At 39.6% G+C, this 237,466-nt stretch overlaps 1 protein-coding gene across 2 annotated transcripts; it reads right to left on the bottom strand.

Moving 5' to 3' along the window:
• Positions 1-42,066: 42,066 nt before the first annotated feature.
• MVB12B (multivesicular body subunit 12B) lies at positions 42,067-139,860 on the bottom strand. 2 transcript variants are annotated; one of them, XM_072429651.1, is made up of 10 exons: positions 139,696-139,860; positions 129,922-130,044; positions 112,633-112,740; positions 112,433-112,529; positions 110,730-110,859; positions 103,937-104,065; positions 83,919-84,013; positions 53,313-53,368; positions 50,725-50,784; positions 42,067-47,890 (listed from the first exon to the last, which is right to left on the bottom strand). In XM_072429651.1, the coding sequence occupies exons 2-10, from the start codon at positions 130,030-130,032 to the stop codon at positions 47,804-47,806; spliced, it is 873 nt and encodes a 290-aa protein (XP_072285752.1). In that variant the 5' UTR covers positions 130,033-130,044; positions 139,696-139,860; the 3' UTR covers positions 42,067-47,803. The 2 variants fall into 2 exon arrangements, with proteins under 2 accessions (XP_072285752.1, XP_072285751.1); XM_072429650.1 differs by having other exon boundaries at positions 139,530-139,860.
• Between the last annotated feature and the right edge of the window lie 97,606 nt (positions 139,861-237,466).

The raw sequence follows: 237,466 nt of genomic DNA on the forward strand, positions 1-237,466 counted from the left end.
AGCACTTGGCATCTGATGTGTGGCATCAGGCGGGTGGCAGCATCAGAGTAGTAGCTGAGGCAGGTAGCCAGAAGAAACTGGTCTCTTTTGTCAAGGTTTGGGTCAGGCGGCATGGATCATCTAATCAGATGTATCAGGCATTGGTGGGTGGAAATCCTGGCTGATCCACACCTGATTCATCTTGACAAAGGTCAGTCTCTCCACATTTTGGGTGGACAGGTGAGTTCTTCCTTGGGTAACTATGGCCCCCGCCGCACTAAACACGCGCTCTGATGCCATACTACTGGCTGGGCAGGACAGCTTTTCCAGGGCAAACTCGGCCAGTTGTGGCCACAAATCCAGTTTGGCAGGGTGCACTCCAAGTATGCCACCACCTGCTGGTTCGGGTTCTGCTCTATGTCTATTTGCTGGTCAGTAGTTTCTTCACTATGCGGGTGCAGAAAGCTGCTCATCAGTGACTCTAGACTCAGGCTGCTGCTGATGGAGCTGGTACTGCTCCTGCCACCCCACCCCTTCCCAGCAGCCATGGCAGTGGAACGTGAGTGCAGAGGGCTCTCCCGGTCAGACCTGCGAGGGGATGGACGACGGCGCAGAAAGGCAGCGGCCAACTGATTACATAGGATGTCTCTGTAGTAGTTCAGTTTGTCCCCCCTCTCAGCGGGTGTAAAAAAGGCCCCTATTTCGGACCGGTGGCAGGGGTCCAACAAGATGGAGACCCAGAAGTCATCCCTCTGCCAAATGGTGACAATTCGGCTGTCACTGCGCAAGCAAGTGAGCATGCAGCGGGCCATTTCTGCAAGCGACTCTGAGGGACTCCCTGCTTCCATCTCTACTGCATACTGCCACGGTGTGTCTGGGTCCTCTGCCTCATCTTCCTCATTTCCTTCTTGCTCCTCTGGCTGCTCCTGCTTCTCCTCTCCTGTCACCTGAGTAGAAAAACCACCCATTTTGCTATACATTGCCTTTCCTCCAATGTCCTCCTCCTCCTCCAGTTCAGCCCCCACAAGGTTCATGTGGCCGTGAGATCTAGGTGTCATGTCTCCAGTCCCCTGACCAGCCAGATTTACCAGCAACTGTTCCAGGACATGAAGCAGTGGAATGATGTTGTCCATTCCGTAGTCCTGGCGACTGACAAATAACATGGCCTCCTCAAAGATCCTGAGCAAAAGGCAGGTGTCACGCATGAACTGCCACTGGCTGACATCAAAGTTACACATGGGAGTACACCTATCCGCTTGGATCATCAAGAATTCATTGATGGCCTTTCTCTGTTCATATAGTCAGTCCAACATATGGGGGGTGGAATTCCAACGGGTGGAATTGTTGCATATCAGCCTATGTTGGGGGATGCCGTTCTGCTGCTGCAGCTGAAGGAGGGTGTGCTTTGTGGTGAACGAGTGGCTGAAGTGCATGCAAAGTTTCCTGGCCATTTTTATGATGTCTTGCAGATGGGTGGAAGACTTCAGGTACTGCTTGACAACCCGATTGAAGATGTGTGCCATGCAGGGTGCATGGCTCAGCCTTCCTTAAAGCAGCACAGACACAATGTTCTTCCCGTTGTCGGTCACCATAGTTCTTATTTTGAGTTGTCGTGGAGAAAGCCACGATTCGTTCTCTTGATGAATCACACAGAGCAGTTCCTCCCCTGTGTGACTCCGTTCCCCCAGGCAAACCAGGCGCAGAACAGTGTGACACCGCCGTGCCCTGCACATGTGGTATGCTGGAGGGGCACTGTGAATTGTCCCTGCAGTGGAGGCTGAGGACACGGTAGAGGATGAGGAGGCAGAGGGGGACGTTGTCGCAGGACCAGCAGAGTGAGAACATGGAGGCGGAAGCGGTGTCACCTGGCCAAGTTGCTGGTGTGGCTGTGCAGGAATCACATTCACCCAGTGGGCCGAAAAGGACATGTATTATTCCTGACCATAGTTACAGCTCCACACGTCGGCGCTGCCGTGCACTTTGGCAGACACCGACAGGCTCAAGGACTGGCCAACCTTCTGTTCTACATATTTGTGCAGGGCTGGTACTGACTTTTTCGCAAAGAAATGAGGGCTTGGGACTCTCCACCTTGGCTTGGCACAAGCCATCAGTTCTCTGAAAGGTGCAGAGTCCACCACTTGGAAAGGGAGGGACTGAAGCACCAGCAACTTGGACAGGAGCACATTCAGCTTCTGCGCCGTTGGATGAGTGGACGCATACTGTTGTCTCTTGGCAATTGCTTTGGTGATTGCTGATGGAATGACTGACGCTGCTTCCATGAACCTCTGCACCACTACATCCCGTGCAGGTAGGCTGCTGCAAAGCATGTGGTCTACCCCGGGCACGTTTGGCTCCCGACCTCCCACTGCTGCCACCCTGCTGACTACCAGCCATGCTACCACCTTGCTGGCTCAGCCGCTGCCTCACGGGCAAGCTGCCACGCTCTTCTCCTGATGATGATGAAGCCCCTTCTTCACTTGGCTCCCAAGTGCGATTGGCTTCATCATCATCGAGTAGTGTATGCATGTCACTGATGTCCTCCTCAACGGTCTCTGGGTCAGGAGCCTGACTGCTCGCAACACCACCTCCCACCCCACTATCCTTATCACTACTTGCCTGCCTGGCGGAGGAAGCGGCGGATGTCTCCTCCAGATCTTGGAGTAGTTGGATAGTGGAGCTGAGCCCACAGCGTGCAATACTTCTGTGGCTGAGGGAACAGCAAAGGACAGAGGCAAGTTGAGGACAGGTGAGGGCACAGGGCCTGCTCCTGGGCCATGCCAACTAAGGGTTGTGTCTGACGAACCCAACGACTGTTGGCTGGGGGTGTCTGATGTCACTTGGGATGAAGTGGATGACCGAGTTAACCAATCAAGAATCGCTGGGTTGCTGATCAAGGCACGACCACAAGATGACACCGGGAGCTCAGGACTCTCGCTGCGACTCCTGCTGACATGCCCCCTTACTCTGGTGTGACCTCTGCCTGCGCCAGAAACATTTAGGCCTTTGCCACTCCTCTGTGCATGGCCTGCCACTTCTCTGTCTGACATCCTTTTACTTGAACTAACTAAATTAAAAGCAAATTAAAACACACCTAAAAGCGACAAATATATTATGTACAGAAATAGGCCACTAAGCGCTTTTACCACATATATCTGCAGAAGTGAACTGAGAATATATTTTTATTTTTGTACTGAAATATGTCACTAAACGCTTTCACCACAAATAACTGCAACAGTGAACTGCATATACATTTTTCTTTTTGTACTCAAATACGTCCCTAAATGCTTTCACCACAAATAACTGCAGAAGTGAACTGAGAATATATTTGTATTTTTGTACTGAAATAGATCACTAAACGCTTTCACCACAAATAACTGCAACAGTGAAGTGCATATATATTTTTCTGGATATATAAATTGCTGGAATGACAGAGCTGTATGATGGCTATATGGATCCCTAAATATTCTTTCCCTGCGCTTGTAAATCACTTTTCTAGCACTGTCCCTAGCGCCTTCTGACATCTCTCCCTGCACTGTGAAATGATTCCTCCCTATACTTTCCCTGCACTTATAATTCGTTTTTTCAGTTTTTTTCTCACAATGGGGTTTCTCCTAAGACTCTCCCTAGCGCCTGCCCACGTCTCTCCCTGCACTCAGAGCGGTGTAAAATGTCTTAATCCAAGATGGCTGGGGCTATTTAAAGAGGTGTGACATCACAGGGCTGGCTGGCTGCTGATTGGCTGAATGCATGGCATTATGTGTCTTCCCACCTTCCCAGAGTTCCTTGCCCCATGTCCTCACACGTGTAGCCACCATTTTGGAAAAAACTGCGATTCGTTACCACGAATCGCGAGGAAATTCGGATTCATTGCGAATTGAATTTTTTCTGAAATTCGTATCGAATTCCACTTCATCAGCTTTGATTCGCTCATCTTTAATGAAGGCCATAGACTAATTGTTTTTGTTTTTTTTACAGGGTTTAAAGATCCTCTTCAAAACTTCAAAAGTTTACATAAAAAGTCAATGCACACCTTGTGTTAAAAGTACAAAGGCACTGTTTGTATAAATTTGTATTCTATTATCTAATAGAGTTTACTAGTTACATTTCTATCATGCTGATACATCTGCCCTGTGCTTTCTGAGTCAACTAAGTCACAGTCAGAAATTTTTTCCCTTCATACCTAATCCAAAGCAAATTATTGATGCATGTGGGTCAGACAGCCACACAACTGGCATTTTCAAAAAGACCCAACTGGCCATCCTTGTATTTTCTCATGATGGGTAAGCTTAGACCTCTTGTGGCCCTGTGAGCTCTTTTTATTGCACCTGTTACTGCAGAAGTAACTATTTAGCCTGGGAAAGAGAAAGGTATTACAGTCTCAGCCTTCATTCACTAACTTATACAAAATAGGAAACAAAAACAGATTAGTTAGAATAGAATGCTATAACTTAACCCTCACCGTGCCACCAAACATTGTCTTTGTTGTTCTGACCTTCATTGTGTCATCCTACTATTTGCTTTTCATCTTGGGGGATTTTTAGGTTCAGCGACAAGAGATTATCTTTTGCGTTCCCAGACGGAAAAACATTTCCCATATGGGGCTGTTTTATTTAGGGTAACGGACACAGCTTTAGGAAGTTACTAGGCATGGAGGACACATTCTGAGCATTTTCTGCATTCAAGCTCATGAAATTCTCCCTCCGGACATATCTGTATTTTTTTATCTTACTCAAAGCAAAACCAGACAGAAAATCTGTCTGCCCCACACCCTTGGATTTTGTGGTTTTAACAGCCAGGATCAATATGGAATGTAAGAGAGGATTTCAGATGTAAAAAATATGGGTTACATAGAAAACATTTAGTGACTTGATATTACAGTATGTGGCAGTGGACACTGGTAGGGGAATGGTTTTATGGAGCAAATATGTCTCAGATAAGAATAGTCTTGGAAGCCACATAAAATGCCCTTATCAGAAGTTCAACATCTTGACATAAACCATATGATCACATGAAAAGCCAGTAGGGAAGTAATACAGGACTGCTCAGTCAGCTAACCAAACAATAGCACTACCTTCTTTTGAGAAAGTTCAAGATGTCAATGAGAGACCAAGGCTAAATTGAACTACTGTGAAAAGTATTGTACTGCTGCTCACCCTCCAGTGGTGGATGGCAAAAACATATCAAAACCTATATGTAAGGTTACATCAACTGTATGTACACTAGCTAATTTTAATAATCTTGTTTCACAGTTTTACATACAGTATAAAAGATAAGATCAGTTGTTCAGCTTCTCCTCAATTTAATTTAATAAATTATATAAAATTACATCTTTATCAACCACCCTAAAGTGAGGGGAAACCATTGCAGTACAAGGTTCCATTTAAACAGAAGGCAAAGCTATTTCTGCTGTTTTTCTGCTATCTATGCAACTACATTGACAGGCAACCCAGGAAACAGCTGTCTTGCATACCCAAGCAGCCAATGAGCTGGGTTAAAGTACCTTGTCACTTTACCTATATCAAAACTCAGACAAGCACATTATGCTTTATTGGGAAACACACACATTAATAATGCTGTGTACATTTAAAAAAACATGAGCAGAAGCAGCCCAGTTATTAGTCTCTGTGTTCCTTGCCTCACTTGACCCACCCTATCATGCCCACAAGAGAAATAGCCATAATACATTTCCAAAACTGAAAAACTCATAACATGCTGTCACACCAACTCTCCATGACCTTAGAAAAGGCTTTAGTAATTTTTTCTGGCTTGGCCACAAATCTGAACATTCACCACCTCTATTTTTCTATTTATAGCTTTCACTTACTAGTTTACATAACGCATTTGGTTTTATACCTCTGGTAACATCTCCTGCTCTAGTTTTTGGAGAAAATTGTTAAATGATCCATTGGAATAAAGGACACACAGACAAAGATTCATCAACTATTTACATTTACAGTACATAAATGCTCGCTTTCATAGTGTAGCTTTGACCCATTAGTAAGCTGAATATTCAACTACTTGAACATGTTCCAGAAGGAAGCATCTCAGATGGTTTTACGGTAACATACCAAGTGCTTCTGTGCTACCATGTGGTGGTCCCAATCCAATTATTTTTTACTTTATATGTGAGGATATTAAATTCGCTTCAATTAAACTTGTTTTAATATGCAACCACTTCTCTACTGCCTGAGCACAACTTTTCTTCTGTTTAACCTCCTGGGCGGTTCATTTCTGTCCAGTATTATATGTTTAAAAGCGATAAAATGTTTTTCATGAAAATTTATTTTACAGTATAATATGATAGTATGAGTATAATAAAGTTTGGAACACAAAATCATGTCAAAATAATACAAAAAAATAAAATTGTTTAATTACATTTTTTTTTTTAAATAAATATTATACTCATACTGTTATATTATGCTGTAAAATTTATTTTAATGAAAGACAATGTACTGCTTTTAGACATATAAATCCAATGTATTGCATTCAATACAGTTATTTTGTATTGAATGCAATACAAATAGATTTGAAATTCCAGCCAAGCCCCCAGCGCAATGTCTGCACGCACTGACGTCACTGGGAACTCCTGGTGATTCATCAGATGTGGAGGACACCGGCTGGAGGAAGCGAGGAGACGCGAAGGACGAAAGAGGATACCAGCAGATCAGGTAAGGCTCTATTTACTATTGTTTTTCACTGTTTTAGCTACCTCGAGTGTGACTCGCTTTCAGCATCCTTTTTCTACCCCAAGTTACACTCGGGGTTACTGTTTAGGGCGTTAAAAGGTCATTTAACCACAGTAAGAACGCGGCTGCAGTTGTACGGATCTTTGAGCAATAACTCTATATACTCTCCTGAAAGACCTAAAGCAGAACTAAACCCACACAACACTCATCCGCTTTCCATCACAGGACACTGCCATCTTCCTTCTCTGAATGGCTGTATTGAGATGATGTATAGCTTAAACATTGACTTCACTTTCTTTTGCACTTGCACACACAAGTGAAATCTGGATTGCTGGGCTTCCCTGACAACCAAAGGTGACACTGCACATATGCAGATCACCTTTTTTTAACAGAAACCTGGAGTGATCCTGCAGGAAAGACACATTATTGCAGAAGGAATGTTGCCTGTTTTTTCTGCAATAAGAACCTGTCTGATCAAGCATTTGTAAAAGTGGAACTACAGATGAGCTATTTTTTGATTATTTGATCAGTTGTTGTTTTCGGGCTAAAAGTCTCATTAAAGTTTCCAAGACCTGAACTAAGTTTACAGTGTGTAAAGAGTAGGAATATATGCAAACTTGCAAAAGGTAAATAAAAAAATCAATACCAGCTGTGGAGGTCTTCACATGCTAAACCTTCTGAAAAAAAGATTTTATCATTGTATCTAAGAAAGCAGTAGGAACATGGCCAGATGCCGTTTATGCATAAAAAAGTAGTGAAGTCCACTTGTAATATTTGTAATAGAGATAATGATATACTGACTGTATTACAGCAGCAGTAAGCAATGAGGCAAAACCATATTGTGTGGAGAATAAGCACCCCAGCACATTATAATCTATCAAACAAAAATGTAATTAAAAAAACAAATGCAATCCCGTGGAATGAAAAAAAATAAAAATGTCTATAAGGAATAACCTTGTGTAGAAAGCAGTGGGAAATCCTTTCACTGGAACTCATGCCTTTGGGACTCAAGGCTGATGAATGGGAGTACCTCTCTGAAACATGTTTCAGTAAACCCTGAGGATGGATACCAGTCTGTTTAAATGGCTTCCTAGACATGAAGGCTTGGTCCTTAGAGCTACTGTGTGTTTCCATGTTCGTATGAGATTTGTATATATTTTCAGTTACAGTTTAATATTAATATTATTATTGAATTGGGGCAAACAAATTATTGAAATATATTCCTCAATAGCCAAAAATTAAATAAATCCATTTTGTGTGAAATAAATGCCTTAGCAAAGTCAGACATTACCTTAAAGTGGAACTAAAGTAAAAAAAAAATAAAAAAAGCACACTTACCTTCAATCCCTTGATCATGCTTGACCTTTCTGCTAAACAGTCCTGTGCCATCCTGGAATTCCTCGACCTGGCACGGAGGAAGTGCTAGGCGCCCCCATTCTCGGTCTTCTTTTCCGGCCTTCTTGCTAAGTCACCCAATCTTGCACTGCACAGGTGCAAGATCGGGTGACATAGCCCGCTGCAAAGGGGAAAGAAAAAGTCCAATCTCGCTGCACATGCGTGAGATTGGCATCTCTTTCCCCTTCGTGGAAAATAGCAGGCAAGAGCCTTTTAGGATGCAAGATGTAGGTATCCTGGGAGCCTCTCTGCTCCCAATTAGTCTTAATTGAAAAAAAAAAATGTGTTTTAAAAAGTTATTTACATTTTTAATTTATATATATATAAGGGTTGTCTATGCTTTTATGTAAAGTAAAAAAGTTGAGTTTCAGTCCGCTTTAAGTAGAAATCCAATAATCACAGTGCTGCACATAACTTACGCAGAGAGCAGATCTGTGGATGGGACTCCCATTACAGGCATCCAGATAAAAACCCAAAAGGATAGTTTCAAGACCAATCATTCTGCCCTATATGAAATAGCAAATTTAGCTCCATCTATCTGACTACAATTTAACTCTTCTAAGCACTGGAAGTTTCCTATAGAGAAGTTGTCTTGCTGCCCTCCAGTAGTGGAAAGTGCTAACTAAATTATTATCATACATTTTTTACTTGAAATCTGCAAAACAGTCACCTGAACACCAATGGGTGGCAGGGCACATCATTTTTAGTCATTGCAAATACACATAACCATCCTAGGAGTAACAATTCCCAACTTCAATGATTAAGGAAATCTCCAAGTACACTTCTGCTCAACAACAGTTAACAGATCTGGAAGCATAATGGGTTTTCTATCTTTACCTAGAGTAACAACACTGTACATAGTATCCCTACAACCATCCATGCACAGAAGGCGCTGCCAAGAGCCTCCCAGGATGCAGGATATAGGTATCCTGGAAAGCTCAGTCAGTCTTGACTGACTGAGCCATGGTGCTCCACCTGTTTTCTAAAAAATAAAAAAGTTGTAAGTAGAAATCACATAATCACAGTGCTGCACATAAATTATGCTGAAAGCAAATCTGTGGGTTGGACTCCCAATACAGGCGGTCTGATGAAAACCACAAAAGGGTAGTTTTGAGACCAGTCCCTCTGCCCTAAGAGAAAGAGCAGCACAGGTCTTCAATAAAGAAAGCTCCTTCACAGGGGTAAGATTCAAGCTGGAATACTGCACCAATATAGAAGATTAAACATCAATCTTGAATAAAGATATATTATATATTATATATAAATAATATATTATATTTATATTATATTTATACACCACCACTTTAGTTTTTTTTTTTTTTTTTTGTTACTATATTAGAAATGACTTATACAGAAACCAGAACCCAGTAACACTGACAAATTAGCCAGGATAACAATAGCAAGGCAAGGGTGTTTGCTTCTCCTAAAACCACCTGTAACAAACTACACCTCAAGCACACTCTGTGGGATAAGGGGAGTGACACTGCAATAAATTGTAATCAGAGATACAGTGACAATAGAGTGTACCAAATATATCAATGCCTGACTAAAGCTGCGTACACACTTCCAATTTTTATCGTTCAAAATGAACGACGAACGAACGACGAACGATCGATTGGGCAAAAATCGTTCGTAAAAAAAGTAACCAACGACGCCGACGAACGAGGAAAGTCGTTGGAAATGAACGACCGGACCGGCGGATCGGATTGGACGATGATCGTTGACCATCGTTCGTGTGTACGATCGTTCATTGATCGTCCATGGTCTGAGCATGCGTGAGGAACGAACGTTCCTGCGGTGCACGTAACTTCCTGTATCGTTCAAACGATCGCATCTATTGTGTGTACAATATCTACGAACGATCGTGTCGTTATCTGTATGTACAGGATCGGTGCTATACGATCGTTCGCAGATATCGTGCAGGATCGTTCGTCTACCAACGATAATAATTGGAAGTGTGTACGTAGCTTAAGAGTACAATTAACTGTCTAATCTTGCTGGCACATGGTACTATAAGTCCCAGTGTATCTTTGTTGGTGCTTTTGTTGTCAGTTCAAGTTTTTAAACTTCTGCAAGGAGTATTTGTAACATGTTAAAGTGTGCTAATGCAACTAACTGACAAAAGTAAGAAAAGTTCCAGAAAAATCTAATAGGCTTGTTGAGGAAACAGTTCTTTTACTCTCTGTAAAAAAAATACTAGAAACGAAATTATTCTAAATGGTCACTGGCCTCATACCACTATTTAGGCAGAAGGGGATGTTTTTAGTTGCAGTGTCTGGATAACATAAGGTGTAGAAACTGCAGACTCCCTCTCACTGTCCTCACGGGCCAAGATAAAGAGTTCTCAGCTGCAGAACTGTCACATGGAACATACAAAATTCACAGCCATATAAAACAATCCCTTTTCCCCTCTCTTAAAACTGTGAACACCTTTCCCTCTCCCGGAACACAGTCCTTTTCCTTGGGTCTGCATCCAATCAAAGTCTGCCTACTGTGCAGCTCACAAAGCAGTCCAGGTCGCACCTGTCTAGCCAGTAGTTCCTGAGGCTTGTAAAGGGGCCACCAGTTTAAGCATCAGGGAGTGCACTGACTGGAATTTTGCCCCTACCAAGGGCATTATTATAGTAGTTACTAAACCAATACTTAATTAAATTATACCATCATCTGTAAATATCTGTTGAGTTTCTATTGTAGCAATATTTTAGAATGCCAATGCTTGGGTTTAAATTAAAGCTAAAGATTAAAAAAAAGAAAAAAAAATATATGTATGTAATAAATTTATATAAATATTTTGGAGCAATTCCCACTGTGGTTTTCTTTTTTAACAAGTATTTAGTGTCTACATTTTGAATGAAGTCCCTCAAAATCCTGCTTTGCTCACATCCTGTAACATGCAAATTGCTTGGTGTCTGCTTACACTAAGTTCCCAGAGATGTAATGAGGTTGTGCAGTCACACACTATCAAAAAGAAAAAAAAAATCTTTTCTCTGTCACTGCCTTTTATATTATGAAAAAGGCATCCCTTTGATATGCCTACCTCTTCCTGTATGTTAAACAAGAATGGGAAAAAAACCTAGAGTAGATTAAGGGAAGCAAAGTAAAATAATCAATTGTTTGATTCAACAAATGTTCACTAACATTTAAACCATAAAAAGTCAGGAGATTATAGTAAAATAAAATATGTTATATCACCGTGTTTATACATTTGATAACACAGCTCAACAAAAAAAAATTGTTTTCACTTGCCAAGGTTTTTTTTATTATTTTAGTGTACTTCAGGTCTGCTGAAATAATATCAGTTTCATTGAATTGCCTCTAGTTCTTGTGATACAGGAATCAGAATAGACAATTTTACCAACAACAAATGTTAACACAGCATAATATTATCAATCTTTATTTACACCAATGTTTTGCATTTTATATATTAAATGTAGCATTATTTTCATTAAACTTTCATTTGCCTTCTTTTTATTCATATATTTTCTTTATTTACAGAAATATGAGTTCTTCAAGAAGATGTTGTTTAAATGACCCTAATGTATTTTGCTACATTTGTGGTGAGTATTCTCAGCAAAAACAGAAAAGAAACATTACAGAATTTGTGAAACAAGCATATCTTGCATATTTTAATATTAAACTGGGGGACCAAGATAAGAAATGGGCTCCCCATATGGTATGCAAAACGTGTGTAGAGTGGAAAAATGGAAAACTGAAAAGTTTGAAATCTGGTGTACTTATGGTATGGCGAGAGCCCAAAAATCATCACAATGATTGTTATTTTTATGCTGTAAATATAAAAGGTTTCAATCATTACAAGAAAAACAAGTGGGAGTACCCTGATTTGGAATCAGTAAGACGACCTGTGCCGCATGGTGCTGATGTTCCCATACCAGTGTTCAGTACACTCCCTGATATTCCTGTATCTGACATGGAGGATATACAGGGTTTGTAGTGTAATCCAGGAGGTAGCAGTGGAAGTGAATATGAAGGAAGTGTTTCATCAAACCAGCAGTCCTAAGAAGAGCTCAATGATTTATTATGTGACCTAAGTCTGTCAAAACAAGCATCTGAACTTTTAGCATCCAGACTAAAAGAAAAGAACTGTCTGGGACCGGAAGGTAAAATAACGGTTTATAGGACAAGAGAGGTGACACTCCTACCATATTTCAGTGAAGATGGAGACATTGTGTACTGTTGTAACATCCCTGGACTACTAGCCCATATGGGAGTACCAGAATACTAAACAGAAGACTGGTGGCAGTTCCACTCGAAGTTTGAAATCTGTTTTTAATGCATAATGTCAACTGCTATACATCACTTCCAATTGGTCACTCAACAAAACATAAAGAAGAATAGGAAAATATCCAAATGATCTAACAAAAGCTTTGGTATCATGAACACCATTAGTCCATATGTGTTGATTTAAAAATGGTGAACTTGGACAGCAAAGTGGATACACAAAGTACCCATGTTTCATCTGCTTGTGGGATAGTGGAATAAAGCAGGATCACTGGGAATAAAGTGACATGGCCTCCAAGGGAAAACATGAAAAAAGGTGCAGCGAACAACATTAATGAGCCAATGGTTGACAAAGAAAAAATCATTCTCCCTCCACTACACATAAAATTGGGAATATTAAAGGATGTTGTTAGAGCTCTGAACAAGGATGGTGATTAATTCAAATACATTTGTAGATTCTTCCCTTGACTGAGTACTGAAAAATTAAAAGCAGGAATCTTTGATGGACAGAAACTGATAAATGATTAAAATTTTACAAGTTACATGACTGATACTGAAGTTTCTGCCTGGCACAGCTATGTCATGGTTGTCAAGAACTTTTGGGTAACCATAAAGCACAAAATTATGAAGAACTGGTACAAAATTTGCTCCTCAACTTTAAAAATGTGGGTGCTTCTAAAAGCATAAAGGTACATTATCTCCATAGCCATTTGCAAAAATTTCCATCAAGACATAAAGGTGATGCAAGAAAAGTATCAGGGCAGATGGGATAAACACATGATGGTAGACTACTGCTGGAGCCTTCAACATGATTGTCCTGATCATCAGTATAAAAGCCAATCATACAAATAGGGTTTTTCAATGACTTCTTTGTGATTAGTTCTGTAAATATACTGAATATAGAATAAATTGACATTAATGTATTTCAAAAATTGATTTTTGTATAAATAGGCATATCTTGTTTTTTATTATTAATAATATTATTAATAATAAGAAGAATAATAATAATTTTGCTTAATTTTCATGTTTGATTAGTTTTCTTTGAGGTTATCATTTCAAAAACTAGAGCCAATCTAGCAAACTATTTGAAATCTATGCATCAAACATAACCTAAAATGACTTTAATCTGTTTGGCAAGAAAATGTTTGTTGACCAGTGTAATCAATCAACGCAAATTATCACTTGGTATTTGCTAACATCCAACTTCATTAATATCTGAAATAATTCATAATGGTGACAAGTTTCATTGGTTGCTTCCTCAGAGAGAGTCAAGTTAATAGAATATCAGAGAGGAAGAGGTTACAGTAGTCCAGACGAGAGATGATAAGAAAGAGTGTAAGGTGTTTGGTGGTCTCTGGGGACAGGTAGGGGTGGATTTTGGAGATGGTGCTCAGGTGAAAGTGGCAGGACCTTGAGAGTGGGGATGAAGGAGAGGGCAGAATCAAAGATAACACCAAGACAAGGTGTCTGAAAGGTGGGCTCAAGAACAGTGGTATTAACAATTAGAAAAATGGGAAGAAATGAGACTGCAAAGTGCGGAGGTGTACAAAGAAAAGAGAAATGATCCAAGAACTAACCTTTGGGGAACACCGACAGGGAAGCGAGTAGGAGTTATCATTGAAAAAAACTTGAAAGGAACGGTCAGAAAGGTAGGAAGCAAACCAAGAGAGATCACTGTCACTGATACCAGTAGAGTTCATGATTTGGATTAGAAAAAGGTGATCAACAGTGTCAAAATCAGAGGAAAGATCAAAGAGGAGAAAAGAAAAGTTGCCTTGTGACTTAGCTCTGGTGAGGTCATTGGCCACTTTAGTAGGAGGTGTTTTAGTGGAGTGGGCAGCTCAGAAACCAGACTGGAGAGGGTCAAGGGGAGAGTTGGTGTTCAGATATTCAGGGAGCCCTTTCAAGACAAGGCGCTCAAGAATTTTGGAGTCATATTGGAGAAATGAGATAGGACATTAACTTGAAAGTAGGGAGGGGTCTAGGGTTTCCTCAAAATAGTGAGAACAATGGCATGTTTGACTGAGGGGAAGATACCAGTGGAAAGGAATAGGTTGAAAAGTTCAGTTAGCGGAGTCCCAGGGTGGAGTGGGAGTGGGCACAAAGTAGATCAGATGGGATTGGGTCAAGCGGACATGTAGTAGATGGAGATGATGAGAGAAGAGAGGAGACTTCATCCAGAGTTACAGGTGGAAAGGGTGGAAATGGTTGGAGTGGCACAATAAGCAGAGACATCATGTCGGATTGGGGCGAATTTAAAAAGAAGATTGTTTTAGGGGGAGCAGGTTTGGGGTTTAGGGAGGAGTCAGTTGTTGAAAAGAGGTTTGGAAGCTTGAGAAGCTATGACAATTGTGAAGTAATTTTGTTTGGCGACAGTGACTGAAGTGTTAAGGTGTGGTAACCTGGCTTTGTAGTCCATAAAGTCAGCATTAAGGCCAGATTTCCTCCACCTGCACAAGTAGTTTTTGTAAACATCTGGTGTGACTGTTGGGTCAGGGTCATTGGATAGCGGGATGGGGTTAGTGGAAGGTGGCATGGACAGCTGTATTCAGATCCAGAAGATAGAGTTTTTAAACTAAGTGGCAGCTTGATCTAAGGATGTGATTTTAGAAAGAGTGAGAGTTAGGGATGCAAGGCAGCTTAAGAATAAGTTGTGGTTGAGGTTATGGATAACTCTCTGCCATTGACCTAGTCTGAAAAGTGGCAAAGGGGGGCAGGAATTTGATAGGCTGAAGGTGGGGATGTTGTTCTCAGAAAGGGGAAATAGTGAGTTGTCAAGATGGGTTAAGTTGCAGAGTTTGGAAGATGTTATACAGTTGTGTGCCTAATAACATATAAAGATCTTTACATAAGCACTTATTATAAGTACTGGTGACAACACAGATGCATCCTAGGAGTATCAACCCCACAGTTGGTACTTTTGCTTGGAAGCCAAAATCTTTAATGTTAAAATACTATGTATTATATTCCAATCAGAAGCAATAAATCAAAAGGAGATATATTGCCTATAATACACAGGAGAAAAACTTTACATTCAATTAAAGTGTATATTCCACTTGTACACTTACAATGTTAATCAAACTCCTGTGATTCAAACAGCCACTTCAAGAGAAGAAAAAGTTCACAGACCACACAATCACTGGCATCAGCAGAATCACAGCACAGACCTCAAGGGCTATGTTGCTACTGGTGTAATAGAAACACAATGCTTGTATGACAGAAACAATTCCCAGAAGTACCCACCCAACTATGCCCACAAAAATGTTGACAATCCCCAGGGAGACCGATAGTGTCAGGCATTAATTCTTTGACCTCAAATGCAAGTATATTTGTGGATAGTTATTTACGTACCTATGCTATTGAGTTACCATCTATTGTCATAGATACTATTCATATTCTTCAAATTTTGTATGACATACAGTTGCCTTTAAACACCCTACTAGTGACCATCAATGTGGATCATCTTTACAACTGCATTCTGCATCATAAAGGAATTCAAGTAATTGCAAAATTTCTTAAAAAAAAATGCCAACAATTATGGCTATTTAATGAACTTCTGCATGAATTATTGGAATTTATAAAACCTCATAACCTCACCATGTTTAATTGTTCCCATTACCTCCAGGTGCAAGGTGCAGCAATGGCCAATATTTGTGCCCTTTCAAATGTCAAGCTTTTCTGGGAAAGGGAATGTGATTTATTTGCAAACTCAGGGATGTCAGAATATATGGAATATATACTTGGTTGCTACAGGTAGATCGATGACATCCCAATTTTATGGCATGAACAACATGAACAAATGAATAGCTTTCTTGATTTGAAAAATACTAATAATGAATACAAAACTCTTCCTACAATGCAAATACTTACCTCAAAACCAAATAACATACTTAATGGATGGTGATATGTTTTGACCAAAACACTTTGTAAACTGTAACACCCGCTTTGTCTTTTATATTCTGCAATGTCCATGAAAGACTTTTATATTGGGAAAACAAAAAGGCCATTTAAAAAACCCATTTTTGAACATTTATTGTACAATTTACAAGTCTTTTTTGAGCATTAGACATATTACATGTAAGAGAATGTGGATGTGGATCAACAACTTCAACAGATGTAAACTTAACGAATATACAACTTAAAAGCTACTAGTTATCCAGGGTTCTGGTATCATGACGTCACCCTGGGGGAAGTTCCGTCCACTTTGAGTGACACATAGGCAGGAGTGTAGTGGGGCGGGCACGTTTACGAAACAATGGTGCGCATGCGTGCTAGTCATGGATAGTACCAAGCCCCCTTTTCTTTTTTTATGACTATACCCCTGGTCTCACATCAAATATACATGCCTAAAAATGTAAAAAGAGGGAGCAAACTTCAATGACAATGTGTTTCTGCTGGATCGCCCAGGTTATCCTTCGGCAGTCCTAGATTGTAAATTTCACACAAGACAGTGCCCCTGATTCATCAATAAAATCCGCGCTCGCTGGAAGCGAGAAAGTACGCGCGGCCATCGATCGCGGTTTACCACGGTCCGGACTCGAGTGTGCGCGTACACTCGCCTCACTGCCAGCCGGATTCCTGCCTTCACAATAATAAGCAATAGGGTGTGTGCCATTAGAAAGAATGATTTTTTAGGGGAACAGTGACTTTTAATGCAAGCTCGCCAGTGTAAAGCTGCCGGAGATGCGCGGCTCCGGCCGCGAGCTTTTTCAGTTGCTGAATAGCGCAACGGCGTACGATTTCGTGTCGCGAATACGAATGCGCGAGTGATCATCCGATTCTGCTTGATGAATCAGGGGCAGTGTGGTCAGAGGTTGTACACTGCTCTACGTATTGAATAGGCAAAATTTATTTTTCTACTTACACACGTATTTCCTTTCTTTCAGATCATGTCCAGCTCTGCCGTTTCTCGTCATAAGTGCCTAAACAACCCTGATTCATTTTTGTTATGTCTGTGGCGGTTTCACCATTCCCAGTCAAAGGACGAACATCAGCACATTTGTAAAGCAAGCCTATTTGGCATGTTTCAAAGTTAACCTTGGTGATCAAGATAAGTCTTGGGCCCCTCATAAGGTGTGCAAACAGTGTGTCGAGGGTTTACAGATGTGGACAAAGGGAACACGTGATAAGATGCCATTTGGTATACCTATGGGTATTCACCGATAGCTCAAAGCAGAGCCTAAAGTGTGTCCTCCTTCACAATGGCAATATATTTGGGTCAAGCCCAATTGGTCATTCAGTTTCTCTACATGAGCCACTTGTTGATAGAAAAAAAATTTATATTCCCGCCTCTGCACATGAAACTGGGTCTGATGAAGCAGTTCGTTAAAGCTTTGGCAACTAAAGGAGACTGTTTCAAGTACTTCATTTTGGCATTTCCTAGCCTGTCATTTGAAAAAGTAAAGGTCTGTGTGTTTGATGGTCCACAGATTCGCCAGCTCATCAAAGATGAACATTTCATCAGGACAATGTCGGAAGACGAAAAGAATGCATGGTTATCATTTAAAGCCATTGTCAAGCACTTTCTGGGAAACACACAAGCAAACAATTACACAGAAATTGACCAGAAACTCTTGGAGAGCTACAAAATGCTTGGTTGCAATATGAGCATCAAGGTGCATTTTCTGCATAGCCATCTTTCTAACTTCTCGGAAAACCTTGGTGCAGTCAGTGATGAGAAAGGTGAAGAATTCCACCAAGATTTGAAGGTCATGGAAGGATGGTATCAGGGTAGATGGGATGTACATATGATGGCTGACCATTGTTGGAGCATCTGGCGGGATTGTCCCTACAATAAACACTCCAGGAAAAGCTATAAGCATAAATTTGTTCCTTAACTGCTTACCCGATTAATTTTCAAATATTTTACTGTAAAAAAAAATGTCATAGAGTAACAATAAATCCTTTGTATGAACAAAAGAAATTTAAATAAACAGTACATCCAAGTTATTATTTCATTATTTTTTTTATTGTATGTACAATTTGTTTGTTTTCTGACAAAAATGGTGGGTACCCTGTATCGTAAAAACTGTATGTGATAGCAAAAAACTGGGGTCATTTCTGGATTCACCACCCGAAAATTTGTAAAAAACAAATGTAAGATTTAACTCAACAAAAAATGCGTTCCCCAGTGTTATCCTCTTGTGTCAATACCTGGCTTTCATAACAAAGGACATTCATCTTTTTCTTCTTTAGCCATTTTGTGGTCAATTTTCTTTGTCTTTCAGATCATTGTCATGCTGGAGGATAAACTTTCTTCCCATTGACAAGTTTCTGGCAAAGAGCAGCAGGTTTTCTTCAGGAACTTCAGAGTTGTTTCCCCCAGTCTTCCCTCAATCTTGTCATGTGCCCCAGCCCTTACCCAACTGGGTGCTACCACCACCATGTTGTACTGTAAATAAGGTGATTTTTGGATGGTGAGCTTTATTGTCTTTCTGCTATTTTACTACCGGGTGTTGTGGCCAAAGAGTTCAATTTTGTACTCATCTGACCTTAATACCTTTTTCCAATTGGTTTCAGTATTTTCAAGGTGTGTTTAGTAAGGCTTATTCAACACTTAATGTAGCTTTTCTTGAGGAATGGCATTTTATTTGCAAACCTCCCATGCAAACTGTATTTGTAGATCACTTGTGAGATTGTTGTCACATGCATACAATGAACCTGATTTATTAAACTCTCCAAAAGTGGAGAAGATAGACTATCCTATAAAATACCCGGATGATCCAGCAAACCTGGAATGGGTTTCTTAAAACCATTTGCTATAAATTTGCAAATGTTTTCAATGCTAGATTATTAGTTTGGTGTTTGGTGAATCACCTAGTTCAATTATGAAAGTCTATCTTCCCAAGTCTTATAGAGCTTTATTGTATGGTAATGTATGTACTTGCTAGTAATGTATACAGGCTTTTATTTTTTTATTTGTTTTGTACTCATTTAGTGACTTGTGCCTGTCCACAACATTATCTCTGAGATCTTTTGACATTGCCCCACCACTCATAGTTGATTGGTTGAACTGCCAAGCATTGGAATGTTACAGTGATAGCTGTTTTTTATGCTGAATTAATCAAAATTATTACATTTGATCACAAGTAGAAGCCAAGTACGTAGCTTTGTGTGAAATGGAGAAGGTAGTTACACGTGATTGAAAAAGCACATAGACAGGTAATCCTTTATCCATCTCAGTTAATTTTAAAACCCTTGAACCTGGGATTTTGACCTGTTACAAGCTGAAAACTGTGGAAGAACAAAAAAATATATTTAAACTAAAACTAATCTTAAGGAAAAGGTAATCAAATAGTTACTCTGTTAAATGGTGGGATTTAGCATATGCTTCCTTTTAAATATGAATGCTATACAAAAAGGGAGTACTGGATTTATTGAAAAGATTACAATATATGCTAAAAATCATTGCTCTGGTAATATGGTTATTTTCCAGGGTACTTGTTGATTTCGAATTCCAGTATTATATTCAGAAAAAAAATTCATACAGTATGAAAAAATATGACTTTTTGTAACAATTTGTTGCCAATTACTTTGAAATGAAAGCTATGTACAGCACATTTAAATTTGTTTCAGAAATCCTTTCTGCAAGTAAAATCTCACAGTATTTTCAAAATAGTATTTTTATTAATGCTTTATCCTTTAAAAGCTTTGGTACAAACCTTTCCAAGTAGAAACTGTTTTGAAAGGTATACAGCATTTGCAAATTTTTCAGCAAGAACATATTTCCAGGCCCTTGCTGCATCCTTCCACAAGCTGTTGGGAAGCAGATCCGTTCCAGACATTTTTGTACTATTGAACTAAATCTGCTTTTCAAATGACTCACCATTCTAAAGCACCAAAGCTTGTCTTCCCATTAAATCTCTGCAATTATTAATTAGCACAACACCTGACAGCACATCACAAAAGGCAAGACTTTAATCTAGTGTTAGTTAGACATTATGTGTGCAGCACTGGTTTGTCTGCAGTACAGCAAAAGAATGACTAGGAAATATATTTTTTTAATGGATCAACTGCAATGTTTCTTCCTTTCTCTGTCAGAGAGAAATGATAAAAATCCTTTTATCACTCTACAAGTTGTTAACGTTCTACCTCGGGACCTCTTCATCTGTAATAAACATCTTAAGGAAATATGCAGCCCTTGGGAAAGGTCACTTAATTTCCTCATGGCCTCCCATACGTAATGGTTTTTATTGCATGCAGGTGCCTGGGTATAATAGCAGAGCCTGCTAATAAACGTCAAGGCTGAAGCAGGTACTACCTACCTCAGGATGGTGGATGTGCACCTGTTTAGGAAACTTGTTCAGATGGTGATGCAATAATTTAAACACAACTAGTAGATCAACCCCTAAAATTATATCCTATTATCAGTTTTTGACAGATCAGAATATGAGACTGTCCATTAAATATATTAGGTTCCAAAGGAGGGCACAAATATTGTTCTCAAAATTAGAGTAAGCTGAAAATTACACACAAAATGGTCATTTGTCCACTGAAGAGTTCTAATATGTTTTTTTTTTTCTATTAAGGTAAAATTCCAACTTCTTTTTTTTTATGTTTCTATATTTTCTGGCATTGATGTTGTATATCTACAGACACTATAAATTTGATGTTGTGGTGCCTATAGATGCTAAACCAATGTAATCTGACAATATTTGTGGATCATCATTCAATTCTTTAACCAAAATCTTGGCCAGCCCACGGGCCGCAGTAGTTCAATTTATAAATCTCTGGCTGATTTTTATGTTTCTTATATATATATTTCAGGGTGAATGGATGTTTTTATTATCCCATATATTCCTAGTTGTCAGCATTATTAAATAAAGAATGGTAATTCTTCTTGTGCAGTTACCTATATTACCCATCCAGAAATTACTCTAATAAAAAGATAGAACTATTTTTTTTTTATTTATTTTCATTAGTTAAAACCCATAACAATTTTAAGAAGCACCGTGGTTCTGGAATGAAGGTAAGAGGCTGTTACCGTTTATATAAAAATACAACTGTACTTTAAGAGTACAAGTCATACATGATCCTGTCTTTTTGAACTGATAGAACCAACTTCAGCCAGTTAGTAAAATTGGTCATTATAAGTGTATTCAATCTGATTCATGATCAGTGAAACAGAATAAATTTAGGACAAGCATTGATGAATGAAGGTCTTTAATTTTTCAAATCTCTGCATAAATTCTGGATTTTATTAGAATATATTTTAGATATATTTATTATGCCCTAAAGAGATTTTTTCATACAGTTTATTTCCTGTTAATATTCCGCTGAAATACCCTAATGGCAATCTCTTTTAGCCTCTTCTGATGTTCAATTGCCTGGTTTACAAATCCAAGGTCACTTCACTGTTAAGCCTATGCACTATTTCTAATCATTACACACAGTACTGTGTTGAAAAAACATGTAGCAAAACATTGTCTCCTATAACGAACACAATTTAAAATTTAAAAAAAAAAAAAACGAACACAAAACAAAATTATTTGTTTTATTGTTCTCTTTCTATTTTGTATTTTAACTACACTTGCCTATGACTATATTTTTTAATACTGTTAGTATAAAGGAACGTATCCTTTATTAGAAAACCAATAACCACATGCACTCATTTATAGCTAACTATTAGAAAAAAATACTAGTATATACCTATATATACTACATATATACAGCTATATACATTATGACCTATAAGTGAATTATTCATCAGATAAAAATCCAGTAGTTCATTTAACATCTAGTTAGCTTGTTGGTTCTATTGTGCCTCACCAGTAAATAATTTTCAGTACCAAGGTATGGAAATTGCTTATTTACAGAAGTACTCTTTCATGCCAAACTATGGTGTAGTTTCACAAATTATTCAATAAAGTACATACTTATTTCTCCATAATCATCCATATTACCAATGTACATTACTAAATATGCACCATACTTACTTATTACAAATTATTTTATTTTTTTATTTAAAATTGTCTAAACGCTTTTTAAAGTTTAGAAAAATAAAAGTTCTCCTAACTGGATTTTGTAATTTTTGTTTTTCGGGTTAAACATATACCTTAAACTGGGACAAAATAATATATTGTTTTAGTTTGGAAAATATTTATGACAAAATTACAGAATTCAAATAAAATATTAGTCATGATAAATTAGTGATTTTGCTGAATTAAAATAGACATGATACATTTTATTATGAACATATTAAAAAAAAATATTTTTCAAAAAGGAATCATTTTGAAAAAAAAAATCTAAACTTTTTTGTCTCCATATTTAATATTGTTTACTGATAGATACTGTCCATTCCTATAATTGGAGAACCATGCAAAATATATCTAACTATTACTATATTTAGCATTTAGGAACCACATGCACATAAACCAAATTACAAGGGGAAAATTATTAAAGGTCTGTTTTTAAATGCCTGGTATTTAAGTTTTTACATGCCCAGTGAAATTGGATCCATGCAGTCAAAATATTATTTTTCCACAGACATTAGGACGTTTACATATTGAAATGATGGTAAAATCACAGGAAATAAAATATAAAATGCTAAATTAAAATGTGTGCTGTTTAAGAATCATTTTGTTGAACAAGAAATATGGGAGATTATAATGTAATTATGCTAGCAATTGAATGTTTATTAAAGAGACAGATGGTAATTTTCATTTTTATTTCTGGACCAAGAAGGCTATGTTGTGATTTTTGCCATAGTGACCTGCAAAGACTGAATAAAAATGTGTTACTTAATATGAAGATGTACATAAAAATTTAGCTTCAGTCACTTTTCCCCTATATTATTTTAAAACATTTTGTTAATTTGTATTACACCACTAGTACTCATTATTTTTCTTTTCGGACATTTTTCCACAGACTTGGAGATTAGAGAATAAAGTATACAAATGTGTTTCTATTTTAGGGAATACATGTAAAAATATTAACACAATCAAATGTAATTTACCAATAAGTAGATATATGCTATGCAAACCAACACCTAAATAATATGTAAGTATTGGTTTAAAGCATCCATTTTTTTCAAAATTGTTATGATAAAAATGTTACTTTATTTGGGTTGCTACAATTTTTGTTTCTATTTTCTATTTTTCATTATGTCTGCCTGTGCAACCCATGCCATAAATCAATCAAATAGGTAAATATGTAAAAAAATACCTAAACAAGTAAATAAAGTAAATAATCAATTGCCTTATGAGAGTGTAGAAATGAATGGAGAAATGCATCTGAACAAAATTGCCCTTTAAAGTATGTTTGCTTGTTGTGACAGATTAACCCACCTAATACCCTGGGGAACTATATAACTGACTGTTAAAGGATTTGCCTAATTATTTTTCTCAACAGGAGCAAGCATTGTAATGTTTTCTTAAAAAATGTTGTATAACATTACTATTACAATTATAATGCTACTACCATAAAATAATAAAAAAATAATATTTTATATATATACAAGTACAGTATTGATATATTCATATGTACAATTGCTATTACTAATATTCTGTTTTAAATAATGCTATATTTTGGCATTTTTTTATCTCAAAATTTTATCATCATACCAACAAAACCATAATGGTAAAAATGTTTGTACACTTGATAGTTTTATTACTGATAGATAAAACTAAAAATGAACACCATTGAAATATTCTGCTGAAATATTATTTCATGGCTACACAGAAAACATTATTCTACAATCATACCAATGTATGCAACACATTAGCCTGAGAACGTTGCCAATCACTTAGCACAAAATATAAATCATTTAATAAAAAACATTTTTCCACACTTTACAACCATTATGGCATCCTTACGTTTAAATGTAAAACGCAATGTAAACATTATTTACACCTAAAAAAGTAAGTTTTTGGTATCAGAATACTTTTTTTTCTTAGGTAAAGTAGTGTCATCACAAAATGTACAGGTTCCATTTTTTTAATGTTTTTAAGAAAATTATTGCAATTTTTCTATCATACTTTTACTGACTAATATATATATATTGAATATTACATAAAATCCCTGTTGACATTAGAACATCAAGTACTTTAGAAGCCAGTTGCATTAGGTCTAAAACTTTTGTAAAATAAAAATAATGTTTCTTGCTAATGTTTTCCTACTTCTATTCTAGATAATGATAATGAAAAGTCTTTCATCAGAGACAAACCTGTTTGATTTCAAATGTTCCATTCCCAAACATCCAGGGCCACCCATTTTTGAGAGCTGGTACTTTGCATTTGAATCCATCTGCCTTATTCTCACTTTTAAATCAAATCCACATCTAGTTTTTGGGTAAATTAATATTTAAGCTGGATTTAATTCATAAAAAAAAATGCAATGAAAAAAATGCAAACAATAAAAAATGCAAAACACCTATTAACTAAGATTATATCAGTAACTTTGTTTATCAGTACAAATAAATTGTTACTATCTAATCTTAGAAAACGTGTGCATATTTTAAGTGTGCTGTAACAGAAAGAAACCTACCAGCCTTATCCCAACAAGACAAGTGGCAGGAAGCAAGTAGTATAACAAACTTAACCATTTTCTTGCCAAAGGGCATTATAACCCCATTTTTTTTGCTTTGACAGTACAGAGGTTAATGACCAATAAACTCTCTGATCATGGTATGTTTTCTCTTAAATCTTGAAAGACTTAGAAGAAAAATGCAAAAAAATGTTTAACTTTGATGCATCTATAAGATGAAAACATGGCTTTATAAAGTGTGTGAGCCTTTTCCCTTGTCTGCAGAGAAATATAGGTGGATATCAGCAGCACCTCTATACAAGCTAACTCAATTAAATTAACTGGTTTCATGTGGTCAGCGGTAATTTAAGAAAATAAGAAAAAGGGATGAGCAGACATAATCAACAAGGTTGTAATTTGCCAATAAGGCTGATGAATATTAAAAATTGTTCGTAAAACATAATGCCTGCCACTGGTTTGCACAGATAGATAGATAGATAGATAGATAGTATACATACACAAGAATGCAAGGCATAGGAAATGTCATTCCTTTTATCATTGCTTGTATCCAAAAATGTTACATATATATTCTTTTTATAACTGACAAGCAATCACACTAAATGTCTCTAAATAAAAAAGATGTGCTCTCCCGCAGCTTGCTTATAATATTGGGATACACCAATGGCCATTAATAGATAAGAAACAAAATACCATACATATGACTGACCATTATTCTAATTTGAAGTGTTATTGAAAAACTTAAGTTGAATATAAACATAACATTGTTAATAATATCTGCACATTTTTCAGTTTTTTTTTTCAATTCTGTAATTATTTCTCTCCTTCTTGTTCTCATCCCCCCATTTACATTTTTACATTGTATCCCACTCAGCTTTCTCCATCCTCATGTTTTGACTTCTGCTTTCCTTCTGCTCTTCTTTCTCCCCATGTTTGTGCAGACCTTGTCTCTAAGGTTAGGTCAGTACATGCCCAAGGTTTGCAATGGCAATGAGCATCCAGACAGAAAAGCAAAATAAAAAGAACAATTTTTACAAGGTAAAAAACACTTCCCTAAACATTTTGCTATTATTTCTCTAGCCATTAATATAAACATAATTCCAAAATGTATATTAAGTGTACTTTGCCTTGTAAAAACTGTCTGGATGCTCATTGTCTAGTAAAAATCTTAGTTACTTAAAAAAAAGATGTGCTCTCCCACACAATATATGCTTAGAATATCAGTCAATCAGTGCTTAGTCAGTCAATTCCAATTTGATTCCTAAGTGTTTTATAGAAATGTAGGTAGTCAAATTGCTAAAAATAATTTAGGGATAGAAACACAACATAATATAGTAACAAAACAAATACATAGAAAAAACAAACAAGTACATTTGAATGAAACTAATTTCAAGAATGATCATTAGGGCAGATGATTTTGCCCTAATGGCTTCCTCAGAGGAGTTTGAAACAGACAAGTTTACTGAGACACTAAGGATGTTACTTGTATTATTTCAAGTAACACCTTTATCTCTTTATATGGACTTTATGTTGTTTTAAACAACTCAACAGTGATTTATGTCCAGCTCAGACATCCCAACAAGGTTGTAACAAAACCTGAATAAGTTGGAAAAATTGAATTCACTTTTTTGTATCTTGCACCATATCATGTGTGATATGATCATTCTTGAAATTAGTTTAATTCAATATAAACAGCCCTTGTTTTTTCTATATATCTATTATTTAGGGACAGATTCAAAACTAAAGAGTATGAGAATATAACCACCACCTCCTTTTCTTGATAAAGTATCAAAACAAGATAGTAAATGGAAAATATAAAAGTGTCTGGGCAGGTGACTGACAAAGACATCAGGCTATAGTTAAATATGTGGGCATGAATATACCTCTGAAAGGTTTTTATGTCCCAGGGATTTTCAAACTGCACAGCTCTACAAATTGTGTAGAGCTGCCCCCATTCTCTGGAAAGCATTCCTCATGCTATTGGGCTTGCATATTCAAAAACGCCCTTAAAACACATCTTTTAAAACCCATCTACCCATATTCATCTGTCTCTTAATCCATTACTAATTAGCCACCTTTCCATATTCCTCCTATTGGGCCTGATTTATTAAACCTCTATAAGGCTGGGGAAGAGACACTTTCATCAGTGAACCTGTATGATCCAGCAAACCTGGAATGTACTTTTTTTTAAACCCATTTGCTATTTGTTAGCAAATGTTTTCAGTCCTGGACCAGATCCATTTCAGATTTGCTGGATCACCCTGCTTCACTGATGAAAGTGTATCTTGTCCAGCCTTGAAAAGTTTTAAAAAAATCCAGGCCACTGTGCGCTACACTCCTCCATCACCTTTTAATATGTAAACTCTTGTAAACTCACTTTATGGTAGGGTCATCTTCTCCCCCCAGGTCATTGCACCTGTCATGTATGCAGGTTGTCATTTGAAACCCCTACAGTGTTGCATAATATGTGGGCACTCTATAAATAAAAGCTATTAAAAAGAATTTTATTAGAAAAAACCTGGTAATAATATCAAATTCAAAACTGTCCTGTGTTCAGTTCTTCCTTTGTTGTTTAAAAGAAACATCATAGTGGTCTAAATTGCTCAATTGGAACTACAGTATGAATGGACATAATATTAGTCTTTAAACATTTAAAGTGGAACTAAACAGTTTTACACTCACTTGTCCCTGTACCCTTGTGGGTGCCACCATCTTCCTTTCTCCATTTCTCATTTTGAACTTCGGCCATCTTGATTGGCCATGGCAGGATGACATTACTCCCATGCAGGTGCGTGGTAGTTCATTCAGCCCCAGAGGCCACAGAGAGTATTTAGGCAGGTATGCTTTATATCAAGATAGATATTGTCTATTCCTTTCTGCAATAAAGCCCTGCCAGGTGCCAAATTTAATATATAAATATTTAAATTTAAATGTAATTTTTATTTTTGTTGATTAGCCCTCAAAACTAAAGAACTTGGCTAGTAGTCCTCATCTTTTTCCTAACCATCACCAATTAGCCACAGTTTCATTTTCCTTATTCTTAGGCCTTATGCACACCTCAAATAAAAGTTGTTACAAACAAATGATTATTGGTGAATGCATGTTCTTGATGGCCAACCGGCAAATGCACAATTTCATACATGCAGCAAAATGTGTTCTCAAAACTCAAGTGGACTCAAAGTCCACTGTATCAACGACAAATTAAATGTTATTTATAGATCTTTTGACATCACTTACCCCTCCTTCTGTTGGGGCATGCCTATTTTGCTACATGCTTACTTATAGATGAAAGACATCTGTATCTCAAAGTTTTTCAGGTAATTGCCCATTGTCACCTAGAATACATGTGGATGATTATTTCTGGCCCTTGTTGCACACCTTTGAAACAAATAATTTTCTAACAATGTTTTGGGCACGTTCAATTTAAAATAAATTCATCTAGGGCAGTGGTGCCCGACTTTTTTTCATCTGTTAATTTTCAGATAAAACTTGCGGACCACAATGCACACAAACATTAAAGATGTATGTTTAAAACTAGAAGTGTTTTACTTTAAAATAAATTGAATTGAAATGTTTCTAGTAACATACATGCACAAAATATAAGAAATGACAAATGAAAAATGTCTGCACTCAACATTTGATTTTTTTAATGAAAGATACAAAACTAAAGCTATCATACAGTGCTGGCCTGTCATTTATTGCTGCTCACTTACCATTCCTGTACCAAAGAGCAGAGACTACACCATACAATGCGTCCTGTCAGTAAGAGGGTACCCCAATAACTCTGCAATGGATACCTCCAGAGAAATGTAATGCATGTGACAAATACCCAAGAGGTATGTTCTTACTACCTCATCTTCAGGGCCCTACATCTCCCCGTTCCTGAGACATTAGGGTTCATAGAAGGCAAGTAGCCATATATGTGTGAAAGGGTAGCATGTATGATAGGTATAGTATCTTGTGATGGCGCTACAGCAATAAAATGTTAGGGGGAGTTGGGCACAGGAGTCCCCCACTTATCCTACATTTTAATATACCTACAGCTCCACTTTTATGAGAATATGGGGTTCAAAGAATATGTGACAATAAAATTTTGATAGGAAAATGGAGTAACGATAAGAATCCCCCACTTATCCTACATTTCCCTGGTAAGGAGAAATTGGGATTTACAGAAGGTAAGTGGTCAGATATGTGTGACAGGGTAGCATGGTATGACATGTAGAGTTTTTCATATCTTGCGATGGTGCCATAGTAATTAAATGTTAGGGTGAGTTAGTCATAAGAGTCCTGCACAGTCCTACACACCCAAATTGGGGTTCACAGAAGGTAAGTGAGCAGCTATGTATGACAAGGTAGCACTGCAATGACAGGTATAGTTCCCTTTTCTTACAGAGTAATTGGGGTTCATAGAGAGTAAGGGGATATATGTATGGCAGGGTAGCATGATATGATGGGTATAACATTTTATTGGGGGAAGGGAGGGCAAAAAATCTCATCATCTCAATCATTAAATTTGAGCCCTTTATCCCTGCAGCAACAATTCATAGCTCACCTTGAAAGGGTACCAAGAGCATTTTATAATGTCTACATTTTTTGAATCCTATATCATAATCAGACTTCCAATGAAGATTTTAATCCAATTAGTGGGTGTTCAAAATGAGTTGCATAATTTGTTTACTTTAGATTTATTAGACGTGGCATTGAATGAGGAGTTTGTGAAGATTCCTCTAACTTCTGTAGGAGTTAGTCTTATTCAATTGTACTATTCAATTGTTACATTCAGTAACCTGTCTGTGTAGCTTCTTCTGTTGTAAAAAGTGTGAGGAAAATACACCAGCATTTGTTCATATATGAAAGTGTGAATTGCTTTCAAATTACTCATTACAGATGTTAAATAGTATTATGCCACATTGTGCCAATTACTGACCCATTACCCTCTTTAAGCTAGATATTAAGCTTTATTCAAAATTTATAGGGACTAGACTGATACATTTAGGTCAAGTTGGTTTTATTTCCCTTAGAGAGGTTAGGGATAACCTTAAATATAATCCAATCTATCAGGACTAGGGGCTGCCCTGTTATTTTGCTTTCTTTGGATGGATGTGGAGAATGCTTTTGACCATGTGGCCTGGGACTTTATGTGGGCTCCATCCAATATATTGGATTAAGGGAAATGTCAAAGTAAATGGAATTTTATCAGATACCTTTTCAATTGCTAATGGTTGCCCCCTGTTTCCACTCACTTTTGTTCTAATGTTGGAACCCTTTCTATTTCACATGAGGCTAAATCCCAATATAGCCAGGGTTTATATATTGAAACATGGATATAAAGTTGCTGCATTTATAGATCATCTATCTTCCCCATATTTTCTTTTTCTAACTTAAAGCGAATACTAACGTCACGCATCCCAGGAGGCTTCTGGCTGCTTTCTGACGCAGTGAAATCAGCACTCTTATTTCCCATTTACAATAGGCTACATCACACGATCTCATGCCTGTGCAGTGCGAGATCGAGTGATGCCAGAAGATGAGCAAAGATGGAGGAAGATGGGGGTGTCTGGCACTCCCTCTATGTTGGGATGAAATTGGATTACAGGACGGTGCCGGACCCAAACGAGGACAGCTCCTGAGGAACTGGGGGCTCTGCAGAACTAAAGGTATGTTTTTTTTCTGGTTTAGTTTTGCTTTAATAGAAAACATTCAACATTTTGGTCCTCTTTCCTTTAAAGTTGACCTGCAGAAATCAGAAATCCTCAAAGGGTACCTTCTGATGGTTGGAAAGATGTAACATCATTAAATGACTATTTTGAATTTTATATCTATTATGCTATTATGCCTTCTTTGCAAACCTAAATTGCTTTTGGTGAACTTTGTCTGGTCCTGTAAAAAGGGAGCTATGCTATCATTACATGTGCTTTCACAAACTTCAGGGAGGAATGAGCCTCCCAGACCAATTACTTTTACACAGCAACCCACTTTAATAAAATTTTTGGCTGGAATAGTAAACAGTGTAAACATCATTCTCATCCAACTGTCTTGACCGGGTGTGTAGAAGGGCTCTGTCATCATCTCTCTTAACACCCCACCATTGGCGTGACATTGCAGTATTTTTAGAAATATGAATCTAATCAGTCTCCTGTTTTCTATTTTGGGCCCACGCTATTGTTTTTGGAATAACTATTCCTGCACACTAATGAAATTTGAGACCCTTTGTGGAGACCCCCGTATGTGGAACTAAACACAAACCAGCTTCCTACTTACCTCTTTATTTGGGGTGAATGAACTGAAGCTCACTTTCTGGTAAGATGATACCTATATTATTATTCTATTTGTCAATGCATTTTCCATTAGCTCTGCAAACATCTGATACCCTTGAGCAAGGGTTTTCGTTCATAACTTTACAAGACTTCTCTAGAGCTGCTCAAACTCTCTGGAATGGTCTTCCTCGCCCTATTCGGCTTGCTCCTACTTTCTGCTCATTTAAAAGAGCACTCAAAACTAATTTTTTCAAACCTGCCTACCCATCTTCTTCTGTCTGCTAATCCCTCATTACTTCCCACCACTACATATCGCCCATCCTAATGTGTGTGAAATTCCCCCACCTACTAGATTGTAAGCTCTTCGGGGCAGGGTCCTCTCCTCCTGTATCACTTTCTGTATTAGTCTGTCATTTGCAATCCCTATTTAATGTACAGCGCTGCGTAATATTTTGGCGCTATATAAATCCTGTTTAATAATAATAATACTTTTAGTCATAAAGCTTCTCTGCTTATACCTATGATAGGTTGAAGGTGTACATCCTTGCACTGTGGTGTTAGCAAGGTCCCCAAAGATAGCACAGTGGTTCTCAAGAATTCAAGATATAAATAAAATTGAAAATATTGCGCCCAGTAGAAATGAGTGACACTGTCTCTCTTAATGTTGGTTCTATAAAATTACTTCTAACTCCAACCTGGAGTTTTTGACAATCCTGCATAGTGATACACAACTGTGATGATCCTGGTGCGTGCCTGCAGCATTTGATTCATTTTAAAATGCCATAAACATTTTTGAAATGCTAATGCTTGCAAATGCCCATAAATACTTGCAAACACTCACAAACAACCATTTGGCATTTTCTGGCATTTATGGGTTACTTGGGGACTTTTATAGGTGTTTTCTCTTCTTGTACCTTTGAAATCAGGGACCTGTTAGAGAATCTCTGTGTAATCCTGTGTAAACACCCTGTTTAAGCCAATCCTCACCACCGTACTTGTGGAACCATGTCTTGCTGAAGCTGACACAATCATGCTGGAACAGAAAAACTCAAATTTCTAAAATACCCGTAAAAAAAACAAAATTTCGAAATGTACCAATAATAAACAAAACAAAAATAAATATTACCATCTAATTATTATTTGATATGCTACCAGTAACATCTTCGTGTAGCAACTTCCATGTGCCAACCGAAAAGAGAAAGAGGTTGCAGTGCAGTTCAACACTGCTCACTGTCATCTGCTGTCCAATGTGTACATATTGGAAACCAATGCAAAAATACAGGCAGCCGAGGAGCTGCAGGAGGCAGCATGAAATGTGAGCAGAACAGAAAGCATTAAACAGTTGTCAATTTTGTGTAAACTAATAATCCTATTACCCTCTATGAATTGGAGATGAACAAATGCAGTAATGTTTAAAGTCCACTCTGGGTAGCTCCCATGTATCCCTCCACAGATACAGTGGAGTGAGTAAACAGAAGTACCCAGGGACAAGAAGTATGATAATAGAGGAGCGAAAAGCCTGAAAAAAAAAGAAAACTAACATATCTGGAGAATGGCAAGCTAGAATATGTTACATATTTATTTCTGAGTTTAAGATACAATTAAAAAAAATAAAATAAAATGAGAGGGTAGTCCTGCACACTAATTAGTGACTGAAGTAAACACAATTGTCCCAAAAAAGGGTTAAACAGAAGAGTACTGAGAGCACTTACCTTCCCTATAGTATAAGCTAAAATGCTTGTTTTTTTTTTTGCCCAGTTTAGCATTTGGAATACTTCAAACTGTGGAAGTACATATTAAAAAAAAAATAAACAAATATACTTTATGAAATGTATCAGAAAAGTGGTGATGTGCGTTTTAGAGTAAAATAAAATGTTGTCTATGACTTTTACCCTGTTTTTTAATTAATACCTCTATATCTTAAATTTGCCAATCCTTGCAGCATGTTGATCATCAGCCCTGTGTCCTTTGTATTGCTATGCTCTGAACTGAGCATAGGGAGGTGGAACGCTGCCCTCTGGGGGAACCTTTTGGGGTTATAGGAGCAATTGGCCTCTGCTGAATTCTCCATTGACAGGAATTATAGACAACCTCCTGACCTCTAGTTTACTCTGCCAGATTAGCTGAGTGCTCCTAAGGGGGATCAGAGTGTCCTGTCCTGTGCTGTGCAAACGTACATACTTCATTATGTCTACCTTGAAAGCTAGAAGTAAAAAGGAACAGGACACCAGTTCACATACCCAGCAGCAAATTCAGCAATGCATAAATAAATAGCAACATTAGGGCACTAAGAAGCTCCAATTTTAATACAACTTTGAGCATTGTTTCTACTTCTTTGCCATGGCTCTGTGAAGTAGCACTGTTAGTTATCTGGGAAGAGGTTTTCTTAAAACAGTATATACCAGGAGGAAGTGTTACCTTGTTTTGTGTGTGAAGATGTCCATCTGGGTCTCCCCCTTCAAACCCAGGCAAGTGATGAAAAAACGCTGAGAATTAGGACAGGATGGCTTACTGTCACTGATAGCTTGTCACCATATATTCTGTGTGGTACCTTGTATATCTAGAAAATTCGCACAGCTGTGTAATCAGTATCCACATAGTTCATTATGTACGCAAGTAAAAAATACCTCATATCATTATATATGGATTCTATGGCTTTTATGCCTGATACTACTTTAAAAAACTACATAATTATTATTAGGGATTGGAAACATTCTGATAGTAGCAAAAACTGGTAAAGTGGTAAAGACTTCATTGGACACAGGGTGATATTGGCAGAGACTTAGACACGTTAGTCCAAATGTGCCATGTAGCACTGTCCGTGGTATAAGACTGGCATGGGCAAGGTATATTATAGTGCAAATACACTTTATTGGACATCAAAACTGAGCAATAAGAATTTTAGCAATAAGTACAATAATCATCTTATTCAGAAACTATAATGCACACATTAGGTGATGTTGGATGTGCAGTTTTGAGTGCTTCCTTCCTTCTTAGTTGACCAAAAGTTATGCATAACTATAATCGATTTTTTTATCAGAAAATTTATTTTTTTCAATTTTAATTTTAATTTATTATTATTATTTTTTTGTATACAGTGCATGTGTTAATGTTTAAATATAATGTTTCTAAAAACATTTTTTTATTTTTAAAAGATCACAATTTGGTGGAAGATTTTCCACCAAAGAAAATTTCTGAATGTCTGATTAACTGCTTAATAAATGGACCTCAAGATCTTTATACTGCACATGCTTCAACTCCATGGAAAACAAAATTTACAAACCTAATGTTAAAATTGCCTCTTTTAATTCAACCTAAAAAAAGTGATTCATGCTTTTTTGGTACACCTTTTTAAAATATCAAAATTAAGCACTATAAGGCAACACAAGTTCCAGCTCAGCACCTTTTCAGTCCATGAGTTAACAAGACATATGTTGAGTTTTCAGCTCCACCATCTTTCAGCAGAGTAGGTCACAAACTGAAAACATGTGAGGAAGCTTAAAGAGTTTTGCTTAGTTTATCTCACAGAAAGTACTGTCTGGGGAAGGATCTATCTGTATTCTCTCAGCGTGCATTCAGAGCTGATATCTCTGGATGTATCTATACGAACCCCACAGGATTGACTTGTACACTTTTGATTCTTACTAATATAAATCCATCCTAATCCCCTCGACTTATTCTTCCTTCAGCACTTATCCTGAAGGTTGCAGCCAGTGAGATTCTCCTTAGCCAGGGTCATGGGAAGATAGTGCTGCTTTTCACATTCACAATGTTAGCTCTGAGAGTTCAATTTAGTGTGACGCTCAATGAAAAAAAAAATAAGATTTATCCAGAGCCACTGCCTATATTTGCTCTGTAGAGCTTGTGTTTCCTAGCCATGTTTTATGACAGCATTTGGTAAAGATAGAATCTTAAATTAGATGGAAAGGTAATGCATAACATTCCCTAAGCACTTATACGACTGCTTAATACCATTTCAAGTCACAATAAAAAATGCTTCTCAATTGGAATTGTTAATTTTTTTTGAGTATTAGAACTTCATTCACACAATGCATACAGATACAGATGGTATACTTGAATAAATGGCATGGAGTATTAATTCTCATAATAAACAAAATTACCATTTTTTGTGGGAAAATAAAGACCTCCCAACATCCACTTTAAATCCCTGAAATTCATTATCAGGTGTTCTAGATTAGGTGACAATAAGAACCTCCATAGGGAGTATGCTGATGAAGCCTGTCCTATTTAAACCTTAGATTTTGAATTTCCTGTGTTCTCTTTGCTGTCAATGTTTGTGGTGTCACTATGCCAAGAAAATGCCAAAACAGCTCTCTATGGTCCAAAGAGATAATTTTCTGGATACCTATGAGTCTAGCAAGAGATTTAAAAGATCTCTACATTACTTGAATAAAATCATTCCACTGTTAGAAGAACAATTTACAAATATCCCAGATTTCAAATGACTGCTGATTTGTCTATGGCTGCCCTGCCCAACAAATTCAGGCAGAATATTTCAGGATAAAGAAGTCTTTTGGGTAACTCTTACAACAGTCAATGTTAAAATACATTTCTCTACAATCAACCTCCCTGGTGGTCTTATTATGTCAGTATTTTTATGTCAAAAGCAGTACATTGTTTTGCGTGGAAATTTGTCATTTTATATTGTAGTTCTTGTAATTCTTGGGAATAACTCTCGGGTATGATAAAGTCTGAAACACAAATCATAAATTATAAAAATGTAAAAAAAATATATAAAATAAAAATGGAAAATTAATAAAAATAATAAAAAATTAATAAAAATAAAAAAAGGGCACTGGACAAAGCTGTTGGATGCACTAACAGATAAACTTTTGCATTTAAAATGTATTATTTGGATTTATTTTTTATAACTATATCACTGTGATCAATATGCTAAATTTAATATGACTTTAAATTTCCCACCAAGCCACGCCTCCCCAGCGTACAACCCTTCACGCATCACATCGATCATGCGATGCAGAAGCCGGTTGGGAATCGTTGGAGGACGCCGCTGGACCGTGGGGAGCAGGTAGGATAGGATTTTTTGCTACCTCGAGTGTGGCTCGGGCTTACCGCTTTTGGTACATAAGATTCAGCCACATTCAGAATCACCGTCATGGGGTTAAGATTCCACCAAAGCTGCATAAGGTGTGGCAGGAAAAAGAGCAAGATTATAGTTTTCATTGAACTAATAGGCAAAAACAAGCATTCAAAATCAGAACTATGAATTAATCTAAGATAGAATTATTTGTGTATAGTAATGACATATTTGGTGTAAACTGCAGACAGCATGTCATAAGAACCTCATACTAATTTTGAAGCATGGTAATGAAAAGATTATGGTTTGAGGTTGCTGTGTGGCTTTAGTGTCTGGACAGCTGTCCAACAAGCAGTGTTTTGTAGTCATGTAAACTAGAAACTATGCATTATATCAAAGTGTGCTTGAGCGTTTTGGTGTCATTTGTCCAAAAGTTGAACCAGAAATGGGTTTTTCAACACAAAATAATCTGTCAAACACTAGCATTACAATGAAAGTAAAAGCCAAGCCATGATTTGCATACTACTGAAATGTTGTAAATGAAGAAACTTTTTACACACAACTGATCTAAAATTTTAATGTAAGATATTATTATTAAACAGGTTTTGTAGGGGCAGGCTGAGCCAGTAGACAGGGAGGCCCTCCAGATCCCCATCTTCCAAAAACTAAGCCAGCACATTTGTAGTGGTTGCTGATGTTTTTTGCTACCTAAGCCCCATGAACATTTGCCTAAAGTGGACCTACTATTAAAAGATTATGTAAACTTTCATTGTTGAATGCTTTTAAAGAATGCAAATTGTCCTAATGTAAAGCTGATCTGAGCACACACTTAAGACACACATTTGCAGACAGGCATACAATCTGCCATAGCTCCCTTCAGTCACACATCTACATCTGCCTCCTGCACCAGCTGCCAAAAGACTCATTGCACGTTTGAAAGGATTTTGTCACCATACCCTGTATTTCTCCCCCTAGTGTCTCATCTCTGCTGCACTCTCAAATCAGATCGAAATGCTTTGCTGTAAGTATTGCCCCCATTGTTTGTATTTGATGTTGGTTCCTGTAGTTTCAGTCACACACCTAAAACAATCATGCAGCTGTGTGGCGAATTGTTTTCCAATTAGCGGAACACCTAAGCCACATACTTATGCATACTTATATATTAACTCCAACCAGACAAGCAGTATTTTCAAAACCAGTTCTGAAATTGCAATTTGCAATATCTCTCATCAAAAGATCTGTGTTAAGGGCAGGGGCTCTGTATGCAGACACGAGATTGAGACTTGTCACCTGTTTTGCTGTTGGTTTTATATCCAAATCTGATCCACAAACTTTAGAACAGCAACAAACTTGAACCCACAACTACTTTTTCTACTTCAGCTAATAATTTATAGCTAACAGCTATAAAAGTATAACAATTATTAAAATATAGTTGTGTGAATGAAAAATAACTTTTTTAAATCATCAAAAATAGACATTTTCCTGTCATAGTCCAGTCATCATAAATTATCCAAAATACGTTGGTCATCTTTCGATCCACGGTCACCTTTCGATCCACGGTCACCTTTCGATCCACATATGTATGTACTTGTGAAAACAAGACAATTTTTGCCCAAAAGTTTATTTAATTATATAGTAATAAAGAAAATTAAGAACATCCTTGGTATATATTTTCTCTTTTCAACTTTAATATGAAGCTCACATTACTTGATAAGTAACAACAGATATATAAGGCAAAGTACATAGTACAACATAAATCCTGCCGTAAGGTAGAACTTCAATTTGTCAAACATTGAACAGCTTTCACTTGTCACATATTTAATCTATTGAAACAAGGCAGTAGCAATTTCATACATCTGAACATTGCCAGTATGTAAAGTGTATATCCAGGCAAACATTTTTTTTTTAAATTTTGTACATTGCAGGGAAGGGGTAAGCACCCAATCAGAATGGACAGGAGTCAAAAGAAACCTCCAAGTGCCAAGAAATTATACCTGGAAGAACTTTTAGGAGGAAAATCTTGTCACTCATTAAAGATTTCCCCCAATCTCATGTGACACTTACAGGACAGAAAGTGGGAGTAAATCAGCCACTGACATGTTTTGCCCCTAAACACAAGGTTGCAATGAAGAACTCTTTTAAGATAATCCCCTCTTCCCTATGCTGCATTGCAGAACACTTGCATGTGCACTGTGGCTGTCTTAATAGAGTCTGTGGATGGAGTGATCTCCAAAGATTTTACAAAGTCCTAGCAGCGGGATGATTTCAGAATGAGAAAGGAGCTGTACTAGCATGGGACACCCTTAAGTGAACAGGGGTCTGTACTGGGGGTCTTACGTCTGTCATTTGGGATCTGCATTGGGTGTCTGTTACTGATAACTGGCTCTGTTTTTTGTTGGTCTTTACCTGAGATGGACAGTATCTTCCCATTGTTTCTCCTACCCAGAGCACTTTTGACTTACCCCATTATCTAGACAATTTACCCTTACCCAATTCTCAAATTGGGTAACCTGTTGGTACCTGACCCAGTGCAGGACATTGCGACAGCGGAAGACAGGTCACTGCTTGGGGAAGGCAAACTGCCTGTTGCTGTGAACTAAAATAGTAGGTGCCCTAGTCCCCTATAACTTTAATCCCCTCTATTCTTGAATCCTTCAGAATTATTCTCTAGCTAGGCTAGTAACTAAACCAATATTTACCCTCTCTCTGCCAGTAACAATGCATGGTTCACTAATCTGCCTGACATTTTTCAACCTATGATTTACAGCATGACATTAATCTGCCTTTCACTTATCTTCCTACCCATCATGCCAACCACATTTTTACCACTTCTCTTTCTATCAGTGGGGTACCTACTACTTCCCTAGCATGTGACAAGCAAAGTTGGAGACCGAGATGACTTTTTTCCCCTAAGATATGACCTACATAGGTGATCATACCCATACTGCCTTCCTTGGTTATCAGCAATTGGGAGAGGTACACACAGTATAGTTCTGTTCTATAAAAAAAAGGGGAGGGGGATTAGGGGCCCTCTGCTGTGCACATAGGCATTCCCGATCAGTCGTTCATTAATCTGCTGTGGTGTATATACGAAAACCGGGGGGTCTGCGATACACATGCCAGATTTTCATTTGAGATGAGCATGAAGATTTGTCTCAGGTGACAATCATCTGCCAGCTTAACAAATCTAAAGGCACATGTATGTCAACTATATCACTCCTTTTTAGGAATATTCCATGCTGCATCACCTGTCAGAGTAGAAAGACACCTATTTGTCTTGTATACATTCTACATATAGAAATAGGATGTACACAAATTACAACCATTTTAGTTTATATGCTCAAACAAGCTAACGTCTATAAATGAAACACACTGAAACCAGTTAATGATGTGGCACGACTCCTTAATATCCCATCAGGTGAACTTTGGAGAGGTCAGGGACAGATTCAGTTTCCCTCCTCTGCTGTCCCACAAGTGGTTTTCATTTTCCATAACCAGAGGTTACAAAAACAAAAAGAATAGAATGCCAGAAACCACATGATTAATTTGTTCAACCTCGAAAGGACATTCCACATTAAGGGGACAGGCAGAGAGAAAGTCTTTCATAACAAGGATGCAGATACAAATTTGCAGTCAGAATTTCTGGGAAGAACACCGTTTTTTATTTTAGATTAGAAGTAGATTTTTTTACAGAGAATATACAATCTCTTGTGCAATGCTATAGGCTTCAGCCTACTGTTATCCAGACTAGAATATATTTTTTGGGTAGATTGTTCTTTGCATATCTGACCCTATTGATATATACTTACATATATATTTGCTCTGGACCATAAATGTAAAATATTTCTGCTTAGCTGTCTTAGACATGGTGGCAAATTATTTCCCCCTTTTTGTAACCTGGTGATCTTGTCACTAACACACTTCTGTTCCTAGGTTCTGTACAAACTAAGAAGCAGCATTGTCAACCTAGGATGCTTTCCTGATTCGGATCACAAACAACTCCCTTCCTTCTCGTGTAGTATCTAATGATATGCAAGTTACCACACATGATATATTGTTCTTGGATTAAGACATGTAATATGTACATATGTAATCTACTCATTGTTATTTATTTAAAGCATGCATTTCTTACAACCCTATACACAATATGGTTGAGTAAGCAACAAATTGATCATAGCCAGATGACTGAGGAGTACATTGTAACTGTGTTTCACTGTCTGCACCACTTAAGGTCTAGGCTGCTCTCTCCCTAAGAGACAACACAGAGCATGGTCAGAGGAAAGAACAGGTAGGTCTTTGTCACCCTATTGGGGGTTTTCTTTTTTAGAATAAGGGAAAAGATGTTTCAGGGCTGTGTGTACCAGGAGAGAGGGAGACCTTGATTGGCCTGAATGAAGTGAAGTGATCACTGGTTGGACTGCACTATATTTATTACCCTTTGTCTCCTAAAAAAAAAAGGTATACTAATTTGAACTTATTTAAAAAGATATTCTTAGATCTCACCAGGTGGTCTACCTCTCCCCCCCCCCATCCTGGTTAGGCAGGGTGGCGGCGGTAAAAATGAATAAGCTACCTAGGGTCCTATACCTGTTCAAAACACTACCCATACCGATTGCCTGTAGGTCTCTTGATCAGCTTCAATACAAGATCATGGCATTCATCCGGGGTCGTAAAGGAAGTCATATAAACCGTACAACCATGTTCTCCTCTAAAACACAAGGTGGTTTTGGTGTGCCTAATTTTAAGCTTTACCAAAGGGCTGTGCAGCTTGCTCAACACTCCCGTACTACTCTATTAATCCAGAGGCACCAATGGGTAGATATTGAGGCTCAACCTCAACCACATAGAGAATCGGATATTTCTTCCCTCATGTGGATATCTAATCGCCTGGGACCCAAGATCTTTTGCCCTTCCCTACAGAATTCATTATCGGTTTGGGACTGGGTGAAACACCATTCAAATGTCAGTTCAGTCTATACAGCTCTTGCTTTGCTTTGGAGGAATCCCGAGTTTCCAAAGCCCCCCCCCCCATATTGCAAAACTGCATTTGAAAGTAGATGTAAGACCTTGAAGGGACAAACTTCAATTCACTGCTTGGCGTTGTCAGCCCCTTCCTCCAAACTACCTTATATGACAGCCTGGGAAAAGAGTTTAAATCAGTCTTAGCTCGAATTATATCCAAAGTTTCACAAAGTGAATCTGGTTGAAATGAACTACAAGGTAATGCTGTAGTTACCTAGTCCCTACCGAGGTCCTGTTGTTGAAGCCAAGTGTTTCCTTGGTTCTTCTGCCCTTTTTTTCAGATGATGCGGAGGGATAGGAGACATGGAGCATGTCTGGTAGTCTTGCCCGGAGGCACAAGAGTATTGGAGAAGGTGTTCGACCTTCTCGTCAAGGTGATACATACTTGACTCCCCCCTAGCCTGGAATGTGCCCTATTGAGCAAAATTTAGATACAATTGCCGAAATTTGTAGTTAACTGCTTCTAGCAGGTAGAATCACCTGGGCCAGGGCTTGGAAGTCACCTTTAATACCAATGGCTCCATTATGGGCAAATTGGATAATGGTGAATGATAAGCTCACCTGTACTATTAGATACCCCACGTTTTTGAACTTACCTGGGACACAGGGATCACTCACTATTCCTTGGCTCAGTCTTCTTCCTGATGTGGACCTAAAATTGATGACAGGTCAAGCAATACTACAGAGAATGCCTTGATTTTTGAAAATATGCTTATTTGATGTTATTTAAAAAATACACTGTAAACCTGATGCTTTTAATATGTTCAAATATTACCTGTCCTTTCCACGGTTTCTATTTTATTGAATAAAAATGTAATAAAATAAAAAAAAAAAAAAAAGGACCACCCTGGTGATCTTTGATCTCTTCGATGTTGTTCAGATACACGTCCAGTGCTCCAGGGTTGCACAACCCTGCTTGCAGACATTGAACCAAAAAAGAAACATGAAATTTTGGAGCTGTTAAAGAAAAAGTTTATTCAACAAATTATATTAAGGATACACACTAAAACTTACAAAGAAATTCCCTTAATAAAATACAGGGCGGCATGTAAAATAAATAAAAAAAAAAATATATATATATACAGCACATTTCCAGTAAGGTCAAATGCATAGACTATCAATCAATTTAGGTTCATTTTTCAATTCTCACAGCATATATGGGATATACAAAATTTCATATGTGGCATGTATGGTATGCACACAAACCCATCACTTTTTTGTTGTCTTTGTATAGAATTGGGAAGGATTAGCACATTTTCCAAATTTTTATTGCTGTCTGTATCTCTGCTGGGGAGATTCACTCATCCATTTGTCCTGGTGACCATAGTCACTAGGGCTGAAAATGATGATAAATTCAAATTTTCACAGAACAGAAGGTGAGTGCAAATCTTTCCAATAGAACATAATACAGCAAACAATAATCTGACAGGTAGTTTCCTGCATTAAAAAAAAAAAATATGGATGACTTTACATACACTTTGATAAGCAGTTGTCTTTTGTTTGGCATTTTATGTAACCAACAATGACAACCCAAAAGAGCATATTATGTACTTTTGTTCTTTTCTGGTATTATTTATTCAGCCCCCCTTTTTTTTACTGTTATTGGTACACGGATTCTTCAACTGTCATTTTATGTTTGCTAATGGTTTCGTTGAAATTAAAGATTAAGTTAAGGGTTGAGAAGTGACCATCTACATTAAATATTTACCTATATTGAACAGGTAAAAAAAAAGTACTTTGAAACAAGTCCTCTTTTATCTCTACAAGCATTCTTCATCTTCAAAATGCACAAAGGAACTGGTATTTTGCACATTTGACAGCAAGCAGCAGTAAGTGGTACTGAAACTCTGATGCTCTCATTCATTCTCTTTTGGGTAAGACACTACCATACACAGTTCAGTGGAGCAAGGAAGCAGTAACTGCACTGCAACCCCACCATTAGTCTGAACATAGCCAAACTTTTTAAAAACTGGTAAAACTGCCCTTGGATTCTTTTGAGAATACAATAGTTCACAGAACAAGCAGCTACAACAGTAATTGAGGGCTTATGTTAAAATGTGTTTTTTATTTCTTTTTAGGCATATGAAAATACTTTAAAGCTTCCTGCCAGGCATACCTGCACACTATAGCTAAAGTTTACCTAGCCTATGAAAGGTAAAATTTCTCTTTAATATGATGTAATTTATCTTACACTTTGAAAGATTACTTTCTGCAGAAGATGAATGTCAGCAATCGTGTCACCTTTAGACTGAGTTCAAGTTTTGTGGATGTCTAACCTCAGTCTGGTTAACTGATTTTATATCATGCAGGCAACATGTATATTGTGCTTTTGTTAGTAAATAGTACAACATTGCTCAAACATTACGGAGTCAGGACTTACCATAAAATACTTTAAGGCCCCATTTGCCATTGTGAAAATATTAAAAAAAAAAAAGTAAAGCAGTTTTTTTCTGATGCAGTATATTACTGTGGTTTGCAAAAAAGGTGCATCGGAGGTATGTTGCCATAGTGCACTGGGGTACCATTAAAATGACCTGCACTGGAATGCACTAAAGTGCACCTTTAAATGTTACCTTAACAGCTTGAATACCATTTTTAGGCTTCATTTTCTTTAGGCATAAGAAGAACAACCAAAAATGCTTGCAGAAAAAACAGTTTCCATTAAAACGAATGAGTTTGTTTTTGTAGCTAACATTACAGGAGAATGTGTTTATTAGCGGCAATTCAGAGGCTCAATGTACTGTCTTGTCTCATGTAGTGTCCCCTACATAGACTTGAATTGAATCCCACTCAATAGCCTATTGTAGGCATTTTTAACATTTTCAGACTTGCAAGCTTTTTTAGGCATTTTTAAAACCTGAAAATAGCGTCCCTTTTCATTTTCACTTTCCCTTATGCACCCTGTGAGACAAGCTGGCCAAAAAGATTGATGGTGCTGTGCTGGCTGAACTGGTGCGAGACCCCCCAGAGTTTTGGGATAACAACAATCCCAATTACATGAATTCGTCTCATAAGCTAATGCATAGAAAAAACTTTTAACAAATTTTTTCCCCACTGCAGACACAGAAACTGACATCTGGAAGCAGAAAAAGGGTTGCATATTCCATTTTTACATTTCAGTAGGAAAAGGGAACCCAGTGAAAGTGCAGTATACTAGCACTGGAGTCAGATGTGAAAGGTGGGGTTTGGGTGAAAGAAGCCAGGTGTATTGATAGGTCAGGCAAGCCGGAAAAGCAGGTTCCACTTGTACGTGGCTGTCTTTCTGGCTTGCCTGAATTGACACTTGCACCTGGCTCCTTTTGCTGTTTTGCCAGGCACTCTTCGCACCAGGCTCACTTCCTGTAAAAAGAAAAAATATTTTTCTGGCATCTTTGAGGTTTGGCAAAAATGCTCGAAAAAACCCTAAAAGCTGTGCATAGCAGACGTCTAATAGCAGTACTGCCTGTGTTTTTTTGCCACAGGTGTTAGCTTACCCTAACCCTTCTTTTTCTCTAGACAGGAAGACAGCAGTAAAGACATATTACAAAGGCATGTTGAGGCAGAAAATCTTACATAACAAATATTAGAACATAAAATGGAAATATAGTCCATTATGCAAGGGTTCATAAAAATACTAAGTTTAAATGGGTACAAACTCTACATTTTTGCTCATCTTGCTTACTCAAAAGTCACTTAACAGATTACCTCTCAATTGACTGAGTTGTAATATAATCTGATAATGCCCTTTTTTTGCTTATGATATTTATGAATAAAATATGAAGAAAAACAGGTAGAGCAAAGAAGTAATATTACAGTACAAAAATTATTGATTGCAAGCATTGATTGCTAACTGCCTTCTGAATTCTAGCTATATTTATTTTGCATTGTGGATGGCATACTTAAGCACTCCAGTCCCCTAATGCTGTTATGCTGTCTATGGAGCACCCTGAAAACTGTAACTTTTGTTGGTAAATCTTTCTTCTTGGCATGAAACCTATCCTTTTTTGCAACCTATTAGCCTGTATATCTACAGTGTAAGATCATCTATGGCACTATTGCTTTGATCTATTGGTCTCATGAAATTAATATGGCTAATATTAATATTATTACTAATAAACAATATTTATAGAGCGCTAACATAATATGGGGTGTCAAAATTGGAATGAGTTTTGTAGATGTCACAGTGCAAGGATGCGAGATAAAGATGTACCAGTGCACCAATCTACGGTTTCTACTTAGTTTATTAGGTGGATCTGTACTTTATGTATGTTTGCTGCTTTTTCTGAAGCATCTCTGAAATGAAGAAGCAAAGCCCCGCTTCTCTACCAAATAGCCCCCTTAACACAACGTATAAATGGCAGGTCAGTATTGGGAAAAGATTAGCTGTAGGGAGTATACAGATAATAGTGTTGATTAGTCAATTGCCCCCTGCTTGTTTTTTTGGGCACAAATTCCACAGTACAGGTAACCTTCAGGGAACAGAAAGCCTTATGCAGTAGGGTAAAAAAAACAATGTATGACAAAACTACAGTAACTGATTTGATCTTATTTTGGGAGCGAACTTAAATAATTTGGTTGCTATGGGTATAATTTGGACATTAATAATGTACTTTGCACTGCTTCATCAAACCAGTGCTAATATGCAACATTATGCAATGATTAACTTTTGTCTTTATTTCACACTGGTACGTTTTCCAGTATCCCCCAATCCAAATGATAGCACAACCAGTTAAAATTTTTTGAGATCAACTAAAGCAGCTGGTTCATCATCATCATCATCTTTTTACATTTACTGAATACATTTCTTCTAAAGTCCATTTAATATTTATTAAGAGTCCAGCTCTCACACAGTATTGTATTTCAGTCTGCAAAGGCTGATGCTCATAAACCTTCAGAGTTTTTAATTTAAAAGTCTAATTACAAGAAATCTGTAACTGATGAGATGTATCCTGTTATGTGTTTTCAGCAAAAATAATCCTACATGCACAACAGAACATCTGCCTCATACTCCGTGTCATTCATCTAATCTGTCAAATCTGCCTTTGCGTTCATAGAACAATATCAGATCTTATTTGTGCTTTAATTTGATACAAAAAAGGGATAAAAGGAATTTGTGCCAAAGAAGTTAAGCCGCTTGCTTAGAAGAACAGTCATAACTTTCTAAATTAGAAATTCGGCGATAAAGATAAAATACAATAAAAGGAGTAAAACATGAAATCACAAACTAGTTTAAAGGGTTAGCCCGTGCAAAACATATTTAATCTATTGGTCAAAACTGAAGCACTATACTACCCACTGGTTTCTTGTAATGTTTTTTTTTTTTTTTTTTTTTTATACCCCTTGGACAACCCTCTTCCATTGAATTGTAGTTTTGAAATACGTAGCTTGTTCTCTCTCCTTTTCATTCTAATCTTGTCAAAAACAAAAAAACATGAAATTCTAACACATCAGACACATTATATTTTTTTTGAAGCTGCCAGTAGCAAAGTATTCACATTAGTGCATTTTGCTTGTGTCCTTACTTTTAACTTGTAGACATATTGGCCTCTAAGCAATTTCTAGGTCCCCTGCTTAATTTCATTTGGGTATTTAAAATGCAAAGTGGCAAAACATTCAAAAAAATTGGAAGAGATGTAAACTATTATTTAAATAAAAAAAAAATCAAAACACAATTAATGATGAGATTGTTTGTCAAAGGTATAAAAAACAGAAATTGAAGAATCAGCATGGAGAAGGTCATTTATGTGCTCCTATTCCTGTAAGCATATACACCATGGTTGGGACATTCATTACTGTCTTAGCCAACCCTCTGTTTTTTACCCCTTTCCTTCCCATACAACTTTATACAGATGTGTACACAAAATGGTTCGCAACCGTTCCTATTTAGTTAAATAGGAATGGTTTGGCATGCAGCAGCGTTTAAGTAAAATGCTGTGGTCAAATGCAAGTCTAAAACAGCCCAAATTGTGTAAAATGTATATTTTCTTGTATTTATAAAGCGATTTACAAAGTCCATAACCCTGTTACTAAATGTACCTTAAAAGGTACATTTAGTAACAAACTTATTTCCCTAAAATAGTCATATGCAATTAACAAAGTCTAAGGGCAATTTTGAGGGGAAGCCAATTAACCTAACTGCATGTTTTTGAATTTTGAGAGGAAACCGGAGCACCTGGAGAAACCTAAGCAAACACGGGGAGAACATACAAAGCCTTGGCAGATAGGGTCCTGACTGAAGTTCAAACTTGTGACTTAGCGTTTCTAAGGCAAGAGTTCTCATTTTAGCTACCTGGCTATAATACTGCAGCATGAATAAACAATGCTGAACAACAAAATATAAAAGAACAATGGACAAAGAACTTGTGTGTTAAGCAAGGTTTACATGACACTCCAGTGTCAATCTCAGGTTGGCTCATTGTGACACTTCTATGGAGACTGGAAGTGTGCTGACATACTCACTACTGGGTAACACTGTAGGGTTGCTAGGCCAGGCCCAAGACTGGTAATACAACTCCATAAGTTTTTTTTAATAGTTATATGTACAAAATATCATTACAAAAACTGACTGTTAGAAAAAAAAAAAAAAAAAAATCCAACAACTCTTCATTTCTACCGTCAGGTTAAGGGTTAAAAGTCAGGGTCAGCAGCAATAGGTTCTGCTCAGTAGTACTTGTGAGTGCCAAATTTGTTGTCTGTGCCTCTCTTCCTCATGGCGGAGGCATTTGCTGGCAGCGGATAGGACTGGGGGGCAAACGGGCTGCAGCGCTTTGTTCTGTTCTGAAACTGTAGTCATACTGTGAAAGAAACAGAGGAACAGGTTGTAAACTTAAGCTTTATTTAAGCATTGTTGATAGTTAATACTGTGTAGAAATTCTGAATTAATACCTGGATTCAACTGCCAAAGTAAATGATAAAATGATACATAAACCAACAGTGCCACCTTGTGGTGGAGATTAAAAACACAATCACAAAGTAAATCCAACTTCCAGCGCATCTAAACCTAAAATCAAAAACAACATTTTTGAAGCTTAGTCCTTAGATTGGGTGGCTGCAATACTTTTCTTTTATCAGAATTGTCTTCCTTTATTTTACCTGTGATCGTGTCAACACAATTCTTACTATCACAGACCTAAAACGCTTACTTACTATACATATTGAGCAAATTTTTAAAACTATGGCAGAAAGGGTGTTAGGGTGTTACAGAACTAGTCTCAATAGCTTTAAATCTATATAGCTCCACTTCCTAACAACCTGGGCAAGGCTGTTTGAAAGAACAAATCAGAGGTTGTGGGACACAACCGGAAATCCTGGCAGGTTTTTAGGTTTTGTTTGCACTTACTGAACAGGTTTTATAAATACTAGTAATGTTATGTTTTAAGTGGACCTATACTGGACGATTATGAAAGCTGCCACTGCTAAACTATTTCCAAACAATGCAAACTGCCTGGATGGTAAATTTAGGGTATTCATATTCCCTGCACTTATATACTTAAAACAACCTGCTGCTTCCCCCTTGACTCTGCTCCACCTGTGCAAATAATTGAGTTGGTCTACTTTCAATTAAAAAAATAAACACAGCTCCCATTGTTCCTATGAAGACTTGGAACTAAAATTAGACCAAGCCATGTTCAGTATCATGCACATGTATTGTTTACATAGGAAGTAAAAGATGCAGTGGGGTTTGGTACGTATTAATATAATGGCACATCCTAGACTAGCAGTGCCATTAAAATTTTGAAAGTAAAACAAAAATGTTGGCCATACACGATCTCAACCCTATTGCTGTTTTATTAAAAAGCAAAAAAAAAAGTATGCATACACTGAATGTGTTAAAAAAATAAATAGATCTCAGTTTAGTCCAGTCAACCAGACAGGCAGCAAAATGTTTACTTTTTGAAAAAACAGTTGTGTTTGTGAGAAAAGGTAATTATCTTTATTTTTAAAGTTGTGGGTTAGTTATTATTTTTTTTTTTTTTTTTTTGCGTGCAGTGGAATATGGACATCCAGGTCAACCCTAGACCATTCTAACAATGCATTTGAAAAATCTTTTTCAGGGTGTCTGTGGGAATATGCCAAACAGTCTCACATTCAGCACAAGCACTGGTAGCTGCTCAGATAGTTGTCTGAGGAAGTAAATGTGGATCTGCGAAACATGTCACAAGAGAGTGTGAAAGATGTGAGGCTCTGGAATCTAAAATCACCCTAAGCAGCTGTATATATATTTCTCAGAGAATACAATTGTTTGATACATTTCTTCATTTTTACTTGTGTGGGCAAAAATAAATAGGTGTATATCTATTTGTATACACACACTATGTTTTAGTTTCTTTACAGCAATTTTTAAACAAATCTCAGTTATATTCTGCACTGATTAAAATGTCAGTTTATTTCTGTAGGCCTGATGGAGTTATTTTGGTCCACAAAAAATGTTTACTATGTTTGTTGCTGTTGGGGAAATGAGAGTATCCCTGAGGAGAAAGCTTCTTTTTCTACTATAGAAATTGCCAAGCCAATTGAACTAAACTGTAAAGGAAAGAAGGAAGTCCGCTTTAATTTTTTTTCCTACAGTTTGTTGCTGTTGGGCCCACACACTCTGAAAAAGAGTCGGGGTGTCAAACATGGACAGGGTAATTTCCTGTGAGTCTTATGTCCTGGGCTGGTGATTGGGGCCCAGTTCATCACATTGTACAATTAAGGAATGAATCGCTGTAGTTACATACTGTAAACAGGCCTACAAGATTCAGTAATAATAGTTAAAATAGTGCTGGTTATCAGCAAAAACATACTCTAGAAACGTCAGCTAGATTAATGAAAATGCCATTTTACCTTACAGAGAAGCCACTAGGTTTGATCTTTTGTAGTAATTTATAGTTACAAAGGGGCAGATAAAGTGAAAGGGAGACTGTGAAACAGGATTTTCTCAGAGCTTGCTCATGGTTACTCCTTGCTCTGCACATGAAGATGTCGCGTACACACTAATTAGCTCTCAAAGAGACACAAATTAGATAATGTATGGCAAACAAAAATTTTAATCAAGATAAATCTCCCACCATTAGGGAACAGAAGCTTGAAAACAATGTTGTATAACTGCAAGTAATGAAATGCAGAAAAAGAAGGATGATAGACAGTTTGGTCTGTTACATGAAATAGGCAGATGCTGGGAAAGAATTATAAAGAGTTACACAGTGTATTCTGTAAACAATTTACATTCTTTAAAAGTAGTGTAAAATCGGCATTCCTTTTTTTTCAAGTTCGGTTTTATATTTTTTCATATGCATATAATTGGAAATTGCTTTACTCCTGTCACAACACAGGTAATTCCTACAAACATTAATTGGAGATCCACACAGATTATTGCACAAAGCCTGTGGATTACTTTTTCCTCATGAATTTTATACACAATCATATTTTTAAATCCAATGCAATCAGATTGTGAATCGCTTTTAGAAATTGGGAGTTGGGGTTATTATATGAGCAACAACAAACACACTATATTCTCCAAGAAGGGGAGCAATCATACCAGTCCACTTGATTATCAGTTAAATTGTCTTCTAAATCAGGTTAAAATCATGGTGCATTCAATGGTGCTGTAATTATATTGATATTAATTTTTGTGAAAATTTCCTACCTCTTTCTCTATTTCTGCCAGAGATTTGATTGTAATTCCAAGAAGGTCAACCTGTTGCATCTGAAAAAAAGAGTAAAAAATTTCCTTGATCCAAAAAAAACTCCAAAACTTTCAAAGAAAAAAAAAAAAAAAAAAAAAGTTGTCTGGATACCTTTTCACTTCTGCTTACTACCTTTACATTAGAAACCATATTGTCCACAACATCCAAATGGTTGTAGAACTTCTCATTAAATACAAATTTTCTTGAACCATCATCCTAATACAGACAGATGTTCAAAAAGCCCAACAAATGGGACCCCCATTGCTGACCTAGATATAAAGCTCCCCTTAAAAAACCCTTTTTTTACTTTAATTTGATTATTCTGTGGGTATTGGCCAATGACACCACATTACATGTTATATATGTGCACATATTTTCAACTATGTGTCATGCCCATCAGAATAGGTAGTTGTGGGTCTTATGGGACAAGTACTGCTGCCAGTACTCTGAAACAACTTGACATTTAGCCCTTATTATTTAAGCTGAAGGCAGATTCTTCAGTGCTGCATATCTCCTGTCCCCTTACACCAAATTCCTTTAAAGATGCAAGATAGCTTTAAGATTGAATGGATGGAGGACTCACTAGAGAAAGATACATAAACAAAAAGATTCTGGTTTAATATACTGCAAACTCTTTACAAAACACCAACTTTAAATTGGGAGCAAGCATGTGCCTGTGACCGACCAATCATTTAAAAGTCTCCTTGCTCTGATTTTGGTACTCCCCCACCTGAAGTCTTTTTAAATCCAAGCCTCAGCAATGCCTCCCTGGGGTCTAACACTTCCCAACATTTTATTGTGAATATTTCAGTCCTTTTCTTCTTCATTGTTATTCCCTTCTACAGTAAAATAATGTATGTTTCTATGACATACCCATGACCAAACTTTAGAATAATTATTTGTGTGCACACACTCTTTAAAATATATTGTAGTACTGACATATAATTTCATCAAACTATATTGTACCTACTCCTTTAAAAACTACCACAATATATTTTATTTTAAACAATAGGTATCTGATTAGTTTAGTACAGAACTGAGTAGGGATTAACAAATATTTCCAGCCTTATTTGAAATTTTCACTATTGTGACTTGCAGTTCAATAATTTGACCACTCGAGGGCAGAATAACCAAAGCCATTTTTAACAACAGCAACAACCTTTATTAGTTCAGGATGAGATGTACTAATATTTCTATAACTCTTAGAGAAAACGCCCCTTTTCATACAAAGGCAATATTCAGCTTTAATACATTTGTGCAAAGATAATGGCACCAGAATGCCAGGTTAAGAGGAAATAGACCCTGGACATGGAGATTATTGTTAGACATGTTATTACAAAGTATTTAGACCTTAACATGGAAAACTAAGCAAGTCACAATATAAAGTAAATATCTTTTCTTTAGAAAAAACAACAGTATTTCCTAATTGTATGCCATGATTGTTTTCTTTTTGGCTAATATGGCACTTTAGTGTGCTTTGCCTTAAACCAACCATATGTAACTTGTGTAAACAGTAATTAATTCAGTAATATTACTATGTATTAGTATATAATAATAATATTAAAAAAATGTATATAAAAATGTGAGGAAGAGAAAAGTTTTGCTTAAAAAAATATTAGATTTCAGGTGTAGTATAGCTTTATTCGAGGGCTGCCATGGAGGAAGGGAGGGTGACAAGGGGGTACTTCTGATGGGCCCTAATAAAAAAAGCTTGATTATTGCAATACTGGAAGTTTCAGAACTTTATACAATGTGATAACACATTTCATTGCCTACAATCTTATTCTACATTTTACTGCCTTTACACATTATACACTCTCAGTGAGAGCGGATTTTAAATTGTAGATTGCATGTGGCAACAATTATAAAAACAGATTTAGGGTAACTACCTGGACAAGTGGTATAGATTAAGTAAGTACATTAGTAAACTAAACATATTACATTGTTTTTCAAAACAACAACCTTCAACTACATGGTGGCCCTGGACACTAGAAAGTCTGCATTAAATCAGCGCTCCAAATTATTAGTTTAAAAACATTCTCTAATTTTGGTAATCTTCCAGTTCAGCAAACAAATTAGAGGGGAACAATCTCCTCTCTACAAATGCTGTTTTGTAAGGCCATCATTGGACCTTAGAATGTTTCTGGCCAAACCATGCCTGTGGACTTATGACTCCTTTGGAACAATCTTGGTAAATACACGCTTGTCAGTAACTTTCATTTCTGTCTACACTTACCCAGTGGCCTTTCTGGGGTATACCTGTGGATTATATTTTGTGGGCACAACACACTAAAATAGTCTTCCCCGTCAAAGACTCTAAAGAAAATGCATGTCTGTGAGACCAGTGTCTGTTTATGACTGTCCAGGTCTGCTGTTAAATATTTGGGCACACTTTAAATGAGCTTGCCATCTACAATTCAGAATCAAAAGTTGAAGAGATGGTCATTTGAACCAAGATAGAATAGTTTGCAGAGAAAGGGAGGTGACCATATGTTTCCATAAAAATGCATCTTTGCTTTAAAAAAATGATTCTAAAATTACTACTCACTGCTTCAGATGCACAGGCAAACTTTTCAGAAATCATAAAGGGAACACCATCCATTGCTGAAACAAAGAAAATTCTTATTAGGGAACACAGTAAAGATAGTTACAACACACAATTGCACAGTCTTAACAAACAGGTCAAATCCTTTGGTTACCTTCACACATTTAACAATAGTTATGCCACTGACACATAAAAAAGTGTTAAGAAGCACATATACATAAGAATGAAAGATGTGTACTCTGCACTACCCTAGCCTACATCTTTCTCATCCATGTGTCTGTCAAGCCATAGTGTAGGATCAGCTCAGTATACCAAGCCATCTCCATGTCACCTGCAGTCATTAAACTGAAGCTGCTTCATCTGGGCTTTGTGCCACTGTATAGAATATGAAGAGGAAAACCCATGCCAAGGGCTCAGCAGTGTAATTAGCATCCTCCTAAACAAACGAGTTTCCACACAGCTGTAATTAAGCAAGCTTGTAATTAAGCCGCTGCCCTTTATCATACAGATCATGCTTAAAAATGCTTTCAAGAATGAAGGTGTTATTAATGTGATAATGTCAAATCACAAATATCTGCCAAGTCTGTCATTGTTTCTCTACTTTCAGAACACACAAAACCCCTTCTGAATATCTGTCTTACAAAGTGATCTTTTTATTGCTGCAAACTAATTTCTCTCCTTTTCTATGAAAGGTTGCTTATATTTATGAATTTAAAAATTACTTTATGACAAAAGCTTTCTGGATTGTTGCGACTATACTACGTCTGCTTCCCTAAAGACTTTTCATTAGGAGAAATATGTCCAATTATTCTTAATTTTCTTTTTTCCTGCATCCTTCACTAAATGTATTGTTATAAATATGTTATAAACCAGGAATGTAGAGGTGTTTATGCAAATTAATTATGATTGTTTTGAAAATTTTAACATTTATATTTCATAATATGAACAAATAACTCGACAGATTGTTTTAGATATCCATGTTAAATGTTTTATAGGAAATATTGCGAACAATGAGTTGGGAATAATTTAAATTAATAATTTTCTTTATTAATTACAATATATTTTATTTATAATTTGAATAAATAACTTGATATTCTTTATTAAATTAACTAGATTTGTAATAAAATATTCATTTTTTATGAATTATGTCAATACACTAGTAATTTTTTCTTGGATGTATTATTGACACCTGTATAAACTTGCCTTTTATTATATATATTCTATTGAATAATGGTTTATGAGTAATTGTAAGGCATCTGCACAAATGTAGTGTTCTGTGCAATTACTTTTTGTGTCGCACGTGGGCGCCAATCCCCACTATTTCTCCGAGTTGAGAGTTTGGGGGAATTAATTGCAGGGTGAGTCCTCTTGCCCTGTAGGTATCTGGCGCTCCATGTGTACAGCTATATGGGTAGATTAGGTTTGCTGTTGACAGTTCATATGAAAGGTATGTGTAAATTGCCTGTTAGGCATTGGTAAATTGTTCAGTCATGCTCTAATTACGGGATATGCTTTTAGCTTTTTTATATTCATTCAGGTTGCATATATTGGCTAAACATATTTTAATTATTTTAGAACTTGATGCCTTTTTTTTCATATATGAAAAGCAATACTTACCAAATATGTAACATCTAGCGTTTTCTTTTTGCCCAGGTAATGGAGGTGGTTTGTTGCACATAAATCTAATAATCAGCACAAGTTGAATGCTGTTAAACTGGCACTGTTAGATTGTTGCTCTTTTGTGTGATCTGTTCATACTTGTGGTATTTGAGGATATAAAGTACAACTTTTTTATACAATTTATGTGAAAGTTGCAAATTTATGTTTGAATTGATATGGGTATTTACACTTTGGTAATTTATCTTTGTAATATGGATTAAGATTAATCTAGTTTTTGTTTTAAATTATTTTGTATTTTTTGGTGGTAACCTAGATAATCATTATTGTTTGCATGTTGGGATTTTTTATATTTCACATTTGTGGTGATATTTAATTATGAAGTTGATACTAAATTATATGGTAGTTAACAATTTTGGGTTGAATATTAGGCACTATTTGGTTAATTAGGGTGATTTATTGGCTTTGATTAGTAAATGATTTGTAAACTAATCACTAATTGCATTAAAATCATTCACTAAATGAAGGATATTGATCCATATATGAAATTGTACCTAGTTGAGGTCAAGGCCAATCTTGTGTGCTTTTCTGCTGTACCCCTAAACCATCTAGATTGAAACAACTCTGCTGGTTAACTCTCTGTGGGTGTTAAATGAATTGTGTAAGTATTTATTGCTAAATTGTTATGAACAAATTTTGTTTAAAAAATTACAAATTATGAATTATTTGATTATATCATGTTATAGGTCCTATGAGTTATGTTCCTGATGAAGCAGTTTTTTCTGTGAAACACGTCGAACAAAGCACATTATTTGTATCATGGAGACTACAATTGAATGCACTTTCTTTTGTAAAATGTTTTAAGATTTGTATATTAAATAATGGTTTTGTATACTTTATTGTTTATCTACGATTGAATGCCCTAAAAGTCCCAGTTGTTGGCCAAAATTGTATTCTATAGTTTTAATTTTCCCAAGAAAGCCCTAGATATTATCCCTTGTAGTATGAAAGTAGTACCACTGTATAGAAACATTTTAAACTTGTTTACCTTTAAATCTACAAGAACCATGACCTTGCTTTTTAGCACCATTCACAAATGCTTGGCAGTTGCGAGAAAATAAATAAATTGCACTATTCTGTGCAGAACAGTGTATGTCCGTGTGCTTTTTAGCACAGTATAATTGAGAACCAGCAAGCAAATGCAAAAACAAAAAGTTGTATGCCATAATTAGACAACAAGTCCAAATTCACATGATGTGGATTAGTATTTTGCTAATGCAAACTATTTTTATAACTGTCAATCTTTTGCAAATGAAGGGAGAGGGGAGCATCAAGAACTAAGCACTGTACAACTGAACTGCTATTAGTTAAAAAACATAAGATAACAAATATGCAAATAATATAAACCACATATGAGTACATATGCTTTTGGTTTCTGCCACAGTTTTTGTACTGTTTTGGCAGTACATCTATATAACTTTCCAACTGTTACTGCCATACCTACGGAAGGCACTACAAGGATACCTTACAAACCCGCTTACAAACAGTACATGTGTAATTCAAAGTCATGATTATCTCTGCAGAGAACAGCAACTATATCAAATATGGCTTATTTACAGAAACTTTTACATATAAGGAGAATTTGATTCCAAGCTGTTACATTTTCAGTACAGGTAATAAAAATTAAAGCAGGTTTATACTCAAATGTTAACAAAGATATGCTTACAGCCTAGCAGAGGGCATAAGTATGAGTGATAAAAGGGCTAAGATCATTTCTGGAGAAAATGCTGCTGCAGGTTTTCCACTCAGTGTTGGTTATATAATTCAATGCCAAGGGGACAGGTGATCTCTGCTGAAGGTGTAAACAAGAGTTTTGCTAAATATTCTAAATCAGCAAGTACAAATAACATATGGCAGATACTGGAGGTAGTCTGGAGCAGCATTCAAAAAAAGTTTAGTGATTTAGTTCTCCTTACTTATTCATACAGTAATGCCAAGTTTTGGCTAGTAATTAATCTGCAGTGTTTACTGCTCTCAGGGAGCAGGTGATTACCAATATGCACCCAGGAGGAGTTACAGGTGGTATCTGCAAATGTTGGTATTTTGTTTTCCTTGAGGTTGGAAGCCAAATTTTTTCTTAACTTTTATAAGAAATTATGTAATTTTCATGAAAAAGAGTTAAAGAACCAACTAATGAATTCCAATGCTTTCTTAAGGAGCAACAAAGTGCAATTACCTACACTGTTATTGCTTGAAATAAACGCTAGTCTAAACTTAAAGTGACTGATACTGTAGCTTTATATTTTTAAGCAAAGAAAAAAGCAGGAAACAACTAAGAGGGTAAATTACTGTAGATCAAGAAATTACAAATAGGCTGCATTCAAAACTTAAGCCTGTTCTAAAAGCAAAGCTAAAATGTATATAGCAATAATCCACGACCCTCTTAGCTCCAGAAACCTGATGAACTCAGATACTATATTCAAAAAAAATATATAAATTCCTAGAAACCAATCACATCAGTATAACAACAATTCGGGGAAATATTCAACAGGATTTAGTCCACCAGTAACTTCACTGGCCTATGTATAAACAACAGGGGTTTCAGGAAGACAGAACTCATTCTGACAAGAATCTGACAAATCAGCTTAACTTTTTCACATCCAAAATGTCAAACCTCAATAATTCTCATAATGACTGTTTTCTACCCTGCTGCTAAAACTACATATATTTTACAATTAGCAGGGTTCGATTTAGTTGTCTTTGAATTCCTAACTTGCATGACATTATCATATTTGATATGAGGGAAAACCTTTCCAGATTGAAAATCTAGTTGAATTGCAAATATTTGGATGAGAATTTTTATAGTTAATTGCTCTGCACTTTCAATCCAATATCCAAAGCTGTTAGATGCAATAATCAGGAAACACAACCATCTCATGCCAGGACAGTCAACCACTATAAAGCACGATGGCTAACTGGCTCTTGCTTAGCTTCTACCTACTTACCACTACTCAGGGGTCATTTCCCTGGTTACCACTGCTCAGAGGTTATTTCCCTGGTTACCACTACTCAGAGGTTATTTCCCTGGTTACCACTACTCAGGGGTCAACATTACTGCTTGCCACTGCAGTTCAATAGATTAACATTACAATTCTGTGCTCCATTTACAAATACACAGTGTGAGTAAAGAAAAGATGAATGACAGCAGTACATTTCTCAAGATTTACTAAGCAAAATTACACACCTATTCCTGTTATTTCTAAGAACTCTAGTAGTGTAATTAAAACCCACAATTCAGCGTAAAGAATAATTCTACCTTTAACTGTCAAGTATTTAAATGTATTTTATATTTACATATGTTAAAGCACATATGTAAAGGTTTTCCCTCAGTATTCTCTAGCTCTAAATGCTGCTTTCCTTATAATGAAAAGATTCCATGTAAGTTTGTCATGTTCCATCCCAGGCTCTTGGTTACTGAATGCCCCTCGTCCTTTTGCTGCCGCCCTTCTGTTATAAACACAAAGGGTCATTAGGTTAGACCTCCTTGTCTGTCACGTAGTTTGGCTTCATGTCCTGTTCCTGCGCACAGCTTTCACTGTTGTTGTTTGTTGATAGTAACCGGTGAAAACAATTGGTTGTAAGCCACTGGTATAGTTGCCTGTGGTGAGAACTTTCATTGGGTGTAATTTAGAGGTTTTATAATTATTCTCTTTTAGAAACCGGAATCATTCCTCCTATAACACTATATTTATAAGAGTGGGAACTGATTTTGTTCCCCAGCAATCAGGGTTCTATAAGTGGAGAATAAAGGTACAGTATAACCTCTAAAGCTCCATTAACTTAAATGGAGTCGCTATTATCCACTAAATTGGTAAACAGCTAAAAGGTGGAGAATAGAGTGTTTGAAAACAACACAAATACTGCTGTGGATTACAGTGTTTTGCATTTTAAAATGGTGAACACTAAGATGTTATCAGGCTGATTGCCACTTTGGAGACACGGGAACTAGGAGATGCAAATGCAAAAGTGGTGTCAATTACTATAGTGGTGATTAGGATGAGTAATGCCAATCTTTTCCACTGATTGACCCTCCCACCAGCATGTATAAAAGTGGCAATCAGATGTGACTATGCAACATCCAAAGTGGTAAAAACATTAGAGATCGGAGGTACATTTCTCATCATCCCCACATAACTACAACAAAAACAATGGGCCCGATTGTTAATGCTCTCCAGGATTGAGAAGATAAACTATCATGGGAGAACCTGGGTGATCCAGGAATCTTGGAATAGATCTGGTCCAAGAATGAAACATTTGCTATCTATTAGCAAATGATTTTTAGGAAATCATATTCAGATTTGCTAGATCAGTCAGACTCTTCCATGATAGGTATCTTCTCCAGTCTTAGAGAACCTAAATTAGGCCCATTGCATCTACATGGAAAATATGTGGAAACAGAAAGAAGGTAGTGAGTGATTGTGGGACCCCAATTTTTAACAGAAAATTAAAGGCACCAGATGCTTCGGCTGTGTGGGTAGACACATTGCTACAGCAAAGTATTGTTACTATGTGATTTTGTATTTGTAAAGTTAATTTTCAAAACATAATACCAAAAAGTTACACTTAACTAATAAATATGATTGTGTTATTTGAACTGGCTGTTCACTCACATGGATAGCTAAACTCTTCCTGAAATGATAAAAAATACTGCATAATTATGGTAATCAGCCTGCTGTTGACATACACTGATTAGTGTATATAAATTACACCTCATTACATATTACAGTTGAATAAACACACTATGAACGCACATGAAATATTTTGCTGTGAAGAAAAGCATTCTGTATTATTCAAATATATCGCTATCCACCTATGTCATGTAACCAGTTCCCGTGGTCTGCCCCACAGTTATACAGAATTACATTTGCCAGGAAAAGAAAATTACCATGGTAAGTATTTTGCCATTTTTATAGGAGAGATTTTGTACACACATAAAAACCTATATAAATGAACAAATGGAAAACCAATAATGTTTTGGAAATGAGAGTGGTGTATTGGTACACTTTCACTAACAAAAGTAGTACTGCTCATGAGGCTTAGCTTGGTTAGTGCAAAATGAAAAAAAAGTTATCAAAGGAAATATTACTGACCTTTTGCAAAAAGGAGAGTTTAAATGGATATCTGGTATTTGAAAGTAAAAATAGCTGGACACGAGTTTGACATCCGACCATACAAATGAAAAATTGTTGAATTTTTTTTATAGTCATATCTTAAAACCATTTATCAATGGCAGAGGAAACAATAGGCATTGTATATACAATACAACTATACAAATTATAAAGTCAGGACGTTGCATTCTCTTCAAGCACAATGGACCAGGAAAAGTTTTTGGGCACCCCAAAGCACATTAGTGCATTACTGGGTGCGTAGAGCTGCCTCACCACAATGGATCATAAAACACGCAGACACCATTTTACCTGCCATTTTCTGGAGCTTTACATTTTTCCTAGCAAAAAAATACTTTTAAAACAAGCACTACTGTATTTCAAGTGACTGAGTAGGCACAATCTGCCTCATGTGCTTATTCTCTCATGTTTGGCTCTGCAGCCTTGTGAACTATGTTTAGAGGGGCATGCAATCTCCAATGCAGCTCGTAAAATGTAAACAGCACCGCTAACGTTATAGGCTGTACTTTTTTATAAAGCAACCCATTTTAGAAAACGGGAGGAAAAACAACAGTCCCCCAACATTGTTTAGCAATCCGCTGCAGTGGGTAAATAAATGATTGGTCAGGAACAACTACTGTCATATTCTATGTAGGATAAGACTTCTGGGTGCCTACTGTTTGTCCTTCTCTTAACCCCACCACATAACACTGCACAACATTTTAGAATATGGGAGAATAGAAAAAACATTAGGTGCATCACCCTATATAGAAAACTGTCTGTTTGTAGGAAATTTGGTCTGTAACAGAGATCCTGTCACAAATCCTATTTAAATCCTTGAACAGATCAAAGACAGGATCCTGATAGCAGACTCCTCCTGGTGACCTCTAGTTAATATGAATATGAACTGCTCTTTCAGAGTAGTGTACAATGATAAGTACAACTAAATATTTTTGTACAGGAGCTGCTTTTGCCATTTTAAACTCCCTAACAATGTTACTTTAAAACATGCAAAAACTCAAAGGTGAAAAATTGCTTTATGACAAGGAATGTATGAAAATGCTAAAATAGTAAATTGAATGGATTATTTAGGTAGATATGCAAACTGTGTGTAGCTGTTAGGTAAGCTTAAACTGCATACAGATGGTGATTTGGTCACTGCAAACAATCTTTCTTGATCAATTCCAGTGAAAGTAGAACAAACAAGTGCTGTACAGACAGTGCTGGCAAAGAAGGACAAACAGTAGGCACCCAGAAGTCTTATCCTTCATAGAATATGACAGTAGTTGTTCCTGACCAATCGTTTATTTACCCACTGCAGCGGATTGCTAAACAATGTTGGGGGACTGCTGTACTCATGCTAGATTTTCACAATCACAAGCTTTTATCCTAGAAGACAATCATTCAATAGCTTTAAAGACGACCTAAACTGGGAGATTCTGTAATCTGCCATTGCTGAAAAATTTAGGAATAAACTTGAAACAACCTAGGACGGCGTGTAACATTAGCATAATACAAAGGCTTGGGATAGATGTTTCTGTGCCGGGATTTACAAACATCTAGAGCTAGCAGAAACCCCCAGTGTTGTTAGTTTCAATTTCACTGTGTCTCCAGGATGGTCTCAGAATAAAAACAGGCTACTGAAAATAAAAAGATAATTACCTTACATCTCCTTTTTAAATAAGTGAATTCAGAAACAGTATGTATAACATGTGAGATGAGTCCAAGCCAGCAATTAAGAGCCACAAAACCTATTTTAGTTGCCCACCACTGCATGATCAGATATAAATTACTAATCTAGAATATTCAGAGAGAGAACTGTCAGTTACACTTGAGTCAGTTAAATTCCCAGCTGTCATTTATGGTCTGTGTGACCAAGTTCATGTAAAATGATGTCATGTGAGAAAATAAACATGCTACTTTTTAATTAACTAGGCCTAATATCCCTGCCAATATTTCAATGCACTTTCAAATGATCTTTGTAACAGAGCCCTGACTACCCTGAGAAACTAGCAATCTAAAGAGCTATGTGTAATGAGTAAACAAAATACCCATAATTTATACTGCTAATTAATGAATTCTGTTAGCACTGGCCTTGATAAAAATAACAGCTCAACATGCCCAAATGTTCAATTGTCTAGCACTACAGCTATTAGGATAATTGAGCCTTGTAATTAGGATAATACTGGGTCCCTGAAGCCAATTAACAAGATAACAATTAGTCCCATTCCTTAATGCAAATCAAAGATTTTTCTCTTTATTAGCAGCGCAGTTGCAGAGCCCTGAAGGACACTCTTAAGTGTCTGCATCAGTCTGCAGTAAGGATACAATATTTAGTTATGGAAATACAGACCTTATCTCACCTTAATTAGTGATGATTAATCAATGGCAAATTTAAATATTCTATCTTATTAATGGGGTCTGACCTCTCCATTTGATAGAATGTAAAATCACAAGCAAAAACAAGATGTCATCTAAAGCTTTAAAACTATTGTATTAATAGCTGACCTACAAAAGAGTACTTATGTTGCTGCCACTGATATTCAAGAGTGGTATAGGTACCCAAAAAACAAACAAAGCATTGCTGGGAATATATAACTGATTTTAAACCACTAGGGCTCTTCTTACTTTTAATTGACAGTAATAATAGGTTGCAAAAACTTTGCTAAAAAATTAAGTCAGCCAGGTCATGTACAGACATTATAGAGTGTGCATCCCGCTCAAGCAAAAAGCATTTCAACTAACCTTATTGGCATGTTTGGTAACTCATGCAACACATTTTAGAAGGTTATCAAACCAATATGTGATCCTGCACTTAATTTGCTGACATGTTTCCACTGTGTGGGAGGGAAACACTGTAATCTGTAAATGCCCCCCCCCCACCCTTCAGAAAACAGTTGAGCTGGAAAACTTGTATTAATTTAAAATATTTACAGTAACACAACTCCTTTAGAAGGACAAACCAGAAGCAATTGCTTCTTTCATTTTCTTTTATTCTGTGAACCGCATTTCCAACTTCCCTTGACCAAGCGAGTGCCCAGTTGTTGTGCCTTTTTCGCACACCTTTCAACAAAAGCTGTAGTCCTCTGAATGGATCACAGTGGGGCTGCAGAAGTCTGCATGTCAGATTGTGCAGCCTAACAATTCACTGTGTTCAATCCTTCATATCTCATAAACTGTTTGATGCAACCACCTAAAATTTTCAGGGTGCACCGGGAAACATCATAGCTACTAGTAAATTAAGTTTTTTAAGCCCCTGCCCCAGCAATAAAGAATTTCAAGATATGCGTATCAAAATTTTAAAAATGTACATAAATTGAACCTTAGGGTTGCTGTTTCAAAAGAAAGTGCGCCTAGGGGCCCTAAATTGAAAATTTGGGACCCCTGCGGCCACTTAAATAGCAGGGAGCATTGGGGTGGGCCCCTAAATTTATACCTACATGTCACAAATCAATATTCTTACTATGCAACCCTGTTATGCTACCCTGTTTTTTTCTCTTCTTGAACCCAAATTTCTTAGGAGCTGTTGGGTGTACGAAACTAAAAATGTATGTGCAAGTAGGACACACCTTTGGGTAAACCCCTCCCCCCAAAAAAAATTCATTATGGCATCATCAGAATATGAAAAACTCTACCCATAAAAACACACTGCCCTGTTACACATAACCGTCCCGTTCAAACAATTGAACTCTAATTTTCCTGAAATGGGGAGTTGTAAGAAACCAAAAATGTAGGTACAAGTGTGGAACATCTGTGGCTAACATTCTCTAAAATTCCATCACTATGGCATCATTAGAACATCAACTCTGCCCACTAAAACCACATTGGTGTAAACAGGTGCATCTTGATCGCTAAAGTTTTTTTTAATGTTGTAACAATGCTATGGTGATGCAAATTTTGAGAGTGTTAGCCACAAGTGTCCCCCACTTGCACCTAAATTTTTGTTTACCTTCACCTCTCTGCCCAATTGAACATTTGGGCATGTTGAGCTGTTATTTTTTTTATCAGGGCCAGTGTTAACATAATTCATTAATTAGCAGTATAAATTATGGGTATTTTGTTTTCTAGAGAAAATAGCATTAAAGAAGAAGTGGAAATATATGTGTGACAAGACAGGGCAGCCCATATTGATAGGCAGAATTTTTGTTGCCATGCTAATTAAATTTTAGAGGGATTAGCCACAAGGGTCCCCACTGGCACGTACATTTTCGATTTCCTACTTCTTTCTGTTCCAGAGAATGAGAAAAAGAAAGGCATACAGGGTAGCATATTACGACTTATGAGTAGCATTAAGTGAAACTCCGTTACTAAGTTAAAATTTTTTGAGAAAGATAGGTATAAATTTAGAGGACCCACTCCAATGTTACTTGTTATGTAATTGGCCTGGGGATTCGAAAATTGCATTTCCAATTTTGGGCTCCTAATTGCAATGCTTTTAAAACAACAACCCCAATGTTTATTCTTTACAAGTTTTTGACCCCCATATCTGGCCTTTTTTAATCTTACCAGTAGCTATGAGGGTACTCTGTGCACCCTGCAAATTTCAAGTTGTTACGACTTACAGTTTAGGAGATATGAAGGTTTGTGCAGACTTTATGGACACAAAGCTTTCACACTGTGCTGCCAATGACTTTATTACAGAAACCCACTCAGGGTTTTTTTTTTTTCGAATATGGGAAGTGATGAGAGGGGGGAACTGACTTTCCTGCCCCCATCTGCTATCACATGCATGATGCTCTTAAAACATCATTGCATTTTTAACATTATATAAAACAGTGATTTTTGGATGTTACTGATTAATTGGGTCACAATACAGGGACTGCCACCCACCTACAACTATTTCCCATCCAGCTTAAAAACATTTCCTGAGCACTGAAATGGGTGGATATCCCTCCCTCTCCACCACCACCCCATGGGCGACATTTGGATACCCCTATATTAACAAAGAATATAAATTAGTAAAACCCACAAAAGGAGCAGTATATATTTACATTTAGGGGCAAATCAGTATTAAAATATGATAATTAAGATACCATAATAAATAAGATGTCTATAATTTTTAAATCATCCAGATTAAATAATGCTTTAGTCCAATATGACTATGAGATAATATCTCCAATAAATTTCCTAATCTGGACATCATTTTGGAATATTGGCCAATACTTTTGGCAGATGTCTCTAATCTAATAATATGGTGTCTAGAGTATTACATATTTATCCGAGTTTCTACCTCTCTGTTCCAGCAGGCATATGATGGGGATGGTGTCACGGACACAGACCTGATTCTTGCTGATCATCCTGGTTGCCTCTTCCAAAGGTGTCATTACATTGCACAAGTTCTCAATTTGCAGCCACTCCGCAGGGTTGAAGTAAGGTAATGTAGGTAAGCGTCTCAAACGAGCAGGCTCTGTAACATAATCCACCACCACTTTCTGTTGTTCAGCGAGCCGCTGCAGCATGAAAAAGGTGGAATTCCAACGAGTGGCCACATCAGAAATTAAACCGGTGCACCGGCAGATTGAGGTTTTGATGTAAATCCACCAATCTGGCACTGGCTGTGTATGACCGTCGGAAATGCGCCGACAACTTTCTGGCTGGCGGCCTGCGTACTTTGCCAGCAAGCGTTGTACTATAAGGTTCATGAGGTGGGCCAGGCAAGGTACACGTGTGTAAGTTTCCCAGAATGCAGGGCTGCCAGCAAATTGGCCCCGTTGTCACATATGACCTTGCCTGGCTTGATATGACCTTGCCTGGCTTGAGTCCATGCGGAGTTAGCCATATGTTCTCCTGCTCCCACAGGGAACTTAGATCGGTTGCGCCTGTGTGGCTGAGGGAGCCGAGGAATCGCAACCTCAGGACTGCTTCTGAAATAGTAAACTGCAGGTTGTTGCTGGCGGGGAACAGATGCTGGGTCTTCACGGCAAAGTGTCCATGGAGGAAGAGGTTGCGGCAGAAGAGTCAAAGGAGGAGGTGGCAGTGGAAGTCCAGGAGGAGATTGCATGGCGATGTGCCCTGGGCGGAGCTAGGTATGCAGGCCTTCCTGCAGCTGCATATTCCCCTGCTGCCACCAAAGTTACCCAGTGAGCTGTGTACGAAATATATCTTCTCAGTCTGAACCTTGCCAGAAACTGAGTGCTGCAGGGCCATGGACACATTGCTCTGCATGTGTTCATGCAAAGCAGGAACAAATTTTTGTGCAAAATATTGCCGCTTGGGCATTACGCACTGCGGGTTCGCGTATAGGAATGCGTAATGGAATGCAATGGAGTCCGCCAGCTGGTAAGGGAGGAGCTCAAAAGCAAATCGGCTGTGCAATTGCTGCATTGATTAGCTTTGTTGTGGGGTCATTTGGGCCATATTTCCTCTTGCGCTCCAGCATCTGGGGAATGGAAGGTTGGATGCAGCTAATGCTAACCACAGAAATATTGGATGATGGGTAGAAGGTGTAGGGGGTGGCAATGATGCCTGGTCTTGACTGCTAGCAATGCAACTAACACCAGCCATTCTGCATTGGAGCTCCTCCTCACCGCTGGTGGAGCCTGAAAACTGTAATGCATGGCTACATTCCCCACTCAAATTGCTGGCAGCAGCATGGGGACTTTTGGTGGCAGAAGGAGGAAAGGCAGCTGAGGAAGATCTAGCAGCTTGAGCTTGCTTCTGGGGCGGAGGTCGAAGCACAGAGCTCTGTGCTTTGCCCAGGTGTTCTCGCCAGGTTACCGGGTGGTGGCTTATTAAATGTGTGCTCATGCAAGTTGTTCCAAGTTTGTTTGGGTTTTTGCCATGTTTCAACATCTGACCACACAGTTCGCAGATGACCATAGTGTTGTCATCACTACGGACACTTAAAAATGCCCACACGAGTGAACATCGAACTGAGCCGAAAGGTGCTCTGGAGCTGGTTCTTTTGGTGGCGGTCCGCGGTTGTTGAGGCACACCTGTGGTGACAGCTGCTGACGATGAACAACTATGACTTGCCTGACTGGTAGGTGAAGACTTCAGAGTGTTGGCAGCTTTTACCCTCTTCCTCCCTTGCCCTCTTTGGGGGCGCTCTGCAACCTGCTCCTCCTCCCCTTCCTGCCTATGATGATCATCATCAGAAGAGACAGTTTCCTTGTATGTGCCGACAGGAAGCAGCAGCCTTTTGGAGCCAGTTTGAAGTGGCTTGTCTGACTCAGAGTGTTGGGGTGAAAAGTAAGAGGAGGGAAAGCCTGTGAACTGATTCTCTTCGTCAGATGACTCAAACAACTGTGCGTCTTCAAGAAATGCATCCTGCTCCGCTTCTCCACCTCCTTGGTGGTACTTTTACTCATGAACTTTCCGCTCTACACAAGACTTTCCAGTCAAGGAGAAAGAAGTAGGAGAAAGAGGTGTATCAGGGACTATAGTTTGGGACCCCTGTGAGGCCTGTGTCTGGGACTGGGAGGAAGAGGGGGCATAATCAGTTGACCCAGGCTGGGTCATGTACTCTACTACCGGTTGTTCAAGGGCGGTAATAATGGGTGCACAGCGCTAAAATGTCTAAGGTCCGGCTGGCTTCTTGTTCTCGGATCTGCAGTAAAAAATTTACCCATACTGCTTTCCTTGTTACCCCTGACAAAGCTGCCCCTTCTTCTTTGGCTAGACATAGTTAAAATGTTTTTGTGGCTTTACACCACACAAAAACTTTTTCAAAGGCCCAATGGAATCATCAAAAGTCCCTCCTGTATGGAAGCTTACAGCGCCTATAAATAGCTTTCTGTCTGAGTTTAAACAGATGGAGTTACATGGCTGAGATTTTCCCAAGCCTACAACTGCTGTAAAGCATTAAAGGCTTCCTCCACTCTGCTTGCAGTAATTTAACGAGAATTCAACTTTAATGTAGGCAAAAACAATGTGAGCTCATAGGATGGCACAGCTTTTTGTACTGCTTCACAAAGAAGGAAAAATGGGTTTAATCCTTCTTTGTCAGCTCAGAAAATAGAACAAGGAAAGCAGAGTTCCGACCAATGTAAGTGCAGATTAAATTCAGCGTAAATACAAATGGCATGATAAGAAATCTATAGAGAAAAAATTAATTTGCTCCTCAATATCTTCAGAGGAATTAAAAAAAAACGGTAATAATTTTGCATAATCAGCAAGCACCATCTGGAACAATTAAAAAGTGTTCTATAGAATTCTGAGAGCCATTCACATTATATTATTAAGGATCTGGAATTATACAAGCAATAAATCCTTGCAAAAAAAAAAGAAAAGAAAAGAAAAAAGGCCATTTATGTGCAGCTTGTCAGAACGATATTAACTTTGAATACAGGAGAGCACTTGATAAAGAAATTAATATTATGCAAATGACATCCTGTATTTAAAATTCTCCATGATGGCACCAGTTTTAGTAAGGACGCTGAGAGCTAGCTTCATGTTTAATTCATGGGCAAGTTCACCTGTCAGCTTGCAATCAGCGATATGGAGGATGTTCACAAACAGCAGCGAGCAGCACTTTAATTGGAAAACTCTGCCGCATCTTTCAATTATTAGGAGTAAATTAAAAGCAGATGCAGGCAGCGTATTAAGAATTTCCAAGCGGACGTGGGAAGCGCAGATTCATTGTTGTTAAGCAGAGATAGCGGAAGTTGAGATGTGAGACAATTTTGGATTGAAATCTGTCTGTGCAATCTGTTGGCTGCCATTCACTTAGAAATTCAAGATTAACCTTTTATGTGCTGAATTTCTTCCAGAATTGAAATAAATATGAACTTGAGGTAAAAAATGGGGAGTGATTTCAGAAAAAAATGAGTTTATTTTTGCACTTCTAACACTTGTTTGAACTCTTGGAATTAAAATTATGTTACCTAGCAAATATCTTGGTTTTAACAAAATGCCACATCCAAAACAGGAGACTTGGCTACAACACCAAGCAATCACAGTTTTAGAACAGTGTTCCATACCAAAATAAAATATTCCATAAAAAATAAAATGCGATTAGTTATAGCAGGAGGGGTTTGATAGGACAAGAAGTGTCAAAAAATGGTGGGTTGTGACCCTCTAAACATAAAAAAGAAAAATCCCCTCCCAGCAGTTCTGATGAAGCCCGCCAATTACATGAATGAATGAATGATTGAGTGCTAATGCTGCCTGGATCACCTGATTCAGAACTGTGGATGATGAAATATGCCAGGAAAAAAGGTGTGCTGGGCCCTAAAAAACTGGAGAGAGACAATGCCTGATGTAATCTGGGGTTTCACTAATCAGTTGATGGAGGGATTACATTTCTTTATGAATACTAATCTAGCAGAACAAACCAAAAGCGCAAGAGAACAGTCTAGAAAGGGAGTGAGAAGAGTGAATATGTATTTACAGTATTGAAAAAGGTTCCAAGATCTCAATCTGCACAGTGATGGGAAAGGTATATTGAATGAATGAATACCATTTGTCAAAAATTTTGATACATTTTTGTCATCATTCTGTTCAGCATCCAACGCTCCTCTAAAAAATACCTGTTTCAGTGCACTCACCACCGTCTCAATTTTTGGTGGGAGGGAATCTATCCACTCTAAAATAGTGCTTGCCTTGCTGCTATTAAGCAGACAGATATCCAGTTACTTATTACCTTGTCAAATATTATTTCAGCTAAATCTTCCTAGCATCCAAAAAGACAGGGGGAAAGGTTAAGTGGTACAAAATAGCCAGTTATCTATCAAGTGAACATATTGTAAAATTCTCAACCACTAGTGTGAAAAGAGTGGACAAGACCAGAGTCTGTGCACTAAGGTAGCGGAACCGACTTTGCACTTTGGGATTTCCTCCAAACTTTTTTGACTACAGCTTTCCTCACTGTGCAGTAACCTTGAGTGATTTTGTCTACAACATCTTCAATATAAAGATCTTGTTCCCATTTCTGTACATTAGTGTATTGGAGAGATTTACTGGTATGAGTTTGTAGGGATTAGAATGTCCGCAATCGTGGGCAAGGGTAAAGACAACAAATTATCATAGCGTTTAGGTCGTAGGGCCTCTCTACCGTAAGGATTTTAACTCAATGCATGCGAATTCTAGCTGGCAGTCTACATAGAAACTAGTCCAACATACACCACATACAGTATATATATATATATATATATATATATATATATATATATTTTTTTTTTTTTTTTTTTTTTAAAAACAATTTTTATTGAGACACAACAAGGTTTATACAATACGTCTATTTTTACCTAACTAATGAGGCGATGGGGTGGGAGGAGAGGGGATATAAGCCTGAATCAGTGTAGGGATGCTGAACTCAATGGTGTGTGATGGGTCAGGTTGGGAGAGGTGCTACAATCTAGCATAATCAGCAGATGTAGTGAATAGAATTCAACAGGACCATGTTTGTGTAAATTTGGCTGTGTTATCTGAGTCAGTGGAAATCATATCTTCCATGTCGTGCACTTCTGCTACCCCGTTTACCAGTGATTTAATGTCGGTGGGCTAGTACTCTTCCAGCAAGCTGGGACACATGCCTTAGCCGCATTGAGGAGATGTCTCAACAATGACCATTTGTACACCTTCTTTGAGAAATCAGACACGTGGAGTAGAGCTAAGGCCCGTTTGTCTGTAATGTCTACCTCAGTGAGCTTAGGAATAATGTCAGCAACTGGGGACCAAAAAGACTGTTGGTTAGGGCAGTCACAGAAAATGTGTAATAAGGTACCTTGAGCAGCCCCACACATACAAGTGTCACCTGTACCAAGAAAGAGCTTAGCGAGCTTAGAGGGTGTCCCATACCAGCGAGTGGCCAATTTGTTGTTGGTCTTTTGCTATCGATTGCATATGAAGGCCTTATGGCTGAAATGAAGTAGCATCTCTTTTTGTGCATCTGTAAATTGCATATGTAACTCTGTCTCCCATTTGGTCACAAAATTAGGTGCCTCAGGAGCATATACCGCCAAGAGTGATTGGTATACATGGGAAATAGTGCTTCTCAATGGCTGCTTAGCAGCACACAAGGACTCCGAAGGCAGCATAGAATGACAGAAAATACTTGGCTGAGGCAGAGACCTAAATACATAAGATAGCTGTATATAGTGCCAAGGGGTAAAAGGCGGTAGGTCCCTGTCAGTTTGTAGGGTGGATAGTGGAATCCACGCACCATTCTGAATAAAGTGTGTAGCACAGTAGACACCCTGTTCACGCCAAAGACGAAATACCCGATCTGAAAGTTCAGGGGGAAATGAAGGATTTCCTAAGACAGGTGACAAGGGTTATGGGAAAGTTGGTACCTTCTGTGAGTTAAAAAAAAAACCTAGAGACTATTTTTAGGGTCGGGCCAATCAGAAGGTGTCTTAACTTCCTTAGTGGTCTAATGCCATCCAAATTTTCATGCAAAAAGCGGTACAATTTTTTGCATGGAAATTTATTTTTCATTGAAGGCTTTAATTCTTAGGCATAACTCACCAATATTTAATTAAATTTAATAATAAACTTTAAATAACAAAACACAACAATCAGTTAAAAAATAAAAAAAAATATTTAAACATGTAATGCAACTATACAGTAGCATATACAATATCTATATAATAAATAAATATATATATATATATATATATATATAATGAATATGGATATTTCTTTGTATTGGACTCAATACAGCTATTTTGTATTGAATCCAATACAAAATGTTTTGAATTTCCAGCCGATCCTCTCGCCCGCACCGTCACATAAACAGATGTCACTGAGAAACCTCGGAGTATTGTCTCTAGCCTCTCGCATGGGGAGGAAGCCACTCTGATCATGATGTACAATACTATTTAGGACAGGATTCAATCTATGGGCCAGTATACTTGTGAACAGTTTTAAATCACAGTTAAGTAAAGAGATGGGGCGATAACTGGCACATAGTAGAGGGTCCTTACCGGGTTTCACAATAACTGAGATGTGAGTGGCTAGCCCATCTCTGGGGAGATTGTGTCCCTCGGAAATTGCATTAAAGGCAGTAACCAGCCGAGGACCAAGCAAATGGAGAAATTTCTTTTAGTAGGCCAAGATAAGGCCATCAGGACCTGGGGCTTTTCCCGAAGCCGGTCGTTTAATTGCAGCCTGCGCCTCAAGAAGGGTGATCGGTCTTTCCAGTAGATCAATAGTCTCATTCGGTAGAGTAGGGAAATCAGAAGTTCTAAGATACTCATTAATCTTATTAATTTGGAGTGGAATCTACATGAAAAAAATCGTAAATTATAAAGGCCTGTGCAATCTCGTTAGTAGCATAAACTACCGTACCTGATGAATTTTTAACACTAGGAATGTATATAGAGGCCCTCTTGGACTTCAGTGCATGTGCTAGGGCTCTGCCACAATGACTGGCATGTTCTAAGTAAAAACGCCTAAACCTAAGCATTTGTGTTCTAACCTTCTCCCTATACAGAGTAATAATTTGATCTCAAATTTTTAAGTCTGGCCTCCAGATCCAAAGTGTGCTGTACCGTCTCTAATTGGCGGAGATCTGTAAGCATTTTTTAAGCCTCTGCCTTGAGTCTTTTGAGCCTGCTGCCCTGTTGAATAAGTATACCTCGCATGAAGCACTTATGAGCTTCCCACACAGTAAGCGGGTTATCTGTAGAGTCCTCATTAATGGAGAAAAAAAGAGGTAAGCTCTTATTTGAGTTGCTCTGGAAGACCTGGGGTCTTGAGCAGTGCTTCAATCAGTCTCCATGAACACGGTTTGGGAGCACCAAGCTCAGCTGAAACCACTAAAGGCATGGTCCGAGAATGTTATAGGACCTATATAAGAGTCAAGTACTGGGGAATAGTGGCATGTGACTCCAAGAAAAAGTCTATCTTAGAATACGTTTTATGGACTGGCGAGTAGTACGTATAATCTCTGGACCCTGGATGCTGTATACACCATTTATCAACTAGTGTGCGGGCGGCTCTGCTGGCCATTCCCTGCACTTCCCCCCACATAGGTGACTAAGCTTCATTAGGGGCTCGAGTTTTGGAGTTGTACCTTGACACTCCCTAGTTTGCTTTGAGCCTTGAACTCTTCTACCCGTCCCCTTCCTTACCACCAAGTTACTCCCTTCTTGCCTCATTTCACCCCTCCCCTTCTCCTACAGGCTATTTTCTATACCATTGGTGGTTTGTGTGCCTAATTGTGTTCCACGACTTTTCCTATAAGAGATGTTTATCACCATTGTCATGTAAGAGGGATTTCAGTCTCCTGTGAAAAGAGAACGACAAATGTGAGCGCCCCTTTGAGACACCTGCCGATGGGTTGGGAGTCAAATTAAAATCGCCACCCATCAGAATAGTAGCCGGGTCTCAGGGTCTAAGCGCATCAGGGAAAAGGACCATTGCAGGGAACCATCAATAAGGATGCTAACACCTCTGGACTTGGAGTCTGGGGACGTACTTTGGTAGCTGTACTAAAATTTCTTATTGCGCATGGCGGGGACCTTGTCATGACGAAAATGAGTCTCGTGTAGGTAAGCAACCTGACAATGAGTTTTTCGAGAACATTCAACAGAACCAACCTTTTTGGTAGGGGAGTTCAAACCCTTAACATTTATAGATGCGATAGTGATAAACATCTCTTAGGAAAAGTCGTGGATTTAGGCACACAAACCTTCAATGTTATAGAAAATAGCCTGTAGGAGAAGGGGAGGAAAATATAAGGGGCAGGGAGGGGTGAAAATGAGGGAAGAAGGGAGAAAGTTGGTGGTAAGGAAGGGGACGGGTAGAAGAGCTGAAGGCTCCAAGCAAACTCGGGAGTTTCAAGGTACAACTCCAAAACTCAAGCCCCTAATGAAGCTGAGTCACCTATGTGGGGGGAAGTGCAGGGAATGACCAGCAGAGCCGCCCGAACACCTGCAGCTACCAATAATCCTGAAGTAATCACATGTAAACCGAGTACAACAACACTTATGTGAACATAGGCCTTTTCAGTTCTTGAACCACTCAAACACATTAAAACATAGTCATTAGGAAAACAATATATCCATACTGAAGGCACAACCAAGCATTAATAAAACAATTGGGGTCAAAAGAGATCATTATATGGATAAATTTCTTGCTACCAAGTAAGGATCCACAGAAAAAAAAAGGTACGACCCTCCATAATCAGAGAATGGACTGATCCTGTCAATCATAACCGGAGGGTAACATGTCATAGAGATGACAACTAGAGAGGACATATAATAACAACAAATAGCATAACATAAAGGCATTACCAGTATCATAATCATCTGCTCCAAAGTATCCTGCAAGCAGGGTAAATAGCGGCCATAGGCCAATTGTTTGACATATTAGGTACAGTACCTCGGTAACTCACGTGTGGCCTCCATAAGCACACAGGTCTAAAATCCTGACCTACAGTAACCAGGCATCATGAGGAAACTTGGAATCTTGACTGAACAAGTGGAGTGGTAACCAAAGCATGGAGAGAACATTGGCCTAGGCATCATAACCTCCTTATTAGGGCAATCACAGTTCGCATGATGATGGGGTTTTGCGCTGAAGGGATACTGTAGGCGAAGATGAATGAACCCTGCGTCTGTCAGAGAAAAAAGCTCTTGGTCTGGTCCTTGCATCTGGGGGAACATCCGCCATATCCAGCCAATCAGATATCGGCACAGGGTCTGCTCCTAGAAAGGTGAAAAGTGCTGCCAACTGTGCAGGGGTGTGTAGCGTGAAAGTAGCATTGTTCCTAGTAATGAACACATGCAGAGGGTGGCCCCATCTATATCGCGCATTATGAGAGATAATCAAATCAAGTAAGGGCTTCAATTGGCGTCTCATTCGTAGCGTACGGGTAGATAGATCAGGATAGATCTGGATTCTGGTGCCATCAAAATCCATGGGGCCTTTCTGCCAGGCTTTCTTGAGGATTTGATCCTTTAGTGTATAAAAGTGCACCCTGTAGATAACATCTCTGGGGAAATCATTTAGCTAACCTCTCCATGGGCCCACTCTATGCACCCTGTCCAAATCAATAGGATCTGTAACAGACCTGTCCAGCAGGGTATTAAAAATGGCGGTGACAGTACTGTGCAGATCTGGCCCTAACGTGGCCTTAAGTTTGACTCGGAGTCTCAGGTTATTCCGGTGACCCTATTTTCCTGGTCATCAAGGCGCAGGGACAAAGAAGTGCTGGTGGGATTGCTCCAAAGTTGGAATCCGTGAGGAAGCTTGGGAGGAGGATGACTCCAGTGTAGACACTGTGGTTTCCACGTGTGTTACCCGCTGATTTATTGAATACAGCTCCCTTTTCATGGAGCCTTCTATTCGTCCAGCTAAGGCTTCCATATCCTCTCCTTTGTGGGGATATATTGTAAAAGATTTGCAGATCCCTTGGCAGCTGGCGCTCTAGCAGGACAGAGCCCGGCAAAGCAGCAGAGACCATTGATGATGCAGAGAGCACAGCTGGGAAATGTGCCAGGTCCTCATTATGAGAAGAAGCCTGCACATCTCCCACATTCACATCAGGCTCCTCGTGGTCTGCAGCCGAGGCACACGCCGGACTCAAGGGGAAAAACTTCATTATTCCCGCTCGCCCAGGAGTCTTGCTGGCCCCCTTCATCTTCTTACCCTTCGACATCCGTGGTTTAGTAAAGGTGAGTGCTGTACCTGGTAATATACGCTGTAGTAGCCTTGGTGTGCGCGCAGCTCTAAAAATCACAAGGCTCACGCCGCCATTCCGTAGCCACGTCCCTCTACAATATATATTTCTAACATGATTCATATTCATGAGATTGTACTGCAGTAATGCTTTGATATTTAATATGCTTTACACTTAATAAAAGGCTCATATTTGTAATTTCTCTATTGGCACAACCCTGTGGTGTTTAATCCAATGAATGGTCCGGACATGTGAGAATGTAGAGTGTTGTGCACATATTATGCATTGGTAAATTGAGTGCTAAATTTTTTTTAGTAGGTACTTTGCAAAGGAAAGCGTTATTTTAAAGGTCATTTCACCCAAAATTGGTATTTCAGCAAATACCCAATAAAAACAACTGATTGCTATCTCAGAAAACTAGTATTCTTGGAGACAAGAGAAAAACCAGAAGTATATGCTGTGACTAGAGATACAAACACGAGGATGCCAGCCTGGAGATTAAAAAAAACAAAAAGACCCATGTCTACATATAAAGTTGCATGTGAAAAGCTCTATTAACAAGAGTGCATTGAAAAACAAAAGTGTATTGAATTAACATTCTGCAGTTCTTGCAAGCACATACTGCTCATAGAAAGTATCCCTATCTGATTAGCGGACTTCACAATCTCACTTTCCAACCCCTGCAAGCCAAGTCAACCCTGCTCATTTCTCACAGAAGAAAAGATTGGATTTGCTTTCCCAAACAGGTTACACATAACACAATAGAACCAGCATGCCCCACAAATTTCCTTGCCTTTCACAAAATGTATATATATGTAATATACACTTCATCCTGACACATAATTTGTCTTCAATGGAGACCAGATTAAAATAAAAAAAAGAAGCAATGCTATAAAATTTACTATGGTTAAAGATAAAGTCTGTGACCTTTTTATTTCCCACAAGTCCCAGTGTTCAGTCAGCAGATCTGTGCTACACAACAAGCTATTTAGGTCACCAACGTAAGCTACTACAATTACTACTACAAGCTTACAGGATTTATAAACTATATAAGATCTAAGAAGCCACAAATACTTTAATATCAGGTCTGCTAAAATTAAAACGGTAGTGTTGATAAAGATGCAATGTTCACAAATAGAGCCTGTTTGTGTTCTGATTAGGGGGTGAAATGCATTGACTTGTTAATATTAGCCAGTATTCATATAGAGCATATTTGGCACCGCTTTACAAAGCCCATAGTCATGTCACTAACTGTCCCCCAAAGGGGCTCACAATCTAATGTCCCTACCATAGTCATATAAAATTTCAGAGATTTCACTGAAAATACGTGGTGACACTCTCATAATCGGGAAACAGGAAACGAGATAATAGTTGAAAAACTTGTACAGTGATAACCTCTCCTTTCAAAATAACACTTACAGGGGGTGTGGGAAAAAGCCATGGCAAGCATGGAAGACAGATTAAAGGCATTACAAACTGCTATTTTGGACTCAGTGGATACATAGAAGACAACATGGGGAAAAGGAGAGTCTCCAAAGGTACCAGGAAGCTGACTGATTTCTTCCCGGCAGCGCAAACCAGGATCAATAAAAATGGCTACTGGAAGTATTCCACAATGAGGAGAGCGGAGACTTCTAAATCCCTGCAGCAGCCACAGTAAGAATCGCCTTCCAGCAGCAACTGCTGCAAAATAACAAATCAGTTTCTAGCTTCATTTACAGATGTAGGTCCAGGTACTTATAGGAGATGGGAGATAGAGTAAGTCACATAGAGAGTAAGACAGACAATTTAGCTAAAGAAAATAATGAAATAATTGACGAAATAATTGTATAATTTTAACGACACCCATAACACCCTTTAACAGGTCCAATTAAAACTAGCAGACCAATCTAGAAGAAACAATATTAAAGTCAGAGGGATTGCAGAAATATTTCTGCCTGAGAGCTAACTACATATACACAAAATATGAATGCCACCTTGTTGCCATTGGCAACAAGGAACAGTAGACCGAACCCAAAGGTTGCATAAACCATCACATCTTCCAGAAAGAATGTCAGTAGATGTACCAGCATGCATTCATTATTTTCATATAATAATGGATGGAGATGTCTAAATGTCTACCTGACCCATACTCATAGATCTTACTTTTTTAAGATCCATCACAAGCAACCATAGCTGCAAGAACTTTTGCACCCATCACACAAGTGCTTGGCAACAATGAAATAAATAATACAAATGGGGATTCCTTGTGAAACTTGTAATAGTGAGGAACGAAAGAAACTTTATTGGTAACTCTGTAACCTGTTCTGTCATTTTTAACCTGTACAGTCTGGGTAAGATCTTTTGGCAAAATGCCCCACTCAACATACTGAAATCTACATCTCATATGAGCGGCACCTGAATGTCTCTCCCCAGATTGGAGTATCCAAAAATAATTAAAGACAGATGAATATTCTATGGAAGCCTCTCTTCTTTATTTAACCTTATTACCTTTATTCTAACCTTCTAGTATGAGTGGCCTTACCTTACATGCATCTCAACCAAATGCCTTTACGTCTTAAATACAACCATTTTATGAAGTTCTACCTTTTACCCCCAAAGAAAATCAACAGCTTGGGGAGGTTTATGGAACCCTACCCGGATTCACTTTTTTTATTGTTAGTCATTCTGAGGACCATTATTCTTGGTGTCCCTTTATTGTCTTTACTCCTTTCCTTTTCATGTCGATTATTACATTGATGAGTCTCAGATTTTGTAAAAAAAAAAAAAAACAAAAAAAAAAAACCCTGTGAATTTTTGATACAAGATTCAAGAAATCATATTACTTGGCAGGGCTGTGGAGTGAGAGTTGGAGTGGAAGAGTCGGAGACAATTTTGGGTACCTGGAGTTAGAGATGATAAAAAATGTGCCGACTCCTGACAAATTTAAATTATAATAAAAAAAATACAGCAAAGTTCAAATGTCCTATTTTAAACAATAGTCATAATTAAGTCCTTCCCTGGTGTAATAATACAGCCCAGAGCATAATTGTATTTCTACTAGTGTGAAGTTCAGCTGACCTATTTTACAACCTGACATTCAGATTATTATAATCTGGATTATGTACATTACAAAAAGTGTTTTCATTTGATTTCAGATAAAATGTGTTTAACGAGTTCATTTGAGTGAAAAACGTGTACTGATATAGGTGTAGGTGAGTGTATGGCCTGATGTGTGTTCAGGTGTCCTGTCTGCACTCTCCATATATGCTCCCATCCAAGACTGAACTTTAATATCATTTTGCACATCACCTAATACTAGGAAGTTAGATAAGTGGCCACCCTGGCCCTGGGGCCCCCCACTGCCCTGTCTTCAGCAGAAGATCAGCACACAAAGATAAAGGCAGCAGCGTCTACTCAACTTCCTCTGTGCTAAAAGAGCTTAGAAGAACTTGGAGAAACAGCTTTTTGGATTCAACTGTACGTGTTCATGTTTATTTTAAAACTGCACGGCTGCTTGTGTGTACCATGATGGAAGGCTGTGTGCACGTTTCTGAATAAAACTGCAGGGCAATGTGTATAGTACAGGAATGTATGAATGTTTGTGTATAGTGCATTTTGTGTGTATGTTTCTGGGTAAAATGTAGGGCTCTGTGTTGTGTGTATAATATATATGTTTGTGCATGTTTTTCTGTATAGGACAAATTATTCCAAAGATTAGTGCAGGGCTATAGCTTATGTTGTGTATAGTGCCGTGTTGTATGTATGTTTGAAATAGTGCAGGACTATGTGTATGTTTGTATTTAAATCAAATATTATGCTAGTTAGTATAACAATTTTTTTTATTTATAGTGGCACCCCATTCACAATGGCAAAAATCTGTCAACAAACACGATAAAATCTGCTGTTTATGTAAACTTTACATTATCAAGTGATGAGAAAAATTACGTGTGCCAATGAATTCTTGAAGATGATGATGAAAAACAATGTGATGCAAAAAATTGCAGTTTCAGTGGGTCTAACAAAAATGCACCTACACGAGTATCAAATTTGAAAAGACACTTGCAGCGTTTTCATCTTAAAGTGATAGAAGTTGTGAATGAGAAAGATATCAATTAAAATATTCCATTTACTTCTGGGATAAAAAATCTTCAGAAACCTACTGGAGACCAAACACAACTAAGAAGATTCTTTATATCTGACAAAATTACCATAACAATGACACCAAAAAAAAAGAATTATTGAAATGGTAGTAAAGAATAGTGTACCACTATCCTTTTCACAGCCAGCCTTTTTAGGCCTAAATAGAGAAATGGCTAAAAAAAACTTGGTGTTTCTCTGGAATGAGAAAGTGTAAGGAAACTTATAACTGAAGAGGCCAAATGTAAAGGGACATTTTGTCTTTATAAAAATGGATGCATGCACACGTCAAGTCAATTATTTTACTAATAATGTTAGATTTGTTGATGAAAATATTAAAACAATAACGCAAACCTTGGAAGTAAAGGACACCCAGGCACATCACACCAGTGACTATCTTCAGAAGTTAGTGGAGGAAGGGAACAGATTTTGTATATTGTGACAGATAATGCTTCTAATATGTTGAGCACAATTGAGACAATGAATAAAGTAGATGAAGAAAGTGACAGACAGATATTAAAGGAAGACAGTTCTGCAAGTATTGGAGAAAGTGAAAGCAAAGAGAATAGTGACATTTTGGATAACATTATTGAAGAAGCATCTAAGGCTACTACTACTATTAAACATATGTGTTGTGCTGTTCATACTCTGCAACTTGCAATAGGAGATGGAATGAAAGATCGTCATGCAGCTACTCTAATTGGCAATATCTACTTTCTAATCCCTTTACTGTCACCAAAAGTTTGCAATCTAAAGATTTAACACCTGGTAAATTCTTCTTGAAATGGAAGAGCTTGATATATTGCCTGAAAAAAAGTAGAGGGTTAATAGCTGATGGGATTGTCACTCATTCTGGATAATCAAATCTTGTTAGCTGCTATTTATATTGATCCAATGAGCCGAATTTTGTTGAGGGATGACCAGACTGATACTGCAAAAAAGGCCCTCTATTATGTAACAGTTTGCATGTAGGGATTGCTACCTGAAACACCACCACTGGATGAAGCTATAAGCACTGGTAACTCAGGATCATCCTCCTCATGAAGAGTTAGACTTTGATTCCTACTTGGACAAAATGGAACATTCAACTGTAAAGCGACGTTGCATATGCGTGAGAGATAAACAACCAGAAAATGTCCAAAAAAAAGATTCCACCAGGAGTTTTTTAAAGAAGTAAAAGAAGCCATCCTTGTTTATCCCGAGATTATTAGTGATGTGGTTATATATGTATATATTATACATGCTACTGTACCGTTATATTACATGTTTAAATATTTTTTTAATTTTTTTTTTATAATAATATTATATTTATTATTTTTATAATATTTTATAATATAATTTTTATTTAATTTTTTTTATTAATTTAATTTCAATTATTAAATGTATGAATTTTTTTAAATATTGGACATATTTCGGTGAGTTATGCCTAAGAATTATAGGTCTACAATGTAAAATGAATTTCCATGCAAAAAAAATTTTTTTTGCATGGAAATATGGACAGAATTAGAACGCAGGGGGGTTAATATAGCAAAAAAGAGTAATTGGTTACAAAGTTACATAGTAGGTTAGGTTGAAAAAAGACATAAGTCCATCAAGTTCAACCAGTAGGGAAATAAAATATTCCAGAAAAAAAAGGCCTATCGACACAGTTGGGTCCAGAGAAAGGCAAATAAAACCCCTGGTACAATTTGCTTCAACAGGGGGAAAAAATTCCTTCCTGATTCTTTGGGGTAATTGGATGTTTCCTGGATCAAAAGTCTCTAGGTTTTTCTTAAAGCAACATATAGTTGTTGCTGAAACTATTTCCTGAGGGAACTGATCCCACATTTTCACAGAACTTACAGTGAAGAATCCCTTCCTTATCCGGAGATTAAACTTCTTTTCCTCCAGACGCAAAGAGTGCCCTCTTGTTCTTTGTAATGATCTCAAAGTGAATAATTGGGAAGAGAGTTCTTTATATGTAACATTTATATATTTATACAGGGTGATCATATTCCCCCTTAAATGTCCCTTCAAGGAAGAAAAGTTGTCCTTTTTGTGAACTGGAGCCCAAAACTGGACTGCATATTCAAGATGTGGACTGACCAATGCTTTGTACAGGAGCTGAATTATGTCTCAATCTCTGCAGTCTATTCCTCTTTTGAAACAAGTAAGTACTAGCTTTAGATATTGCAGCTTGGCATTGCATGCTATTATTAAGTCTATGATCTAACAGCTCCCCCCGGATCCTTTTCTATTTCAGACTCCCCAAATGTATTACCCCTAGACGGTATGAAGCATGCATGTTGTTAGCCCACAAGTAAAAAACTTTACATTTATCAGTAATCAGATTAAATCAGATTAGTTAATCAGAGAAGGGTTAATCAGAGTATAGTAAAAAAGCCATTCTGTTAAAAGGTAATAAGCTTTCAGTAAATGCTGGGTACATGATAACATGGTAACAAAGTGTTTTAACATATTTCCCATGTGGAAAGGGATGTACTAAATTATTTCTCTCTAGAAGAGCTTCTTTATCTACTACTAACACTTCTTGGTATGTCAAATGTATGAATCTGTACCCATGGACATGGACAACAGGTATACTGGAAGTGTTTTCTGCAAGCTTGCACAAAGCATTCCCAGGGCTTTTGGCAAGCTTCGGACAGATTTGTTACCTTTTCATTCCAACTCAGCTTACTGTTTCTGTAAACTGAGTTGGAAAACTGCTCATTGCAAACTTTTCTTTCTTTAGAAAGCAGCCACAGCAGAGTATAAGACTCTTCCCTACCCTATCAGCATGCTGTAGAGCAGTGGTCGCCAACCTCGGTCCCATGGACCACTAAAAATTACTGGCCACTGACAAGGCATGCGGGAGCTAAGTGTCCCTCAAAGGGGGAGAATCCTTTCCCATAGTGACGTCATGATGACACAAGCCCCGTCACCACAGATCTGAGCCGACTCAGATCAGTGCCGCAGCTCTGGCCGGTGCGCCCCACCAGCGGGGCTTTCTTCTGACCCTGCTCTGGGGTGCGCCGGCCAGAGTCGCGGACTACCATTGGTCCGCAGACCACCGGTTGGCGACTGCTGCTGTAGAGGACCCTGGCTCCTTTTTGGAAAGCAGATGTCTTTCTAGGGAGTTTCAGCATGTCTACTGCAGTCATGAGTTACAGATTTCCACTCAGCCAAGCTGATGCATCCTGCTAATTTGAGGATAAATTTGATAGAGCTGGATGTATTTAACATATTTAACATAAAATTCTATTTGGGCTTGAAAGTAATGTTAAGATTCAATTTGGAAAAGTAAAAATAGAACATAATGGGTGTGCTGACATTAAACAAGCTGCTAACTGGCTTGATTGGCTTTCAACAAGTTTTAGTTAGTGCTCAAGCTTACTAAATACTAAGAACTCTCAAGATAAAAGGGAGTGATCTAAATCTGACCCAGGGGAGTGGGGTGCATGTCAAACTCCTGCAGAAAGACTACTGCTTCCACATAGCATCTTTACCTTTCTGCAGCCCTATTTTCGCGGTCACAATTTTCTGCTATCACTTAAACAAAAAAAAAAAAATTCCAAGTTTACATTTAGACTGATACGCACTTTCCATTTCCAGTCAAATACAATGATTGTATCTGAAGCGAATTCAATAGCCAACCAATTGTGAATGAACCTAAAGTAAACTAATTTTGGGTTCTCCATTAAATCCATAGATAAACATCAATAGGAAATACTCAAGTCATTTCATGTGTATGAAAAATTAAGCAAATTCAACTAGGTGCACCCATCTGTTCTGCAGTCCTCCCCATGATGAAAAGGACATAAAATAATACATGAGTTTACTGCATTTGTGGACTTCAATCTGCAAATTGTTCAGATCAGTCCATCAAAAACAAAGGGATCTATTAATGAAGCAGTGAATCATGACATTCATTGAAACATTCAATGGTCAAGAATCAATACATTTCAGCACATGGACAGTGAATGTCAGATTCACGGTTTTATAAATAAGCCCTAAATCAGGTCAAGAACAATTTTTTCCCCTAATTTTACAGAAGGTAGGAATAAAATTTAAAAGTCAATAATGTTGAGTACAATAAAACAAACTAATTTTAATAAAAATTTTTAAGATATTAAAATTAATACAGAAATCAGTGAAACTCACCTGAGATTGCATACAGATTAGACTGCTGGTTCTCAAAATCTGGCCGAGTGTTATTTCTACCTCTGAATGTTGCAGGAAGAGTTAGAGATATATGCCTGGGAAAAAAAATAATATTACTGAGAAATAATTGATAAAAATTGGGTAAATGAGAACATTGCAGCTTTATATCTTTTATGGACATCGGTGGTGGTATCTACCCTGTTTTTCTTTCTAGGTCTACATAGAAAGGACTTTTACTTAGCATATATAATCAAATTATTCTTCATAAAGCCTCAGACTTTTTCAAGATTTTTTACAATTATTTTATAGGACCTCAAAGGCACTTAAATACAAAGATTTTCTTCTAATGGATGGATATGAATTTAAGTTTTTCTGGGGGGTCTAGGAGTTGGAAGCTTGATGAAACTTTGATACGAGTGGGAACTTTTCTTTGTTCCGTTTCCTTTTTGTCTGAGAGCTTTGTTATTGCTCCTTGATTAATTTGTGGTACTCCGTTTACAATTGCTAAAATCACAATAAAAATACTGACATACTAAATAGCTTTAGAAGTATGTTTTTGGTAAATGCCAAGCTGGAAGGTAAACAAGTCTTTTGTCTCAAATCTCTTGCACACTTAAAGAGATTTTCAGAACTGACCTGTGTTAAGTCCCATCCATCGTTTCTTTAATAGCAACATCATTTTTTTATGTCTCAACATATGAAAAACATCCCTGCAGCACAATGCTGCCACCACAATGTGTCACTGTGGCATAGTGTTACACACACTAGGTGTCTGACTTTCATTCCACTTCAACAATTTAGGACCATATTGTTAAGTCCACTGCATACAAATCAAAGAAAATCTATTTTAATCAAGGTTGTAATGCAACAAAACTGAAAAAACAACAAAGGGGATGCATACTTACGCAAGTCACTGGTAGCACCCAATATCCGGTCTTAGTGCTTGTAACCCCCTCCATTACTTTGCTACTAGTGCTTTGCAAAAAGGGGGTTACCAAATTGCTGACTTCCAACCTAAAGTCAGTATCCACATAGTATAGAACTGAAAAGTTCTGGACTCTCAGGGTTTTAATAGTTGCTGTAAAAACTGTTCACATTTAAATTTGAAAAAAAACGTGGGAATACCATATGTTGTTTAACAATTGTTTGCTAGCACCTTTTTCGACAGCCATCCAATGTTTAAAAAAATGTTAAATGCCAAGGAGCCATCCACTTCCACTAATAATAAATGAAAAGCTGTAATGTTTTTGACCAATCTCCAGGTGTCACCACTAGTGTGGTTAACAACCAGTTTTTATTAACCATATGACCCATTTGGAAACATCATTGCAGTGGATTATAGATGGCACATTTCTTTCAACTGCTGATATTGGATATAAGTGTGATAATCACATATTGTAAAATAAAGTGAAATTTTTATTAACTTTTAATAACTAAAATTAGGCATCAGCTACATATCTCTAAGATCTTTACATAGTAGGTTAGGTTGAAAAAAGACCATCAAGTTCAACCAGTAGGGCAATGAACATATCCCAGATATAAAACCCTATAAGACATAGTTGGTCCAGAGGAAGGCAAAAAAACCCTGGTACAATTTGCTCCAACAGGGGAAAAAAATATTCCTTCCTCATTCCATGAGGATTCAGATATTCCTTTACTTTATGTTTACTTTAAAGCCTTAATACCCAGTTATATTCTGTGCTTCTAGAAGAACATCCAGCTTTTTCTTAAAGCAATCTATAGTAGTTGCTGAAAGAACTTCCTGAGGGAAACGATTCCACATTTTTAAAGACCTTACAGTGAAAAATCCCTACCTTATCCGAAGCTTAAACTTTTTTCTCCAGACACAAAGAGTGCTCTTATGTTCTTTGTAATGATCTCAAAGTGAATATTGGGGAAGCGAGTTCTCTATATGGACCATTTATATATTTTTTACAGGTGATCATATCCCCCTTAAACCTCGCCTCAAGGGAGAATAGATTCAGTTCAGCTAATCTCTCCTCATAGCTGAGCTCTTCCATTCATTTTATTAGTTTAGTTGCCCTTTTCTGCACTCTCTCCAATTCCACAATGTCCTTTTTGTGAACTGGTGCCCAAAACTGGACTGCATATTCCAGATGTGGTCTCTGCACTCTCTCCAATTCCACAATGTCCTTTTTGTGAACTGGTGCCCAAAACTGGACTGCATATTCCAGATGTGGTCTGACCAATGCTTTGTACATTGTGCTTTTTTTAGCAAAGAAAAAAAAACGTATGGCTATGGTCCTACAAGGTGTATTGCAGCCTACTGTAGAAGTACACTGAAGTGCAATTCACTTTGGCAAGGCATTGCAATGCACATTTTATATAACACAAATGTTATATTTGTTGATGTAAAAGGTTCAAGAAACTATTGTGGTCCAACTTGAATCTGTTACACCTTGTGTTGTATTCAGTGATCCCTAAGGCCAAAATTACACTGTTTAGACCACAAAAATGTATTGTGGCCTATTTTGAACCTGTGTTGTTTTGTATCACTTTGTTATATTGATAATACATATAAATGTGTAGTTATGTAAATGTAATGTTCTTTTTCTCCCCTTCTTTATTGGTTACGATGTAAAAGGTCCACGTGAATAGGATGCAATGAGCCTAAAAGCACACTTACTCATGACACTGATCACTTACATCTATGCACTACTGATATACTACAATGCACATGCACTGCAGGGTGTTGAACTAGAGAATTACATGAATTGTGCATTAAAATGCACATTTTAAATGTCATGTGCATTTTACATTTCATTATTGTAATGTATAAAATGGCCCTAACTCATCATGCAACTAAAGAAAGCCTGTAGTAAGAAACACCAAAGTAACAAATAGATGCCATGATATTATATCTGGCTGCCCGAATAGTCCCAATACATTCTTGACTTTGATCGAACTTATAGTTGTCATGGTTCCAACTATTCCACAATGCAGTGTAGTGCCTTAATTATTACACAGCTCAACAAAAAAAAAAATGTTTTTTCACTTGACAAGGATTTTTCAATATATTTAGTGTATTTCAGGTCTGCTAAATCCAGAAATGACATTGAATTGGCTATAGGTATTGTGATACAGGAATCTGAATAGACGATTTTACCAACAACAAATGTCAACACAGCATAATATTATCAATCCTTATTTACACCGGTGTTTTTCATTTTATATATTAAATGTAGCATTATTTTCATGAAACTTTTATCTGCTTTTTTTATTCATACATTTTCTTTTTTTAAAGAAATTGGAATTCTTCAAGAAGAAGTTGTTTAAATGACCAAATGTACTTTGCTACATTTGTGGTGAGTATACTTAGAAAAAACAGAGAAGAAGAAACGTTACAAAATTTGTAAAACAAGCAGATCTTGCATATTATTTGTAACCCCAAATGTGACTCAGGGTAAAAAAAGATGCTGAAAGCTGTAACCCCGAGTCACACTCGGGGTAGCTAAAACAGCAAAAACCAATACCTGATGTGCCGGCGCCCTTCTTCGTCCTTTCAGTCTCCTTGATACTGCCAGAAGGCGTTTTCTCCATCTGAGGAACAGTTCCCAGTGATGTCGGTGTGTACGACCGTTGTGTCAGGGGCACGGCAGGATTTTCAAATTATTGTGTATTGCATTCAATACAAAATAACTGTATTGAATGCAATACAGTGTTTTTTTATGTCTAATAGCAGTACATTGCCTTTCATGAAAACTTATTTTACAATATAATATAATAGTAGATTTATTAAAAAAAAATAATTTATTTAATTTATTATTTTGATATGATTTTGTGTTTAAAACTTCATTATACTTATACTAATATAATATATTGTAAAATACATTTTCATGAAAAACACTTTTTAGACCGAGATAAGTATTGGGCTTCCCATATGGTATGCAAAACCCGTACAGAGTGTCTATGTCAGTGGAAAAAAAGAAAACCGAAAACTTTGAAATTTGGTGTACATATGGTAAGGTGAGGGCCCCCCAATCATCATAATGATTGTTATTTTTGTGATGTGAATGTAAAAGGTTTCAATCGTTAAGAAAAACAACTGATCACCTTGAGAGGGGGCTCCTGCTCCCTGAGCAGGTAGGTAATGGCTTAGATGTAAAGGGTTTATTCAGGATGAACATCTAGGGAGTTGGGTTACTGTAGTTGGAGGGAATGGTAGGGGCACCCAGAAAAGGAAGGCCAGCCCTATGTTTGAGCAACCTTACAAATTTGCAAAGTTATGTGAAGATGTGCAAGATGGCAGACCCAGTGGTGGCAACTCTAGATGTTATTGCTACCCCTAACAGCTGGGAGAGCAGCTCATCTAGTAGGGGTGGGGAAGGCAATGCAGGAAGGCGTAGACAATCCTTCAACCAAATGGTTTGCTGTCTCCCTGGTGCCAGGGTTCAGCATGTGGTGGACCAAGTGGAAAAATTACTGGGAAGGGGCTGGGCATGACCCAGCTGTCTTGGTTCATGTTGGAACCAACGACAAGATAGATGGAAGATGGAGGATCCTTAAAAATCAGTTTGAATTAGGTTTCAAGTTGAAGGAAAGGACCTCCAAGTTTATATTCTCTGGAATATTGCCTGCGCTATGCGCAACACAGGAGAGGCATCGGCAGCTTAAACAGCTAAATGTGTAGCTTAAGTACTGTTGTAAAAGGGAAGGCTTTGGGTTCCTAGAGCACTGGGCTGACTTTTCATTGGGGTACAAACTATATGCCAAAGATGGTTTGCACCTAAATGGAAGGGGGCCTGCTGTGCTAGGGGAAATATTTCGGGACAGGTGGAGGGATATTTATACTAGGACCGAGGGGGGTGGGACATTTAAATAAGGTGGCAGGAAGGTCAGACAGGGGTGAGTCACTAGTGGAGGGTGGATTTGGGATAGTTGGGGGAGGGTTATGGATAAATATAAGGAGTTTCCCGTGTTACGCACAAACATTGGATTGTGCAGTACTATTTGTACTAAAAAACAAAAGGATTTGTCAAACAGTGCTGGTAAATGCAGCAATGGCTTAAAAAGACTGTTCACCCATGCTAGAAGTCTGGCAAATAAAATAGGAGAATTGGAAGCTTTAATGAGTGAAGAGCATTATGGGTTGTCAACATTCCTGGTTATACTCTCTTTCGTAAAGACAAATTGAAACGAAAGGGTGGTGGTGTCTGTGAGAAGTGATCTGAAAGTGAATGTGAAAGAAGAAATTGTTGATGGAACAAGCCACGAGGTTGAGGCATTATGAGTGGAGTTGAATGTGGGGATGAATAACACACAATTATTTGAGTCTGCTATATAAATTGAGAATCAGCTACTAGCACAGATAAAAAAAGCAGCAAAAACTAGAAAGGTTTTCAACATGGGAGATTTCAACTACCCAGGCATTGACTGGAGTAATGGCACTACAGGAACAGCAAAAGGGAGGAAATTTATGAATTTAATACAGGATAATTTTTTATTTTAAATTTAGTTTATAGAAGCCCGAACTAGAAATGATGCTCTGCTGGACCTAGTTCTTTCTAACAATGCAGAGCTTACAACCAATGTGCATATAAAAGAGAATCTGGGTAGCAGTGACCATATTATGATTTCATTTAATGTAAGCTGTAAACGAGAAGTAAAAACAAGAAAGATAAAAACATTTAATTTTAAGAGAGCAAATTTTCAATTATTTAGGGCGGCTTTCTGTGACTTAAACACAGAACAGAAATGGGAATGTTTCAAGTCTTTTCTACACAAGCACACTGAAACATTTATTCCAATGGGTAAAAGGTTTAAGATGTTTAAGATAAGTAACAATAAATATAAAAGTCCACCAAAAGAAGAGAATAACTGTTTAACATGGGGATAATTTTGTGCCCAGCCTGGTGAATGGGTAGATATGGTATAATGCAAGAGAGAGGAAAGACAGGCTTTTATAGGCAATGTATACGTTTATAAAAAAAATACTTAACTTTATTGAATTTTTGTATTGTTCATCTAAAACTAGACAAAATCCTACTACGCTAAAGCTTTGCTAACACAGTGATACTATACTTGCGGTGTATTGATGGGTTACAATGCATGTCAAGAGATATATTACATAAAAATAAATCAACAAAGTCTTGGTACCGACGCGTTTCACCCGTTTGGGGCTTCCTCAGGGGATTGGAAGACTTGGTGTCTGCTGATGGTGGATCTCATAAGACAGAGTATGTAACCTCAGCTTTGGGTAAACAATATTTTCTATTTACAAAAGAGCTGACTGGACAGTTTGGAATTTTTTTGAGCTGGCTGCCTATTCTTTTTAGACGTAAACCTGCTGTATTAAGGTATGAAGATATCACTGTTTAATGGGGAATTCCTGGTGCATAGGTTGCATCTTGCTATCCTCATGAATATTGGAGAATTAGGGTTCAAACCCTCATAGGGGAGAGTTATATGATCTTCTATCAGTAAGCGTTAGAGCTGTCATGCGATTCTTCAATATTTAGATTACATGAATTCCTAAATAGTTGTTTATGTCCAAGACTGAACTACTATTCAACTATTCAACCTCACCTACTAGGTTACTGAAGTGGGAGTACCCCGATTTGGAATCAGCAAGACGACCTGTGACGCATGGTGCTGATGTTCCCATACCAGTGTTCAGTACACTCCCTGATATTCCTGTATTATCCAACATGGAGGATATACAGGGTCTGTAGTGTAATCCAGGAGTTAGCAGTGAAAGTGAATATGAAGGAAGTGTTTCATCAAACCAGCATTTCTCCCAAGAAGAGCTCAATGATTTAATACCTGACCTAAGTCTGTCAAAACAAGCATCTGAACTTTTAGCATCCAGGCTAAAAGAACTGTCTGAGACCGGAAATTAAAATAACAATTTAAAGGACAAAAGAGGTGACACTCCTACCATATTTCTGTAAAGATCGAGACTTTGTGTACTGTTGTAACATCCCTGGACTACTGGCCCATATGGGAGTACCAGAATACCGAGCAGAAGACTGGCCGCTTTTCATAGACAGTTCTACTTGAAGTTTGAAATCTGCTTCACTTCATAACAACAACTGCTATGCATAAATTCCAATTGGTCATTCAACAAAACTTAAAGAAGAATATGAAAATATCAAAATGGTCTAACAAAAGCTTTGTGTTGGTCCATATGTGTTATTTTAAAAATGGTGAACCTTTACTACTTGGACAGCAAAGTGGATACACAAAGTACCCATGTTTCATCTGCTTGTGGGATAATGGAGCAAAGCAGGATCACTGGAAAAAAAGTGAAGGGAAAACCATCAAAAAAGGTGCAGCGAACATCATTAACAACCCAACAGTTGACAAAGAAAAAATCATTCCCCCTCAACTACACATAAAGTTGGAATTAATGAAGCAATTTGATAAAGCTCTGAACAAGCACAGTGATTGCTTCAAATACATCTGTACATTCTTCCCAGGATTAAGTACTAAAAAAATTAAAAGCAGGAATCTTTGATGGACCCCAGATTCAGAAACTAATATACGATTCCAATTTCACAAGTTACATGACTGATACTGAAGCTTCTCACTACACTCTATCTTTAAAAACAGGAAGGCTGGACTTAAAACTCCACATCACTTTCACAAGGGAAGGTTAGGGTAGCATTGGTGTATTATAGAAGGAACATACAGTGTGTTTTTAGTATAGGGTCCTGAATTTCCGTTAAAAAAAAACAAACAGTCATTTCTGTACTTGCAGCAAATCTTAGCCAGAAAATTGAATACCAATGTAGCCTCGACATCTAAGGACTAATAAGCTAAGGCATAAAATAATTATTTTATTTAAAAAACTAAAAGGCTAGTACCCATAGGTTTTAGATGTGATTTGATGATGATGTATGATAGTGTAGTTACAATATGAGAAACCAATGACTTGCCTCTATGAATATGGCCACCCCTTTGCCTAGAAGAGAATTCATGAACAAGGCTTGGTCAGTCAGTACTGGAGAAAACTGTCAGAAGGGGAACCACAGGCAGTACTGAGGATTAGTCCTTAGCCTACATTATTTTTCCTTTTGGCAGAGCTTTTATGACTTTGAAGGATTTTTTACATGACAATATTATGAAAACTGCTAAAAGGCATAAAGTTGTACATACAGTGACAGTGGTCTATACAAAAGGTTTGCAATTAGATATACAATTAGTTTTCTTTAAAAAGGAGCCACATCCTGACCAGAAAGCCTGTCTCCTGCCAATAATGTTGTTGAGACTCTATGTAGTAGGCTCTCTGCAGAGGTTTATGTCCCCTCCTAAGTCAAACAAAGGGCTTTCCTATCAGCAGAGAGCATGAACATTGCCGATTAGGTTCAATCAGGCTTTAATAGGCTGTTAATCAAAACTATGAAACCACAGCATAAATAAATTCTATCAACCTCATCTGACAAAGATTTCCAATAATATATGTTCAAAACTGCAAAGATCCTCATGTATGAGTATGCAAATGAGTTCAGCAATTTTTGATTGCCAATATCTGAACCAATTTTTTTTACATTCTATCAGCATATATCCCATACTTTAATAAATATTAGTTCAAGCTGATTTGAAACTGGAAAGTTTAATTAAAACTGTATTACATACATTAAAATTGTGTATTACATGCACCACTCTACAGGTTTTTTTTTTTTAACTGCAATACTAAAAGCTTTCAGATTCAGCTCTTACACTTTCTTTGCACTTTAAGAACGAGCATATGGCAAATGAAATAGCACTATAAAGACTAGTCCCCCCCAGGAAATTATCTGGGGGGCGTCTCCATTCACATTACAGTCTTTACCATTAATCATCATTTCAGGCAACCATGCCGACATAAACAACCACTCTGTGTTTGTAATTAGAACAAATTCAATCATATTAGGTACAGAGAAAGAAGACTGAGACAATTAACTGTTTAACCAGTTAATAGCTTATTTCAAACATCGGTAGTGGTTGCATACACTTACTTCAGACTGTCAGGTTTTCAATGGATGTAATTTTAGGCAAGTTTACCAAAAACAAATTTCTGAAGCCACATACAGATGTTTAATAAATGCCACTGAATATGATAAGTGATCATTCCCAGTGGAAGTAAAACAAAGAAACACTGTACAGATAACAATGTTTTGTGTGCATTGAGTAGAGGGCAAATCAGAAGGTCCCCTGCTATGTCCTCACCATTGAAAAGAGCATACTCATTTTTTTAAAGATCCCACATGGCAGATTACTAAATTATGTCAGGGGATAGCTGTACCGATGCTTAAAATCTCAGATGGCAAGAAAAAAAAAAAAAAAAAAAAACAGTTATATGTCAGATATCATCACCATTTTGAACAGCAGTTGCCATTGTACCCAATGATTGCAGATTATTAACAGATTTTAGCAGCAGGTGGCAGAAAAAAATCTGCTAAATTGGTAAAAGCATTGCTTAAAGTAAAACAGAAGAGAAAGATTTCTAAAATTCTTCCCCAGCTGCTATGACACAAAAAAAAAAAATCTGTCTATAGTTTAGAGCAGACCTAAACTCAACATTTTCACTTCAAATAAAAGGGTGGATAATCCTTGTATGTTAAGGGAAAGTAATTATATATAGGTAGATAGATTTAATTTAATTACAAAAATAGGTACAGATTTACCTTTTAATTGATTTGTAATTCAGTTACATTTCCTGACGTACCAACCTAGGTTTGCCTGATCAACTCAACTAAAAACAGCTTAGATCATCTAGAAGTGCCTGCATTTGGCTCTCTCCATCTTAAACTCAATTCTAAATAATAATAAAAAAGCATCCCCAGATATTCTTATCACTAACATGCTTCATCATTGGAATGAGGTTCCCATATTAAGCAGATTTCTTTGCCTTATTGGTTAAATTGCGTATAAATCTGAACAATGAACTAATAAAATGCCAGTTGATTCCAGCCCCCTCTTGACTTCAGAACACATTCCCAACATGTAATCCTATCCTATATTGACAATGCTGCTACAAAAACAAATACTGTATATATTTAATATTTATAATCTGCATTATATTACATTATGGTTCCTAGGTATACTATAAAGCCAAAGAGTTTAAATTTGGTCTGCCAGAAAAAAACGTTATCTCTATGTTGGTTAAGTCTCATAATTTACCTGCAAACAAGATCTGAATGTCCTCACTCTGATACTACTTATATTGCATATATTTGTCTCATTACTTTTGTCTTCTATTATAGCAGCTACTTCAGCATCACCATTAGTTTTATTTGCTTTGTTGACTAAGCACCACCCTACACAGTCAGTAAAATAAATGTATTTTTTTGTACGTGTGTGTGTGTGTGTGTTATGGCAGAGTTCACCCTAATTAATATTTTTTTATATATTTTTATAAGCATACCAGCAACCATAGAGTTAGAAAGAATAATAGAACCGCTCAACATCCATGTTGCGGCAACATTTGAGTAGCCTGAATAGTGATTTAACAGTTTATTTTTTAACTTACAGTCACAGTCTGCAGTGAATATTGTTGAGACACAGGGTGATAGTACATACCAGCCCAGATGTTTCTGAACCGTAACACTTGGATAATAACAGGATGCATTTAGGAAACAAATGTTTTATTTTGCCAAAGGCTTACTACAGAGATTGAGCTAACCAAATAACATCATTAAACAAGTGAAGCAGCGCTATGGGAAACACACATCTGTCTTTGGATTGACAACTTGAGAAAAGCAAGTGAGCCCTGGGGTATGCATACAGTTTTACAAATGTATTTTGGACTGTAGGCAAAACCAGAGTTTTACCACCATCTTCGAAGTTCATTCCACTGTGACAGTTTGAAAGCTTTACAATGTGGAACGTTCTTGAAAAAAAAATACTGCTTATCAAAATACTACAGGGAGGCTTGTCCTCACCACATGCATTGACATGTATTTTTGGCATTTTCCAGCAAAAGTAAAATGAATGTACAGTATCGGGATCATCTTTATTTTAGGAATACATAGCAGCTTTTTCTGTTGAAGTGTAATGCAGGTCAAATTCACTTCTGTCTGGTTTGCTGACAGCGGGGAATCTTTATAGCCATGGGAGGGGCATTTTTTGCAACTTCAAGGGCAACATGGGAGGGACCCCCGGCATCTCACATCCTTTGTGTGTGAAATTCCCCCACCTACTAGATTGTAAGCTCTTCGGGGCAGGGTCCTCTCCTCCTGTATCACTGTCTGTATTAGTCTGTCATTTGCAATCCCTATTTAATGTACAGCGCTGCGTAATATGTTGGCGCTATATAAATCCTGTTTAATAATAATAATAATAAAATGCCAGACCTAATTTACAACTAAGTGGGGTTCTTTGACAAAGTGTCCCAAAAATGGCAGGGAAAGTGCATAAATGGCTCCAGGGAACGGAAACTGTTAATTGATTTTTAGGGTTTTAGAAAAGAAACCAGGTTCTTTAGGGCCCTGGAGCCGGCCAAGGGAAGTGAAGGGTGGGTTCCTTGGCCCAACCCAACCCTGATGTGGTTTATTCACCTGCACTCAGGTGCAAGGAAGTGAGTGATCAACCAAAGGCTGAGAGAGAGCCAGAGTGGATTCCAGGCTGAGAAAGAGCCAGAGTGTATTCCAGGCTGAGAGAGCCAGAGTGGATACCAGGCTAAGAGAGAGCCAGAGTGGATACCAGGTCGAGAGAGTGCCAGAGTGGATACTAGGCTGAAAGAGAACCAGAGTGGATACCAGGCTGAGAGAGAGCCAGAGTGGATACCAGGCTGAGAGAGAGCCAGAGTGGATACCAGGCTGAGAGAGAGCCAGAGTGGATTCCAGGCTGAGAGAGAGCCAGGGGATTCTAGGAAAGCCAGCGGCCAAACAGTACTACAAAACTGTGAGTGGACCAGTACTGATATAGTGTATGTGTTAGAGTAGAAAGGACACCTAAGTGAGGTAGCCAGAGGCCCAGCCGGGCTACTGTTTATTGTTTTGTTGTGAAGTGCTAGAGAATGTGCTGTAACACTTGCCTAAACAAAAAAAACTGCTGTTATTTTGGACTTTTGGAGTCTGCTGCCTCTAATCTTCCCTGTAAGCATCTCGTTACTAAGAGCAACCGCCAGTGATCTACCACAGGTCCCTTAGCTTTTTTTTTTTTTTTTTAATGTAGAATTAGGAATTCCAATCATGAGAACATATATTACAGTAATATACAGCTATATATGGCAAGTTTAATTTGTGGCATTTGATTGTCTTCAAGAAGAATTTTGGTAAAATTAAGTAGTAGCAAGCTGGCTGGATTCCCTAAACTGTACATTGTGCCCATCATTGGCTGGATTCACTTAGCTGTACTTTGAGACTGTCAATATTTGCCAGCTTTATTTGCTAAACTCTGAAGTCATATCCGCCGTTGACAGGTTTAGCATAAGACAGTCCAACAGCCAATTAACAGCCCAATAGAGCCAGGGCACTTCATGAGAAAGCCTGCGTAAGGTTCTTACTCACTGAACATTGACAATGTTTCAGCTTATTTCACAATGAGCAATATTGGGCATTAAAAGAAGGCTTTCTAGGTGAAAAATTAAACACAGTGAGCCCGCCAGCATGTCCTCCAAACTGTCTTCCAGAGATCCACAATCTCGAAGGCTCGGTCATCAAACTTAGGGACTGATTAGCACGGATTTAGAATTGGTCAGTCTGATGATCTGGCAGTACCTTCAAGGCGGGTTGCGGGTCACCATAATGGTGCAGATTCTTTCATTACAGTGAGAAAAAAAAAAAAACATACTTAATAAAGTATGTAGTGCATGCACTTGAGGGTCCCTGGAGGGGACTATGAATCTGTAAAATCTCCAACTGTGGTGAGAAATCATAAGATCGGTATGTGAACTTTGATAACTTTAATTAACCTCATGGGACACATGTTAGCATAGAGTTGTTGATGTCAGGTCCAACTTCCAATTGTACTCTCTTGGAATGTGAACTGTGGCTAGAGCTGAAACATGACCTATCTAGAACAGGACGCAAGTCACCTTTCCAAATGCTGTCTGACTTGCATGTGACTCACTCATGTTTTATGTAGTTCACTTTGGTGCAGATGACCAATAAACCATCCACTGGGTAAATCTTGGTAATGCAAATCACATATACAAGAATGTAATCAGTCAATTTTTCATTGAAGACAGAGAAAAGCACAAACCTGGGAGACTGTAAGAGAAAGGTGGCCACGAGTCCAGCTTTGGCCGGGGAATGAAAGGGAGTATAAGTCTCAGGTGACTGAAACGTTCCTCTCGAGTCCTGTCCTTGTGTTAATAGCATTTATGAACACTGACACATATGTCTTGATCACAAGTGAACTTATTGCACTGGGCTTATTTTTTTCTTTGACACCCTGGAAATCTTAACTATTTTGTAGCACTGATGGCACACATGGGCTGAATATTTTGTTATTGTGGCAGCACATGCAAAAAGGCTTGATGGATGTCATCATAATCTAGACTTGAACATTGATAAGGCCTTAGAAAAATGGCTCAAAAAAATCTGTCAATATCAACAAATACCTAGACATGAGCTCTTCTTGGAATTACCTAGTGAGAAACACTTAAGTGCATCTACCTTTACATAAAAGGGTAGACAACACTTATGTAAAGAAAAAACTAATTTACTTTATTATTCTTTTTTAACCCTTTTCTGCCACAGAGGCGGTAAAGAGAACGAATCCCACACGAATCCCAAGAAGTTTCTGGCTGCACCTTCTGGACATGCATGATCTCAGGCTTTTTCCTGTAATGTGAAAAAAATGCTGATCTCAAGTATGTACAGTCCGCCTGACTAAATTTTGAAGGAAAAAAAAAAAAAAAAAAAAAACCAGTACATAACAAACAGACCATTTTAATGTTGATTTCATTTACTCACAAACCCTTGGTACTGTAAACTAGTAAATATTCCTTTGTTATATACAAAATAACTGTTCAAACATGATAAGTTGTACAGGAGGTTGGTCTCACACGCGGCTTACAAATCATGAAAAACTTTCACAGAGATATAAACATTGTGTCAGTGAAGTTGGCCACCTTCTACAGACATTGCAGGGCTAGGTCATACATCAGCAGGCAGACAATTTTTACTGTATGCCATTAATAGAACTTTCAATTATTCTAGAGAACACAATACATTTTAACTCAACCAGATTACAATACATTTTATTCTGACGCTTGTTTTATTTGCTGAGTAAAACAAAACTGATTCAATTTCTCAGCAAAGCCATAAACTGCAGAGAGACAACACGTTAAAAACGAATCATGTTGTTTGAAAAGAGGAAAGATGCCAATATAATCCTGCAGAGCATACTGTGTCTTATTTCCAAAGAATGAGCCATCTATAAGTGATCTATGATGACAAATGCATCTTTTAATACATTTTCAGGATGGAGTAGTGTTAGCAGGGTGTATTGCTACACAGCAAAGAAGTGTAATGCAGCATTTAGTATCATTCCTTCCGTCAGCATCGATTTCCTGTACTGAAAAACAGATCCTAAACTACAGATGATATTATTATTATTAATAAAATTATCATACACACTTGGAAAAAAAAAAAAAAAAAAAAAAAACAATGACCACAAGTGTAAGATGAACCCAATAGTGATAAAGATACCCCTATTCAACAAGGGACAATTATTTTAACGCAATACTTTGGGCACCTAAAGAAGGATTACCACAAACATTTGATGGGATTACGCTTTCTGCAAAAGAGGGTTTAAACCTGTGCAGCAACAAGGAATTTTGGGAGTGTAGCTATCACAGAGATTATGGTATCTACCATTGCTGAATACTGAAAAGGTGATCTTTTTGGCCTCATTATTAAAACATCTGAAACAAGTATGCAGGTAACGGCAGCATAATTTTTGCTACAGTTGGTTGAACACATGAACTGCATACTCATTCTGGGTAAATGGATGTTTTCAGAATGTTTGATAGCAAAGGATCAGAACGCCAACTCATCTATTTACAAAAGTTGCTGTGTAAATTCAGTTTAAAACACAGATATCTTTCATTCTTATTCCCAACAAAAAAGGTGTTTTTTTTTTACAGAGAAACAGGGAACAAATGACTTGGCCTGGGAGACAATATTGTCCTCAAAGAACACAGAACAGAAATGGGAATGTTTCAAGTCTTTTCTACACAAGCACACTAAAAATATATATTCCAATGGGTAATAAGTTTAAGAGGTTAAAATTATAACCTATGTGACTCACAGCTCATGTTAAAGCCATAAGGAACAAGAAAAACACATTCTAAAACTATAAAAATGAAGGATCACATTCATCATCTAAAAACTATAAAGAATATAACAAAAGATGTAAAAAGTAGATAAATGTGCGAAACTTCAAAATAAAAGACAGATTGCAAAGGAAAGTTAGTCAAACCCCCCAATTTTTTTAAAATATATTATTAGCAAAAGGATCAGATCTGAGCATGTAGGCCACCTTAAATGATGTCTCTGGATTGGTAACTGAGGATAAATTAAAGGCAGAAACACTTTTTTTTTAGCTCTGTGTAAACAAAGGAAAATGGCAGAGCTCAAGTCCAACATCAAAATAGCAATGTCACTGCCTTAAACGGTTCACAATGGCTCAAAAGTGATATGATTGAGAAACAATTGGGCACAATTAAGGTTGACAAAGCGCCAGGACTTAAAGGATTACATCCACATGTCCTCAAAGAGCTAAGCTCAGTTATTTCAAAGCCATTATTTCTAGAGACTCTTTAACCTCCTTGCCGTTAAGCCCGACCTTCGCTCGGGCAAAAAAAAATTGCAAGGATGATTAACCCCGAGATTTTTCACATCCCCACTTACCTGGTCCCCCTGTGCTCATCCAGCGTCGTCCTCCATCGATCATTGTCCGCCGATCTCCCTCTCCAGCGTCGGGTGCCTTCGTAGGGTGCCAGCGGGACCAGGTAAGATCCGGGCCAGCGGATCACAAGATTCTTACCTGGTCCCGCTGATCGTCTAACGTCCTCCTCATTCCAGCCCCGGATGCTCTCTGAAACGAGAAGCCGTCCGACGGAGAAAAAAAAAACCGGACGGCTTCTCCCTCCGTGCGTGATGACGTCGGCGCGTGTGCGGGAAATTCAAACTGAAACTCATTCAAACATTTTGTATTGGATTCAATACAAACTCCTGTATGTCTACAATTTAAAAAAAAATTTCATGAAAAACAGTGGATCACTTTTGGTACAGAAATCTTGACCTCAGTGTAACGCTTAGGTGGTTAATCACTGTCTCGGTACCAATGGATTGGCATAAGGCCAATGTGGTTCCTATCTTCAAAAGGGGAGCAAAGTCATTACCAGGTAACTACAGACCGGGGAGTTTAACGCCCACAGTTGGAAAGGTCCTAGAGAGTTTGATAAAGAACCACATATATTATTTTCAAGCAGAACCTCCTCCAAGTGATAGTCAACATGGCTTCAAGAAAGACCAAAGTTGTCAAACAAATGTACTTTTTTTATGAGGAAGTAAACAGGTAGACAGTGGAATAGCAGTTGATATAGTGTACTTGGACTTTGCTAAAGCATTTGACACAATAACCCACAGACGGTTGATATGCAAGTTAGGGTGAATAGGTTTGGAAAGTGGCAATGACATTTAAGATAAATAAATGTAAAGTATGCACTTGGGAGCCAAAAACATGCATGCTTCATACTGTTTTGGGGGAATACAGTTGGAGGGGTCAGAAATGGAAAAGACTAAAGATGAGGACGAACAAGGAGAGGATATGAAGCAACTACAATTAAAAGAATTGTATTCAAGTATCAAACTTGGCCTGGCAAGTTTAGAACAGTGGGGATCTGTGTGGAATTGTCTTTTTTAGGAGACCTAGGAAAAGCTTTAGTGGTAAAAATGAAAAGAACTGGGAATGGGGCGTTAATAAGGCTAAAAAATGCTTTGATACGAGCTAGGAAATAATCAAAGAAAAACGCGGTGCTGTCTTCCTGTAGCTTTTTGGTGCTATACAAAACATGTTTACATAAAATAACCAAGAAGGGCTCTGGAGGATGTAGCGGAGCTACTACTTCTTGTGAAATGAGACCCTGTACTGCTGTAAAGACGATGGAGGGGAAAATCAGATATAAAGCAAAAAGTGTCCAGAGGGGCAGATAAAGATACTCTAGTCTAGCTAACGCAATATCATTAACCTAAGTACATGAAATGTTGGGGGAGCCAGCATATCATATTCATCAACACTTTTTTTTACCATCCTCCTGTCCAGAGGTAGACATTAACCTTTATTCTGTATTAGACATGTCGTTGGACTTGGAGAACATAGTAGCACATATAGGCTTAGTCTTTGGAAAAAAAAAAAAAGAAAAAAAAAAAGAGCTGTAATGATTTTCTCTCTAAACACAAAAAGAGTGATTAGAGAGATAAAACGTGCATCCTTCTTGAAGAAGAATCCTGGTTTATCTTTCATGAAAGCCAAGTGCTCTTTCATGTTTTCAATTGGCATGTCCTATCTTGATTAGGGAGTGAAGAATACACAAAGATATAAGGTCCTGTTGCAGAAGTTTAGTCAATTCTCCTGGAGACTGGGAGACCAATGTGCTCACAGAAACTGGTCTGAAAGCAAGTGGCCCTGTTCAATTTCACCAGTTTCATAGAGATCTTGGTCAGATTGGTTCCACTGTGTAGAAGATGAACAAATATGTTCGCAGAATGCCAGTATCTGAAACCCAAGATTTCTCGCTGCTACCAGTAGCATTGGGGTTTCTCTCTCTCTTAAAAATCTGAAATTCAGCCTAGATTAGGCTGGCTCTTTCTAACTTTTCTATGTCTGAAAGATGTATTTTCTGACAATTATGCTTCACCTAAAGAGAGAGAATCTACACAAAAACCAAGGACAGTAGCCTAGACCCAGTAAAACTTTGTCTGGAATCTGACTCGGACAATTAAGGCAAAGTAAATTGGGATTTCTTTTGACTGGAACAGCATCTTTTGCCTATTGTAGCGCCTTAGCCAGTTTAGAAAAACTCCTGCAACATGAGAGTCAGGCGAACCAAATAAAATAGCTTTCTACACATTTAAGGAATGCAGAGAGGAAAAACAGAAAACAGGTGGTAACACTTGCAATCAAACTTGAAGTGCATAAGATGTGGGAATACGAGTAATACAAGCAAGTGTGGTCCTGCAGTCTGCTGTGTTCCACATAGCTGGAATTGGGAGCAACACAGAATACAGAGATTGCTTCCTAGATCCTAATTTCTACTGAAAGGCCCTTTAGGGTTTAAAACCTGCTCATTTTCCAACATTAGTCCAGAAAGTGCCATACAAAAAAACAGCACTGTAAACAAAATCACCAAGTGTGGCAGAAAGAAAAAAATCTGTTGTTAAAAAAATGCAGTGGGATGGTGGGTTCAGCAGTACAGGGATAATAACTTCCCCAACGTAGACAATTTCATGTCTCTGCCCCAGAGAAACACAGCTGAATATGGTTTATACAGCCTACTCAACACCAAAAAAGGTGAAGCAGCATTGAATGTCCAAACCTGGACATCGAGTTTTGCACTTTGCAGGGCCATGGATGCTGAAGGGAATATGAAGATTGGGATGTCCACTATAGGACTAGGATAACTGCTGCAGAGAATATAGCCTGAGGGCCTGATCTGACATGCAGCCCAGTGATAAGCGCTATTATGAATATCCAGATCAGGAGGGAGCTCCTAAATTACGTATAAACAGCAGTATGCCAGCTGCAACCAACCAACCAATCCGAAGGTCTGGTATGAAACTGAGCAACTGTTGGTTGCTAGGTTAAAAAAAAAAAAAAAAAAAAAAAAAAAAAAAAAAAACAAGAATTAGGGAGTCCACTATGAAACTGCAATCTTTCTTTTACAGCCAACATCTTTGAAATGATGTCTACAGACGTCCTATATCCTAAAGACAATAAGCTAAACTGTGCATATCATGAACGTTTGAAGTTTCAGCCTTTAGCTGGGGGCTGTGTCTTATTGATAAAGCATTCCATCTCCTAAATACAAGGAATATACCCAGAGGTCAGAGATACCGTGTTTCCCCGAAAATAAGACACTGTCTTATATTTTTTTGGGTTTCCAAAAACACACTAGGTCTTATTTTCAGGGTAGGTCTTATATACTTTTTTTAATGAAAAAAAACACCATATTCCCAAATTCCCCTTACAAATTCCCCTTCTGATCACTCTGTGCTTTTTTTCCACTGTTCGGCAGTTAGGACATGGAACAGCAGGTGGCGCTGTGCCGGTTTCTTTCGCTCTGCTTTACAAACAGGAAAAGACACGATGCTGGCAGAGGAGAGAAGAGAGACGCTGCTGCAGCCAGAAACACACGCAGGATCGCGTATCAGGTGAGTATATTATTTTAATTTTTTTTTTTTAACACATTTTTAAGGGCTCACTAGAACAAGCCTGGTTACATGCACTTCAGCTTCTGACAGGCGAAGTGCATGTAATATCACTCCGCCTGTGACAGGAGCCGGAACTACAAGGAAAGCATCGGCTTGTGCGGCTGTGTGTTAGCCCGCTGTGTGTACGCCCGCTGTCTCCCGCTCGGTGAGTACTGTTTTAATTTATGTTTGCTTTTATTTTTTTTATTTTTTTTTTATTTTTCTACTAGGTCTTATTTTCGGGGTAGGTCTTATATTAGGGCAGGTTGGGGGAAAAGTGCTAGGTCTTATTTTCGGGGTAGGTCTTACTTTCGGGGAAACACGGTAGTACTTCCAATTAACAATGTTCTGGTAATGGGTTAATGTTTTATTTGTTATACCTACACTGAGAACCTGCTGCCATACTGAATAACATTCTTATCTGGCAGAGAGATTTTCTCAGAACCGCCCCCCCCCAACCCAGCTGTCACAGATGATACAAGAAAGAATAAATATCCCTACTTGATATTTTATTTCTTTCATGACCGGATTCTTTGTTGAAATAAATCCAATCTATAAATTCTACCCAAAAGAGTATTGATAAAAGTCAGCAAGGTTGTAGACTCAGATGTCTAAAACAAGTAAAAACATCACTGTTAAACTACTTACCTTGGGAGGTTTGGTGCAGATGCTGATGTGACCACTGCAGTTGGAGAAGAAGGGGAAGAAGGCTGTGGAGATTCTGGGGCACGTGGGACTCTACCCATTCTATACCAGATGCCCATACTATTCAGTTCCCTTGAAGCAAAAACACATAATATAACATATATAACTATACTTTAAAAAGACTACGGATATGTTAAAAAAAGCAAGCAGTTTAACAGATTTTTCTCTTAGATAAGTCTGTATCCATCAGAAAGGTTGCACTTATACAAGAATTTCTATTTCTAAACTTCTACTTTTTTACACAGCCTCATCTCTCCCAACTGAAGCTTTATTTTACTTGAACCATATTACCTGCATGTAACATGAAGCTCAGAGTAGCCAACAGGAAGGTTGAAAAAAAACTTGTGTAAATATTCCTTGTGCGTCTAAATTATTTTCATCTCAACAACATTTATATAATGGCACAAATTATACATAGGATTATGGGTAAACCCAGAACTTTTTAACTTGCTATAAAATATATATTTAGGTAAAATATATGTAGGACTCCATAACAAAGACCAATTGCTCAAGAGCCACAGTTTTTATCTAAGTCCTTCATTCCCATGGTAAAAAAGTAATATGTATACATGTACTATGTTTTTATAGCATAGTCCCACTTCTTCTTAAAGACATATGGATGTCACATCAGATTTAACAAAAAAATGACATTCTCTATAAAAACTTTTAAAAGCTGTAACCTGTTTTTATGGTAAGTTAGCTGCCATGTTAGGCATCAATGAATGTTCAAACAGCAGACAGTATACTTCTAAAGGATCATTGGTATGTAGTACATTGTAAGATAAATATTTCATTTTAAACCATATTTAGGTTTTTATGATTTTTTAAATGTTATATCTTGTAATCTTATAATTTAAAATGTATTTAAACCTAAGAACAAAAAAAACTCTTCAAAATCAATTTCTCTGGAGTTTACAGCATCTGCTTAACACCATCACCACTGGATTAAATTTCCACCTGCAGGAATAGGACTATCCACATCTAAAGAATAGAAACAGGTGTCCTCCCATGGAACGGGGTGACTTTTATTTTAAAGGGAGCTCTCAGATGCAGGACAACCTCACTTTATATGAGTATCAGCCACCTTGCAAGAGCTTAGAGAGCCTATGCCAATATAAAGGGAACCATAAAAGCTACCTTTTGAGATTGTTCATAGCAGCGACTCCATTGCCCCCTTGCTTTAGTAAAACTAGCTATACCAGGTTCAAGTCCTACAGAGGTAGCAGTGGTCTAACATGAAATGCAATGTGAATGAAGACCTGTACAAGAAGATTGTTCAAACAGGACCGCCAATGTTGACAGTGTTCAAGGCCAGCTCTGGATCCTCTCTCTTTAGATGACGAAAAAAAAAGGAACAAAGGCATATACCTAAGGATTCACACCACGCAAAACACGTCTTCCACTTTCAATGACAGACCTTTCAGTCCCTAGATTTATTATGGATGACAGCATCCATCAACCCCGTACTTCAACAAAAATTCTCTTTTGTTGGAGTAGCATGTGTCGCTGGACATCTCTTACCAAACAAACTAGATCCAACTACTAAGCCCTGTGGAGGCAATCCGAAGTTATCAAGATCACTTGAACTTACTTGGCTTCTATATGACATAGCGGTTGTTTCAGGAGCTTTACTGGTGAATGCACACAAATCAGGCTGTGATCCTATAGTGATCCCATGAGCCATCTGGTCATTTTGCAATTGAGAACTATGGGCAGGTCTGATATGTCTCCAGTCTGAACAGTGGATGCCAGATTTAATTTCATCTCCCCAGTTGGCATCTCTCCTCATTTCAGGGCAGCTAGTACTTGTATCAAAACATTGTGAACATCTGCAGGGCTGTGCCTAGGCTAAAGGTCAAGGCTGCAAATTGCAGTTATGAAGAAGCATTACCGAAGTGCAAGAAGCATTGCTGTCCCTAGTAGTTGGCCATGTGCAGGCATCTTTGATGTCTACCAATGCCAGAAAATTTCACCTCAATGCCTTGAGGTTCATAACGGGCCACACTCTTGACATGTTGAATAAGTCCTGAAAACTTCTTAGCAGACGGTATCGTCTGTTCTCCCTAGCAGTTAGGTTTTTATTTCATCCAATGGTGCTTGAAGGGCCTTGAAATCTTTAAGCGCTATTTTAGATGTTTGACCCACTGACTAGCATTTATTATGAATAAATAGTATTTATATAGTGCCAACATATTATGCCGAGCTGTACATTGAATAGAGGTTGCAAATGACAGACAGATACAGACAGTGACACAAGAGAAGGAGAGTACACTGTTCAGTAACATTTACAATCTCTTTGGTGGCTAACTCTTTGTGTGCTGGTAGCAGGTGTGTCTATGCTCCTACAACTCTACAACACCCTGGCCTGTGAGCCTCTGCAGGCCAGGAAACATGCCCAGTCCTGGGACCTTTGTCCCCTGTAGGAGAATCTGGAGGAGTCTTGTTCCTCATTGAGTATTTCTCCCAATCCATAGGGGAGACTGTGGAGGAAATAACCAGCCAGGTAGTGGACTGACTGTTCTGTATAAAGTCTGAGGAAAGAAGACTTGCAGCTGTGCAGAATTTATATGAAGCCTGCAACCAAGCTCACGGCAACAAAAGAAAAGTTTATTGATGAATTGCTACAACTGGAAAATTTAAAGTTAAAATGCACAAAAAGACAAATAAGTGGTCCCTTTAGGAAGAAGTTTATTAATGAAAGGCACAAAGGCAGACAAGTGCAGCCAGTGACCTGGAGGAAATGAAGGGAGACTCTGAAAATGGAGCCAGGAGAAAGCCTGTCCTTCACCAGGAGGAAAGGATGGTTTTGCAGAGTGCAAATTCATATGCTACAATTGTGGGAGGAAGGAGAGCTACAAATGTTGCATATCATTAAAAAACCTCTACCATCTTTTAAGAGAAGAAACCTAGTGCAAAAAAAATGGCCAAAATGACAGGTAGGCCTCTTTGGTTCTGAAAAGGGATTGTGGGAAATACCACTCGCCAGACCCTTACCATAATTGCAAACAGAGTTCAGCAGTTAAGTCTGCAGAGGTTCTGATTGACAATACAGGTTCCCTGGATGTGATCACAACATAATATGCAGAACTAATAAGGAGAAAACCTCCTGATTGAATGTAACTTGCTAAATTGAGAAAGTAAGCTGGAGATTGCAAATGACAAGATGGTGAAATGAAGAGTTGGAGAATATCATATGGAGAAAGCGTTGATCTGATCAAAACTTACCGATATTCTTGTATGTCAGCTTTGTTTGTCATTTGCCAGCTTCCCTGTACACTAGGATATACAACTGCTTCTTCCAGATGCTCTAGGAAAGAGGATGAACCTGATGAAGATGAACGTGACCTACCTATCCAGAAGGGAGGGTGGCCTAGGTATATTCATCCCAGTTTTATTCTTTTCTCTGCTGTATATTATGTTTAATATTAGTAACATGCTTGCAGAGAACCCTCCTAAATGAGTGGGAATTTTACAAACCTTCTTTGTTCAAGCCTTTTTTTGCGTGATTGGGAAACTAGGGAAAATGTGGAAAAGCCAAGGATCCAGCAAAATGGGCTTCCTCCGGCTTTTGTTATCCCAAGTTTGAAAAAACTGAAGCAAAGGCAGATCACTAAGAATATGCTGTGGTGTTTGTCTTCATTCTTTGATTGCCAACGTCCAGTTTTGAGGGAGGGGTTGAGTATAATTAATATGAAAGGGATTCCCATGATGTTTAGCCCTCAACAGATTGTGTGTGCTTGAGACCGGAATATAGAGAATCAGAAGAGACCATTGAGCACTTTCTGCTGCAAAGCCCTTTCAATGTAGAAGGTTACAAAAGGGTGGGGAGGGCTGTAGGTATTCACAGGAGTTATGCAAGAGTGGGTAGATGCATAATTCAAGACCAGGATTTTGATACACTTTTTATAGTCAGTGCAGTGCTACAATATTACACTTGGAATGCAGTGTTAGGTATACATTGAGAGAAAAATCGTTCCTACCGAGGTGGTGGTGAAAGATATTCTGCACGCAGCACAGAAAGTTTGGGGTCTTGAGCATGATGGAACATTAGGTCTTCCTTCTGTGTTCTTCCCTTTTCAGGATCAGCGGCTTTCTCTGTCTGTCCTTTATCCAGTCAGTAGACTTTGTTATGTAGATTGATTTTTTTTAAAAAAGGGCTACATACATGGTGAGGGGTTTTTGCTTCTTGGATTTAGGATTTATTTTTGTTTATGGAAAAATATATAATTTTCTTTGCTTAGTGTTTTTTTTTTTTTTGCCTTTTAAGCCTGATGTTTATATTCCTTTTTTTACCATTATGCATATATTGTAAATATGCTTTTGCGAGTATCAAATAAAAACAAAATTCACAATCTAAGAGGTGGGAGAGCAGCTCACAATATGGCATGATGTGTAACTAGTGGGGGTTTTAAAAGACAAAAGAAGACGGGTAGGCAAGTTTGAAAAGATGGGTTTTGAGTGCTCTTTTAAATAAGCAGAAAGTAGGAGCAAGCCGAATTGCACATGGAAGACCAATCCAGAGAGTCCGGGCAGCTTCAGAAAAGTCTTGGATCCATGTGTGTGATGAGGTTATGAGAAAGAAGTCATTAGTAGGTCACTGGAAGAGCGAAGAGAGTGACTAGGGGTGTATTTTTCTATCAGGGCAGAAAGGTACGTGGAACAAGAACTGTGTAGGGATTTGAAGGCAAAGCACAGAAGCTTTAATTTGATTCTAAGGTGAAATGGAAGCCAATGAAGAGAACTACAGGGAGAGGCATCAGAAGAGGAGCGGTAGGAAGGTTAGATAAATCTGGCTGCACCATTCATAATAGATTGTAGAGAGTCGTAGAGAGGAGAAAAGCGAGTCTAGGGCCAAAGAAGAGAGCAGAAACGAAGAGGAAGGTGATGCCAAGACAATGTGCATGAGGGAAGGGATGGATAGCAGTGGTATTAACAATTTAAAATGTCCTTCTTGAATGCTTACAATGTAAAGTAGCTTACTTTATATTTCATGTAAGTACTAACAAAATATTGACATACGTCATTTGAACTAAGGCAGTAACAAACTTTTTCTTTGTTTGAATTAAATTAAATTCATGAAGTATTGTTTACTCTCACATTGATCACTAGGCCGTGTCCATGCTCTCTGAAAATCTTTTAACCCTATTAGGATTCTATTTCATAAGGACTCCCCCCACGCCCCTATGCTTTTGAAGATTTTTTATAATCCTTTTGATCAAGTCAGCATGGTGGCTCAGAGGTAAGTGCTCTGGTCTGAGCAGCGATAGGTCCCAGGTTCGAATCTCGGAAAGGACACTATCTGCATGGACTTTGCATGTCCTCCCTGTGTTTGCGTGGGTTTCCTCCAGGTACTCTGGCTTCCTCCCACATTTCAAAAAACAAGTGGTTGGGTAAATTGTCCCCCCCCCCCCAAAATAATTGGCCTTATACTGTATTAAAGACATATGACTGAGGTAGGGACATTAGATGGTGAGCCCCTTTTAGGGACAGCTAGTTAAATGACTATAGACTTTGTACAGCGCTGCGTAATATGATGGCACTATATAAATACTAAATAATATTATTATTCAGGTCAATTTAGTAAAATGAATCTGCCACGATGTTGTTTGAATTATTATTATTATAAAATTTTAGATAATATTTATTGAATGCGATGAGGTAAGGGAACGTATTCATTGAATGCAATGAGTTAAGTGAACCTGACAAGGACCTGGTATTGCTGTGCAATTAGTCTATAAATCTGTCAAACCCAGATTGTTTAGCTCTGGAAAATTGGAGTTGCTGAGTATTCTATACGATCAATCATATACACAAAAATTGGAAATTCAAAAAGGGAACCCTAGGTTCTTACTTCTAGATGCTCAAAAGTGTTCTCTCGGTTAAGGGGTAATAATCAGCAACGTTCTTTGCTGGGCTGTCTAATGTCTGTATGTCCTACTACATCCTACTCCTGCAGGTGGCAATATAACCCAGTGTTGATGGTCTTAACGTGTTGCTAAATGCAAAAACACAAGTGGCTAGGATTTATGCTCTGTTCACATGTCTTCCTTCATAATTATTCCTTGTTCGGCTACAAATGTAAATACATCCTTCATACACAATATAAAGAATGATGGGCCATGTAGTCGTACTAGTCCTACCTAGGGTGACAACACTTGGTCACACTTTTGTCCAAGGAGGGTCAATGTTGTCACCCTAGGAAAGGAACCTAGGGAACAGAACACCTCTGCCTTTTCTCTACAAGAACAGAGGAGAAAGGGATTCTGTAATCCTCAATGAAAGCTGGGAACAATCAGAAGAGGTAGAGAGCACAGTACATTTTACATAAGATTTACATTAGAGTGCAAAATTACTAGCAGAATCAGCAAGCATCATTTAAACCTATCAAATAAAATATTAAAAACCCCTTCAATTGTATATTTAACAGGTTAAAAAAGAAAGAAAAAGAGAAGTTTGTTGGGGATTACATACATTTTAATGGTCAGCTACTGTTTCAAGAAAACATTTTTACCAATGCTTGGGTATACCCACTAAAAACACATGTAAATAGAGAATGCTGGCTATGCTTACAGACTGACTGTACAACTTCCAGTGCATTTTCCCGGTAATATAGAAATATGTGATTGAATGAGACTACCTTGAATGGAATTTTAAGACAGGCCCCTGCACTATAAAGTTTTCATAAAATCTGATCACAAATAAGGCTATTTAACCACTAGAATGAAGCTGTGCTTACCCAATAAACGTATACTGTGGTGGAGCCTGTTTCGAGCGGCTTAAAATACGAATATCACATATAGCAGCTTCCGTTGAATCTCGTGGAATGAACTTTATGCACAGACGCTTCTTTCTAAAGACGATTTCCTCTGCAGAGAAATATGTATTTAGTGATGCAACTGTACTACAAGCAGTGTCATCTCTGCCACAGCTATTTAAAATGGAAACTTGGAAGCATTACAGTTTATGGCTAGTAAAATACTGTTTCACATAAGACATTTGCAGACACACGTTGCCCTGTGTCATATCCCAGACAGAGCTCTTACGTAACTCAAGTGTAAAGCTACGTACACACTTCCAATAATTATCGTTGGTAAACGAACGACGAACGATCCTGCACGATATCTACGAACGATCGTATAGCACCGATCCTGTACATGCAGATAACGACACGATCGTTCGCAGATATTGTACACACAATAGATGCGATCGTTTGAGCGATACAGGAAGTGACGTGCACGACAGGAAGTGAACGAACGTTCATCACGCATGCTCAGACCATGGACGATCAATGAACGACCGTACACACGATAGATGGTAAACGATCGTCGTCCAATCCGTTCTGCCGGTCCGGTCGTTCATTTCCAGCGACTATTCTCGTTCGTCGGCGTCGTTGGTTACTTTTTTTACGAACGATTTTTGACCAATCGATCGTTCGTCGTTCGTTCGTCGTTCATTTCCAACGATAAAAATTGGAAGTGTGTACGCAGCTTAAAGCTGTGAGTTAGATAAATGTTAACAGTGGTCTTGGGGAAGCAGTAGGTTCCTTAAGTGGAGATAATTTTTGGTAGCACTTCCTGGCCTTGCATGTGGCTCCATTTACCAAAGACTTAAACAGAAAGTATTAGTTCTTAGTCAAGGTAATTTGTAATCTGAATCATAAAGTTTAATTGAACATTTCAACCTTGAAAAACTCCCCTAAACTTTTATAAAAAAAAAAAAAGTGTTTACAGGATAAATTGCATGCCTGTTGATAATTATTAGATATAATATTTAATGTACAGCGCTGCGTAATATGTTGGCGCTATATAAATCCTGTTTATTAATAATAATAATAATAATAATAATAATAATATAAAACAATCAAAGTTTGGATTTGAAGGGAACCTATATCCTAAAGGAATAAAGAAAGCTGGCACTGCTGGTGTCTTTTTTTGAGAATGCTTGTTACCATTGTTTTTATTTTGTCCAAAACTTCAATACTTTGAATCACTGACCAACAAATATGCAGATCAACCAATTGGACTTCACTTGATGTGTGCTTGTCCTGGATTAGTTATCTAAACGCTACATGATAGTCAATAAACTAACTTTCAAAAGTAGCTCAGCAATGGCAACTTCCATATTTTTCTCAGTACAGAGCTGGAGACAAGCTTGAGGCAATATCATCAAAAAGTATGTAAAACATACATTTGTAAATTTACCCCTTTAATGCCCGAGATATTACAAGAGTTAAAAAAAACTATATGACAGAAGTGGCCCTTTCCTCCTAGTTTTGTACAGAGTTGCTGCTAGAGCCTTTTGTTTATCTCCTAAAAAAGAGGTCCTCAAACTTATATCAAACAGGGTACCTATTTGTGTATACGTATTTAAATGTGCTAACAACTATATAAGAATACAATGGCTTCAGTTAGAATGCAAGCAGTAGTGCAACAAACTCACGTGTGTCCACAGTCTCCTGAATTGGAATGAAGCCAACAGGCAATGTGTCTTTGATATCAATCAGTTTCATATCCACTAGGACGTTCCCTAAATGGCTCTACAAGAAAAGGCAGACAGTTAAGTATATATATATATATATATATTGTTAAGTAAATTTATAATATATTGAAAATCTACAAATAGAGAAGATGGGGACTCACATTTTCTCTGGAGAAAGCTCTGGTAAAACACAGATATCTTGTCACCTTGGATTTGAATAAACCATCTTTCCATAGATCGGCATCCAGACCATCTGTTGTCTGAGAAACCTGTAAAACAGTATGGGAAAAGATTGAAAGTATTACAGAACGCACCCTAATATACAGTCTCCCTGATATTAAGTATTACCTTTCAGGAGAAAAATTTTGCCCAAAACTTCAGTGCCGACTGCATGTCTGCCTAGGTACTTTGTCATATGATTTTAATGAAAGGTCAGTTTAGCTAACTATTTCCTTTAGCAGAGATGTGTGAAACATAAAAGCTTGGTGTACAGTGTTGGTTGGATTATGCCTCTGTACTGTTTGATGACCGCATATTAGAATTTAACACAGTTCAGGTTGATTCATTAGCCTAATTCAAATCACACTAAATTAAACAGGGGAAAAGTTCTGGTTTAGATTATGAAATATGGTAAAACCTGGACTTACAACTGCAGGGACACATAATAATGTATGACTGCATACAGATATTTTAATATGTAGAATTTGACGACTTTCAAGTAGAATTTTGGTACAATCAACTAGTAGAAATATTTTACTAGAAAAATATTTCTACTGCTGGTAGAATATTTTACTACTACAAATATTCCACCAGCAATCAAAATATTTTACTAGGCAAAAATTATAGTGGAATATCTTCAACATCAGCCAGTTCAACATCTGTCCACCAGGTATAACATGAGGCTGTACCTGGTATACAGAAGTACACCAGGCACTTTTACCCCTAGCCTTTTAACAGCCTGTCATTGTCTGCCAGCTGGATGCACTAAGCCATATACCTACATTAGTAGCCTGTTAATGACAGATATAGCATGTGTTGCAATGTTTAATGGCAGCTTTAAAGTCTTCAGATAGAGTGGCTGCAATTGGTTTTCTTTTTTTCCTTTAAGTTTACCCAGTAATCGTGAATAAAGCATCCTGCTTCTTGGAACAATGCACTGATGGAATCTTAGTTATCATTTAGACTACTCTCCTGATTTTTACTATAAAAAAAATAAACTTCTTTTCATAACTATTACTTATAAATTATAACTTTATATAAGTCATTATAAGGCAGATACAAATTTTATTTTGGTTCAATTTCAGGATTGACATTTCTGGCAATTTCTGTACTCATTCGTTAACTGTCAACTACAAAAGTACACTGCGTACATTTTCCAATTCATTTAAAGGATATATAAATATGAGAACAAAAATGTAATATAGTACAGATTGACAACTCTTAGTTGTGGTGGCTTAATTTTTTATTTTTCATTTTAGGAACATTTTAGCGACTACAGAAGCCTACAAGCTTAAGGGTGAAAAATCTGGCACTGCGAATAGCACTGAAACCATAATATGAAGGCAATAGAAAGTACCCCTTCTGACAAGGCCCCTGGCCCAAACGGGTTCACACTAGCGTATTATAAAACGTTTCTACTTCCCACATGGTTACTACTTATAATGCTATATCAGAGAGGATTACCTTTCTGGTGGACTCGCTTAGGGCCCACATAACGGTGATCCGAAGGAGGGGGAAGAACCCGGCCAGTGGTTCCAGCTACCAACCCATATATTTTTAAACCAAGACCTAAAATTTAATACCAAAATTTTGGCGATGCAGTTGGAGAGGGTAATCCAGAAACTTGTACACACTGATCAGATGTGGAAGGCTAGAGACAACACCACCAAAGTACTAAATTGGATACATTTTAGAAAAATTACACTCATCTCCTGCTTTCCTCATATCCACCGATGCCAAAAAGGCATTTCATAGAGTTGGCTGGACATTTTTGAATCAAACTTTAGGCACATAGTGTTAGGCCCTAAAATGTTAGCATGGATACAGTCAATCTACTTTTGTCCATCAGCAGCAGTCCAGGTCAATGGGACCATCTTGTCCTATTTCACTAAACAGAATGGCACTCCCCAAGGTTGCCAACTATCCCCCCTCATTTTTAACACTGGAGCCCCTACTGGGAGCTATTCAAGCTAATCATGACATAGTTGGAATGCAATTTGGGGGTAGGATGTACAAAACTGCAGCTTTTGCAGATGACCTCATGTTTATTGTATCCAACCCAATTGTGTCCCTTCCCAATAAACTATCTATGGCTCTCTCTCCAATGTTAAAATTAATTATAGTAAGTCGGAAGTGATAAACATTTTGATACCCCCAGGTCTGCAGGAACAGCTGAAGAGATCTTACTATTTTAAATGGACCCCTGAGGTCTATTATCAGGGAGTGTCTGTATCTAGAGACATGACCCTTATTTTTAAGCAGAATTTCTTGTCTCTTTTTACAAGGATTAAGGCGGACATGCTAAAATGAAAACCTCTCACCTTATAGTGGTTTGGCAGGGTACAGGTGATTAGGATGAATATACTGCCAAGATTCTAATACCTATTTCAGACCTTACCAATCTGGTTTCCCAAATCTTTTTTCAATAGAGTACACACTTCCATTTTCTAGTTCATATGGGGTTTTCAAAGATCAAGACTTATGGGAATCTGATTTTTAGGTCTAAATCAATGGGTGAACTGGGAGTTCCTAATTCCCACAAATATTTTTTGGCATCCCACCTAGTCAGGGTTCTAGATTGGGCCAGGAACCCAACCACCAAACAATGGGTTTGCCTGAACAGCTGGCCTGGGGGCAAGTGACCCCATGGCTGGATAATGCTTTAGTCTCATCCCCTAAAACCTACTCTTTGGTGGGCTCTACTCTGAGAACTTGCCAGAGGCTGCTTTGATATCGTAACATCGCATCCTCCCCTACACCACTCTATCCTGTGCTACACAACTCAGCATTTAGGCTGAGTATTGAGGACCCATACTTTAAGCATCTGATAGCAATGGGCAGGACAAAAGCTTTTGATTTTTTAAGTAAAGAGAGTCATGGCTTCAAATAAAAGAGATAGCACACATGGGGATTTATAGAGAGCGAGGCAGGTTGCTCATTTCCTACACGAGGCAGGTTGCTCATTTCCTGCATTCCCTGGGTCTGACAGACATGCATTATCAACTATATATGCTCTACTTAACTGCCCATCTAAAGATTCCGCTCCATCCTATTTAGCATACGGGAGGTGGATTTAAATATCCCAATAGGCACCAATTAATTGCAGTAAATAATCTGGCTATGCCACCACACATCAATATGAAGCAGTTTCCAAAAACTCAAACTATAAGATACTCACTAGATGGTAGCGCATACCTTCCCAACTCGACCAGAGTTATCCTTCTGTATTTGAGTGCTGCTGGCAATGTGAGGAGGAGGGCTCCACATATTTTGGGCTTGCCCTGCCATAGGCCCTTTTTGAGCGGAAGTCCAAGAGATTACACAAAGGTTCACTGACTACACAATAACAGATGATCCAGCATTATTCCTCCTCTAGCATAGCTGTCTATCACTCAGATTTCATTTCAAATCCATAGTCAGACATTTGTTCAATGCGGCTAAGCTTTGTATACCAATGCTCAGGAGATCCACTGGGTGCCCCTCTCTGGCACAATGGTTTCCAATTATTAATGAAATAATGACCATGGAAGATCTTACTGCAGATCTTCATGATAGGGAGAGACTTCTTGAATCCCCCGATTATAGATATGCAATTTCTGATAAACACTATATGAGATGTGCATAGTATAAGGATGGTCTGTTTACTATTAATGTATTTCCCATTGTTGATCATATGTTTCTGTTGGACTGCTGTTTTTGTTCATCATGCATGTACTAGTGAGAATTACTACTGTAACCCATGAAGATGTTTTGTTACCCCTGTAGTGTTAACCTTGTTTCTCCACCCTTTTTCTTTGTAATTCATATGTTTACAATGATGTAATGAAAATAAAGAATGTTATAAAAGGGCAGTACAATTTAGAAACCACTGGGGCCACATGCAGCAAACCACACAATGTATACTTTGGCTAGCAAGAATTATGGGAAAAATAGGAGGATCTTTGTGGTGGAGAGACCGGTTTACAGTATTAAAGCCCTTTTGTTGCTTTATTAAAAAAAGAACAAGTTTCTTAAAACAGGAACTAAGCTCTGTAAAATGTGCCAAAAAAGCAGAAAGAGGATAAAAAGGACCTTATACCAGTATTGCCTGTGGTCTCCCACCTTTCCTGTGACTGACTTATTATGCCTTATTCTGCATTGGTTGGTTGTATGAAAGCAGCCATCTTGGTAGAGGCAGGGTTTTGCTACCAGGTGTCAAAGCTTCCAACATTAACACTTATACCATATATGAGATCCATATTGGTAGGAGAGTAGAAAGAGGAGAGCAAAGATGTGAGGAGGAGTAAAGGTATTTGTCAGTAACAGAACTTAATAGCAAGATTGGAATGTAGAAATTTAGAGCACTACTAGAAAGGTGCGGACAGCAAGTAAAAGCAGAGTGTTTGAAGAGAAGCAAATAATATTTAGTGTGAAGTTAAAAACAAAGAACTTCTATTGGTCATTAGGTTATGATCAGTAGCAAATAGTGAGAGATAAGCAAAAACACTGCACAGGAGAGATAAGGGCAGAGGTGTCAAACTCAAATACACAGTGGGCCAAAACTAAAATTTTAGACACCCAAACTTGAAACTGAAATAGCACCGCTACTACAATTCCTTGCGTTAAGAAACAGTCCAATGTGGTGCCTAATTTTATGAGTGGCTGGAACTACCTCTTAACTGAAATAGCACCGCTACTACAATTCCTTGCGTTAAGAAACAGTCCAATGTGGTGCCTAATTTTATGAGTGGCTGGAACTACCTCTTAACTGAAACAGCACTGCTACCACAATTCCCTGCATTTATAACAGTCCAATGCAGGGCCACACATAGGTAGAGATGGCCGCTGGTCTATAGACGCCAGTAATGCCGAGAATTGTAGTAGCGATGATACTTAAATGCAGCGGGGGGCCAAGAAATAGACGTTACGGGACAGATTTGCATGCAGGCCACAGTTTGACAACCCTGGATTAGGGGGTGGCGTGAGGAGTCCTGTAAGAGAGTGGGGGCTTATTAGTGAAAAAAACAAGAAACGAAGATGGCATTCCCATTTGTTGTAGCAGAAATAGGCTTGCAAGGCTATCATTGCAGTTCTCATATCTGAGATCACTCTAACCACCAACAGTGGGTTGCACATTGCAATCACTGCATACAAAGAAATAGCTAGTAGCCAATTTGTTACTTTGTTGCTACTTCTCCATCCCCTTCACACACAGAGGTTTAAAATGGGAACAGAAAAGGAAACCTGTATTGCAAGCAAAAAGAAATGATGTTATGTAAAAATGTTTCCAAATAATTTAAAAAATATTGTATCAAACAAATGTATTAGGCAAGATTTTAATAAAGGTTAGCCACCTCCTTTCCTGTCATGCATATTTTAGAAGGACAAGAGAAATTGTACATTTTTTAAAAAGGACTTAATAATTCATTCTATTGATTCAGCAACAGCTTTATCAATACTTAAAGTGAACCTGTGGGCAAGCAAAGGACATTCAAATATTACCTAACTGTGAACAGTATTTTAGCATGATAAACAAGCCCTCACGGACCTCTGCCGCAGGAACTACAGAGAAATTATTCCTCAAAGTTAACAAAAGAGATACTAAATTGAAGCTCATAAACCCCCATAGGGCAGCAGATGCTAGTCTTCAAATATAGAACAAAACATCAGGTTCAGGAACATGATCTTTAGGCATGAAATGCATAATGCCTAATACTACAAGGCCAGTTTAGGTGGTATCATGTAAATCTTTCATTAGATTTGGATAGAAGTTTGAAGTACCGCTGCTTTTTTTTTTTTTTTTTTTTTCCCTATTAAGGTGATTTACACTTGATAAATACTTTAATGTCCAAAACCTGATCACAGGAGACCTTTTTTTAACATCTAGAGATAAAACTTTCTTGCTGGATAGAGTAGAAAAATAGTTAAAACCAGCCATGTGATTATTTTTCCATCTGTGACCCACTGGGCAGATTTTCCTCAATTATTTTTCACCCTTTCCTGGAGACACAACAGTAACATCAATGTGAACCATCCCCATCTTATTTCAATTCTAGTGACACTTAAAGCAGACCTATCATAAGAATTTTTATTTTACTTAAAAGGGTAGACATTCCTTTTATGTAGGGTAAAAAAATGTTTTTCTAATTTTAACCTTTTAACAAAAAAAAAAAAAAATGGTGAAGCCCCTTCCCTGCTATTTTTATGGCCAAAACAAAAAAGACAGAATGGGAGCGCAGACTGCTAGACCGGGCATGCGCAGAAGGGGCCTTTTTCCCTCTAATTTTTTTTCCTCAATTTAACGCACATGCAGTGAGAGATCGGGTGATGTATTAAGAAGAAGGTAGAATACTGAGGAAGATGGCGGAGTCCGTTGCTTCCTCCATGCCAAGACGAAGGCAGAAAGAGGACAGCACCAGAGAAATTGAGGGCTCTGCAGCTGTTCTTTAAAATTGGGGATTTTCTTCCATTTTCATTCCTGATAATCTTGCCAAACAAACATAGATAATCTGTTGTGTTCAGTGTACATTGACAGCAAATAAATTCTAACACTCTATCCAAAACAGAAAAAAATCACTTTAAGATAAAAAAAAGCATCACAAATGTTATTTGAAAAAAAAAACAGGGTTTACTTTGGGAAGTAGTGTTTTGCATTTTTTTTCTTACTAAAATAAGCTATCATTCTACTAAGATAAAATATGCCTTTCCGGCCCATTTGTTAGAGCGATACATTCCCTCTACAGTTGTCCGGCGGCCTCTGTTAAGTTGCCTCATGCCTCCTCTAAACTAGTCCCCATCCGGAATGGAACGTGACAAGGCTGCCCCTCGTCTCCCTTACTCTTTGCTCTTAGTGTTGAGCCTCTGGCGGGGAGAATCAGATCCAACCCCAATATCCATGGTGTTACCGTAAAGGATACCTCCTACAAAATTTCATTATATGCAGATGATGTACTGCTTACATTGACACAACCTACCACCACCCTCCCAAATTTGTGGTCTGAACTTTGTGCCTTGAGTACGGTCTCGGGCTATAAGGTGAACTCCTCAAAATCCGAGGCCTTACCCTTATATATACCCCCCTCGCAACTCTCAGCGTTAAAAAAAAGTTATTCTTTTACCTGGCGAGAGCGCTTCTTAAACTATTTGGGCACCCAAATAACAGCTACATACACTCAGCTATATACTTGCAACTTGCCCCCATTGTTCCAGGAACTAAATGCCTACTTGAATAAATGGAAGGGACATTCATTGTCGCTCTTGGGGAGAATTGCGTCAGTGAAGATGATGCTATTGCCCAAGCTCCTATATTTGTTTGAAACCCTCCTGGTTCGGGTCCCTCTCCCTACCTTGAAAAAGTTACAGGCTAGCATTTTGAACTTTATCTGGGCCCGCAAATGTCACAGGCTTTTAAAGTTGGTGGTTTGTACACCTAAAGCACTCAGAGGTATGGGGGCTCCGGACCTGATAAAATACTGAAAATATGTGGCGACGCATCTTCCCTACTTACCCTCCTGGACTATGTTAGTCTCCCCCAGTGTATGTCGGAAATTGGAGGAAGCTTGGATTTCCCCACTTCATCCTAATGTGATGCTTTGGAGCTCCTCCTGGTTAATGCCCCAGAGGGATTTGCTGTCCCCGATGGTTTTTATGAGGAATATCTGGAGAACGTATAATTCTAAGTAAAATCTTTCCTCTCCGGGCTCTGTGCTTACATCTATCATACGAACCCCTCTGATACCTGACAGCTTAGCTAGAAGTATGTGGCAGCCATGGCAAGACCGGGGGCTTTTTCAGCTCCGAAATGTGTTACATCCAGTGGAAAAAAGATTGCTTTCCTTTTTGGAGTTGCAGGAAAAATTTGATCTCCCTCAAACATCCTTTTTTGCTTACCTACAGATTAGACATTACATATAATCACTCCACTCTGTGCCCAGATTCACTGAAACAACTCCTTTTGAGAGAATTTGCATTGGAGGTCCATTTTCTAAGGGCCTCATTTCCTCCATTTATGGCCTTCTGCAGGAATCAGCAAAGAAGGTATCTGGTAAATTTGTATACATGAGTACCAGGGAGAGTATTTTGGGCGGTGGCCTGGAGCAGGATACATGGTCCACACTGTGGGAAGCAGCAAATAAAAGCTCAATATGTACGCTTTTTAAAGAAAATCTTTACAAGATACCGCTGGTATCATACGCCGGCGGTGTTACATCGCCTGTTTCCAGAGGTAGATCCGGCTTGCTGGCGCTGCGGGTCCCATTATGGGACTCTGGAACATATTTTTTGGTCCTGTCCCCTTATTCAGGGCTATTGGGGGAGAGTCAATGCACTAATTGGGGACGTGGCTCAACAACGATTTCCCCTTGACCTGCTCCACCACTTGCTGGGATTGCCCCTTATGGACCTCCCCAAGTCCACCCGTCAGCTTATTACACATATTCTAGTAGCTGCTTGTACTCTAATCTTCACCAAATGGAAATCCAGACTGCCCCCCTCTATGGAGGATTTGTATGCTCGTATTCAAGACATACGCCTGATGGAGTACCTCACTCCCCTCCTCTGAAACAGGGTTGCGAAATTTGAACAGATATGGGAACCTTGGGATGCATACTATACCAGTCTACAGGTTTAATATGTCGCTGGTTCCAGACGCCACTGTGCTTCCTATCCACCTTTGTTTGTATCCCCCACTCCTATTCCCCGGCTTAGCTTCGTTTTTTCTTTTTAACTCATTTCTTATTTTCTGTTGTTTATTTATCTGTTGTTTCCGTATTTTTATAGTCTATGGGGTTTGATAGGCCGGTACAGTACAGCCACTGTTTTTTACTGTTACTTACGCCAGAGTTTTATGTACCATTATCGGATGTACCTATCACTCTGTATGCTGTGTTTAAGAGATGTTTTGCTGTATAAGCCTGGTTGTCTTTGTATGTGAAAATGTTCAATAAAAATTCAGTTAAAAAAAAAAAAAAAAAAAGATAAAATATGCCCTTTTTTTCTATCCTAAAGCGTTATTAATAAAAACTGCAAAATGTATTCTATATTGTGCCCTGTTTATAATGATCGCTTGGAAAAGTTATGCCACCAAAACGTTTCAATAAAATAAAAAATTAAACTATGGCTATTTTTATCCTTTTTAATGCAATATGAAAAAAGCTAAAAGATAAATGAAAAAAGTATATCAATATTAATGATGGAGTAAAAAAATAGGATATAACATATAGGATATATAATAGGATATATAATATATAGGAGTAACAAAAGGGAAGAAAGTAATAGGAGAGAGTGGTTAATTAAGGTTTAATAAAAACTTTTTTTCACATGCAAGGTTGCATTAACCAATATAATGTGCACAGAAAACGCAAGTCCTTTATCTACACATAAAACAACTCTAAATAAACTGCAACAGCAATATTATCACAGTATTTTTAAACATGTTTCCTTTTAGCACAAGGTAAAGTTATAAAAAATGAAGAATACTTTTTTTTTTAATATGTACAGAAGTGTTAATGAAGAATAGAAAATGCACAGTTTTTTGTGGTGGACACTTAAAAGAATGTCTCCACCAGGATGTGGTCACTACAAGCTAAACAATGCATCTGAAGGATCTGTCAGCATTGTAGAAATCTAAAGGAAGCACATGTTCTATCTTGCTACATAGACCACTGGTTGAATCCTCTAGCGCTAAAAGGGAAAATTACAGTTACTCTGTATAATACACAGGGGAAAGCAAGGCATTTTATCCAATTATTCAATATAGTCACTCCACTAAGTTCAGAAATCTTACAGGAAACACTGGCAGCAGATCAGGCTTTAGAAATTTTAAAAAATGAACACACCTTGACCCTGGAAATATTTTTTTTTCTTTGGTTATCATATTTTTATTGGGTAAGCACCATAGCAGAAAAGTTCTAATTCACTTTAAGAAAGCTCTTTTTTTCTAATTTAGTTCACTTCCGGAGATGGAATGGTATATTATTGGATTTGTTCTCAGCAGTAAAAAATATCAGTTTTTTTTTACAACCAATGTGTTATTTTGGTTCAGTGGCTCATTTCCAGTATTTCTGGCATGCTTCCTTTTTCCATAAGATTTTTTTTAACATCTGTACAACACATTCTTATGCAAGTTTCTAGTTTTGATAACATATTTAACTTTTTCAACAGAATGCCACTATGGTTTCAGCTTTGGAAAGCATTTACAAAGCTTTCATAAAGCTTTAAACAAACATAACTAAAGGCAAATTCCTAAATCAATCATGTCAGTATAAATTTCAATTAACTTTGGAACCGAACTTTACAAAATTTAAAAACCAATTGTGTAGAGTCTTCCCTAAAGATCTGCACACATACACACAACCAGGTCCTAATGTGTCCTAGTTTGCCCACCAACAGACTGGTTATTCATCACCTAATTTCTGTGACTACAAGTCCTACACATTGTCATGTAGACACGTGGTTTTCATTGTAATGCACGGATCCATTTAAATGAAGTCTGGCATCTATTCTTGCTACTTTAGGTGTTACATGGCCACATCTAATGACCCACCAGGAAAACAGATATTCTTTACACCAGTTTGATTATATATGCTGCCCTAATTCACAACCAGATTGCTATTAGAATGTACCGCATGTGCAGTGAGATTGCACTGGACAACATGGGACAGTATAGGAGATATTTTCAGAGGCATGAAGGGAGGTACGTAAGTAAAGGCTAGTGACTTTTTAGTTTTTACTTTAGTTCTTTAGTTAGTACTTTAAAGTAAGCTAATCATTTTATTTAAAGAATAAAAAGTGGTATTTAATAGACAGCCTTTCCAAAGTACAGAAAATAAAAAAAGTTTACTGCAAATATATGGCCTAGACAAGAAAATTTGAAGGCAAAAATGAGTCCATAAGTACCAAACCGTACCAAATGGTGAGACCACTGAAGGTAGGTCATGGCCTGAAAGTTTGTCCCATTTAGAACTGTGCAGTTCACTTGCCATGCCTGCTAATAATAGCAGCCAGCTTACCATGCCTGCTAATTCCTCCAAATGCTTGCTGCCAACCTACAGTGCGCCTGCTAATGCTAGCACCCATGCCATGGGATGCCATGCTTCAAAATGCTAGCAGCAGGCTTGCCATGCCTCCCAATGCTAGGGGCCAAATTGCCATGACTGCTAATATATTGGTAGCAGGCTTGCCATGCCTGCTAATGCTAGCGGCCAGCTTGCCATGCATGTTATTAACCCTAAACTTGCCATGTCTCCCAATGTTAGCGGCCAGGTTGCCATGCCTGTTAATGCCTCTCAATACTAGCAAAAGGTTTACCACGGCCTCCTAATGCCTGCCCTAATTGCCAGTTTGCCAAGCTCGTTAGCCATGATTAGCTAATGCTAGCGGCCAGCTTGCTATGCCTCCCAAAGCTAGCGGCCATTTTGCAATGGCTTCTAATGCTAGTGGCCTAATTGCCATGCCTGCTAATGCTAGTGGACAAATTCACCATGCTTGCTAATGCCTCCCAATGTTAACTGCCAGCTTGCCATGCCGGCTAATGCCTCCCAATGTTAACTGCCAGCTTGCCATGCCGGCTAATGCCTCCCAATACTAGCAGCAAAATTGCAGTGCCTGCTAATGCCACCTACTGCTAGCGGCCAGCTTGCCATGCATCCCAATGCTAGTTGCCAGCTTGCCATGCCTTCTAAATGCCTCCAAATGTTATCAGCCAGCTTGCAATGCCTGCTAATGCTTCCCAATGTTAGCGACCAGCTTGCTATGCCTGCTAATGCCTCCTATAACTAGAAGACTTACAATGGCATCTTAATGCCTCCCGAAGATAGTGGCAATTTTGCCATGGCTTCTAATGCTAACGGCCAGCTTGCCATGCCTTCTATTGCTAGCAGCTAACTTGCCATGCCTGCTAATGCATCCCAATTCTAGTAGCCAGCTTGCCATTACCTGCTAATGACGCCCAATGTTAGCAGCAAGCTTGCCATGCTTGCTTATGCCTCCTAATACTAGCAACATGCTTACCATGGCCTCCTAATGCCTCCCAAAGTTGCGGCGATTTGCCATGGCTTCTAATGCTAGTGGCCAGCTTGCCATGCCTGCTAATGTTACCATCCAGCTTGCCATGCCTCCCAGTGCTAGCGGCCAGCTTGCCATGCCTTCTAATGCCTCCCAATGCTAGAAGGCGGTTTACCATGGCCTCCTAATGCCTCCCAAAGTAAGCAGCTATTTCGCTATGCCTTTAATGGCTCCCAATACTAGCGGCCAACTTGCCAGGCCTTCTAGTGCTAGCGGCAAGCTTGCCATGCATTCTAGTGTTAGCGGCCAGCTTGCCATATCTGCTAATGCCTCTTAATAGTAGCAGCAGGCTTACCATGGCCTCCTAATGCCTCCCAATGCTAGCAGCCAAATTGCCATGACCGCTAATGCCTCCCAATCCTTGCAGCCAGCTTGCCATGCCTTCTGTTGCTAGCGGTCAGCTTGCCATGCATCCCAATGCTTGCAGCCAGCTTGCCATGTCTTCTGTTACTAGCGGACAGCTTGCCATGCCTCCCGATGCTTGCAGCCAGCTTGCCATGCCTCCCAATACTTGCAGCCAGCTTGCCATGTCTTCTGTTGCTAGCGGCCAGCTTGTCATGCCTGCTAATGCTAGCGGCCAGCTTGCCATGCTGCAATTTTCATTTTAACCAACTTATGTTTTTATGCAAACCTAGAGAATTTAGTCATTCAGTATCCATCCTGTATTTAAAAATTGCATCTAAGAACGAATCATCCTCTCCACGCAGGTGTTGGTTTGGTTTAGATTTAAAATAAGAACAAGATGTGCAAATTTCCTGTTGATATTTACCTTTTTCCCTACACATTACACATTTTTTAATAGGAGCGTTATTATAATTTGCATTCATGACCCTGTGATGCAATTCTCTCTAATTTTCATGCTGAATATTTCAAATGTCTATATACTACTATGTGATAACCCAAGCAAAGGTAAACATTACAAACACACACACGTGACAACCACACATTTAATAAGTGACCAAAAATATGTGAAGAGGGTTGATTAAGACATCAGTGGGTATTTTACTAAGCACTTCACTCAAAAGAGTATTTATATAGACAAAGCAATGGAAGGGCAATGGAAGGGGGTAAAGCAAGTAGAGAATGGTTGGAGCAGTTTTTTTTTCTAAAATATTTGCGGTAGATGCAAAAGTGAATTTTCATCACCTCCTTTACCAAGAACAATGATATTTACCTAATAAAAGTAAACACATTCTTTACTCTTTGATAAATCAGTCACAAAGTATCTCAATATACAGACAGTATGCGTATATATGCAACATTCAAGTAATTCTAAAGTAGAGGAGGGGGCACTGGCAGAAGTCATATAAATAGTACAGCTGCACACAGACACAGCTATTTAAAGACAAGTATAATCTACAGGATAGTCAGCTGCTCCAGGCTGGTTAAACAGGTGCCATTTGAAGTTACTGGAGTGTGTAATTTCACAAGACTAGCCATTCTAGGAAAAGTTTAAATGAGGTATAATGCATTCATAAACTCAACATATGTCACATGTTTGAGTCACACATAGATAAACAGAAAATCCCCAGACAGCCCCCCAATAGCCTGAAACTGATAAAATACATTGTTTTCTTTTTGCCAGTTATACTGCCAAACACACAAACAAGTCTTATTACCATCTAAAGCTGCGTACACACGTGCCGGTCGTTCGAACGATGGACGACGCCGACTGTACACACGCCAGATTTTCGCCCGATATCTGCCAGATGCCGATTATCGGGCGATAAAAATCTGACGTGTGTACGCAGCTTTAGGCTGTGCTTTTCAAGTGAAAAACAACCCCTAAGGGCTTGTCTACAGAAATATAAAAACACACAGAAAGGTGTGTCAAACTATCTTTGTTTTATTGTTTTTGTTTTTACAAGCTTGTAGCATGTCTATATGAATTTTTTCCACTATATCCTTTTTAAATCTCATTCAAGTGTGTTCACAAGTGTTGCTATTTGTTTTAGTGCAATATGAAAAAAGCACATCAACATTTCTTAAAAGCACACACCAAAAGAACACTTTGGTGTTAACTGGGAAAATGGACAGAAATAGTGTAGGTTGTGTTTCTATACTGATCAACTCACAAAATACAAATAAATAAACTCTGATAGTTGAGACTATGTGGATTTTTCTTCAATGGCAGAATGGCATGTAAAATTTTTGATCCTTAGGCAAGTTCACACTAGCAATATCTGCAATCAGTTTTGAGTAGTTTACCTGTCTAAAACTGTTAGCAAAAAATAGCCACCATTTGAACAAATGGGTTCACTTTTTATGTAGACAGTTGGTGGAGGATTTTTGATACAGTGACAGTGAATATGACATTGTGAATTGTACAAAATGTATTTTCTAAACCTATAATACACATTCCCTTTAAGTCTCCTACAAACAGGCACTAAAAGCTGGAAAGGTAACTTTTTGCGCTTTCAGTAACCCATGTCACAGAAAAGCTGTGTTGTAGCCAATTGACCCAATACACCAAACAGCTGTGTGTTAAACCGAAATAAAGGCAGGCTGCAATATCCTACTATGGAGAAGTTGCATTCTCTGCCCATTCTACTGTCTGCTAGCAATCTCTCTGCCTGGAAGGACTTTAAAGCTATGCTTGAGTGACCATGTGAAATAGTGAGATTTAGATCCTTAACAGGCATACAACCTTCATATGCAAGCTTTTGGAAAAGAATACCTAATGCAAAACAACCTCCTAAACACAGGAAACTTTATGACCCCCCAAATGAACATATGGGAATAGTTTGTGTGCATACCCATATTTTTTCAGTCCAGTCCTGATGGGAGTTTCCATAGTGCACTTGTTAAAAACAGAACATAAAGATTGGTAATAATAATTGCAAGGGTTACAAGGCTAGCTATTCAAAGAAAAATATATATATCTACATCTAGAAAATAAGTGCCACATGTTGTATGTGGATCAGGGCCAAGGAATAATACATTCCTGTGATTGTCACTTTGCTTCAGAAATCTGAATCTGTTCCAGATTAGGAAGTGTATTTTTCCTGAAGCCCTCTACTGGGTGATCATTAACTCTTACTACCAATAAATAGTTCACATTTGTTGTCAGCTGAATAAATATATTAAAAATATTATTTATATAGTACCTGGCAAATTATGGTGTGATCTTGCATTGCATGTCAATGCCTTCTAAAGCCACTAGACTACATTTCTCAGCACTCATCATTTCCTAATACTGTGGGCTAAGAGCTGCAGGACAGGGACATTAAGGAAGGACAAGTGCATGTCCACAACCCAGGGTCTCCACTATGCACATTAGTTAGAATGAACACATCTAACTTATCTGTGCGCAATGCACCATAATGTTTCAAGTCACAGGTAGACAACAATTCACAAACTGAGGAAGTGACATATACCAGACTTGAGCTACTGGCTCACCAAGTATTTCTATGGATTTAGGAGAGAAATAAAAAGACAAGGACAGATAAATACATTCCAGGTTCAAAACAAAAAGGTGTGCAAAGCCTAATGTTTTTTTCTTTAAAAATAGCTACAGCTGTGTGAGTGGAAAAGCCTGTCCCCTACCAGCATGCTGTATAGAACCCTTTATCTCTGTGTTGAAACAGTGGTCTCTCTACAGAAATTCATCCCGAAGACCTATCACTGTGCAATAAGCAAAGCTCATGGTCCCAGCAGCCTGCAGAACTCCAGTCAAATATGGGTGCTTAAACATAGGAATGTATGCTTTTTTTCTGACCCTTGGATTTTTTTCCACTCCCACTCTCAGGACTTAATTAGATCAATTCAAGGAAATTCATACCTAGTGTTCCTTCTTTTTCTTCTTGTATACTCTCAGTACAGGTGCAGCCACCTACCTGGCTGGTGAAAATCTCTGGCTGTCCACCGTCCAGGAGAAGTACCCCATGTATGGTTGCTAAAGGTCACCTTGGAGGGGGAGCCCTGTTGATGGTGCCTCAGAACATGGTATAATGCTTGATAAATTTAAGCAACAAATCTATCTGTGGCTCAAAGGTATAGTAATCTCTCTATATGTTTGGATCATAATGTGAACCCTGGAATCCACCTAATGGTTATGCTGGTGAACCACCTCAATGAAAGCTTTATATCTTTTATGTAAATCATAGGATTCTTGTATGTGGAGCCACAGGCATGATACATGAATACTTTGTATTTAAAGGAGCAGACTACAGGAGCAATGTGTGCAGACATATAACAGCATGTGTTCATGTGTGTCTGTCAAGTTCTGTGTTTGCTTCAAATCTCACACCTGGTGGAGGATCTGAATGATACAAATAGATCTGTTTATGCTCTGTGCTAAGGAGCCATTGTTCAACATAATGTGTGTGTGCAATGCTGACAATAGACAATGTCTTTCTATGCTTAATAACAGTAATGGTATGTAATACATTTTCCTTTTTATTGCAAAAAAGACATTGTCCATGTCTGCTTGCATTCCTTTTTCACTTTAGTTCAGCTTTAACATGATGTGCTTTTTAATGTTGTTATGACAGGTTTTATTACTGATTTTGTGCATTTCAAAGTGATAGTTGTTATACACCCGGTCAATGCTTTTAGTGACTTGCCCAGAGCAAGTATGCATACAAGAACACTTGTCCCACCATACTGTTCTGGCTCCTTGGTCTGTACCTGTCACTAAATGAACTAATGGACTTGGATAGCACCTACAGCTAGTCAAATTTCATTTTTGCAAACGGTCAACAAAAGCACTTATTTATTTTATCTATGACATATTTACTTTAAAGTGTTAATATAGACAGAAAAAACATATTTAATAAAGTCCCTCACTAGCATTAATTCAGCATAGATCAGATATTTTCCTACCTAATCTAACAGGCCAACAGACTGAATCGCATATGCAATTTTTTAATTTGGCCAAAGTTAGTCTTTAAGTTGGTACAGGTCTTATAACATTCTAAGGGGAAGTAAGCTCCCCTGTTTGCCATAAAAAGAATCACAATAGTATGTTTGATCAGAACAAAATTCCTCATGGAAATTCCAGTTTGTCAGAAAAAAAAGGTTTCCGTATTAAAGACTGCCTTTGTCTTCTATTGCTAAGTGATACCCAATGTGAAAAGCATAGAAAGCCGAAATCTAAAGAATGCTTTATTTCCGTACTTGTTGAAGTTTGTTGACACTTTTCCTAACAAACATGGTAAAAAGTAAAAAACTCTACATTCTTTACATACCACATCATAGCCTGTGGGTGCTCGATTTCGTGAAGCTACTACCCCAACACCAGTGATAGGATCCATAGACAGGTCAGTGAGAGCATCGGAAAGATCTCGAACTTCAGGCATTATTGGTTTATCCTGTAGATAAAAGATACAATTTGTAACAGAATTGCTATTACTGATTCAACCAACTGAGTACTAACTTACTTCCTAATGCTTAAAAAAAAGACCAAACAAACACCAAAGCCTTACAACTTATTGAAGATAAAGATAAATCACAAACACAAAAACTCAATAAAGGCAAAAATGAAAGACTATAGGAAAAAAATTACTACAATAAAGAGTTTTAAAAAGTTAGGAATTGTTATATTTTGTATTTTTAGCTTAGAGTGGAAGCTATATGTTTCTTTATGCTATAATAAAAATGTGAGATCAGGCAGGGCTTTATTGCAAAAAGGCATAGGAGATGTCCCTTCTGCAATAAGCATTCTTACCTGCCTGATCACAAATTTTAAAATCTCTAAGTTGTGCATGCACATCTCAACATAGGTCACCAGGATACCCAGCACATCCTAGCTCAGGCATGGGCAAACAATGGCCCGCGGGCCATATACGGCTTAATAAGGTTGTTTCTCTGGCCCTTTGGGTGGTCCGCGGCTCTGGCCGGTGCCACCCTGAGCAGGGTCAAGAGAAGGACCCCGCTGGGGGGGAGCACCAGCCAGAGTCGGGGAACACTTCCCCCGTTTGTATCCCGGCTCGTGGAGGTAGGTGGGCTGTGTGCAGGCTCAGATCCGCGATGGAAGAGTGGGCGGACTGTCACTGCACACAACCTGCTCACTCTCCCATCGCAAGCTGGGAGAGTGGGCAGGGTTATGCCATCATGATGTCACGTTTAGTGGGGTCATGATGGCATAATCCAGCCCACCATACCATCAGCCTGGCCCCTCTGTTAAATTTTATATCGGATTGTGGCCCCTGACTGAAAAAGTTTGCCCACCCCTGTCCTAGGTTCTGGTTGCTGGCACTGAATGAACTACCACATGCCTGCACAAGAGATACCTCATACATCATTCTGGCCCAGCCGATCAAGATGGACAAAGATTACAAGAAGGTAGAGAAGAAAGAGGAAGATGGTGACACCCTGCGATGGCTCAGGGACAGACAAATATTAACGGTGTACGTTTGCTTTAATACTGGCAGACAAACTTTACTCTTACTCTTTACACACCAAATGCCTTTGGTTAACCCCCTAGCGGTATTCCCAAGTGTGTGGATTTTAGTATTCCCAAGTCACACTTCGGGTTGCTTAAAAAAAAAAAAAATTGCACTTACCTTGTTTCTTTTTGCATCCTTTTTGCTCATCCTTCCAGGTCCTCGGGAAACGTCCTCCTTTTTCTATCTTTTCCTGGCGACTGCAGAGACGCTCTCCAGGGTTTCCCAGTGGCAGAGGTTTATGCATTGGTTCGTGCGGGAGACGCGGTTAAAAATTCAAATAATTTTGTATTGGATTCAATACAAAATAACTGTATTGAGTCCAATATTAAGAAATCTTTATAAAATATATATATATATATATATATATATATATATATATATATATATATATATATATATATATAAAAAATACATGCTACTGTACAGTTATATTACAGGTTTCGCTATTTTCCTTTTTTTTTTTTAAAGTTTATTATTAGATTTAATAAAGTTTGGACATATTTCGGTGAGTTATGCCTAAGAATTATAAGACTACAATGTAAAATAGATTTCCATGCACAAAAATGTAACGCTTTTTGTGTGAAAATACGGACAGAATTAGAACACTAGGGGGATTAAAGCAGGTCCTGCCACTACAGGTGGTAGGTAAAAGACCAATCACCCTGAACAAAAAAAAGGAGAACGCAGCATTGACAACAATGCAGTACTCCACAGAACTGGAAGAAAAACACAGGGCACAAAAAATTTAGGAATGCTTATCTCTTGTATTTGGACATTTGCTTATCCCAAAGTTCAGCTTTAAAATATTTTATTATTTTGTGTGTTGTGATGCACTTCAGTGTGTTGCCCACTAAAGTTTTAATGTGCTGAAATGTCATAATGTGTTTTTTCTGTTTGCTACAACACATTTTACAGCAATGCATGGAACTTTGTGTGGCATGCAGCAAATGCAAAAAAAAAAAAAAAAAGTATGAATGCGGCCAAATAATACTAGTTTCAAACAATGCATGGAATTAGTTTTTGGCTGCTAAAAATGTAAACATTCCTGGTGCAAGGGCTGTACTGCCAAGAAATCTGGTATACAGATTTTCAGCAGAAATAACTTATTGCATAATCAAAAAAGCATTAGTCCTTTATTGACAACCTTAAAATACAGGATTAACCCCAGCCTTCTGCCTCAGAAGCTTTTAGAAGAAAAAAGTGTTTTGACCCTGGAGACCGCAATAAAAACAATGCAAATTCTTAACAAGAAAAATGCAATGTTAGAAAAACGCTCCTAAAGTTAAAAAATTAAAAATGGAGCTAAATGAAAAAAAAAAGGTTGTCTACCCTTCTATGTAAAGTATAAATTTTGGTCATAGTAGGCTTCAACTACCTTCAAATTGCTTCCAAGCATTAAGACAGGGGTGTCCAAACTTTTTGCAAAGAGGGACAGATTTGGTGAGGTTAAAATAAATTAGGTTCGAACTCTATTCTGCACCTCACCCACTTGAAGTACCCTGAACTATTCTTTGTAAAGTACCCTGAACTATTCTTTGTAACTTTCTACCTCTCTATTGGTATCTACCCCTCCGCTTTCAAACATGCCATTATTCTCCCTATCCTGAAGAAACTCTCACTAGACCCCTCCCCACCATCTAGCTACAGTCCTATCTCTCTTCTCCCATATGTTTCCAAACTTCTTCCACAAGGGTCAGTCCTTGGACCGGTTCTCTTTTCTCTGTACACCTCCTCTCTCAGTAGTCTCATTTCCTCCTTTGGTTTAGAGTACCATCTGTATACTGATGACATTCAAATTTATCTGTCCACTCCTGACTTGTCTCCCTCAGTCCTGGCGAAGTAGTCATGCTGCCAGTCAGCCATATTGTCATGGATGTCGGATAAATTTTTGAAACTCAACCTGAATAAAACAGAACTCATCATCTCCCCTCCTCCTCCCTCACATTTAAAATCTCCCTGACATTGCTAACTGTTAACAACACTGTTATTTGTTTCTCTCCTCAGGTACATTGTCTTGGCATCAACTTTGTTTCTGCCCTCTCCTTTGCACCTTTTATTCAGAACATTTCCAGGTCCTGTCACTTTCACCTGCACAATATCTCCAAAATTCGGCCCTACCTGTTCCCAGAGACCACCAAACTCCTTGTACACGCTCTTGTCTGGACTACTGTAACATCCTCCTCTCTGGTATTCCACTAAACTTACTTTCTCCTCTACAATCTATTACGAATGCTGCAGCCAAACTTATCCATCCTTCCCCTACTCCTCTTCTGCCACATCTCTTTGTAGATCTCTTCATTGGCTTCCATTTCGCCTAAGAATCAAATTCAAGCTCTTGTGCTTTGCCTTCAAATCCCTACACAGTTCTTGTCCCACTTATTTTTCTGACCTGATAAAAAAAAAAAAAAAAATACTCCCTTAGCCGATCTCTTCGCTCCTCCAATGACCTATCACTGACTCTCACTCATAACCTCATCACACGCATGGCTCCTAAGAGTTTTCTAGAGCTGCCCCGAATCTCTGGAATGGTCTTCCTTGTCCTATTTGTCTTGCTCCTACTTTCTGCTCATTTAAAAGAACACTCAAAACCCATTTTTATAAAATTGCCGACCTTCTTCTGTCTCTTAAACCCTCACTACTTCCCATCTCCACTCCTATTGTGTGTTACTTCCAACTTGTGTTACCAACATTGGTATTCGTCTTGGCGTCACCTTCGATTCTCTCCAGAAAACACTAAACTCCTTGTACACGCTCCCATAATCTCTCGTCTGGACTACTGTAACATCCTTCTCGCTGGTATTCCACTAACCCGACTCTCTCCTCTACAATCTATTATGAATGCTGAGGCCAGACTCATCCATCCTTCGCTCCGCTCCTCTTCTGCTGCATCTCTTTGTAGTTCTCTCCATTGGCTTCCATTTCACCTTAGAATCAAATCCAAGCTCCTGTGCTTTGCCTTCACATCTTGATCTTCACAGTTCTTGACCCACTTACGTTTCTGACCTGGTAAAAAAAAAATATTCCCCTAGCTGCTCTCTTCACTCCTCCAATGAACTACTACTGTTTCAAGACATTTCTAGAGCTGCCCCGACTCTCTGAAATGGTCTTCCTCGTCCTATTCAGCTTTCTCCTACTTTCTGCACTAAAAAAATCCTGGTTAATATTAATAATCTTAGAGATTTTAAGTACCGTATTTTTTGGACCATAAGACGCACTGGACCATAAGACACACCAGTTTTTAGAGAAGGGAAATGAAGAAAAAAAAGATTCTGAAACAAATAGTGTCCTAAAATATTTTATGTGCATTAAAAACCAACAGCACAGTCAAACACATGTAATAAACCCTGTAAAGTAAACAGCAGCATTTAGAACCATTATTAACAAATAAAGTCAGCAGAAGACAAAATTACTGTAAAACACAATAACGAGAGACTTCAGTAATAAAATAGTTTGTGTTGTGTGTGCTTTCACTGTGTTTGTGTTGTGTATATGTGATTTTACTATGTGTGCTGTACCTCACTGAAGATCCTGGTGAAGAGTGATCTTCAGTGAGGTTCAGCACGCTATTCAGGGAACACTCTCAGCATGATTGGCTGACAAAGTCATGTTGGGAGAATTCTCCCAGCATTCCTGCTCCCAGCATGACTTTGTCAGCCAATCATGCTGAGAGTGGGAGGACGCCGGAAGCAAGATACAAGAGTGACAGGAGTCACAGTCACTCTGGCCGCGCTGGACAGGAGAACAGGGTAAGTTAAAGGCGGAGGGGGAGGAGCTTTACAGGGGGGACGGGACAGCAGCTGGGGAGGAGCTGAGGCAAGGCTTACTATGACTGGGCAGGCTAGTGCAGCGCTGCCTGGCGCGGTCCATACCCGTGGTCAAGCTCACCGCTCCGGGCACAGAGGAACAGAGGAGAGACAAGTAAGAAATATATGTTTAGGCTACATTTGGACCATAAGACGCAGGGACTTTTTCCCCCCACTTCTGGGGGAAAAAAAGTGCGTCTTATGGTCCGAAAAATACGGTAGATTCCCACTCCCTAAATAACAGAAAGAATTTTAGAAAACCAGCTGAGCATGCAAAAGTTACAACTACTGCATAGTATTCTGATACACAGTCAGATTTATTTGAAGACCTCATTCTGGAAAATGTAAAAATACGCTTTCCTATAAGTGAACCTTCATTCACAAAAGTCCTACCGAGAGCAGACAGAACAAGACATCTACTATTACCTTTACAAACCAGAAAAGGTATGTTACTTTTCCATGTTCCATCAACTGCCATAACCCAGTCCAATAGAAGTGCCCTAACTAGACTTTGATGAGAGCATCAAACTGTGGAATGGAAACTGATACATAAAATAAAGGAAAGGATAGTCTGGCTATTGAAGGAAACTAAATTCAGAGATGGACAAGGAAGATACCTTGCCAGAAAATTAAGATAATACCTGGTATTCTCTGGTACTCCTATACTAAAATATTAATGTTTTTTATTTTCAAGCCAATGAGAGATTCAGGCCTTTACAAACATCAGAATTTATTATCTTTCATAATAGTTTCCAGTGGCAGGAGAAGATGAATGAGTGAGTGACACCCCAGTGTCCTTTCCAAATGAAAGTACAGCGGTCATCCCTACTTGGTCGTTAATTTATCCGCCAGGACCGATTGGTAACTAATATCTGTGGACCTCTGTGCACATGCTAGATTTTCTTCCAAAATTATCACAATTGTTTTTTTACAGGATACAAAAATTTATTGTGTGATTGTAGTTAAAGTACATCTATCTGAACCTTGAGTTTAGGTTAGCCTAATAAATTTTAGGTGCATCAAAAAAGATGCCCAACATGCATGCTGCCTTCCAAATCTGTACTATAGTTATGCTATCAGCAAAGCTCATTTTCTATGTTATGGCAGGTTATAGACTAGTAAGGACACGTTCATTGATTAGTCATACTGCAGTGACTTAAAGAACCAGCATCTGCAGATTTGACAGCTGGCGCAGTGAGCGGTTTTTCAATAATTTAATTTTTTTCCCATGGGATTATATTGCCACCACTATGTTTCACTGTGGGGATGGTGCTCTTTTGGCAGTATTGTTTTTGTACAAAAATACCTGTTTTGGAATGTGGCCAAAAAGTTCCACCTTTGTCTCATCAGACCACAATTTCCCACAGGCTTTTGGAAGTCTTGAGGCCTGGATGTTTTTCTTTGTGGGAAAAGGCAACCCAGTATCATGCTTTTCTTCAGCTGGAACTGGGGCTATAGTCAAGGTGGAGGGAATTATGAACAGTTCTAAATACCAGCCACTTTTGGCCCTAAACCTTTAGTCATTTGTTAGTAAGCTGAAGATAAGGAGGAATTTCCACAAAGCATGGTTGTCCTCAAGCATACATCCAAACCAACTAAAGAATGGCTTCACCAAAAGAAAATTAAAGTTTTCGAATGGCCCAGATCTAAATCCAATAGAATGTCTGTGTGGGTGACGTGAAGAGGGCTGTGCACAAGAGATGTCCTCACAATCTGTCAGATTTGGAGTGTTTTTGCAAGGAAGAGGGACCAAATATTCTCAAGTCAAGATGTGTCATGCTCCTACCCAAGAAGACTGAATACTGCCATTTAATCAAAAGGTACTTCAATAAAGTATTAGTTTAAGGGCGTGCACCCTTTTGCAACTAGCTTATTGTACTTTTTTTTTTTTACTCCCAACAGATCTTTCTTTTTCAATTGAATTGTGCAGGCTTATAGGTCACATTAAAGATTGTAAAAGTTTTGAAATTATTTATTGTGGTCTCATTTTTATACATCACAAAAACATGGCATCTCAACAGGGGTGTGTAAACATTTTATCCCTATAGCACCCTCCGAGGGGCAGCATTAAACGCACAACCCCATGACTAATGTGAAAATAGCCTTAAAGCAAAATTTAACTGTAAAAAAAAAAATCAAACTTACCTTTAAGGAAACAGATCTCTCAATCCCCCTGGAGATTTCCTCGATTGGGACTTGTGTTGTCCTGAAATCCTCCTCCTTCTAGCTACGCCACCCCATTTCACACTGTGCAAGTGCGCGATCGAGTGATGTAGCCTGCTGTAAAGGAGGAAAAAAAATAGTGCCGATCTCACTGCATATCCATAAGATTGGCTTTTTTTCCTCCAATGTTGTAAAAATCTCCCTCTGCGCATGCCAGATTTTGAGCGGGAGCCTCCTGGGATGCGTGATGTAGATATCCCAGAAGGGTCTGTGCTCCACTATTCTGAGTAATTTGCCCTTTTCTGTAAAGTTAAAACTTTGGTGATAGGTCCGCATTAATTGAAAACAGTAGCAGGGGCGACTTAGACCTCCGCATGGGGATCACTTCTTCCCCCAAAAGAACAAGTTTCCTGTGTAGCCTGCTAGTCTTTTCTACTCTGCTGTAGCTGATTCTATAAATAAATACACTTTTTGTTTTTAAACATATTTTAAGGTATATTGCAACTATACAGGGTGCAACTATACTGTGTCCATAGACTTGCAGTCTATGGACACAGTGACTGCATTAACTTACTTTTTCAGGCTTTCATTATCAACCTTCTTTGCATATGCATTAAAATGGAAATAAACTCAGCATTACTCCACTATCACTTTTTCTGGCAGGGTGCTGGAATCTTTGTTTTCCTTTGCTTCCTGCTTGCAATCTTCAGCCATCTTGGTTGGCTGGGCCAGAATGACTAAACACCCGCACAACAGTTCATTCATCACCGGCATGTGCAGAGAAAGCTGGGAATGGCAGGTATGCTAGGTCAGAGTCAGCTTTTTGCCAGAAACCAGGAGTGTAAGAGGTAAGATAGATTATTGCAGAAGGGACAGTGCCCGTCCCTTTTTGCAATAATGACCTACCTCAAGTTTACCTTATCTTCCTCCTTTGGGTTTAAACACTTCCATCCCCCCCCCCCCCAAAAAAAACAAAAAAACAAGAAAGGCTTTGAATGGAAATGCATGTTACTAAATGCACTGTCTTTCATGTTACAATGCCCTGTGGTCGAAAGGCCCTTCGTTTGAACAGGCAGCTGAACGTCGCATATCTTGTACAAATGTAATGTAATATAGAACTTTCTTCATTTTTTGAAAACACATCACACCGTTGCATTTTGCACAGCAGTGTGTTGCTAAGTTATGTTTGGGGCTCCATTCACAATAAATGGCAAGCCAGCATGTCAACATTAGTGTGAACAAGTTTTTAAGAACTAATTTTTCTTTTTTAAGTTTGCATGATCACACAGGTCATTACTGCAGAAAGGAACAGGCTATGTCCCTTCTGCAATAATGTGTCTTACCTGCCTGATCGCTCCTGGTCTCCGGCATCAAGGCTGAGCTACGCATGCACAGAGTCAGCATTGGATACCAGAACAGGGCAGCCACCAGCACTGACACGCTGGGCGAGTTGCATGGATTGAGTTCACCTTTAAGGAAGAACCCAGGGAGACCCTCAAACTAGATCTTAAAAAAAAAAAAAAAAAAGTAGCTGCAGCTGCTGGGGTAGCAACGGATCAAATAGGTTTTCAAATTTACTAAGAATTTCACTTTAAGCATACATGTCCCTAAATGTTTCCTGTCCCCAAACAACAACATTAGGTGTCCAAGTGGTCAAATGACAAACCCAAGCGTGGTCAGGTAGGAGTGGAAGCAAATGAGCCTTCGCTTATTCGCAGCAAAGTGATAATATATACAACTACATAATTGAAAGTGTGTTGCAAAATGTAAAAAAAGTAATCAACTTTTATATAATAAATAAAACAGCAACAGAACATTCTGAAAACAAAATATTTAAAAGGTACATAAGATAAGGTTTCCTGGTGTGTGTAATTCTCACAAATACACAAAATGTTTGTGGGGGTTACCAACAGCAGGCTTCACATCCAGTCAGGCCGCTCTCCTCTCAGCAATACACCAAATATTCAAACATTATCTGCTGCAGATGCTTTTATCATTCCAGAAACACACAGGCAGACACACCACAACCTCATACTCAGCACCAGATGAGGTGACATAGACACAGAGAAATGGAGATTTCAGGCTGAAATTCAGGCTTGGTTGCCATGGTAGGTGAAGGAAGAAAAAGAGGAGGGAGAGGAGGAGGATTAGGGGGAGAAAAACAAATACTGCAATGGAGGAAACCATCTTTTTTCTATAATAATGGATCATGCCATGCATCTACAAACGTACAACATGAAGGAGGTGCTAATAGGGAAGGGTTAATACAAACATCTACTCCTACGGGGGGCTCAGGCCTGGTGGGTTTCTGAAAAATATTTCAATCAAACCAAAACCTGCTAAACTGATCTGGTGCTTCCACAAAGGACAATGGCATCAGACACAGGTCAGAGGCTGTCTGCATTCTGTAGATGGGGTGTGGGGTTGTAGAAGACACTTAACTGTTAAGCGTGGAAAATCGTCCCTTCTTTTCATGCAAAGGCAGCTGTTCATTGCCATTCGAGGAGGGAGAGGAGGGAGGTCTGGGACGGATGGGGGAGAGGCTGAACAGAGAGAGAGAAAGAGAGATGATACACAGGCAATAGAGAAGGGGAGAATGTGTCCTTACCCTGTGTGTGTGACAGTCTCAGGGCAGATGACCCTTTCCCCCACCCCTGTCCAAGCTGCAGACTGGCCCAGAGTTTACATCAGCCACCTCCTGGGTATTTAAACTTAGTGCTCACAGACAGCAACAATGTCACAGAAATGTGGACATGCCGAGCCGTGCAGCCAGGAGGAAGGATGCAGCCTCCAGTGGTCAAGATGTATAACTGCAGGGGTGTGTTTTCCTGTGGAGAAGTTAACTACTGTAGAGTGTATTTGTTTGTGTGCAGGCGTCATAACAGAAATTTTGACAAGTTATATACAGTATGGAGTTCAATTTATTCAGAGATAACATGTACATGTAAAAATACAGAGGCTGACCCCATTCTGAGAGTGCTTACCTGACATAGAACATAAAAGCATCTAGAGAAGGAAGAAAAGTTGGAAAATCCATCTTCTTAGTTGTTCCAGGTCAAGGACAGACAACGTACTTTAGATAAAACATAACAGCCAGAGTATTTTTTAAAACAATGTTTACCAGCCATAGGCCATGTATGGGCCCCTTTAACACTTGCAATTAAAAACTGCACTGTCAGCCACTGCCGGTATGTTCACATGTGTGATAAAAGGCAGCACAGTTTAATGTGTTTGCATGTGCTGTACTTGCATTTGCAGGAAAAGTAACTGCACATCCAGATGCAACATGTTGCTTCCAGGAACCGTTTTACAATCCCACCATACCACAATCGTGCACAAAATGGTTCCAGGAGAGGTTGGGAACACAAATAGGCCTTTAGAACAACATTGCATATGTCACTACAATGGGTTTCCTTTAGTATTCATTCACACCACATGCATTGGTCAGCGTTGCTTAAAGCAGGTCCAAAGCATAAATAAAATCAACCTATCCAACACAAATCCAATGGGCAAAAAAGGCAATGCTGCATTTAAATACAGTACAGTAGGCTAAAATACAATATAATGTTATCTGGCTAGTGCTTAATAAAAATGCATCAGAGCATGTAAAAAAAGGTGTAACAAAGTAAATCAACTCAAGTGAAACTCATAAGCAAAACCCAACATGCATGGTGTTAAATCAGCCCTAAATGTGCACTCTCCCTGTAGCTGTTATTCTGATTCTGGTTTTACTAATTTGTGTCTCCTACACCTGGAACAGGCATACAGACAGAGAAGTCTGTCCTAATTTACATGCTTGTTTTAGGTTAGTGATGAACTAGGTAGTAAAGCCAAGATGATAGTCCTTGAACCTGCACCTTGGAAAACAAGTTGGTATTTTAATCGGTTATGTTTCTAACGGAAATAAGCTCTGCATGCAAACATGGAGCTGAATTTGAACTAAAATGAGCTACATGTTCTAGCTGCAACACATCAGCTTGCAGGTTGCCTCAGTCACGTTGAGAACATAGATACCAAATGTCATTGAATTCCAGGGTCCATTCTTGTATATCAACATGTACTACTGGAGGTTTGGTTATCTGTGTGTTTGCTTCCCATTTTATTAGCAAACTTATACAAAAAGCAGCAGGTAAAATATAAAAAGGATGTATATTCCAAATATAAGGACATATCATTTAGTCATCCATCTAATGCATAATTGTGTATGGCACCTTGCCATAAACCAGATGAGGTACAATAATGCTTTGGAAAAGATATTAAATTGTTTCCAAATAAACTGAGAATTCCTTTTAAATTTGACTTTCAGTACAAGCCACAGCTCAAATGTACTAAGCACATGCAGTCATATTAGATTGTCATTACTTTACTGCTCAGTGTTTGTAAACTGTATGTTATTTAGCCTATGTACATCACCCAGGTAAATGTCTGCTTACTTGCTTGCATTCCCTGAAATGCATTAATGTAGCAAGAGCAAAGTCTATTCTGAAGTAGCTTGTATACAGACTGATTTGAACTTATTTGGTGATAGGAAAAGTGGAGCAAAAGTGAAGCAATCGCCAGGAGCAGGCAATCAGATACCATCTAAGGGTCCATTTACATATTTCTGTTTAAGTGTTTTATCTTTGGATGCCTTATTCATTGATATCAATGAAAATAATTCAAAACACATGACAAACATGCATTTAAAATCATGCCTGGACGAATTTGTTGTTCTCAAACTGTGCTTTTTTAAGACATTCTCCTTTTTACCAATTATTTTCTATTTTATTCTTAACTGACCTAAGGCTTCATACATTAGATTTTTGTTGATGGAAAGAATATTTTACAATCCTTTCCAAGAACAAAAGACCGAAAGATCCATGAACGAGCGCTGTACATACAGTGCTATTCTACTGTAAGAAGAGGGGAGGGGGGAGAATAAGTGAGCAGCACCCCACTGGGCTCTTTCCCCTTCACTTGCATTATGGTTGTTTGACGTTCATGGATCCACCAGGATACGTCAGATTCTCATCCCATACTAGCCCTGAAACAATAATCCTACGAGAATCATTCAACGGGTGTACCTAGCTTAAGACTGCATAGATTTTCTTTCTGATTATTTAACATTGATCTCCAGGTATACAGCTGAATACATAAAAAGGTGTTGTTTTACCTGCAGAATTTGCATTTCTGAGTCCAGTCCTGAAACCTACACAACAGTGTTTTTGGTGGCCTGACTTTTCTTGTAGCAGCCTGGACAACCCCCAGCCTCAGCCTTTGAATGAACAAAGTTATCCCTCTGTTCACTGTGCATTCTCCTTCAGCCACAAAGTCCCTGTTTTATTTAAGCTCAATATCCCTGCACAAAAAACTGAATGACTTCTAATGCCGCTTTTCCCTCTTTTAATATGACTGGAAGTGTTCCTTGTAAAGGGGGTTACAACAGATTTATACTAGGTCAAAGCAGATACTTATTCTAGCTGCATTTTAAATAGACACAAAACTACATTTATTTATTTATTTTGGTTTTTTTTTGCAAACTGTGCCATGAACAGTGTTAAAAGTGTGCTTACTCATTGTAACTAATCTGACCCCTGGAACACTGGAACAATAAAACAATTTTCTAGTTGATTGTTACACTTTGTATATTGGCCCTATTATTATACAGTTTCAATGGCTTCTAATAAGAAAGCATCTGCTCGACACTTAGCAACCAATCTGGTTATATTTTTAGACATTTGTACTGTACATGAAAATGACTAAGGAGAGAATCTGGAAAATATATATGGATGATCGGAATATTCTTTATTTGGACAGTGTGATAAATAAGTCCCATTGAGACCAATTTAAAATGGAGAAAAAGCAGTAGTGATGCCAGTATAAACCAATTAGATTCTAGCTGTCATTTTCTCTAGGGCATGTTAGAAAACCGAGTAAAGACTTTTCTCCTAAATACACTTTTCTGGCAATCAATTACAAACTCTTGGAAGTGAAATATTTAGTTTAGAACCTGAAAGAGGAATCTATAATATAATTTCTTATACATGCTGAGCATTCAATCTCACCAGAACAACAAAGTATTCCCTGATATTGATGCATGATTGATTTGCAGATCTTTACTGGAAAACTGTTGTTGAGGTTTGTCTAGAACATGACATGAATAAATTGGGTATCTGTGAATTATCTGTTTGCTAAAGTATGTGCATGTGGAAGATTCATCTTTCCATCAGCGCATACATCACAGCAGTGATAAGCATTTTATAGATATTTCTGCAGGTACTTACATTTTCCAGTGATGATCAAGGTCACAAGAAAAGTTCTATGGTCCCTCTAGAGCAGAAGCAGTTAACAATGTCCAGTGTTGTAGGCCCCACAGCAGGAAATCTAACTAGCTAATATAGGGCCATCTGTGGGGGTTGGGGCTGTGTGAGAGATCCTATTCATGGTAGTGACTACACACCCTGAAGCTCAATTCTTCATTGTTCAAAGTCAGCCATTGCACAAGCATCACAACAAAACAAGATGCTAATGAAGACCCCAGAAAGCCACATATCTGAGATGATTTTCTCTTAACTTTCAATTTTAGGTGATTAGCTCAAGTTATGTACATAAAAAGACACCCCTAGGTTGTGGATTTGAATAGTTAAAAAACCTTTGGACGAGTTTGTAAACCTTGTTTTTCCATTTGGCACCAGGAGATGTTTATCTGGGCTGCTTACTTTACCCTTGCTCTGTCCTTTAAACCTGACTGTTCTTTACTGAACAAATCCAAAAATCATTATCTGGCAAAATTCTTGGCACAAAATAGTTACTAATAACCAATAACTATTAAAAGATGATAGCTAAAATTTCTTTTTAACTTTTGCATATTCTCATTTGTTGTCAAAGGTTGACACTATTGAGCAATATCTCCTGTTGCTTACACACCAAAAGACTGAAAACAGATGATAACTCCTGAATTACATTGTTGGGTTGGATAAAGTCCATCAAGTTCAACCAAATATATCCCAGGTATAAAACCTTTACACATAGTTGATCCAGAGGAAGACAAAAAACCCTGGTACAATTTGCTCCAACAGGGGGAAACAATTATTTCCTGATTCCATGAGGCAATTGGATGTTCCCTGAATCAACAATCTCTGTTATCCATTTTTTAATACCTAGTTAATTTTTTGTGATTCAAGAAAAGCAACCAGCTTTTTTAAAGCAATCTTTAGAGCTATGGGGAGCCTATTTCACATTTTCCCAGACAGTGAAGAATATCCTCCTTATCTGGAGCTTCAAACTTCTTTTCCTCCAGACGCAAAGAGTGGCCTCTTGTCTTTTGTAATGGATCTTAGAGTGAATAATCAGGAATAGAGTTCTCTATATAGACCAAGATATTTCTCTATATGTACCATTTATATACAGTATTTATATAGGGTGATCATATCCCCCATAAACGTCTCCTCTCAAGGGAGAATATATTAAGTTCAAGTAATTTATCCTCATAGCTGAGCTCCGCCATTCCTTTATTAGTTTATTTCTGTACTCTTTCCAAGTCCACAATATCCTCTTTGTGAACTGGTGCCCAAAACTGGACTACATATTCCAGATGAGGTCTGACCAATGCTTTGTACAGGGGCAGGATTATGTCTCCATATTATTACATATATCACTAGTAAATGTCATTTGCCACCTGGCTGCCCAATCAAACAGTACATCCAGGTGTGCTTGTATATTATAGACATGCTGTAAAGACTTCCCTTACCAAGTTTGGTGTCATCTGCAATCACAAAAATGGTACTTTTAATTTCAAACTCTTTATCATTTTTAAAGATGTTAAACAGTAAAGGTCCCAACACTGAACCCTGAGGTACACCACTAATAAACTTAGACCATTCAGAATATGAATCATTAATCAGTACTTTCTGGATGTGGTCTTTAAGCCAGTTCTCTATCCATTTACAGATTGAATTTTCGAAACCTATATACCCTAAATGTGATTTCAGCTCGTTGAGGACACATGGATATAATCCATCAGGTCCTGGTGCTTTAATTAGGTGCCTTACCTGAATTTTTTCCAACTGTTTCTCAATCATATCATCTTTGAGCCATTATAGCTTGATTAAAGCAGTGACATTGCTATTGCAGTTTGGACTTGAGCTCTGCCATTTTCTCTTGTAACAGAAACAGAGCACAGAGCTAAATGTGTTTTGTAAATCTGCCTTTCTACATCTTTTGTTATATTCTTTATAGTTTTCAAATTATGACGGTGATCTTTTATTTTTATATTTTTGGAATTACCTTTTCCTATTCGTTATGGCTTTTTTAGCATTAACCACATAGGGTTTCATTTTAGCCTATTGGAATGTGTTTTTCAGTGTGTTTGTTTAGAACGGACTTGAAACATTCCCATTTTTGTTCTGTGTCATTTGAGGATAATATTCTCTCCCAGTCCAAATCATGGAAAGCTATAACGCTATATAAATCCTGTTTATTAATATTATTAATAATAATAATAATAATATTGATATTAATAATAATTGCTAGCTGGTATTGAGATCTGGATGACATGTGTTAGGAATACCACCCATAAAGTTATGGTTTTTCAGAAAATGGCAGGCAAAGATACAGAAGCCAAATAGGATTTTTGCGTGATGGACAGCATCCAGAAGGCAGAATAAATATTAGGACATTGAGAAAGGGTTAACTCAACCCACTAGCAGCAGTCTCTGCTGTCAAAATATCAGAAGAATGCATTTCTATTTAATGTAGGTGCCCCTATTTAATTTATATAGTTGCATAATATGTTTACAATATATAAATACTGTTTATTAATAATAATATTTGCTAGCTGGCATCATGACCTGGATGACATGTGTTAGAAATGCCACCCAAAAAGTTGTGGACAAGTAGTGCGGTAACATTAGGCAAAAGAATGGAGGACCAGAGACGGAGCGCGGGTCACCTAGAACAGTAGCAGTGTGTGACCTCAGCTATCGCCAGGGAGACCGCATTGGTAAGAGTTATGGAGAATTGGGTGTAGTGCATCGTCAATACCACCCAGAAGTGAATTTTTAGTGAATGGAGTACTGACAGGCAGCAGCAACAACAGGAGGAGGAGGCCGTGGGCCTTGAGATGAAGTGGGGATCGAATTGGTAACTGGCATCTAAAGCTAGGTGTAGTGCATCCTCAATGTCACCCAGAAGTGTGTATTACAATTTTTGTGAATGGAGTACTGACAGGCGGCAGCAGCAGGAGGAGGAGGCGGCATCGTCAATGCCACCCCAAAGTGTGTATTACAATTTAGGTGAATGGGGCACTGATAGGCGGCAGCAGCAGCAGCAGGAGGAGGAGGCAGTGGGCCCTGAGACGGAGTGTGGACGGCATTGGTAACTGACATCTAGAGCTGGGTGTAGTGCATCGTCAATGCCACCCCGAAGTGTGTAATATAATTTAGGTGAATGGAGTACTGGACAAGTGGCAGCAGCAACAGCATGAGGAGGAGGCGGTGAGCCCTGAGAAAGGGCGTGGACCGCATTGGTAACTCACATCTAGAGCTGGGTGTAGTACATCATCAATCCCACCCAGAAGTGTGTAACACAATTCAAGTGAATGTAGTACTGACAGGCGGTAGCAGCAGGAAGAGGAAGCGGTGAGCCCTGAGACAGAGCGTGGACCGCATTGGTAACTGACATCCAGAGCTGGGTGTAGTGCATCGTCAATGCCACCCCAAAGTGTGTAATATAATTTAAGTGAATGGAGTACTGGACAGGCAGCAGCAACAGCATGAGGAGGAGGCGGTGGGCCCTGAGACGAAGCGTAGACCACATTTGTAACTGGTATCTAGAGCTGGGTGTAGTGCATCGTCAATGACACCCAGAAAGGGGTAATACAATTTTTGTGAAAGGAGTACTGGGCAGGTGGCTGCAGTAACAGCAGGAGAAGGAGGCAGTGGACGCTGAGATGGAGCGTGGACCGTATTGATAATTGGCATCTAAAGCTGGGTGTAGTGCATCGTCAATGACATCCAAATGTGTGAAATACAATTTTTGTGAATGTAGTACTGAGCAGGTGGCAGCAGCAACAGCAGGAGGAGGAGGCAGTGGGCCCTGAAACAGAGTGTGGACGGCATTGGTAACTGGCATCTAGAGCTGGGTGTATTGCATCATCAATGACACCCAGAAGTGTGTAATACAATTTTTGTGAATGAAGTACTGGGCAGGCGGCAGCAGCAACAGCAGCAGGAGGAGGCAGTGGGCCCTGAGACGGAGCGTGGACGGCATTGGTAACTGACATCTAGAGCTGGGTGTAGTGCATCGCCAATGACACCCAGAAGTGTATAATACAATTTTTGTGAATATAGTACTGGACAGGTGGCAGCAGCAACAGCAGGAGGAGGAGGCGGTGGGCCCTGAGATGGAACATGGACTGCATTGGTAAATGACATGTAGAGCTGGGTGTAGTGCATCGTCAATGACATCCAAAAAGTGTGAAATACAATTTTTGTGAATGTAGTACTGGGCAGGTGGCAGCAGCAACAGCAGGAGGAGGAGGCGGTGGGCCCTGAAACAGAGTGTGGACAGCATTGGTAACTGGCTTCTAGAGCTGGGTGTATTGCATCATCAATGACACCCAGAAGTGTGTAATACAATTTTTGTGAATGACAGTCGTGATCGGTTGTCCGTTACCACTCCGCCAGTGGCACTGAAGGTTCTTTCAGACAGAACCCTGGATGCCGGGCACAAAAGAAGCTTGATGGCATACTGTGCCAACCGGGGGCAGATTTCAAGCCTGTGGACTCCAAAACTAATGGCGCCACTGTCAGGACAGGCATCCTCCTCATAACTGCTGTTGTCAACACCACCACCACCAGCCAGAAAAGGGCCAATATAATCGTTCACCATGCTATTCATCCGTTCTTGATGGTTATGCCTCTGCACTTCACTTGTTTGAGGTGGGCGCATCAGGTTTCGCCAGGCATCTAGAAAATCCCCCCTGCCTTTGCCTACACTTTTGGCTGCTGCCACTACTGGTGATGCTGCTGTTGTTGCTTCCGCTACAGGAGGATACAGTGCAGGTGGTGTCCGCCTGAGCTCCCTGTATGTGAATGTGGTGCACGGAACTCCTCACACAGCCAGTCGCCAAGTATTCTGCTCAGGCGGGTCACCTTTTCTTTTTCTTGCGCCGTGTTAGGTAGAAACTGGGATCTTTGTTTTGTAGCGTTGATCCAGAAGGGGTGGCTAGCCAGTAATCATCCTGGTTTTTGATGCTGCAAATGCAGGGGTCCCTTCGTAGGCATCACAACATGTGGACCCACATATGAAAGAGGGGTTCCCTGGGCTCATCCTCCTCCTGTCCCTCAGTAAGCGCCAAAATATCTTCCTCCTCATCACCCACCTCCTCCTCTTCAAGCTGCAGCAGTTCCTGTTGTTCCATTGCCCACACAATGCCTTGGGTGTGACAGCACAAATGCGGGTTGGAGTGGTCGTGTCCAACATCCCCAACATGGTCTCCCTCATCATCATCATCATAATCAGCTTCCTCCTCCTCCTCGTCTTGAAACTCCTGATGCTGATCAATGTCCCTTCTTGCTCCTCCTAATACTGGCTGTGTGCTATGGAGTGTAAAGTCACCCTTATCCTCCTCCCCCATTTCTTCCCCTCCTCTGCCATCGCCACTTTCCATCAGCCCACACAAGGTATTATCAAGCAGAAAGATGATGGGTATGACCGCTCCTTACTCACAAAGTTTGTGGTCTGTTCAAAAGGGGCCAGTACCTTGCACAGCGTCTCCATCTGCAGCCACTGGTCATTGTTAACATAGCTCCTTTGTGTGGCTGTACCAAGGGCCCCGCTGACTCCATGCACAATGCTGTAATGGCGGATGGCTAGCTTTTGCTCACACAGACGCTGGAGCATGTGCAGGATGGAGTTCCATCTAGTTACCGTGTCACAAATGACAGTGGCAGTGGCAGAAAGAGCAAGGGAGTCTCAGTAAGTCCTGCAGTTCTGGGTACATGCAGAGGAACTTCTGCACTACCAGGTTCAGTACATGCGCAAAGCAGGGCACATGTGTTATGCTGCCCATGCGCAGGGCGGCCACAAGGTTGGCCCTGTTGTCACATACTACGTTGCCTGTTGTAAGCCATGAGGGCGTCAGCCAAGCCTCAACCTCTCTGTGCAAAGCAGACAGGAGTTTTTTGGGAGTGTGACTTTTCTCCTCCAAGGACACAAGTTTCAGCACTGCCTGGCAACGCGTGTGCTTGAGGGAGCCGTAGTGGCGTGCCCGCTTAACCACAGTGTCCTCCGCTGCTGGCCTTTAAGGAGGAGTGTCGAAAAGAGAGGAGTTGGCGGTAGAAGGAACGCAGAAGGAGGAGGAGGGAGCTGACTGGGTTGGCCCATGCTTTTCCACCACACCCCTGGGCGGGGGTACCAGGTTGTTATGCAAGCGGGTGTGGACCCACTGTGCCACTGACTGGTTATACTCCGGAGGGGCGTGACTAAGCAGCTACCAGGTCTTTGCAAGAGCCTCTGATGGTGAGGATAGGCTTGGGCTGCGGGGTAGCTGCCAGGTGCCACTCCAGAGCAATCCCCAGGCCAGTGGCAGCTGACCACAGGAGTCAGGAAGCAAGGATCCAAGATCAGGATCAGGCGGCAATCAGGCAGAGTCCAGATTACAAAGAGCTCTCCAAAACCTAGACGTGAACTGTACACCTCTATCTGACACAATACGGTGGGGAAAACCATGGAGACGAAAAATGTGTTCAATAAATTTTTTTGCCAGCTGAGAAGCAGAAGGAAGACCACCTTCAATACCCGTGACGGTCACTACGAATACCTGGTGATGCCCTTTGGACGATGCAACGCCCCTGCAGTATTCCAGGAGTTCGTTAATGACATTTTCAGAGACCTGCTATATTCCTGTGTTATTGTGTACCTAGATGATATTCTTGTTTTTTCTCCAGACTTGGTCACTCATCGAAAGCAGGTTCGTTTGGTCCTTCAAAGATTAAGGCAAAATCGCCTGTACGCCAAGTTCGAAAAATGTTCCTTTGAAAAGTCCTCCATTCCATTCCTAGGATATATAATATCCGACACTGGTCTGCAGATGGATCCTGAGAAGCTGTCAGCAATCTTAAAGTGGCCTCGTCCTTCAGGTTTAAAAGCAATCCAGCGGTTCCTGCGTTTTGCCAACTACTATCGCCAGTTTATACCGCATTTCTCGTCCTTGACTGCTCCGATTTCTGCCTTGACCCGAAAGGGAGCAAACCCCAAGAATTGGACAGCTGAGGCTGAATCAGCCTTCCAAACTTTGAAGCAGGCCTTCTCTGCGCTCCAGTTCTCCATCGCCCTGATGCTAACAAGCAATTTTTCTTGGAGGTGGACGCATCGTCTCTAGGAGCAGTGGCGCCGGCACGACCTGCAGTGCTAACACAGGTGCTGTAATGCCTCTTGCAGACTACCACCCACTGAGCTATGCATGGCAACCCAGTGAGCACTGAAGGACAGGTAGAATCCCACTCCGTGCCTGGTTGTCCAGCTGTCCATGTTGATGTGGACTTGGCTAGACACCGAGAATGCCAATGCCTTGGAGAGGTTACCCATTACATGTGCATGTAAACTGGGTACAGCAGTGCGGGAGAAGTAATGCCTGTTTGGTATATTCCACTGCCGCTCGGCACAGGCTATCAGGTCACAGAAGGGAGTAAAGGCCACAATGCTGTATGGCAGTAGCTGCAAGGCCAATAGTTTGGCTGGACGCAAATTGAGCTCAATTACTCTTTTGTTGGTTGGGCCTATAGTCTGATGCCTTGCGCAGAACTTTGGTAGAGTGTTCTGAAGGGACTGGGAGCTGGGGAGCTGAAGGGGTTACTGGAGTACCCATCTTGCGTCGACAAAAATCATCTGACGCCACAAAACCTGTGGGCTGAAGCGGATACTTCATCACCACTAGAAGTCTGGCTGGCACCAACCTCCTTAGATGTAGTAGCAATGACAGTTTGAGGTGGAGAAGGAATGTAGGTGGAAGAAGTGAGGATGACATGGTTGCACCTCCTTCAAGAGAACGCAAGTACTGCTCCCACTTTGGTTTGCAGTTCTTGCACATGTGGGAAAAATGTGATCCAGCCTGTCCTGCGGATGCGCCTCTGGATGTGCCTGTACCTGTGGCACTACGCACCCGTCCTCGTCTTTCAGCGTGAAAAAGACCACACTGGAGAGGTGCATGCAACTACTCGGCTGCTCTTTCTCTTTGCCTGCGTCTGCTGGGTGCCCTGCGTCTAATTCAGCTCCACATCCCCCATGATCAAATCGTCTCTGACTGTTCCCCTGCTTGTGCCCATGCATATTGGCGGCCCTTCCATCCCCAGTCTTTTGCTGCTGCTGCTGCCTTTTCTCTACATCTGTTTTGGAACTGCTGCTAGCCCTTTACGCACCGGTGGTTTCCAGGTGACATCACGGTCCTCATCATCCTCATTTTCATCTAAGCCAACATCTGCAAATGCATCCACTGATCCAGAACCTTCGCCCAGCAAGTGCTGACCACACTCTCAAAGGGTCTCAAAGTCTGCTTCCTGCTCTGAAAATTCGCAGTCGATCCTCAGGCTGTTCGTCAAACAACAAGGGAGAGTCATTGGGAGGTACAGGCACATTAGTCACGCTAACTCCTGTCTTTGCTCCTGTCATGGCTGTGCTGGTTGCTGCTGCTTCTGCCGCTGCAGCAGAAGAGCCTGCTGCCCTTGAGGCCCCTGAGACAGTGACAGAGACTCCCCAGTCTCTGCACACATCTCAGACCTGTTTGACAACGTGTGCTGCTGCCTCCAACAGTTTGCTGCTGCCACTGTACTACAGTGGCAGACTCCCGGGGAGTACGCTCCCTGCCAGATGCCCAACGCCACGCCTTCCCCTGCATCTACCGCTCATCTTTTGCTTATTCTGACAAAAATGCATCTGCACCAAACATTTTTGTTTTTGGTAAATAGCAAGAGGTATCAAACAATGAAATATCTGTATTTTTTTAGGAGTAATACAGAAAATTTTCTAGCTTTTTTGATAGATAGCAAGTTGTATCAGAATGAAATATCTTTTTTTTTTTTTGAGAGTAATACGGAAATTCTTCTAGCTGTTTTGATAGGAAGCAAGTGAGATCAGAATGAAATATCTGTATTTTTTTTAAAGAAATACAGAAAATTTTCTGGCTTTTTTGATAGCAAGTAGGATCAGAATGAAATATCTTTATTTTTTTTGAAAGTAATACAGAAATTTTTCTGGCTTTTTTGATAGATAGCAAGTAGGATCAGAATAAAAATTCTTAATTTTTTTGACTGTAATACAGAATTTTTTTCTGGATTTTTTGATAGTTAGCAAGTGGGATTAGAATGAAATATCTGTGTTTTTTGGAGAGAAATAAAGTAATTTTTCTGGCTTTTTTGATAGATAGCAAGTGCTATTAGAATGAAATATCTGTATAGTATCTAATATCTAGAGAGTAGGACAGAAATGTTTTCTGCCTTTTTTGCTAGATAGCAAGAGGTAGCATCAAAAACTGCAAAATCTGTATATTTCCAGATATACAGAAGGCTCCTAACCTGTCCCTGTCACAATGCACCTCTCTCCCTGCTTCTTTATTTAACACAGAACACAAGATGAAGTGACTAACCCCTCCCTCCTTCCCTGTATTTATGCCTGTGCTCATATCTCTCCTGATTGGGCTGCTGGGCCATGCTGTGCATCCTGGGAGCAAATGATTAGCTCCCAGGTGCATCATTCCCGTTGGAAATAGTTGCTGTTCCCCCCCCCCCCTGCATTTTCCCTCGTTTGTTTTGTGAGAACACTACCTCATAGTGAATCACAAGGCCGTTCTTGCTTAAATGTTCGGTAAGCAAGAAAGCCCAATTTGCCACGGGATTGAACTTACAAATCTCGATCACTCTTCCTTAGCTGGAACCCACAATCTCTCCTCTGGACCAAAACCTTTCCAGTCAATCAGATACATAGGCTTCTTGCAAGAAATTTTGGAATCCGAAATTTGATGGATATTATATTCTTGAGAAGAATCAGGGACAATGAAAAGCAACTCAGGACCAATGGCTTAAGCAGAGACACATGGAAAGCATTGGGCAGCTTGAAAAATGGGGGAGGCGTAACTTATAAAAAAATGGTTTACCTTGGCAGAAATGACGATGACAAGGTCCAATGAAACGTGGAGCAAACACAACCTGCAACAAATACTCCTTGTGGAGAGCTACAGTTTGTCCCCAGGTTGTAAAAGAGGTTCGCACCAATCATCAAACTTTTTGTAACAAGCAGCCAACTGCTTTAGGTGCTCTGAGGTTGAAGTCCAATACAGTTGAAGACCCTTCGCAGGGCACTAAGTGCGACTACTTCGGCAGAGCAGTGTATAGGAGACAGAAGGCGAGGATGTTTGCTGTAGACAAGGAAAATGGAGACTCTTTGCTGCTAGTGCAGACATGATTATTGTGGGCAAACTCTGCCCAAGGTAGCAGAGCCACCCAGTCATCATGGTGGGCAGATACAAGGGCTATCAAAGGTATTGTTCCAAGGACTGATTGACCCTTTCCATCTGCCTATTGGTTTGCAGGTGATAGGCTGAGGAGAATGCCGCAGAAACATCCAGGGATTTGCAGAAGCCATTCCAGAAATGGGAAGTAAATTGCACCCCACAATATGAGTATGCATACTATGAAGTCGAAAAATGTCCCGAAAAGATTGGTACTAATGCTGCTGCCGATAGTAAAGCTGGAGAAGGTACCAAATGGTCCATATTGGAAAAGCTATCCACGACCACCCATATTAAACATACAGCCATCATAAGGAGGAAGATCAGTGATGAAAGCCATAGATAGATAACACCTAGCTTCGGTGGGAATAGATAGTGGAAGAAGTAGGTTTGCTGGTGCAGGTGGCAGACTTTTTTTAAGCACAGACAACACAGAACTTGACATAGTCAGTCACATCCTTATGAAGGCCAGTACTGTCCGGAGATTAATATAAAGGTTCTGTGTACGTCCGGATGACCAGAAAGTTTAGAATCATGTGTCCAGCGTAAGATTTTGGTATGGAGTTTGGTAGGTACCAGGGTATTTCTTAGGAGGGATATTAGATTCCTGTATAGAGGTCAAGGCTAGGGTACAGGTTGGAGGGATGATAAACTCTGGCTCTGCAGCAGTCTCTGAATCCTGCCCAACAGTACTTTCCAGATACTAGTCCCTCTTCCTCTATAGCAAGCCCCCATTCAGCCTCAGGAGATTCTTGCACACTGGTGACTGCCTGAGGACGGGTTGGCAGAGGACCAGGTGCCCACAGATAAAGGAGTAGCAAGATTCCAACAGAGACAAGGTAATCCTTCTACTAGACGAGGTACACAAGGGCAAGACACAAGCAGAGTCAGGGTCACAGTCAAAAGGTCAGTCCAGGCAGCATAAATTCTCAGGATCAGAAGCAGGCAAGTTCAGCAACAGTAAATCAGCTGAATACAGACCAGTAGCAAGTCAGTCTAGCTTAACACTACAACAGGCATTGGAAAGTGTAAGCAGAGGCTATAAAGTCCCAGCAGCCAATGGCAACGCAGGAAAGAGTCAGAAACTAATTAACCTCTAAAAAATCCTAAAACTGTTCACAGCCTCAGACTGTGTGCTGGGTATGCCGATAAAATATATATAGGCTGCACAGCTAAAGGGAGCAGGGGCACTAGCTATTTCTTGATCTCTTTGCTGCTGCAAGTGACATTGCTGGCCAAGATAGGCTCTATGTGATACTGCGGTGGCACACAGCACAAAATTGTTAGCCTGGTGATCGTTTCCTAACACAGAAGTTCCTAAACTGGGCTTATGCTTCTGCCCTTTCCAGAACATAGATACATTTTAACCAATAAAGGATATCAATTTGTTTGCTAGAAACCTTACGATATACCCACCACGTTAACCAATAACCCATTTATTGGAAGAATTTCAGAATTGTAACATGGAAGACTTTAGAACACTGAAAAATCTGTTCCAATTTTTAACAGAGAATGAGTCACCAGATGAATAGGTGAACCAAATGAAACAATATCAAATGATCAAAAGCACCAATCATCAATACCAAACCTATACTAGAAGTCCATATTTACCCCAACACCACATACAACCCACATATCCAAACCCCCATAGATGTTTTAACTCTGGAAATTGCAAACCTGAATCCATATATTCTATCCAATATCTAACTTAACAAGGGCCCAACACAGGGAGTCTATAAAACAGCAACAGTATCAGCTTTAAACCTGCGGATAAGGAAGGAAACATAGTACTAATGGACAATATACAATATGAAACTGTGCTACAAAATACTGAGGAACTCAGAATGGTACAGCCTAATATCAATGGATCAGTCAATGCATTAGGCATTATTCTTGGGTATAATTGATAAAAAAGTATGATAACTTATATGTTATGATAAAACATCAGACCATTCCTACATTCTATGCTTTGTGCAAAAATACACAAAAAGACACGCTTGGAGAGATGGAGCCTATAGGGGGCGCTATGCCTTGCTCAAAAGTGGTGTAAGCTCTGAGAAGGGCCGAGGTGAACAATCTAAGCACCAGCCTGGTCTTCTCCAGAGCCTCTAGTGGTAAGAATGTTGTGCTGCTGGCTGCTGCTAGGTTGCAGTCCTTGGGCACACCAGGGTGGGTTGGACAATGCATGGTACTAAATCGGCAAGCAGGAAAATAGTCAAAGAAGGGTGGGGTTGAGGCAGGCAGCAAACAAGAGAAGTCAGGAACAAAGCCAGGGGTCAAAAAACAGAAGTGCAGAAAATAGACTGTAGTGACATGGGGTCACCAAAGACACAGGGGAACGCTGGGGACACAGGAAGTGACAGAAGGCACAGGTGACATGGTGTTCACCGAAGACACTTGGGAATGCAGTAGGCACAAAAGACACTGGGGTCACCGCAAACACAGGGGATTGGGTCAATGTCCTCCAAAGCAAGAGCAATCGAAGCAAAAGATATTGAAGCCTTTTATTGTAGCATACCATAGTAAAAATGTTTGGAAACCATCAATACACTCTTAGCTTATACATCAACCACTAAACATGCTAACATCTACAGTATTTTTCGCCGTATAAGACGCTCCGGAATATAAGACGCACCCAATTTTGAAGGAGGAAAATCTAGAAACAAAAGATTCTGAAAGATTATTCCCCTTCTGATCACTCATGTGCCATTCATACCGTATTCCCCTTCTGATCACTCTGTATCATTCAAATTCCCCTTCTGATCACTCTGTGCTTTTTTTCCACTGTACGGCAGTTAGGACAGGGAACAGCAGGTGGCGCTGTGCCGGCTTCTTTCGCTCTGCACTACAGACAGGAGAAGACATGCTGCTGCCACAACAACGGAGAAGAGACACACGCTGCATGCAGCCAGCGAGGAGAAGAGACACGCAGGATCGGGTATCGGGTGAGTATATTATTTTAATTATTTTATAACACATTTGTCGTATAGGAGGCACTAAATCTTGCCCCCCAGTTTTGGGGAAGAAAAAGTGTGTCTTATACGTCAAAAAATACGGTAATTAATTCTGTCATTATTAAATTATATCTTCAACCGAAATTTGTTCACATTCAAAAACTTTACCTTCAGATTCAAGATATGGCCATGGGTACCAAATATGCACCATCTTATGCCAACCTAAATTTAGGAGGATGGGAAAAAGATCAATTTGCAAGCACACAAATGAACAAATACTGAGACTACATACATACCTAAAAAGGTATACAGATGAGGTTCCTATATTTTTCAAAGGACCTAAAAACAAACTTTTGGAATTTTTTAAACATGCAAACAAATAACTTCAATTTGAAATAGCAATGGAATATGACTATTGAAAAATACCCTTCCTGGATCTAAACATCATGACAAATAATGAAAATAAAATTCAAACAGGCATATTGGAGGGTGAAACCATTTGAAAGAAATTCAATTCTATTCAAGGAACATGAAGATGATCTACCACAAACAAGAATTATACGAGGATTCAACAGGCATCATGCAATTATTTTCAAAATTTGCCTAAAATACTGGAACATTTCAACCACAGATCCTAAAATCGCTAAGGACCCAACTAACGCTTTACAAATCAAATAAAGGGAGTCAAAGTCACTGAAAGTAACTGGTAAAACTGGTAAGAAGCCACTACAGAACACAGTAAACTTCTCCTTAATTAGAATCTATGAAAGGTACTTTTAGGTGTGGTAAATTTCCACTATGGGAACATATCAATGAGGGCTCCAATATACTCATACCAAATAGATAGATCAAAACACTATGCAGATTGCACCACAACAAGAGTAATCTACTTAATAACCTGTATATGTGGCAGCTTATATGTGGAGACAATAAAAAGAGCATTTCGTAAACGTATATATGAACATATATACTCCATCCAAAAACAACATCAATAAGTTATCATGTAGGCACATTGCATAACTTTGACACCAACTTCATCAAATTTTTAGCATTGGAAGAGGTATGCCAAACCCTAACTAAATGGATCGTCTCCTTAAATGCAACACATTACCTGGGTTTGAATGACATCATCAGCTACAAACCTTGCCTGAAGCAATGACTATAGAAACAAAAATAGGAACTAGTTAAGTTAACATTGCATGTACTCAACATGTACCTAAGATTTGCTTTCCATATACATCATAGGGCATGAAACAATTATTCATACTCTGAGATAAACTTGATTAAGCCCTGAAAAATATATTCAATCTAAATAACTCCAAACTTCAATCAACCCTTCAATTCTTAATGGATTTTAGGAACCAAATAAAAAAAAAAAAATCAACAAATTGGTTTACCCTATCACACTTTCAATTCTGGAATAAGATACAATTAGCACTAACATGTAACAAACATCTGGTAACAATGTTACATTTAAAATTGGCTATTTTGTAAGCAGTATGAAACAATAAATATTATCGTAACATAAATTAGGAACTAAAATATATACACTGACATTAACAAATTCCTTATGGTCATACAAGAGCAATCTAACATAAACTATACGGTATGTTATAAATGTAAACTAATACCTATGGATACACTGACAGCAACAACAACAATTCTACTCTTATTGTTAAATATCATCATTCTAACACAAACAATATGACATGCTATTAATGTAAACTGATAAATAACTGGCATTTATTTTATTGTAACCTAGACTAATAATCTGTAATTTTGATATATGAGGTAAAAACCAATTACAATACAGTTACAATTTATTACAATAGTAGGAAAAATCTGTTTTTATGGTATCATATTATGGTATATGACATTGACCCACTTCCTCCAACATAACCTCAGCAGATTGACATCTATTCGAGCTCCAACACAGAACAACCCATATAGTCTCATTAATACAGGTGACTACTGATAGATTTGTAACATTATATATCAAAATAAGATACTATGATTGTGGATACATTATTACACACAAACAAATCACAACACTAACAACAGTTCCCAACATTTTTATTGTATCAGATAAGATTTTAAACTTATTTTTATGCCTTCATTTTATATCATTCTCACCCATCTCATAATAGAACATTTACCCATATCTATATTTTATTACTTTTCCTCCCCCCTACTCAGACAGACCTTCAAGATCTTATTCCTCCCTCCATCCCCTCCCTATATCTGCTTTTATGTCCTCAATCCATCCCTCTCCTTTCCAAGTATACCTCCATATTCCCATCCCCACCCTCCCTCTTAATCTCTCCATATCATCTAGTCATTCATCTTCTAATTCATTGATCCTCTCAATACGATGGGCCTGATTTAATAAAACTCTACAAAGCCAGAGTGGACACACTTTCATCAGTGAAGCTAGGTGATCCAGCCCATTCACTCACACCCCACCCTTTCTCCATCTACTTTTCTCTTCCCGCAATCCCTCCCTCTGTTCTCCCTCCCTTTGCTGTTATTCACCAATTTCACACATCCCCTTCTCTATTAACTCAGATGAATCGAGGGGAGGAAGGGAGGGGGGTCAAAGCGCCTGCCATACACCTAAATGGTCAGTGCTAGACCTGATCCTGGATAGGGAAACCCCAAATCCTTCTACTGCATTCCTTGTGCAGCCATAGACTGTGTCTGATAGCTCCTGACATGCTTAGTCAGGAGCTGTCAATGCTGAGAAACACACCTAAACACGCAGAATAGAAACACTGATAGATCACTCCCCCCTACCCCCCCCCCCATCAAGTACCAACCACCAAACATTAAATGAGCAACCATTTCTGACACACCATTGGAAGTTTACTGGCACACTATATTAATGGCCTTTACAACCAAACATACAAGGTGTGAAGGAAGTCCCCCTGCATTAAAAAAACTCTGCAGGACAGACTACGAAATCTCTAACAGCCTACTGGTCTATATTATAGACTGTACCAGTAACCAGCCACTTGGATAAAAGGAAACATTAAGCTAGCTCATCACCAGGTTTCAGAGTAAGTGAAACCTTTACCAAAAAAGTACAAGTTATTATCTAACGGAAAGTTATTGTCCAAATTGCATCAAACAAAAATTCTCACCTTTTACATAATGAGTTACCGTACTTATAGGCACAACACTGCTACATCCTTGGTAAAACCAACCAGGTGGTTACCTACATGGAACTCTATACCTAAGTTCTGTCTCCTTTAAAACCAAAAGCCTCTGAATAGTTACATAGTTACATAGTAGGTTAGGTTAAAAAAAGACATAAATCCATCAAGTTCATCCACTAGGGAAATAAACATATCCCAGATATAAAATCCTATTAGACATAGCTGGTCCAGAGGAAGGCAAAAAAAAACCCCTGGTACACTTTGCTTCAACAGGAGCAAAACATTTCTTCCTGATTCCATGAGGCAATTGGAGGTCCCTGGATCAACAGTCATTGTTATTTATACTTTAAATCCTTAATACCCAGTTATATTCTGTGCTTCTAGAAAAGCATCAAGCTTTTTCTTAAAGCAATCTAAAGTAGTTGATGAAACTACTTCCTGAGGGAGCCGATTCCACATTTTCACAGACCTTAGAGTGAACAATCCCTTCCACATCCAATGCATTCTGTGGTACAATGTATTTGACCAAGGTAGCACTACAATTATTTATTTTACCTACATAGAGAACCAATTCCAATATATATATCTACTTACACCATGTAGCCGCAATGCCTGTGGACGCATTCTTTTCTGAAGAAGCTCAATGAGGTGAAAAATGTCAGGTTAGAGACATTCACACTCAAGGATAATGACATCAAGACAGATGTACTATATCACCTTTATTAATTTTTTATGACATCTCTTTGATCACTGTATATTATAACAAATTTATATTTGTAAGTACAGTATGGCTGTATAATTCTCACAGTACACAGGCATTTTGAGGTTTTTTTTTAATCTGTTGGATTCTGTGATAATCTAATATATTGTACCCAAAACTTAGATTTAAAGGCCAATACCCCCTCTATAATTTTTCTGAAACCCTTTGAGTTAGAAAATACAGCATACACTTTTACAATAGGTTTAACACACAAGCAAATGGTTCATAGCGAAAAAACTACAACTAAGCATTTCTACCTTTCCAGATTTATGTGGCCAATGATGCTTGTCATAGGTCATTAGATTTTACACACACGTGAACAGCTGAGTGATCATAAATTTCAGGATACATTGATAGGTGACTGTCCAATGTGTATGTGTACCATTAGGTTAGGGAATGTCAGTATAACATTTCAGTCCAAGCAAATTACTTTTACCTATTTAGCATCCTACTGTACGCCAAATTTCTGTACCACTGTCTTTATTACCAATTATATCTAAGTTACTTTTACTAGTTAAAAACATTGACTAGCTCAACCCATTAGGAATAAAGAATAAAAATAATTGCATAAAAAAAATTGCAAATAAATACAATTGCAAAAACAATCACAAAACAAATGGCTCAACTAAAGACAAAAGTTTTATTCACAATAAAGATAAAAATTGAAATTTAATTTAAATTTAATTAAAATTTAAAGAGTTAATGGTACAAAATCAATAATGCATCCCAAGTATGCCCTATTGACAAGAGCATTAAAACAATTATCAACAAATTATTTTATTAAAAATAGATTTAGACATGCATTTTTAGGTCAGAAAAAGGAGTAATAATGATGTGCTAAAACAGTTATGTTTAACTTCCAGATTTTAGTTTACCATGAAAAATGGTTGCTCATTTATTGCTAGGAAGTTCTGATTTCTACACTATTCTTTGCTTGTTCAGACAGATGTGCAAACTAAGAAAGTCATTAACCTTTGGGCAATTAAGTTAGATTTGGGATAGGTTTGGATCAGAAGTAGGTCAGTTTTAGAGCAAAGAAGTGTCCAAGTGGGTATATGATGTCCACCAAAGAATGCAAGATTCGGGGCGTGGCTTGAGTGGCGCCGGGTGCGGATGTCTTGTAGAGAAGCTCCAGTTCTGGTCCGCTATTCCGGTGTGTTCCAGGGCTACTATGGGCAAAAAATGAAGAAGCAAAGGAAGGCTAAGGGATCTGGAGCAGCTGCAGCTAAAACACAGCGAATAAGTGGTGTATGTAATGCACTCAGAAGCTCTGAAGCTCACCACAGACACCAGGGACTTGCATCCAAGCGCAGTCCAGCATTGGGATGCAGAATATGCTTTTAACACCCCACTGCTGTGGGGCACAGCTACTTCACCCAGATCCGAGAGGGAGCACCCTCATTAGACGGCAGTTTTCCACAACTAGCAACATCACCAGAAGCTGCAACAGGAATGGATGAGGGGAGCAAGATGTACTGGAGCCCCTGTCTTCCCAGTGGCACCCACAAGAAGACCACCAATGGCTCTCGATAGAGCACTTCTGCAAGTTGGGGAGTCCCCCACAGAGGCACTTACCACATGAACTGGTCCTGGCAACATACCCCCTTACCTGCTAGAGGTTCATCAAGCTCATTGCTTTCCCCCCAAAGCAAATCACATAGGCCCCCCAACCCTGTAGGACGCCCAGAGGCCTCATCAGCCCCCATAGCTTCCCCACAAGAGGTGAGTATTTCTTTGTGACAGGACCCTCAGCTAGACACTTCGATATGGTGAGAATATTTCTAATCGATGCCTAATAAAGATTTCCCTTTTATAATATCAGAAGTTAAGGAAACCTGTTAAGCAGAAATACATATCCTGCAGACCTATTTACTCAATCTTGCAGATAAAGTTCATAACGTAGATGATGACCTACAACTTACTAAAACTCAGGTCACTCAGTTATAAGAACTAGTCACCGCTCAAGCTGCAGCTATGCGTTACCTTCAGCTCCATCTAGAAGATACTGCAACAACCTACAAATCCTTGGGTGGCCTTTTGGAAGCCGCACATTCTTCTGATTTACCAGTGGTTACCCAAATTCAACAAAATTATAGGCCGCCCATCCTCTGAAATGATTAGGATGGACTGGGTGCATAGGGTCCCTGTCCCCCCCAATTTCCCCAGATGGCAGGATGGTATTTGCAGAGTACTTGACTTACCTATAAAGGAAGAGGTCTTGCGAGTAGCCAAGAACATGCATATCATTGATTTTGATGGTGCAACACTTCAGCTATACCCAGATATCTCCCGAGCTACCCTGCAACGTCAACAGATCTTACAACCCCTGCTCTTCATCCTGAAAGATGTATCCATCCACTATCGATGAGGTTTTTCCATTAAATTTGACAGCCTGCAAAGAGGGCAGATAAGCCACGCTTAGACGTCCACAGGACCTCCCACATTTTTGCTCCACCTTGGAAATCCCACAACCCACCATCTCTGGCTGGGAACCCCTTCCAGTCTTCACCGCCACGGGGTCAGAATGGCAAGTCGTTGGCCCCAGGAAAAAAGGCAATATAGTGAGTCTCCTTAATCCTCTCCAGAGAACGGACAAGAAGTTCCCTAATGACCCTACCTGATATCCAGGCAACCTCCGAATATAAATTAAAATCAGTTATAATATTGTTTTTTTGCAGGAGACTTATCTGGGGCTGGGAAATACGCCTAATTTTGCTTTTTAACAAACCTTTATGGCTCTGGCTAGATCCAACTAATCGGGGGGTTGCCATACTCGTCCACAACAATACTCCTTTTCCCCTGACTCCTTTAGTCAGTTATTGATTCAGAGTGCCGCTATATTGTTCTTCAGGGAAAGCTGGGGACGAAAGAGGTTTTCCTATGTAATATATACGCACCTAATTTCTCCCAGCTTTCCTTTCTATAACATGTCCTCACACAGACAATTGCGTTACCCCATACGTATTTACTAGTAGCAGGCGATTTCAATCTAACTCATACCCTATTCTTAGATTGGCTAGCTACTGACCCTACAACCAGCCCAACACCTACCTCACATATATCGACAGGTTTCCGTAAAATAATGCATAAATTCAATTTATTTGATGCCTGGCACATTTATCCTACAAAAAAGCAATTTTTCTTACATTTTTATTTTCTACTCCCCAGTACATAAAGCACACACTAGGATTCATTATTTCTTCCCACAATGGAAGTTAAACTGCTGCATTCTATTTCATCAATATTCACAATTCGTATTTGTACTAGGCAGAGCTGTTCCCTCTCCCCGCTGTTATTCGACTTATGCAGCCATGGTAAGTAACCATCCCACTAAAATTAAACAATTTACAATAGCACTTTATGCAGACAATATACTCTTAACCCTCACCAACGCTCTTGTAATCTTGCCCAACTTGCACAAGGTGTTGGACGAGTATGGCGCCCTCTGCGGATACAAAATTAATTCAACCTCAAAACTGAGGCCATTCCCGTTGGCCCCCCTAGCGGAAATACCGAGTGTGACTCCAGGTGGATTTTCCATGCAAAAAGCAGTAATCCCTAGTCACACTCAGGGTCGCTTAAAACATAAAAAAAAAACCCTTATTTCGTTGTCCTCCCCCGGTGTCCTGCTGGTCCTCGCAGCTCCTCCGGACATATCTTCTCTCTTCGATCTTCTCCCGACGTGTGCAGAGATGATCTCCGGGTTTCGCGGTGATGTCAGAGCATGTGTCAGTGCGGGCAGGAGGATCGGCGGGAAATTTAAATAATGTTGCATTGGATTCAATACAAAATAGCTGTATTGAGTCCAATATGAAGAAATCTTTATATAATATATATATAATTATATTATATATATATTATACAAGCTACTGTACTGCACTGGACATGTTTACATGTTTAACAATTTCTTTAACAGATTTTTGTGTTTTTTTATTTAAAGTTTATTATTAAATTTATTAAATATTGGACATTTTTCGGTGAGTTATACCTAAGAATTATAGGCCTACATTGTAAAATAAATTTCAATGCAAAAAAATGTAATGCTTTTTGCATTGAAATACGGACAGAATTAGAACGCTAGGGGGGTTAATCTACCAGACAGCCTACTTTGACATCCCCAGTCTCAGTATCCATACCATTGGAAAATGGATTTATTTAAATACCTGGGGATTTATCTGACCCTAATTTATCATACCCTTTACAATGCCAATTATGTTCGTTAGAGAAGTAACAGGACTACTAATAAAATGGAAATCATTACCAATTTCCTTTTCTGGGTGCATAGCCTTTATTAGGATTTCCATCCTACCCAAATTTTTCTACCCTTTCTGGGACCGTTTCCCACAAAACACTTAATAGACCACAGGCTGCCGTGATAGATTTTATCTGGGTTACAAAAACATAGGCTCTCCAGGAGTGTTTTATGTTCACTGTGCAGTGCAGGAGGGCTTGGGTCCCAGATTTTTTAAAATATTATTATACCTCCCACCTTAGGGTTCTAACTTCTTGGACTACCCTGTGGTCATTTTACCGTCGGACGGAATTGGAGAAATTATGGATGGCGTATCTGGTTACACTGTAAAAACAGATTTCACCTTACCTCTAGTGCCTCCTACTTACAGCATTCCTCTACACCCCAGAAATCCTGGATAGCACCACACCTATTATGGCCCGTCCATGACATATTTGCTAACTATTTCACTATGGGCAGATTGTCCATCCTTGCACAAGAAGACTCCTTTCATTTCAGGAGACACAACAGAAGTTTAAAGCAACTAAGATTACATTTTATAGTTATTTGCAGATCAGGCACTATGCCCAGACTTTGACGAAAGCTCTGACATTTCCATCAGTCAACTCCTTTGATAGAAAATGTGTGGACCATCCCAAAGAGGTTTGATTGTGAGCATTTTTTAGACACTACAATTGGAACCACATAACCCTGCTCCAAAACATTCATATATGCAGAAGTGGGAGCAAGTCCTGGGAAGGGAACTTCTTGAGTAATTGTGTAAATAATCTGGCATTAGGCTCACAAAAGCTCTTTATGTACTGTATAAAAAGGGTGGGAACCATGCAAAATATCTTTTGGACATGCCTTCATTTAGTTCCCTATTGGCGATCAGGTAAAATGCTTCTCCAAGAGGTACTGGAGATACCCATCTCATTAGATCTCTTAACCCACCTTTTTGGGGGTGCCGTTGCGCAAGCTTTCCAAGGCAATGAAAGTGCCTGATGACCAATGTATTTACTGCAGCCAGATGCTTGATAACCAAGAATTGTAAATCACCTTCCACCCCATCTGGGCTGCTCTAATCAGCCGTATCAAGGGAGTTCAACATATGGAGCAACTGGCAGCAAGACTGAATGATCGGCTAGTTAGGTTTAATAAGATCGGCGCCCATGGGACACCTTTATGGTACCTTATTTGGGGGTGCAGGCTCCATGAATATAAATGCTTATGATACATTTGATATAGAGATAGACCCAGGACCTACTTCTTCCCCTCCATCCCCTATTCTATTCTTTCCTTTTCTCTCACTTCTTATTAGTTGGTAATTAGTTGGTATTAGTTAAGTAACTATGGTTACTTAATTATGTTTCTCAATTGTTCGTTTTTGTTTTCTGGTTGGGTTCTATATTTCTCTCTGGTTTTGAATAAGGCAGATCATGATTTCTGAAAGATGATTTCTGCAAGATTGACTAACATTGATAGGTCCACTAATGTTTATCATGTTTGAAGAAAAAAATAATATTTATTCATGAATGGAACTGTTGTACAACCTATAACACTGGTCAACAAACATTTTCATGCCAAACAGATTAAAGTCATTTAAGGTTATGTTTTATGCACAGATTCATGAAACATTGAAATTAAGCAAAATTTAACTATATATGCCTAAGTATACAAAATTAAATTTTGAAATTTATTCTATATTCAGTATATTTACAGAAATAATCACAAAGAAGTCATTGAAAAACTCTGTTTGTATGATTTCCTTTTATGCTGATGATCAGGACAATCACGTTGAAGGCTCCAGCAGTAGTTTGCCATCATGTGTCTATCCCATCTGCCCTGATACCTTTCTTCCATCACCTTTATATTTTGATGGAACCTCTCCCCTGAAATCGCCAAGGTTTTCTTGAAATTTTTGCAAATCCTTATGGAGATAGTGTACCTTTATGCTCATAGTAGGACCCAAATTTTTAAAGTTTAAGAGTACCAGTCCTGGTTTTGTACCAGTTTTTCATAATTTTGTGCTTTATGGTTACCCAAGAAGTTCTTGACAACCATGACATAGCTGTGCCAGGCAGAAGCTTCAGTATCATTCATGTAACTTGTGAAATTTGAATCATTAATCAGTTTCTGAATCTGGGGCTCATCAAAGATTCCTGCTTTTAATTTTTCAGTACTCAATTCAGGGAACAATCTACAAATGTATTTGAAGCAATTACTGTCCTTGTACAGAGCTCTAACAAATTGATTCATTAATCCCAGCTTTATGTGCAGTGGAGGGAGAATGATTTTTTCTTTGTCAACCATTGGCTCGTTAATGATGTTCACTGCACCTTTCTTCATGTTTTACCTTGGAGGCCATGTCACTTTTTTACAGTGATCCTGCTTCGCTCTACTATCCCACAAGCAGATGAAATATGGGTACTTTGTGTATTCACTTTGCTGTCCAAGTAGGAAGTTCACCATTTTTAAATCAACACATTTGGACAATTGGTGTTCATGATAGCAAAGATTTTGTAAGACCATTTTGATATTTTCATATTCTTCCTTAAGTTTTGTTAAATGACCAATTGAAATAAATGCATAGCAGTTGCCATTATGCAGTAAAACAGATTTCAAACTTCAAGTGGAACTGTCTATGAAAAGCCTCCAGTCTTCTGCTTGGTATTCTGCTACTCCCAAATGGGCTAGTAGTCCCGGGATGTTACAACAGTACATGAAGTCTCTATCTTCATTGGAATATGCTAGAAGTGTCACCTCTATTGTCCTCAAAACCGTTATTTTAACTTCCGGTGTCAGACAGTTCTTTTGTTTTAGCCTGGATGCTAAAAGTTCCGATGCTTGTTTAGACAGAATTAGGTCACGTAATAAATCATTGAGCTCTTCTTGGGAGAACTGCTGGTTTGATGAAACACTTCCTTCATATTCACTTTCACTGCTAACTCCTGAATTACACCACAAACCCTGTAAATCCTCCATGTCAGATACAGAAATATCATGGAGTGTACTGAACACTGCTATGGGAACATTAGCACCATGCGTCACAGGTCGTCTTACTGATTCCAAATCAGGGTACTCCCACTTGTTTTTCTTGTAACGATTGAAACCTTTTACATTCACAGCACAAAAATAACAATCATTATGGCTCTCGCCATACCATAGGTACACCAAATTTAAAACTTTTAGGTTTTCCATTTTTCCACTTACGTTGACACTCTACACATATTTTGCATACCAAAATATGCAAGATATGGTTGTTTCACAAATTCTGTAATGTTTCTTCTCTGTTTTTGCTGTGATTATTCATAACAAATGTAGCCAAATACATTAGGGTCATTTAAACAACTTCTTCTTGAGGAACCCATATTTCTGTAAAAAAAGAAAATGTATGAAAAAAAAAGGCAAATGAAAGTTTCATGAAAATTTTGCTACATTAAATATATAAAAGGCATATCATTGGTGTAAATAAAGTTTGATAATATTATGCTGTGTTAACATTTGTTGTTGGTAAAATCGTCTATTCCGATTCCTGTGTCACAAGAACAAGGGTCAATTCAATGAAACTGATGTAATTTCTGGATTCAGCAGACCTAAAATACACTAAATATATTAAACAACCCTTGGCAAGTGAAGTTTTTTTTTTTTTGTTGAGCTGTGTAATATATGTAAAACAGATTATGACTTATGCTCTTACTGCTATTCTGTTCTTGTTCATTGTTTTGTTTGTATTTTCCTTTTTTCCTTTTTTGGTATTGTTGTATTCTATTTATATGTAAAACTTCAATAAAAAGACTTAATGCCCACAATGCCCAGGTAAATATGCATGGTCCTATTCTATATCAGTGTCAAAAAATAGTCAATTTTAAGGAAACTGTTTACGTTATAGAAAGTAAGGTCAGTTTATTCTAAATCAGTAAAAATAGGGCTACTATAAGGAATCAGAGACTTGCATGTTTATGCTTAATTGTTTCTGGACTAATTTTCTATACCAAAATTTGCCCTAGTATGCAGAGTAATCCTCCTTTAAACCTCAATACATCTAGATCACATATCTACTATTAGAGATCTCTTCCATCTGCTGGTGGCAAAGAGAATGGCATCCAGCTTCGTCCCTCACTGCTGCTGTACATCTCTTACTGAACCTGTTTGAACCATTACAAGAAAGTCATAGTCAGCCCTGCCTCATGCTAGCCTATTTTAGGAAGTGTCATGCACACCTAAGCAGCAAGCTCTTCTAGTACTTTGATTTCCAGGCTCCCAATATTCTTGCTGTTCCAGCTACCCATTTGTGTCCTTTCTGACTCTGTAGCTTGCTGCCTGTCCAAACATTTGCTTTCTTACATATTTTTCAAAGGCAGTTACTCTCAACTTTATAGTGCAAGGACCTGCTTGGTATGGTACAATTTAAATGGATTGCTTAAGTTTGTCCTCACATTCTATTATATTGGCTGGTACTTCTTTCCTGGGCTGTATATAAAAGGGACAAATCCCAATTTTAATACAATATGATATTGGTCTTATTGATAAAATCTTCAGTCACATACCAGGTTGAAGATCCTATCAGACCAATATCATAGTGTATTAAGTGTAAAGTAAGCCATCAATGGACAAACGTCTATTGATAACCAAAAGCAGAAAGACAGCTGCAATTGATTGTTGCCCTTGCTAAACACAGTTAACTCTTACCTTTCTTCTACTAACTATATTACCAGTAAGTTATAGAAAAAGGCCTTTCTGAGCAAAGATTTTGCAGCATAAAGGCTTACATTACCAGTAATAGATAAGCTAGCACACTAACTTATTTTTAGCATAAACATACTGTAAATGCACATTAGGCTTATGAAGGTAGGAGAAAAAAAATTCAATTGGTCAAACTTTTACGACATTGGTCAGTCAGAAGTGGCTCGTCTGGCACACTCTGCTGGTGCCCATAAACATTATACATTTTTCACAATAGCAAATATCCACATCAGGTGACAATTATTTCAGTTCTGTACCTGTAATGAAAGACTACCAAGATTGGTTCTGATACATGTTCATCCTCCTGTGCATGCCTGAAAGGAAAGATTTGTTCAGTAGCATGCATATACTCCTTAATTCTTATTCTGTATTTGCTTCCATGCATATGGGCACACACATCCGTGAGTGAGTGCTGGACAAGCATGACCAGACATACACACTATTCTCAGTTGACTCAGTCTGTTTAAAATTGTCTTGTGCCTGCTGCCTTGCTGACTGGTCTTCAGCCCTGTATGCATCTGACTTTGATGTTTGGTCTGAAATGTACCCCGAAAATGCTATTGGATTACACTTCTGTTACTCTTATATGGACTCTGTGTTATTATTGATGACTTTGGCTTGTTCTTGAACCTGCCTGTATATTGCCAATTTCAGCCTTTGACCTGATCTGCCTCTGGTCTGCATTCCTGTGCTTTATCTACCAGTATTCTACAGAACTTGGTTTAAGCCTTCTTTTACTGACACACCTGCCTTCCTGGCACCCAGCGATTACTGTCAGGAGTACCTGGGCAAGATTGCCAGAGAGGCTACCCTCATTACCTCAAGCATTTACAAGGTACATGACAGTACTAGTGTTGGTCAAATATCTCACTATTCGAATCGACAGCTATTCGATCGAATAGTGAGAAATTCTCCGGTGGATCAAATGTCGAATTTGAACACCATTGAAGTCAATGATGCGAGAATTCAGGTTTTTTTAGGGCCTTTTAAGGGCTGCAAGAGCAATCAGATTGCTCTTGCAGCCCTTTACTAGTTGGATGTGTTGTTGGATAGAGTTTCTCTATCAAACAACATATAGTACAGCTCTGCAGCAGCGATCGCTGTTGTCGCGCTGTGCCACTACTATGTATTCTTAGATAAAGTTTCCCTATCCAAGAATACAGGGCACTACAGGTGATGAATGGGGACAAGTCCCCGTTGATCATCTATAGTTCCCAAAGATCGATGCGGAATTGCATAGGTAATCTGCAGTTCAGTTTCCCACATGAGGTCACAATGGAGCTGAACTGCATTACGATTTCAAGGCACTACAGGTGATGAATAAGGACTTGTCCCTATTCATCACCTGTAGTGCCCTGTATTCTTGAATACAAAGTAGAAGCACAGCGCGGGAACAGCTATCGCTGTTGCAGCACTGTACTATGTGCTGTTGGATAGAGAAACTCTATCCAAGAACACAGGGCACTACAGGTGATAAATGGGGACAAGTCCCCATTCATCACCTGTAGTGCTCGGACATTGTAGTGGAACTGCAGAGGTCTGCAGTTCAGTTTCCCACATGACGTCACAATGGAACTGAACTGCGGATTACCTCTGCAGTCCCACATTGATCTCCGGGCACTACAGTTGAAGACTGGGGATGGGGACAAGTCCCCATTCATCACCTGTAGTGCCTGGACATTGAAGTAGAACTGCAGAGGTCTGCAGTTCAGTTTCCCACGTGATGTCACGTGGGAACCTGAACTGCAGATTACCTCTCCAATTCCACTACGATCTTTGGGCACTATAGGTTATGAATTGGAAAAACTCTATCCAAGAATACATAGTAGTAGTACAGCTCGGCAACAGCGATCATTGTTGCAGTGCTCTACTATGTGTTGTTGAATAGAGAAACTCTATCCAACAACACAGGGCACTACAGGTGATGACAAGTCCTCATTCATCACCTGTAGTGCCCAGACATTGTAGAAGAACTGCAGAGGTTTGCAGTTCAGGTGACGTCACGTTGGAATTGAACTGCAGATTACCTCTGCAGTCCCACTACGATCTGCGGGCACTACAGATGTTGAATGGGGACCTGTTGCACAGTGAAATTAGGCAAAAGGATGGAGGACCAGGGACGGAGAGTGGGTCAGTGAGAGCAGTAGCAGTGGGTGGCCTCTGGTCAGCTATCGCCAGGGAGACCACATTGGTAAGTGTCATGGGGAGCTGGGTGTAGTGAATGATCAATGCCACCCAGAAGTGTGTAATACAATTTTAGTGAATGGAGTACTGACAGGCAGCAGCAGCAGGAATTACCAGTGCGGTGGCAGCAACAGCAGGAGGAGGTGGCAGTGGGCCCTGAGATGGAGCGTGGACCACATTGCTAACTGGCATCTAGAGCTGGGTGAAGTGCATCGTCAATGCCACACAGAACAGTGAAATACAGTTTTAGTGAATTGAGTACTGACAGGTGGCAGCAGCAGCAGCAGGAGGAGGCGGTGGGCCATGATACAGAGCGTGGACTGCATTGGTAACTGGCATCTAGAGCTGGGTGTAGTGCATCGTCAATGCCACGCAGAAGTGTGTAATACAATTTAAGTGAATGGAGTACTGACAGGCGGCAGCAGTAGCAGGAGGAGGCTGTGGACCCTGAGAGGGAGAGTGGACTGCATTGGTAACTGGCATCTAGAGCTGGGTGTAGTGCATCGTCAATGCCACCCTGAAGTGTGTAATACAACTTTAGTGATTGGAGCACTGACAGGTGGCGGCAGCAGCAGCAGGAGGAGAGGGTGGGCCCTGAGACAAAAAGTGGACCGCGTTGGTAACTGGCATCTAGAGATTGGTGTAGTGCATCGTCAATGCCACACAGAAGTATGTAATACAATTTTAGAGAATGGAGTACTGACAGGCGGCAGCAGCAGGAGGAGGAGACAGTGGGCCCTGAGAGGGAGCATGGACCGCATTGGTAACTGACATCTAGAGCTGGGTGTAGTGCATCGTCAATACCACACAGAAGTGTGTAATACAATTTTAGTGAATGGAGTAATGACAGATGGCAGCAGGAGGAGGAAGAGGCAGTGGGCCATGAGACAGAGCGTGGACTACATTGGGAACTGGCATCTAGAGCTGGGTGTAGTTTATCGTCGAAGCCACACAGAAGTGTCTAATACAATTTTAGTCAATGGAGTACTGACAGGCGGCAGCAGCAGCAGGAGGAGGAGGCAGTGGGCCCTGAGAAGAAGTGTGGACTGGATTGTTAACTGGCATTTAAAGCTGGGTGTAGTGCATCGTCATTGCCACACAGAAGTGTGTAATACAATTTTAGTGAACGGAGTACTGAAAGGTGGCAGCAGCAGGAGGAGGCGGTGGGCCGTGAGAAGGAGAGGGGTTGGCATTGGTAACTGGCATCTAGTGCTGCGTGTACTGCATCGTCAATGCCACCCCAAAGTGTGTAAAACAATTTCAGTGAATGGCGTACCGACAGGCGGCAGCAGAAGCAGGGGGAGGAGGCAGTTGGCCCTGAGAAGGAGTGTGGACCGCATTGGTAACTGGCATTTAGTGCTGGGTGTAGTCCATCGTCAATGCTACCCAGAAGTGTGTAATACAAAGACCTGAAATTTGTGATTAAACGTAGGAGGGCCAGACCAAGATGTTTTGTGCGCCAGGACTGTTGCTGTTATATGTGGTGCCGGAAGAATTTGGAAGGTAGACAATATTGCTAGCTTGCATCATGAAGTGGATGACATGAATGCCAACCCTCAATATTTCAATACTTAGCTGGAAAATTAGGCAAAGGCAGTGTGGCAATACTGGGGTTTTCATCTGCAGTTTGTTGGCCTCCAGGAAGCAGCAGAAATTTAAAGTATATTGTTAGCTGGCACAATGCATGAAATTGGCGATGAATGCCAACCCTGTACATTGCGATAACCAGCGGAAATTCAACTGAGGCAGGCTCAGCTGACAGGGTGTTTGGTGATAGCCAGCCACAGACTCAGCACAGGAGCAGTGTGGGTTCACAGAGGCATCTTGGTTGGCCAGTGGGTTCTTGTGTCAGTCAATCAGTGACATCTGCATTGGGAGTATGATAGCTGTTAGTAACCCACCTTTCATTCATATTCATGCAGATTTGATGACACACTGTGTGCAGATTTCAAGCCTGTTGACCCAAAAATGAATGGCGCCACTACTGTCAGGACAGGCATGCTCCTCATAACTCCTGTTGTCAACACCATCAACACCAGACAGAAAAGAGCAAACGTAATCGTGTACTATGCACCTCATCTTTTTTCGATGGTTATGCCCCCGCACTTCATTTGTTTGAGGTGGCCGCATCAGGTTTCACCAGGCATCCTGAATATGCCCCCCGCCTTGGCCTATACTTTTGTTTGTGTGCAGCCAGCTGCCACTACCGCTGCTGCTGCCACTACCGTAGGATACGGTGGAGGCAGTGTCCGTCTGAGCTCCCTGTGTGGAATGTGGTGTGCGGAACTCCTCACACAGCTGGTTGCATAGTAGTCTGCTCAGGCGGGCCACCTTTTATTTCTCTTGCGTCGGGTTGGGTAGAAGCTTTGACATTTTGTCTTTGTAGCGGTGATCCTGGTTTCTGATGCTGCAAATGCAGGAGTCCCTCCGTAGGCATCCCAACATGTGGACACACATATAAAAGAGGGGTTCCCTGGGATCATCCTCCTCCTGTCCCTCAATAGGCACCTAAACATCTTCCTCCTCATCACCCACCTCCTCTTCTTCAAGCTGCAGCAGTTCCTATTGTTCCATCCCCCGCACAATGCCTGGGGCGTGACAGCACAAATGCAGGTTGGACGGGTCCTGTCCAGCAGCCCCAACATGGTCTCCCTCATCATCATCATCATAATCATCTTCCTCCTCCTCTTCCTCTTGGAACTCCTGATGCTGTCCAGTGCCCCTTCTTGCTCTTCCTGATGCTGGCTGTGCATTGTCACCCTCCTCCTCCTCCCTGCTTTCTTCCCCTCCTCTCCCATCGCCACTTTCCATCAGGCCACACAGGATACTATCAAGCAGAAAGATGATGGGTATGACATCGTTCCAGCCCGACCTCTTCCGACTTCCGACTTCCCGACTCTTCAAAGGGGGCCTGTACCTTGCACAGCGTCTCCATCTGCAGCCACTGATCACTGGTAAAATAACTCAGAAATTTTACTGTACCAAACAGTCTTCTTTGGTAAATAGGAACAGGTATCAAACACTAAAATATCTGTATTTTTTTTGCAGTACGACAGAAATGTCACTCTACCAAACGGTCTTCTTTGGTAAATAGGAACAAGTATCAAGCACGAAAATATCTGTATTTATTTTAAAGTAGAACAGAAATTTCACTGTACCAAACAGTCTTCTTTGGTAAAAAGGAACAGGTATTAAACACTAAAATATTTGTATTTATTTTAAAAAAGGACAGAAATTTCACTGTATCAAACGGTCTTCTTTGGCAAATAGGAACAGGTATCAAACACTAAAATATCTGTATTTATTTTATAATACGACAGAAATTTCACTGTATCAAATCATCTTCCTTGGTAAATGGTAACAGGTATCAAACACTAAAATATTTGTATTTATTTTAAAGTAGGACAGAAATTTCACTGTACCAGTCTTCTTTGGTAAAAAGGAACAGGTATAAAAACACTAAAATATCCGTATTTATTTTAAAGTTGAACAGAAATTTCACTGTACCCAACGGTCTTCCTTGGTAAATAGGAACAGGTATCAAACACTAAAATATTTGTATTTATTTTAAAGTAGGACAGAAATTTCACGGTACCAAACAGTTTTCTTTGGTAAATAGGAACAGGTATCAAACACTAAAATATCTGTATTTATTTTACAATACGTCAGAAATTTCACTGTACCAAACGGTCTTCTTTGGTAAATACGAACAGGTGTCAAACACTAAAATATCTGTATTTATTTTACAATTTGACAGAAATTTCACTGTACCAAACTATCTTCTTTGGTAAATAGTAACAGGTATCAAACACTAAAATATTTGTATTTATTTTAAAGTAGGACAGAAATTTCACTGTACCAAACAGTCTTCTTTGGTACATAGGAACAGGTATTAAACACTGAAATATCTCTATTCATTTTAAAGTAGGACAGAAATGTCATTGTACCAAAAGGTCTTCTTTAGTAATTAGGAAGATGTATCAATCACTAAAATATCTGTATTTATTTTAAAGTAGGATAGAAATTTCACAGTACCAAACGTTCTTCTTTGGTAAATAGGAACAGGTATCAAACACTAAAATATCTGTATTTATTTAAAGTAGGACAGAAATGTCACTGTACCAAATGGTCTTCTTTGGTAAATAGGAACAGGTATCAAACACTAAAATATCTGTATTTATTTTACAGCAGCATATACATTTACCTGTACCAAACTGTTTTCTTAGGTAAATAGGAACAGGTATCAGGCACTGAAATATCTGTATTTGTTTTTACAGTAGGACAGAAATTTCACTGTACCAAATGGTCTTCTTTGGTAAATAGGAACTGCAATTGATTTTATTTAGCTTTAATGGGCGTACAATGTGAAAAAAAGATGACTTACGGTGTCTTCACTAATACACAATATAGATTACACCAAATGTGCTGACTGCTGACAATTTAAAAAAAAAATGAATAGCTATGCACTACAAGTAGCAGCAACCACAATTGTACCTTCAGTGCATGTGCAGTCAGTGTACCTAAGAGTGTAATACACACAATATAACTTGCACTAAATGTGCTGACTGCTGACTATTTAGGAAAACTGACTAGCTAGTAGCTCATGTAAAAGTAAAGATGTCTTCCTAACCTATTCTACATACAGAACATCCTTTACTTAACAGTAGCATAGGATATATGTCCTATAAAACACAGAACTTTGCAGCTAACAATGAACTAAGAAGGCTCCTACACTGTCCCTGTCACAGTACGCGTCTCTACCTGCGTCTATCCTATACACAGAAGACAAGATAGAGTGACTAACCCCTCCCTCCTTCCCTGTATATATATGCTTGTGATCAGATCTCTCCTGATTGGCTACTGGGCCTTGCTGTGCATCCTGGGAGCAAATGATTCGCTCCCAGCCGCCATTCATGCCAATATTTCTCGGCGTTACTGCCCCCCTGCTTTTTTCCCTTGTTCATTCGGCGAGAACATGACCTCATGGCGAATCAACAAGACCATTCTCGCTTACATGTTCGGTAAGCGAGAAAGGCCTGATAAGCCGCGAGATCGAATTTACAAATCTCTCTTGCTCATCCCTAGTTGGAACTACTTGGCAAAAAATAAGAGAACATCATTGCTGTTTCCAGATTCCAGGTGCCGGAAAAAATGTTCCTGTATTCAGTTCCAGAACATTTTTCACAAAAAGTATCTCCACAATCATTTGTAGTTTCTACACATCACATATGCTTTGAAAATGAACGGTAATGAAGGTCTTTATAAAAAAATCTTTCTGAAGCTAATAGCAAATTTGTTTTGGAAAAAAATGTGTTCTGACCACATTAACTAGCACACACAAATTTCATAAACAGTGTATAAATACACTTTTTTGTCATTTATTTTCTTACATATTTTAACAGACAAACTTTACATCTTCATTGAAACAGTTCCTTTAAAGGAAAGGTGATATGCTTCAACATTTGCTACTCAAAACTGACATGATGTATTCATTCTTTTCATTCTGGATTCAGGCTGCTTTTGAAAGCAGGGAAGGCATCTTCACCCCAAGCCTCACCTGAGCTGCTTTCACTATCAACCCCACAGGGCTTACCTTCAAAGTAAGCCTCACATTCTCCTCCAGTGCTAGGGCTCACGTGCTAGGGCATGGACGTATTAAACATCCTGCTCCCCTACCTTAATAAAAAATTTTGATGCCTTGTAAGCCGTGTACCGGGGGCTTTCTAGGATACAGCGAAGTCACAAACAGGAAAAAGCAGCACTGACACCAATTTATATAAAACCGAACGTACTTTACTGCGTAATATCACATTAAACAAAATTCCAAACAATAACACAAAGAAAATACATTACATACACTCGTCCCAGAGAACAGCACAGCGCCCTATTTCAAAATTAGTTCATATGACCTGCCACACACATAGACCCTAACTTATTAACTACTGCAGGTGTAATCTCAGTCTCTGGTATTTCAGGCGCCAATCCAATTATGCGATGCGTGCACAATTTTACTGACCCGGGTCTTGTTCTGGATGCAATGATGTCATTAAACTGAACAACAGCAACAAGTCTCTTCAGCCAGCATGAGGTCCTGCAAGACAGACAGCGCTCCGTTCCTCAGCTCCTTTCAGCCTTTCTGGAACACAATCCTTTTCCTCTGGACAGGATCTGCCTTGGATGGTGGTCAGCCTCACTCAGCCACAGCTCCTGAGACTCTAGGAACACGCTGACCCTTGGATGCGGGCAGATTCTGTTTCACCACAGTCCTTGCAAGATGTCTGCTCTCCTGCTTTCTGCTTCCTCTCCTCAGAACAACCACACCTCCTAACATACAAATACTGGCCACTTGTTTAGCTGTGCTCAGAAACAGCGGCATCTTGTGGCTAAAATGCAGAACGACAGTAGTCCTATATTTAATTACAAACATTGAACACATGTGCTGTTTTCTCAATCTCACAGCCTTACAACACCTGACTGAGTTGGCCCTAATCAACATCTCTTCTAAGACTAAGGGGATTATCAAATTAGAACAGTGAGTAAAAGACTTGGAATCAAGTACTGTAAAGACATCATTATCTAGTCAATGGAGGAAAACGTGGACAACCTAGAAAACTGCAGACAATGCTCCAATCTCTGCTTTATTGGTATGTCTGAGGACATCTTAGATTGTAAGCTTATTTGGGCAGGGTTCTCTCCTCCTCCTTTGTTACTGTCTGTATCTGTCATCTGTAACCCCTGTTTAATGTACAGTGCTGCGTAATATGTTGGCGCTATATTCATACTGTTGATTTCATGATTTGACTAAATTCTTGTTGATGGATCTCATGCTGCCCTTAAATCTCCCCTCTCCTACCTGTTGAACTATTAAATGTGTTAGGCCCTAATAGACTCAATGACCAAGAGCAGTCTTTGCTACATTTTTCCATTCTTTGGACAAAGAAACTGGAGCCTTTTAAAAATGGAGAATGTATCATAGAGGTGATAGTTATCAGGACTTCTCTGCTTCAGTTGCCTAACAGAACAAGCTTTTTGTTTCACTATGCAGTATAAAATAGGAGCATGGTTTGCTTTAATGTCTCCAGCTAAATTGTGAGTTACCTGCGTTGGAGAAGCCATGTTCGAGGACCTGCATCTGGCGCTTAGCTTTTTACAACAGCCTGATAAGAACTTCCTAATCTCCACCTATTGCGTAGTGGACTTCTTCACATGGGTAATAGGGGTTTGTTTGTAACTTAGCTCCCTGTTCTGGGAGCAGCAATCTAGAATGCTTTCGAATAATTTAATTTTACCCTCTTAGGTTACTTTACATGCTTTTGTTTTGTTAGAGAATTGTACTTTTCTTGCATTGTGAATAATGCTTGCTGGGTCACTGCACTTACAGTACCACCTCACCCTTTGGCATGGTTTCTGAGGCAGGGGGCTCAATTTAATCAGATAAAAAGGAGGGAAATACTTGTGTTTGTTATAGTACAGGAAAGGGTTATTATGAATTCTAATTTGGTTTGAGAATGTGAGATCAGGATCTATTTTTTAAAGAAACATTTAGTAGATGCTGACTCACTTTGATGAAGTACCTTTAGTTCAGGGTTAGGCCACAGCTTTCTGTGAACAGTACTGACTTTAGTCAGTACTGGCAAACCCCATATTTACTAGTATTTGCTATCTCCATGAGGCACTTCCCACACCAAGATACGCTTGATTTCCAGGAACATTACAGTGCTTATTAGCCCACAAAAATGCATTCACTTGATTACTTCACTTTAAATGCTTCACTTCACTCATGTAAATCCCCTGATAGTCTTTTTGCAAGAGACAGACTGGAAATTGGGAGATAAGGCTACTGCAAAATTTTTGATTGGAAAGGTCTTTGCCACTTTTTTTAAGACTAAAAGAAGAGGAGTAGCTATCTTCCTTTATAAACATTTGCCAAACACAACTTGTGTAATTGGATGAAAAGAATAGGTATGCTATAGTGGTCCTGGATTTGGCCAGAACAGTTTATTCATTGTTTACGATAAATGCACCGACATGCAATTAATCACAATTTTATACCCAAATGTTCTAGAAATTGCTGGAAGGGCAATATCCTTTTAGACTTCTATTAGACAATTTTAATGCCACTCCAGATCATGCACTTGATTGTTCCTCTATGTCCACCAGACTACCAAGTGCACCCTCTGCAAAATTCAGAAATTTGACATCCCAGGCCTCCTTAGTGGACACCTGGAAACTGATCAGTCCCACTGAATGTAATTATATTTCTTACTACTTCTTTTTCCAAGACTGATCACATTCTTGTGAGGGAGTCCCTTTCTTCAAGGTTTCTTCCATAGTCAAATAATTTGGAGATTCTTTGAATTCACTTGGCCAAATCGCCCGATTTTGGTAATTTTGCACTTAGCTAAGGAAATAAATACTGCTGTTGTTTTGGACCTTTGGAGTCCGCTACTTTTTGTCTACTCTGTAAGCATCCAGTTACTGCAGATCCAGAGCAACCCCTTGTAAGATACCACAGTGGCTATAAATTGTGTATTTTTAGTATAGTGGTTATATACAATACATCCTTGTGGTGAATTCATTTATAGCCCATTGTATTATCGTGGGATCAGAACTTCCATTCTATACATTAAATTGCTACTTGTGGTTAAACCTGTGTTAGTCTTATGCAGAGGTAAGTAGTAGGAATGGATTATATGATAGTGCAGGTATTGAGTGAATTAAAGGTAGGGGAAAGGTAGTCCAGGAATTGTGTCCAGGATTGTAGGTGGTAGCTAAGTCCACTTTGAAGACCAATTACCTTATGTCTAGGTTGGTCTATATTAAACTGTATATCCTGCTGTATTTTTCCCAAAGAGTAATTTGACAACGTTACCGGGACAAGAGCAGAGTAGTGCAGCCAAGGTGTTGATTACGCATTTTTGTATCCTTGATTTGTATTATAAATGTACCTCAGTCCACTATATATCTTTGACCTTATCCCTAACAGTACACCAACAGGAAACTTCTCCCGTTGCAGATACTGCAGTGGGAATAAGTCTTTGAGTAAGCCAAGCCCTATTCTTAACATAGGTAAGCACATACCCACTTTCTATCACAGATCATTAATATATAAAATATTTGATATTATAGTATATGTCATGACTTACCATTACATCAAGGAACAATTATCATTGTCTTACTTTGAAAAACAGAACGCTTCATCCTCTTGCTGCATCTTACCTACAGAACGATTCCAGTTTCTATACCCTTAAAAAATATCTACAAGTAGGATTCTATTTACCTTTTCATTACTTAATTACTTTTACACATTGTGAAACGAATACTTTGTGACACGATATAGGCATAATTTATATTAGGATATTTTACCTACAGTACTCCTACACTAGGTAATAAGAATCCCTAATATTACACAACTTTATATCATATTATTTCCAAATATAATTTATTATTGTTTCATATTGTATTGAGATCTTTATATGATTGCACTGCAATCACTGTATTTGTGGTACACACATATTTCCATTGTTATCTATACTACATACAAAACTATTTACCTGTACCATATTTGAACCTAGTAGTTTGTCCATCTCAAGCTCCCCTGAGGAAGCCAGTAAAGCAAAATGAGTCAGGATTAAAGACACTAAGGACTTTACCTAACTAATTATCAAGTAATGCATAATTTCTCGAAAGACTTTATACGTGTTACATACAACTAAGTAGTATTTTGTCTAGCCCAATATCCCAACAAGGTATCCTAACAAGACCTGAGGAGGTTGAGAAATATTTTTCTCTGTATTCTGTGTGATACCAGTGTTGTTAAATTGTGTTTGTTATAAGTAGCCAAAAAACCATTCTATTCGTCTGTCTTTTCTATACATATTAAATCCGGGGGCTGGCTGAATGTTCTGATATACTAGAAGAATATAACCATCTTCTTTACTTTGCATGCTTATGAAAGGGTGTAGTTGACTAAATGGTCCTTAGTGGCCAAAAAAACTTATACATAGCTGGATGGACAACCCCACCCCCACCTTGTTTCTTGAAAAATTGTGGTTTGTATTTCAAATGGATTGGGATGGGGTGTAAGTGGGTTCCTTGAGGTGTGTGAATCATATATTGCTGTGTTGCCACTGGATACTAAGATAAAAAATGTTCCCACCTTCAAACAAACTACATGATATGCTTTCCACTTATTGGATAATAATCGCCCGGTTCTTTGTTAATTGTTACCTTGCCATCAAATGTTCTCTATGTGAAACATGAATTTTTATAGATTTAATATGTTGTTTTGTTTTTTATTTTTACTTATCTTCTGTACTATTGTTTGTTGTTTGTTTTGAATCTATTTTTCTCAAAAAATAAATAAAAAGGAGTTGGTGTTTGAGAGTCTGAGATTGGGAGTTGAAACCTAAAGGCCAGGGGTGGCGCGGAGCAAAAGGTAAAATGTAACAGTTTTATGCTGCTCCTTCTCTTTCCCTCAACTATCTTTGTTAGTATCAGGAGAAGGCTGGGCTGGCAGTCTAGGTCAGTACTAATAATTTAATATTTTTTTTTTTTTACAAAGACCATAACAGTTGTAAATGATGTACAGTGCTTTATGCTGTCATATTTCATTTTTTAATGATACTTTTCAATGATAAAAATATTTACTTAAGGTTGTAGCTTTTAAGGCTGGTGTGAGCAATATGTGGCACAAGATGGGTTAAATAACATGTTGGGGGCTTCCTACCCTCCTCCTTTTTTCAATACCCTTATGAGGGGGCTGCCCAGCTAGTAGTGCCAGCTAGGCGCCATCTGCCTCGACACTTTCACCTCATAATATTCCTCTTAATTACATTAGCAACGCCATCAGGTCTGGAGTTAAGGGGGGGGGGGGTGCAGAGAGATTTTCTTCTAACAGCCTGAAAATCTGTACTAATTACATTGAACAGCAGTAGCCAGATGTGAGAACGAAAAGCAAAAACCAAGACAATCAGTGAACCTAATACTCAGGGAAAAGCATAAGTTTACAGCCAGAAATGTTCACACACTTTAGCATACATTTTGAGATGTTAAAGAGTATATTTTGACTTGTTTGGATTTAGATGAGTGCTTAGCTGGTTAAAATGAGTCTTGTATATGATAGGAAGGGGTCTATTGTTTTCCCTTCCTTCTACAATATTATATTAAAAAATGATACATGAAAAATGTGAGAGATCCTGGTGGTAAAGCTAAAGAAAGGTGTTGATTTTTGTACTTATATTATGGGCCAATATTAAAAAAACCCTTGTGGATAGGATGAACTCCTTTTGATCTACAGAATAACTTTGGATGGGTCCTAATTTTCCTTGTCCAGAAGTTGTTTAGCATGTAAAACAACATTGGACATTACTAACAGATGTTATATTTACTTTGACTATACCAAAATGTGTGTGTGCGTAAGAACATTTCACTCTTTATATTCCACAAAACCCTGCCATCTTCAATTTTATCAATAAAGTCATGTAATTCTGCTATTACATTCTAAGTCCATTAATAGCATATTTCTAATGACTGTTACCCTGAAATACCTACATAATAAAACATTTGTGGAACAATCTTTGTGCCAGCACCACCAATACAATAGGAATAGTGCATATGGAATTGTAGCATAGAGTATACACAACAGGGGGCAACAGTCTAAAAAATATTAGCTATAACAAAGGCTAAAAGGAATATGTAGTACAATGTTTGGTATGTGAGACTGCACCTTGCAAGGACTGGAGATGTATAGATTGAGCCTGTGGTACATAAAATTGTTTCTATCCCCCTGGAGCCTGCAGCTCTGCGGGGCACTAGTTTTGCCACTCCCAAGGAATATCCCTGACGACATACAGATCTAAAGCCCAGAGAAGGTAGATGGTGCTATAAAAAGAACAGATATTATTACATAGATAGATACTAGGGGGCTTATAAAGAGATAGATGAGGGGGTTTACTTATGGAAGTTAGTATACTAGTTAAATAAGACATAAAAGAAACAAATATAACTTCTTTGCAAAATTATACCAATTATAAGGCCAAGCCTAGACCATGATAAGGCAAATTTAAAGAGGTAGTTTCTTAGGGACCTTTCTCATTACACAATATGCTTGAATATCGACCATGATAAGTGATGTTTGGCTAGATTTTACACTTGGTGCAGGTAATGTATGTTTATGCAATGACACAGTGTACATGTGTCTATGAACAAAAAGTAGAGGTATAAAGTGTGTGTAATGTCCAGAATGCAAAGGTCAGGAGTAAATAATGTACAGAGAGTAAGTGACAAGACTATGAAGCATACAATGTGCAAGGTTTAGGAGTATGTAACATACAGAGAACAGCGATAAGGATAATGTAATGAACAGAATGTACAGGGTAACAGTATGTAATGTAGTGTTTCATTTACATCCCAATGTGGAGGACAAAGAAGAGGTGTATAACATAGCAGCCATAAACCGGGACTATCATTCCACAAAGAACAGTTGTGATCAGAGAGGTTGTTAAAGGAGGGAGGCTGTTATCACTCTTTCTTAACATCCCTTGCACCTACTCTGAGGCCAATGCACTGACTAGTTCCTTGTTCCAATATTGTCCTGCTATTGGCTGATAGTCCTATTTATACCCTGCTTGTTCCAAGCTCTTGTTGCTGGACCCTCAGCTTTGCTACCTGAGACTTGCTCATCTATATCCTGCCATTTAGCCTTTTGAATTTCAGTCTTCTTAATAAAATTTTTAACATGAGAAATACATACCATAACAATCATTTTATCATATGTCCTGCCCTGTTGTCTTACAAACTCTTTTTTCAAATATTAAAATAGAACAAAAGTAGTTAAGCAAAGTTGACATTTCATAAAATATTACCATAACTATAAACACAAAACAAGGTTTCATTTCTATCTGGTTTTAAACCTTTATACCTGGTCCGAGACCATCCTAAACTATTCAGCTTTAAGTTAATTGTTCAGACCCATTAAACCCAATATATTTAGGTTAAGAATAGGACTGATGGACACACTAAAAAAATTAAATATTGTCCATGTAGCTGGACCTAAAAGTCATCCAGGGTTATCAGATTTGGTAAAATTTCTCTAGGGTGTTGTTGAGGGTATGCGTTAGCCTGTCGTTTACCATAAACCAATTCAATTTGGCAAAGATTGGATCCAAGAGAATTACATTTGTCTTCCAAAATTTGCAAGTGTTATACTGGCCTCCAATAAAATCAATGTAGCCAGTATCTAGGCTGGTTTGGGCATATCTTGGTCTAATTTACTGAACAGGGCCTCCTCAGGCGAGCTCTGTAGTTCAATCTGCAGTACTGTGGATATAAGCTTAAATATTTCTGACCAGAAGATCTACGCCTTTGAGTCCAACCCCCATATGTGTTTCATTGTGCCTTGTGCCTGATTGGAATCGCAATCTCTAAAACATAGTGAGGAAGGTATTTCATATGCAAAAGAGGGAAGAAAAATGGACTTTTAAGACATAATAGGTACATCAACTTAAAGAATTGTCAAAAGATTATGTATACACCTTTTCACATTTTTTTAACCATAAAAAACAGCTTTAATAAAAAATAATAAAATTGCAAACTTGTGTTCACAGATATTTCCTTTTAAAAACTCATGTGCTTTACATGGTCAGACTGTCCTCGACGTGTTTCATGGACAAAGCCACTTCTTTGGGAGGAATTCCAGTTTTTCTATAAATAACAATAATCTTTAATTAAAAACATTCCATATATACTGTGACACCAATGCAGGATTGGAGGTGGAAGGGAGGTATCTTTTATGTGAGGTATATTTGCCCAAGGTTCCTCTCCTGTGTGAAGTAGCAAGTGGAAGATTCTCACCTGGGAGATAATTGATGAGGAAACACTGAGGGTGGGGATATAACCCAGAGCCAGGAGTTCAGTCAGGAGCCTCATTTAGAGAGACACAGACAGGGGTCTGTGCAGGCTCAGTGTAAGTTGGAGAGACACAGCCAGGTGGACTGTGTGAGAGAGAGAGCTCTGTTTGGAAACACAGACAGTCGGTCTGTAAGGGAGCTCAGCTGAGAGACTCAGTCTGTCTGCCTGGGGACACAGGAAGTTGGACTGTGTGAATGAACTCAGACCTGAGAAGAAGGTTGCTGCAAGTGTTGTTTGGAGCTGATAGGGAGAAGCCCTCCAGCTGATAGACAGGAAAGTCTGATGTATAGTAAGTGCCGGACAGGCAATGTTTTCTTTTTGCTGTTTTGTTATTTTATGTGCAACCTTTAATAAACCTGGCTGCAAGCCAGCTTAACACTTATCGCTCGTGTGATATGAGTTGGATGAACCAGACAAGTGTCCTTTGACCCCAGCAAAGGCGATCCGGAGCTTAACCCCTCACAATGCATACATCAGAAGGGTACATTTACTCACAGCATAACACGTATTTATTCCAAATGATGAAACTCCCTTTCAAAATCAAACCTGAAATCACATAAGAAATAGGAGGGGGCAGTGGCAAGAACAGACATCTTAAAGGCGTACCTTTTCGCCTCGCTGGGAGATAGTACCAAAACAAATACTCATATTACTTCTTTTAATAATTAATCTTTTAATCTGGTAGGTAAGGATTTTAAATATTTGCCTCTATGGTGCTTTTTATATACATATACACCAAAAAAGAAATAAAGTGTATTAAAAATATATTAACAATAATGCCTGGGTGACTTAATTATGTGCATAACTAATTCGATTTGCTTGAAAAGGGAGTTTCCCCCCCGTTTTTTTCTCCTTTTCCCCATAATATATATGACAACAATAGAAAAAAAAACTTGCGTCCATATTTTTCTACTCCTAATAACTATAACTTCACCTGTGCATATTGACAGGCATAAAATGCCTTCAATTCAAATAGATTTAATTACAATACATTTAGTATGCCCTATTACACAGGTCAACAAAAAATTAGTTTTGATAATCATCAGAAACCTCAGCAAACTTTTCTAAATCAGTTTTTCAAGCAGATTTCTGATCTGTTTTCAGTTTTTCCCTATCACATACTACAGTTCATGAGTTATGAGTACTATTATAGTTAACATTGTACGTGCATGTATCTTCTACTAAAACTTAAGAACCTTTGAAGTGAATATTAATACATCTTCAGTTTAAAGTAAAATAAGGCACACTGTGGTATAGATCCACTGAAAAGTGTCAGTCAGGTACCATTGTTCCTTCAGAAAACTTATGGTTGCATAGGTAATTTTCACACAGCCACTTAAATGCATACAAAACTTTTAACTCAGCTGCTGAGAGAGATTGTTTGAAAACATCATCCTACAAAACAGATTTGATCTGTGGCCCTATGAATATTCCTTCCTTCATTTTTGCAGTGCTTGTGTTCGGAAAGTTCTCAACAAGGTACTGAAAACCCATGGAGTTTGATTTACCAATGGCCTTTACAAGCTTCTTCATTAAGCTTATCTTTATATGGAGAGGTGGCAGAAATATTTTATGACGATCAACCAGAGGCAGAAAGTTGACACCTTTCTTGTCCCAGGCTTATAGGTATCTCTTGGTAGCCAATCACGTCTGACGTAATGGTTTCCTGTAGATCAGCTGTCCCACAGGCATAGGAAACAGCAATATTTTGTGAATCCTCCTTGCATTCCCATCAGCAAGCCAATGACCTTTAGATCCCCACAGATGTTCCACTGGTGTGTTTTATACTGGATTGCTTCAAGTAGTAACTTCTTGTTGTCATAGGACTCGTTTAGGTTAATGGAATGGGCAATCGGTAAACTTGGTTTGGAATTACCATTATGCAGTAAGACTGCTTTCCAGCTTCTTTTGGAGGAATGAATGAAGATACGCCATTCAGATAGAGCATGCTCTTATGACAAACTGTAAAGAGTGCATTGATATCATGACAGTAGCACAGTGAGCCATCACTAGTGAAGAACGTTGTCAAGTTATGATTTTGTTTTCTGTAGTGAGTGACAGTTACACCTTTTGCAAGCATGTGCTTCCGTTTAAGCCCTAAAGCAAAAAGTTCTTTCAAGCAAGAAGATCATTCAGCTCTGCTTGTGTAAAGGTTTCTGCTTCTGAATCTTCATTGGCCAAGTAGTCAGGATCAGATGATTCAGGGTTGTAATTGGCTGCAACTTCAGCGCATTCCTCATCACCTTCTACAGAAGCAAATCCGTTATGTGGCGGTACTGGAACTGGCAATGAATCATCATGGGGAACAGGCCTAATGCAGAATGGAGGCTGGAATATACAATTTTGTGCTTAGTTTTAGAATCCACTTTTGTTGACGTGGCAAAAGTAGCAGTCGAATAGATGGTTCCACAGTTCTCTCTACAACATTGGGATTGCAAGTGGCATTGCTGCTTTACGCAGTCATGCAGTTCGTTGGAACAACTGGTGCAGATGACATGTAAGGCCCGATTTATCCTGGTCACCAAGTGGACAGCCGAAATATAATTTGTATATCTGTGGTAATTTGGTGATGTGGTGCTTTTGTAACAGAAACTGTCTGGACCTTTAAGGCAATTTCTTGATGACAAATAAAGTCAATTGCAGGTAATGCGGTAACCTTAGAAAGAAAGAAAACTGTTAAATGTCGTAGTATGTTAAGGCAATATATATATATTAGCACTACTTTCCTTTCAACTGAGGCATGTAACTTTTCTCCTCTTCCCCTACATTGTCCATCTGCCAGTAGGGTGTTGCCTGCCCTGATGTGTAGTGACGTTCCCTTAAACAAGATGGCGCATCTGGGTCCGTATGAGAGACGGACTCGTGTGCCGCATCCATGCATATGGGACAGACTTCTGGGTGAAGGGCAGAGTCAGATCCTCCATGAGGGACGCCGGTACACAGCTGGCGCATCGGAGAGCGGGCTGCGGTGGGTAAACAGACTTACACTTTCTGGAGGTAGAGGCTGTGTTTCTCTGGTACTCATATGTGGCAAACAAGGTAGGAAAAATTGGATCTATACTAAACCAGGGAATTTTTGTGAGGCAGCATGATCTTTGTAAAAGTGGGTAATAGAGATCATTCATTTTTTTTGTTTGAAACAGCTGTGGTGCTACATAAGGACATCTGTATATACAGAGAAAATGGCATTAGGTTGATATGGTGGACACACTGGTAATTTTTAGGGATGAGCGAGTGAGATTTGTAAGTTCGATCTCGCGGCTTATCGGGCCTTTCTCGCTTAGCAAACATTAAGGCGGGAACGGCCCTGTGATTCGCCATGAGTTTGTGTTCTCGCTGAACAAACGAGGGAAAAAGCAGAGGGCGGTAACGACAAATATTTCCAGTGGGAATGGTGGGGCTGGGGGCGCATCATTTGGTCCCAGGATGCACAGCAAGGCCCAGGAGCCCAATCAGGAGAGAACTGAGCAGAGGCATATATATAGGGAAGGAGGGAGGGGTTTGTCACTCCATCTTGTGTTCTGGAAGGATAGAAGCAGGGACAAAGATAGACTGTGACAGGGACCGGTTAGGAACTTTCTGTATGTCTGTATATTGAGAGATTTTGCAGATTTTGATCCTACCTGGTCCTATTTAGCAAAGAAGACCATTTGTTGCAGAAAATTTCTGTCCTACTGTAAAAAAAAATACAGATATTTCAGTCTGATACCTCTTGCTATTTACCAAAAAAAGCCACTTTGCTAAGGAGAAATTTCTCTCCCACTTTAAAAAAAATACAGATTTTCAGTCTGATACCTCTTGCTATTTACCAAAAAAAGCCAGTGTGCTGCTGAAAGCGTTCTGTCCTACTCTAAAAAAAAATACAGATATATCAGTCTTTGATACCTTTTGCTATTTACCAAAAAAAACAGTTTGGTACAGAAAAATTTCTGTCCTACGCCAAAAAAATACAGATATTTCAGTCTGATATATCTTGCTATGTACCAAAAAAAAGCCATTTTGCTGAAGAAAACAATTCTGTCCTACAATTAAAAAAAATACAGATATTTCAGTCTAATACCTCTTGCTATTTACCAAAAAAATCCATTTTGCTGAAGAAAAAGTTTCCGTCCTACTTTAAAAAAAAAACAGAAAAACTTCTGTCCAACTCTAAAAAAATTATAGATATTTCAGTATGATACCTCTTGCGATTTACCAAAAAAAACACAGTTTGCTGCAGAAAAATTTCTGTCCTACTCTAAAAATAAATACAGATTTTTCAGTCTGATACCTCTTGCTATTTACCAAAAAAGCCAGGTTGCTGCAGATATAAATTTCTGTCCTACTCATATACAGATATTTTATACAGATATATACAGATACAGATAAAATACAGATATTAAAATACAGATAAAATACAGATATTTTAGTTTGGAACCTCTTGCAATGTCTGTCCTACTAAAAAATACAGATATTTCAGTATGATACCTCTTGCAATTTACCAAAAAAGCCAGTTTGCTATAGAAAAAATTCTGTCCTACACAAAAAAAATCTAGATATTTCACAGCAGGCTATTCTTCTGCAGCAGCACCCAGCACAGCCGTGATAGGAGCAAAAACAGGAGTTAGCGTGGCTAATACGCCTGTACCTCCCGATGACTCTCCCTTTTTGGATATGTCAGTGCGAATTTCAGAGCAGGAGGCAGACTTTGAGACCCTCGGAGAGTGTGGTCAGCGCTTGCTGGGCGAGGGTTCTGGATCAGTGTCTGCATTTGCAGAGGTTGTCCTAGATGAATATGAGGATGATGATGACTGTGTCACCTTGAAACCACCAGTGCCTGTAAGGGCTAGCAGCAGTTCTGAAACTGACACAGGAAAGGCAGCAGTAACAGACTGGGGATGGAAGGGCCGCAAATCTGCCTCATGTGGGTCCCAAAGAACACACAGACGAGTGGGCACAAGCAGGGGAACAGTCAGAGATGATGTGATTGTGGAGGATGTGGAGCTGGAGCAGACGCAGGGCATCCAGCAGACGCAGAGGCAGGCAAAGAAAAAGAACAGCAGAGTGGTTGCATGCACTTGTCCAGTGTGGTCCTTTTACACACTGAAAGACCATGATGAGTGCGTAGCAATCTGCATCCTGTGCCACAGGCAGATTCACAGAGGACAGGCTGGATCACATTTGGGTACAACATCCCTGCTTTCCCACATGTGCAAGAAACACAAACCAAAGTGGGAGCAGTACTTGCGTTCTCTTGAAGGAGGTGCAACCACGACATCGTCTCTTCCACCTACATTGACTCATTGTCCACCTCTAACTATCATTGCTACTACGTCTCAGGAGGTTAGTGCCAGCCAGACTTCTAGCGGCGATGAAGTATCAGCTTCTGGCGGCAGGTTTCTTGGCATCAGACGACGTTTGACGCTGCAAGATGGGTACTCCAGTGACCCTTTTAGCTGCGCAAGGCATCAGGCTATGGGCCCAACCAGCCAAAGAGTAATTGACCTCAACTCGCTTCTAGCCAAACTATTGACCTTGCAGCTACTGCCATACAGCATTGTGGACTCTACTCACTTTCGTGACCTGATGGCCTGTGCTGAGCGGCGGTGGAATATACCAAGCAGGCATTACTGTACCTGGTATATACTGTACCCATATACTGTTCTCGGTGTCTAGCCAAATTCAGGCCACCATGGACAGCTTGACAACCAGGCATGGAGTGGGACACTACCTTTCCTTCACTGCTCAATGGGTGGCCTTGCATAGCTCAGTGGGCAGTAGTCTGCAAGAGGCATTGCAGCACCTGGTACACCAGTTGAGGGGTGTGGTGGGAAAGCATGGGCCACCCCAGTCCTCTTTTTCCTCCTTCTTCATTTCTTCTACCGCCAACCCTTCTCTTTTCGACACTCCTCCTGAAAGGCCAGCAGCGGAGGACAAGGTGGTTAAGCAGTCACGCCACTACGGCTCCCTCAAGCACTCACAATGCCAGGCAGTGCTGAAACTGGTGTCCTTGGGGAAAAAAAATCACACCACCAGAGAACTCTTGTCCGCTTTGCACAGAGAGGTTGAGGCTTGGCTGATGCCCTTACGACATGCTCACAACAGTCGACGTAGTATGCGACAGCAGGGCCAACCTTGTGGCCGTGCTGAGCATGGGCCGCATAACATATGTGCCCTGCTTTGCGCATGTACTGAACCTGGCTCGCTTCATCTGCAGCCATGTACGTCAATCCCCTATTGCCGCCACAGCGCTTAGCAAGCGTCTGTGTGAGCAAAATCTAGCCATCCACCATTACTTGGTCAGCGTGGTGCATGATGGCAGTGGGGCCCTTAGTACAGCCACACAACTGAGCTATTTTACCAGTGACTAGTGGCTGCAGAATGAGACGCTGTGCACGATACTGCCCCCCTTTGAGCAGGCCACAAACATTGTCAGTCCGGAGCGGTTAGGCTGAAGCAATGTCATACCTATCATCTTTCTGCTTGATATTACCCTGTGTGGCCTGATGGAAAGTGGCGATGGAAGAGGAGGGGAAGAAATGGGGGAGGAGGATAAGGGTGACATTACACTCCATAGCGCACATCCAGCATCAGGAGAAGCAAGAAAGGACACTGGCCAGCATCAGGAGTTTCAAGAGGAGGAGGAAGATGATGATGATGAGGGATACCATGTTGGGGCTTCTGGACAGGACCTGTCTAACCCACCATTTTTGCTGTCACGACCCAGGCATTGTGTGTTCGATGGAACAACAGGAACTGCTGCAGCTTGAAGGGGAGGGGGTGGGTGATGAGGAGGAAGATGTTTTGGCGCCTACTGAGGAACAGGAGGAGGGTGAGCCCCTCTTTCATATGTGGGTCCACATGTTGCGATGCCTATGGAGGAAACCCCGCGTTTGCAGCATCAAAAACCTGTATATATTTACTGGCTGATCACCCTTCTGGATCACCGCTACAAAGACAAAATGTCCCAGTTTCTACCCAACCCTGCGCAAGAGAGAGAAAAGGTGAGCCACCTGAGAAGAATACTGTGTGAGGAGCAGCTGTAGTGGCAGCAGGCTGCACACATCCAAAAGTCTAGGCTAAGGCAGGGGGGGATTTTCTGGATGCCTGGTGAAACCTGATGCCGCCACTTCAAACAAGTGAAGTGCAGAGGCATAACCATCGAGAACGGATGAAGTGCATGGTGCACAAATACATTGGCTGCTTTCTGGCTGGTGGTGGTGTTGACAATAGCAGTTAAGAGGAGGATGCCTGCCTTTTGGGTCAACAGGCTTGAAATCTGCCCGTAGTTGGCACAGTATGCCATCAAGCTTCTTTTGTGCCTGGGATCCAGAGTTCTGTTCGAAAGAATCTTCAGTGCCGCTGGCGGAGTTGTCACGGACAACTGATTACGACTGTCGCCGGAAAATATCAATTGCCTCACTATTTTGAAAATAAACGAAAAGGTGGGTTACTAACAACCATCATATCCCCACTGCAGATGTCACTGTTTAACTGACACAAGGACTCACTGGCCAACCAAGGTGTCTCTGTGAACCCACGCTGCTCCTGTGCTGAGTCTGTGGCTGCCTATCACCAACACCCTGTCAGCTGAGCCTGCCTCGATTGAATTTTTCTGCTAGTTATCGCAACGACTTGTCTGCTATTGCACCAGCTAGCAATATACTTTACATTTCTGCTGCTTCTGGGAGGCCAAAAATCTGCAGATGAAAACCCCCATTACTGCCACACTGATAGGTACGATTGCCTTTGCCTAATTTTTCAGCTAAGTATTGTAAGCTGGCGCATAAAACATCTTGGTCTGGCCCTTCAAAAATTTCAGATTTTTGTATTACACACTTCTGGATGGCATTGACAATGGACTACACCCAGCTCTGGATGCCAGTTACCGATGCGGTCCACACTTCCTCTCAGAGTCCACCGCCTCCTCCTGCTGCTGTTGCTGCCGCGTGTCAGTACTCCATTCACTAAAATTGTAATACACACTTCTGGGTGTCATTTAGGATGCATTACACCCAGCTCTTGATGCCAGTTACCAATGCGGTCCACACTCCTTCTCAGGGCCCACTGCCTCCTCCTCCTGCTGTTGCTGCCGCCTGTCAGTACTCCATTCACTTAAATCGTATTACACACTTCAAGGGTGGCATTGACGATGCACTACACCCAGTTCTAGATGCCAGTTACCAATGCGGTCCACGCTCCATCTCAGGGCCCACTGCCTCCTCCTGTTGCTGTTGCTGCCACCTGTCAGTACTCCATTCACCTAAATTGTATTACGCACTTCAAGGGTGGCATTGACAATGCACTACACCTCTAGATGCCAGTTGTGTAGAGGATAGCCGCAGGGAAAGACGTGTAGTGTGACAGGGACAGTGTAAGAGCCTTCTTAGTTCATTGTTAGCAGCATAGTTCAGTGAATTATAGGGTATTTTCTTTTACATGAGCTACTAGCTAGTCAGGTTTTTAAATTGTTAGCAGTCAGCACATTTAGTACAAGTTATATTGTGTATATTACACTCTTAGGTGCAGTTCACCGACTGCACATGCACTGAAGGTACAATTGTGGTTGCTGATACTTGTAGTGCCATGCATAGCTAGTCAGATTTGTTAAATTGTCAGCAGTCAGCATATTTAGTGTAATCTATATTGTATTAGTGAAGACACTGTTAGTCATCTTTTTTCACACTGTACATTCACTAAAGTTAAATAAAATCTATTGCAGTTTCTATTTACCAAAGAAGACAAGTTGGTACAGTGAAATTTCTGTCCTACTTTAAAATAAATACAGATATTTTAGTGTTTGATACCTGTTCCTATTTACCAAAGAAGACAAGTTGGTACAGTTAATATTCTGACAATGGACTACACCCAGCTCTAGATGCCAGTTACCAGTGCGGTCCCTCTCCATCTCAGGGCCCACATGACCTCCTCCTCCTTTTGTAGCTGCTGCCTGTCAGTACTTCCTTCACTAAAATTGTATTACACACTTCTGGGTGGTATTAATTAATAACGATGCACTTCACCCAGCTCTAGATGCCAGTTACCAATGCAGTCCACGCTCCATCTCAGGGCCCACCGCCTCCTGCTGCTGCTGCCGCCTGTCAATACTCCATTCACAAAAATTGTTTTACACACTTCTGGGTGGAATTGACTATGCACTACACACAGCTCTCCATGACACTTACCAATGCGGTCTCCCTGGCGATAGCTGACCAGAGACCACACGCTTGCCTGCTCTGACTTGTCCCTGGACCTCTAATGCCATTCGACTCGACTTACCTGCCGACTGCCCAGACTGCAATCTGTCTAGACCTTGCCTTTTGCTAACATCCTACCCAGTATCTGATCTTGGCTTTGCCTTTGCTCCACTAGTCCCTGGTGGAGAGTAGCGATGAATGAGAAAGTAGTTTGCGTCCTAGGTAATCTCGTGTCACCTGCCAGGAGGCAAAGACCTAACACAGGTGATGTCCATTCTACAATAAAACATTCTTACCTGCCTGTCTGAAGTTTCCTTCCCAAATACGATAAGCTTCACATGCCCGAGGCCGAGCCAATCAGGTTGGCTGAAGACTGGAAACCCAGAAAACTTGCAGAAAAAGATGGCCCGTGATAGAATGTTGAAAAGTTAGTGTATTTCAAAAATTGTGATGAGGTGGATATGTATAGTTAGGTCAATGTATTTGATATGTATAGTTAGGATAATGTATTTACATCTTCCTGGCCAGTCAATCAAGATGGCTAAAGAAGAAACAGAAGACAGCAGCACCCAAGACGGAAAGGTGACAGGTGATTCTGCATAACAAATGTTGATCAGCCAGGTAAGGTTGTTTTACTGTAAAAGGGACATCATGCCTTGTACACAACATCTGCCAACCCAAGCAGATGACACCTTTGGGTGACACCATGTGATTTAGCCATATTTCATAATTCTAATAGTGATGAATGCTTCTTTTCAAAATAGTTTGTAATCTGGTTAACATGCCCATTTCAACAAGCTCAAACACCCCTATTCTACATTTTTCAAAAAGGACAGAACCATGTTATGTTATATTATTCATAAATATTATAGTAAATAAATAAATAAATATATATATATATATATATATATATAATATTTCTAGTGAAATATGGATACTTTTAGGAAAATAGTCAGTAAGGTAGGTCTTATGAAGCCTGATCAAGCCAGTGATACTGCCTACCCTGGTAAAATCATCAGATTGGCTGAAGGAACAAAAGACAACCTCTCTTAAGTTTGAACTAAACCAACTTTCACAATGATTCTGGGCTGGTGTTAACATCTAAACCAGGATGTGCTGCTGGATCACTGCGTAAATTACCCTAAAATTTTACAGACAACTCCATGCTAAAAAAGGAAAAGAGACTTTGAGTCTGTGAGAATGCTTCATCCTTAATCCAAATAATGTTACTGTTGTAGCATATTTTGTCATTGTCATATCAAACTGCATGATAAGTGATGGGGACCATCAGGTTTTAGCAGACTGATGCAGTATACTTGCTCTGGTTTCCTCTGACCTGGCTGACTAATCTTGTAATTAGAGAATAATATAACCAAGGGAGCTTTTAACTATTAATATTGTGGTTGCCAAGCCTATGTATCATATATATTGGTAAAGGAGAAAAGCCATAAAAGAAGAATTGTAAAAGGCTTTTTTGGCAAAAAACATAAAGCATTTACTTATGTAAACACATGGTAGTATTAACTAACAGATCTCGACTACTGTCATAAAGAATGAGTACAAAAGTATACCAAATGTAGAATAATGATCTAACTAGTTTTTCCGCAGTTTGATAATAATTTTCTTTGTGTCCCGACGGCTGATAGGCTTTTTCAGGGGATTTGAAGAAATCTGCCATTTCAATGTAAGGAAAGGAAAGAAAAGAAAAAATATATCTATATAAATATTTTCACTGTGTAACTGTTCAGACTGTATATTACATAAAATATCTATTTGTAATACATTTTTGCTTATGTATTTTAGCCAAAATAATATTGTATTAGCAATCATTCCTTATTAGCATTGTTTAGACATGATGATTACAAAATGAAATAACATTCTCACATTTTACGCCAATGATCCTATTTGATCCTTTGGAAGCTGGTGGACGGCTCCCTTGCCTTCTCATACCTATCCAATCAAGTAAGTAATCTACCTAGAACAGAAGTAATCTACCTAGAACAGTATACGAATTTTTAATAGAAAACTTTCTCTTTTTCCTTACCAAATCCATCCTTATTTATTTATCTAATAGATATAAAAACTAAGCAACAGCAATCATTTTATTCATTTAGAACTATTGGATTTCCACACTCCCTTACCTCAAACTGAAATACCTTTGCTTACTCCTCCAGCAACCCTCCCTACTATAACTACAAGTTGACCTACCAATACACTTACCAAATTCTTACGTTTATCAATCACCCCTTAGCAATTCCTGTTCTCCAATCCTAAATATCTTCTAAATAATCACTAATACGGGAAAAGTCACGTCATATCTTCTTGTCATTCTACACAACTCCAATAGGAATAATCAAAGATTCCACTTTATGAAATAATCGGGTCACTAAATATATAATCTTGTAATAAACATCAATGTTTTTTTTCAATTACTTTGTGCTGCTATTTGCCACTGTGAAATCTATTTTCCACTGTGTGGACCAAAACTGACACCCTATCACAAGATGAGAATGTAGAAGCTGAGCCCCTCAATTGTATATGCTCTGCTGAGCCGGCTGTGCCTCTGCCATATGTTCCTTTAAAAATAGGCAATACCTGTGCAATTCTTTCTCTCTTTTGCAATATATTTATTTATGGATAGGGTGGATTCCTCCCAGGCCTCAGGAGACCCCAGCCAATTCCTCACCTAGAGGCTAGGTGTCCAGGAAGCTACCCAAATCCAGGTACTTTGCCAGACTTATACCCTTATACTACCCACCTGGATGTGTTTCTGGCCTCCTCCGATTCACCTACTAAACCTCTAGTCCAGGCCTTCTCCAGTCTTCTGCCATCCCACTGGTTTCTATGCTTCACCTGCCACCCCCACAGCGGTTCCCTGGGGATCCCAAGACCTGTTGTGGCTTCAATAACCAGTGCATTTTGAGCTAAAGCGATAGAATTTCCCCTCTGATCGGGCTAAGGTGGCATATTTAATCCCCTTGTTTTCCAGAGAGGCCCTGGCATGGGCATCGTAGCTCTGGCAAAGGAAGGATCCAGTGACTAATAGTACTGAGGCTTTCCTGGCACTCTTCAAGAGGATCTTTGATGAACTAGCTCATGCCTCCGGAGGGGCTGGCGCACTCCTTCGTCTCCGCAAAGGGTCACTCACTGCAGGACAGTTTGCAGTAAAATTTGGAACCCTGGCAGCTGAGCTCACCTGGAACAATGAGGCCCTCTATGCTACCTTCTGGCAGGGCCTGTCAGAACGCATGAAGAATGAGTTGGCTGGTTGAGAGATTCCCTTTCTCTTTGGACGATCTGATCTCTCTGGCCATCTATTTTCAGGAACGTTTCCAAGAGAGATCACGCCCATGTAAGGGTTACTCACCCTGATTAGCATCATCCTTTCAGCTGCCTCTGGAATCTCCAGCCCCTCCTGTTTCTCCTTGTTCAATCACGTCTGTCTTCACGATAAAGGTCCCGGCACTTATCTACAGGCTTCTGCATCTATTGCAGACAAAAAAGACACTTCATTGTGCTTAGCCTATGGAGCCATTATCACAACCTCTGTGAATCTCTGCAGTGGATTGTACCCTCCTGTCATATGGACTTATACCCTTCCAGACTAGACCCATGGAAAAGTCTGTTTGTGTGCTATATCACAAGACTAACTTTTATTGTGCTTCCACAGGCCACCTCTGAAGTCATTCTGGGTCTCCCATGGCTTCAACAACACTCCCCATTGCTGGATTGGCTTTCTCTATAGATATTGGCTTGGGGTCCCTTGTGTCATTCCAAATGGTTAACCAAGCTGACACCTATCAGGCCTTTTGCTCTCTGCAATGCCAAGGTCCTACAACCGCTCAATGGACTCTACGTGAGAGCAGAGAAGTGCTTATTTGAATTTTATCAGGTACCCTCCTGGGTTACATTTTTTCTAAAGGGGGTCATTCCATGGATCCTGAAAAGGTTGCAGCTTTTTGCAACTGGCCTCTTCCCTGCGTTCTTAAGGCTACTCAGCGCTTCCTGGGATTTACAAACTATTACCGGCTGTTTATCAGGAATTATTACACGCTGGTAGCTCCCATCAGGGCACTGACCCGAAAGGATGCTGATCCTAAGAACTGGCCCTGTTGATGCCTTTCATTCCTTGAAGAAAGTCATTCTTTCTGTCCCAGCTCTGGTTAGGCCAGATGTCACCAAGCCCTTTTCCATTGAGGTTGATGCCTCCTCTGTCAGAGTGGGAGCTATTCCCTTCCAGACTCCCACTGGAGTTTGACACCGCTGTGCCTTCTTCTCAAAATTCTCCACGGAGGAAAGGATTTACTCCATTGGGGACAGGGAGCTCCTTGCCATTAGGCTAGCTCTGGAGGAGTGGTGATACCCTTTTGGAGAATTCCCCTCGCAAGGCCAATTTTTTACTGACCATAAGAATCTCTAGTACCTACAATCTGCCTATTACCTCAACCCTCGGCAGGTCTGTTGGTCTTTGTTCTTTTCTAGGTTTATCTTTGTCATTACCTTCAAACCTGGTTCTGCTAACTCCCGAGCAGATGCCCTTTCCTTTTCTTTTAATACACAGAATTCCAAGACTGTTGCTGAGTCAGAGTTTATCATCCCTCCAGCCTGAATCCTAGCCTTGACCCCTATCCATGAATCTGCTATTCCCCCAGGTAAAACCTTAGTGCCACATAAACTTCACACCAGAATATTGCATTGGGCACATGATTCCAAACTTTCTGGTCATCTGGGGATTCATAGAACATTCAAATTTATCTCATGTCTTTACTGGTCGTCCAGCCTTCCTAGGGATGTGCTGGACTTTGTCAAAGCCTGTGCTGTCTGTGCTCAGGCGAAGTCATCCACCTGCACCCGAGCAGGACCACTTCTTTCTCTACCCATTCCCAAAGAGCCTTAGTGTAACTTGTCTATGAATTTTTTTTGCGGATCTTTCACCTTCTGATGGCTGTATGGTCATTTGGGTGGCCGTGGATCGCTTTTCCTAAAATGGCCCATTTTGTACCCTATCCTGCTTTACTATCAGCAGCTGCCTTGGTGCCAACTTTCATTTGTGAAAATTTTAGGCTTCACAGTATGCCCACACATGTCGTATCTGATTGTGAGGTGCAATTTACCTTTCGCTTTTGGAAAGGCTTTTGCAAATCCCTTGACATCTCTGCGGAGTTTTCCTCAACCTATCACCCGCAGACTAATGGACAGACGGAGAAAATAAATTAGGCCTTGGAGCAATATCTTTAAGCCCTTGAATCTGCCCACCATGACGACTGGGTAGCACTGCTACCATGGGCAGAATTCCCCCACAACAACCATGTTAGCACAAGCACCAAAGAATCCCCATTCCACGTTGTTTACGGCAAAAGCACGGCAGAGGAACTTTCTTAGTACATAGGATCTTTAATAGTCTCATAATTGTGAGCATCTGAAACACGCAGGTCTCAGACATAAGAAGTTTGTGAATCGGCATCACTGTAAGGTACATCCGGGGTATGAAGTCTGGCTCTCCACAAAGAACATCCATCTCTGAAGTTTGCCCCACGTTTCATTGGTCCCATTTTGCTATAAACTTCGCCTGCCTCCACACCTCAAGTTACCCAACTCTTTTCATGTGTCTCTGCTCAAGCTGTTGGTCCCGAATTGCTTTTCCCAGCTGTCAAAATCTGGATTCCAAGATTTCTCGCAAGAAGCTGATATACCTAACTGACTGGAAAGTTTCGGTCCTGAGCAGAGACCGTGGACTGAAGCTACAGATGTGTCTGCACCCACATCTTCGCTTTCCTCTAAAACCCAGACCTCGGCAGGCGTCTCTCCCCTGCACATGTGGGCAGTTCTGACTCTGGGAGTGCCTACCCTCCCAATCTTTTTCAGCTTCACCTATACCACCGGCCAATCAAAAAATAGCCTCTTACCTAACTCAGACACCACTCACACAGTGTTTGTGCAGCGTGTCTCTGCTAGTGCCGAGGAACTAGCTTGCTGAGCTAGTTCCTGTACACCTGTTACTTATTTCTGTGTTTTCTCTATCCAGCTCCTGTGTTAACTCCTTGTTGCCCAGTATGTTGTTTCCAGACAATTCCCTTGTTCTGAATTGGCTACTCCTTTATCATAAACAAAGGGTGCTCATTCTGTATGTGCACTCTCTTCATCACTAGATCCTCGATCTAGGGACCAAATATATCCTCTTTAACTTTCTTCATTTTCATGGAAGAGAGAATTGTCCTAATCTTCATGGCTCAGAAATGTCCTAATCTTAAAAGGACAATCCACATATAAATTAATGATTCCATCACCAATGTTATATCTATAAAAAAAAAAAAAAAAAAAAGAGCATTGAGGAAATAAACATACCCATAAACAGAGTTCACCCCTGTTAACCTCCCCGGTGGTATACATATTAAGTAGTACATTTAAAAATACTTAGTATTTTAAATTTCATGCCTTTTAGCTGCACGGTCCCGCCCCCAGCCACAAGGTTGCATGAAAATGCCTGGCATGGCATCTGCTTCCCCTGTCCTTAATTACAAATGCAAAAAGCAAGATAAATCATCTAAACTGGTTTTTAATCAACATTTTTTTTGGGTAAATGTCCAAATGGTTATAAATCTATTGGCACGGGTTGCACTAATTGCATGGACAGGTGTCAAATCTCCTTCTTTCTTCCATAGTTGGTGGCATAAAGTTACTTTTTACCAGCATGTTCTTTAATAATGGTAACTTAATAAATGTTATTTGTGGGAAGGGGTATAATGTTTCTCAAATTGAGGGTCTGTTATTAGGTAAGGCAAGCATTTTTTTACAGATTCTGCATGATTGATCATGCTGATTTGAATATTGTGTTATCAAATTTGCTGTAGGGCTCCTTACTTTCGGTTTTACAGTGGTAAAAATTTTTTTTCACCTTAGCCTTTTGATTTTTTTGGGATTTTCTGAGTATAACCTCTTTCTCTTAATCCAGCATTTAACCCAGTAGCTGCTGTTTCAAAGTCTATTTCATTAGTACAGTTCCTGCATAATCGCAGGTTTTGAGATTATAGGATGCTGTTTTTCAAGGTACAGGATGTGCACTCAATGTGAATATGTGCACTAAATGTGGATATAGTATTGCCCGCTGTGGGTTTACACTACAAATCAGAGGATAACATATGATCTGTAATACCATTGATTGATATACCCCAAAATGCAATGGACCATGAACACATCATCAATGTATCTTCCCCAAATTAATGCATGGTAAAGATACATCGACAAGGATCTCTTTTCCATTACCCAAATATAGGTTGGTGTATGTGCACACTTTGTGCCCATGGCCACCCCCTGTATCTGGAGGTATACCTTTCCATCAAATATAAAGATGTTTCTAGTCACAATATATTAGGAAACGATATCACAATTTCTTTGGAATCCCAAGATGCTTGAGTAGTTTCTTTTAAAAAGGTTCTAATGACCTGCAAACCTTTTGGTTTACTCGAATAAAGGGCCTCTATGTCAATTGCAACCAACAATGTTCCTTCTAGTATATACTTAGTGCTACTTAGTGCGTGTGGTGCATGTGATCCAAACTTATTTTTATATCTTTTTATTTCTTGTGTACCTAGTTCTTGTGTGGTAGATGAGGAAGAGCCCAGAAAGGAACTTTCTGAGCCACTCACAATGGGTCCTGGTTGCTGTTCATTTTCAGGTTTTGATTTTTTCTTTCAGAAATTAGGTGTGAACCAAAAGTTTTAATCTCTACACTATTAGTATTGAAAGCTTCTGAAGGCAGTAATTCTGAATACTCAGAAATAAAACATGCAAATAATTTTCGACTCTTGATAGCTTGGCCGAACAATATTTATTCAAAGCCAACATCAATTGTTTTGAGCAATTCCTCAAAATACCCGCCCATTCTTCTTTTTATCTATGTAATGTTTCGAACGTTGGAAAAATCTGGACACAGAGGGGGTCCAGAAAGATCCAGAAGTCCAAAAGGACTTGTAAATATTAACCCCCCTAGCGTTCTAATTCTGTCATTTTTTTGATGCAAAAAGTGAGCCTATTTTTTTTGCATAGAAATTTTTGTATTTTCCTGTAATTCTTAGGATTAACTCCCGGGTATGATAATTATATTTATTTTTTATATTAGAATCCCCAAAGGTACCCCGAGTGTGACTCGGGATTACCGCTTTTTGCAATTTTTCCCACCCCGAGTCACACTCGGGAATACCGCTAAGGGGGTTAAACAAGCCAATAGACAAATTATTTTTTCTCATACAAAGCTCTCAACTCGTAGGCAATTCAGTTGATCCCTGAGTCCCTTTTAGATTGTTACGTACAACTGCTTTTTTTTAATTTCAAAACAAATCCTTCCCAGAAATTTCAACGTAAATCCTTTATAAAAAAAAAAAGTTCATATGAGTATGTTTATTCATTGATGCACTTTATAGATATAATATTTTAGATAGAATCACTAACTTATATGTGGATTAATATAAAGATTCTCTGTTATCAGTAATACCTTGAATTTTTTAGGGCAGTATTTAAAACTTGCCCTAAGGTTAAGCTCATTTGGAAATTATGTTTTAATTGTTTAATAGCCATATGGTGAAAATGTGGACATGCATTGGAAGATACATATATACAGAAGGTTTTGAAAGCATTTTGTAATTTTCCCTTTGAGGAAACTTGGGAGTGGGATCATTTCCCCCTACTACCAAAATCTCTTAATGCTGAGGGATACCAACCTATTTGATTATAGTTCTCTCCTTGTGTCTTGTGTTGAATGTGTTCTGGTCCTGTCATTCCAACTGTGTTGCATTATGCCATTTTAGAAACATCTACATGGATCTAGGAGTAATGGTTTTTGGGATTTATTACTATAGCTAAAGAGAAATTTACTGTACATTTACATCTATTGGATTGAACAATTGACTGCTTATATGTATGTGATATCATTGGACATATACGGTATTTATTATATACACTTTTACTTCTCAGACAGACTCTGATAAAGCAGAAAGTTTGTTTTTCTGTGAAACATGTTGGGTCAGAATTGCACTGAGACTATGCCCCTGATTCATCAAGCAGAATCGGATTATCGGTCGCGCATTCGTATTCGCGATCCGAAATCGCACACTCGAGTCCGGACCGCGGTAAACCGCGATCGATGGCCGCGCGTACTTTCACGCTTCCAGCGAGCGCGGATTTTATTGATGAACCAGGGGCTATATGTGATCTGTGTTTGTTATGTGGAACCTTTGTATTTTAAACTAAATATTGTATATATGTGTTATTTATTAAGATTGCTGGCATTTTAGGCAATAATTGTGATTGATAACACTGGTCAAAAAACATTTTCTTGCCAAACAGATTAAAGCCATTTTAGGTTACGTTTGATGCACAGAATCCATATATAGTATTGGTTTTGGTAGATCGGCTCTAGTTTTTGAAATAATAACCCCAATAATAACCTCATGGAAAACTAATGAAACATGAAAAATAAGCAAAAATAAACTAGATATGCCTACCTATGCAAAATAAAATTTTTGAAATACTTAATGTCAATATATTCTATATTCAGTATATTTACAGAACTAATCACCAAGAAGTTATTGAAAAACTCCTGTTTGTATGATTTCCTTTTATGTTAATGATCAGGACAATCAGGTTGAAGCCTCCAGCAATAGTCTGCCTTTAAGTGTCTATCCCATCTGCCCTGATACCTTGGTTCCATCACCTTTATATCTTGATGGAACCTCTCCCCTTGTTCCTCACTGAAATCGCCAAGGTTTTTCAGAGATTTTTGAAAATGGCTATGGAGATAGTGTACCTTTATGCTCATAGTAGCACGCTCATTTTTCAAGTTTAAGAGCAAATTTTGTACTAGTTCTTCATAATTTTGTGCTTTATGGTTACCCAAGAAGTTCTTGACAACCATGACATAGCTGTACCAGGCAGAAGCTTCAGTATCAGTCATGTAACTTTGAAAATTTACATTATTTATCAGTTTCTGAACCTGGGGTCCATCAAAGATTCCTTTTAATTTTTCAGTACTTAATCCAGGGAAGAATCTACAAATGCATTTGAAGCAATCACCATCCTTGTTTAGAGCTCTAACAAATAGCTTCATTAATCCCAACTTTATGTGTAGTGGAAGGAGAATGATTTTTTTCTTTGTCAACCAGTGGCTCGTTAATGATGTTCGCTGCACCTTTTTTCATGTTTTCCCTAGGAGGCCACGTCACTTTATTCCCAGTGATCCTGCTTTGCTCTGCTATGCCACAAGCAGATGAAACATGGGTATTTTGTGTATCCACTTTGCTGTCCAAGTAGGAAGTTCACCATTTTTAAATCAACACATATGGACCATTGGTGTTCATGGTAGCAAAGCTTTTTTAAGACCATTTTGATATTTTCATATTCTTCTTTAAGTTTTGTTGAGTGACCAATTGGAATTGATGCATAGTAGTTGCCATTATGCAGTAAAACAGATTTCAAAGTTCGAGTGGAACTGTCTCTAAAAAGCCTCCAGTCTTCTGTTTGGTATTCTGGTACTCTTATATGGGCTAGTAGTCCAGGGAGGTTACAACAGTACACAAAGTCTCCATCTTCACTGAAATTTGGTATTTGAGTGTCACCTCTTTCATCCTATAAACCGTTATTTTAACTTCCGGCGTCAGACAGTTCTTTTCTTTCAGCCTGGATGCTAAAAGTTCAGATGCTTGTTTTGACAGACTTAGGTCACATATTAAATCATTGAGCTCTTCTTGGGAGAACTGCTGTTTGATGAAACAGTTTCTTCATATTCACTACCACTGTTAACTCCTGGATTACACTCCAACCCCAGTATATCCTCCATGTCAGATACAGAAATATCAGGGAGTGTACTAAACACTGGTATGGGAACATCAGCACCATGCGTCACAGGTCGTCTTGCTGATTCCAAATCAGGGTACTCCCACCTGTTTTTCTTGTATCGATTTAAATCTTTTACATTCACAGCACAAAAATAACAATCATTATGATGAGTTTTGGGATCTCGCCATACCATAGCTACACCAAATTTCAAACTTTTCAGTTTTCCATTTTGCCACTAACCTAGAAATTATACAAGTTTTGCATACCATATCGGGAGCCCAATATTTATTTTGGTCCCCCAGTTTAATTCCAAAATATGCAAGATATGCTTGTTTCACAAATTCTGTAATGTTTTTTTTCTCTGTTTTTGCTGAAAATATGGCAAATGTAGCAAATTACATTAAGGTCATTAAAACAACTTCTTCTTGAAGAACTCATATTTCTGTAAAAAACAAAATGTATGAATATAAAGAAGGTAGATGAAAGTTTCATGAAAATAATGCTGTGTCAACATTTGTTGTTGGTAAAATCACTCACTTTGTTTCCTGATTCACAAGAACTAGAGCCAATTCAATGATACAGATGTCATTCAGCAGACCTAAAATACACTAAATATATTGAAAAAGCCTTGGCAAGTGAAAACAATTTTTTTTTTTGAGCTGTGTAATCTGATTGAATTTAGGATGCCTTTAAAGTCTCAAGTTATACTTTAAACCTGACACTGTGCAAAATGTTTGATGAATGGGTTGAGACTAGGGATGAGCGAGAAGGCCTCTGACAGTCTTGCAAAAATTTCCTCAAACTTCTGATGGGTCTGCGAAATTACAGCGAACTTACAGCGAAATTACAGCGATTTCATTAAAGTCATTGGGCTGTATTTGTAGGAGAACAGTGGCAAAAGGGACAAATACAAAAGTCCAGAAGGCAGCATAAACATTAGGACATTGAAAAAGGGTGAACCCACTAGCAACAGTCTCAACAGAAGAATGCATTGCTATTTAATTTACGCACCCCTATTTAATTTATATAGCTGCATAATGTGTTTACACTATATAAATTCAGTTTTTTGTTAATAATAATAATAATAATAATAATTAAAACAATATTAATATTATAAATTGCTAGCTGGCATCATGACCTGGATGACATTTGTTAGGAAAGCCACCCATAAAGTTGTGGACAAGTAGCGCAGTGGTATGAGGCAAAAGGATGGAGGACCAGAGACGGAGCGTGAGTCAGCGAGAGCAGTAGCAGTGTATGGCCTCTGGTCAGCTATCGCCAGGGAGACTAAATTGGTAAGTGTCAAGGAGAGCTGGGTTTAGTGCATCGTAAATGCCACCCAGGAGTGTGTAATACAATTTTTGTGAATGAAGTACTGACCGGCAGCAGCAGCAGTAAGAGGCAGTGGGTCCTGAGACGCAACTTTAGTGATGAAGTACTGACAGATGGCAGCAGCAACAACAGACGGGGAAGGCGGTGGGCACTGAGAAGGAGCAGGGATCGCATTGGTAACTGGTATCTAGAGCTGGGTGTGGTGCATCTTCAATGCCACCCAGAAGTGTACAATTTTATTGGATAGAGTACTGACAGACGGCAGCAGCAGGAGGAGGAAGTGGACCCTGAGATGGAGTATAGATCACATTGGTAACTGGCATCTAGAGCTGGGTATAGTGCATCATCAATGCCACCCTGAAGTGTACAATTTTAGTGAATGGAGCTCTGACAGGCAGCAGCAGGAGGAGGCAGTGGGCCCTGAGACGGAGCGGGGACCGCATTGGTAATTGGCATCTAGAGCTGGGTATAGTGCATCATCAATGCCACCCAGAAGTGTAGAATTTTAGTGAACTGAGTACCTAAAGCTGGGTGTAGTGCATAGACAATACCAACCACCCTGATGTGTGTAATACAATTTTAGTGAATGGAGTACTGACAGGCGGCAGCAACAACAGGAGGAGGCGGCGGTGGGCCCGAGAAGGGGTGGGGACTGCAATGGTAACTGGCATCTAGAGCTGGGTGTAGTGGATCGTCAATGCCACCCAGAAGTGTGTAATACAATTTTAGTGAATAGAGTACTGAAGGGCGACAGCAGCAGCAGCAGGAAGAGGCGGTGGGCCCTGAGACGGAGCTTTGACCGCATTGGTATTTTGCATCTGGAGCGGTGTGTAGTGCATCTTCAATGTCACCCAGAAGTGTACAATTTTAGTGAAAGGATCACTGACAGGCGGCAGCAGCAGGAATAGGCGGTGGGCCCTGAGACAGAGCGTGGACTGTATTGGTAACTGGCATCTAGAGCTGGGTGAAGAGCATTGATAATGCCATCCACCCAGAAGTGTGTAATACAATTTTAGTAAATGGAGCACTGACAGGCGGCAGCAGCAACAACAGGAGGTGGAGGCGTTTGGCCCTGAGGCAGAGGGGGGACTGCATTCGTAACTGGCATGTTGAGCATCATCAATGCCACCCTGAAGTGTACAATTTTAGTGAATGGAGCACTGACAGGCGTCAGCAGCAGCAGCAGAAGAAGGAGGAGGCGGCAGTGGGCCTTGAGGTGGAGCGTGGTCCGCATTGGTAACTGGCATCCAGAGCTGGGTGTAGTGCATCGACAATGCCACCCAGAAGTGTACAATTTTAGTGAATGAAGCACTGTCAGGAGTCAGAAGCAGCAGCAGAAGGAGGAGGAGGAGTCGGTGGGACCTGGGAGCGGGGACCGTATTTTTAACTCCCATTTAGAGCTGGGTGTAGTGCATTGACAATGCCACCCACCCAGAAGTGTGTAACACAATTTTAGTGAATAGCGTACTGTCAGGCGGCAGCAACAACAGCAGGAGAAGGCAGAGGGCTGTGAGAAGGAGTGGGGACAGATTTGTAACTGGCATCGAGAGCTGGGTGTAGTGCATCATCAATGCCACCCAGAAGTGTACAATTTTGGTTAAAGGAACACTGACAGGCAGCAGCAGCAACAGCAGGAAGACGTAGTGGGACCCGAGACGTAGTGGGTTCAATTTTAGTGAATGGAGTTCTGACAAGCAACAGCAGCAACAACAGGAAGAGGAGGCAGTGGGCCCTGAGAAAGAGCATAGACCGCATTGGTAACTGGAATCTAGAGCTAGGTGGAGTGCATCATCAATTCTACCCAAAAGTGTACAATTTTAGTGCATTGAAAATACCACCCACCCAGAAGTGTGTAATACAATTTTAGTGAATGGAGTCCTGTCAGGCGGCAGCAGCAACAGCAGGAGAAGGAGGTGGTGGGCCCTGAGAAGGAGCGGGGACCGTATTGGTAACTGGCATCTAGAGCTGGGTGTAGTGCATCATTAATTCCATGCAGAAGTGTACAATTTTAGTGAATGGAGTACTGACAGGCAGCAGCACCAGGAGGACGTGGTGGGCCCTGAGACGGATTGTGGACCGCATTGGTAACTGGCATCTAGAGCTGGGTGTAGTGCATCACCAATGCAACCCAGAAGTGTATAATTTTAGTGAATGGAGCACTGACAGGCCGCAGCAGCAACAGCAGGAGGAGGTGGTGGTGGGCCCTGAGAAGTGGGGACCACATTTATATCTGGCATTTAGAACTGTGTAGTACATCATCAATGCCACCCATAAGTGTACAATTTTAGTGAATGGAGTACTGACATGCGGCAGCAACAGCAGGAGGAGGCGAGGGCCCTGAGACGGAGAAGGGACCGAATTGTACCTGGCATCTAGAGCTGAGTTTAGTGCATCATCAATTCCACCCCTAAGTGTGTAATACATTTTAGGTGGAGTACTTACAGGTGGCAGCAACAGCAGGAGGGAAAGGCGGTGGGATCTGAGATGGAGCGTGGACCGCATTGGTAAATGGCATCTAGAGCTGGGTGTATTGCATCGTCAATGCAACCCAGAATTGTAGAATTTTAGTAAATGGAGTACTGACAGGTGACAGCAGCAGTAGGAGGAGAAGGAGGCGGTGGGCCCTGAGACAAAGCAGGGACCACATTGGTAACTGGCATCTAGAGCTGGGTGTGGTCCATCGTCAATGCAAACCAGAAGTGTGTAATACAAATACTTGAAATTTGTGAAGGGCCAGACCAAGATGTTTTGTTCGACAGCACAGTTGCTGTGGTCTGTGGTGACGGACGCGGTAGGAAGGTAGACAATATTGCTAGTTTGCATCATGAAGTGGACGACATGAATGCCAACCCTCAATCTTACAATACTTAGCTGAAAAATTAGGCAAAGGCAAACTGACATGGGGCAGCAGCAGCAGGAGAAGACAGTGGGCCCTGAGAAGGAGCGGGGACAGCACTGATAACTGGCATCTAGAACGGAGTGTAGTGCATCCTCAATTGCACCCCGAAGTGTACAGTTTTAGAGAATGGATTACTAACAGGCGGCAGCAACAGCAGGAGGATGAGCCGGTGGGCCCAGAGACGGAACATGGACCATTTTATTAACTGGCATCTAGAGCTGGGTGTAGTGCTTTGACAATACCACCCACCCGGAAGTGTATAATACAATTTTAGTGAATGGAGCACTGACATGCGGTAGCATCAACAGTAGGAGGAGGAGACTGTGATTCCTGAGACGTTGCATTGACCGCGTTGGTATTTTGCATCTAGTGCTGGGTGTAGTGCATTATCCATGCCACCCAGAAGTGTACAATTTTGGTGAATGGAGCACTGACAGGCGGCAGCAGGAGGCGGTGGGCCCTGAGAAGGAGCAGGTCCCTATTGGTAACTGATCTCCCTCCTTCCTCTTGGTAGTTCTCAATGTACCAGGTGACGTACCCTCCGAACATAGGGCTTACTTTCGGGGGAGGGCTTATATTTCACCCATGCATGATTACCAGGGTATCAAGCAAAAAGATGATGGGTGTTACATTGTTCCAGCCTGACCGCTCCTGACTCAAAACGTTTGTGGCCTGTTCAAAGGGGGCCAGTCCCTTGCACAGCGTCTCCATCTGCAGCCACTGGTCCCTGGTAAAATAGCTCAGTTGTGTGGCTATACCAAGAGCCCCATTGCCTCCATGAACCAGGCTGACCAGGTAATGGCGGATGGCTAGCTTTTGCCCACACAGACGCTGGAGCATGTACAGGGCGGAGTTTCCAGAGTTAGTCACAGTGTCACAAATGAGTCTATGCAGTGGCAGCCTCTGTTGGTACTGGATCTTGCTATGCGCCGCGGCGGCAGTAGGGGATTGGCGTACATGGCTGCAGATGAAGCGAGCCTGTCTCAGTAAGTCCTGCAGTCCTGGGTAGGTGCAGAGGAACTTCTGCACCACCAGGTTCAGTACTTGCGCAAAGCAGGGCACATATGTTATGCGGCCCATGCGCAGCGCAGCTACCGGTACAAGGTTGGCCCCATTGTTGCACACTACATTGCCTGTTGTGAGCCGAGAGGGTGTCAGCCAAGCCTCAAGCTCTCTGTGCAAAGTGGACAAGAGTTCTCTGGCAGTGTGACTTTTCTCCCCAAGGACTCCAGTTTCAGCACTGCCTCGCAACGCGTGTGCTTGAGGTAGCCGTAGTGGCATGCCCGCTTAACCACAGTGCCCTCTGCTGCTGGCCTTTCAGGAGGAGTGTCAGAAAGAGAGGGTAGGAGGAATACAGAAGGAGGAGGAGGAAGAGGACTTGGGTGGCCCATGCTTACCCACCACACTCCTCGATGGGGGTACCAGGTGCTGTAATGTCTCTTGCAGACTACCGCCCACTGAGCTATGCAGGGCCACCCAGTGAGCGGTGAAGGACAGGTAGCATCCCACTCCATGCCTGGTTGTCCAACTGTCCATGGTGACGTGAATTTGGCTAGACACAGAAAATACCAATGCCCTGGAGAGGTTTTCCATTACATGTGCATGTAAACTGGGAACAGCTGTGCAGGAGACGTAATGCCAACTTGGTATATTCCCTCGCTGCTCGGCACAGGCCATCAGGTTACGGTGGGGAGCAGAGTCCACAATGCTGTACGGCAGTAGCTGCAAGGCAAAAGTTTGGCTAGACATGATATTAGTTGATTACTTTTTTGTTGGTTGGGCCCATAGCCTGATGCCTTGTGCAGAACTCCAGTAGAGTGGGCTGAAGGCACTGGGAACTAGGGGAACTAAAGGGATCACTGGAGTACCCACGCACCCGTCATCGTCTTTCAGTGTGAAAAAGAACCACACTGTAGAGCTGAGAGCAACCACTTGGCTGCTATTTCTCTTTGCCTGCCTCTGCGTCTGCTGGGTGCCCTGCATCTACACCAGCTCTGCCTCCCTCACAGTCACATCATCTCTGTTCCCCTGCCTGTGCCCACTCCTCTGCCTCCTCTTTGGGACTCACATGAGGCAGATTGGCAGCCCCTGACATCCCCAGTCTTTTGTTGCATCCTTTCCTCTATGTCTGTTTCGGAACCGCTGCTAGCCCTTACACACACCGGTGGTTCCCAGGTGACATCATGGTCATCATCATCCTCATTTTCATCTAAGCCAACATCTGCAAATGCAGCGACTTATCCAGAACCCTTGCCCAGCAAGTGCTGACCACACTCTCCAAGGGTCTCAAAGTCTGCCTCCTGCTCTGAAATTCGCAGATCCTCAGGCTATTCCTTAAACAACAAGGGAGAGTCATCCGGCACATTTGCTGCTGCAGAAGAAGACCCTGCTGCAGAAGAAGAGCCTGCTGTACTTGAGACCCCTGAGATCCAGTCCAGAATACTTTCCACATATCATGGCTGTATGATTGTATTCCCCCCTCTCAATACATCTACCAGCGTACTGGTGATCCTAACACATCTCAGACCTGTTTGACAACTTGTCCTCAGTTTGCTACTGCTTTTGTCCTACAGTGGCAGATTCCTGGGGGGTATGCCCTCTGCCAGATGTGGCAGGTCACACAAGGCCATGCCTTCCCCTGCGTATCCCGCTCATCTTTTACTTATTCGGGCAAAAATAGGAACAGGTATCAAACACTGAAATCTCTGTTTTTATTAATAGTAGGACAGAATTTTTTCTGTACCAAACTGGCTTCTTTGGTAAATAGCAAGCCGTATCAAAGACTGAAATATCTACAATTTTTATATAGTGGGACAGAATTTTTTTTTTTTACCAAACGGTCTTTTTTGGTAAAAAGCAAGAGGTATCAAAGACTGAAATATATGTAATTTTTTAAAGTAGAACAGAAATTTTTCAATACCAAACTGTCTACTTTGGTAAATAGGAAAATGTATCAAAGACTGAAATATATGTATTTTTTATATAGTAGGACAGAAATTTCTTTTTTATCAAACGGACTTTTTTGGTTAATAGCAAGAGGTATTAAACACTGAAATATATGTATTTTTTATATAGTAGGACAGAATTTTTTTTTTTTACCAAACGGTCTTCTTTGGTAAATAGCAAGAAATATCAAACACTGAAATATCTGTATTTTTTATAGTAAAATAGAACTTTTTCTTACCAAAGTGTCTTCTTTGGTAAATAGGAAAAGGTATCAAAGACTGAAATATATGTATTTGTTATATAGAACAGAATTTTTTTTTACCAAACGGTCTACTTTGGTAAATAGCAAGAGGTATCAATGACTGAAATATATGTATTTTTTATATAGTAGGGCAGAATTTTTTTAATACCAGCCTTCTTTGGTAAATAGCATGGAGTATCAAACACTGAAATATCTGTATTTTTTATATAGTAGGACAGAATTTTTTTTTTTTACCAAGCAGTCTTCTTTGGTAAACAGCAAGAGGTATCAAACACTGAAATATCTGTACTTTTTATATAGTAGGACAGAAACAGTTTTTTTACCAAACGGTCTTCTTTGGTAAATAGCAACAGGTATCAAAGACTAAAATATCTCAATTTTTTATATAGTAGGACAGAAACTTTTTTTTACCAGTCTTCTTTTGTAAATTGCAAGAGGTATCAAACACTGAATTATCTGTATTTTTTTTATAGAAGGACAGAATTGTTTTTACCAAACAGTCTTTGGTAAATAGCAACAGGTATCAAACACTGAAATATCTGAATTTTAATATAGTAGGACAGAAACTTTTTTTTAGCAAACAGTCTTCTTTGATAAATAGTAAGAGGTATCAAACACTAAAATATCTGTATTTTTTCAAAGACTGAAATATATGTATTTTTCATATAGAACAGAATTTTTGTTTTTTTTTACTAAACAGTCTTCTTTGCTAAATAGCACGAGGTATCAAACACTGACATATTTGTATTTTTTATAGTAGAACAGACATTTTACTGTACCAAACTGTCTATATGTATTTTTGATTTAGGACTGAGATTTTTTTTGTTACCAGTCTTCTTTGGTAAATAGCAAGAGGTATCAAACAGTGAAAAAACGTTTTTTATATTGTAGGACAGAATAGGTATCAAAGACTGAAATATGTGAAATTTTTATATAGGACAGAATTTTTTTTTACAAAACTGTCTTCTTTGTTAAATAGCAAGAGGTATCAAAGACTGCAAGATATGTATTTTTTATATAGTAGAACTTCTATATAGTAGTATAGTAGTATTTTTTACTTAGTTTTTTCTAACTAAACCATCTGGTAAATAGGACAAAAATTGTTCTGTAGCAAACTGGCTTTTTTTGCTAAATAGCATCAAAGACTGAAATATCTATATTTTTTTTAGAATAGGACATAATCTTTTCTGTAGCACACTGGCCTTTTTGCTAAAAAGCAAAAGGTATCAAAGACTGAAATATCTGTATATTTTTGAGAGTAGGACAACTTTTTTTCTGTAGCAAACTGGCTTCTTTCGTACAAAGGAACAGGTAGCATCAAAAACTGCTATATCTGTATATACAAATATACAGACGGCTCCTAACCTGTCCCTGTCACAATCCATGTCTCTCCCTGCTTCTATCCTTCACACAGAACACAAGATGAAGTGACTATCCCCTCCCTCCTTCCCTGTTCATATGCCTGTGCTCAGATCTCTCCTGATTTGGCTGCTGGGCCTTGCTGTGCATCCTGGGAGCAAATGATTCGCTCCAAGCCGCGATTCTCACCGGAAATAGTGGGCGTTCCCGCCCCCTGCTTTTTCCCTCATTGGTTCGGCGAGAACACGACCTCATGGCAAATCACAAGGCCGTTCTTGCCTAAATGTTCGGTAAGAGACAAAGGCCCGATAAGATCGAACTTACAAATCTTGCTCGCTCATCCCTAGTTGTGATATGAGTAAATATATATGTTTTTAGTTAATAAAAATGGAATAAAGGAAGGCTGCCTCCTCCTACTTGACTATTTTTCTTATAAAGTATAAGTGCCAACCCCCCTATAATATTGTATACCAAAAAATAAAAGAGAGAGAAGGTTTTTTTTCGCAATATTACATTGTGGTAACAAAAGAGTACATATATATTATTAGTGACCACTGCAATGTACATCACAGTCCTGATGCAATGTAATTCTTATAGTCTCAACCCCTTTAAGCTTTATAGGGGTTTGTTGATACAGGAAGATGTACAACTTATTCCTACTCATGATCCATATTTAAATGCATTTATCTCTCCTTTAACAGGTACATCTTGCGTTCTGGCTGCCATATGCACCCTGTCTACCCTGTCTACCCTGTCACACTTACCTCTTCCTCACTAAAGCATAGAGGCCTGTCTCCTGCGCATGCAGGCAGTTCTGACGCTGGGCATGCCTCTGTTTCCAGGCTTTATCGATTCAGTCCAATCTGCTGGCCAATCAGAAAATAACCTCTTGACCAGCCCTGGCTATATAGCTAGCTCACACACTGCACTCAGTGTTGGTGCAATTTGTTTCCATTGTGCCGTGCCCCTAGTTCTGTTGAGCTAGTTCCTGTTCAATAGTTTCTGATTGGCTAGTGGCATAGAAGGAGTCGATAAAGCATGGAACCAGAGGCACGCCCAGTGTCAGAACTGCCCGCATGGGCAGGAGAGAGATGCCTGTGCTTTAGTGAGGAACAAGTAAGTGTAACATTACCACTCCTTTTTTATGGGGTCTCCCCCACCCGCCGGGGTCCGGGTTTAAGGGGAAAACAAAGATAAAACCTCTTGGCAAGAAGGGGTGCAAGCACATCCGTAGCTGGAACCCACGATCTCTCCTCAGGACCAAAACCTTTCCAGTCGATCAGATACATGAGCTTCTTATGAGAAATTTTGGAATCAAAAATTTGATGGACTTTATATTCCTGAGAAGAATCAGATGCAGGAGTAGCCAGTGGAGAGGGACAAGAAAAGCGGTTTAGGATCAACGGATTGAGTGGGGACACATGGAAAGCATTGGGCAGCTTCAGATGTGGAGGAAGGTGTAACTTTTAAGAAACTAGGTTAACCTTGGCAGAGATGACATTAGGTCCCATGAAACGTGGAGCAAACTTTAGAGAAGGCACCTTGCAACGAATATTACTGTTGGATAGCCAGATTTTGTCCCCAGGTTGGAAAACAGGCGCCTTACGGCTATGCCGATTCGCTAACTAATGGGCAACCGACTGCTCTAGGTGCTCTGATGTTGAGGCCCAAATACAGTTGAAGTCCCTCTGCAGGGCACAAAGCGTGGGTCCTTCAGTAGAGCAGGGTATAGGAGACGGAAGGCGAGGATGTTTGCCATAGACAATAAAAAATAGAGACTTCTTTGTGCTGGTGCAAACATGATTATTGCGGGCAAACTGCCCAAGGTAGTAAAGCCACCCAGTCATTATGATGGGCAGATACTAGGGCTCAAAGGTGATTAACCCTTTCCGTCAGTTCATTGGTTTGCGGGTGGTAAGCTGAGGAGAATTCTGCACAAAAGGTCCAGGGATTTGCAGAAGCCTTTCCAGAAATCCTGTGGATCGAAGGAGTGGGAAAGTGCATCAGATCAGGAATTAGAAGAACCAGGTTTAAAGGTGATAACAAAATTGAAATGGGAGAAAAACAACGACCATCGAGCCTGCAGGGGGTTGAGGCAACGAGCAGACTGTAAGTATTGGAGATTTTTGTGGTCTGTGAAGATAGTGACCATGTGAGGAGAACCCTCCAGGAGATAGTGCCATTCCTCCAGGGCTAGCTTGATGACAAGGAGCTCCCTGTCTCTGATGGAGTCATTTTTTTCTGCTGGGGAGAATTTCCTCAAAAAAAAAAACGCACATGGGCCTCGAACCCCGGTGGGAGTCTGGTAGACAACAGCCCCTACTTCAAAAGATGAGGCATCAACCTCAACAGAGAAGGGTTTGGAGACATCTGGCCTAACCAGGGCTGAGCCCGAAAGAAAGGCTCGCTTTAGGGCATGAAAGGCGTCAACAGCCTCAGAAGGCCAATTCTTGGGGTCAGTGCAGTGGTGGGAGCTACCAGCTTAGAGTAATTTTTAATGAATTGGTGGTATTATTTTGTGAACCCCAGGAAGCGCTGAGTAGCCTTGAGACCGCAGGGTAGTGACCAGTTGGAAATGGCCATCACCTTCTCTGGATCCATGGAGAGACCTCCTTTGAAACAATGTCGCCCAGGAAGGTCACCTGTGGGCATTAAAACAGGCACTTCTCTGCCTTATCATAGAGCTTATTGTCTCTGAGCCGTTGTAAAACCAAACAGACATGCTGTCTGTGAGTGGACAAGTCAGGGGAGAAAATCAAAACGTCATCCAGATAAACGACAACGCAAATGTACAACAGGTCATGAAAAACATTTTTTACAATATGTTGGAAGACATCTGGGGTATTACAGAGACCGAAGGGCATCACTAGGTATTCATAATGCCCATCTCTTTTGTTAAATGCTGTCTTCCATCTGTCCCCCTTCTTGATCTGAAAAACAAAAAAGAGGGAAGAATACTTGCATATAAATCGTTTTGCAGATTTTCCTTTATATACTTGTTCATGGCCTTTGTCTCAGGGGGACTGAGGGGGTATACCTGACCTCTTGGAGGTGTAGAACTTGGTATGAGGTCAATGGCACAGTCATAGGACCAGTGTGGGGGAAGTTGTTCAGCCTTACCTTTGGAGAACACATCCTGGATGTCTGTGTACTGTGTAGGTATTGAAACAGAAACATCCAATGTGGAAAGAGCAAATGACTTGAGGGGCTTGACCTTGAACAAATACTGGGAGTGACAGGATGGGCCCCAGGCCAATATCTCAGAAGAAGACCAATCAATTACCAGGGAGTGTAGTTGAAGCCATGGGAGGCCAAGGATGACTGAAGACAAGGCCTGCAGAAGAACGAGGAAGGTTAAGGTCTCATGATGAAGCACACCCACTGACATGTGCATGGGCAAAGTTTGCAAACGAATTAGTCCACAGGATAAAATAGTTCCATCCACCGCAGAGATTCGCAGGGGTTAAGGCAAAGGCTCTATAGGCCAGGCAAAATCCTTTACAAGGGAGGCAGAAATAAAATTACCTGCCGCCCCAAAATCGATGAATATAAAAAATAATAAAATAATATAATAAAATAATAAAATAATAAAAAATAGCCTTGAGGGCTAGTGTGGACTGATGGTGATAAAGCTGACAAATGCTGAGAAGAGGGGAGAGAGGAGTGACCTAGCATGCCCCCCTCAGAGCATGTTAGGCGCTGAAGTTTCCCGGTCTCTGTGGGCAAGATTTGATTAAGTGTGCCTTCTGTCCGCAGTGGGCAGAGACCAGATGAGAGACACCGGGACCTATCCTCTTGGGATAGCCTTGATTGGCCTAGCTGCATCGGTTTTTCAGAGGGGGGGAACAGGGGAGGCTGGAGTTTGCAGAGGCCTCTGAAAGGATGGTTCGGATCGTTAGACAAATCTCGTGGGCTAGATTTTACTGGAAATGCTCTTGGAAGCGGACGTCTATCTGGATTGCCAAGGAGATCAGATCATCCAGAGACGAGGAAATCTCCTGACCAGCCAACTCATCCTTAATCGTCCCTTGGCAGAGACGCAGGAGTGCACTGGCTGCAGAAGAGGCGCGCGTGGGTTCATCAAACACCTTTTCAAGAGGCTCAGAAAGGCTTCTGTATTGCTGGTAACTGGATCCTTCCTCTCCCAGAGTGGGGATGCCCATGCCAGAAGTTCTCCAGACAGCAAAGAGATGAAATATGCCAGTTTAGCCCGATCAGTAGGGAAGTTATGTGGCTGGAGCTCAAAATGGATGCCACGCTGATTGATGAAGCCACGGCAGGTCTTGGGGTCCCCAGAGAATCGCCAGCTTCATGTGCTGGCTAACTGCCTAGATCAGCTTCTGGCCCCCTACAGTGCTCCTGCTGAACCACCGGTCCTAGCCCAGTCTCCTGCTATACCAGTGGCTCCTGCACTTCAGCTATTACCCCACAACGATTTTCTGCCGTGGCTTCATCAACCCATGCAACATACATTTTGAGCTTCAGCCACAAAGCTTCTCCACTACCTGGACTAAAGTAGTGTACATGATATCCCTGCTTTCCGGAGAGGCCTTGGCGTAGGCATCTCTGCTTGGATCATGCTAAAAAGAATGATCCGTTCACCTGTAGCATTGAAGCTTTCCTGAGCCTTTTTAATAGGGTTCTTGATGAAGCTGCTTGGGCCTCCTTAGCAGCCAGCTCTCTCCCGTGTGTCTCAGCCAAGAGTCACTTACCGTGGGCCAGTTCGCTGCTAAGTTTTGCAAGCGAAGCTCGCCTGGAACAACATGGCCATCCACGCTACCTTCTGGCAGGGCCTTTCTGATCGCATTAAGGATGAGTTGGCTGGTCCAGAAATTCCCACTGCTCTGGATGACCTGATCTCCCTGGCTACCCAGATTGATATACATTTTCAGGACCGTTTCCAGGAGAAATCTCGCTCCCGCAAGGTCTTCTCCCCAGGACTAGCTACATCCTTCCAGTGGCCTCTGAAACCTCCAGTCCCCCCTGTTTCTCCTTCATCAGAGGTACCCATGCAACTGGGCTGCTGAAGTCTATCTCCAGAGTAGAGATCCTGGCGCCGGTCTTCAGATCTCTGCATTTACTGAGGATTGAAAGGACACTTTAATAAACTCTGCCCACAGAGGCTGGGAAACTTCAGTGCCTAGTATGCTCTGAGGGGTGCATGCTAGGTCACTCTTCTCTCCCCTCCACCCAGCATCCCTCAATACCCATTCAGCTCCACCACAAGATGTCCACACTTGCCCTGAGGATTTTTATTGACTCTGGAGCAGCAGGCAATTTCATCTTTGCTACTTTTGTCAAGGAGTGCCGCTGGCCTATAGAGCCACTAACTCAAACCCTGTTTATCTTTGCAGTGGATGGTAACCTTGCCCATGCAAATGACATTAGGTGTGCTACATTAGAACACCATAACCTTCCTTGTACTTCTGAAGGCTCATCTGCAGTCATCTTGGGACTCCCATGGCTTCAACAATACTCCCCAGTGCTAGATTGGTCCACTCCAGAGGTATCAGCTTGGGGTCCTTCTTGTCACTCTGGGTGTTTGAATAAGCTCCAACCTCACAAGCCTCTTGGCTTTTCCACATCAAAGTTGGCTCTATCCATTCCAATCCAGTACATGGACTTTTCAAGATGTTTACTCCAAATGGCAGGCCGAGCAACTCATCGCTCCTATGACTGTGCGATAGACCTCATACCTAATTCCACACCTCCCAGAAGTCGGGTATACCCCCTCAGTCTTCCAAAGACCAAGGCTATGAGTGAACACTTCCAAGAGAATCTGTAGAGAGAGGATTTATAGGTAAGTCCTCTTTCCCCCCGATGATGCAGGGCTTCTCTTTATCCGAAAGAGGGATGGGACTCTTTGTCCTTGTATTGATTACCGTGGTTTGAATGCCATCACTATTAAAAACTGCTACCCACTGCCACTTATCCCTGAGCTCTTTGACTGTCTCGGTGGTGCTCAGATCTTTACCAAACTGGACCTCCGAGGGGCCTTCAACCTAATTCGTATCAAGGAGGGGGACGAATGGTGGACAGCATTTAATACCAGAGATGGGCATTATGAATATCTGGTGATGCCCTTCGGCTCTGAAATACCGTGGCTGTCTTCCAACACATTGTCAACAAAATATTTTGTGACCTTGGGGCGTGGCCGGAAGTGGAAGCGGATGGCAGCTTCTGCTTGAGGCTCTGTAGCGTGACCGAACACCGGGATATTTAGCGACTATATTCTTGGCATTTTTTCTCCTCATCTATATCCGGGAAGGTACCGAGCACCAGTATCTTGCGATGGGCAAGCGGAAAACAGGCTCCACGACACGGAAACTGACTGAATTCTTCACGGCCTCGGAACAGCCCGGCCAAGATGGCGCAAGTAGGCGGGTCTCCAAAAATCACAGGAACTCGAATGGCCTACATAATCAGATTGAAGAGGACGCCACAAAAGAGAAAGAGGGGAATTCTGATACCACATCTCGTTCCTCATCTACTCATGCAAGCCCAGTCAAATCCAAACTGAAGCTGGCGAACGCGGAGGAAATCCTACACAGGGTAAGACCAGCTATATTCCCTATATCGGAAGAATCCGAACCGTTAGACCCTATAGGGACTTTCCCTACTTCTGACTGCCCAGTTTCAGACACCACACTTAAGGAGATGTTAATATCTTTACGCAGTTCCTTGCACCAAGACTTTTTATCATTAATCCACCAAATTAAAAATGATGTGCACAAATTAGGAGACAGAGTGGATCACATAGAGCATAAAATGGGAGAGTATGCAGAAGCACATAACGAAGTGGTGGATTCATTAACTACTACACAGGATACCTTGCAGCAAGTCCAATTGAAACTTGCTAACATGGAAGATCACTCGAGAAGGAATAATATTAAATTTAGAGGAATTCCAGAATCGGTACCTCCAAATGAGCTGAGTAACTATCTATCTCAACTCATCTCGGTTCTGATACCCGGAGCTGCGCCTTTTGAATTGCTGATTGATAGAGCTCATAGGTTACCTAAGCCTGCGCATCTTTCTGAAAAAATACCTAGAGATGTATTGGCGAGGATCCATTTTTTTCACATCAAAGAACAAATAATGGCTAAATCAAGACAGGAACCTAAACTACCGGACCCATATTCCAATATTAATCTGTTCTCGGATATATCTCAAGCTACAGTATTAGCGAGGAAAAAATTTTTGTCGGTGACCCAAACCCTAAGGGAGCATCACATTCAATACAGATGGGGCTTTCCGGTTAAGCTTATTATTTTTCGCAACGGATCCACATATACGGTTAAGAACCCTCAACAGGGTTGTGATCTACTTGAAAGTTGGGACATTCACCCAAATATACAGCCTAACCCACCCAAATCTGGAGCAAACCTAGGTCGTTTCTCACCAGATTGGAAACAAGTCTAAATGATGTTCTAGATGGAAGAAAATTTGCACTTTACACAGCATTCCGGTGCACGTGTCATGTCTCAAGTTCCCCTCCATACCGATGTGCAGTTTGAAGCTGCAATATGGATCAGTAATGGTCCTTTTTTTTTACTTCTTTCTCACAGACGAGAAACTTAGGTTTTATACCTTGTTTTTGTTATATTTCTGTTTCTCTTTTCACAATGGTTCTGCTGTTCATATTTTGGTCTTTATTGACAAAATGACTATTACTTCCCAACATAATATGCTCACATATAATGAAAGCAATTACCTCTTCGGAGGCTACAAATATGGATAATGGGGCTCCATATCCTTTCTATCAACGCTAAAGGGCTTAACACCCCCTTTAAAAGACATGCATCATTATTTAACCAAGTTATCTCGGATGGTTATTTTCCTGAGGAAATGCTCAGAGCTATCATAATTACTATCCCTAAAGAGGGGAAAGAACCATCATACCCCCAAAACTTTCGACCAATCTCTTTATTGAATACGGACTTAAAAATATTCGCTAAATTAATCGCAGTAAGACTTCAGGAATGTCTTCCTTCCTTAATTCATGGTGATCAGGTGGGTTTTGTTACTGGTAGACAAGCTTCTGATGCCACCCGCCGTATGATTAATTTACTAACAATTGCGGAGCAATCCGGTAAACCAACAATTTTTCTCACTCTAGATGCAGAGAAAGCCTTTGATAGAGTACATTGGGGCTTCCTCTGTGCAGTGCTACAAAAATTTGGATTAGAGGGGTCAATTCTATCAGCTATCATGGCACTATATACAAAACCATCTGCTCAGGTTTTCTTGTCTAATATGCTGTCTTCTCCTTTCAATATATCCAATGGAACACACCAAGGTTGTCCTTTATCACCAACTCTTTTTGCACTGATAATGGAACCCTTTGCACAATCTATTAGAGATAACCACGATATACAGGGGATACGAGTCGGGGACTCTTTGCATACTATAGGATTATTTGCGGATGATGTGATTCTCTCATTAGTCGATCCACAGAACTCACTAACAGCTGTGTTGCATATACTTGAAGCATTTGGATCGGTGAGTTATTATAAAATTAACGATGCGAAATGTAAAATCTTACCAGTTAACATTCCCCCTGCACTAAAAGAGCAATTATCGAGGAATTTTCCATTTGGTTGGGCTACGTCCAGTGTCGTATATCTAGGTATCCAGCTGACTACTCCACTGGCTTCCTTAATTCACACCAATTTTACAACATTGACAGGAGTGGTAAAAAAAGATATTGTTAAATTATCAAGAGTAGAATTATCCAGGTTAGGTCGCATAGCTGCCTTTAAAATGGTAGTATTGCCGAAAATTCTTTACCTTTTTAGGACCATACCTGTGGTTATTCCATAATCCATTATCTTCTCTTTGCAAAAGTTGATAAGGAACTTTGTATGGAATGAAAAAAAACCACGTATATCCCAATCACTATTATTTAGAACTAAGAAAGTGGGTGGAATGGGAGTGCCAAATATTTTGGATTATTACCTAGCCTCTTTGATAACCCATGTGAAATATGTATCAATCCAGATAAAAGTACAAGATGGCTAGATATTGAAAGAAAATTCATACCAACTGGTAATTATCTGGCTTTCCTGATGGCTAATTTACAAGTATCAACAGAACTACAGGTGCGCTTACCCACAATCGACGCTATGATATTTATTTGGGGAAAAATACAAAATAAAAGACATTTTAATATAAGAACAGTACCAATCCCAGTACCTTTGCAGTACTTTAAACTTCTTATCCCAGATTTTAATATCCAACTCTGGTATAGGCTGGGATATCAATATCTTTCGGACCTACCTCACTTCCACTCCTTTCTTAACCAATTTAAACTATGTCAAATGAACCATCTTTTGAAATCTCTCCCGGAACAAAGAATGGTGATCCCAGAGGTCCTTTGGAATAGGAGTAAAAAAATTACATATTGCAAGGGAGGTATTCTCTGTATTATAACTTAATTCAGAATAAAAATGACTGGAGTAGAATTCACATTTTTGCTATTTGGGAGCATGACCTACAGATTTCATTTACGCTCTCTCTACCACACCTAATCTCTCAGATGTGATATCAATGATTCATACAAATTATCATTATGAACGTGCTTTAGCTCTTAGCACTTTTCAAACTCATAAGTTTTATATAAACTGGAATATGTGGGAAAAATATTTACCCACTACTCATTACGATAAGTAAACAATGCAATTATCTTCATAGTACAAATGCTGTTAATTGTTAATATTTGTTAATAATAAGGACCATTGTGTTTGTTAAGTCTTGTTTTTCTCTTTTTTTTATTTTCTCCTCTTGTTTCTCTTTCACTTTTTCTGTAATGTTTTGTAAAAAATCTTTTTCAATAAAAATTATTTGGAAAAAAAAAAAATATTTTGTGACCTTATGTACATGTCTGTTGTTGTCTGTTTGCATAATATTTTGATATTCTCTCCTGACTTGCCTACCCGCAGACAGCATGTCCGTCTTGTCTTACAGAGATTTAGAGACAACTGACTCTAAGCTAAGGCAGATAAGACTTCCTGGGTTTCATTGTTTCTAAGGATGGCCTCTCCATGGATCCCGAGAAGTTACTCAGCGTTTTCTGGGTTTTACCAACTATTACTGACAGTTTTTCCAAAATTACTCCACTCTGGTAGCACCCAGCACTGCACTGACCCGAAATGATGCTGATCCTAAGAACTGGCCCTCTGAAGCTATTGAAGATGATACCTCCTCAGTCAGAGTAGGAGCTATTCTTTTCCAGCCCCCCACCGGAGTTTGACGCTCATTTGCGTTTTTTTCACAAAAGTTCTCCCTAGCAGAGAAGAATTACACTTTTGGAGACGAAGCTGCTGGCCATCAAACTTGCCTTAGAAAAATGGCGCAACATTTGAAGGGCTCTCCTCACAAGGTCACTATTTTCACAGACCACAAAAACCTCCAATACCACAGTCAGCTGGTCGCCTCAACCCTCGGCATGCTTGTTGGTCTTTGTTCTTTTCCCTGTTTTGATTTTTTAATTACCTTTAAACCTGTTCCGCTAAATACCGAGCTGATGCTCCTGCTCCTTCGATCCAAAAGATTCTGAAACCACTGCCGAGCTGGAGTTTACTATCCCACCGGCCCATATACTTGCCTTAACTTCTGTTCAGGAATCTGCTATTCCCCCAGGTAAAACCTTGGTGCCTCCTCAACTCCACACCAAAATATTACATTGGGCACATGACTCTAAACTGTCTGGCCACCTGGGCGTTCACAGAACTTTCACCCTTCTCTCCCATCTGTACTGGTGGCCCAACCTTTGTAAGGATGTGATGGACTATGTCAAGGCCTGTGCTGTATGTGCTCAAACCAAGTCCTCTACCTGTGTCCCAGCAGGACTGCTTCTTCTTCTGCCCATTCCTAAGGAGCCTTAGTTACCTGTCCATGGATTTTTTTGTGGATATTCCACCCTCCAATGGCTGTACAGTCATTTGGGTGGTTGTAGATCGCTTTTCCAAAATGGCCTATTTTGTACCCCTTCCAGCTTTACCATCACCAGCTGCGTTGGTGCCAATCTTCATTTGTGAAATTTTTAGGCTTCACAGTATGCCCACGCATATAGTTTTTTATTTTATTTTCTTGGTCAGTTACAGAGATGTCTGTACCTCTTCTTGCTAAGAGGTTTCATCTTCCTTTTTCCCTTAAACCCAGACCCCGGCGGGTGGGGAGGCCCCATAAAAGAGGGGGTAATATCACACTTACCTCTTCCTCACTAAAGCGCAGATGCCTCTCTCCTGCGCATGCGGGCAGTTCTGATGCTGGGCGTGCCTCTGTTTCCAGACTTTATCAATTTCATCCAATCTGCTGGCCAATCAGAAAATAGCCTCTTGACCAGCCCTGGCTATTTAGCTAGCTCACACACTTTGTTTGTGCAACGTGTCTCCATTGTGCTGAGCCCCTAGTTCTGTTGAGCTAGTTCCTGTTCACCTGGTGCTTAATTCAGTGTTTTCTCAGTGTTTCAGCTCCTGTGTTAACTCTTCATTGTTCAGTCTGTTGGTTCCCAGCCAACTTCTTTGTGCTGTTCCAGTGTCCCTGTCTGTCTGTGGATATCCCTGAGTTACCTGTGCCTCCTGTTGCTTCCAGTGTTTCCTGTGTTCTTTGTGCCCACAGTGGCACTAGTGTCTGTCTCCTGGATCCCAGGCAATTGACCCCTGGTGTGTGACCTGACCTCTCTTGCTTGCTGCCTGCCTCGACCCCGGCTTTTCTTGACTATCTTTCTGCTTTGTGATTTAGTACTGTGTTTTGCCCACCTTGGTGTGCCCAAGGACCGCAACCTGGCAGTAACCAGCGGCGCAACATCCTCAAATCAGAAGCTCTGGAGCAGACCTGGTTACTGCTTAGACTCTGTGCCTTGGCCTTCTCATGGATCACACCACCTCCGTGCAAGCCCTAGCGACCCCTAGTGGTCCTGTCTCCCAGTGCGTGACATACCCATTTGTATTCCTCTACAGTTTTCATCTGATTGTGTATGGTACATCTTGCATTCGGGCTGCCATGTCCACTCTGGCTACCCATTTGTGTCCCTGTACAACTTTCATCTGATTGTGTATAGTACATTTTGTATTGTAGATGAAATTATTGCAAATAATTTCCCCATAAAATTATCTGTTTACTATCCCATTGTTCTAGTTTAGTGCTCATTGATATTTATTGCCCTACCTACTCCTCCCCTACCAAGGTTCAACTGATATCCCAAATTCCTTTTTTACTCCCATCAGTCCATTCATATTCAGGGCCCAAAGCATTTCTAATTAAACATCAGGCATGGTCATGTGGGACCCTGGTCTCGTTCCCAAATTTCTAGTGTCAAATTATAAGTGCAATGGGAATTCATCCTGGGAAAAGAACCAGGAAATGGAACAGGATTGGATATACCATTACACTGCTACTTCCACCTCATGCCTTTGGATTGATTCATCATTAAGTATCTGCCTGGATTCCAACCTCATCTTTCTGACCGCTTCATCCTATTCCACACTTGGAACTCAATAGACCACACTACAGCTGCCACTCACATGGACTTCAGTTTGCTTGCTAGTTTGTATAATGTACTCATATGGCTCATAAATATCTGTTACAATGTATTATTCACCCTTTCTGCTCTACTACTACTTACTGATGACATCATGACATCTCACACAACCCTCCCCCCCCCCCCCCCACCCCCACAGCCTCCCTCTTCTCTTGTTGATTTGGAATTTATATCTGCATAAATCTGCATCAACACATATAGATATTCAATAAAATAAGGTTCATGCACAAATGATAGCTAATCACTTAAACAGTTTAATTAAGAAAACTTTTTAAGAAAAATGCACAGCAATATTGTTTGATATCTAGATATAGGAACTCGTGCTAAGAGGTTAATGGGTAGACTCGGATTGGTTACTGTAACTTCACGAATTTACTAGGCCTCCTAGCTAAGTTGGTATGGGAAGCTGGAGGTAAAGCCAGACGGGGTCATCTAATTTTAGGTGTCACCAAATAGTCTGGATGGGCAATCACCCCCACCCATCTGTCCAGCTATTCATCCAACTCCTGCTGACTCAGGCTTCATTATTATAGGAACTGAACCTGTTTGTCTAATGTCCCTAGTTTCATTGGAACTCCTTGGAAACCCTAGGTGGTCTGACAAAGAGAGACAGATCACCAACATCCCCACACATATACATTATATATATATATATATATATATATATATATATATATATATACACACACACACATCTATATCTATCGACATATATCTATAAATATCTATAAACAATCTTGAGGTGCAACACTCTGGCAGTCTGTGGAATGCGAGATATGTTGGTAATAAATTAACCTCTATCCACAACCTATTCCTCTATAAATCTCTAAACTTCCTCGCTCTCACTGAATACTTGGCTTTCCGCCCTTAGACTCTGCTTCTACTGCTGCACTCTCTTATGGAGGCCTGCACTTTACACATACCCCTAGACCTAGCAACAGTAGGGGGTGGTGTAGGTCTCATTCTCTCCCGTACCTGTACATACAAAGTTCTTCCTCCCCCACCCTCTCTCATTTTCTTCTCTTTTAAAGCCCACACCATCAGTCTTTTCCACCCCCTACCCCTCATTGTTGCTGTTGTCTACCGCCCCCCGGCCCAGTTTCACAATTTTTGGATAACTTTGCCTCTTGGCTCCCCCACATTCTTCCCATGACCTGCCCACCCTCATCCTTGGTGACTTTAATGTTGCAGTGGATAACCCCAACCATCTTTCCTCAGCCACACTGCTCTCCATTACCTCCTCCTTTACATTCCCACAGAACATAAATGGCCCCAGAAACATCACCGGACACACATTAGACCTGGTATTTTCCAAACTCTGCAGCCTCACCCATCTTAACAACTCACCATTTCCTGATCACAACCTAATCACCTTCAACTTATCTAGTTCTTTCCCCCCTTTGCCACGTCCCAGACCTGGTCAATGGCAGAGAGATATCCGTAACCTTGATGACAACCTATTCTCAAACTGCTTTATGTCTTTAACCCCCACTCTCTCTAAAATCACATCTCCAGATAAAGCTGCCACTCAGTCCAACTACACCCTTTCTTTGGCTCTGGATAAAGCTTCCCCTGCCACCTTCCTCTAGCCCTGTCCTGCTAAACCCCTAACCTGGCACAAGAATCACACCTTTTCAAAAGACGTGAAGTTGAGCACAAGTTGAGGAAATCTGGCCTCAGCGCTAACTTCATGGTCTTCAAAGCCAGACTACAACACTTTAACACTGAACTCACTGAACTCACTTCTCCCATATGTTTCCAAACTTCTTGAGCACATTGTCTATAAAAGAATCACTGATTACCTGAACACCAACTCTCTCCTTGACTTACTCTAGTCTGGCTTTCGAGCAGCACATTTCACTGAAACAGCCCTCACCAAAGTGTCCAACGACCTCATCTTAGCCAAGACACAAGGCAACCTTTCCCTCCTCATTCTCCTACACTTTTCCTCCGTATTTGACACTGTTGATCACCCCCTTTTAATACAAATCATGCGCTCCATTGGTATCAGTGACACCGCTCTCTCTTGGTTTGCTTCCTATCTGTCTGATCGTTCTTTTCACATTTCTTTTAATGGCAATTCCTCCTCCCCCACTCTCCTCCCTGTTGGTGTTCCCAAGGGTCAGTCCTTGGACTGATTCTTTTTTCTTTGTAAACCTCCTCTCTTAGTAGTCTCATAGCCTCCATTGGTTTACAGTACCATCTGAATGCTTATGACACTCAAATCTATCTGTCCACCTCATGGATGGCTGACAGATTTCTAAAACTCAACCTGGATAAAACAGAACTCATCATCTTCCCACCTCATATTTCAAATCTCCCCCTGACAAATTTCTAACTGTTACCAAAACTGTTATTGGTCCCTCCCCTCTGGCACGTTGTCTTGACATCACCTTCTCCTCAGAGAACACCAGTTTCTTGTACACACTCATCATCTCTCGTCTAGACTACTGTAACATTAGAATCAAACTTAGAATCAAATTAAAGCTCCTGTGCTTTTCCTTGACATCTCCTCTCAGTTCTTGACCTACTAACCTTTTGGACCTGGTAAAAAAATACTCCCCTAGCTGCTGACTTCTTCACTCATAACCTCATCACACGCACAGCTCCAAGACTTTTATAGAGCTGCCCCTACTCTCTAGAATGGTCTTCCTCGTCCTATTCGGCTTGCTCCTACTTTCTGCTTATTTAAAAGAGCAATCAAAACCCATTTTTTCAAACTTGCCTACTCGTCTTCTTCTGTCTTTTGAAACCCTCACTACTTCCCACTGCTACATATCCCCCTTCCATTGTGTTATTTCCCCCACCCCCTAGATTGTAAGCTTTTCGGGGCAGGGTCCTCCTCTTCTCCTCCTGTGTCACTCTCTGTCATTTACAACCCCTATTTTAAGTATAGCTTGCGTAATATGTTTATGCTATATAAATCCTGTTTTATATTAAAAAAATAAAAAAGAGTTCTGATCTACAATGCATATTAGGTAAGTTTTGAAGCTGGGCATATCATTCATAGCCTTCAAAGTGACTATCCAACTTGTTTCTCTTTGTAATAGCCGTGATGCCCTGAAGAAGATCCAAAGGGATGTTCGGGGCAAAACTTGGGAAAAATCTCCTTCCACAATAGCATCATGAGGTAATTGGGGAACCACACCAACCTGATAATATGAGTTGCCCTGGGAAGTTCTGAAAAACACTGTTGTCATGGCATATTTCCTCATGTGTCCTCATGTACACATATTACAGCTATGCTCTTCTGAAGGAGGGCTGCTGATTTAATGGTGCTCTATTTGAGTGATTGTTCAGGCCATTTCAGTACAGGGGAAGGAACCACTTTAAGATGATTTAGGCTTTGTAACATAGTTTGTTATGCTGATGAAAGTGGTCATCAGAATATAAGCACACTGCAGGTATAAAGGATAAGACATGATCAGGAACATTTAAATTTTAAACATTTAAAAATGTAATTTGCACTATTTTCAAAAAAAATACCCCCAAGCCATTACATCACCAGCCTAAAATGTTGATATAAAACAGGTGGTTGTTTAAGGTACTGTTTCTATTAACTTGAACCAGTCTGGCTTTTAGCCTCTGATTCCTCTGAATATTTTCTCTGACCCTTTTCTGTAAAATCTAGAAGTGGTCAGAAAAAATACCAGGAGATCAGCAATTTCCTAAATATTTAGACTAGACTACCTAGGCACCAACATTCATTCCACTTTCAAGGTCATTTAAATTACCCTTCTTCCCTACTCAGATGCTTGTTTTGAACTTCTTCAGGTCTTCCTGACAATGTTAATTTACCTGAATGCATTGATATGCTGCTCTGTATGTTCGCATTAATAAGCAGTTGAACAGGTGTACCTAATAAAGTGGCACATGAGAGTACATCCTTTCAAAACCTGTGCTCGTAGGATCAGGGGATATTTTAGTAGATTCGAAATATAACACTGGAATGCTTGATTAAAGCAATCAGTTACTACTGTGCCAAGTACCCCATTTTTCCTGAATCTGGCTCTGTTTTGCTTATTGCTATAAATATATTGCTATAAAATTTTGTACTACATTTATAAAACCTGGTATCTGACATCTGATGGGAATCAATTACTGACATTGAAACACATGAACCTTGAAGATTTCCAACAGGGAATGTTTGAGTAAATGTCAGATTCCCTGTTATATAAATAGGGCCCTTTGTGTACTTGTGTTTACTTTAGAAGAGAAAGTTACAAGGTAAAAGGCTAGAGCTAGAAAAGCAGAATCTAAATATGCATGGAGATCCTCATTGCATTATATAGAGGGTCCAAGTTGATATAATGCTTATTGATTCATTGAAGGCCTATTTAGGCAAAATTCTGGAAATGCTATGCAGAAACTGCCAGACAAACATCTGCCATATTGAGTCCTTTGCTTAAGTAGTTGTACTGCACATTGAGTTACAGAGACATTAGAAGAAATCATAGGATATACCAGTTCCAGATATCTTGGAAAAACTTTTAAATTAACTGTACTTTGGAGTCCCGTAATTCCTCACCTAGAAGACCAAATTATCCCCATGGTCAACAACAAGACATTCCAAGGATCTTGAGAACGAAATTGTATGCTCATAACTTTTTGTAGTACAATTCATTCTAGCAAATGATTATAATTTTTTTTATCAACATTACATTGTCAGATAACAACCAGTAATTCTGTACAGAGTGTCATTGGCAGTAGCCTAGTAGCTATGGTACTTGCAGTTCAAGTGGCTGCTAGTAAAGGTAGGCCTACTTCTGAGAGATAATGTAACTTGGTATTGCTAAACTATTTCACACACTAAACAATTTTTATTCCCCTGGATATAAAGTTGATCTTTTGATTTCAATCACACACCTGAAACAAGCATGCAGCTAACTTTGGCAAATTGTGGGCAACTACCAGACTGCCTTTACTGCGTATTCACTCTGGGTCAGCGATTCAGAATTTGATAAGGGCAGAAGATTAAAACCAATCAGGTAAGAAATATTGAAACAAACAATGGCATCAGTCAATAAAGTTGACCATGTCTTCACTGAGCATTAATCTGACAACTCGGATTCCAACTTTTGCTTAACCAAAAACTGCTCTCATGATTGGAAGAAAACAAAACAAGGTGCAAGTTTTCCTCTGCTGAATATGTATTTGAGTTAAAACACCTTCACTCACCCTTACACGTTTTCTCTGGCAAATGCTTGTTCTTGCAGGCCACCCATTTAAAATGAATCACTTTCTTCCATGTTCTTACACATTCCAACTCACAGACTAGTTACTGAATGGAAACGGTTACAAAACAAATAACAAAATAAACAGACAACCTGACTAACTAGGAATGACAACCTTAATTGTCATGTTGCACATGCATTGTGTATGCTGGCTAGTGCTTTTTTTTTTAAATAGCCCCTTAAAATTTGTCCTGCTTCTCTTCCTGTAGTTTAAGTGTGTCTGTTAGCCCATCCATTCATTATGCTGTTGTCTCCATTTTGTTCACATGTATTAGAATGTTTTATGCCATGATCTTTTGACCTATTAGATGTTCACTATGGTATGTATCCTCACAGTTTGGAAAAAACATGTGATTCTGATTGGGTCAACTGTCTGCAAACACTGTTAATTATGTAAAGTATTGCTATTTTTGCACAACTGGGTAGTTTAGAGATCACACTTTCAATGCTTAGTCTGGGAGGCCATACACTAATACATTGATTGCAGACTTTTTTGGCTTTTCTTCAAGAGGATGCAGGCAAATGTTCACCAGTCTGCATACTTAGTGTACAAAGTACTCCGAGGGGTTTTTCTGGGTGGTCTTGTTTTTGGCTGTTTTTGGTTTCTGCCTAGTTTCTACGCACAAACCCATAGATTGTTCTGATTTTGGATAACATCTATTAAGGAAGCTTAAGGAATTATTTGCCTAGAAGCCACATATCAAGTAGAATGTTGCCATTAGTGCAGTAAAACCTTATGCATTTGCCTCTCAACCTCCACCAATCTCCACTATATCCTCTGTTGCGTGTAATTTGGGAGTTGAAATCAGCAGCCACGGTTCTAGAGTGGCAGCACTAAGTTCAGGTAAACATTTACTATCAAATGTTGTAATACACTATCTGCATCTAAATGTGGAGCAGGCACTAGCTGCCATTTGAAAACTTGATCTCAGATTGGTAATCACTATGAGCATGAACTGGGGACACTCAAATATGGCATTGTGTAACTAATACAATATCTGTTTTCACATTGTTAGATGTAATATACCGGTGGGGGAAACTGATTGTGGTATCTTTTCAGCATGTAGGGTTACTGGTTTAGCATGAAGAGAAAAATCTCTGTATGTGGACACTATGGAAGTTCTAGTTGTGTAAGGAAGAACTTTGGTCAGTCTTTTGTAACAGTACTTTTATTTGTTTTTGGACAGCAAGGTTGCTAGAGCTAGTATTCAATGTTCCTCACATGTCCAGCCATACCAAAGCTCAAAGAACTACTATTTAAACATCAGGCATAGTCACTTGCACTATTTTAAGTGCATTATCAATTACCATCTCTGCTGAATCTACCTCCTTTGTCTGCCTGGACCTAATCTGCATTTATCTCCTCTTCTTCCACATGTATGTCATCCACTCTGGCCCGATATGTGAACTGTTTTAGCCATTTTAGTTCCATTTCAACCTCATTGCACAAGTTTGAATTTGGAAAAAATATTATCTTTTCCCTATCTCTTTGTTCCAGCTAAACAAGGAAACCAACTCGGTTTGCAAGTCTCATTACAACCCAAGCTACAGCTATTGCTCACATGGATTTCTGTTTGCCCTTTAGTTTAATATGCTCCTTTGTCTGTTACGATGTAACATTTCCCCCATACTCTTTTTTGTTTCTCTTGTCTGTCTGCTCCTTCACTCACCTTCTTTGTCTTTCTATTCTGCTGCACCTTCTCTCTCTACTGCTGCTTTCTGGTGACACCATTTCCCTTTACTATTACAAGCTCCTCACCTTCAACCTATCTACTTCTTGCTCTGCTTGGCACTTTCCAGACCAGGTTATTGGCAGAAGGATATCCATAACTTTAACCACAACCTATTCTCAAATTGCTTTACCTCCCTAAAATCACATCATCAAATCAAACTGCCACTAAATTTAATGACACTCTATTTTTGGGTCTGGATTAAGAAGCCCCTGCCACCTTTCACTACCCCTGTCTGGCTAACCTCCAACTCTGGCTTAACAGTCACAACAGATGTCCTCAAAATACTACTCATGCAGCAGAGCACCGGTGGAGGAAATTGACATAAGTACTGACTTCATGGACTACTAAGCCAGGCTACAATACTTTAACACTGCATTCACTGTTACCAAGCAAAATTATTTCTCCACTGTCATATGCTCTCAAGTTTACAACCCATGCAGACTCTTTTCAACAAATGACTCCCATGTTAACCCTACACCTTCTCCCCTTACAACTACCTTCCCTGCCAAAGACATTGATACCTACTTTAATGATACAATCATCCAAATCAGACATGATGTATGCTCAGTGTGCCACTGCAATTATATCCAACTTTTCCACCTTTCGTCATCATCATCACTAACGTCCTTCAGCCCTGTTACTCATCAAAGTGAAGACTCAAGGTAATTTTCCCTCCTTCTCCTAGATCTTTCATCTGCTATCATCACAAGTCAGTCCTTTATTATTAATAATATTAATATCATCCAGTATTTATATGGCACAACATATTATAGAGCTACATATTACATATTACATATTGCAGAGGATGCTAAAGGAAACATATTACAAAGTCCATAGCCATATAACTAGCTGTCCCTCAAAGGAGCTCACAATCTAATGTCACTACAATAGTCATATGTCATTACCACATTTTAAGGTCAATTTAGGGTAAGCCAATTAACCTAACTGCATGTTTTTGGAATGGTACCAGGGTAGAACCTGCAAACCCCAAGCATGTCTGGGTCAAGATTTGATCCTGGGACACCGAAAAGGCAAGAGTGCTAACCTCTAAGCCACCATGCTACCCAGTCTTTGTACCTGTTCCTTTCTCCTTGTACACCTCCTCACTTTGCAAATTCATATCATTCCAAATATCTTGCTAAACATTTTTTTTGTTATTAATGCTGTTATTTGTCCCTCCCCTCATCCTCATCCTCCACCTTCGATTCTGCACACTCCTCCTTAACCCTCTGCATCCCCCCTCTGGTATTCTATTACCCTGACTCTCTCTACAATCTATCAGGAATTATGCAAATTTAGGCTTCTGGGTTTTGCCTCCAAATCTCTCCACAACTCTTGTCCCTCCTGACTGAAAAAAACTCCCTAACTGTGCTCTTCACTCCTCCAATGACCTTCTAGAGTCTTCTTCATTTATTACCTCGTCACATGAACAATTCCAGGACTTTTCTAGGGCTGCCCCCACTATCTGGAACTCTCTTCCTCGTCCTATTCGGCTTGCACCTACTTTCTGCACATTTTAAAAGAGCTCCTAAAACCCATATTTTCACGTTTGCCTACCCCTCTTCTGTCTTTTAAACCCTCACTACTCGCCCAACAATCTATTCCCTGCTCCTATTGTGTGCTAAATTCCCCCTTAGATTGTAAATTGGAATCTTACAAAGACATAAAATTATATTTAGAATATGTACATAATGGAAAAAATAAATATCAGGCTTTTATGCCAAACTCGAAACTTATCACAATCTATGTAAAAATAACAAAACACCAAGCAATGGAAAATATATATATATATTTTACCTAAACAAAAAATCTAATGTTAACTAAGCACAGTCAAGAAGCACAAATGCGTCACCATGGATGTAGCCTTTTTCAAAAATCTATCCATATAACAAAACCTATAAAGTGCATAAAAGACAGAAAAGCTGCTCAAAAAAGGTAAGAACACAGAAGGAAGATCTGATGTTCCTCTACGCCCTCATCCAAGCTTCTTTCCTCATTGTTCCCTTTCCAAGACCCCAAACTTTCCCCACCACCTTGACTGGAAGGATTTTCTACATATGTATACCTGACACTGTGCATTCCAAGTGTAGTACCAGACTTCCACAATAACTATAAGAACTGTATCAAAATCAAAGTCCTGGTGAGTCTTGAATGCTCCATATGCCCACTTCCTATAGTTCATGCTACTGAGACGGTGAATACCTAGACCCCTACCAACCCTTTTGTAAACTTCCAAATTGAAGGGGCATTGGAGCAAAAAGTGCTCCATGGGGTCTTCTGATTCTCCACATTCTGATCTCAAGCACACACAGCTTCTTAAGGCCAGTGCAGATAAATCCTCAGATAAAGTTTACTGTGAAAGGCAAGCCAAGTCAGGTCCCTAAATTTCATGGGAATCATTTCCAAAGGCCTATCAACGAATGAAGACAAAATACACCTCCAAAATTTTCTTGATTTTATGATGAGATGATTTTTATGTCTACTGTGATCAGTTATTACCTCAATATTTTCAGAGTAACATAAGTTGGAAGCCTGTCCTTCTGGATCTTTCTTTTTTCCCATTTCTCCAAGTTTCCTAATCATGCAAAAAAAGGCTTGAAAATTCGGGATTCGAAAATTCCCACATATCCAGGTGGGTTCTCTGCAAGCATGTAACAAAATAAAATTAATAAACAGAAGAGAAAAGATGGGATGACATTTTCCAATTATTCCACTTTACCATCTTGGCATTTGCAATCTCCAGCTTACTTTCCCAATTTAGCGGACAATAATCACCTGGCACAAGTCGAATTCCCAACCTTTACCTTCCTAATGTTCTAGGAAGGTATTACAGAAATCAAAGCTCTCACATTACCTCACCCATCCAGAAAGCTTCATACTTGTCACGGTTGACCTTAAACCTTAGAAGCAAATATATCATTGGTATAGGCGACTACTCTCAAAGGGGGCTTATCAGCAATGCCCAAAGGGACCCCGCAGAACAGTCCACTCTCTAGTTTTCGAATGAAGGGGTCAATTGAGAACAGGTATAGAAGGGGAACAGCTTATCTATAGCATGTCTGTCAGCATAAAGCTCCTCTGATTGCTCTGCTCCCTGAGATGCTGAGGAAAGGGAAATCCTGATCAGGCTTTCCCTTTCCTCAGGGAGCAGAGCAATCAGCGGAGCTTTATGCTGACAGCTCTGCTCCCCTGATCCTGGAGCCAATACGAGGGCAAATACTATGTCCATTCATACCTCTACTGCTATGTGATTGGTCTATTTCTCAGCCAATCACAGAGCCGTAGAGGTATGAATGGACATAGTATTTCCATTCATTGCCCTCCTATTGCCTGCGGTTACAGCTAATTGAAGGCACCTGCTTTCAATTTACTGTGACCGCACAGTTCCCACGGTCCAGGAATCACACAATGACATTATGATTCATAATGTCATTGTGGGATAACCTGTAAAAAATAAAAAAAAATAAAAAAAAGTTTAAAATAAAAAACAGATACGAAATAAATAATTTAAGAAAAAAAAAAAGGTAAATTACACAAACACACACATTAATAAAATAATTTTAAATTAAAGCCTTGTCCTATTTTTTACTTATATTTTAACCCTTTCAGGGAATGAGTAAGAGGATTTATGTACCCCTGT

Source organism: Pyxicephalus adspersus, chromosome Z, assembly GCF_032062135.1.
Source record: "Pyxicephalus adspersus chromosome Z, UCB_Pads_2.0, whole genome shotgun sequence".
Taxonomy (NCBI): domain Eukaryota; kingdom Metazoa; phylum Chordata; class Amphibia; order Anura; family Pyxicephalidae; genus Pyxicephalus; species Pyxicephalus adspersus.

What these genes read in the sequence shown, in the direction of transcription:
- MVB12B (XM_072429650.1), bottom strand. Translation starts at nt 139,586, where the DNA reads ATGGCAATGAACAGCTGCCTTTGCATGAAAAGAAGGGACGATTTTCCA. An exon ending in ACGATTTTCCACGCTTAACA is followed by an intron (nt 130,045 to 139,529) that starts GTTAAGTGTCTT and finishes TTTTATCTACAG; the next exon opens with GATAAACCAATAATGCCTGA. An exon ending in TGGCAGAAATAGAGAAAGAG is followed by an intron (nt 47,891 to 50,724) that starts GTAGGAAATTTT and finishes TTTCTTTCACAG; the next exon opens with TATGACTACAGTTTCAGAAC.